General features: G+C 45.5%; 4 protein-coding genes across 11 annotated transcripts in view; 3 read left to right on the forward strand and 1 right to left on the reverse strand.

Moving 5' to 3' along the window:
* Nucleotides 1-48,209: 48,209 nt before the first annotated feature.
* On the forward strand, nucleotides 48,210-123,691 carry Sgms2 (sphingomyelin synthase 2). 5 transcript variants are annotated; one of them, XM_075981317.1, is made up of 7 exons: nucleotides 48,210-48,440; nucleotides 73,885-74,024; nucleotides 101,174-101,865; nucleotides 106,999-107,116; nucleotides 112,280-112,433; nucleotides 117,893-118,059; nucleotides 119,302-123,691. In XM_075981317.1, exons 3-7 carry the CDS (start codon nucleotides 101,411-101,413, stop codon nucleotides 119,503-119,505), a joined length of 1,098 nt encoding a protein of 365 aa, XP_075837432.1. In that variant the 5' UTR covers nucleotides 48,210-48,440; nucleotides 73,885-74,024; nucleotides 101,174-101,410; the 3' UTR covers nucleotides 119,506-123,691. The 5 variants fall into 5 exon arrangements, with proteins under 5 accessions (XP_075837432.1, XP_075837435.1, XP_075837436.1 ...); XM_075981318.1 differs by lacking the exon at nucleotides 48,210-48,440 and adding an exon at nucleotides 48,587-48,781; XM_075981319.1 differs by lacking the exon at nucleotides 48,210-48,440 and adding an exon at nucleotides 49,880-49,932.
* A 7,187-nt stretch (nucleotides 123,692-130,878) lies between these two features.
* Cyp2u1 (cytochrome P450 family 2 subfamily U member 1) lies at nucleotides 130,879-144,370 on the forward strand. Its single transcript, XM_075981322.1, has 5 exons — nucleotides 130,879-131,345; nucleotides 136,315-136,950; nucleotides 139,242-139,403; nucleotides 140,727-140,894; nucleotides 141,893-144,370. Exons 1-5 carry the CDS (start codon nucleotides 130,898-130,900, stop codon nucleotides 142,069-142,071), a joined length of 1,593 nt encoding a protein of 530 aa, XP_075837437.1. The 5' UTR covers nucleotides 130,879-130,897; the 3' UTR covers nucleotides 142,072-144,370.
* Nucleotides 144,371-149,836: 5,466 nt separating this feature from the next.
* Hadh (hydroxyacyl-CoA dehydrogenase) lies at nucleotides 149,837-184,417 on the forward strand. The gene is made up of 8 exons (XM_075981324.1): nucleotides 149,837-150,036; nucleotides 166,531-166,659; nucleotides 166,988-167,145; nucleotides 169,972-170,098; nucleotides 173,618-173,707; nucleotides 176,588-176,660; nucleotides 182,225-182,341; nucleotides 183,599-184,417. The coding sequence occupies exons 1-8, from the start codon at nucleotides 149,908-149,910 to the stop codon at nucleotides 183,715-183,717; spliced, it is 942 nt and encodes a 313-aa protein (XP_075837439.1). The 5' UTR covers nucleotides 149,837-149,907; the 3' UTR covers nucleotides 183,718-184,417.
* Nucleotides 184,418-193,300: 8,883 nt separating this feature from the next.
* Nucleotides 193,301-288,358, reverse strand: part of Lef1 (lymphoid enhancer binding factor 1) — a 108,496-nt gene continuing 13,438 nt past the window's right edge. For 2 of the 4 annotated variants that reach the window (XM_075981326.1, XM_075981328.1), the window contains exons 4-12: nucleotides 230,489-230,621; nucleotides 225,957-226,047; nucleotides 224,293-224,376; nucleotides 222,313-222,435; nucleotides 220,943-221,105; nucleotides 215,753-215,860; nucleotides 211,460-211,508; nucleotides 210,782-210,822; nucleotides 193,301-194,446 (exon numbers count right to left, since the gene is read on the reverse strand). In XM_075981326.1, the coding sequence (XP_075837441.1) occupies nucleotides 210,788-210,822; nucleotides 211,460-211,508; nucleotides 215,753-215,860; nucleotides 220,943-221,105; nucleotides 222,313-222,435; nucleotides 224,293-224,376; nucleotides 225,957-226,047; nucleotides 230,489-230,621 (786 nt within the window). In that variant the 3' untranslated portion in view covers nucleotides 193,301-194,446; nucleotides 210,782-210,787. The remainder of the gene's footprint in view (nucleotides 194,447-210,781; nucleotides 210,823-211,459; nucleotides 211,509-215,752; nucleotides 215,861-220,942; nucleotides 221,106-222,312; nucleotides 222,436-224,292; nucleotides 224,377-225,956; nucleotides 226,048-230,488; nucleotides 230,622-288,358) is intronic. The other 2 variants (XM_075981325.1, XM_075981327.1) reach the window with 2 other exon arrangements.

The raw sequence follows: 288,358 nt of genomic DNA on the forward strand, positions 1-288,358 counted from the left end.
TTTGCATGTAGGATGTGACCCATCCTTTGATGCTCTACTGTTCCAACCTAGATGACTTCAGGTTTAGGGACAGCGGCACTTCACTTCACTTTGTCCCTGAAGCCTTAAAGGAAAATGAGATAGATTCTATCTCAAAGGGTTTTAAATGGGCATTCCTAGAGTGATTAACATGAGTCCACGCGGAGATTAAACAGGCTAAACTGTAATGTGACAGACACAAAGTGAGCACAGACATGTGAGGCTTTCAGCCTGTGTTTCATTACCCTGTTGTCCCATTCTTTTTAGCAAAGACAGCTTCTAATGTTTGAGATCACTGCTTCACTGTCCAATATCACGGATGTCACCACTCTCACCTGCCTGTTACCCATGCTCAGAAAACTGCTGTTTGATACGTACTGTGGTGGTTTAAAAGAAAATGCCCCCCCCCCAAAGAGAGTAGCACTACTAGGACTCTGTTGAGGTAGGTGTGACCTTATTGGAGGAAATGTGTCACTACTGAAGCAGTCTTTGAGGTCTCATATATGCTCAAGTCATACCCAGCGTCTCAGACCACTTCCTGTTGCCTGCATATCAAGATGTAAAACTCTCAACTCCTTCTCCAGCACCATGTCGGCCTGGATGCCACCTTGTCCTACCATGATGATAATGGACTAAACCTCTGAACTGTGAGTGAGTCTCATTAAAGGTTTTCCTTTATCATAATGGTCATGGTGTCTCTTCACAGCAATAGAAGCCCTAAGACACATACCTTTGTTGGGTTTCCCTAGCTGTTTCATGTGAAAATATATCTGGTCTCTGCCACCTTATCTACATAGAAACCAAATTGGCTTTTTAAATGTATGATGGTTGTTTCTTTTTGTGTGATACTTTATGATAGTAACTGTCATTTTAAGTTTAAAAATGATTTCGGTGTACTTCCATATACAATGTAACAGTCCCCTCTTTTTGGTTGGAGGGGGGAATCAAGTCTCACAAAGAGCCCAGTCTTATGTCTTGCCATGAAGTACAGGCTTATCTTGAAGTTCTAATCCCCTTACCCAAATCTCCCACGTGGTAGGAGCTTGACAATTGAAGTGTGCCAATCTTCAAGTGTGCTAATCACTTTTAATATGTAAATTCCTCCTCTAATCACTTTCATTTCTCCACAGCCTCACTAAAAGCCAGGGTGGGGGAAGATTCCAACCTAAGTTATTATGGAAATGAATGGAATCTCTGAGATTAAAGACCAATGAAAGCTGGGTGTGGTGGCACATGGCTTTAATCCCAGCACTTGGGAGACAGGCAAGTGGATATCCATGAGTTGAGAGTCAGCCTAGTCTATATGTCAAGAGTTCCAGGCCAGTCGATGTTACATAGTACAATCTTTTTTATTTATTTGTTTTTTTTTTTTGGTTTTTTGAGACAGGGTTTCTCTGTAGCTTTGGAGCCTGTCCTGGAACTCGCTATGTAGACCAGGTTGGCCTCAAACTCACAGAGATTCGCCTGCCTCTGCCTTCTGAGTGCTGGGATTAAAGGCGTGAGCCACGACCACCCAGCCACATAATACAATTTTGTCTTCAAAAACAAAACAAAACTAAACTAAGACAGAAGGTAAAGTCATTGTTAAAGTCATTGGAGTACCAGCTAACAATTCTCATGTTGTGATATTAATCTGACAGAATTGAACAAGTAAGTAGATGGATGGATGGCACTGATGGGGACTGAAACTTAAGGTAAGAGGAATTCTTAGTTAAATATATATATATAAATATAATGTGTATGTGTGCATTATGCATGCGTATGTAAAGAGTGTATGTGTCTTAGTCTGTTTTCTATTGCTGTGATAAAACACTGATCAAAAGCAAGTTGGGGAGGAGGGTGTTTATTTGGCCTGAATTTCCTCAGTCACGATCTCTTAACAGAAGTCAAGGCAGAAAACTCAAGGCAGGAACTGAAGCAGAAGCCATGGAGAAACAACCCTGCTTGCTCCTCGTGGCTGTCTCTGCCTGCTTTCTTATACAGTCCAGAACCATCTGCCCAATGGTGACACCTCCCACAGTGAGCTAGGACCCTCCACCTCAGTCTTTAATCAAGAAGAGAATGGTCCCCAGAGACTTGACTATAAGACGATCTGATGGAGCGGTTCCTCAGTAGAGAGTCCCTCTTCCCAGGTGTGTCTAGGTTAGTGTCAAAGGCTGACAAAACCCAATCAGTACAATATGCAAATGTATTTCTTTGTCAGCTGGGGGGGGCTCAAAAGAAGTCACGTCCAGTAGAGCAAGTACCTAACACCCAGATATTTGATTTCCAGGGTTTATAAACAAGAAGATGCTTTCTAATGTCATTTCCAATAAAAAAAAAAAAATCCAGGGCTCCATGGCAGAAACTATCTAAGGTGATCTGAAGCATATTTTACCCAGGAAATAAGAAAAATGCAGGCCTTGGGATAGAGTTCAGTTGGCAGAGTACTCAGCTAGCGTGCATGAAGCCCTAGATTCGATCCCATGCTGTGAATCAGGTGTAATGCTACAGATACCCCAAATCCCAGCTCTCAGGATGGGAAGGCAGGAGAACCAGAAATTCAAAGTCTCCCTTAGCTAGCTGGTGAGTTTTAAGTCAGCCTGGGGCCCAAGAAACTTCGAAACAAGAAAGAGAGAGAAGGGATGGGAGACAAAGGAATAGAAGGATGCTAAAAATAAATAAATGGGTTTTGTGCAAGAATCTGTCAAAGGAACACAAGAGCCAACTGAGAGCTCCCAGTGGTCAATGGTGAGAACATTTGAGCAATGGTGATGTTGGAGTATCGGCAATGTAAAACCAACCGCTGTGAATCTGCTGGTACACACGCGTGACTGAGTGAATTAATGGAGAAGGAAGAGACCTCCCGTGCAGAACTTCAAATAGTTGAGGTAGAGCCTGTAAAGATGCAGGGGCCCAAGCCTCGGACCCGTATTGTGAGCTATACATGCTTCCTTCCAAAGAGCACATTTTAGAAACAGGGCATGAAGAGCAACTTGGTTGTGACAAAAGTGGCAGAATCTCCCACATCCAGGGCAAGTGGACAGTAATGAGGTTGCTAGAGTGTAGCAGTCATATAGTAGAGGGAATCTCCCACATCCAGGGCAAGTGGACAGTAATGAGGTTGCTAGAGTGTAGCAGTCATATAGTAGAGGAATCTCCCACATCCAGGGCAAGTGGACAGTAAGGTTGCTAGAGTGTAGCAGTCATACAGTAGAGGGAATCTCCTACATCCAGGGCAAGTGGACAGTAAGGTTGCTAGAGTGTAGCAGTCATACAGTAGAGGGAATCTCCCACATCCAGGGCAAGTGGACAGTAATGAGGTTGCTAGTGTGCAGCCTTCGTGCAATAGAAGGAATGATGCTCCACCTCTGTGATCTTCCTCTATTATCAAATCACCTTCTAAGACTTGTCATATGGACTATTAATATAATATAATACATAATAATTATAAATCAAATTCCCAATAGTGGGATATGCTACAAAATCCCAAATAGTCCCCAGAATTCTCAAGGCCAACAAAAACACTGGAAAATCAGAAGCTAGCCCACTCAGGAGAAGGCTAAAGAGACGAGACCAAGAAAGAGAAAAAAGACAAAAAAGAAAAGAGCAAAAAGTAAGGCCATGATCTAGGTAGGATCCTGGTACATAGTAGGATATTATCATTGGGCTGGAGAGTTGGTTCTGTAGTTAATAGACATTGCTGCTCTTCCAGAAGCCCGAAGTTCAATGCTTGGCATCCCCATCAGACAGATAACAGTTGTCTGTAACTAACTCCTCCAGAGGACCCAGTGCCCTCTTCTGGCACATACATACACAAGCACATATACATATACACACGTATATACATAATTTAAAATAATAAAAATAAATCCGTTTGGGGTTTTGTTTTTATTATTTTATTTGTTGAGGTTATACTATAAATTACATCATTTCCCCCTTCTCCTTTCCTCCCTCCAAACTCTCCCATAAATCCCTCCTATCTTTCTTTCTTATTCATGGCTTTTTTCCTCATTAATTGTTGTCACATGTGTTCTGTATGTATGTTCCAAAATACATAAATACAACCTGCCCAGTCTAAAGAATGCTGTATGTATGTTTTCACGGCTGATCTTTTGGTATTCCATAACCAATTGTACTATTCCCGGGGAGAGACTATTTCTACCCATCTCGGCATTGCTTTGTTGCCAATAGTTCGTTGTGTAGGGTTGAGGTCTCCTGAGCTATCCCTGTCCACATTAGCGTGTCTATTGAAGCCATCCTTGTCCAGCTCATGTTTAGGCAATTATGTTAAGGAGACTTTGTAGGTGTAACTTCTGACATGACCGACATTCCTAGAAGACACAATCTCACAGCAAACTCCCTGTTCTTTTCACTCTTACAGCCTTTGCTCAGTCTCTCCTGGAGTGATTCCTGAGCCTTGGGTGCACGAGTTGTGTTGTAGGTGTGTAAGTGCGCACACTTACCACACTAAGGTCACCTGACGTGGCCTCAGAAATTAAAATCCGGCAGGTTGGAGGGGCCACAGCAAAACCCAAGCTGTAACAATTTTATTGAGAGCAATCAGGCATTGTTTATCTTTATCAGAAGCAGAATATAATGGCAGTTGCCAGGATCGATACACTTGTAGTTGCCAGGATACGGTGAAGTTTGCAAGTCATTCCAGGTACCCAAGATTAATGTTTAAGACCAATTGTACTGTCAACCTCCATGCTTCATTGACTGCTAAGAGGACATACAGAGACCCACAAAGTGGCCTGAACGGTTTGCTGCCCAAGGGAGTGCATTGGTCTCTCAGGAACTGGAAGGTACATTGTGCCCCAGGAGCCATGGGCTCTAATCTGAAAAACTTTTGATGCATGCCTCTCAAGATAGCTAAGCCAAACCAACTCCATGGTTCCCTGAATGAATGTATTCATTGGGACAGAGCTCCACAACTCTGCATTTTGATTGGTTGTGGTTTTCTGTAATTGTCTTCATCTGTTGAGAAGTTTCCTTGATGAGGGGTATAAGGACAGGCAGTTAGAATATAGCTAGTCATTAGGCTGGCTTAGTGAAGTGGTGGTTTAGGTTCTTCTTCTTCTCTAAGATCCATGAATTAACTATCCCTGGGTACTGGGTAAATTTTCCAGCATCAGGCATAATTTCCTACATGTTGAGCAGGTTTTAAGTCTAAGTAGACAGTTAGTGGTTACTACCAAAGTATATATGCCACTGTTGCACCTTTGGAGTAACCATGTCATGCTGGTCCTGGATGTGGTTCATAGACATCATAGCTGGGTAAGACTATTGGTGGCTTCTTTCCTTTAGAAGTGTGCACACCACCTTCGGGTTTCATGAGAGCTAGTCCTCAAGGACAAGGAGTTGGATCAGTTGCAGCTCAGGGGTTTCTGGGCCTTGTGTATGAAGTGCATGGAAATTCAGCTAAGGAAATGAAAACTAACAAGTTGTAGTTCATCGTAATAAAGGGCTGGAGAGATGATACAGCTGGTAAGATTGCATGTTGTTTTTTCAGGTGACAAGGGTTTGGTTCCTGACACCCACTTCAGGCTTCTCACAAGCTCCTGTGCCTCTAGCCTCAAGACATCCAGCATCTCTGGGCTTTGTGGGCACTGAACTTACATGTGCACAGATGCGTGCACGTGTGCACGCACACACACACACACACACACACACACACACACACACACAGCACTGAATTATTTTTTTAATCTTAAAAGAAAAAAGGAAAGATGGTAGACACAGTTTGGGCACCTTTAGTTCAAGGGACTAGAACTCATTCACAGGAGATTAAAGGTGACATATATGCTCAGCTTTTGCCCCAAAAATCAAACTTAAAATAAAGCAAAGGACACTTCAAAGACAGAAGTTTGCCCCTAAAACATTTGTATATGTACTAATGGTAGAGGTTGAGACAATTATCCAAGTAAGTATTTGTAGAGATATTTTATTTGTATTTTAATAAATAAAACTTCCCTGAAGATCAGAGTGCAAAGATAAGTAACTAAAGGTCAAGAAGTAGTGGCATACACCTCTAATTCCAGAACTGGGGAGACAGAGGCAGATAGATCTCTGTGAGTGCACAAATAATAAAAACCCAGAGACAGATATACCACAAATAATAAAAACCCAGAGACAGATATTGGGGTTCAAGATATAGATCAGAAAAGCAAAGCAGCCTTTTATGTCTACTAAATTTTCAGACCAAAAGGGAGTGATCTTGTCTCTATGAATAATCACTTTAGAGTATAGGAATTTTACAAATAATTCCAAAGTTGGACACTAGATGGCAGTGTCTGTAAACTATGCTCTTTGCTGGGACTCGGTGTCTGAGAGTGGCAAAAGTTAACTCTGTTTAGGGTTCCTATGGAGATGGGTTGTTTTGCTTTGTTTTGGTTATAGTGGGATGTAAAAATGTGTGGTGATTAGGCTGTTCAGATTTTTTTATGTTGTTTTAAAAAATCAAATCATTTTTAAGACAAGATTTTTTCTCTGTGTAGCACAGCTAGTCTGAAGCTCACTGTGTAACCCAGGTCATCCTTGAACTCACAACAATTATCCTACTTCAGACTTTTTAAGGGCACGCATTACAAGCGTAAGCAACCAAACCTAGAGGACGATCGAATGTATTTTTATTATTCTCAAAAGGAACCCTATGACTTTCATTCTTTAAAGTAAATTCCTTTTATATCTTGTATGATCATAAATTTTCATATTTAAATATTTTCCCATTTCTTAAAAATAAACTTAATTCATCACACTTTAAGTAGATTTACTTTTTTGAAATAGCTAAGTTTTGTTATTTAAAATCACAGGGGTGCAAAAGTGAAATATGACATATATGGTAGAAAGACATGCTTTCCTTATTTAATATATTTATAAGAGTTTAGACACAGAGACTAGCAAATAAATGGAATACGTCTTTGAGGCATAATTATTTTAAGTACATACAACTTTAATTCTGACCCTCCAGATGCTGAGGCAGGAGAACACCAGAGCAAGGCCAGCCTGAGCTAGATAGTAAGACACTATATTAACAAAGTAATAAAGTCACTATTCTACGAGTCTTCTATTTTTCTTAGGAAATTAACCTGCCAACTGGCATTTAATAGATAATAAACATGTAATCAATTAAGTAAAACATATTTGTAATTGGCAAAGCAATGGGTTTTCAACATGCGAAGTCATTTAGAGTTGTTAGACAAATATGCCAAGCCCAACTCAGAAATAGACCTGAAGACCTTGGCCAGATTTTTTAGCATTTCTGTAATGTGTATGGTTCTATAATATCTGAAATCATGTTGTCTTTGTCTGTCTTGTGATGACATAATAGAACACCCCCAAAGGAGGTATTCATGCTTATAGCTTTGAAGGTCCAAGGTGCAGTAGCTTCTGATGAGGAGGACATCGTAACTCATAGCAACACATGCTGGACGGGGGCTTTTAAAGACAATGAGGACAGGAGAAGGGCAAGGAAAAGGCAGAGGCCAGGGAGAAGTTGAGCTGGCTGTTTATAGGAGTTCATTCTCCAAGTCTAAGCCAGTTCTGAGAACTCTGTACTTAGAGATGAGCATGAGTCCCTTCCAAGGCTGGTGTCCTGTCATCAGGTCGCCTCCCGCAAAGCTCCAGCTCAAAAAGCTTTTCCCACCTCTCAATATTGTTATGCCACAGCAAGTTTCTAGGGTCCAATCCTGTGTGGGAAGAGATAGCAGGGCACAGCAGAGGTTCTTCAGGAAAACGAAGAAAAACTAACGCGAGCAAAGGTCTTGAGAATATGCACTGAAGTGATCGCATTGGAGGTGTACAAGTTAAAGAAAACTTGTTGTGTATTTTTTAAAAGATTGACACCATGTGTTTACACATACAGTTACTATATGTAACAGTCATATTAACAGACTTTCCCAAGACCTATAAATTTGGCATGGTGGTGCATGTCCATAACCCAGCCCTTAGGAGGTGGAGGCAGGAAGACCACAGGTTCAGGGTCATCCTCAGCTACACAGAGAGCTTAAGGCCAACCGGGAACACATGAGCTCCCAATTCAAACAAAAAAAAATGAAAGCAGAAATGGAGTTACAATGGTTTTAATCTTGTATCCATTTGGTGAAAGTGTCCAAAACTGTAAAGCCATTGGCTAATAAAGTTTCAGGAGAAATTGGCAAATATACCATATAAACAGACTTTTCAGTATCTGTTCTTACTTCTTTCATTATCTGAATGTCTCCCTGCTAGGAATCATTACTAGTAGTAGTATAATTGTGGATTAAATGATAAAAATCCTTAATTTTTTGAAGCTTAGATTAAAATGAAGAGAAAGGGGAAAGGGAGGGAGGGAGGGAGAAAGAAATAAAGTAAAACCTTGCTAAATACACCCAGGATATCAGGAACTCTGACACAGAGAAGATGTTTACCTCCTGTCCACCACAAACCCGATTCCTGGACTCAATTTTTCCAAACCGGGACAACAAAACTGTGTTACCCATCCAAAGAATCCCCAGATATCATTGACTCTTCCCTGAAATCCATTTAGAGAGCAGCCACCACTAGATGGCGCCAAAGCCAGACTTAGGACCACGATGTCTTTGGATAGCAGGAGAAAGTAGTATCAAGATATCAGACTTTTAAAGACAAGAAAAAGAAGACCAAAGACAAATGTTTAGAAAGGAAAGGGACTTCTTTGTTGTTTTAGGAGACAGGTTCTCTCTGTTTAGCAGGCCTGCCTCTGCCTCCCAAATGCTGAGATTAAAGGCATGTGACACCATGCCCTACAAGGATGTTATTATTTTATAGGGAGATAATAACTTCTATAAATATCCTAACCTCAACGAAAAGACACACGTTTCCCATTAAGTCAACATGCAAAATTCAGTTGCATTTCAAAAAACGAAAGAAGCACTCTATAAACATTTCTCTAATGTAATGATGCCACATAGTGATCCCACTTAAATAGTTCAGAAGGAAAATATCTAAACATAAATCTAATAATCGAATTAAGACAGTGAGACTGTATTGTAAGATACTCATGTGGAAATGTATTTTGTTCATAGCAATGGAAGCCTGATTAAAATGAAAAATGCTAAAAATATCCAATTTCCTCAAAATTGGCATATAATTCCAATCAAATTATAAGCAGATATATTAGTATTACCTTTTCTGACTTTGATAATTGAATATCTTTACTCTTAGGAAATATAGCTTAAGGGCTGGGCGGTGGTGGCACATGCTTTTAATCCCAGCACTGGGGAAACAGAGACAAGCGGATCTCTGTGAGTTCTAGGCCAACCTGGTCTACAGAGCTAGTTCCAGGAAAGGTTCCAAAGCTACAGAGAAACCCTGTCTCGAAAAACAAAAACAAACAAACAAAAAAGCTTAGGGATTTGAAGCAAAATTATATCATAACTAAAATGATTCAGAAATAACAGCATACATAAAAGAGAGAATAAGATTTCGATGTGGCAAAATGATAACTGAACTATAACTATACTTCGAATACTTTGTAATGCAATTCAAACTTTTATAGTGCCATAAATTATTTTGAAATTAAGTGCTAAAAATAAGAAGAAAATACATGAGAGAAAAACAAAAATAGCAATTTTTTGATTGCATAATTTTCTCCATAGTTTGCTTCTTTTTCTTATGCCAAAAGCCTAAATGAATTGAAAAACTTCAACCAAGGGCAAGATGGCAGGGAAGGAAGGAAAAACTCATATAGATGCACCAGTAGAAACCTCTATTTCCTGAGGTAAGTAGTGGAATTATGTACATACTTATTTGTGTATTCATGGAATGCTGTATCTTATAAGAGAAAGAAACTTGGCCTAGTAGATGTGAGTCTGTATCTCAGAAGCTACAAGCCCTTGAGGCATCTGGCCTTGAATATGTTTATCTCTCTTTACTCCAGGTTCCTCAGCTGGAAAATGGAGAATAAAATGGTTCACTGTGTCGTTTTGTTGGTACACGCTTGGCAACAAGAGCTCATTAAACGGTGGTTGTTATTGCTGTATTTCCTCCAGCAGGCAGTTTTCCAAAGAAATACCTCCTCCTGTTCACCACAGACAAAGCAGGACAGACCAAAGAAAAGCCTGTGTTCACGTGCCACTTGAACTACGGGGTTGATTACAGAGACTCAACGGCGGTCAGTTACACTGTAGAAGAGTCCCATGCGTGGACATGACTCACAGAACACTTTGAGGAAATGAGGTGGCTATGTTAGGAAAGAGTCCCCAGCCACATGGATGACTCATGACCGCGCCTGCCGCAATCACTGAAGAGGCCAGAGGGCAACTCTCAGGCACCTGCCCTCCTGGAGACTTCTACCACATCGATTGTTTACCTTCTATACAACCCTGGGAAGAAGAAGGACCTTGGGATCCTTGAGAAAGTTCCAGAGCACGCCTTGAGCTCCACCTGCTTCAGGAGTCCTTTGAGCAGCTGCCCTCCTCCACGGGAGAGCATCACCAGGCCCGACCTCTTGATGGTCTTCTATGAATGATCATTACTGCTCTAATTCAAGATGGCACCGCTTACAGCCAGCCCCAGTGAAAACAGCTATGCTGTACAGCCACAAAGATAGGGCTTGATGAAAGTGATAAGGGTTTGGAATAATTCTAAGACTCATTAATAGGGAAAATATCTAAAAATAAAGATGTATGTAATGTTTGAAATCATCAGATAGTTATAGCACCAAGAAGCTCTATGTAACATTTCCCAACTCACTCCATAGTCTGGAAGGAGGAGACTTGGAGTAAAAAAAAAATAGACATTTCTATGGAAAGGTCCAGAGGAATATCCCAGGGGATTGCATCGTCAAGGAAGTGAGCTTTCTCCATAAACATTTTGGGAATGAGATGGTTCTGAGGGGAAGTAGAAGGTATACACTGGGTTGTAGTTGCTGGTTGGTTGGTTGGTTGGTTGGTTGGGTTTTTTTTTTTTTTTAATTCTTTGGAGATCCACCACCCAGATCCCAAAAAAATACACTGAGACTAATTCTTACTTATGAATACCTGGCCTTAGCTTGACTTGTTCCTAGCCTACTTTTCTAACTTAAATTATCCCATTTCTCTTTAAGGATGTTTTGCCTATGGGCTTTTTACCTTCCTTTGTTCTATATATCTTTCTTTCCTTCTTACCCGTGGATAGTTGTGTAACTGGGTGACTGGCCCCTGGCTTCCTCCTCTCCTTCTCCTTTCTCCTTTTCTTGTTCCTCCTTCTTCTCTAGACTTCTCCTATTTATTTTCTCTGCATGCCAACCCCTTCTCTCCTTTCTCCTGCCCAGTTATTGGCTGTTCAGCTCTTTATTAGACCTATCAGGTGTTTTAGGCAGGCAAAGTAACACAGCTTCACAGAGTTAAACAAATGCAACATAAAAGAATGCAGCACGCCGGGCGATGTTGGCACACGCCTTTAATCCCAGCACTCGGGAGGCAGAGGCAGGCGGATCTCTGGGAGTTCAAGACCAGCCTGGTCTACAGAGCTAGTTCCAGGACAGGCTCCAAAAAAGCCACAGAGAAACCCTGTCTTGAAAAACCAAAAAAAAAAAAAAAAAAAAAAAAAAAAGAATGCAGCACATCTTTGATAATAATCTCTTGATAGTGGTTATCCTTAGGAAATAGTGTGGTTAGACAGGGAGATAAATTCTTTTTTTACTTTCTCTGCTTCAGTATTACCTGACTGGTCACAACTATGCTGCTATTGTTTATTTTTAACAGAAAAAGTATCAGTTGTAGAAGTAAAACTCTTCAGGGAATTGTTGAGCCTCTCCAACGACACCCATGCTAGCAGCTCTAGACTATCAGGAGACTCAGCAATGTTTGGTCAAAAGTGAGATCCCAGTCCCCTGACACCCCTATATCCAAGGACTCTGGGGTGTTTGGGTTGGAAACATCACCCCAACCCCTGCATTCATTCTTGGGGCACCAGTGGAGTGGCAATGGAGCAGAAAGCTCCCTCTGGGAGTTGCCTTGGTCTGGACTCCACCTCTGGAAAAGCCCGACAAGCGATGACCCCTCCCCAGGGATGGTCAGGACCACTCCCACAGGCTATTTAGTCTGCCCCCCCAAGAGAAAGAACACATAGTCTCCAGGTTTTGTGTGGGCTCCTCTCTTTTTTGTCCCCTGGGCCACCTAGGAGTCCTGTATTTATTAAACATGGGCATCTTTTATTTTGGTCTAATTTGGTCTGATTAGAATTATTTACGTGGGCAGAGAGTCTCGTCTTAAGATTATTCCTATCAAGTAGCTGAGCCAGGAGCCCCCTCTTAAGGAAAAACGCAATGCAGTGTTCTCTGAGGTTGAACGCATTCTGGAGTCGGTGTGTTTCTTAGGCGAATAGGAGCTATGTGTTGTCACAGTCTGGCAGTGCTCCATGTAAGTGGGAGTGAAAAGGGCAATCAAAACTTTTCCAGCTTTTCCCTTTTCAGATCCTAAAGGACTTTACAGATAGGCAGAAGTTTCTAACAATGTCCTTTCAAGTTTAGATTCTGTGGGGGGGTTTTTATCTGTTACTTTATAGAAATTAAAACACTAACAAAGACACAATCAAAGTCCTAACTGAATTTTTTATTGCCACCTTTAGAAAAGTGTAAAATAAAATGGAAGTGTTATGCCCAGATCATGAAGTCTCCCCAAAACCAACTAGTAGACCAAGTCCTGTGTGTAAAAGCAAAGAGCCTTTTTTCTTACACAAGCTTGCCAACTCAGACTCTCCATGTGTCCATGTACTCAAGAGACTGGAGAGCCCAGAGATCAGTTAGGGTTGGGATTTTATAATAGAAAAGGTAAGGGTGAAGGAGTTCTAAGGTTCAGGACCCCTGACTGACTGACATTTGTCTAGAGGTGTCCTGGTGAGAAGCGATGGGTGTGTGCTGGCAGGTGATCCTATCTACAGTGGTTGGAACATTAGGAATTTCCTTTGGATGGTCTGTTCCTGGGTGGTGCCAGTTTATCGCTTTTCCTGGAACTGGGTGCTGTCTGCAATAGCAGCTGTTTGGCCTGGACCTCATGTGTACCCAGGCTTCCCTGGGTCCCACATTCTCCCCTTTTCACAAGTATGGATGGCAGGACCCAATCGTGTGTCCTGTGTGCAGGCCAAAAACTGCAGGCCCATTTCCACCTTGTCTGAAGGTCAGAGAGTTTGGAGACTAACAGGCTTAATTGCACCTTCTAACTCAGGAGGCGGTTGGCTGGTCCTTTTGAAGTTAAAATAGCTTGGTGCCATCCTGATGGGTGGTCAGGATATACAGGTGTGCTTCTGCTCCTTTCCTTTGTACCTGTGAGGTCACCTAAGGAAGGGTGGTCTTCAGCATACTTGACTTAGAGCACCTCCCTACCTAGACAACAGAACACTAAGAATTTGATGTCTCAGAGTTGACTGTGTGAGTTACCCTTTGTATAATGTTGACAAAGACTTTCATTACCTTCTCCCCTGTTTATGTTTATGCTGTGGAAAAATAAACACGGGCACATTTCAGGGTTTCAGTAATCCCTGGAATACCCTCCCAATACTTTCTATGTTTTCTGCCTTATTATTTTTATGGTCATCATATTCTTTCCTTATATTTCTTCAATTCCCATGCCCCTACCTTGGGAAGAAGTATTTTTGTTGAGGCTAGTCCTCAACAGTCCTGCTTGCCTAGAGACTCAAGAAGGTAGTATTGTCCCCAGTACCATTGGCTTAATGATTGTTTAAGGCCATATAATACCTCTTTGGTTCTGCATAAAGGAGGTAAAGTGTCTTATCTTATTGCAGAGTTACTTTAGTTAATAAATCTATCAATTGACAATTGGGGCCTATTTTTCTGGTGTGTCAATGGGCACAATAAGTAGCCATTTTTCCCCCAGGCCAGGGATCTCCCCCTTGTCTCAGCATTTTAACCTATTTTGGGCAGGGCACATGGGATGACATGTTCATCTCCGTCATCACTTTGAATTGACATTGTTATCAGGGCCCAAGAAGGCTAAAAGGCTAGCCAAAGGTAAGAAGAGAATTCAGGCAATGGGGCACTCACCAGAAGCATCTGGTTCTCAGACTCTGTTGAAGGGACAGGCAGGGTTCATATCAGCTGGAATGGTCCACATCAGCTTTCAGCAAGTCAGCCATTTGGAGCAGGTTGTAGTCAGCAACTGATGCTTAGATGTGTCTGCCAGTCAAGTGGAAACCTGTTGAGATAAGTTTAAACTAGCAACAGAATTTAAAATGTATTTACTTAAAGGAAAATAATACATTTGAAACTTTTAGACCTATATTGAAATCCATAGCATAGGAAGAAAGCAGATAATGAGTATCTGTAAAACAGTAGGAATAGACTCATACCTTTGAGTCCTACCTAAAATTACAGATTTTGGTTAGAAGCATGTATATGTTTCCACTGTCCAGAGAGTCACGTATGAATTAGACAGAGATGTCTTTGGCCTGATGGGAAACACCTTAAAGTCTATACCTAGATGACAACCAAAATAAATAACCCAAACAGTAAGTAGTCATTGTTTTATCAGCTTATCAGGACTATTGTAATGGTTTAAGTAAAATGCTGCAGGTCCCCGAGTGGCGGCAGTGGGCAGCGGGCCATGAGATACACTGCAGGATCCCGAGTGGGGGAAGGCAGCGGGCAGCAGGTCTCGAGACCATGGCGGGCCACGAAGGCAGCCAGTCCCAGGAAGGGAGCCCCCGAGTGAGCCTATGGGTCATGAGTGTCAGTAGATCCTAGGCAGGAAGCCATGTGGCAGGTGAGAGATTGGGATGGATAGGCATGCCATACAGAGTGAGGTTTATAATTAATGCAGAGCTCTGTGTGATTTATTTGGGACCTAATGGCTGTGGGACCTGGTGGGGCAGAAACCTGTCAACAGAATGGCATGCCAACATGGGTCTGAACAAATCTACTTAATAACCTGATAGAGTTTGGGAAGTTATTCCAGATAGAAAAGAATAGAGTTAAGCACGGCTTCTTGATAGAAGCACTTTCTCTGGTGGGCTCTCCTTGCTAGAGGCTTCCTGACTCAGCTTTAGCTGCAAAACCCTGCAGCTCTTTTACGAGGTCCTACCACGAAACACTTAATGAGTGTTGGCACCCATTAAACCTAGGCTTTTTCTAATTCGGTTTGATTTGGTCTGATTTGGAAATATTGCATTGGCGGAGAGGTTTTTTGGGATGCAAAAACTTTTCACCAAAGTCTTTCTCGCTTTTCAGACAACATAAAAACTCTTACCAAAGTTGTTCTTGTGGTTTCCCTCAGTAGTTTATAATATATTATATGGCTACAATATTTTAAACAAGAACAGAAACAAGCACATACGACAACAAATTTAACTTTAAATTTACATCACATAAAATCCTGTACCAGTGTGAAACATCTGAGACTAACAGTAGTTTTTTTCGTATCTTAACCAATAATAATTTGTAGCCAACCCCTCTAAGTAATGACAGATATTTATAACCCATTGGATCTGAATAACCAAAGCAGCTTTAATGGAGGGAAGTCTGGCTACAGTGTCACAACATGGCCATGGCAGCTTAACAACTATAGCCAGTGACTATGACTCACAGCCCTTGGCCGGCCAAGCTAAACCTTGGCCAGATTTGGCCAGAAGTCAAGGCACACAGCCCCCAGGACAGATCGAGGGAACCCATCCACCAGCATGGGAGAGGGCAGGATGGCACGCAGCATAGGGGAAAAAAGAATGTTAACTTTTCCAACCGTAGCAATTAACCCCAGATTCTCTGTTCAGTGTTTGAAATCCTTGGGGCACATCCTTTCCCTACAGCTGTGGCTGGCAACCTTGCGACATTGCCACAAGGCTGTATAGCCCAGCCATCCATCCATACAAGTGGGCTGCCCTGCCACCTGGTGCTAATATGGCAAACCTGCCCGTGTTGCCCCCACACTACAGGCCAAGGCTGCTTCCTTTCCATGAAATGTTTAAGGTGGGTAGATGTTGTTTGTCTTATCCCTTTTAGAAAAATACACCCCTATGCTTATGGTCCTATCTCTAAAGTCCTGTAAGGGATCCAATATCAAAGTCAAAGAAGTGGTGCTTGAGTCTGTCTCATGACATTAGTCTCAGAAGTCAGAAAGAGGATGTAAAAACGACAAAAACAAAATGGCTCACAGAGCAATACAGTCCTCTCCCCCGAGGCACAACTGAAACTGAGACTCCATGAGCATCCTGTGTGTCTACCTACAGAAACCAGAGAGATTCACTCTCATACAGAAGGATCCCGGGACCCAAATACAAAGGGCGCTGGGGATGTCTCCCTGGGTACCCTGTATCTGTAGTCTTTCCACACGTCCACATAGACCATCCATAGTCTCTCATAGATTCTGGGCCCACTTCCAGAAGAATATCTAAACAGAGAGACATGAAACAAAACTTACAAACAGAAAATTTATCGACTCACTGAAGGCTCTACAGAATGGTGACCCAGTGGGCTTGGGGGATCATGGAGAATCCCCAAATGTTATGCCCAGATCACAGAGTTCCCCCCAAAACCCTGTATGTAAAAACAAAGAGCCTTTATTCTTATACGAGTTTGCAAACTCAGACTCTCCGTGTGTCCAGCGTATTGGAGTGGTCAGAGAGCCCCGGGCTCAGTTGGGGTTGGGTTTTTATAGTAGCAAAGGTAGGGGTGAAAGACTTCTAAGTTTCAGGACCCCTGATTGGCTGACATTTGTCTAGGGGTGTCCTGGTGAAAAGCCCTGGGCGTGTGGTTGGAATGTTAGGATATTTCCTTTGGATGATCTGTTCCTGGGTGGGGACAGTTTATGGCTTTTCCTGGGAACCTGGTGCTGCCTGCTATGGCAGCTGTGTGGCCTGGGCCCCATGTGTGGCCAGGCTGCCCTGGGCCCCACAGGAAGCATATAGTAAGATTTCTCAATATTAAACAATTGATATTGAGAGTTGAATAACAATGCTTTGTTGTAAGGTTAGGTCTCTGAATTCAATGCCCCAGATGCCAGAAGCAGCTCACCATTCCATATGACAACCAAAACATATTGTCTGACATTGCCTAATGTCCCTTGGAGGACAAAATGGATCCCCGTTGGGAGCATATTGTAATAGATTAATATTCAGCTGCCAAAAATAATGGATTATTTCTATATGCATTTATAAAACAATTACCAAGGTAAAACAATAAATAAACAATGAAAGATACAAAATTGCATGTACATTGCTTTATGCCAATACTGCAATGATTAAAAGCCTAGGCTTTGGAGAAAGGTTGCCTGGAATAAAATTTTGACTCTTTCAACCCAGTTAGGTGGATTGTTTAGACAGTTACTAGATTCCTTTATTTTAGAAATCTCCACCACTGTGGAACCAGAAAGCAAGATAACTCTGCCTACTCCCACACGAGTTAACACCGAGCTGCTAAAAGAGTAGTAACATGTGCTTGATAAATAAGGCATATTTGATAATCAATATTTATAAATGCTTACGGTCTGCTCAGGTTCATTCACGGAATATTTGTCTAACCTTGTCCTTGCTCACTTTTAGGCTTTAGGTATTTGGATAAGCTAAGCCGTACAAGAGACTGCAATATTCTATAATGGAATGCTTGGTCCCTTAGACAAAAATCCCCATTCCCACAGGGGCTTGAAGAAAGTTTCTGCTGACTGACAACGGAGACATTCCTATCTCTGGTGAGAGAAACTTGTGGCCCTTCCATTAACACGTGACTGGTTCCTATTTAACTTGTCAAGGTCAATGCTTCCTTATTACTTAGTCATGAGCTGTACCCTAGCTCACGCCCAGTTTTTCCCCATTTAGTCCTATGTGTAACTATAGAATATAAAAAGTGTGTTCTTTTTTTCAATAAACACATGGGCAGCCATCCTGATTCACACTCAGATTGTGTCAGTCTCCTCCTTCCCCAGCCAACTCCAGATGGGACCTGAACCCCTCTGAAGCACACCTCCAACAGTGCATACTACTGGGACCCAGAAAAACCACAGTAAAAACCACTTGCGATAGCACAGAGATGACATGATCCAGGCAGAAAGCCTAAAAGAGTCATCAAGGACACCTGGGCCTGAGAAGCATTGTGACAAGGGTTTAGAATACGAGGTCAATGTGTATTAGGCAATCCCTTTTAGATACTAGCAATGAATAAGTAGACTTTGACATTTAAAAACCCAATGTCGTTTATATTAGTGTAGGACACAGCCAGGACAAGTTCAATAGAGGCCTGAGTCTCAGTAGTTTACCCCAAGACAATACCTGGTTCCAAGAAAGACTACAAACTGAGACCACCCAGACACCACTCAGGAACAGACCACTCAAAGAAAATTCCTAATGTTCCAAACATTGTAGAAAGGATCACCTGCCAGCACACACCCATCGCTTTTCACCAGGACACCCCTAGACAAATGTCAGCCAATCATGGGGTCCTGAACCTTAGAAATTCCTCACCCCTACCTTTTGCTATTATAAAAACCCAACTCCAACTGAGCTCTGGGCTCTCCCATCTCTAATATGTCGGACACTCAGAGAGTGTGCTAACTTGTGTAAGGATAAAGGCTCTTTGCTTTTTCATTCATCAGAAATATTAATTAAGCCTCTGTGTGGTAATTTGGGAAGAGGCTGCTGGGTGTTTAGGACCAAGCAGCTCCGAGACAGGAAGCTTTCGCCAACAGTCTTCAGAGTCCTTTTACCATGCAGGAGAGATGTGTATTCAGGCAGCCTCATTGATTGCTATATAATCAAGGCACTGGCTGCCTCAGCGAGAGGGGCAGTCTGACTTAAATTCCAGGCAAGCCTAGCCCAAGTGTTTTAGATTGACCATCTCCTCCACATCCCTCTACACCTATGGCACTGGGGTCTTCAGACACTAAAGAAGCATTCGTGTGTCACTGGCCTCTTTGTAGTATTAAGTGTCTTTTATTAAATCTCGTTTTTCTCTTCTATAATTTGGCGTAACAATAGTCTTGGCTCATGGCTTCAAATAAACAGTAACTTCATAATCATTTTATTGATGCTATTGCCACACTATGATAATTCTTTGCTTACTTCTCAAATTTATAGCTAAGTCTTCCAAACTCAGAAAATCAAGTTGCTGTTATACGAGAGAGGGCAGATCTCTCTCACTCATGTTCTTTCTCACAGCGAACACCATATGGGCGCACAAATCATATGCATTTTTCTCACAGAAGAAGTCATGGCATGGTGCACATAGACACCCACATACAAACAGGCAGAGAAACTGAAGTAACCAGCTCTGTATTCTGAAACATGGATGTTTGGATAGGGCTTTGCGTATAGTTAACACAGCAGTTCCCAGGCAGGATTCCTTTATCTATCTGAAAAACGGTCACGGGAAATGTGAGTTGTGTAATACTAACCACCTTCTCCTGAGGGAACCATCCACGAGGACCTAGACAGGAAATTTATCTTCACTAGGCACAGATCCTTTGCCAAACCCATTTGAAAGCCGTTCATTTGGAATGTTTTTTTTTTTTTGATCAATCTAATTTGCAGCCAAGGCCCCTTCCTGTCCTGTAATCAAAATCTAGAGTAACAAAGCAAGCAGAACTGGATCTCAGGCATGAAAAGACAGATAGGAAGAAACCCTTGGGAAAACCACCAGTAAGAATACAATCGAAACGAAAATACACACCAAATGCCGTGTAGATAAAAGGCACAGAAAACTATTTTTATCGCCCAAACCAAGCAAGATGTTTAGTCTGTTGCCTTCTCTGCAGCCAGAGAATTTCTTCATTGCACAGGGCGGTCCAGGGGTACGCAGGCTCTGGGACCAGAGTCCCTGCTTTTTGATACCCCTTCCAACCATTTCCAATGCTGCACTCCTGGCCATGTACTAGAGCGTCTTCAGGCCTTAGCCGCACTTGTAGATGAGGGGATGCAGCAATCCCTGTTTTATGGGATGGTTGTGAATACACATCAGACAATACAGGTAACATGTTATACCTGTGTCTGACACAAAGAACACCTGTGTTTATTACAAGCAGTAGCAATACACCATAGTTCTTTGTTGTCATTATTGTCTTAAGACAAAGTTTCACTATGTAGCCCTGCCTGGCCTGGAACTTACTATGTCAACCAGGATGGCCTCAGACTCACAGAGATCAGCCTACCTCTGACCTGGGCGCTGGGATTAGAGGCATGTGTCACCCTTCCCAGACTAATAGTCGTTTTATAGAACAATAATAGTAAAGTAATTAATAGTTATTAGTATTACTGTAATTCATAGTATAATAAAGAAATGATTCTCACTATTATTGTAATTAATAAAATAATAGTAGGGTAATTAAAAGTTCTTAGTACTATAATTCATACTCTTGAAACTCTTCAATTAGTTTTCCAACTTTCCACCTGAGATTTCCAATAGGAGATAACATCAGCTAATTATCCATGTATCTACCTTACAACAGGTACTGTTTTGTGTGTTTGTGTGTGTGCGCGCGAGTGCGTGCTTGCGTGTATACGTGTGTTTGTGTGTGGGGGGGGTCTATTTCATTTACAAGTGGATACTGGTAATGAATACTAGTGTTCTACTACAAAAGAACACAAAAAGCCCTTTAATTCCGGGTGCTCTACCCTTGGGTTATAAAAACAAGCTGAAATTATGGAAGATAAAGATTAGAGGACACTGTCTGTAATTGTAAGTACAACTATCCCCTAAGCCACTCTCAAAAATAAGACATTTTGAAAACATCACACTGAAAACTGTGATTTTAAACCCCTTAATTTAACTTTGCTTTGCCTTTGAAGGACAAAACCTCCTTGAACTGTAAATAGCTCGACTTTTAACTCGACTCTCTCATTGAGTTCCCCACGTCCACCAGCCACTGACTACAGAGGGCATGGGAGAGATAGGCCCCTCACTAACCTTGCTCATGTACTGACTAGCCAGATACCATTCTGAGCTAATTGCTGCCTCAGACCAAAGGGCTCCAGGGGAGGAACAAAGGCCAAGCTGGCAAATTGAGCCCCCCTGGTCACTGTCCTTCTTTGCAGAGTTAGATTCTTCCTTGTAGTAAAAGGGGAGCAAGGAAGGAAAGAAAGAAGAAAGGGCTATTTTATTTTCCGATCATATACTTGGGGAATGTCTTCCTTCAGACCTGTACCGATCGATCCTAAGTTACTAGCTGTTGTAACCATTGCAAGTGAGAAAATGTAGCCAGGTGAAAGCTAAAATAAGTTTCAAAACAGTTTTGCCTGTGTCAGTGGTTGGCAGTGCTGGCTCCTGGGCCTTGTGCCCTGAGATCCTGATTTAAGTGGTCTCCATCTGCATTTATAATCTAGCAAGGTGGGCTGGAGAGATGGCTCAGTGGTTAAGAGCATTGCCTGCTCTTCCAAAGGTCCTGAGTTCAATTCCCAGCAACCACATGATGGCTCACAACCATCTGTAATGAGGTCAGGTGCCCTCTTCTGGCTAGCTGTATACATAATAAATAAATATTTAAAAAAAATAATCTAGCAAGGTGACTTTAATATGCAGTCATGGCTGAGGTTCACAGGTCCACTCTTTCTAAATGAATTCTTGAGAGACTTGAAACCAAAGGACCCAGTTGCTGGAGCACCAACTAGCATCTGCTCAGACTCTTGGCACGTTTAGATGCCAGGCTGGGCTCCAGGAACACACAAAATCTTGAAGATTGAAGACAATCTCTCTCTTCCTGCTGCCTGACAATCCAGATGTGAAACTCTCATCTCCTTCTCCTGCTCTGTTTGCCTGCGGGTCTCCATGCTCACACCATGATGATAATTTACTAAACCTCTGGACCTGTCAGCCAGCCCCAGTTAAATGTTTTCCTTCTTTCTCAAGTGCTAGGATTACAGGCGTAAACCTCACCATACCTGTTCTATAGAAAACCTGAGGCCAAACCCAGGGTCCAGTGCATCCTAGACAAACACTCCATTAACTGAGCTACATCCACAATCCCATAAGTAGTCTTTCACAAAAAAAAAAAAAAAAAAAAAAACCTCCCAGGAATAATGTCCGTCATTTAACTCTGAATATGCTTATGCTTTCTAAAATCCTAAGGAAATAGAAGTCATAAATAGAAAAACAACAGCAACAACAAGACGAAAACACAGACGAATGGAACAGGGCTAGAGCGATGGTTCCATGGTTGAGAGCACTGTTATTCAGTTCCCAGCACCCAACAGGGCAGCTCACACCTGCCTGCACCTCTACTTCCCTGGGACTCCGTGGCCTCTTCTCAGCTCCTAGTGACTGCACCTACGAGAACAGACCCCCACACACGGATGCACAATTAAAGGCAGTAGAGTCGAGTAGGTAGTACACACCTTTCATCCCAGCACTGGGGAGGCAGAATCCTGAGGCTCTCTGTGAGTTACAGGTCAATCTGTCTACACAGTGAGTTTCAGGTCAGCCAGAGCTACATAGTGAGATCTTGGCTCAAACAAACCAACAAAGAAATAAATAAAATCTTTCTCTGAGCCTGACAATTCTATGGAACACACTTAGGCCAGTGCTTAAGACAGAGGAACGAGACAGCGAAAGAATGGATGACGGAGGACTTCAGACAACAGGGAGTCACAAAACTGAGATGCTCTCCAGCCTCCTCAGAGGAAAAGTGAGTGTGACCTTTTGCTACTCTGCTATGCACATTTAGCTATGAGAAGGAAGACCTCCAAAGTGAAATTCCTTGTAGATGTAAACATCGGAAGAATTCAAGTTGTGCTCGGGATGGCCTGGGGATTCGCACCACAAGAGGGCGCTTTCACAAAGCTCAACCCTTCTTGGATTCCATTTGATTATCAAAAGAATTGTTAAGAGCAATAATGAATGTGGCAAGTTTTAATAAAGGGAAAAGAATCCTATGTTAGAGTAACATATTAACTACAAGCAAATAGGATTTGTCAAGGTTAAAAAAAAGTCATGTTAGTCTGGAGGAGCTTGGATCCATTGCAAATTTCCAGATCATGCCGTTTGTGACACTGTAGAGGGAAACTTCGTCAGAATCAAATCCGCTATAGCATCAGAAGCTCAGGATTTGGAAATTCAGAAATCCACTGCAGAAGCAAATGGTCGATCCTTAACACTGGAGGAAATCTTAAATTCTGCCTGTTCAAACCACTGGACTCTGTAACAGGCCCACTAGGGAGCAAGCGTGTATTCACAATGACACACTGGGTTCCAGTCCATGCTACATCCAGGGTTTCCTAAAAAAGTCTTATTTTATGGTGTGTTACATTTCTTCCTACTGCCTTTGTTTATACTGTGAAAACATGTTCCATTTGTTTGATTTATAAAATTAACCTGTGGCCAGGAGGCTGCAGGAACAACTAGTTGACAGGAAGTGGTAGGAGGAACCAGGTATAGCAAGTGCATAAGGCCTTGTGGGTTTCTCGGGAGATGCAAGAAGGAGAAAAGGTTAGCTACTTGCAACTCAGGCTCTCTGAGCGAGCAGAATCAGCTCAACATTTGAATCCTGAGTTCTACAGGGGGGTAGAGATCTAGATGAAGTTTTCCTTAGAGGCTTTGGGAGAGCCGGTGCATGAAGGAACAGAATTCCCATAGACGGGGCCTTTATGGTAGAACCACTCCTGGTTGAAACGGAGCTGCAGTTGCCAAATAGGACAGCAGTTGCTTAAGGGGCAGCCCCTGAATTGGGTGAAAAACAGTATTAAGTGCTGTGGAAAAATTATTTTAAGGCATGTTAATTTTGTTTGTGCTGCAGAGCATTTGTTTAATGATGTAAAGCTGTGTTGCTTTTGTTTATGCAACATTTGTTTAATTCTGTGAAGCTGTGATTCTTTGCCTGTCTAAAGCACCTGGAAATCTAATAAAGAGCTGAAGGGCCAATAGCCAGCAGGAGAAAGGATGGGCGGGGCTGGGAGGCAGAGAGGATAAATAGGTGGGGAACTCTGGGAGAAGAAGGAGCAAGAGAACAAGGAGAGGGAGGTGTCAGGGACCAGCCATTCCGGCAGCCAAGGAGTAAGAATGAAAGTAAGATACACAGCCGGGCGGTGGTGGCGCACGCCTTTAATCCCAGCACTCGGGAGGCAGAGGCAGGTGGATCTCTGTGAGTTCGAGGCCAGCCTGGTCTATAAGAGCTAGTTCCAGGACAGGCTCCAAAACCACAGAGAAACCCTGTCTCGAAAAACCAAAAAAAAAAAAAAAAAAAAAGAAAGAAAGTTAGATACACAGAAGTAAGAAAAGGGAAAAGCCCAGAGGCAAAAAGTAGACAGGATCATTTAAGAAAAACTGGCAAGGAACAAGCTAAGCTGAGGCTGGGTGTTCATAGGTAAGAGTCAGCCTCCCCGTGTGATTTATTTAGGACCTGGGTGGCTGCCCCCCCATCAAGAACAAAAAAGCCAAAAGAGTAAGAGCAAGGAATAATAATAATAACAATAATAAAATACCAACAACTACAAAGTCTCCCAAGGAAGGAACATCCCATATCCCTGAACAGAAGTTCCAGCAATCATTGCTGAACTGATGATGGCCACTTCCCTTCTGCTTGCAGAAACTCTGCTCTGACCACACCCACCACTGAGCTTGCAGAATTCAATGATTCAGTGCCCTGTACCACGGTTCCTTTTTTGTTTGTTTGTTTTTGTTTTGGGGTGTTTTTTTTGTATGTTTGTTTTTGCAATCCTCCTGCCTTAGCTTCTTGAGTACTGGGATTACAGGTGTGCACGACCTCTTTTTTCTCTTCTTTAATTTGTAATAAATTTTATCACAGTGTGTGTGTGTGTGTGTGTGTGTGTGTGTGTGTGTGTGTGTGTGTGTGTGTGTGTTGCGCCTGAGGGCATGCGCATGCGCAGGTACGGAAGCGCAAAGCTCTGTGGGAGTCGGTTCTCTTCTGCTGCGTGGGTTGTGGGAATCAAACTCAGGCCATCCGGCTGGGCAGCGAGCAGCTCCAGCTGCTAAACCGCTTACTTCACGGGCCTGTTTTCTTTTTCAAACGCTCCATTTTTATCCGCCATCACTTGAACTACTTGGAACATTTGATGCTAATGACTGCAACGTGTGTTTAACTTGAAGCCTAATTGAATTTCTCCTCCTTAAATGAGATCAGTTAGCCTGTCGGATGCTGTTATGACAAGCTATACTTTTCTGCAGAACACTTGCTAGAGTATCTAAACAAATACTTAAGAGCCTGGACCTCGCTGCCAAACCTGTAGGCTTCAGACCTTGGCACAGTATGGAGTAGATGAATAACCTTAGCCACACTTTCTCTGTAGCTCAGATTTTTCATCAATAAAGTGACAATGATACCCATATATATATTTATACCCATGATACATATTTATAGACTGCTATGAATATCAATAACAATATTTACAAATTCCTTAGAACATTGTAACTGTCAAACAGTAAGTATTAGGTATAAATAACTATAGGAAAAAACCTGTTCTCCACAGAGCTGTAAGCTCTGTGAGGGCAAGAATCTTTTCCTCTCTGCTTAGCGTTTTATGCTTAGTTTCTCCTGTATTCTGTATCGAACTATTTGCTCACTGGGTGGAAGAATAAATGGAGAAGAGAAGGGAGAATCAAACTGTGTTGGTGGAACACACGCTGTTACTGTCTCACATGAAGAACACACCTAGACTGGGGAGACAGCTCAGTAGGTAGGAAACACGGGCTGTGAAAACGAGAGGACCTGAGTTCAAATCCCCTGCACTCACATCAAAGCCAGGTGTGGCGACAGGCCTCTGTAACCCTGGCCCGGGGAAGACCTATAGATCCCAGGAACTTGATAACTAGTTAGACTACCTGATCAGCGAGCTTCAAGTTCCGCAAGAGTCCTGGTTGCAAGAAACTATCATGGATCCAGGCATGATGGGGCATTGGCAGGAAGCTGAGGCAGGTAGTTCTCTGTGAGTTCAAGGCCAGCCTGACACATAGTGAGTTCCAGGCTGCCAGGGCTATCTCAGAACCCTGTCTGAAAAATAAATAAAAGAATGAATGAAGAGAGGGAGGGAGGGAGGGAGGGAGAGAGAGAGAGAGAGAGAGAGAGAGAGAGAGAGAGAACTAATCCTTCCACAACTAGTCCATAAGTTTCCAATTCTCCTCCAGGTCAGTTTTCCTGGCTTTTCATGTCTCTGGTTATATAAGCTGAGCTATAAGCAATGCTTCGGGCCTTTTGGGACTGGCAATCTGAAAATTGCCTGAGTGTTCAGGACAGTCAACCACCAATGCTAAATATTCTTTCCTGGCCCTCAAGGGTGCTTACTCCCTTGGTTTTGGTGCCTCACAAAACCACAGCCCACCTCTGTATATTCAAGCTGAAGCCCAGGCCTTTTCGTGAGTGATGTATGGTAACACTTTAACTCTAGAAACTGCTATTCATAGGTGAATCAAGACACTTGGCAGTCTCCTATTCAAAGTGGTTTTCTGAGTTAAGATCTTATTTGGACTAGATCTAAAGGTGTGGTTCCCACCGAGATTGCATATCTATCTACTCAGGAGCAAGTAAGGGTGGATTTTTTTTAATTGGTTTTTCGAACTGGGCGGTGATAGCGCACGCCTTTAATCCTAGCACTCAGAAGGCAGATCTCTGTGAGTTCGAGGCTAGCCTGGTCTATAAAGCAAGTTCCAGGACCACCGAAGTTGTTACACAAAGAAATCCTGTCTTGAAAAAAACAAACAAAACAAACAAACAAACAAAAATAGTTTTTTGAGACAGGGTTTCCATGGGTAGCTTTGGAGCCTGTCCTGGAACTGGCGCTGAGGGATTCTTTATGAAGTCAGTTTGCATTCGCAGCTTCACTCTCGTCTGCATTCTCTCCATCTCTTCAAAGGAGCCCTTACCAGCACTTAGACTTGGCAGGACACTGACAACGCCACATATTGTTTGCCTAAAAGGGAAGGTTACCGGTGTAGAAAAGGTCATCGCTGCTCTTAACTGGTGGGCAAGATCTTCAGATTCTTTAGAGTCTGAGAAAACAGGAGCCTGGAGGGACGGGATGACAGCAAACAGGCTTTGTCTAATGATCCTGAGAGCAGCTTCCCCGTGGACCACTCGCTTACTCACCAGCTTGTGGCGCTGGTGGCAACCAAAATTTGGAAGCAATAACACATCTATGGGTAGGCAAATGAGTCCATCTGTACTTGCTCTTTTCCTTCAGGCAGAATTATTCAAGCTTCTTTGAGGAGATAATTTCTTGTTCTTTGAAAAATCAAGAGAATTAAACACAACAGAACCATGGGATGACTAGGTCAAAGGTCAAAAAAAGAGGCTTCAAATAAGAGCTCTCTTGTTATGTAAATGTCCCTAATCACTTGTTTTATATAAAATATAATTAATTTGCATTAGATATAAATATGTGTATTAGTTTTGTTTCAAAACAGGGCCTTCTCTAAACAAAAACTAGTCCTAAATTCTAAATTATGTGTTTAAGGAATGTTTCAGGGTCTCAGCAGGTCAGGGTACTTGTGGCCAAGCTTAAGGATCTGGGTTCAATTCCCAGAGCCTACATGATGAAAGGAGAGAACTGACTCCCAACTTCTGTGAAGTTATTGTCCTTTATCTCCATACTTGAACACTGGGGCATTCATGCACACACACACACACACACACACACACACACACACACACACACACACACACGCTCTATATTTCTCAGCCAATATTTAAGAGTTTTTAGTGTGTTGGGTGTAGCTCAGTTGACACAACACTTACCTAGGATGAACAAGATCCTGGTTCAACGCCCGGCAGTACACAATCCAGGTGTGTGGCTTACACCTACAATCCTAGCACTGTGGAGGTGGAGCCAGGTAGACCAGGAGTTAAAGGTCATCTTTGACTATATAGCAGGTATGAAGCCAGCCTGGGAGGTCAGCTTCCAGGAGTCATCTCCAGGCTCCTTGAAAATTCCTGGAAGCATGTTAGATTTCATCTTACAGCTTACAAACACATGGAAACATTGGTGCATAGGATATACATGTGTGGCTGTCAGCTTCCCACCACTGTGACAAAAATCAAGGACAGCCAATTTTATTTCTGTTTATTGAAAAAGGAGCTCACCATGCAACCCTGGCTGGTCTTTAGCTCACAGATCCCTGCATCAGCCTCCCACTCCCTGGTATAACAGGCATGCACTGTGGTACTCACCTGAGATAACCGACCTTTAGGGAAAAGGGGATTATGTAGGCTCATAGTGTCAGAAGATGCAACCCATAGTTGGTGGCCCATGAGTTTGAGACCTAGACGTGACACATTGTGGCAGGGGAGGGCATGGAAGAGCAAAGCTGACAACTTCATGGCAAGAAAGACGGGAAGCAGCAGGGTCCTAATCCCCCTACAAGGGCACTCCTGGGACTAAATGTCCACCTACCAGGCCCTACATCTTAAAGGTCTCACCACCTCTTCAGAGGACCAGATTGGCAACCGAACACCTTTTGCTGTTGTTTTATTTTGTTTTTCAAGACAGGGTTTCTCTGGGTAGCCCTGGCAGTCCTGAAACTTACTCTGTAGACCAGGCTGGCCTCGAACTCAAGAGATCCTCCTGCTTCTGTCTCCCGAGTGCTGGGATTAAAGGCGTGTGCCACATTCCCTGGACCAGGAACCAAACTTTTAATACATGAGCCTTTGGAGGAACATTTCTTGTCCAAACTGTAACAATTCACAAAGTTAATTTGTAATCACGATCTCGTTTTTCTTTTCTTCTTGATAGCAAGATCCCAAACTCTCCACTTGCTGAGTTTGCTTGGTGCTCTCAGCATTTACTCGTTTTCATTGCTAAGGACTTTACAGCTTATTGGGAGATTTCAAAGACTATTTAGTATGAGAATATTAATAAGACAGAAAATTCAAAGCATGTTTTCCATCTTGGTAGTATACTAATCTACTTGAGCTGGAACTCCAGACAGACTGCCAAATCAGGAAATCAGAGAGGCCCTCTCCACAGTTTGAATTAAAGCGGTGTTTGTTAGAAGCAAGAGGATCATTTCCCCCTTTATTAGCATACTCCCCAAATATTAATAGACCCAGGAATCAACCCTCTTGGGGCCATTACTTAGGAGATTAGGAGGCTGTCTAAGTGAAACGTTAAGTTTCTTGAAACTAAAGCAACTGGGAAAAAATAATTTATGTTGAAACAAAATATGGTGAAAAGCCCTTGGAATTATTTGGATTTTAAATAGTCATCAGAATTGGACTCACTCTCCTCTGTGCCTTTGTTACAGTTCCTAGAGCACCATGAAGGACCCCAGCTAACTGTCTGTTTCCAAATGTTGTCAGGAGGAGTTGAAGAGAGTTACCTTTTACAATGTGTCAAGTCAAATTGCCACATGTTACTTAAGTCTGAATTCTGTGGAGCCAGCATCACGTAGGCTCCAGTCCATTCCCTTGGCATCTGTGATGGAGTTGTGGTACCTGTCACTACTTGGTGACAGGGTAGCCTTTGCCTCATGGCTTCCTTTTGCAGCTATGGAACAAATCGCTGCTAAGAATGGTCTTCCGGGTAGTCTTGGATGTGGTCACTTTACTAACCCCACCTCTAGGTGGCCCCTGTATCACCTGTGCTCTTCCCACAGCCAACTTCTAACCCGTGATTATCGTCACGTCGGAGACAACCCTTAGTGGTCTGCAAGGCCGAGAGCAGGGCTGGGAGCATTCCACAGAATTGTTGTTAGAAATTCTCCCTCGGAGCCAGCTGACTCTTCAGTTCTGGGGCCATTTCTTTTAAGTGTGGTTCCCTTACAATTCCTAAGTGGCTTTGGCCATGCATAATTCATGGCTTCTATTTTTAAAGTGCAACAAGAAATCAATAAGAACATAAACACACCCACTGTTACAAATGTCCTCGAAACAGTTGTCATCCTGGTCCATGCTCCCCTTTCTCAGAGGTAACCAGAGCAAATGGCACCCTCTTAATGCCAGTTACTTCATGCAGGCTGAGCTGCGGTTGAATGAAATATTCAATAGCACTAAGGAAGAACATGTTACTTTGGAACTGTAAGTTAGGATGAGCCATTTAAGGAAGCATTGGAAGGCAACAGTGCTGTAAAACAGTTACAGTTCTGATGTTAAAGAGTATCTACTCTATTGGTTATCATGGGTTGTTTTCTAGATTGCAGAATCCTATTGAAATTCCTACCATGCAACCCACAATCTAGCATTTTTTTTCACTGCAAAATGTTTGGCCTATAGCTCAGGCTTATTGCTGAGTAGCTCCTACAACTTAAATTCACCCATTTCTATTCATCTATTTTTTTGTCACATGGCAGGAAAGCCTTTATTCCTGCCTTTAAGATGTTCTTGATCTCCTTCATAATGAGTGACCCCCCACTGAGTGTCTTGCAAACCCTGTGTATCACTGAAAGGTTCCTGAGTGCACCAATAAACAGACTAATGAGTAAAGTGAGACACAGAAGCTTACTGAACAAGTATTTAAAGATCCAGTCAGGTCAGAGGACCCTGGGTCGGAAAGCAAGCAGTAGTCTGTCTGAGTGTCTGTCTGCACTTTCTACCTTTCTGTTTCTCGTCTGTCAGGCTCTGTGTGTGCGTGTGTGTCTGTCTGTCTCTGTGTCTGACTCTCTGTGCCTCTCCTCTCCTCTTCTCTTCTCTTCTCTTCTCTTCTCTTCTCTTCTCTTCTCTTCTCTTCTCTCTCTCTCTCTCTCTCTCTCTCTCTCTCTCTCTCTCTCTCTCTCTCAACAAGGTTTCACTTTGTAGTCCTGGATTACCTGGAACTCACTGTGCAAACCATGCTAGATTCAGACACACAGAGACTTGCCTGCCTCTGCCTCGGTTAGGTTAAAGGTATGTGCCACCACCACCACCTTCACCCCTCTAGTTTAGTTTTCTTTCTTTCTCTTCTTCCCTTTTGTTCTTCCAGATCTTCCTTCCTTCCTTTCTTTCTTTTTTCTTTCTTTCTTTTTTCTTTCTTTCTTCCAGTTCTTCCTTCCTTCCTTTCTTTCTTTTTTCTTTCTTTCTTTTTTCTTTCTTTCTTCCAGTTCTTTCTTTCTTCCTTTCTTTCTTTCTGGCAGGGTCTTGCTGTGCTCCTCAGGCCAGCATCGTAGATAAGCATCATCAAACCTGGAGTACAATTGTTTTATCGCTACTTTTTGAGTTTAGGAAACACTACATTTTTAGTTTTTGCCACCCTTTATACCCATTTGGCACCATCCAGTGTCCGGTACTTACCATTTTCCAGTTGACATATCAACCCCCTGCTCTTTCATTTGTCCTATATAGAACACCATGTCCAGAGCAGCACAAGGATCAGTGATTTACTTTAATAAAGAGCTAATTAGATAGGGCTTCTCTTCCCAGCTCCTCTAGCAGGTCACATGATCAGCTGGCATCAGATTCTAATTTAATACTCTTCTAGTACACACTTTTCTTTGAGTTTAGTAGCTCATGACGATGCATCAAGGATCCCAGAAACAGGGCACCTTGGGAACATTATAATACAGCAAAAAGGTCATTCCCTTCTATCTAAGGGTCACTATTGCTATGATGAAACTTGGGAGGAAAGCGTTATTTCACTCACAGTTCCAGTTAGCAATTCATCATCAAAGTAAGGGAGGGCAGGACCTCATGCAGGGCTGGAACCTGGAGACAGGGCTGATGCAGAGGCCATGGAGGGGTGCTGCTTACTGGCTTGCTGCCCATGGCTTGCCCAGCCTATTTCTTATAGACCACCAGCCCAGGGATGGCACCCCCGACACACAGTGGGCTGAGTTCAGTCCTCAGGACACACAAAGTGGGGAAGAGTGAACCTGAAGGTTGACCTCTGACTTCCACACACATGTGCCCCAACACACACACACACACACACAAAGAAAGGAAGGAAGAAAGGAAGAAGAAGCAAAGAAAGAGGGAAGGAAAAAAGAAAGAAGGGAAGAGAAAGAGAAAGAAAGAGAGAGAAAAAGAGAGAGAGAGAGAATGAGAATGGGAAGCTGGAGAAATGGCTTGGTGGTTTGGAGCACTTTTTCTCTTGCAGAGAACCTAGATTTTATTCCCTACACCCACATGGTGGCTCATAACTATCTGTAATTCCAGTTCCAGAAGATCTGCAGCTCCCCTTTGAACTCTGCAGGCACCAGATACAAATATGGTAAACATATATACATGCAGGTAAAATATTCATACATATAAAATAAATAAATCTTTTTAAAAAAAGGATGTCCAACAAACTGTCACATCTCTGAATCCAAATGATTGGCTGGGTATTTTTGTTTTGCTTGAAGCAATCATGGTGCATAAGACACACAATTTTCCAGACTGATTTGATTATATCAGGAAAGTTACGAATTGATCTTTTAGTCATCTACTTACCTAAAAACTCACCCACAAAGTCATGGGCAGAAAACTAAGCAATAAAGGTGTCTGTGGGGCTGGAGAGATGGCTCAGCGGTTGAGAGCACTGACTGCTCTTCCAGAGGTCATGAGTTCAATTCCCAGCAACCACATGGTGGCTCACAACCATCTGTAATGAGATATGATGCCCTCTTCTGGCCTGCAGGTATACATTCAGACAGAACACTGTATACATAATAAATAAATAAATCTTTAAAGGTGTCTGTGAACCAGCTCATGTCCTGGAAGGGTTCGTCATCCAGGACAACAGGATGTGTGGTAGAAACTAGAGATTCCAAAGGTGCTAAGTGTGGGGCAGGGGCAGAACTTAGCCAGCCTGCTGTCAAGATAAAGAAGGAAAGACAATTCCCCCGTCATCCCTCATGGAGCTCTGTGGTTGCCAGTGTGCAAACTGAGGACACAAAAGGAATTATTCTTGGCGCCGAGTGGTGGTGGCACATGCCTTTAATCCCAGCACTTGGGAGGCAGAGGCAGGCGGATCTCTGTGAGTTCGAGACCAGCCTGGTCTACAACAAGAGCTAGTTCCAGGACAGGCTCCAAAACCACAGAGAAACCCTGTCTCGAAAAAGAAAAGAAAAAAAAGAAAAGAAATTATTCTTGTCATGCCCATCAAAAACAAAGCCAAGAGGTCACAGGGAAAAATATTCCCGGGTCACAAATGATTGTTCCAGGAACTACTAGAGCCTCTTTATCTTCAAGACTGTATTTTTTCTCCTTAACAACAGTCAGTGAACCACCAACTATGGCCTTAAACCTTACACAGTCCTCGCTGCGTTCCTGAATCAGAGTTTGCCAGATCTCTGAGACAACTTGCATGAGTTTCTCTTTTCTAGTAAAGCCTCCACTTGACTTTCGTTCTCCGGGCCTCTGTATGTCCCACATTGCATTCTCAGTTTTTCTTTCCCAAATAAAAGTTCCTTTACTGGAAGTTCTTCTCTGTACTCGCGTTTGAGAAATACATACTCTAGAGACAGATTCTCCTGCCCATAGCCCTCACCGATCAAGGTCATGTATATGTTCAACCATTTCTCCATACATGAAGGGGTCAGACTTGCTCAGTCAGATGATGTTTCTTTCTTTTCTTTCTTTCATTTTAAGATTTATTTATTTTTATTCTATGTGTGTAGGTGTTTTACCTGAATGTCTATGCAACACCTGCACACCTGGTGTCTATGGAAGCCAGAAGAAAGCATTGGATCTCCTTACTGGAGTTATAGATGGTTATAAGTCATCATATGTGTACTAGGTATTGAACCTGGATCCTCTGCATGAGCAGACAGCACTCTTAGCTGCTGAGTGTGTGTGTGTGTGTGTGTGTGTGTGTGTGTGTGTGTGTTACGTGTGAGTAATTGCACACATGGAAACAAGAAGACAACCTCAGGTGTCATCCTCAGGGATGCCATTTACTTTCTTTGAGATTGTGTCTCTCACTGGCCAAGAACTCAACAACTAGGCTAGGCTGGCTTTCCAACAAGCCTCATGGATCTGCCTGTCTCTGCCTCCCCAGCTCTGGGAATACAAGAATGCGTTGCTGTGCCCCCCTTTTCACAATAGTTCTGGGAATCTGAATTCGGGTCCCCATGCTTGCATGATCAGCACTTACCAACTGAGCCATCTCTCCAGCCTCTTCCTCTGATGTTTAAAACAGTATCATTGCTTCATGTACCTCTTCATTTTTTCAATGTTAAATATTTACTTCTTTCTCCTAAATCTTAATTGAAAAGCTAAGTACATGTTGTTGTTATTATACATATATATAGTTGCAAACAGCTATTTATAAGACCAGTGAGAACATTGGCAACAACAAAGTTCAGGCCTGAAAGGACCAGCTCCCAAGGGGATGGCCAATTTGAGGTGGCCCCATATGCACCAAGGAGCACTTTAGTTTCTGGCGTCTAGGTAACCAGGTTTATCAGTGCACACAGGTACACATCTGGACCCAGGAGAGACAGAACACTCCAGCAGACCATTTTAAAGCAGGACCTCAAGCAGCCCCAAAGAGATAATTGGCCCCACAGCCACCACTGGATGCTGTTTTGGGGGAACGGGGCAGCCTATTTCTAACTCCCCATCTTCAAGAGGAAGGTGGGGGCAATCTCTAAATTCCAGCGCTTGGAGAAAAGGAAGAGCTAGAAACAATCTGGACGCTACTGGCTTCTGTCTCTTCTCCCCAACAAAGTAAAACTGACGGCCTGCCTGGAGATGAGGGGAAGAAGAATAGTACTGGTCTTTACCTCTTTGCTCTTAATTTTAGAGGGCGCATTGCCAGGATGTTATGAGTTGAACTATTAGGAAATAGTGTGATATAGTTTAAAGGGGTTGATATGATTCCAAATACTGTGTGACTGATGTCCTTACAAAATGAAGAGATTTGGCCCCAGGAACAGGACATGAACGGAGGACAGGCAATGTGCAGAGGCAGCAAGAACACAGCACCACGGTAGAAGCAACAGTTAGAGCAATGTTGCCACAAGCCAAAGGCTATCTAGGGCTACCAGAACCAATCCCCTGGAGGCTTCAGAGGGGCACGGGCCTGCAGCAGCTTCTCTTCCAGCTTCCATCTAGCACCTAGAAGCATGAGACCACAAATTGCTGTTACACTAAGCCCTAGCAAGCTAACTCACAAGATAAACGGCCGTTCTGCTCTATCCCACCTTCCCCTGCAAAGAAATAGTACCAGTGAGATGGCCTAGCAGGTGAAAGCACTCGCTGAACAAGACTGAGTCCTGTACCTGGAACCCACAATGGGGGGGGGGAGGGCGGGGGGGAGAAGGGAGTCTGGAAAGCTGTCCCAACGTCCACAAGAGTACGTGTGTGTGTGTGGGTGTGTGTACAAGTAACCTGGTCAGAATACTCAGCTTCTCCCCCCCTTTTTTTTTTTTTTTTTTTTGTTGTTTTTTGCTTTTGCTTTGTCTTTTCAGACATGGTTTGATGTAGCTCAGGCCTTGAACTCCCCATGTATTTAAGGCTTGTCTTGATCTCCCTGCCATCCTCTCCCACATGTTGGCCCACAACTCCCAGCTGCTACTTTCCAAGCAGAGCTCTGTGTATCCGTGCCTGTAGTTCACCTTCCCTCCACTGTATCGTAGACTCCATTTATGTTCTTGTGATTTCTTCTGACACAGGGCGGCAGCCGCAGGCACTCCAGGCTCAGTCACCACCAGGATCTCTGGGTCTGAATACTGATTACTTCTCGGAAATGACCGATTTTTAACCAGGTCTTGCTCCAGGGCTTCCATGACGCCTCCAGATACGCCATGTGACCATTGATGCTCCACAGATTAACAAGACTGCAGTGTTCCTTCTAGAAGGTTAATGTTTTCCTTGCTGGAGAAAGTACAACCACTTCTCCATAAATCACAAGTTACAAACTCCTTCCCACCAGATCACATGACCTTCAGCTATCTTAAAACAATCTATCAGAAACACTGGGGAAGGGGGAAGGGAGACATTCCCTTGTTCACGGGAGCCCTACACGCTCTACCTAATTCATGGCCAGAGTTTTACAGCGGGGCACGGCATACCTCTTCCAGAGGCTGCGGGATATGAAAAGTTAAATGAATAATAAACACAGTCTTTACTCATATAAAGAGTCAGTGGCGCAGCCATTCTCCTCAACTGTTTTCCTTTTGGAACACAATAGGATGTGCGGGGGGGGGGGGCAGTTTTGTCATTTATTTTTTTTTCTTTTTCCTTAGAAGCCCTAGGTCAGTAGTCTCAAGCAAAAACTGATTACAAATAAGAGAGCTTAGTCCTTTGCTTTACTAACCATTGATTTTTTAAAAATAAATTATTTATTTACTTATTTATTATGTATACAGTGTTCTGTCTGTGTGCATGCCTGAAGGCCAGAAGAGGGCACCAGACCTCATTACAGATGGTTGTGAGCCACCATGTGGTTGCTGGGAACTGAACTCAGGACCTTTGGAAGAGCACGCAGTGTTCCTAACCGCTGAGCCATCTCTCCAGCCCCTAACAATTGCTTTCTTCATTCTCAGTCTTCAGTGCGCTGACACCATAGTTCCTTTGAACAAGCAGGAAAATGAATACACTGGTTTGCAATCAGAATTAATTGTGGTTGTGTGTATAGGGTAAGTTTTGTTTAAGATGGGGTCTCATGAGGTTGCCTACCTTGAACTCACGATCCTCCTGCCTCATCCTGCCCAGGAGCTGGGAGCACAGGTGTGGTCCACAGCACCCTACAGCAGTGTTTCTTTGTCCAGGGAAGAATGTTCCATCTGCAGCCATGAGCAAATTCGACCCCAGACAACTCCAACAGTCCACTCCTCTGAACTGTAGCCTCAAACCTTTAACTGCCGTACCGTAGCTAGTTCCTTGCATCCCTTGACCATGGCTGGATCCAATCTTACAACCACTTTGTTCACTCTAAACTAATGATCTTTTAAATCTCTCCCCAGTTACCATGGCCCAAACTCGCACTTCATAAATATGAACTGCAATCTTTTCTAGCTTCAGGGCTTCTGTGGAGCAGCCTGAATTCCATTTTCTCAGTAAATAAAGTTACTGAGTTTCTGTTTTATTCAGACAGTGCGTTGGACCTCTTGGTCTCTCCCCTGGCTGGAGAGCTTCTGAATAATCACTGTGTCAGGGGCCCACAGCGAGTCTAACTTGATCAGTGCATGGTAAAGTTTAGACAGTAGGATCTAAAGCTCTGTGGGAATCTAATGCACAGGCAAGTCACCATTTCCTCTGGTATGAGAGAGTCAGCCATGGAGACAGGGTTCATGTTCTAATTAATTCAAATTCACTGTGAGCCAGGGTCGTACAGTCTCTCTCTCTCTCTCTCTCTCTCTCTCTCTCTCTCTCTCTCTCTCTCTCTCACACACACACACACACACACACACACACACACACACACTACAGCTCCACTCTAAGGTTGACCTTCAGCATTGGCAAAGTTTTATCTCTCGTCAGCTTCTGTTCTTCTTCTGGACAGTAGAAATTCAAATCTTTCTCTCCGACCCTTAACCAGATCCTAACTCACTTTTCCAAGCAGATAATCCAACTTAGCATATGGTGATAACTTGCTATATGCCTGTAGGATGGATGTTTTCAAAAGTGGGGTGAAAGTCTAGATATTGAAATGTAGATATGAATAGGCTATTACTAAAGACACTTAAATATAAAGTATGAAAATAAAATTATTTCTTTCCTCTGAGTTCAATTAGAAGAGAAGTAAATATATCAAAGTCAGACAAAGGAAAATAACTAAAACTAAAAGAAGGACAAGATTAATTGTCCCAAAGAACCAACAAAAGAGGCTGGAGAAATGGCTAGGTGGGTAAAGAACTTGCAACGTGAACTTGAAGAGCTAAGTTTGAGGACCCCAGAGTCCACATAAGCTAAGCATTTGTGTATCTTTGGTCCCAGTGCTTCTGTGGAGAGATGGGAGGTAGAAACAGAAGAATCCTCGGAACCCTATGTTCCATTCCTCCTGATGTACAGCATACAGTGGGGGACAGCAAAGATAGATACTCAGTGCTGTCTTCTGACCTCTACATTCATGCCACAATGCACATGCACACGTATCCACACACATGAATGTATGTACACTTACATTATAGTACATATACATGTAAGCACATATAACTTACACATGAATGTATATCATACATGCATTATATATAATTTATACATAAATATAGCATACACATATAAATTATATAGAAATATATCATACATATATACATCATATGCATATGCTTTATGCACACATACATCAGATGCAGGTATCACACACATGCAATTAAAAAAACAAGGAAAATGGGATGAGGGTGGGAGGAAATGAAGAACATCATCTGGGATCGTGTAGTGGGTGGTGTCCTTTTTTTTTCTTCTACTTTTTAGTCTTTACTCTTTGTGGGGGACTGCCACCCAGCTCCCAAATAATCACTTGGAGACTTATTATTTCTTATGAATGCCCAGCTTTAGCTTGGCTTATTTCTAGTAAGATTTTCTTAAATTATCCTGTCTACCTTTTACCTCTGAAATTTCACCTTTTTTTACTTCTGTATATCTTTTCTTTCCTTCTTATTCTATGGCTGGCTGCATGACTGGATGTCTGACCTCCCGGCATCCTCCTCTCCTCTTTTTTTTCTCCTTCTATTTATTCTCTCTGCCTGGCAGCCTTGCCTATCCTTTCTCCTGCCTTGCTATTGGCCACTCCGCTCTTACTTAGACCAATCAGGCCTTTTAGGCAGGCAATGCAACACTGCTTCACAGAGTTAACCAAAGCAACATAAAGGAATGTAACACATCTTTGCATCATTAAACTAATATTCCACAGCATAAAAGAATGTAACAGTTTTAACGAATATTCTACAACAGAGTGGAGCATAGTATTGAGAAATTAAATTGAAAACATTGAATTTTAAGAGCATAAAAGGAAAGTTTTTAAGAAGAATGATAGACAATGACCTTCTTCTGAATCTATAAGCACTTGACACTAAAGACCGGAAGCAGACAAGGGAGCCACAGAAGCTTCATTCAAGACGACATGCAGAGTCATGATGAATGGGTTAATGGCCCATGAAAGGCTCTGGATTCTTTTCAGCAACACCATTAGTATAAATGTAAGGTGTTGTTCCACGCTGAACTTATAGATCATATTTGTGATACATACTGTAATGGCCACTGTTGGAAGCGAAAGACTAAGAACGCTGAAGAGGCTGCAGAGAAGTCAAAGATCTAATCTGTTATTACTCATCCTTTATCAACTTTTTATCCATGACCATATTTCACTGCAGTACTAGGAAGTTGTAAAGATAATTGATGGAAGATTTATCACATGCTTGAGGCCATTGGCTGGACACTTTCTTATAGGAAGCACAGCCTGTGTAATTATTACCACCCCTTCATTACAGAACAAACGTGGAGGCACAAGCCAACTTGGTACATTTGTTATGCATTTCCACTTCAGCTACCAGCTGAAAACTCGGGTCTGCCTAAGTTAGCATCTTCCAGGAATGCTACCTGCCTCTACACATTTTTTAAAAAGCCTCTTTAATCTGCATCTCCAGACCACTTAGGAAAGGTGAGTGGACAGGAGGTGAAATATGATCAATAATGACTTCATAAACTGTATGGAGAAGGATGTGTGTGGGGGGGGTTCTAGTTGAAATTAAGCTAGGGAAACAACTAGAGACCAACTCTGAAATAAAGTGGGGAATCCTGGCAGGCTGTACTCGCAAGTCCTACAGGGATTTGCTTTCCTGGTGCATATGCCAGGATCTGAAGGCTGACTTTAGCTTTATAGCTGGAGACTCCACTGTGCAGGGTGACTGGCCTTCTATAAACAGACTTACAACTAGTAACGGAATCCTCTCAGAAACATGAGCTGCAAGGGATTGCCCAGTCAGTGAAACGCTTGCCTTGCAGGCATTGGAGATGCTTGAGCACGATTCCCAGAATCCGTATCTGCAAATCCAGGCATGGTGATGGACACCTGTAGCCCCAGTACTGGGGAAGAGGACACAGGAGGATTGCCCCTGGGCTCACTGGTCACATAGTCTACCATAGTATCAGGCCAAGGAGACACCCTACCTCCAAAGAGGGACACAACACTTTCCTGAGGATGACAGCTGGAATTATTGCTGGCCTCTCTACAAATGTGTACCACACCCACGCACGAGCACGCTAATACCTTAAAAAAGATTCCCTCAAAAACCAGAAAATAATTATTGACCTGGTTAGAGACTTATCTTCCTCTAGCCTAGAGTTTATACCAGTGTCAAGCAGAGAAAACAGTCAACAGTGGGGTGATGGAGTAACCTTCAGTCTTTAGGAGAGATTTGGAAGTCCCTTTCAAAAAGGCACGGTCCCTGATGGAAACCCTGGCTAAGGTTTATTTAGCATGGTAATACTTGCCACAGTGGCATAGTCAGAAAGGTAGAGGATCATTAAGATAAAACCCTCCAGAGTCTTCTTAATGTGAGCGTCATCTGGACGCTTCTCTAGAACAGCGCTTGGACGCTCTCCTCTGCGGGCCCATTAAGTAGCGCACAGATGGATGTTGTGATAAGGCTGATGGAAGCAGCAAGTTCAGACAATGCTGTTCCAGATTCGCCTTCCTGGGAACCGTGTCATCGTCAACATAAGGCCTCCTTTGCTTCTGCTGAACGGAAAGAGGCATGCTCCTTCCCGCCACCCTGCAGCAGGCCCCAAAGTGGATCTGCCATGAGCTGTAGGGACCCCACACTCTCCCTCTGTAGGGGAAGTGAGGCCATCAAGAAAGAGCCAAGCAACCTGTTAGCCAATCACAGAGCCCTCATCACCCCCTCAATCAGTAGGTTTCAGTCAGTCAGAGCCTCCTGAGTTAAGGCGACTTGGACCACCCTCTCCCCTAACTACCCCCGTTCTCTCCTCATCTATGTGTGATCTCAGTAGGCCCCAGGCTTCACCTACTGATCTATAGGGAGTGGAGCCCCACTTTCTGCTTCACTGGAATCAACCGTGCTCCCTCTCTTCTCCCAAAAGTGACTCCTGATGATCTCCACAACATTTGTCCTTCGTCCCCAAGCATGTCAAAGTACTAAAGGTTAGTGGCCCTTGGATCCCGAGGGAAGAAAGAATGACAAGTGGATTAGTCATAGTGGTTTGGCCTCTGAAGGAAACAGCAAATATAAAACAAGACCATTTGTACTGGTGACATGATCTTCCTTGAGACAGAGCTCCTCAGCTTACACTGTCTGCCTCCCGTTGAGTCCCATAGGACTCCCACCTGTTGGAGCGGGAGTTGGTTTCAGGCTGCTGGTTCTGGAGAAGTTAGGAAGAACTTCTCCAAGTCCCTCTCCAGTACCACTGCCCTAGTTTGGGCTACCGTTGCTGTGATGAAACACAGGACCAAAAGCACGTTGGGGAGGAAAGGGTTTATTTGGCTTAGACTTCCACATTGCGGTCTATCCCTGAAGGAAGTCAGGACAGGAACTCAAGCAGGGCTGGAACCAGAAAATGGGAGTCAATGCAGAAGCCGTGGAGGGCTGCTGCTTACTGACTTGCTCGACATGGCTTCCTCAGCCTGGTTTCGTGGAGAACCCAAGACCACCAGCCCAGGGATGGGACCACCCACAATGGGCTGGGCCCTCCTCATCAATTACTAAGAAAATGCCCTACAGCCAGATCTTATGAAGGCGTTTTCTCAATCGAGGTTCCCTCATTACAGATGACTCTAGCTTGTGTCAGAATGACATAAAACTAGCCAGCACACCCACTTACACGTTTCTCCTACATGCCTCCCCGTCCACCATTTCGATGCTCATATAATTGATTTCCCTGGCCATCCACCACCCCACCTATTGCTCCCTAACCCCTCTGGTGTATCCCCCAAGATCCTATCTCATGATCATAAGCTTTCCCATGTCCTTATACCCTTGATCTTATTTATATACCTTGATCCAGATGAAGGCCTCTCTCCTTAACGTTGCTTCCATCAGAATATTTTCTCATGGCAACGGGAAAAGCAACCAGGATTGGGGTGTTAGGGTAAAATGCCACAGGTGGAGTGGCTTCATCAACTAAAATTATTTTCAAACATTGGGTGCTAGACATCGTAGATTGAAGGTCAACTCTGATTTCTCTTGAGGCTTCTCTCCTGCACTGGTGAGTGCTCCTCTTAGGGCTTCATCGGCTGTGGTCTCTCCTCCATGTGTATCCATTGCTGTTAGCTATGTAGGCTCCCCTTCCCTCCGCCTATAAGGATACCACCAGATACAGTCAGGTCCATCTAACAGCCTCCTTGGCATTGAATCTCCTGTTGACAATCATTACCTTCATATACACACAGGACCCTACCTTCAAGGTCCTGCTTACTTTTTGACTTTGCAGTAGCTCATAATCAATCTGCATAACCTAGAAAACATACTTCTTCGATTTGGATCATTTTCTGAGCCAGCAATATGTAATGCGATCCTTGTTTCTGAAATCAGGCAGCAACAGCCCATCCCAGCTCCCAGACAGCCGTGAGACTACAGTGGCCACCCACCAACATGACATAGGCTACGACGCCGTGAAGCTGTCAGCTTTTGTAGGTAAGCGTTTTACACATGCTTACATTTCCAGACTATGATGGGTTATCAGAGAAGGCCAGACTGAGCCGAGGAACTGCTGTACGGTCACATTCTGGTGTACGGGAACAAGGGCTTCAATATACCAATCAGGGGAATCACGGATCAGTCCATAACAGGGACTGAAGGAAACACAATGCCCACATTTCCCAGCTCCACCCTTCTGTGTCGCCATTGCTCCCAGCTGCTGGTGGTTGCCCCACTATCTCTCCCCTTACCTTCCTTTCTCATTCCTTTCCTTCAGCATTCCACCTTTCTCTGGTCTTGTTTTTGATTTTGAGAAAGGGTCTCAAGGAGCCCCTCACACTACCCTTGAATTCGTTACGTAGCAAAAATGACCTTGACCTCCCAATCCTCCAGTCTCCACCTGCTGGGATTACAGGAGGGCACAAGATCAATCACCCAGTTTAAGCAACACTGGGGACCTTTGGATTTCCCAAGGCCTTGTGAGTGTCAGGCAAGCGCTCTCCTGACTCAGCCACACCCCCAGCCCCATTCCATCAAACTCAGAACATTTTCGTCATCTCCAAACACCCGCACTCATCAGCAGTCTCTCCTCATTTTCCATCGGCCCCCGATGTATAAATTTATATTATTAACACATTGGCTCTCCTTATTGATCGGTCTACAGCGGGTCTCCACACTGAATCCAGATTTCAGCCCATCATGGCCCAGCGAAGACCTCCGTGTCGCCAAACCTGAGGATCGTCTTTGTCTGTGACTCTTCATTCTCTTTGTTCTCTCAGGAGCCTCCTTCTCAGAAGGAGGGCTTTTCCCGGGTTACCTGACAAATCTCTGGTTTGCATCTCTCTGTGGATCTGTATTTCAGCCTCATCCACCGTGGGCCCCTCTTTCCTCACTAATAACATGTGGTCTCCTTTGGACCTCCTCTCACTCTGGACTCCTTCCCACCTACGCCATCCCCCCCCTTCCCTCACCCTCCCTCCTCCCCGGGATGTTCACTGTTATTATTTGCTAACTATTGTTCAATGCGTATCTCCACATCGTGCTTCTCTTCTGAGTCCCAGACAAGGATCAATCAGCTTCTCATGTGACATCTCTGTTCACACATTTCATACTTCAAACACACCATCTCCCCCACAACCTGCTGCATCCCCTGCCTTGCTGAATCCTCTCTGCTCAGACAGAAGCAGCAGCCCCGCCGGCCTCACCTCTATGCTTGATTGATTAGCAGTTTCTGTCCATTTCCTTTCAAAGCCACTTGTTGTCATCACTGCTCTGTTGATCAGACGCCGCCATCTTGTACCTGGGCGGTTGTAAAGCTGCACCCACTCTCATTCTGCCCTCTGCACCCTCTCCTGCTGGGAGTGCCATGGGCGACAGTGCCAGGGAAAGGTGGTACACAGCCTTTTTGTTCCTTTTCTGAAGACCCCAAACACATTTCTTTACTATGCGACGGTCTTACTCACAGTGTAACAGGTCCTGACTGTGAAGACCATCCAAAGGCTGTTTTAATAAACAGAAGGATGCAAAACAATTGCCCTAATTGTTCTCAAATTAAGAACTAAACTACCTGAGGGAGAGGCAGGCGAATCTTTGTGAGTTCAAGGCCAGCCTGGTCTATGGCGTGAGTTCCGGGCCAGGTTCCAAAAGCTACAGAGAAACCCTGTCTCAAAACAAAACAACAAAACAAAACAAAAAAAAATCAGACATACAAAAGCCGGGCAGTGGTGGTGCACGCCTTTAATCCCAGCACTCGGGAGGCAGAGGCAGGCGGATCTCTGTGAGTTCGAGACCAGCCTGGTTTACAAGAGCTAGTTCCAGGACAGGAACCAAAAGCTATGGAGAAAACTTGTCTCAAAAAAAAAAAAAAAAAGAACTAAACTACCAGGTTTAGAGAGACTCAACAACACCAGGCAATGAAAGCGTATACATTTTTCACACACCAAAGAACTGCTAACAAGATCCCAAGGACAAGATGTATGATACACAGACCACATTCCGAAAAGGAGATGTATACGGCCGCCTTTGCTTCATTTTCAGTTTGCTCTGTCATGTGGCATTTTGATTCTTTCCTTTTGGCTCACCAATCAGCTGACTCTATTGACAAGAAATGGGTTGTTTATGTGTTGTAGAATGCACAAAAGACAACAGACACGAAAGGTTCTTCTCTCTATCACCTACCCTCTCCTGCCTTAGCCCCCTCCCAAATACTCATTATCAACTTAGTCAAAACAGGGCTCAGAGATATCTGATCTTTTCAGTAACTTAACCCCCTTTAATTTTCAAATCACATTTATTTAGAGTGTGTGTGTGTGTGTGTGTGTGTGTGTGTGTGTGCGCGCGCGCACGCGCGTGCGCTTGTGTGTGATGCCACAAGGCACACGTGGAGTTTAGAGGACAATTTTCTCTTTCCACTATGTGAGTTCCAGAGATTGACCTCAGTTATCAGGTGGGGCAGCACAACCTTTATTTACCAAACTATTTCACTAGCCTTTGGGGATTTTTGTTCTGTTTTGTTTGTTTGTTTTAATTCTAGCCTGCTTTCTAAAGTGGTTTCACTGTCTCCCTCCTCCAAACATTGTATAAAGTAGAACCATATTATTCTTTTTCTCCCAGTGGTTATGTGATATTCCGTTACATAGAATTTTCTTCTTATTTGTTCCTGTTTATGCATTCCTTCATTCCCTTAATAATTACAATCCACGCAGAACACATGACATGAGGGAAGTTACAAAAGACACTTCCATAAACATCCTCATAGAATTAAAAAAGAAAAAGAAAAAAAAGAAAAAAACACCTTTCCTATTGCTTCAACATTCTTAGAAAGGACATAGGGTGATCCTTAGATAAACAACCAAGTAGAAACTCAATAAAATTTACTGATCAAACACCAGACTTTAGATATGTTGAAAGCAGAAGATAAAATAAAAGGTAAGTACTATAGTTGTATTTTTCCCTGCCTTAATCAGTTTGCTTTATCAAACCAAAGAAACGTTTGTGAAAGCTGATTTACAGGGCGCCCTGGCTTAGAAAAGCAACTGGTAGGAACCATGTACCTACAAGCTGTCTTCTGCTCTCCTCCAACCTTCTGAAACAGGGTCTCACTAGGTAGTCCAGGCTGATCGATCTCTGGATCTTCTTACGTAATCCTACCCAGAGCTCAGATTATAGGTATGTACCACCACACCCAGCCCTACCTAACCCTACCATACCTTTCTCTCAGGGGCACTGATTTCCTCTTCCCTCCCAGGGATCCAGCTCACAAATCTGGTAAACACTGTACCCTGTACCGCTGAGTTTGATTTCCAGCTCTTTCTCTCCTTCAGAAAGGTCATCAACATCATTTAGTCTTAAAGATTTATTTATCTTTATTTTATTTGAATGGGTGTTTTGCCTATTGCCTACGGAGGCCAGAAAAAGGCATCGGATCCCCTGGTAATGGAGTTACAGGGATGGAACTGGGTCTTTTGTGAAAGCAGCCAGTGCTCTTAACCTCTGAGTCATCTCTCCAGTCCAAACAAGCAACATTTTTGAAAAAACAATAAACCATGGATTTAGTTAACTTTATGCATTGCAAGAAAAGCTAAATTTAAAGAAAGACAAAGAAATCACCTCTTTCTGTACAAAGTTACTGTCAAAACATAGGCATTGAGATAAATAATTTGCTTTGTTAAAAACTGTGTTTATTTGTATGTGTATGAGTGTACAGTTATATCTGTGCATCATTAATGTGCAGGGCCTACAGAAGCCAGAAGAGGGCATTGGAACCCCTCTGACTACAGTTACAGAAGGTTGCAAGCTGCCATGTGGGGGCTGGGCATTGAACCCCTCCCCTCGTCTGTAAGAGCAGCAAGTACTCTTAACTTCTGAGCTATCTTGTCCAGTCCCAAAATTTGCCTTAAAAAAAAAAAGCCAATGAGTGAGTGTCACAGAGAAACTACACAAGGTTCACTCATAAATGTATTCTTTTTTTTTGAATTTTTGAGACAGGGTTTCTCCGTCACTTTTGGTTCCTGTCCTGGAACGAGCTCTTGTAGACCAGGCTGGCCTCGAACTCACAGAGATCCGCCTGCCTCTGCCTCCCGAGTGCTGGGATTAAAGGCGTGTGCCACCACTGGTGGGCCCTTCATAAATATATTCTTACTCATTTGTTTTTGTGTTTAAAGTTTTTAGAGTCAGGGTCTCACTTAGCCCAGGTTGGCCAGAAGTCCCTTTATGTGGAGGAGGGCAGGCTTGAAGTGATCCTGACTCTGCATCCAAAGAGCTAGGAATACCGGGCAGTGGTGACACAGGCTTTTAATCCCAGCACTAGGGAGGCAGAGCAACTGAAGCTCTGTGAGTTCAAGGCCAGCCTGGTCTGTGGAGTGAGTGCCAGGACAGGCTCCAAAGCTACACAGAGAAACCCTGTCTCACAAAAGCAAACAGAGAGCTAGGCTTATGGGAGCGTCTCACCACACCCAGTTTTATTTTTTTAAGTGGCCTGGTGGGACAGCCAGCTGAAGCACAATAGGGCCACATGTCCCAAGCTGCCCATTAAACAGCCTTCCGCACACAACCTGTGCCTTCGTATCCGGCAACTGTGCACACAGGACTTTGGGGCTTCCAAAACCCTGTCCATGTACATAGTTCAAAAACCCTATAATGTCATTTTTTCTGAGTTCTGTAGAAATTTTTTACTTATCCCTATCTACTTAATGTACGCACATTTGAATCATAAAGTAGGGTGCGCGGGGCAGGGGTCACCCAAATTCACCTACATAGACTCTTGACCCTCTGTGTCACGCCTGTACCAGACACTAAGCCTCTGCATTACAGCTGTGGCTGTTGAGAAAAAAAAATTGTTGGTTCAAATTTCCATTTACTCGGACAGCATGCTAGCAAACCAATCCATTTCTATTGCCTTCTGGGCAAAACGCCTGGGCTTTGTAAATGTAAAATGAACTCCTACTGAAAAGGAAAAATAAACCCAAGGAAAAGAAATTTCATTGCTGATGCCCTTTTCTGGATTCCTACCTTTCTGGAGCCTAAAACCAAGGGCATTTTCCACCACAATGGTATCAAGCCTGTGGTTAATCGCAGGGCCATTTCATTTAACCTTCTGTATTGTGACATCATCTTAGACCAGCCAGCTTGGGACCTCCCTCACGTGTTCAATTCTGCTACCATTAAACACCAAACATGCTTATCCTTATTTTTGTTAATTATATGTTCATTCCCATAGGACAGTCTGTGCGATCCTACACATATGCACCAAAACCAGAAGGGAAGTAGAGACTGTCATAAAAAAAATAATTTCTATCAGTTAAATTCATTAAAGGTTCAGCAGTTGCCTTGATTCCTAGTTAGACGACCATGGTTGGTTGACTTGGAGAACTACCACCAAGTGTGGAAACTGCAACTCCAAGGAAATGCCAAGCTTTGACCATTTTTTTAGACAGACGATCCTTTCTACAACCTACTGCTGAGGTCATCAGAGAAACCACACACGGTTACTTGTGCCCCCAAGGCAACAGAAACGCACAAGTCCATTCACGGAGAAAGTCACCCTTCCACTGCTCATTCTGATTCCGGTTTCTCATCCTTGCCCAAAAGCAATTCACCTAACGGGGCAAATGGCAAGATGGTTAGCATCATTAACCTCATTAGGAGCAAGCACCCTTCCAGCTCACCTAGAGGTGCCACTAGGCGCGGTGACTAACCCCATCAAGCGGTCTTACGATGTTTGGAAACCCACCCCCTTGACCTAGGCGGGGCACCACCCCTTGAGTCAGCGCGGGTGTCCCCGGCCCGCACACGTCGCAATCGGGAAGCAGTTTCCGAAACCCGAGGAGGTGCGGAGGTGGCTTATCCCTTCTCGGGCCCCACCCCTGAAAGTTACTGGGAGCGGCACCCAGAGAACTTTCCCAGATTGATCCCCGCCCGCGTTCAGGGAGGTCTGCCGGGCTCTGCACTCAACCTGAGGCTGGGAGCCACCTCGCGCTGCCTGCCAAGCCCCTCCTTCGCTGCACCTTCTAGGGCCGCAGAGGGGAGGGTCGGCTGTGACCGCCTTCCGAAGAAGTCGCACCGGTTTTTCGAGCTCGGCTGGACGCCGGGAAGAGACACGGCCGCGGGAGTCCGCGGGAGCCTCGGGCCCGGGGTGAGTCACGGCTGGGAGCCGGAGAGGGCAGGCTAGAGTGCGAGAATGAATGATGTCAGGAGCGCGCAGGGCGCGGGCAGGAGAGGGAGGGAGGGCGGGCCCGCGGTAAACAGAGCTGCGCGCTGCCCCGGGCACCGCCGGTCGGAGACCCCGCCCTCGGCGCCGCCGGAGTCGCCCGGAGCCCGGTTCGTTGCAACGCCGGGACTGCGGCCTGGGGCGGAGCGGCTTCCTCAGCGGGCGAGACCCGCACAAAGTTTGCAGCTTTCGGGCCCGGTCCCCCGGGTCCTCGGCTCCCAGAGAGTGCCCCCCCCCGGCGTGCGAGCACCGGCTGCGTGCGAGCGGTGAGCGCCGGGCCGGGAGGAGGATGGGCTGCGGGCTGCGCGTCCTGCGGAGCGCGCGGGGGACGTGGCTCCAGCGGGGACGTGGCTCTGACCGCCACCGCCTCCCCCAGGCCGCCCCGCCCCGGGCATCTTTCCTCAGTTTTCGTCTGCTGGGGGTCAGCTGGTGGCTGTCTCTCCTCCCAGCCAGCTGCTCATTCATTTGTAACCCCTTTTCGAGCACTTGGTGGTGGTATTGAAATGGCACAGGTTAAACCGTAGATTGTGCAGCGCCACTCTGGGCGTCAGGGTTGAAGTTCGGGTGGCGAAGGAGAGACTGTCACTTGCTGAAGATCTGTGCACAAGAGCAGCCCCGGGCTGCCCAAGGGGACCTCCCTGTCTTTGGCGTTCAGACCCGCGCCCCTTAAGGAAGGAAGACAGGGTTTGTCAGCACAGAGAGGTGGGAGTGGACCGTACCCTGTCACAGTTTGTGGGTCCCGTGATAGTTCCATCTCAAAAGCAAATACTTCAAATGTTATTTCCTGTAATCTTTTATTAATTCGCCGTCCCTCTGTTTTCAAGACCTGCTTTTTCTATTCTAAGGTGACCTTAAAATAATTTTGACATGTGTTTGAACTTTTGGAGAGGTTCAACTCTTTTTGTCCGTGGGTTCGTGTGGACTTTTTAACAGTTCCGTTCTTTGCATTTCACTCCTAGCGTCATCTACTAACCCTGAACCCTTGGTTTACATTTAACATCCGGAACCCGTAAAATGAGATTAGAACTACTTCAAACAGTGTTGACCATTAAATAAGGGATTAATGCTGTTAGTTAATGAGGATGGAGGCACGAAGGTCTGATCATAAACGTCTTCTCCAAAGCAGACTCCACTAAACTGTAACTGTTGACCTGTAAGAAATCGCAAGTTCCAGGAGGCTGAGGTAAACGCCAGGTTCCCTCTGTGGAACCTGTCCGGCCCAGGTTAGCACGTGAAAGGCGGGTCTACTCCCTTAGAGTGGGAAGGGAGGTTTTTAAAGGAAGTCAAATGTTTCAGGGTGGATACCTAAGAAGGTTTTGTCCCCTCCCTCTGTTGTGAGAACTAATAAGTGTTTAAGAGCCGTCAAAGCCAGTCCAGACAGACAGAGAATGAGACGCCTGGACTTTGCAGGAAGAAGGTATCTGTAGAGCGCTATCTAGCATTTCTTTCTTTCTTTCTTTCTTTCTTTCTTTCTTTCTTTCTTTCTTTCTTTCTTTCTTTCTTAATAAGAAGCAAGCAAAATTCGACTTGTTTGTTTTGTTTATAGCCCATTTCATTGGTCCGCTTATGATCTTATTTCATGCTGCTCTCCTAGCTGAAGAGGTTTTTGTTTTGTTTTGTTTTTGTTTTTTATTTGCGTTGATATTTTGCCTGCATGTATAGGGATGCCAGATCCCCTGGAGCTGAAGTTACAGCTTGTCTTGTGGGTGCTGGGAATTGAACTCCGGTCCTCTGGAAAAGCAGTCAGTGCTTTTAACAGCTGAGTCTGAGCTGTCTCTCCAGCCCCTTGGGTTTTTTTTTTTTTTGTTGTTGTTGTTTTTGGTTTTTCGAGACAGGGTTTCTCTGTGGCTTTGGAGCCTGTCCTGGAACTAGCTCTGTAGACCAGGCTGGTCTCGAACTCACAGAGATCCGCCTGCCTCTGCCTCCCGAGTGCTGGGATTAAAGGCGTGCGCCACCATCGCCCGGCTCCTAGGGTTTGTTTTTTTTTTTAAAGCAAGTTAATCTTTAATTTAATGTTGTTAGTTTCATTTTTAAATCCAGCTGGTTGACCTATGAACCTGCCGAGAAACTCGGGAACACACCAGTAAGTAGTCTGTTTCATCCTGTTCTGAGTTTCTTTTTCCCAGAGCTTGGTAAAAGCCCTAGGAGGTATTTAGAAGGATCTGAAGCATTTGCTCTGACATCTTACAACGCTGGGGTGTGCGGAGGGGGCTGTGGCCATGGGGGGGTGCAGAGGAATCTAGGTGACTGGTAGGCCCTGTGTTAACTGTGCGACTCTCAGTGAGTTACGCTCTCTGTTGTTGTGGGACTTTAAACAAAATATACAGAGGTTATCTTACATTTGTTAAAAGAGACAGTGAAATACAGATTGTGACCTTTTTTTTCTTTTAAAGTGATACTTCCAGGTGATATTTTGAGGGAAAAGGTGGAAGGGGATGGGGGAAAAGGGGAAAAGAGAGAGACAGAGGCAGAGAGACTAAAGAGTCACTCTTCCTGTGTGGGGCTACCTGACCTTGAACTTGAGAGCCTCCTGCCTCAGTCCTCCGCCTCAGTCCTCTCAGTGCTGGGATTTCAGGTGTGTACTGCACTGCCCTACTTCCTCCTCCTCCTCTTCCTCCTCCTCCTTTTAGTGGACAATTCCTAATAATTCTGGACTAAAGAAGGAGCAGCCTTCCTCCGTCTTCTGGTAGAAGCGAATCCTGAACTACTAGTATCAGGTTGTCATCCAACTCGTATTTACTAAGTCATTCGACTTCAATGCAGAACATTTATTAAGCACCTATTCTATACTAGCACTGGTGTATACATAACAGCGCAGAGATAACAGAGATAATGGAGATTCTGGTACTGCTCTTGTGGCTTACAGTTCAGTCAACAAAACCCAAGTGCTATGGGGTTGAAAAGCAGGAGCGCTGGGAGCTGGGAGGAAACCAGAAATGACTGAACAGTGCTGGCTGCCTTCCTAGTGGCGGTCTGATGGTTCTTGAGTTGAGCTCCTTTATTCTTGGGTGACTGAGCACAATGCAGATAGCTTGCTTTTGACAAATTAACTTAAATAATGTCAAACAGGCCCACTGAAAAGAAATATAAAGGTAAGTTAGCTCAACCAAGATTGATTTCCTTTTGGCAAAGCCTTAAGATAGAGCTTTAAAAGGATTACCATGTGTGTCGGTATCCCCACGTCCTGCTTTCCCTTATATTAGGGTTAATGTTACGAAGTAGTTAGAAAAATGGGCAGAATAGACCTATCACCTTAACAATCACTTAGCATTCTACCTTCCTGTTTGGGCACTCGAGTGCTGTGTGGGTTGAGATGACTGTGGACAGACGCTAGTGGTCCCTAGAACTACTCCCCACCACAGCCTTGGGAGGGGGCACTCTTGTGTGTCTGGGGGTCTTGCTTGTGTACCACATGCAGTGTTCGTGGAGGCAGAAGAGGAAGATGGGTCTTCTAGAACTCAGTGGCAGAAAGTTGTGAGCCTTCTTGTCACTGCTGGGAAGCAAACCTGGGTTGTTGGGAAGAGCAGCCAGTGCTGTTAACTTCTGCGCCATCTCTCCAGCCCCAAGGTAGACATTCTTTAACTTTTTATCGGGGAGAAAGTGATATATAGAGTTAATTAACTTTCAAAAGTTGCCCAACTGAAAAGTTATTCTCTACAAACCTGGGCTTGATTTTTATGTATTCTAACTTTCCCCCCAAACTCAATTATAAGCTACTCTTGTGTCACTAGGAGATTCTCATATAACACATATCATCTTTAGTTTTCTGAACTAATTCCATATTGAACCAAAACCAAGTTTGTTTCCAATTTTCAGTGTTTCTAAAGATTTCTTTTATTTTTAATTTTAATTATGTGTATGCATGGGTCTGTATGGAAGTGTGTGCCACTGAGTACTGGCGCCCTCTGCGGCCAAAGGCCTCGAATCCCCCAGAAGTTAAAGATGTTTGTGAACCTCCCAGTGTGGGGGCTCAATCACACCTGGATCCTGCGTATCCCCACTCATCACTGCTGAGCCCATGTTTTCACTTTTTTTTAATTTTATCAGCTTTGAATTAAATAGCAATATAGAATGATTATTCTTCAGTCACCACTTTGCTTTTTTTTTTAAAGTGAAATCTATTTAATTTAGCTGTTTTCTTGAAAGGCCGTTTTTCAGCATTGAAAAAAATGTTCTGTTTATTTTTGAATCTTTACTGAAGAGATCAAATCCAGGGCTGTGCAGCGTGCCCGGCCCATGCTTTCACCAGGGTCACAATCTCTAGGGCCTCTCCTTTCTTTGAAATCTCACTTGTTCCTTACAGCTTTGGGCTTGAGGATCAAGCTTGGTGGAGCTGCCCAGCGGGAACTGGTTCTTTACTCTGGGGATTATCTGATGAAAAGAGAACATTCCAGCTTTCTTAAAGGACTGTTTATGTTTTTATTATTAGTCATGAAGCTAACCTTATTTTTTGAGAAAATACAGCAGAGAAGAACCGGGTTAATTTTGCCAGACAGCTCTGAAAAAGAAATTTTATTTCTACAGTTACATCATCAGCACCAGTGAGATAACATTAAATATTTTCAGATATTATGTTTATATTATTATATTTAGTATATTAACTTAAGGATAAATCGCATCCATTTTTATTTATTTATTTATTTGGCTGTTCTAGAGCTTACTATGTAGACCAGGCGGCCCTTGAACTCAGAGCCACCTGCCTCTGCTTCTTGAGTGCTGGGATTAAACAGGTCACTTTTTCAAAAAGTTTGTGCGTCACCCGTATGAAATTGTCAGGTTGATTTAATGAAAATGCAAGCATTGCCCATTGTTTTCATTGCAAGTAGAGTACATTTCTTTGTATAGAAATTCTCAGGTTTTACAAGTATGTCAAGCCTTCTTTGTTACTGAGTCAAGTTTTCAATGTTGCCTTCTATTTTCATTTGTATTTCTAGTTAATATAAACTTTATGTTAGCCAGTCGTGGTGGCAGACACCCTTAATACCAGCTGTGGGTTCAAGGCCAGACCTGTCTTCATAGCAAGTTCCAGATTAACTAGGGCTACATAGTAAAACCCCGTCTCAAAAAAGTAATTGATTAGTTGATTTATCTGTATGGTTTTGTAAAGCATATTAAGATGGAAGGAGTGTGGGATTCAGCATCTTTTATCTTTTTTTTTTTCAGCATCTTTTAGATATCCGATTCAGTTCAGTTGATCTACCGCGGTTTGTGAGTCAAAGGAAGCTTTAAAGGAACAATAGCTAGGATTAAAGTGTAAATGGGATACTGAATGTGGGGGCTCCCCTTTGCCCAACCTTGATACCATTTGTTATAACAACTTGAAATGTTGCCTTATAATTTGTTTATGTTGTATGTAAATTGATTTCACATAAATGTGTTAGAGCCTGTCCTGGAACTCACTCTCTAGACCAGGTTGGCCTCGAATTCACAGAGATCCATCTGTCTCCCCCCCCCCCATGCTGTGATTAAAGGAGTGTGCCACGCCCCCCCGTGATGTCACATAATTTTAAAAACAAATTTTTTTGTTTGTTTGTTTTTCAAGACAGGGTTTCTCTGTGGCTTTGGAGCCTGTCCTGGAACTAGCTCTGTGGACCAGGCTGGTCTCGAACTCACAGAGATTCCCACCCCCCTCTGCCTCCCTAGTCCTGGGATTAAAGGTGTGCACCACCACCGCCTAGCCTTTTCTGTGTAGTGTTGTCTGTCCTGGAACTCACTCTGTAAAACAGACTTGCCTAAGACTCAGAGATTCTCCTGCCTTTAGGATTAATGGCGAGCGCCTCTCTCAACTGGGAGGCACAATTCTACAGTAAGTAGAATTTTTAAAATTCTTAAGAAAGCTTTTCTGTCCACCGGAGGGAGAAATAGCCTTGAGGTGGGAAACAGAATGAGAGGTGGTATTTATTGTCCCAAAGGCAAGCTCTGCATCCTTCCTTAGGGTAGTGCTTAGCACCCCGGGCCTGTCAGAATCTCCTCTTCTTCTTGGGTCTGTATTCTTCCTTGACCCTCCGGGCTGTGGTATAGCAGAGAACAGATGGGGTCACAGGGTTCTCCGCTGCATGCTGGGGAACCACCTGTCGCCAGGTGTGCCTTCACACCTCCTCGACATCCTAAAGGCGTTAGTAGTTGCGAGGACTGTGTTAGTTGTTAGTCTGATCTAATGCTGACGGAAGGCCTGAGAGGATGAGCTTCACTGAGGGCTGTGGAAGAATGTGGAAGGGAGAAAAAGTGGTCTTAAGTCATAGATCCTTAACCGGCTGTTCCACAGCGGCCAGTCCCCAAAAAGAGCGGGGCCCTTCCAAGAAGGTACACATTAGTTAAATGTGGGGGGAAAATCTTTGAAAAAGAGAGGACAAAGAATTGTGTTGGTTCTAAGCCTTGCCACCCAGAAGACGGAGATGCTGGGGTAAAACAGAGAGAAGGGTAAATAATTGTAGATACTAAAACACGAGTGCAATCCCCTGAAGTGTTGCTGTCATCTTCAGATGATCCTGCAAAGCAGAGATTGCCGTCTCCTTTCTGGAAGTGGAGGAGCTGGGCAGTTTAGCAAGACTCAGGAACCCAGAACTGCAGAGACAGTAGGGAATGAAAGAAGCAGGGGTTTGAAGGCCACCCCACATGGGCTTCCAGGGCTCCTCCCAGCCCTGGCATCTCTTCAGCAGCTTCAGAGATGTGTGGGGTTTCCGGGGCCATATCCTGACATAGGGCTGGTATCTATAACCTCCTCGGATGGTTCTCTGCTCTCTGTGCCTAAGGCCGGGAAGTTGTGCCCAAAGTGCCATGCCTGGCAGACATGAGTGTGTTTCTGTGCAACCCTGTTTGCTACTGGGTAACTTTAAAGAACCCCCTCCACTTGGGTGTAAAATGGGAATGAAACAGTATTTATGTCAGAAGGTCATTGTGTGGATTATGTGACGCAATGTGAAGAAACCATGTGAAGAATGCGTGCTTGCTAGGGTTTTTTTTTTTTAACATAGAAGCTACATTTCTAATTTAAACGGAGGTTTCTATCCTATTGCCTCAAAAATTGGATCTCTCATTTCTTTTGTGATACAGCTTGTCTGAGTTGGTGGGGTCTGACTCCGTCTCTTATTATCCCATTCCCTTTGGTGTTAAAGGGCAGTGAATGGCGGGTGGGTCACCTCCGTGGAATGGAAGTGCTTCTGTGGGTGCTGGGCCAGCTCTTGAAGAGCAGGCACAATATGCTTGCCCTCCCCTGCGGGTATGCAGATGTGGGGAGGGAGACTCTATCACAGCTGGTGCTGCCCTCTCAGAGCATAGCCTTGTGGGAAGTACTGTACCATTGGCACCACTGTCCCTGAAACTGCAAGGCCATTAAGAATCACAAACCCTACTGTCCTCGCCGATGCTCTGCCGCTTTCAAGGGGGGCCTGACAGCTGTTCAGCAGGGCTGCTACTGTCTTCTGTAAGTTGCATTTGCTCAGCAGGTTCTTTAACTGCCCCTGTTCTAGAAGGCTTAATTGCAACCCAGGGTGTTGTTCTGGTTAAATTAGTGTGTGGGCCACCTCTGGGGAAATGCCACATAACATGTTTCCATATATGTAAAATACATGCCCTAAGGTACTTTAGTTGAGGCTGAGAGCGTGGGACAGATTGGTCAGGTATAAAGCAACAATCAGGAACATTAAAATTTAACAAAAATGCATAGTTCTTGCTCAGTCCCAGGGTTTATTCTCAGTCATTAGAACTGTTATTCATTGACTCCTAAAACAAGGCACTATGATTATCTTCATTTTATTTTTTCATCTACCACTGAGCTACCCACAACCATTGAAGATCCCTCTGATTTGAGAAACAGAGATATTTTCCGATGTTCCGTTAGCATGCTTTAAAATGAACTTCTCTTTTTCTTTGATTCTGAGGTCAGCTCAGCATCAACACATGCCAGTCAAGGCCTTCTCCCACTGAGCAGCCTCCATAGCTCCAGAATTAGGTTTCAAAGGTAGCCGTCGGACTATGGAGCCTAACCACTGGTCAGATATAGACTCTCACTGTCGTGTCCCCCTCCCCCCATGTTCTTGGATGTGGAATTAATTGAAAGAAAAATCAGACCTGTCTAAACATGCTTTGTCGCTGCTCCTTACAGCCTTGCCTGTAAACAGTCAGGGCTACAACATGCATTTGGAAAACTTGGACGCTTAATTTCCAGTGTGGTATCGCCAAAGGTTTGGTTGGCCCTCGTGAGTCCAGGTAGAATGAAGTCATTCTCCCATTCCCATCAGCACAGAAGTTGAGCCAAAGACCAGTCTCTGGCCCTCTATTTGACAAGATTTTATTGGTTAAATTTTTTTTTCATTAATGTCTATAGGTGTTTTCTCTGCCCAAGTGTCTGTATCATGAGTATGCAGTGCCCACAGAGGCCAGAAGAGAATGTTGGATTTCCTGGGACTGCAGTTACAGATGGTCGTGAGCTGCCGTGTGGCTGCTGGGAATTGAACTTGGGTACTCTGGAGGAGTAGCCAGTGCTCTCAGCCACTGAGTCATCTTTCTAGCCCTGATTTTATTGGTTTTAGACTTTCTAGTAATTGATAAGGACTATTTAACTATTTTAACTTACGGAGGGCAGTAGCTTATGTACCGGAGATTTCATTGACTCTTCTTTTTAAAGAATAGTTGTTTATAGTGTGTGTCTATGGCCCAGGAATATGTGCGTATGCATGGAGCTCAGAGGACAAGGTTGTGGAGTCAGTTCTTTCCTTTCACCTTCGTGTGGGTTCCAGAAATCAAACTCAGTCACCATGGCTGAGCTGTCCCGAGTCATCCTCGGTCATGTAGGTACAGTGTTATCGCAGGAGCCTTGTAAGTTAACAGGAGAAGCAGATTAGAGCAAGACAGTTGGCATCATTAGAACAATTCCTGTGGCCACAGTTTGGCCTTAAAAGTGGTATGAGGGGCCGGGCGGTGATGGCGCACGCCTTTAATCCCAGCACTCGGGAGGCAGAGGCAGGCGGATCTCTGTGAGTTCGAGACCAGCCTGGTCTACAAGAGCTAGTTCCAGGACAGGCTCCAAAACCACAGAGAAACCCTGTCTCGAAAAACCAAAAAAAAAAAAAAGTGGTATGAGGCCAGGACTCAAGAACATACATAGCCTCTAGAAGTTTTGCTCAGCAAAGAAATGGGTTTCCTATCCCACCCCGTGCCTCCGGGAGGCAAATAGCCCAGCTTACACCTTGGCTGTAGATCAGTGAGAAATCTCATCTCCAGAATGCCTAGGAAAGAAATGTATGTTTTAAGCCATTAAATGCATCGTAACTTGTGTGGGCAGCAACGGGACCCTACTGCAGAGCTACTCCAAAAGACTGATTCTTCTTTTTTTTTTTCTGTTAGATTTGTTTTATTTTATGTGTGTCTGTGTTTGGCTTGCATGTATGTCTGCACCATATGTGGGTGTGTCAGAAGAGGGCATCAGATCCCCGGTACTGACATTATGGATAGTTGTGGGCTGTCTATGGGTGCCGGGAACTGAGCCCAGGTTCTCAGTAAGAACCAGAAGTGCTCTTAGCTGCTGAGCCATCTCTCCAGCTCCCCAGGCTGCTATTTGACTCCTCATTCAGCCTCTAGAAGGAGCCACAGCAGTTTACCTGGACGTGATAGGATCAGGATGTAAGAGGTGGCACAGCCGAGCGTGTGTGTGTGTGTGTGTGTGTGTGTGTGTGTGTGTGTGTGGAGAGAGAGAGAGAGAGAGAGAGAGAGAGAGAGAGAGAGAGAGAGAGAGAGAGAGAGAATGGGGGTGGGGGTAACTAAGGACTCAGCCGCTGCTCTCATTTGGTTCTCAGGAGAAATTGCCTTGGATTTCATACATACTTGGAGTTTCGTGAATAATATAGTCTTCCTCAGTTCCTTCTAAAGTTGATGCTCTATACAGCATCTTTTGAGTACCTGCTAGATGCTAGAGGTACACCCCCCCACACACACACATGCTAGGCAAGTGCTCTCTACCACTGAGCTGAATTCCAAGCCTTTTTAATTCTTTAGACCGTTACTTGGTGACTCAGGCTGGTGTCAAACTCAAGATTGTCACATCTCAGTGCTGGAATAGCAGATGTGCCCATCGTGGCCATTTTCCTCCGTTCTAGAATGCTGCGGGGAGCACGAGTTAAGATTTCTCCTCAAATGCAGAGTCTGCATGTGTGAAGAAGCCAGGTTCTCTGAGACTGACAGGGTGATAAGCAAATGATGCTGATAAGAAAATCCACTTAGGTTTGGGCGGGTTCTCTGAAGGAAGTAGATAGCAACGGAGAGGCCTTCTCCTGCAACGGTGTGACTGGCTTTGTCAGAAGAGGTCGGGCTTTCAAGGCTCAGCAGAGGGTACCATGCCTACCAGCCTGTGGACCAGGACAGGAGATGCAAGGCATAGGAGACCAGCTGTAGCATGGAAGGAACGGTAGTGACGGGGTGGGGTCGGGGGGAGGCAGCTGGCTGACCAGCAGGGCCTAAGAAGTAAGAGGATGATGATGATTTCAAATGCCACAAGAAGGTAACACGAAGTGCATACGAGAATGGGTATGACCGACTTATATTTGTGGCGTAGCCCTGTAGCTAATGGCAGAGAGCCGTAAGAACTCCATTCTGAAGCCTTGGGAGCATTTTTTTTAAATTATTTATTTATTTGATTTTCGAAACAGGGTTTCTCTGTAGCTTTTTGGTTCCTGTCCTGGAACTAGCTCCTGTAGACCAGGCTGGCCTCGAACTCCCAGAGATCCGCCTGCCTCTGCCTCCCGAGTGCGGGATTAAAGGCGAGCGCCACCACTGCCCGGCCCTTGGGAGCATTTTATGGGAAAGTGATGTGGAGTGGAGTGGAGGATGGTACTGGAGATGGAAAATGGCAGGTGAGTTGTGGGTGTGTGGGTGGGGCATGTAAACACGATCTAGTCGGAGATCTCCCCGTGGGCGGGAGCCCTGTGATGGCTGACTTTACTCTTTGGTAATTAGGTAGTTTTAGTTGACCCTTAGTGGAGATTGATTTCAGCTGTGCCTGAGACCTAACTTTTAGGACCCAGGTTAGGGCCAGACTTGTCAACACACGAGCGGTAATGAAGGCCGTCAGAATCACGTGGGGGGAGATTTTGTAAACAGGGAACTCCTGACGCTAGCCAAGTGAGTAGGTCAAGGTGGACAGCACGCGGAGTTACCACAAGGCAAGGGGCAGGCGGGGAGCGCCACGTTGCAGGTGCAGCTGACTGTTGGAGAGAGTGGGGTAATCAGCTGTGTTGTAAGTCAGAGTTGAGTAAGGTGAGAACCCAGCCACCACTGGGTTTAGCAACGCATGTGGTGAGTAGTGGGGAGGTAGAGAATTTTTCTAGAGGGATTTAGAACACAAAAGCATTCATTTCCAGTACATGCAGTGGGAACCTTCTCTCTCTCTCTTTACTGTCTGGCCTATGGATACTCTGTCTCCAAGTTCCTGGACTGTCTGGTCACTCTACTGCCATATAGCAAATGCAGGACCAGGCTGTACCCTCGCCCATCTCTCTGATGCTCTCCCTCCGGCCACCTGCCCCCAGTCTCCTCAGTCTTGCCTGGCTGAGGCTTTTGTCCAGGATTACATCTCTCTCCTCATCTATTTTCAATATGTTTCATTTGTGTCCTGCCTTTGTGTGGGAATTGGACGGAAACCATTTGCCCATTTCAGAAGACCCCCACACCCCTCTCCTAGTCCTCTGTTTTCCGCGAGTGAAGTTATCTCTCAAGTCCTTCTACACAGTTCCTTTATTTATTTGGTATTTTCATCAGAGTCTTGCTATAGAGCCCAGACTGGCCTCCACCTTCAAAGGGCTGAGGTTGCATATGTGAGCCACCATAATGAGGGTTACCATTTTTGCTTGCTTTTTTGAAATAGGGCCTCCTGTAGCTCCGGCTAGCTTTGAACTCTTGATCCTCCTGTCTTTTCCTCCTGAATGCTGGGATTTTAAACCCTCATCACTATGTACGACTAGCCTCATCTTTTCTGAGACGTTTGTGTGACCCAAAATACTCTAAGTGTCTTGAGTCTGAGGAGGCCTGTGGTTCACAGACTAGGTAGGAGGTGACCACAGAATGTCACAAGCTTCTTTTTGGAAAGGCTCCCGTTTTTATTTTCTCTTTTGGGTGTTACCTTTCTCACCACTGATGTGTGGTGCTTTTGTGTTTTGTTTGTTTGTTTTTCCTTCCAGCCCAATCACCTTGTTTTTCTCTTCATTATCCTCCCGTTGCAGCGCCCCAGTTATACTAGTTGCCATGGAGACAGTAAATGTACTTACTCTAAGTGGATGGATATTCCTTTAGGTAGAGGGATGGGGTGGGGGTGAACCTTGTTTTTCTGCAATGTTTCCTAGTAACAGAAATAATTAACTTTACTACAGACTGTGATATAGGAACAACTGTGTGAGATTTATTTACTTTTACTTTTTTTTAAATAAAAGATTGGCTTTTGTTGTTGTCGTCGTCTTTTTCAAGACATGATTTCTCTATGGTCTTAGCTGTCCTGGAACTCATTATGTAGACCAGGTTGGTCTCAAACTCACGGAGATCCGTCTCCCTTTGCTTCCGGAGTGCTGAGATTAAAGGCGTGTGCGACCATGCCAGACTTGAATTTTATCTTTCAAATGATACACTTGAGATGACTCAAAAGACCCTTGTGCTCATTCTGGGGCATGTACTACTGTCTTCTCCCATACCCCCGACCCCAGCTCAATTTGCATGATTTAATTTTTATTGAAACCCTTTCTTAGTAAACTCCAATTTTCTCCATAAAAGAAAGGACCTCTGGAACCTTGCGTTCACCGAACTGTTACTTGTGAAAGGTCTGAGGGTTGAGCACGTACTCCAGTGACCAAGTAGCTGTGTTAGCATCCCGAGACTCAATCATTTCAGTGTGAAGTTTAAAAGAAAGAAATGGCCTTTAAAAGTCACTTGTCCTCAAATAATTTAATGTAAGAGAACCCAGCCCGACCCTTTTAATATATCCAGGCTTTAACACATAGAGCCGTGGGTGTGCCTGCCCATTCCTATAAGCTCCTTCGTGATGCCCACCGTTTCTCAACACTGGCTTTGGAAGCAGAAGTGGAAAGAAGTGTGGTGTCAGCAGTGAGTTGTCATAGACACTTGTCAACAGGAGCTGTTAGCCCAGGCTGTCATGGCAACGTGAGATTGGAGGTGGAGTCCTGAGGCCGGTCCTCGGGTCAGCCCCTGTCTGGTGTTGACTTGTGCCTGAGAAGTCTCCATGGCCTCCTGCCCTGTGGGCTGGGGTTGGAGAGTAAATACACCGTGCAGCAGCACACGCTGCTTTCTGAAGGACCTTCAGGGTAGCCAGCCCGTATAATTGGTTGTTATGAATGTGGTTCCTAGAAGCCACAAGGAAGATCTTTCGAGATGAATTGTTTGTATTTGAAATTATAGTGTAGGGCTTGCATGGAATTTTGAAAACTGTTGAGAAATAACTTTGGGTATGTGGTTGTTATTTCTGTAGATGCGTTTCTGTCTGACGGTCAAGTACAAGGCATGTGGACGGTTTAAAAGGAATATAGATTATCAATTTTTGTTTTTATTTTATTTCATTTTATTTTATTGTTTTTCAAGACAAGGTTTATTTGTGCATCAGTCCTGACTGTCCTGGAACTTACTTTGTAGACCAGGCTAGCCTTGAACTCAGATCCTCCTGGAACTCATTTGTAGATCGGGATAACTCTGCCTCCTGAGTGATGGGATTAAAGGCGTGCACCACCACTGCCAGGCTAGATCGTCAGTTTTTAAGAAGTGATTAAAATACCTAAGAGTTGTGTCATTGTAGGGATGAGGACATGCAACCGACGTGGTCATGCATGAAGAAGGACTTTCAGTAGACGACAAGAAGACCCTAAGAGAGACATATATGGATCTAATGTACATGGGAAGTAGAAAAAGACAGGCTCTCCTGAGTAAATTGGGAGCATGAGGACCTTGGGAGAGGGTTGAAGGGGAGGGGAGAGATGGGAGGGAAGTGGAGAAAAATGTAGAGCTCAATAAAAACAATTTTTTAAAAAGTGCTTTCAAAACGCCAGTGCCTGCTCTGAGCAAGACTGAAAGGAGCATAATAATAATAATAATATAATGCAGTCTGTCATTTGAAATAGCGCATGATTAAATGTGGTCTAGATGTCCCAGATGCAGCTTAAATGCTCATACTTATATTGGTGGCTGATTTGTATAGCCATGGGTCTGGCTTGGTTACCTGAGTTGTTAGGGTCAGAGCTTAAGCTCTTGGACCCTGCCTTACTGAGCTCTGCTACTCATGCCCCCCAGCATGCCCGTCAGACAGCCGAGTAACAGTGAAGAGCAGAGAGAGGTGTGTTCTGTGTTGCCGCCTTGGGGAGAAGACCAAATTAACAGAGCCATTGGATATCCCACCTCCCCCAAACTCCTTGCTGTGGGTCTCGATGAGGCTTAGATTGAAATAGAAGACAAGGAGTGTGTGTAAGGAAGCAGTCCGGCTGCCGTCCCGCCCTTGTCCCCTTGTCACCCTTGTCCCAGCGTCAAAGTCCCTATCCCCCCCCCCCCCCCCAATAGGTCAGAACTGTCTTAACTCTTTGCGGAGGCAGGTTCCTGCTCTGGAAGGCACCGACCTTCAGGTTTTTCTTTCTCTCAGCATGAGATTCCCGAGGAAATTCCAGTTTCTCAGAGACCATTGTTTCAATGGTCTGAAGCCAATGGGAGGGGCACAGTGTCTCTTGAAGGTCCCTACTCCTGCCAGGATCATTGCAGTCTGATTTCTGATGGAGGCTGTAAGGATTAACATCAGGTCTGCTGGTTTGGTGGCAAGTACCTTTACCCATGGAGCCATATCACCAGCCTTACAAGAATGTTCGTACTAGAGGCTGGGGAATATAGCCCAGCAACAGAGCGCTTGCCTCCCGTGCCCAAGGCCCGAGTTCAATGCCTGGTATACTATCCACAAACACATTCCCCCCACACCCACGCAACCAGATTTCAAAAACTAAAATAAGCAAACAGGAACAATGTTCTTTCCAGATAGCCTGAGGGGCTTGCTGTTTTGGAAGCAAAGGAGGGTTGGTTTCATTTAGTTACCCTTACCTGTTCATTGCTAAGCCCCACCCCTACCCCCACCGCCACCCCTCACCCGGTACACTTACACTGTTTACTGATTGAAGCCAGCAGGACGAAGACAGACAGGTCCTGTCACTGAGAGCTGAAACATCCCCTGCATAAGGTTTATGTTGAATATGAAAACCTGTAGGACGCAGCATTGATGATGCAGACCAAAGTAGTCAAGTCACAAGATGTAACTCCGCCTTGACCACAGCTGGGATTTTATTAAGGTCGGCCGTGCTTAGAACGTGTGTGTTTAGAAGCCTTGAGTGTAGGGGAAGTTTGCATCTGGGAATGTTTGAGTAAACTGACATTTTTCAAGGATGTAACTTAATACTCTAATATTAAGGATGTTTTCCTTAATATTAGAGTATTGCTTTTCAGCTTAACTCCGTATTTAAAATATTTTGGTTTTGTAGAAAAAAAAACAGTCTGTAAGTATTGCTGAGTTATGGTCAATTATTAAACACAGTATTTTTTTTTCTCTAGTTGCTAAGACAGACTACCAATTTAAGGAGAGAGGGAGGGAGGGAAAAAGATTTGTTTTATTTTAGGCTTATGGTTTTGGTGGTTGCTGGTCAGATTGTAGCTACAGTCAGGAGGCAGCTAGAGCTGAGCTCTAATGCCAAGGAGGTCTGTTGGTTTGTTCAACCTGACAAGTGAAATTACCTGGCCCGAGTGAGGAGGAAACACAAAAACAACAAACCCGCGTAGGAGTTTATTGGTGAGGTCGGTCTGCAGAGAGTGGGCTTAAACATGGCGTCCTGCTTTTAAGGGCTGCCTAGCGCATTCGCACAGGGGGATAATGTGGTTACGTCATACGCAGATGACGGAGCTCACGCATGCGCGCAAGGGCTCACGCAGTTCCTCAGACGTAGGTGCTGCAACCTTGTCGCACGCACTTGGGCCACACAGGGTCCTTTAAGGTCCCCTGGGGCCATTTGGCACTTCTGCCTGAGGGCTTGTCCGCACGCTTGGCCCTAGAGCCCCGGAAGTGTCAGCCATGCTGCGTGGCTGAATCATTCATTACAAGTGTATTTACCTTTGTCAGAATTTCCCCAAAATGTCACCTAATGAGAATATACGGTTTTGTATTTTCGGCATCAAGTGTGAGAGAGCCAGGAGCTTCTCGTCCTCTGCAGAGTTTGATGATGTTGGTTTTAGACTTTAGCTGGTGACTCTAACAGTGTTTTGTGTTTTAAATGGTAGCCCCTAATGACACACAGCATCGGAGATGGTGGACACTGGTGTGTGCTATCCGTGTGTGCTCTCTGGTGAAGTATCTGTCCCATTGTTGTTTGCGGCTTGGTTTTGGTTCTTTAGACGTAGTCTTGCTCCGTCTGGGCACAAACTTGCAGGCGCCCTTGTCTTTCAACCTCCTGCAGGCTGAGATAAGAGTAATTTCCACCGCCACATCCAGCATCCTTCAGATCTCCTGTGCTTTTTAACTGGGCTCTTTGTTGTCTTATGTTGTAAGAAGTCTCTGAGTATTGTTATTTTTTAATTATATTTATTTATGTTACTTTTTAACATTTATGTGACTGTTGTGTGTGTATATGTACCGTGTGTGTGCTTGGCGCCATTGGAGGTCAGAAGGCGGCATTGGATCCCCCAAAACTAGAGTTACGGATGATTGTAAACAACCATGTGTATGCTAGGAATTGAATCTGGATAACTCTGCACTAGCAACAAGTGCCCTTAACCATGGAGCAGGCTTTCCAGCTCTATTGGGGGTTTAAGTCCTCTGCTAGTTATGTGTTTGGAAAGGAAAAAGAGTTGCCCTAGTTTGTGAATTGTCCTAATCTGTCTTTTGGCAGGCAGAAGTTAATTAAATCCAGCTTACCCACTATTTTCTTTGTTTATGCTTTTGATGTTGTGTCTAAAATCTAAAATGTATCCTATTGCCTAATACATAGTCATAAGAATCCTCGTGTTCTCTTCTACGTCAGCACCTATATGCTTTTGCAATGTGGTGGTGCCCAGTTGCTGGAGCAGTATGTGCCAGGCTCTGCAGTTTGAAATTTCTAATGTCCCAACCATTGTAGATAGGTTTACCTGACAGCACATGCTCATCGCTTTTCACCTGGACACCCATAGACAAATGTCAGCCAATCAGGGATCCTGAACCTTAGAAATTCCTCACCCCTACCTTTCCTATTATAAAAGCCCAACCCCAACTGAGCTCGGGGCTCTCCCATCACTCCAATACGTTGGAGAATAAAGGCTTTTGCTTTTACATATAGGACTTGATCTCCTAGGTGGCTTTTGGGGGAACTCCGTGATCTGGGTATAACACTCATACTGTCTCCCTTAGGAAACCCCTTACTCCTGCCCATCTCTCAGTGTCCACCGTTAGAAGGTGACTCATTCATTAGTCTGTCTCTGCACATCACCAAGTGTGATGACCCAGACTGGGAGGCCAGAGGCAGAGCATTTGCCTGTGTGAGCCTCTCCCTTGGGTCCTTAGCACCGCAGAAAGGCAGGTGGGGAGGGAGTGTATGAATGGATAGTCTACCCTTGCTGTAAAGATGGTGGGGCACAGGCACACATTTCTTTGTTCATTTGGAACTGTGATCATTTACTGTCTGCAAGCTTCAAGCACAAATGAAAAAGGATCCTCTTTACTTTGTCCCACAATGTTAGAAAGGTAAGATGAAGCTCGGTGCATTTCCCATGTGCAAAATCTCATGCCCGTCCTAACATAGTCTTTACTATCAAGTAAAGATTTTGGAAAATGATATTCTTGACATCACACAGAGAAACACCCAAACAAAGCAAAAGTAATGCAGAAGGCAGTTTCATTTGGTAGAAAGGATACACGGCAGCCCTGTTTGGGTTAGCAAGCACATGGGAGTTGTGGGGAGGGTAATTATGTCACCTAATTTTCATTCTAATGTAGGTGGTGACTGTGTCTCATCTGGTGAGGGCTAATTCATGATCTATGCAAAGGAAATGAAGGGAAGAAAGGAGGGCTGGGCTGTTCTGGCTCATCAAGTTCCTGGGAATGTCACACGGGGCCTTTATGCAAATGAAAGTTTAACCAGGTGGGGGTGGGTGTTAAAGATCACACACACACACACACACACACACACACACAGTGAAGAAGATTTAGGGAACATCGGTCTTGGTTACACTAGCCACATTTGGTTAACTGTTTCTCATAAGATAGTATCCAAGATGACTAACGTTCTGTTCACTGATCATGACTGGCAGGAATGAAGTCAAGAGACCATGCATCTCAAACTGACCTATCAGACCACTGAAACAGTGGACCCAAAGAAATGGGATGTCCCCCCCTGGAATCTCGGTGCTGGGAAAAGGAAAAGGCCCAGCCCAGTGGGGGGAGTTTTATCCCCTGGAAAGAGATCTCACCCAGCTCTGACAACTTGTCAAAACATTCTAGAACGAGACTGCAATTCAAACAAGAGGTCACAGGGAGCACACCTTGACTGAGCCCTCTACTGAAACTTCAGCCTCAATTCAGGAGCCTAAAGACAACTTTGGGGAGTTCCCTCGTTCTCTTTGTCCCTCTTTCCAATGTGGCCCTTCTTGAAGAAATCTCCTTTTTCTGCTTTCTACTATTTTTTAAATGATTTTTAAAAACTAACCTATTATTTGTGTGCACATGTGTGCGCCCACATGAGTTTCTGTGCACCCTGTGCGTGCAGGCTCCCCCAGAGGACGGTGCAGATCTCCTGGTCCTGGCGATGCAGGCAGTTTCGAGCCACCTGATGTAGATGCTGGGAACAGAGCAGGAAGCTTAACAACTGGACCATCACTCCAGCCCCTCTGCTTTCCTATTTTAATTTAACTCTTTTAATTTGCTTACTGAGGAGATTACCAGTTGACACCCGCAGTTCAAGTGCAGACTCAAGGCTCCCTCCTATCGTTGGCCCTTCTCACTTGTGAGGGATAGTGTCTGGCTGTGTACGAATGGCGTGGGAGCTCAAGGCAAAAGCGTGTGTCTGCTTTGTGACATTTTTGTGTCAGCCCAGTTGTGTCCAACTGTGACAGCCCATGGGAACTTGTGGGGTACCCCAGCCCCACCAGCAGGTTCCCGTTTACATCCTGATGAGCCTGCTCTCCCCAAGTGTTCCTAGCATAAGGCTTCCGAGTGCATTATGTTCTCTTCCTTTTTATCTTACTCAAGATTCGGTTGCAAAACCCTCAGCTACCCTTAACTCACTTCTGTTTTTCATCTCCTTCCCTTTTTTCCCAGTTATTCCTGATATTTGAATTCTTTTTTTCCCCTTTTTTTTAACTGTTTTTTATTGAGCTCTACATTTTTCTCTGTTCCCCTCCCCGCATCTCCCCTCCCCCCTTAACCTTCCCCCAAGGACCCCATGCTCCCAATTTACTCTTAGTTCTATGTGGACAGAAAATAACTCTGAGGTCCCCAGAGCTCAATTTCTTAACTTGCATCTTGTTCTCTCTCAAAAAAACATCCTTCCTGCAGAACTTAGTATGTGGGAGAGTTTTCCGTATGAAATAAGTTTAGATAAATCTGCCATGATGCAGTTTGTTCTGGGATTCCTTTGGAGGAATGTTGGAGGCTCGCAGGGCATAGATGTCTGAGACAGATGTTGTTGAAGCCATGTTAACTCTGTCATTTACGAGACAGGCTACAAGAACAAACACCAAGCCAAAACAGTGTCTCAAAAGGAGCTGACTGCTGAAGGCCAGAGCAAGAAACATCTCAGAAACCTCACCAGGACAAACAAGGGATCAGGGCTGGGACTGTGACGAGGGTGTGGGTAACTACAGGAAATGGATTGCTAACCAAGTCACTATAGCAGATTATGGTCGGCTGGGGAACGGGTCAGAGTTCTTATCAGTCTTGAGCGACTGAATTCAGTCAAGAACTAGTCTAACAGAAGTTGGTTTGGCAAAGGAGTGGTTAAGTTAGTCTAAGCAGAGCCCTCCAAAGAGAGATTGCCGTGGATGTCCCAAGATGGACAGCAACCCAGTGAATTCTTCATGAGGATTTTAAAGTTTCTCACTATGTATGAGGTGAGTGTTAGAGCATCCAGGCCCTTCAGGGGAGTTCAGGCCCTAAGCACACAAGCTACTGGGAAGCCCTGGAAACTCTACTGTCAGGGATCAAGGCAACTTGAGTTATAGCCACAGCCACACTCTAGTCTTGTCGGTCAGCTCAGCTCTCACACCCAGCTGCTAACCCTTTTGTTTTCCTTCCTCTGGGCACTCATCCTCCCTGTTTTAACATGTGTTTTTATTGTAATTTAATGACCAGCAAGAGAGACCTCCATAATGGATGGGAATCCAGCGTCCTCTTTCTTGGGGAGTCCAGCGTTAACTCTGCTGAGATACTTAGCAGCCGTTCATCCACTTATTAACCTACTGAGGTACATATCCTACAGGATCCGGTGATCCTAAATTCCACATTCACTGACCGCACTCCACCCCTCCACTTGCCAAAGGAAGGTCTCTTCTACCTGAGACCTTCGTATAGCTCCGCCCATAGGCTAAATGTGTTTCTTCATATTTTTTTTTTTTTGATTTTTCGAGACAGGGTTTCTCCGTAGCTTTTGGTTCCTGCCCTGGAACTAGCTCTTGTAGACCAGGCTGGCCTCGAACTCACAGAGATCTGCCTGCCTCTGCCTGGGATTAAAGGCGTGCGCCACCACAGCCTGGCTGTTTCTTCATATTTAGTAAGTCTTTCTTGATTGATTTTTATACCGAGCTTCGTTTTCTTTTCTGTTTTGATTTTAAAGGGCGGGATTATATAACCCAAGCTGGCCTTGGGTTTACCATGTAGCAGAGGTTGACCTTTAACCTTGAACTCCTGGTCCTTCTGCCGCCTTTACCTTCCAGCTGCTAGGATTACAGGCAAGTGCTACTTACCCAGTTTCACTTCTATTTTCAAAGGTGGGATTTATTTTTATTTAAGTAAGAGTGGTAATTGTAGTAAATACGTGAATTGTACTTTAAATCTATCAACTATGTAATTAAGTTATATTTAAGCAGAGGTGTGGACCACCCTTGCTACTTGGTGGTGTGACCACAAGTGGTATCTTGCTTAAAAGCAAACTTTTAATAAACCATGGCTGAGTAATTTTATTTCTTCACCAACACCCAACCCTAATATGTAATGAGCACAAGGGAAAATGAGGCCTGCTGTTTCTGTCCTCAGTTTATGATGATAATTGAAAAGACTTATTACCATAAACTTCTTCTTATAGAGACTTGTTATGGTAGCTGATATTGGAAATCTGTCTCAGAAATTTTTGGCCCATCTTTCTTTTTTATTCTTTCCTTTTCTTCCTTTTCTTCAGATGTATTGAGTCTTTTTCTTAATTATAATAGCAACCTTTGTTTAAGAAAATTTGATTTCGAAATAAGAGGGAAATTTAAACAATTTATAAACCTGTTTTCTTTGTTGCCATCTTTACATATGGAACTTTAAAGAAACAGGATAGAGGGCTGGAGAGACAGCTCAGTGGTTAAAGGACACTTGCTGCTCTTGCATATTCAGTTTCCAGCATCCCCATCGTGGCTCCCAACCATCCAGTCCATAATAACCCCAGTTCCAGGGAATCTGGAGTCCTCTTCTGATCACAACAAAACACTTAAAGTCATAAGATAAAAATAACGAAATCTAAAACAAGAAAAAGCAGGACGGTAAGGAAACCCCTACCATTCTGTAGCCACGAACAGATCATGAACCTCTTACACCTTGCAATGATACATGGTGACGGAGTATTTAATTATTCCTTTGTATTTACTATAACTTAAGCAGTTTCTTAATTGTTACAGGCAGAAGTTTTTAGAGTTTCATTGTTACTAACAATGTCCTGATTAATACGTTCAGGTAAATTTTGTTCCTATTTGTAAAATCAAAGACGCTTTTATTTTACAGCTTAATAGCAGTTTGATAATTTTGGGATTTTTTTTAGGCTAATTAGTAAGTGAAAAAATTGTAGTTTTTAAAATTTGAATTTCGTTGTTCACTAGTCAGGTTAAATACTTTTTCAGTTCCAGTGTTGAAATATGACCCTTTCTTTTTTTTTAATGAAGATTCACAGGCATTTGCTAAAATTAAAAAGCAGTTTAATTTTCCCTGTTATAGTACGGCGCATTTTTATGGCTTCTATTTTTCCTTCTATTTTAGACGTTTGGATGTAACACCCTGAGATTACTTTGTGTCATGGAGGGGAAAGCCAGACTGAGCCAGGGAAGACGCACCCACTGTGGAGGTTATGAGGCACAAGCTCGTAATCGCCCCTTCTCTCTGGGCTTTAAAAAGGAAAAGATGAGTGGCCTCCTGCTCCCGGGATGGTCCAGACACAGACCCTATTGGGCACAGGGAAGTACAGGGTGGCCTTTCAGATATTTTAAATTTCAGAGTCTATAATTAGAAAACACTCAGCGTTTTTTATACAGTTTTACCCTGATCACACCCATCCTTATTAGTGGCTCATCTCTTTTCCTTTCTCCTTATTCCTTTTTCTTAGTTTCTTAAAAAAAAAAAAGGAAGAGAAAAAAAATCTCAAGGTCTCACACTGGAGCCCTGGCTGCCCTTCACAGCGTCGACCAGGCTGGCCTTGAACTCAGATCTGGTGCTGGGATTAAAGGTGTGCACCATCACGCCCAGCTCTGCCCCCCTTTGGTATACACCTGTAGGCACATCCTACACTCTGCCTCTGAGGGTTTTCAGTGCCACGCTTGTGTGCCACACTTCTAAAATGCTGTCGTCTCTCCCTTTCCATTACCTCAGGGACTTCTGGTCTTTTTTTGCAAGACATTGACACTTTGTTTATTGAGACAGGGCTCCCTTGGTCGCCAACTCCAGTTACTAATGCCCTTGTCTTAGTGTCTTATGCTGGGCTACAAGCATACGCCACCAAGCCCACTTTAAACATGTGACTCTTAGCATGAGTTAGTGAAGAAATATTGGCATATAACCATCAACTCTGCCAGGCCTTGTATTTAAAAGGCAGTTAAAAGCCTAACAGTGTCTCTTGTGGTGCTTACAGCCTCACAGAGAGGAAATAAACAAATCTTATCTACCAGTTGACCAAATAATTGCTCTCAGAGAACTACAGCACTAGAATTGCATTCATAGAATTTCTTCTACATTGATTGGGAAGAAAATGCAGAGTAGGGGAGAACAAGTACAAGGGGTTCCAGAAGGTCTCTTTAAGGAAATAAAGTTTGTCCAGGGATGCGCAGGGTTAATGCCATTCCCATGGCAGAATGCTGCACCTCGTCCCTGTGAACGGCAAGTGGAATATTCTATGTCTGCTTTCTATAGCAATATACCACGTGGATCAGAATGAAAATGAGCTGCGGTAGCCATTTACATATTTACACCCTCGGCAATGTTTACCATCTGCACCATTTCAAAATAACTAGGAGGGGGTTGGGATGTTTGTGAAAACACACAGACAGGGACACAGAAGGAGGGAAGGAGTGTGTGTGTGTGTGTGTGTGTGTGTGTGTGTGTGTGTGTGTGTGACAGAGAGACCGATGGAGGGAGAGAGAGAGAGAGAGGAATTCTGGTTAGCCTGATTTGATCACACTGTCCACATATATTGAAATTTTGAAATTCCACAGTGTATAAAAAAAGTATGTTCAGTCTTTATATTGTAGAGAGATCAACAGCATTTTACCTTAAGAGAAAAATCTTACATAGTCTCTAGAACTTAGCTACGTTAAACGGGAAAGGTTGACAAACTGGGATGGGGTTTCCTCCCAACTTTATGAAATAGTCACGGGGTTTCAACACATCACAGTGTCTATACAGTTCAGGGCTGTCTGAGGGAAGACATTGCTTTTCTTAGGGTTTCTATTGCTGAAAGAATCTGTTTCGGTTTACAACTCTCTGGTCACACTCCATTGCTGAGGGAAGTCAGGGCAGGAACCTGGAGGCGGGAGCTGATGCAGAGGCCATGGAGGGGTGCTGCGTACTGGCTTGTTCCCCATGCTTTACTCAGCTGCTTTCCTGTAGAGCCCAGGACCACCACCTTAGAGATGGCACTGCCCACATCAACCATCACTTTTAAAGCACGTACTACGGGCTGGCCCACAGGCCAGTCATACCAAAATGACTCTAGCATGTGTCAAATTGATGTAAAAACTATTCAGTACAGACCCCTCTTTAAAAGCTGAGACTTTTTTTCTCTAACGGTAATAGAAATTTACAGAAAATTACTGTCACCTGATTTACAGTAATGTATGTTTTAACTATAAGAGCTTAGAACCTGAGTGACCATATCAAGACGGAATACACTTCTGAGTTGTTTGATCCCAGGATGCTTCTCTTCCAGAGGGCGACTCTCAGATCTATTAGATCTGGGTACAGAGTGCTCCCCTGCCTCAAGGCATGGAGTGTTTCCCCTGGCTGTTTTTCCCTTCTTAGAGGATATGTATTTCTAATCTAGCCCCACCTCCTCCTGCTCTGACTGTGCAGGACCATGGCTGTGGGAATGGAAGCGAGGGTGAGCAAGGTTCTCTGTGTAGTGCTGACTGTGACGTGCCCTTGGCTTCTCACCCATCCAAATGAAACCTCTGATGATGTCTTAACAATGGCAACCTGGCCTTCACCGATGCTCAGGCCTCTTGTGTTGAGATCTGCAGGACTGTGTTAAACCTAAGTGTAAACAGGGCTCCTCTGAAGTGTGAGGAGACCTTCACACACCTCAACCTGAGCCCAAATTGTAGTCATTTTGTAAGACCTTAGGAGTAGCCTGCCTCTATACTGATTCTATTCATTTACCAAATCCATATGAGCTTTACCACATGCTCAATGCTCTTCCCTTAATATGAAGTCCTTCCATTAAACAATTCTTTTAAGGGCCTTGTCACGTTTGTATGCTTACCGCCTCAATCCATGAAAGAGGACACTAAAGGCTCATGGCATTAGGTCTGGCATTCTTCATGCCCAGTTCTCCCTCGGCTGCCTTTGTGGGCAAGAGCTCCTGCTCTGTGTTCGAACAACTACATTCCCTACTTGGTAACAGTTCTTTACTGATCTGAGTTCTAGAACTTACCTGACTCCTATGTGAACTTGTCTGTGGCCCATCATCTTCCAAAGAAAAGTCTCCAAATTCTGTGGCACTCTGTCTTTTCTCAATGTAACGGTGTACTTTGGAATGGGTACATGATTTTGGCATGGTTACCCACACTCAGTTTGACAGACAGAAAGTGTCACGCTTAGCTGTGTTGCTGAACAGAACTTGATATCAGTTGAACAAGCTGACGATATTAACTAATAGAAAACACTGTGTTGTATACGCTTTTAATTATGGGTCAACTTGTTTGTCCACAGCACAAGAGCAATCACTTGCTTTTGTTTGACTTATCTTGGCTGTCTAAGGAATTCAGCGAACTCTATCCACGCCCTAGAACTCTTCTGAACTGTGAGGAACCTCTGAAGTGTTCAACGTGCAGACCAGAGTTCTTAGAAAGGTCAGTGTGGACTTGGAAGTCAGGAAGCCCCAGTGTAACTAAGTTGATGTCTTGGTGTAACTGTGGTGATGGCCTGGTGTCATCGTGGTGATGGCCTGGTGTGGCTGTGCCAAGGGCCTGGTTTAGCTGTGCCGAGAGCCTGGTGTGGCTGTGCCAAGGGCCTGGTATAGGTATACAGGTACCTGGACTCTGTAAACTCTTCACCCTCAAGTGAATCTGAACTCCTCAGCACAGCTAACACCCTAACTTTGTGTTACTACTCCAAGGGAGCACTCAGTTGTCTGCCACAGCTGATCCTCAGGAACAGCTTTTGGCTAAGACCCTTGAAGCTCAACTCCCTACCTGGACTTCTTAAATTAGGATTAATTTTATTCTTGAAAGTTAAATTCGGTACAGAAATCTTTCTGTTTGCTGTCTGGTCCTTTGGGCACAGAGAGACAGGGTTTCTCTGTGTAGCCCTTATGTCCTGGAACTCGCTACAGAGTGAGTGGCCTGTACCAACTGTGTGGTTTTTATTGCTACAAATATGTAGTATTGACCTTGTGGGAATTCAACTCTCATTGGCCCATGTAATCTAAGCATAATACTGTTTACTTGGAGATGGAGAGATGTCTCAGTGGTTAGAAAACTTGCTGGAGCTGGGCTATGGGCTATAGTTGCACACGCCTTTAGTCCCAGCACTTTGAAGGCAGAGGCAGCTGGATCTCTGTGAGTTCAAGTCCAGCCTGGTCAAGAGCTAGTTCCAGGACCTGCTTCAAAGCTAGAGAAGCCCTGTCTCGAAAAACAAAACAAACAAACAAAAAAAAAAAAACACTCACTGGCTGCTCTCCCAGAGGTCCTGGGTTAGATTCCCAGCATCTACCTGGTGGCTCACAGCCTTCTGTGACTCTAGTTCCAGAGGATCTGATGTCCTCCTGACTTCCACAGTCACTGAGTGTACACAAAGCATAGACATACATGCAGGCAAAACACTCCCACATTAAAAATAAATAAATTAGCAAAAAATCATTAAAGTTTTTTTTCCCTCATCAGTTAAGGTTCATTGTCCTACACAGCATTCTATAGGCTTGTTTGTCTTCTGTAAACTGCAGACTAATTCTTGGAATATCGCTAGGGTTAGAATGCCTGTATGGGCTGAGATTAGGAACGTATTTCTCAATACCACACAGTGGTCCTGCCTCCCCGCCTGTATGGTAGTTGGGTGAAGAATTTTTCTACAGTTACTTACTGAATGCCATCTGTTTGCCAGACGCTCCTCTCAGTGTTGGGATAAGCAGTGAACCAAACAGGAAGTTCCCGTGTTGCCTCCATCCCTAGCTGGGAGCAGGGAGGCACAGAGAATTGGTTTTGCCTCGGGTATCCTGAGAACAGTCCCTTCAATATGGCAGATAAACCCGGTGGAGAGGGAAGGGATCAGCGTCTGCTTTGGAAAATAATGCAGCCCTGTGCTGCAAACGTTCATGAAAACGACAGAGAAAAAGATAGGGCTTCATCAATACAAGTTGAGCTGAAAAGAAGAAAGGTTACTTTTCAATTATACTATTTTCATTCCTCAACCTCTTGTCAGGGTCAAAACATTTTTTCTAGAATGCCTAAGCAAGCAAATGAAGTTATGCTTCATCATGTAAAAAGTCTGCGGTAGAGGAAGCTATGCTGTAACTTTCCTAACTGTGCATGGAGCGAGTTTGACAAAGGAATCCTGATGGCACCTGCTAACCGCAGCCACAGAGCCATCCTTGGGACAGATGTACAAGTTTGCCTGGCCCCCTTTGGCTGGTGTATATTAGTTCCTTTTCTCTTGCTGTGATTGAACACCAGAGAATTCGGGTTTGGTTCCCAGCACCCACATGGTGGCTCACAACCGTCCGTAGTTACAGGGCCGTCCAGCATCCTCTTCTGACCTCCATAGACTCTGCATGCACCTGGTGCACAGACATAGATGCATAAACAAAAAACAAAGGTTAAGAACAACAATAAAATGCCAGCATTTTAAAAGTTTCGTTTTATTAGGTTGAGGATTGAACGAGCATCAGGCCCCACATGTGCTAAACATTACTCTGACACTAAGCTGCATCCATAACCCCCAAATTTTTATCATTTCTCGGTCTTTTGGCTAAGATCAAATAAAGAGTTTATGTTTTCTGTAGTCAAGAGCACTGGTTTCGAATGCTCGGCTTTCATTAGTGTGTTTTTGCAGATTATTGGCGACGTTTCGCTTTGCTGAGAGCAAATGCCAGATAAGAAGCTCATTAAAAAGAGTTTATTTTAGTTCGAGGAGAGATAGCCCAGGGAAGACACAGGCCCTGGAGGTGGCTGGTCATGTTGTGTCTGCAGTCAGAAGGGAGAGGGAGGGAGGAAAGAAGCGGGGGATGGAGGAGGAGAGAGAAAACTAGTGATGGCCCAACTGACTTTCTCATTATTCAGTCTGGGGACCCCAGTTCATGTGGTGGGGTCCTCAGAGTGGGTCTTGCCTCCTCAGTTCTGGAAATACTGTCACAGGCACACCCAGAATCTTGTTTCCAAAGTGATTCAAAATGCAGTCCGGTTGACAATGGAGAGTAATTGTACCGGCTGACATCAACTAGTACGCGGCTGTTGCTTCTTCTACGGGTGATAAGGAACACTGAGTGACATTGTGACAGCCACCATTCCTAGTGCTTTCCATGTGTCACCTCCTAGTTTTCATGCTAACTTTATTGAGTAGCTACTCTACTATTGGTTCCACTTCAGAGTTAGAGGGTTATGTCACTTTCCCCAAACTTAAGTGATTTGCTAGAATAGGACAGGATAGAATTTGATAAGTCTTTCTTATTTACCAGCTAGACCATTAGGCAGCAGCCTTTCCTGAGCCACGCACGCTAATATCTCCCTGGTACGTCAGGAACCTGGGTAAACATAAACACACATAAACATATACATTCATTCTTTAGTATGGCAGTGGTCTAATTCCTGGCTGCTGAGTGCCCAGAATCATTTGGAAGTTTTGAAAAATTTTGAAAGATGGAGAACATCACCCCCAGGTCCTGTTATTTCTGAGGCAAAGCCAAAAATATGTTAGCGTGGCCTTGCTGGGTTCCCGAAGATCCAGACTCTCTCTTTCCAGCCACGTTCACTTGCCTACTGCTTGTAAACATAATAGTCCCTTCTGCACATCCCATCCCTTCTGTCTCAGATGAGCCCACTCTTAGCTAACCGGACTCCTCTTCATCCTTCAGATCTGAGTTGAGAAAGCCTTTCTTCCCAGAAGACTTCTGAACTTTCCAGACAAGTTGTGTCCTTGGCTTTGTATTGCTAAAGCCCTGAACTGAACTTTTGATTACTCCAATGATATCTCTGTGTGATAGGGAATTATTCTGTAGATTCTCTGAAACACAAGACTAAGGCTGCCTTGTTCACCTGGCCATAATGGGCAAATGCCTAAATGAAGGTTAAATACCTTTTCTAAATATGAGATGGTTGGGGGTCATTTAATTCTCAAGGCACACACACCATACACCGCTTACTGTCCTAGATGGCACACTGTGTACAAGTGATGATCAGGGATCCTTAGTCAATCAGAGGAGGGAAATTCCTTTAGAGTTGTTATGGAACAGGTACCAACACATTCATGGGTTTAAATTCTTAGGTGTCAGCAGGCAGACTCGTTTCTCTAGGTCCAGACTCTGACAATCTGAAGACCTGAGCTTTCAATAATATGTGAGCCTAAACCTTACATGGTTAAGGACTTTAAAACGTTTGGGAAGTAATTCACATCTTGCAAGTAATTATAAACACAGCCCGTTTTGGTCATGGCAATACCTTTTTCTTAAATATTTTATAAATTTTTCTTTTAAATACGTCTTTAGAAAGAACACTCTTTTTGAAGATGATAAAGATTTCACACGATGCTTGAGATGGTCAGACCTAAACATATAATACATGCAAGCAATGCTGAACAAATTTAGCAGTCTGTATTTACATGGCACAGGAGGTGTTGGGAAGTTTATTTGATTGATATTTTAAAATTAAAAATAAATTAAGAAAAATTGCAAAGTAAGTCTATACTTGCCTAGCTGTCAAAAATAAAGTAAATTCATATTACTCTTAGAGTGTGTATTAGTGCCTACGGTGTGAAGCACACTGAAAACGCAGTATCAGGATGAATACTATGTGGTAAGAAGAAGAGAAACTTCTAAGGTTGCTTTTTTACCCTTCAATCTAAGAATATTAAATAAGTTTAGAATATAGGTCTTTCCCAAAAAGATTAAGCCTACACCTTACTTTGTTGTATTTATAGTAGGTATGTTCACTGAAATGTAAAAACACCCAGAATACTCAAAACGGAAAATTAAAAATAGAGGGGAGAAAAAACATCCATGTATCTGATATGTATGTTTTCAGCCCCCCCAAAATTTTGTTTTTGTTGTTCATCAAGACCTGGCCGTAACAGTCCTGGCTATCCTGCAATTCACTCTGTAGACCAGGCTGGCCTCGAACTCACAGAGATCTGCCTACCTCTGCTTCCCGAGTGCTGGGATTATTAAAGACATGCATCCATACCACGCGGCTAAAACAAAATAAAACAAACAATTAGCAACTCATTTCCTTTGAATATTTAATATTTAAATAACCAGGAAAATGAGGAATCCAAAACAGAAAAAAAAAATAGTGGCAGAATGGATGTGATCATATCTCATGGTATTTATGTGTGAAATTCTCAATTTAAAAAAAGGAAGAAAGAAAATTAGAGAAAAAGGCTAATATTGTTGGAGACTTATACTAGGAGTCTAGGCTTCTAGCTCAGAGTGTTTGGGGGATGGGAGAATGGAAGATTCATTCCAGGGCTTTGGATGCTGGGCAGACAACTCCCTGTGTCCCCAGCTAACATCCTGTCGGTTTGGATTCTTAGCTTCTGTAGGAATCCAGGTACATACACCATTCTGAATTGGAAGATAAATTAGTAAAATGACACTAGCCAGCAGTGTCATTTTAATGGTGTTTGAGGGTGAATTCTCTCAATTCTGAAACTGATTATTTTGCAAGCCACAATTCTTGATATAAGAAAAAAAAGGTGAAATAGTTTTCTGATCTGGAATATATTCTACCAAATGAGTCAATTTTCTTACAAACAAACAAACTGAAACCCTTGTTGATTATGAGGTCAGAGTCCCTGACTCAGTGCTGTTAGGGAGTGTTACATGCACTGAGTTCCTAAGAGGGAAACTCACTAGTAAGGGATGACGGATTAGTAACTTCCTGACGCTTAGAATTCCTTTGTCCTTGGATGAGCAAGAGTCCTGTAATGACCTTCCAATCTTGCCTTTCCTTAGGCCACAAAGGAATGGGTGTGTGTACCTCTGAATTCTCTTGACCTAAAAGGACTGGCTGTAGAAACCTCCACTACCAGCAAGGAGAGGGGAGAAAAAAAAAAGTCAGGGTTAAGCATTAAACCAACAGCGAGCGTGCAGCTGGGAGAAGGTCACCCCGAGTAAATAATCAGCCCGCGTTCAACTGTACCTGGACTGAGCAGCTTTTCCATTGCCAAACATAAACCAGTAACTAGGCAACCATGACTCGCACACTCTGAACACTTCACGGCAATGAAATGGCCAACCCCCACGCTTCCAGGAAATGTCCTTTTCAGTCTCCGGGGACCCGGGTGAACACTCACGCCGCACTCGGGTGACCCTTAGCTTGTTGATGTTTGAGAGGTGTCACCGTAGGACAAACACAGATGTGCCCGAGAAGGAAGGGTTAAGGCGGGAAAAGTTGCGCGGTGAGCTGGTCTTTCCACGGAGTGACTCACGGGCAACGAAATCCTCTGCCTTTAGGGAGGGAAAATGGCACATTCCTCATTACTAACCCAGCCTAGGATCCCAGCAAGTCATACCACAGCTTAGTGGCTGAGAGAGGTGCTAGATCCAGATTGCCCGTCATTCTGCTGGATTTCTGAGTTTGGCTTGTGGACAGTGCCTCCCGCATGAAGTGGCTGTGCGTATTGAGGCCACTAGGTAGGAAGAAGTAGGATCATCAAGCAGCGCTTCTTCTGTGTGCTCTGGAAAAGGGACTGCAGACCCCCAGGGAGGCCCGACTGAATTAGGAAGAAAGGCAAGGAGAAAAGACATGGATAAACGGGACTGTTCCCAACATGTTAAAATATGTTGAGGTTTTGAGAACTCTGATTACAGAAATTGTAACTACACACGTCAAGAAACTGTCTAAGGGTCTCCAGAATTCCATACTTTGGAGGTGGGATGATGAAAAGCCCCGTTAGCATTGCACCATGAGAATGTGTTTGTGACTCCTAAGATTGCCCTAGCACACCGAGGAAGAAATTGGCTTTTGTTTTTATACATTATACCGCTTCACGCTTTTTTTTTAAAAAGGATTTATGATGAAAACTGTAAGGACACAAAGTAGCCCGTAGGAAGTCACAGGAAATTCTATCTGACAGATATGCAAATAAGCACACGCATGACTGACTCAAGGTACTTAAGGGTTTTGGCAAAATGCAACAGCCCCATAGGTCCAGAATGGAGGTGTTTGGCTAGAGGCCAGCCATGTCACATTGTGACAAGACCTGGACTCTCTCAGCTTGGAAGTGGTGGAAGAGAGAGCCCTAAGTAAGTAGTGAAGGGGACCATTTTGTGGGCCTGTGGACAGGTCTGTAGGATCATGGAGAAGGCGTGGAAGCCAGTGGCAGCACCGTCCTACCTGACCTCTTTAGAGGTCTGTCCGACTTCTTGAATTTCGCTTTTAGGGGGAGGTCAGTTGTTAGGGAATCCTGTGGGGTCAGTGTGACTCACCTTGGGTCAGGAGGTCAGCTGGACCTGAAGGTGTTCTGTGTCTGCCAACCTGTGGGAGCTGTGACATTTAAAAGTAGAATGAGGAAGGGTAGGTGGTACTTCCTTCCCATTGAACTTGCTGCCTGGTTCCGTCAGGTCTGGGTGGGGCTGATAAGCAGGTAAAAATTTCTTACGGAAGTGGTAGAACTCAAAGTCCGTCAAGGAACTGGCTTCCAGAACTGCCTCCAAGCCAGTCTTTATTAGTTAAATTAACCAGAAACCTTGTTCAACTGTATGCCATAAGCCACCTTTGTCGGTGACTTCTGCCGGGCTCCTAGCCATGGCGGATTTGGACGTTCTGGGGTAGGAGCAGGAGGATTAGAATTGTTAGGCAAAAAGAACATAGATATGGGAGAAATAAGAGACAGAAACATAGGATAAAATCAGGAGGGGCAACACATCTAGTGAATACTGAAAGTAGCCTGGGGGCTGGAGAGATGGCTCAGAGGTTAAGAGCATTGCCTGCTCTTCCAAAGGTCCTGAGTTCAATTCCCAGCAACCACATAGTGGCTCACAACCATCTGTAATGAGGTCTGGTGCCCTCTTCTGGCCTGTAGGCATACATACAAATCGAATATTGTATACATAATAAATAAATAAAATATTTAAAAAAAAGAAAGTAGCCTGCATTTAATTTCCATTTGCTTAAATACCCCGACCCTGAAAGGTAGGAGTAAGATAAACTACATTCACACGATACAAGGAATGGACAGACCAGTTGAAGGAATAGGGGCTGCATTCTTCCTAAAATATTCTGTTGCCAGAACAAGACAAGTGACACTCGTACTCTAGACCCAAATATTCTGCAGGCAAACCACTCCCTGCGTGGAATCCACAGTTTTCTCCCTAAGGGAGTAGGAACCTACTTGGATCCTTAGACTTTTGTTGAGGTAGCAACAGATTTCCATCTTAATACCTGAAATACCAGATCTGGATATTAGCCACACCTGTTGACCATAACCTTGAGCCAGTATAACTCTCTGACCTGTTGTTTGAACTGTTGACAGTAACCTTGAGGGAACAGAGTAGTTCCAACTCTCTGACCTTTAGTCAAGATAAAATGGACCCATACCTGTGGGCCCGGTCAACTGTATTGCGCAGAAGCACATTCCTTTTAGTTCAGTTAACTATGAAGGCTTTTTTTCTTTATGTTTTGTTTTGAGACGGTGTCTCAACTAGCCCAGGCTGGCCTTGAACTCCTAACCTTCCTGTCTCGCTTCCCAAGTACTAAAATTAGAGGCAGATGATTGAAAAGGCAAATTAACCAGAATCAGACAAATATCAGACATTTTCTCTCACATGGATTCTAGGTTTTATATACATGAATACATAGATGGATGTTATTTTGCTGATAAAGACATCTTTATATTGTGCTGCGTGCATATAATATATGTAATATTTATGCATATAATATGCTACACATATTTATAATAACTACTACAGTATTCAGGTGCATGTGTGTTGTGTGTGTGTGTGTACGCGCATGCGTGCATGAATGCTATATCTCTAGGTTATGGTGGGCCATCCATAGGGAAAAAAGTCAAATATAGGATGGAAAATTATATTCTCGTTTGATAAAGTGTCTACCGCTAAGCAATAGTGCTAGTGGATAGCCTTTGTAAGTCAAGGGTTGCAGGGCAGCATGTGGGGTTTAACTGAGTAGTGGAACCCATGCCTACTGTGCACAGGCCATGGGTTTGCTCCCCAGCTCTGGAAGGTTACTTGAAATATTTCATTTTCCAATTTTAAGTACTTGCTGTTACGTTTTCTACATTCCTGTGCTACATGTGTTCTCTGACTACCATACATGTCAAGTAAAGAGGCTGTACTAAATGAAAAAACTACTGAATGACCTAGCCTGGCTTGGTCATGGTTTGCCCACTGTCAGCTGAGATCAGGATGCCAGTGTGTAATGTCTGACGAGATTTCAGATACCTCTCCCGAAAGAGAAGTGACAGACTTCCCTACCAGTTGTTGCAGGATGGAAGCTGAAGGCTTGCATGGAAAGTGAGGCCGCAGTTAGACATGCCACCCAAGTAATACTAAAAAAGTTATCTTAGGCAAACCACAAGTAACAAGTTCAAGGCCAGGGTTATGAGCCTCTGTCTCACACTGCATTTGAGCACACACACTGAAAGGACCTCGGAGTCAGCCCAAGATACCCCAAGACCAAGTTCCCAGCAAGAACTAAAAAGATTTCTTTACCCCAGGAGGACATTGGCAAAGATAAGGGACAGACAGGAGATGGAGAAGCAGAAATGAAGGAATGAGGGAGAGAGGGGAAGGGATATTTGCCCTGAAGGGGCAAAGGACTGTCTCTGGATAGGGAGGAGGCAGATGTGGCCAATAGGCAAATGGCAGTTTTTGAAGGAAGAGGAGAACCCCATGTTAGGATGTGGTGTTTAATTTTTATTGGGCATGGTAATTAGGGTAGCCAAAGGGGGACTTCTGATTGATGGGCTTCAATACTTTGATAGCTGGACCATGGTAGTCAACCTTAGCGAAAGTGGTCGAATAAGGGACTAGACCTTAGTGGCTAACTTTAGGGATGTAATCTAACAGTTTAGTATGGTAGAGGGGACAGGGGAAGAGCAAGGTCTGCCTGAGCCTTTTTGCCATGCTCGAGTTGGCTAGAACCCCTCACACACATTCCAGCCTAGTTTTGTTAAGCTAAAGTCATTTAAGCAAGGTGCAGTGACTTATGTCTGTAGTTTCAACTACTTGAGAAACTGAGCTAGGTAGAAGGATTGCTTGAGGTCAGAAATGTGAGCTTGTCTTGGAAGCATAGTGAGATTTCCTAATTTAAAAAAAAAAGATTTAGTAGAGAGACTAGAACATATTATTAATAAATTTCAGGAGCTAGAGAGATGCCTAGAGATGATCTAGAGATGCCTAGCTGGAGAGTGGATTAGAACACCTGCTGTGCAGCCCTAAAGACCCGAGCACAGGCAGCACCAGATACCAAGCCTTGTCTTGGCACAGCTCTCACCCCAGCACTGGAAGGAAGCAGAGATGTGGTGTGCTGGGGCATGCTGGCTGATAGCCTAGCAGAAACATGTGAGTCCCAGGCTGGGGAGGGACCCTGCCTCAAAGAAATAAGACAGAATAAACCAGAATGCTAGAAAAGAACACAACACTTTCCTCAGGCTTCTGTTAACCTACACAAAGGTATATGCACACACACACACATACAAACACACACACAGTGCCTCGGCGCTTAAAAATCTGTTACTTAAAAAAAAAGTTTATACAAAGTAATGAATTCCAGTTGGTTTTGCACGATCACAATGGTGATAAGATCATTTAATGTACACGTAGTATTTATAAACAAAAGCTTTCTTAAAAATAAAATTTTTAAAAGCCGAAAACTGGTTTTACAACCTAAATTAGACTTGTTAGCATAGGGAATTCTTTTGACTTCTGCCTCCTTATCAGTGCCTGCACTTGTTGTAAATAGGGAGTTTTCAGAGTGTTCCACCAACATTTCCTCCAAACCTCACAGTTAGTCTTCAAATACGGGTTCAGACTGAGAGTCAGGGAGAGATCTTCAGAGAGTCTGTGGGTGGCTACCACCTCCTGAAAGCAAAAGTAGCCTTGAATTCGGGTTTTTGTTTGTTTGTTTTTGCTGTGTGTGTGTGTGTTCAAGGTGAAGCCTCTTTTGGATCAACACGTAGCTGTTTTCCACATCATTTATTTATTTAGGATATTTTATGAATTACCTGCATTGAGAATGGCACATACGAAACAAATGAATTTGTGTTTAGATTTGGGTCTTATCTTCAGGATACCCTTTGTATGTATGAACATGTTCCAAAAAATTTCAAAAGAACAATAGAAATTTGAAATACTTCTGGTCGTAGTCTAAGCATTTCAGATAAGGTGTACTTCACCGCGTTGACAGATCATCTTTGAATCTTCTTTCCACCTGTAGGACACCTGGGGTTTTGTTTGTTTGTCGTGGTATTTTTGAGACAGGGATTCCTGTGTATATAACCTGGGGTTGGCCTCAAACTCAGCATCTTCCTACCTCATCCTCCTGAGGGCTGGAGTTCTACATCTGCTCCATGACGTCCTGCTGGGCCATTTCTAACACAACTGTGTGACAATAATGCGTGCTCATCTGAGCCAGAAGTCTAAAGAATGGCCACCACACCGCCAATATGTGAACGCCACGCCCAATGGGAGGGTCAGTATCTACTGAGGAAAGCTGTAACCAGTGATCTCAAGAGGAGACACTGAGGAGAGGTGGACCTTCTTGAAGCCTCACCAGGCTACTTGTTCTGTTCTTCAGGGTCTTAGAACATTCCCTATGGGGTGTCATGGAGGTGTTTCTTGGAGGTTGTTGTGGCCTCTGTCTGCCAAGACCTGAGGCAGGATAGGCAGAAAGGAAGAAAGCCTGGTACGAGGGGGCTGTTCTAGTGAGGTGAACAGAAAAACCAAGGAAATTTAGGGAAAAGGAAAAAGTTAAATCTGAAAATCAAAGAATGGAAAGGAAGGTGGAGGTCAGATCGTGAAGAGCCTTGTGCACAATTCTAGGAAATGCTGGATGTTCAGAAAAAAAAAACCAATATTATCCTCCCAAGAAGCAGGCTTGAGGAAAATGATGACCGGCCTGGGGGTTATTGTTAAGGACGTAATGTCCACTCTGGTGAGATTAGCATAAATAAAAGCTTCCAGCTGGCTTAAGAGATTGCTTTAAAAGAAACTAATAGAGTTCACTATATTATACTCTGTTTCCTTTATGTTTACGTCTTCTTATTTTTCCCTTAGTCAAAATAAGCAGTGACCTTTTGGGCCAAAGGAAGCCGTTAGAGGGATTTAAAGAGGACACAAAACCAGGAGATGGGCTGGGAGTTCCAAAGTAGACTGCCTTAGATATCTTGATGGCTCCTGGCGGAGCTTGAGTTTCTGCTTGATCAAGGGCATCTGTGCCTTCTGTCTCCATGAACTGCTCTCTGCTGTCTGCCCTGCTATCAATACTTTCACTGTACAAAGAACCAGCGGTACCCAGTGCTCAATGACCATAGCAGCTTGTTTCCCACGTGTCCCTTCAGTAGATGCTGTGTTTGCACTTTCTGTAGCCCTCTGGAAGCAGGAACTGGGAACAGCTTCTGAGCCGAATTCAGCTTGAGAGAGAAGCAGCACCCGGATAGTGGGGAGGTGAAAAATGCCAGGATTCAGAGTGAGCCTTGGTGAGCTTGGGAGGGGTGTGAAGCTGAGGCAGTAGCTTCATGTTTATTTACTCTGAGAAGTTAGGTAGATGGTAAAATTTACCCTGGAGGAAGATACATTCCTAGTGGGCGGAAATGGCAGTGTGGTTTAGGGCAGGAGTTGTAAGCCTTTGCCTTTTCCACTATCAGTGCTCTTAGCTCTTGGGTGGACATCACAGTTCTGAGCCCTCTAAGCATGATGTCAAGGTGCTTTTTCGCCATGTTATGCATGTGTGAACCAGCTACATGCCAACAGCAATCCATGTCTGGTGCTCAGTGCTCACTACATACAGATTGAGCTGCTTTTGTCAGTTTAGGTAGTGATGTAAAACATGCTCTATGTTTTTTCAGGGCAAAAAGATTCAGAAGTAGATGTTCCATATTGTGTTGCTAAGATACCCTGAAATATGCATACATACAACATGAATGTCTTCCCTTTAGGGCATAAGCTTGGGCAATAGGCTTCTGGTATCCCATAGTCTCTTGTTACAAATGTTAAACATTTCATGTGTTTTAAGAGATGTTTTCAGAACAAATGCATAAAAACCAAAACCTCATTTTTCTGGGCTCTTAGTTCATCAGGGAGGAATGAGACAGAGTTTCATGGAGACATCTTTTTGAGTTGTTATTTATAGTCAAGTACTTGTATTTAGGTAGCATCGTCAATGGAAATTAGATTTCATGGAAATAAGATTGAATTAGAAATTGCATCTTTTAGCTTCCTGATGTTAATTGAGCACTGACTTTATATTTTCTCTTGGCCCCCTCTACGCACTGTGTCCAGGTGGGAGATGCTGCTTTAGCCATGTACAAAAGATGACAGGAAGTGCTAGCTTTGCTTTAGCTGTTGGCTCCATCACACTGGGTTCTGCCTGGTTCTCTTCTGTCTGTCTGGTACATCCTGACTTGGAAACAGCACTTTTTCCAGACTTTTTCAAGCTGCAGTGGAATTGTAGACTTTCTTCTAATGTTATATTCTGAGTGTGCTCTTGGTTCCCATTGAAACTATGAAAAGACATAAGGTAAATAGATGAAGATTCTGTCAGATGATCCCGCACAAGCAACAGCAGCAACTGTACATGACTCAGAATACATTTCAATGTAACAGGCTCACAAATGAAGAATGCATATTATATATAATATGTGTAGATTTGAATTGCATATGTTTTGATCATATTCATGATCCCTCCCCCAACTCTTCTCCGATAAACCCTAAAATATAAAGGTGGGTGAACAAGTAGTGTTAATTTTTTTTATATATCTTGACTTTTTTTTGTATATGCAATGTAGATTCTTTACTGAAATTTCCTCAACATTGGCATCTTAGACAAATTCTTATGAGCTCTCAGGAAATACCTTTGTACTTGGGTGTCCCGTTTTAAAGCAAACTGTATCTCATGGCTGCTTCGCTCCCCAGCTATAAACACAAGTTCCTTTGCGTGTCTCACTGAATTTCTCTTGTGATATTTGTTTCTGTAATTTGCTCCAAGATAAATTCTCAGCAGCAGAGTTGCTGTTTTGGGAGATACAGTCATTTTCAATATTCATAAGGTGAACAGAAAGAGGTCCTTCTAAAGGAGCTAGACCACTTTCTGTTGCTACCAGTAATTCACTTTTCCTGTCGTGTCCTTTTGGTGGTGGTTGCTTGGTTGAGCTTTTTGTTGCTTTTGAGTTAACTAGGTGGTTGATTAGTTGGTTCACTAGTTAGCTGGCTGGTTGGTTGGTTAGTTAGCTCACTGGTTAGCTGACTGGTTGGTTGTTTGATTGGCTGGTTGGTTGAATGGGTGGATGGGTGGGTGAGTGAGTGATTGGTTTTGGGACATGGTCTCCCTGTGTAGCTGGCCAAGACTTCTCTGTATCAAGAATCCCAAGATTAAAGGCACAAACCACCATGCCTGGCTCAAGGTGGCTTTTATGCTCCTTCTGAACTACAGTTTAATTGCGCTGATGTATGGCTATCACCTTTCCTCCTATCTCCTCCAGGCTCTCTCAATGGCAGTTGGGGGTGGACTTCTAAGGTCAATATCCCCTTATTGTCTATTAAGCCACCTTAATAGGCAAAGATAAGTGGGGGGGTGTAGTAATATGGGCGGCGGGGCTGCGTCCCCAACACCCCAGCCACCTGCCCGGCTAGCTTATGCCCCGAAATAATTACACAGACACTGTATTCATTTAAACACTGCTTTGCCCTTTAGCTCTGGCCCTTACTGGCTAATTCTGATATACCGATCAACCCATCTCTAATAATCTGTGAGCACCGGTCTTACCGGGAAGATTCTAGGTCGGAGCTTCATCGCGTGTGTCTGCCTGGGAGAGGGGCATGGCGTCTCTCTGCAGAGGCGTCTGCTCCCGAGAGGAGAGCTGTCGAGTCTGACCTCATTTCCTCTTCCTCCCGGCATTCTGTTCTGTTTACTCCACCTACCTTTGTCCTAACCAATGAAATGAGCCAAGGCAGTTCCTTTATTAGCCAATGACCTTCCTCCATCAGTGGGGGGAAAGCCCCTAAGTGAAAACCTCTATCAAGCAAATGTTTACAGTTGTATTTTACAAGCTACTTATAAAGAGCGTCTGTGTTTATGTCTAATGCTGTATGTTTATTTACTTACATTCAACAGTATACGTGCTCATAAAGCACTTACCATTTCCCATGTATGTCTGTGGTTCTGTTTTTTCTACTACAGCAGAAAGATCTTTGTTTAGATAGTCGTTAGACTATCTGCTGCTATGATAGTCTCTAAACTCTCTGCTTCACGTGGCTGTTTGGCCTCATCTCCCCACAATCCCTAGTATGACTTGATTTCCCATTCGCCTTCCTTAGCAGCCTAAGCTGTAAGGTGCATGCAGTAGCCCTGTTTTGCTTTAGGCCTCTTGGAACTGTTGAATCACAGCTCCAATGCTTGTCCGCACTTAGCTTCCTTTGGAGATCGTTTGTTCCTGTTCTGTTCTCACATTTCCTTCATAAACTCATTTCCTTTTCTTTTTTGTCTAATTATTCCATAAAGGGACCTTGGGTATATTAGAACTGAAAGTCTTATGTTGTGAATTTTCTAAAAGAAATATTAAATAAGAGCCTGTCCTAGGTTTTGCAAAGGGAAACCAGTAATTGACCTTGAATCACCTCAATGTCAACAGTGCGCAGATGTACCTTCCAGGATAGTTGTTAGATCACAGTAACACTGTGGTGGAGCGTGCAAGCTCTGCACAGGGACGTGTAGTAGCGGAAACTTTTAAGAGCCACACTGTTGTTCACAGATTGAAGTGACGTTCTTGACTGAACTCCTGTCCCTGCTTTGAGAGAGAAGGGTAATTCTCTGAAGGTTACTGGACCTCTTGCTGTAGAAACAGAAAGATTTAGTTCATTATTTTGTTTTTTGTGTGTGTGCCTGAGTGTGTGTATGTTTATCACATGTGTACGTGAGCCCTTGGAATTCAGAAGAGGCATTGGATTTCTTGGAACTGGAGTCAAGAGGGTTGTGAGTTACCAACTAAGAGCTCTTAACCACTGTGTCTCTCCAGCACTTAAACGCTGGGTTCTAGTGAACTTCATCTTCCCCTAAGGCATGTATGTCTATTGGCAGTGATTCAAAATACTATTACTAACCACCTATGTCTCCTAAAACAAAATTTAAATTCTGAGTTTTCTTTTCTTCATTTAGCAAAGAAAAATCAGCAAAAGAATATCTTATGTGTACATTCCAAATAACAATGTAACTATACATATTCATTAAAAGTGTTTAACTAGCATTTTGTTAGACTTGAAATTTAATCCCTTAGCTAAAATTAATCTCTAATGTTATTTTCTGTTCTTTTCCTTTTATGTGTCACTCCTTTAGTGGAATATTGAATTAGATTGGAAAACCTGGGACCTGAATTTGGGGAACACAGAAACTAATGTCTAAAATGTAGATCGGAAGCATTGGTCAAGTGAGCATTTCTGAGAGATAACTATTCATTGCAACGGGATAGTTGACATTCTAGGAAGAATTAGGACTTAGAGAAACTGGTACTTTCTAGAAGCCAGAACATTGCAAAGCCAGAGTATGCCTAAATAGCCGTGCAAATGTGTCTTTAGGTAACCCACAGTCCTGCATCTCCTAGAGGACATTGAAACCAGCATCAACTGTATGAGTGGTCTACATTTGTTAGTATTTCATTTGTGAAAGACTTTTTTTTAGTTGGCATAATCAAATGAGAAATGAAGATATTCCAGCCTTCCTGAGTCTTTCGTGGTCTCTTTTGTTTCTGAATTATTCTTTCCCTTATGAACATCATACCTTCTTATTATGTGACTTTTCCTGGGGAGACATAAGCACTTTAGGTAAATTTTATGACCTCTTCTTGCAGAGTATTAAATATTAAAACCTGAAGGAATCAATTTCTAAGTATCTAAATTCTGCTGTATAAGAACTGAGATTGTATAAGCAGATAAGTATGACCGTTTTTCAACTGGGCTGTTAGAACTAACCTTTCTGGCACAACCCCATCCACACCAACAAGTGCTGAATACTGTGTTTGACCACTGACTGTGAAGTGAGAAATGTCAGTTACATGGGATGAATCTATTGAACAAATATCTGCACCGTATAGAATTTTATACATTGACAAAATTATAGTTTAGATTACTGGAACAGCACAGCAATCTCATGCACAGCTATAATTCAGATTATTGAAAATACAAACATCTTTTTTTATTGTATAAAGGCTGCTTCCTTGGGCTAAAGTGGAAAAGTACTTTAGTGTAAAGACACGCTTTCAACCCAGTTTATCCCATGCATCCATGGCTGTGTGGTCTTTTCTTGCTGTAGAGACAGAATGTAGACAGCAGGGAAATAGGTAGTTCTTCATACTACGGCTCAAAACATCTTGATGTTGGATGAAAGTACCATCTGCAGTCTTCCATCTCACCCTCCAGAAATTCTGCTGATGTGGGAGAATGGGGACAAGTATTTGGGCCAAACAAAAAAACAGGATTTTCCACCATTTGGGAAACATAAGCCAGGATTTCCCACCATTTGGGAAAAGTTTTAAGAGCCCAAGAGCATCTTATTTAAACTGAATAAAAGCTTAAAGGAGTATTTGGACTATTCCTTAGTCTTGGAGCAAATTTTATGGCCACTTATACCTTCAGGGTCTGGGTAACTCTGTTAGTCTGCCTGTCTATTGATTCTACCAACCTACCCATCACTCACTTGTTTACCCATCCAGTCTTCCCATCATTCACTTGTTTACCCATCCAGTCTTCCCATCACTCACTTGTTTACCCATCCAGTCTTCCCATCACTCACTTGTTTACCCATCCAGTCTTCCCATCACTCACTTGTTTACCCACCTAATCTTCCCATCACCCACTTGTTTACCTATGTAATCTACCCTCACTCACTTGTTTACCCATCCACTCTCCCCATCCACCCATCACTCACTCCTTTATTCACCTTACTGAATGCTCCCTGCTGTACCAGGGTTTGTTGCATTGTCCTTCTGTATCTTCCCTTCCCATCAAGCTTTTCCTTCTGGGACTGGGGAGCCTGGTTCTCAGCTCACAACCTCTTGTATGTAACTCCAGTTCCAGGCTCTCTGGACACACACACACACACACACACACACACACACACACACACACACACACACACTTTGTTTTCCCATCGCTTAGCGGCTGCACCTGAATCTACTGAATCTACTTTGACCACATGGCCTTACAGTCAGCCCTAAGCTCAGGCCACAGCATGATGGGATTTCTGGTCCTGCAGAACTAAGGTTCTATCATTCTATTTACCAATAAAGACTCAGGAGTCAGACATTGGGATGAAAATCTACTAGCTCAGAGAGACCGAAAAGCAACCTGCTGACTTTTCTTTGTGGCTGGAGACCCAGCAAGAGAGCATCTCTCCATCCTTTCCTGGAACCTCTGTACTCTGTATGGCTAATTTCTGTCAACTAGTTGCTACCTCCATCCCCTAATCCAAAGTTGATTTTTTTTTAACACAGTGAAATCAAATATCCCACAACAAGAGAGAGAGAGAGAGAGAGAGAGAGAGAGAGAGAGAGAGAGAGAGAGAGAGAGAGAGAGAGATTGAGATTCTTCTCCTGCTACAGGGCACCCTCACAGTTCCAAGTACAGTTAGTTCTCTTTACAAAACACACTGGAACCAGAGCCAGTAGACAGAATTCTCCAGCCATCAGTAGCAATATATAGCCAGAAAATCGTCTAGAAAAAGACGTCCAACTTTAATATCCTCGGGAACGCTCTGCAGTGAGATCTCAATGAAGTGACTTCACAGCTCAGAGACAGTTGCCTCTGGCAGCACCGTACACCCTTGTCTCCCCCACTGCACCCTGGACTGTAGGTGATCCCTTCCTATAAAGTATTCCTCGCACTATAATTTATTGTTTTCAACTTTGCAGAGCCACTCAAGTGACCGGTTGCCAGTGAGAGCAGCCTTTCCTTGTCCCTAATCTTCCTCATGGTGCTTGGGGTATGCCTCGGTGGTGGAGGCCTCTGCCAGCCCCGTGTCAGTCTCCATTACTGCAGGATTGTTAGAAAACCTCAGTTACACAGCGTGCCTTTTGATCAGTTCCGTGTGGAAGCTCATCTTTCCCGAGTCACTTCATATTGTTTAGCTACACTTTGTGGGGTGAGGGAACGTAGACTGTGTAATTTTAGTTAAAATATTAACTGGGTAGTTTAGTTAAATGGTTTATCATTGGCTAGTTTTTTGCTTTGGTTTGTGAAAAACAGAAATGCATGACAGTTGTGAATCACTGCTAACAAAATGCCCAGCTGTTCAGTCTAGCGCTGTAAAGTGATAACACCAGCCTAGAAGGCAGAGTGTGGAATAGATCTCTGTTGCCTAGTTATTTACAAAAAGTTTAGTCCTGTAGACTAGATCAGTTTTTAACAGGTGAGTTGTGACTCAATACCATAAAATTTATTTAAGTATAAGTTAAATGATTTTTAGAAAATTAATAAATTATGCAAGCATCACCAGTATCTAATTTTAGAACATGTCAACCGCCCAGAGAGAAACTCCAGCCTCCTTGCAGCCTTTCTTCAGGCCTCTTGGGGTCCCAGATAAACAGATTACTTCCTGACCCTACTGAATACCTTTCTCTTTCTCTCATACAACTGAATCCAGGACTGAAATAGCCCATTCACCTTAAGATGTACGTAACAGAAAGTAAAAACTTATAATCTCTGCCAAAAATTCTACCTCAAGTTAATATGGACAGATAAAATTGATTGAAATTGGGTTTTCAGTTATTTTTATATTAAAAAAATTGCACGTCACCGAGATACTTTATGAACCTACTTCCCTAATTGGTGCTCTATTCTATTGAAAAGACATGGGACCTTGTGACTGTCCAAAATTTATGATCCAAGCTGGAAGTGGTGGTGCAGGCCTATAGTTACAGGATTTAGTAGTCTAAGCCAAGAAGACCACTACTCCAAGGCCAGCTTGGACAACAATGGAGTTCCAGGCTAGTGTGGGAAATATGGGGAGACTGTGTTTCAAAACACACACACACACACACACACACACACACACACACACAGAAGACAATATTAGATCTGGCAGGGATATTCACCAGGTTATTTTTGTTGGCAAAGCTTATTGATGGTTTTCAATAAGCAATTGATTGGTCATCTTTAGATTTTCCAGATCATGTTGATAAAAATAACAAAACAAACTTTTATTTTGAGATAATGTCTCGGGCATCCCAGTCTGGCTTTGAACTTGCTACTTAGCTGGGGGTGACCTTGAACTCCCAATTTTCCTGTCTCTACCTCCCAAGTACTGGGTCACTAAACCCAGGATATGAAGTGCTGGGAATCCAACCCATGTCATCTTGCACACAAGGCAAGCACCCTAGTAACTGAATCACACACACACACAACACAATCTTAATACCACAAAACTTTGTGGTTGCTTCTGAAGTGGAATACATCTCTCCCAAAGCACCCTTGTGTCTGTGAGCACATGTTTTATTTGAGGAGGGAAGAGTTTCACAAGGTTAAGATATCCTTATCGCTAAGAAAAGCTTCAAGGCAGGCGATCTGCTCAGCTGGATCCTGTTGCCATAGAGTAATAGACCAGTGGTATGAATTTAACATGATAACATATTAGTGACACTAATTAATTTGATGAATATACATGACAGGCAGATTGTCAGCAAGCTCCTTTTGCTCTGCCAAGATGAGGGACAACTTACATACTAAAATTTTCCTACTTAGGTGTATTGTATATGTGTGTATGCATGTGTGTGCGTGAGTATGTGCATGCATGTGGGCTTTATTTGCTTTGTTTTGTTTTTATGATGCTGAAGTTGACCCAAGGACAAGAGTTCTGGTTCTACCCCTCAATTCCACCAGCCCTCTAAATGTATATTGCTATTTAGAGGTGTAATGGTCTGTCCTATCCCTTTAAAAGACAAACCACACCCACACCCTCCCCTGTCCCCTGAGGCAAGCTGATCTTCAGCTTTTAGCCTGAGGCCGGATCCGCCTCTACCCTACCTCTCCTCTTCCCCCTTCTCCCCTTCCCTTCCATAACCCACTAAATAAATATCCAACTTCACTCTGCATGCTGTGCCTATCTGTCTTGGTCTCTCATCCACCACGGGGCTGCCTGCCGTCATGGCCTGCTGTGGTCTCATGGCCTGCTGCCCACTGCTGCCCCTCAGGGACCTGCAACATTTTACGTAAACCATCACAAGAGGACGTTCCTATGTGTTTATGTCTCCTTCTATAAACAAAACAAAACTGATCCTTTTCTCTTGATCTTTGCACTGACTGATTGTTTACATTAAGATGTCATATCCTGGTGTCAGTAGTGTGTCATTTAAGAAGTGAAACCTCTTGAGGTCAGAGTTCTGATTTAAAAGTAAGATTTGCTGATCTTGGGCAACTTGTTTTGCCTTGCTGTTTCTTTTCTGACCTTGCATCAAGTGACTAACTAGCTTTGTCTTTTTTCTTCTTTTTCTTTTAAACTGGGATGACAATATTTTCTAGGGTTGTTATGAGTGATTGACTCAGGCACTAACCAGACACGCAAGTGACATTTACTGTGGACCATTGCATGTTGTTACTCTTTTGATCTGCTTACCTTTTCAATGACTTTATGGTGACTGCTGGGTTTTCAGGTTTGACAGAACTTTGGGGTTGGTTAACAAGCTTATCAGGTATTTGTTTCAGTTCACTAATAGTCTGTCTTAAGACCTAATGTTAAGCTGCAGCTTTTTCTGCATCTTACAGCTCAGTGTTCACATCTCCATCATTTATAATTCCAATTTGTACCAGTAGGATAATATTTGCTTTGACTGGGGTTTAGCTTTTATCTTGAATAGATTAAATTCTTCTAAACATTAAAACTCACACATAAACTCAGGTGCGTTCTTTTATTATTATTATATGTATATATTTAATTGATTTTTATTGAGCTCTACATTTTCCTCTGCTCTTCTCCCTGCTTCTCCCCTCCCCTTCAACCCTCTCCCAAGGTCCCCATGCTCCCAATGAACTCAGGAGATCTTGTCTTTTCCTACTTCCCAAGTTCTATTTACACACTTATATCTTATCATGGTAAAGGAGTCAGGCACAGAGCAGGGTGGACTGGGAGGTCTAATAAAGTCTTTCTGAGCCTTGGACTTTATGCCCTGCCTCTGAATGTCTTCATCTAGCTTCCCATCAGCTCTGCAGAGGGAGATTCTTGGGAGTGAGTGGCCTTTTAGACTCCTTCCTTAGCTTACAACTGGGATCTGGATCCCAGGACCCCTTCCCTATTTTATTCACTGTAACTTCTACTAGGCATTGTTCACGCTCTACTGCCTGTCTAGGTTGAATTCCTCCTAGCCATATACTGTATCATTTTAGTAGTTCTGGATCTCTTTTGTATCCTTAATAAAGGGTATTAAACACATTTGATATCCTTTATCCTGAGTGCCTGGAGTCTGGAAGGTTTCTGATGAGGGGGATAAAGGGTAGAGAGATAGATGGTTCAGCTCTTCTGAATGCTTGCTGCCTTTGGGGACAACTGACACTGAGCCCACAGCTGTTTGTAACTCTAGTTGCAGGGGCTCTACTGCCCTCTTCTGGCCTCTACAGGCACCTGCATACTTGTGGCATACACATTAAAACAAATCAAAAATTGTTTTGGATTTGGGAATTTTTTTATTTTGGAATATTAGTATATACATGATGATGTTTCTCAGAGATAGAATCCAAGACTAACTCAAATTTTACTTAACATACACACACACACAACTGGGGATAATTTTATACAGTATTTTAATAATTTTATACGTGAACCATGAGGTATAAAATCATGTGGTTTTAGATTTTTCAGCATTTCAGAGTTTTTCAGGTTGCGAACAGGCAGCCCATTCATACCACCCCAGAGTACTTCTTAACAGTGAGAGATTCACAAGCTTCTGAATTAGTCCCTATGTTGGATATTGAGTGTTTTACAAATTTTTCTTCCAAGAACATTGAAAACATGCTTAAATAGTTTGTGTGCTTCTTACTTCATTGGGGGGGGGATGCACTCAAAAATTAGGGATGGGGTGAAAGTGCCATCATGGCAGCACCATGGTGTGGTGTAATGGCACAGATCTAGTGCCACTCCCGTTTTAGAGCTCCTGTCAGATTACAGGAGAAATCCTGCCGGGATTGTTAGAATTCAATGACAAATTATATATGAATATAATAGTGTATAGCATATCATCTCAATAGTGTATTGTCTGTGGATATAATAGTGTAATAGCATATCATCTGTGACTATGATAGTGTGATAGCGGATTGTCTCAATAGCGTATCACCTCTCCCTTCTTAAGAGGGTGGTGTCTCTGTGTTTGTTTTCTCACCATCAGTATTGTTGTTTCTTTCATAGTTTTCTTCACAAAAATTACAAATATTTTCTTGTAATTAATTATGAGGATTTGAGGACAGTTTTGTCCTTTGATATGGGAAGTCTATCAATCCGATAGCTTGTGGTCAGGTGTTCAGCATATTTATGTTAGGTTTTTCAAATCTTACAGGTTCTGTCATAAAGATGCATGGGTGTTTAACCTGTATAATCCAATAGTATGTGCATGAGAAAACTGGTTTCTTGTGTACGTGTTTTATGTTTTTCATTAGTTACCTGGCTGCTTACTTGTCCTGGTGTGCTGACTGGTTTTATGTCAGCTTGACCCAAACTAGAGGCAACTGAGAGAAGGGAACCCCAAATGAGAAAATGCCTCCATCAAATCAGGTTGTAATCCAGCCTGTGGGATGTTTTTTAAATTAGTGACTGATAGGGAGGGCCCAGCTCATGGTGGGCAGTGCCATCCCTGTACTGGTGGTCCTGGGTTCTAGAAGAAAGCAGGCTGGGTAAGCCATGGGGAACAAGCCAGTAAGCAGCACTCCCCCATGACCCCTGCATCAGCGCCTGCCTCCGGATTCCTGCCCTGCTCGAGTTCCTGTCCTGACTTCCTTCAGTGATGTACAGTGCCGTGGGAGTGTGGGTCAAAGAAACCATTTTCTCCCCAGCTTGCTTTTCGGTCAGTGTTTTCTCACAGCAACAAGAGACCCTGGCTAGGACAGTTGATTTACTGAGCAGTAGTGAAGATGACAGACATAAGATGCAGAAACACGATACGTGATCTCCTGTCACTCAACAGAGGATTCTCAACTCAAGAGGGCAAGGGGAAGCGCCAGTGGGAATGTTTCGCACAAGACATCAGCTCGCATAATACACAACTAAACGTGGTGTTGACACCGGCAGAGCCTAGCAATGCTATTCCCATGCCTGCCCTGGATACTTCCATCTGCAGAATAGAAACGGAAACTTATCAAATGCCCCTTTTACTTCGCTCACGATAATTGCTTTAAAACAGGTCGATGTATTTCTGTTTGTGTGTAGATGTGAGGAAATGTGTGTCTGCAAGTGCACCATATGTGTGCAGGTGTCCGCGGAGGCCAGGAAAGGTGTTGGCTCTCCTAGAACTGGAGTTACAGGGGTTTTGAGTCACCCAGTATGGGTGCTGGGAAACAAACTCAGGTCCTCTGCAAGAGCAGGCGATGCTCCTAACTGCAGAGGCTTATCTCCAGCCTGCTAATCACCTCTGAAAAATGTGCTTCTGTTAGATTTTAGTATAATCAATTTCTAATTATAAGCAGTACTTCAATTTCTGTAGTATGTCCCACTTTGTGATTATAAAATGAAAAGGGTCATACTGATGCACCAAAACCCAATCTCAGAATATTGCGTTTGCTCTCACCAGACAGGCGGGTTTGTAAAGATTTTGAACTGTCTCTGTGTTACCTAGGTTAACTCATGGTACTTGGCGAGCTTGGTGCTGGTTCGTGCTCTGGTGTGGAAACCCAAACAGGTTGACTAATGGAATTGTCACCCAAAGAAGTGGCTTTGGTCATTTTCTCAGGCAGTGAGAGGAAGGGATAATATGGCATGGCCATCATCGTCACAACATTGAGTCTGGTGGTGGAACAACACAGACGAAGGTGTCATTCAACCATAATGAAATCCCTAGGAAAATATCTATGCTCCTGCTAATGACAGTCAGTGGGTACTGCGCTCACTCAGTGACTCCTCCAGTTCCTCCTAACTGCTTGCGCTCGGCGCGATCATTATCTCTGAGATTCGTACTGGTTCCCTGAGGTAGGTGCTGGAGCTCTTCCTCTTGGGGGAAAGAGTGACTGGATTTTCCTCTCCACATTCTATGTTCTAGAACTAGATGACGACCTTACAAAGGCCACCTGTATGTCCACTGCTGAAGCTTCCTGTAGGCATAAACACCAGGCTAGGAGCACATGAGGAATGTGTTAGTCAACTAGGCTGGAGTGGGTAGACACCAGCCCTCGCTGCTTGAGGGTGTCTTCCTCAGAAGAAGGTGTCCGTGGTGGAGAGAAGTTACTATTGGAGTCGTCTTGCCTGGGCTCCTCTTTGCGACACTCATTCTTCCCGTGGCATTTCCTAAGGCACTGCAGAGAACATTGGTCAGGCTGGAGGAACCCCGGCTTTCCCACCTTCTCTAGTGTCTTGGTAGCTGGGAGTTTTTTCAAAGGAGCAATAGGAAAGTGAGCCATTGGGAGTGACCCCTTGTGGCTACTCACCCTCCGCTGATCCTATTTTTCTACCAGATCACCTTCCCTGCTGGTATTTCTTTCTCAAGGGTGGGCTGTGTCTGCAGGTGGATGCCTCTTGCCAGAGGAGAGGGATATGTAACACATAAATCTAATTTTTTTATCTGGGGGTCAACTCTTCTCAGTCTTTCTTTCACAATATGGATATTTCCTTGTCTCCCAGAGCCGTGTGGTGGCTCTAGCTCTCCCACTCAACCAGCTGCTCTTGGCTGAGTTCATGTGTGAGCGCACATGCATGCACGCACGCAGGCCAAAGGTCAACATCGGGTGTCTTCCTTAGACATTCTGCACCCTCTTTTCTGAGCCGGGGCTGTCAGTCTGCATCCCACTAATTCAGCTAGACTGCCTGGCCAGCGAGCCCAAGAGATTCACTTGTCTCCAGTTGCCGTGCCCACTCCTGCATGCGCACTGGAGTTGCTGGTGTGTTCCACCTTGCATGGTGGTTTTAAGTGGGTGCTGGGGACCCAAACTCAGGTCTTTCTGCTTGCACAGCAGGCATTTTATGTGCTGAACCATCTCCTTAGTCCCTGTGTTCTTAAAACAACAACAACAAAAACGAAAAAGCCAACCAGCCTTTAATCTGCCCCTGCGTTCCTCAGTGTTGAGATGGGAAGTGTACAATAAACTCCTTTAGTTAATCTGTGTGCCACCATAGTGTCAAGGAAATACCTGGAGGTATTAACTGAGCCACTTAAACTTTCCTCTTTTTACATCCGTTTAAAGGCTTAACTGTCACTACGTTGAGTTTAACCGTATTTACCCTGCGAAGGAGGCCTTTAAGGCTGGAAGAAGGATGCTAAAGTTGTGCAGTGTACTCAGGGTGGAGACTAATTACAAGGTTGCAGAACTCTTCAGGTGGCTGGGCTGGTGGCCCGACTGAACTGCTGCTTTCCTAAATTGGGAACAGCTGGGCCATAGTGCGAGCTAGTATAAGAGTCGCCGGCTTTGCTCAGTGTGGTAAGAAGTCTCTGCTCCTCTGTGGAGCCTGGGGCACTTCAGCCGAGGGTGCCTTTCCTCAGCCACAGAAAGGTAAGTGCTTCCAGTGGCCCGCTGGATGCCAGATGCTGTTGCTCGGTAGAAGCTGGTGGTTGTATCGAGGAGTTATCAGTTTCCTGTGGTGGTTTTAGGACGTTCCCCTGTGGCTGCTCCTCTACCCCTCTCCCAGATGAGACCCAGCGAAGGCTTTGTAACTTTGTTAGTTTGAAGGTTGTTGACTTTGTTTGTGGTGTGTGTGTGTGTCTACAAAAGGGGAAACCAAGGCAGTGTCATTTAAAATAGGTTGACTGTGTTGCTTTGAAGTTCATGAAAGCAGTCACCTAATGGATCATGGGTTTTTAAATAGGGAAGTTAGAAACTGGACTGTTCTGGAAAATGAGCGTGGCAACCATCCAGCAATTCAGCAGAGCTTCCAAATCCTTTAAAATTTTATTGTATAGTTTTGAGGCAGGGTTTCTTTCACACTTTAACTAACCTGGAACTCACTACGTCACCCAGGGTGACTTCAAAGTCACCGTAGTCCTCCTGCTTCAACCTCTTGAATGGTGTCATTAGAAGTGTGAGCTACCATGCCCCACTGTTGGATCCCTTTTCTTAGAAACGGTTCGTCATCCATTCTTTGCAGATCAGGAAGGAGTGTGTGGTCTCCAGGTAGGTTCTAGCGTATTATGACTTCGTGGTTAGCAACTTGTGAAGTGTTCGAAATGTTAGGTCCTGGCTCTATCAGAAGAAATGAACAGGAAATTGATTGTTAAGATATGCTGACATCAGCTCAAGGACAGACAAGAGTCCCAAGCTTGGGCACTGTACAATCCAGCACTATATAAATAAATCCAATCTCAGGGGCACTGATTTTGTTCTGAGGATGTCTTTGTAGAGCAGGCCCTTTGGTATTAGTCACCTTACTTCTGAGAATGTTTGCATCTCGAATGGTTGGGAATTAGACAAGCCATTGCTGACTTTGTTTTCCTTTGTTCTTAGGAGGGACCACATCATCTTCGGTGGGAAAGAGAGTTGCCTTCCTTGTGTGAATACCCAGCAGATTGTTGTATGGGAGGAACTAAGAACTGGAAAGCCACTGTCTCCATTTTGTACCAGCACATACAATCCCTTCTAAGAGTCCATGTTGATCTTGGAAGTGGAAGGATTTAAAAGAGTTACGTTTCCACAGAGAACAAGAACCTGACCATCTCCTGTAGCTCTGAAGGCTGGCAGACGATGGATATCATAGAGACAGCAAAACATGAAGGTCATTTGGAAAACCAAACCAGTAACTCTCCCGACACTTACACAAGTCCTGCTGAAGCTGTAGAAGAAGAAAACCAAAATGGCAATGGTAAACCCAAGAGCTTGTCCAACGGGCTACGAAAGGGCGCCAAAAAGTACCCGGACTACATCCAGATTTCTATGCCCACTGACTCCAGAAACAAGTTTCCCCTGGAGTGGTGGAAAACGGGCATTGCTTTTGTGTACGCTCTCTTCAACCTTGTCCTGACGACTGTCATGATCACAGTCGTGCACGAGAGGGTCCCTCCCAAGGAGCTCAGCCCTCCACTCCCAGACAAGTTTTTTGATTATGTCGACCGTGTCAAATGGGCATTTTCTGTATCAGAAATAAATGGGATTGTGCTAGTTGGGTTATGGATCACCCAGTGGCTTTTTCTGAGATACAAGTAAGTATTGACTAATAATGTATTTGGGTTTGGGTTCAGTTTGCTTTGTAAAGAGATGATGTGTCATTAATGTTATCTTTCTCAGATTCTTCTGATGCATTTGGTTTAGGCATCATTGAATAAATTCAGCCGCTCTTCCGTAAGTGGTCATTGAGTGGCCACGTGTGAAAGCAGGAAGCTGAAGTAGTCTTGTGTGTGGAGAGGGACTCAGTTTACCCATTTACAGTACAGTGCCTTGTTTCCAGTAGTATGGTGTCATACTCCTACCCTGAATCAAGATGCTTGGACATGCCTTTGATCCCAGCACTTGGGAGGCAAAGGCAGAAGGGTAGCAATGAGTTTGAGGTCAACCTGGTCTACATAGAGAGCTCAGGACAGCCAGGACTACAAAGGAAGAAGGTGGTAGGAAAGGACTAGCATGTTTTCAGGCTCTCTGCAGGTGCAGTAGGAAGTAGGCCAGGACACTAATTTATTATGGGATGATTGGTCCGCCGTCAACAGTTTGCTTTGAGTTTATGTCTATTCAAAAGTTCTTAAGCTTTCTTTCCTTTCTTGTCCTTTTCCTGCCAGGCACAAAGTAACCAGTGTTTGTTTAAGAAGCTGAATTTGGAACTGGGTTTCGGTGGTTAGGGTTTTAGATCTCTAAAGTAAACTTGTCTTCCTCTTGGCACTGAAAATGAGAACATGGCTCAATAGTTCAGCCCCTGCCTTCCTCCCCCATCTCAGAACTGTACCAGCCGGGGAGTAGTAAGCTATCACCTTGATGATATGTTACAAAACTGGGCACAGCTCTGACATGGCTATTTCTGCTTCTCTGTGTAAATTCTGACGTCTGGTCCACAAAATTAGAGGCCACTCAATTCCCCGTCCTCTCATTTGTCTTTGGATGTTTGCTTTCTATTGGATCCCAGGAATTAAGTCCCTAAAATACAAGTTTGAGTAAAATACCCATAATTTAGGGCTTTTTAACAAAAAGTGAGGCTTGGGAACTCCCACAACACAGCTTCAAAATTCAAAGTCAAATAAGAGTTCAGTGCCACAAGGTGGCTTTTAGGAGAGAGTCAGCGGGCAGTGCACACCTTTAATCCCAGCACTTGAAAGGCAGAGGCAGGAGATCTCTGTGAGTTCAAGGCCAGCCTGGTCTACAAGAGTGAGTTCCAGGACAGGCTCCAAAGCTGCTGTAAAACCCTGTCTCGAAAAACAAAACAACAACAACAACAACAACAAAAACCCTAAAACACAAAACAGACAAAAACTCCATTTAGAAGAGAGAATAAAGTTGACTGTTGCTTTATAAATAAAAGAATTCAGCCTGCTTTCCCAAATGCAACCCTGCAGTTTTCAAAACTTGCATGGCAAACCGAAGCCATCGTGCATAAAGTTTCTTTATTATAACTCTCAAAATATTTCATCAGTATATTTAATTAAAAGAGCGATCAGTTGCTTTTTACATAGTAGAAGTAAATCGCTGCTGCACAAGTCAGTTATGGCTTTTTTTATGCTAAAAGCAAGGATGTATTTATTGATTGATAGTTTCTTTTTAGTGCTTGGACGCGACACTAAACATAGTAGGGCTTGCGTAGGCTATGGCTGGTTGCTTTCTCCTTCAGTTTGGGTGTAAAGGCTCTTCATATTCACATTTGCATGAAGAGCTATTTAGTCTAGTATATGTCTGGAGTCTGTCTACAGAGGAGCCTTCGTCTTGGTTTAGGTGAGATCTAGCTGTTATAACTGTCTTCCTGTGGCCGTCTCAGAGTCCACCATGTCAAGACGCATGGTATTGGTGGGGGATGTAGCTCAGTACATCCCTGGGCTCACATGCACGAAGCCCTGGGTTATATCCCCAGGCCACAGAGGAAAACGTAAAAAAGGAACAAAGGAAGAGCTACGTCTTATCCTGCCCTGATCATTACACACTGATACTGAAATTTCACACTCTCTGCTATGAAACATATTCAGTTGCTACATGCTAACGGAAATGAAAATATCTATTAAAAAACACTCAGGATCACACACCTGGACCATGTACTTTATACCTACGGCTAAGATCACGAACGGCACTAATCTGCCATTTCAGTTTTGAAGTAGATTTGGACCTTGGATTTTGGTAACTGGTAGAATTGTCGTAACCTTCTTCTTAAAGCCTAGCTGAGTAAGAAATTCTGCCAATCCCAGCCTCTCTCAATGTGTCCCTTTTTCTTATTTTCTTTTTTTCTTGGTTCTGGTATCCAGGACCTCACACATGCCAGGAAAACCCTCTACCACGGAGATACCCCTCCTGTCTCTGTTTCTTTCAAAAGCTCTGAGGAAAAACACACCGTGAACAGTTCTTTTTTTCTAAGGAAGACTGGGGAGTGAGTGTTTCAACTAAGTTAATCTTCTGTTCTGGGCGCAGAATGCTGGAATGAATCTAATTGACTCCTAATAATATTTCCTTATTTCTTGTTGTTGTCTAATAGCATGAAGCACAATTCAGAGCAGCGCTCCTGTGGGGCCTGGGCTTGAATTCACAGAGTGAATTGCTTTCACTTAACCAAGGAAAAACAGCCAGCACTGTTGACTGTCTGTTCCTTTTCAGTACTAAGACAACAAAGCTAGGTTACCAAGTACACAGTAAGTCAGCACTTCCAGCTAGCTACCCTGGGTCTACTTCTTTCATCTCCCCTCACCTGAAACCCAGGAATGTTCTTGAAATAGCTGTCGGTGGCAAACAACCAAAATAGATATTTATACTTTTTTTTCTTCTAAATTAGAAGTCCCAGCAGTTACCTGAATTTGACCTTGGTCCATGTGAGAACCATGTGTCTTGGAGAAAACTTAAAATACTCCTCATCTCTGAGGGTGCCATTTCTTCTAAGAGTCTTTTGGGCAGTGGTGGTTTGTAAAGTTTGAGAGCTGGGAGGGTGAGAAGCCCAGCGGAGGGAGTACACGGTATGTTCTAGAGAAGTTAAAGCCAACAGCTGGAGGTGGGTGCCGCATCCCCACTCATTCCCATCCATGTTCAGAGCCAGCACTTACAGACATAACAGAAAGGGGGCTGTCACCGTGAGCTGGAACCGAGAGCCCACAGACCTTTATACCCACGCTGCCCCCATGCAGTCATGCCAGTGGCAAAGCCCTGGCTGGTGAGCTCCGTCAGCCTCCAGAACAGGCTTAGGCTGAAGATTGCCAAGAGCCCAGAGCCACAGTCAAGACACCGTCTTCCTTAAAGCTGCACAGGGAAAAGGACTTTTGCTCTTAATTTCTTGACCAATCTCTTTTTCTTTTTGTTTTAATTTTATTAAATTTTGTTTTAATTTTCAAGATAGAGACTGGCCTTAAATTCATTATGTAGCTCGTGTTGACCTTAAAGTTATTGATTTTGCTGCTACTGTCTCCCAAATGCAAGGTATTGGTTTATGTAGTAGTAGAAATCAAACCAAGGACTTCTTCTATGCGGCAAGTAGTCTAACACCTAGCCACAACCCTAGATCTTTTCATTCTTAACTGGTACACGAAAGCTTACAAAATTGGATTCCATAATGAGGTATTATGTATAAATTCATATGTGTGTACTAGGTGACGTTCAAGTTAAACATGCCTCTCTTTAAGCACTTCTTTTAAAAACATTTTTAAATTTGTTTTATTTTATGTATATGGGTGTTTTGCATGCATGTGTTCTATGTGCCATGTGCAAGCCTGGGGCTCACAAAGGCCATTGGATTCTCTGGAATTGGAATTACAGGTGGTTATGAGCTGCCATGTAGGTGCTGGGAATCGAACCTGTGTTCCGGGTGAGAGCAGCCAGTACCCTTAGCTGCTGAGCCGTCTCTCCAGCCTACTTATCAATCCTTTATGGCAAAATACCTCATCTTTCCAACTCAGTTTTGAAATGGAGAGTACATGCTTCACAGTAGCCATCTTGCTGTATGGAAAATCTCAGCACATCCTGTTCCGAACTGTGACTTAGTATGCATTGATCAGCCTTCCCATATAACCCCTCCTAAACATACAGAGTCACCCCCATCGCTAATAAACTCTAGTCTGTGCTCAACTTCTCTAAACAACATTTTTTAAGTTGGAAAAAAAAATATTCTGCGCTCATTTTCCTATGCCCGGCTTGCTAAGTATGATGATCTCTAGTTCCATCCAAGCTGTCACAAATGACAGGACTGGACTCGGCTTTCATGTCTGAATAGTATGGCATTGGACATGCACATGGCCTCTCCTTATCTGTTCATCAGCTGGTGGGCACTTCTAGGCGGTTTGTATTTTGTGGTTGTCATAAATAATGCTTTAATAATGCCTCAATAAACGATAGTGCAACCTTGTTCAGAAGAAGGCAAACAGCTCTAACCCTTGTCCTCCTTTTTATTTTCTTTTGCCATTTAAAAATCAATCGTGAATAAGATAATAGCAAATCCATCCAGTAGTTTACTTTGGACACGGTGAGAATATAGTTCTCTGCAAATGTATACAGTCAGAGACAGCAACTCAGGCCTAAACTGTCAGACTATCTCTGGATGGTCCCAATTAAAATCTTGCTTACATAACTAGGGTTTAATGAGTTGTCACAGTTCCCTGTGTATCCAATTATGTAATGTCACCTGATCCATTAGATTATTCCTCTATGGCCACCGCTCACTTACACCTCCGATGTGTTCTCTAGAGGGTTTTGTTAATCGGCGAGTTGTCTGAAAACAGAGAGGCTGATTGAATTCCCTGGCAAAGGAAGACACTCTTTAGGAGCGGGGACTATATAGACTCTTTGCGCTCTAAAGTGTCCTCTGTCCCCACATTCTTCGTCCTTTCAGGCCCCGGATCACTTAGTTATACTTCAGTGTATGAATATTTCTTTATGGAGATGTGATCAGTCCCACTATGGACTATAGGATTGCTCAAAGGCCTTAAAATTCTGTGAAGCTGAGATTTATTTGTTAATTCCATTGTTTCTATTAGTTTTAGTCAATTAAAGATTGATTTACATTGCATGAGAAATACGGGGAGCCAGGCATGGTAGCTTGCACCTGTAATTCCGGCACTGGGGAGGCTGAGGCCGGAGGATCATGAGTTTGAGGCAAGACTTGGGTGTATAGTGTGGTCCAGACAGACAACTGGTAAACCTGTTTCTCCCCCTCCCTGTGTTCCCTTTAGGTCTATAGTGGGGCGCAGATTCTTCTTTATCATCGGAACGTTATACCTATATCGCTGCATAACTATGTACGTCACTACGTTACCTGTGCCAGGAATGCACTTCCAGTGTGCTCCAAAGGTAAGTCTCTGGGTCCCACAGAGATGAATCAATAGAGCAATCCCAAAGCCTCACCCCTTCATACATTCCTCCGTACACTTCCATAGGTGTTAGCTGCAATCTAGTATAGTCTCTAGTTTGCTTTAGATCGGGGGAAACGTGTTCATTAAGAACTTTGCATTTCCACATATAAAGAATTGGTTTTCTGCTGACTAAAAATCCACCAGTGTTGGGCTCTTTGGTTTCTTCACTTTCTTATTCTATACGGGATGGCACTTATGGTCCCAGGCATTGTAATGGCCAAAGCACAGGCCCTTCCCTTTAGCGTCTCTCAAGGAACAATAAGTAATCAATAAATTCTTCATGTATCACATGATGCTAAGTCAGGTGATTGTCACAGGAAAACAGCAGGAACTGTTCTACAGAAAGGTCAAGAAAAAGATGTTAGAAAAAAAATTGGCAGGAAGCAAGGGAGAGAGCTAACCACATGGGCTGGTTGAGAGCTACAGGCCGGGAGAACAGTTTATCTGCATTGGATTCAAGGAACAGCAGGCAGTGTGTGTGTGAAGGGTGTCAGCAGCACTGGCCACAGGCTGCAAAGATTCTCACTGTTCCTGTGAGCCTTGGTGGTCACCATCGCGGAACTGATGTCATTTCATGCAGGACACATCTTACCAGTAAAACTGACAGAACATGCTGGCGTGGATAGGGCTTGAGAGAGAAAAGCCAAGAGCCACTCCAGATGATTAGCCATTGGGAAGACAGAGTAGGCTGTGCTGTCGCTGAAGCCGTCTGAAGGGAAGTTACAGTTTCTTCACAGGGCATCCGGGCTCAGGAGGGCCACTCTTCATCTTAGACCCCTGTGCACTCTGGTTTTATGAAATGGAAACTTACTGTTCATGTGTTTTCTGGCCGAGGGAAAGAGGGCTGACATTGGACTTCACTGAACACTAAGCAGATGTCAGGAGGGAAGGAGGGCAGAACGGTTTGGGAGGAGCCGGCCGTCTCCCTTACCAAATATAGGTGTGGTTTGGAAAGGCGGTCATTTCCCAAAGCCATCGAAGCAAAACGTGTCTGTAATTAAAACAGTGTACACACTGAATTTAAACACTGGCTGCCTTTAACTGAAACTAATTTAAGACATGAGAGTTTAGAAACATAATGAGCCTGCCCGAGACTTCACTACCGGACAGTATTACAGTGTGCTCCGTGGTGAGGTGGCCACCGCAGAGGGGCAAACCCTTCCTAGGAATGGATGAGGTTAGCCGGGAAAGGTCACTGATGAGAGAAAGGCAGACCTAAGGTTACCCTTTATGGAAGAACTGCAGTTTTCCAAAGCCACCCCACTAAAGACGCTGTGCAAGAACCAAGCTGCAGCCCCGCCTGTGGGAGTTTCCCGGCTAATCTCCCACCACATTCAGTGAGCAGGCTCTCCTCCTCAGAAGCAGACTGTAGTTGCCTGCCCCTCGGTTCGGTAAACAGACACATGCATTTCCCTGTCTGGCTGGAGGAGATGTGGTAATAGAGGGCAGGGATCAAAGTTGCTTTCTAAATTTGGCCCAAGTGCTGCTTCCAAGCTTTCAGTGCTTGTGGCCACAAGGCTCTTCGATATCTACCTGTTTCCTGTGTTGGCAAGGCTAGTGAGTGTCCTTCAGAGGGAGCAATGACAGATGTGCATATGCCAAAGCCTCTCTCTGAGTCGGCGGGCGTCCCTGTCTGGAACCAATGGCTCACACAACTCAGAGTTCTCTCACAGCGGCTTCCCAGGCTCCTGCAGTTTGGCCACCAGCATCAGCTTCATCTCTCCTACAACACTTCTTTGAGTCCTTACAGCCTTTCTGTCTCCACTTCTGAATGGTTCTCTGAGCCCTGAGGGGAGGGATGTGATGGAGACACCTACCTATGGCTGAGTGCTGTAAGGTCTCTCACTGGGCACAGTGTCTGGCTGTGGGTCACAGGGCTTTTCTTCCTGGGCAGGACAGTTGTGAAGGTCAGGTTTCTCGTTTGTCAGCCTCCGTGGACTGCTCTGTGCCTCCTTTCTTTCTCAGGGAAGTAGTCTACGGGAGTCACAGTTGGGGGGAATCCTTTAGAATGCTGGGGCTTTGATTGACGCTTCTTTCTTAGGTTTCTGTGGCTTCAGTTTTCGATCTGGTAGCACACTGCACAGACTGATGTCTGAAAACAAGGAAATGAGTAGAAACGAGTGTTGGTGTGTGGTAGGAGGGCCTCGGGGAACTGAGCCAGGCCTAGAGGAAGCCATCAAGATCGTCCAGTCCTCGGACTTCACGGTCATCCTTCCCTTGCCCGGGCTTGCCCTGCTCGCTTCCCGTCCTTTCTTCTCGTGAAGTTCTGTTGAGCATTTTTTAAACATAATCCTCCATCTCAGGATTACCAGTGATCGGGTTTAAGGGTTAAGAAGTTAACAGAGCGAACCAGTGAGCTGGCTTAGCCGGTAAAGAAAGGCATTTGCTGCCAAGCCCAGCGAACTGAATTTGATCCCCAGGGCCCACATGGTAAAAGGAGAGGACTAACTCCCATGGGTTGTCCTCCAAACTCCATGTGCCTGCTGCGGCATGTGCACGTGCACACGTCTCTGCCCCCCACACAGAAATAAATGTACACACACAAATGAATGTACAAGGAAAGCAAGAGAGGCCTTTCCTCTGTACAATAACAGTATCCAACCAATGGCACATCCTAAGATGCCCAGATAGTACCGAACACTCTACATACAGTTCCCCATATATATACATACATAAATACATGTATGTTTAAATTTATTAACTAGGCACAGTAAAATATTTAAAATAAATAATGATAAAATGGGAGAAATGCTAATGCATTGTCAAAAACGTTAGTTAAGACTTGAAAAATTATTTTTTGGGGGGAGGGGCTTTCCACTTAATATTTCCAGGCTGTGGCTGACTGTGAGATCTTTAAAAGCAAACTGTAGGCGGGTAGGGGCTATCAGATACCAGCACTGCTGGACAGAAGAGGGGGCAGATGCGCGGTCCAGGAGTTCCTTTGTTTACACCCCAGGGTTTCTGGCCCCAAGTAGAGAGAGACTAATGACTCTTAAATGCTCCTGCCTTCAGAAAATTAGAGTCTCTACAGGTGAGTGGAGGAGAAATGAGGGCAATAGGTTCTTCCGGTCTGGGGATGCAGCGCTTGGGCGTCCGTTCTATTTGATCTCATTGTGGTAGTGTTTTTGTATCTCTTGACGGGAAAGAATGACTGCTGACAGCTCCCGTGGCTGTATTGTGGCTTCCACGTCAGGGACGCTGCTTCAGCTGGCATATTTCATTCGCCTCCCTTTGGGAGAGTTCCTGACGTCAGTCACGTGACCTATCAACTGGCTTCATGCCTTCCTCAAGCGCATGCTCTCCTGTCCTTCCCACAATCCTTTGGGCCTTTAAGAAGGCAACGTACAAGCCCGGAACAAAGCAACTGCTCACATTGGGAGCCAGGAAGAAGAGAAGATGGGAAAAGAAAGGGGTGGGCTCCACACCCCTGTGAGGTTCACTGCAGATAGCCAAAGATCTCCCAGAAAGTCCAGTAGCTTGACATGTGCCCCCTCTCTTCCCCTAAATCCCCATACCCCTCACCAGGTTGGCCTCCAACTCAGAGATCTGCCTGCATCTGCCTCCAGGAATATGAGTACTGGGATCAGAGGCATGTGCCACCCTGCCCGGCAGGTGATAGCTGGCTCCTGATAGCACCACCCTACTACCCTGGAACCACCCCTTAAACATGGGAGAAGAGACTCTTGGCCAGATCTTAGTAAGGACTGTCCATTGCTGGGAACTCATTTTAGTTCCTCCATCTGGGCAGGCTTGAAGCGAACTTTAAGGCAACATGTCTCCTCAGCACCTCATGACCCTAATTCTGTTCTGAGTCATTTATGTGTAGCGGTTTATTATGTGTTGAGCAGCAGTGTGTGTGTTTCCCTCTTTACGGGGGTTTCTTAGTAACCAGGTGGCTCTCTGCAGTAGTACTGTGTTTTAAATCAGGACATTTTCTGGTCCCCTAGAGGGAGATGTCTTAGGCAAAGATTCCGGATTTGGTTCCTTATTGTGCTGGGCGGGGCTGTGTTCTACCTGCTTTGAGGCTCTCCCCATCCACCTGGACACGTCCTCCTTTACAATCATGTGCCCACCTGGGCAAGACCCGACAGCGTTTGCTCCCCTTGCCAGCCTATCTGCTGGTACTGCTGGACTGCCGCGCTCTGGGGACCAGCGTGCAGAGGCAGAATCTCTGAGTACAAAGAAGGCAGGCATGCCACCAACCTGCCCCCAAGATCCCAAATGGCTCCTCAGCACCAGTCCTGTGTTTCTCCTTCTTGTAGACTGTCACCCGCTCTCTCCCTAGGTGCCGTTCTTGGATACCCAACACTGACTTTCACTGTGTTAGGCTTCCCTGTGATTGCCCTCCCAGGTGCCCAGGAGGTCTCTTCTAAGTTTCCTGCCTCATATTATGACTTTTTCTTGCATGCTTACATTTTAATAGGATATACATTTTTTAAAAACTACTGCCAGACATTTCTGCTCTACCTGTCACTATTTTTTATGACATCACTGTGGTTCAGAGAAACTCCTGTACCCTTGACCCCAGTGTAGAACTAGATTCCTTGTGATAGGCTTTCCTGGTCGAAGCTTTGAAAGCTTGCTGGTACAGTCCCTAATGTCATTTCCAGACCTTACATAATGGGATGAGTTTCCTGTAACCAAGTTTCTGGCATTTACCAATGAGGTTGTACGTACACTTGATGCCACCGACTTAACACGGTACCAACAGATGCGGCATTTAGCTTAGTCGGATGGTAATGACCCCAAAGCCTCACTTCCTCCTGCCAAAAGGAAACAATGTCACTCCAATCTGCTTTTTAGCACATAGTGGTGAACTCATTGGTTATTAATATTTTTAAAAGCTTTGCCCAAGGACACCACCTCACCACTAAAACGTATTATTAGTAACGCACTGAATAATTTAGGACAATTCAATAAGCCCTCCCAACATATGAGGGGAACCTAGTGTGAGGTGGTTCCTCTTGGAATATTTTTGACTTTTTATGCTAGAAGGAAAAACTTCGAAAGACGTTAAAAATCACGGCCTGATTACTTTTCTAACAAGCATGATCTCGAGCCTCTTGTAAATAAATGTTCCTCTGTGTTTTCTGTCCCTCAGCTCAATGGAGACTCCCAGGCAAAAATACAGCGGATTCTCCGGTTGATTTCTGGCGGTGGGTTGTCCATAACGGGATCACACATCCTGTGTGGAGACTTCCTCTTCAGCGGTCATACAGTTGTGCTGACACTTACTTACTTGTTCATCAAAGAATGTAAGTCATAGTTCCTCCCTCACTGAACCAACGGATGGTGGGCGGGGCCCCAGGGTCCTGACAGGGATGGGATACCTTCTGCGGAGAGGACAGTTGGAATAGAGACAGCTGTGAATACTCTGTGCACATACGCAGTTTATCCTTCCGCCTGGTCATTTGTGACCTGAAGCCTGAAGGGTATAGCCCTGGCTCTGGTTTCTTTTAGCATCTAGTGTACCTCCAAATATCTCCCTTCTTCCTTAGTGCTCCCCAAGGCAGGAAGTTCTTGATATTGAGACTAAGAACGGGTCGAGCCTGGTGGTATATCCCTTCAAGCCCAGGATCTGGAAGGCAGAGAGAAGCAGGTGGATTTTTATGAGCTGGAGGCCAGCCTGGTCTACAAAGTGAGTTCTAGGTTAACCAGAGCTCTAAAGTGAGACTTTGTCTCAAAACTTTTTCTCACAAAGGGAGGTGGAATGAAAAATAAATGAAAGGATAAACGTGTTGAGGAAAGACCTGTGCATTCTGAAGACAAAGCCAATGACTGTTGACTTACTCGCTGACACTTCTGTCCCGTGATTCCCAATGACTGATGTGTATTTTCTCAGTTTATCCACATCCATGTCCTATTCTGTTCCAATGTCGCCATTCATCACTCCCCAGCTGCCTTCTCTGCAGTACTTAGGAGCATCTTGTCCTTAAGAAACTCACAGGCAAGAAATTGACGTCTTTTCCCATATCAGGACACCAAATTCCCATTGTCTACAGCCCTTATAGTTTGTAGTAGTTTGTTGTTTTAATATTTTTAGTAGTTTGCTTTTTCAACTTGATTGGTTCTTGAAATGCTGTATAGTGCAAGCTGGCCTGGAACTCACAGCCCTCCTGTGTCCTAAGTGCTTTCCAATCCAGTGGATCTTTTTTTTTTTTTCTGAGACAGGGTTTCTCTGTGTAGCTTTGGAGCCTGTCCTGGAACTAGCTCTGTAGACCAAGCTGGCCTTGAACTCAGATCCACCTGCCTCTGCCTTCCTTGTGCTGGGATTAAAGGTGTGTGCCACCACCGTCCAGCCTTTCCAGTGGCTCTTATTGATGAGACAGTGCCTTGTTCACTGAAGGGCTGTAACTGGTTCTCGCTGCCTAGCAGGTCCCCTTGGTGTTGCCTTCTGAGTGTTGACCATTCCCTCCATCCTTTTGAAGGGCAATGTTTCTTTTTCCATGTTTAAGTCATTGTTGTGTGTTCCAAAATGTCCATTGCCCTGTGTTTCCAGAAGCTTCTCTCACTTCTCTTTGCTTGGCATGGACAAAAGAGCTTTGGGAATTGTCTTAGCTACTTTTCTGTTGCCATAGGGAGACACCTTGTCCCAAGTCATTTTTAAAAGAAAGAGTTTAATTTGGGACTTGCTTACAGTCTCAGAGCATCATGGTTGGGAGCATGGCAACAGGCAGGCCTGGCACTGGAGCAGCAGCCGAGAGCTTACATGTTGAGACAACAACCATGAGGCGCAGAGAGAGGAGAGAGAGAGAGAGAGAGAGAGAGAGAGAGAGAGAGAGAGAGAGAGAGAGAGAGAGTTCTAAGTAGAAATTGTATGGGCTTTTTAAAATATTTATTTATTTATTATGTATACAATATAATTTATTCTGTCTATATGTATGCCTGAAGAGGCCACCAGATCTCATTACAGATGGTTGTGAGCCACCATGTGGTTGCTGGGAATTGAACTCAGGACTTTTGGAAGAGCAGGCAATTCTCTTAACCACTGAGCCATCTCTCCAGCCCCTTGTATGGGCTTTTGAAACCTCAGAGTCTACCCCCAGTAACACACCTCCTCCCACAAGGCCACAACCCCTAATCCTTCCCAAGCAGCCCCATCAACTTTGGATCACATGAGCCTGCGAGGGCCGTTCTGATCCAGGTTATCACAGACACAGACCTGTATCCAGCGGGCTCCTCATCTCTTGCTTTCCTCTCCTTTTGGACCTCCATTACTCCAAACAGGTTGAGCGACATGTCGGGGACTTACCACCTTTGCATTAAAAGCCCAGGGGTTTTTGCACCCCTCCTTTATGTCCATGCACGCTGCATGTTGCGGGATGGAATCCTTCATCTCTCCACAGGCCCCAGGGAATCCTCATTAAACGGAATTGCCCCATTCCTAATACATAATTAATAGTTATGGCAGTGTGTTCCTTATGGTTCTAGTTCTGACTTTTGCCCGAGGACGTTCCATCCGTGGAGGGCCCATCATTTTCTAGTCCAGAGGTACACGCTCCAATCTGTGGATCTTACCTGTCTGTAGGACGCTTACAGAAGATGGGCGGGAAGGCGTTGCCTGGCACAGTAAAGACACTCTGTGTTGAAAAACAAAATATTGAAAAGAAAACATCCTGGGAACTTAGTGTCAATTCATTCAGTATCAAGAGCAAGTGATATGACTCCTAGCTCACAGTTCTGTGCCCAGCAGTCATCTGAGCGCTTGGCACAACCTAACTCTCTGGTCTTTGCTGCCCCTCTGGGAGGTCCTATTTTCTCTCTGCTTTTCTCTGCTTGCGTGTACAGGAAGTGACCTGGCTATTATATACAACTCCAGTATTTGAGGATTGGGTGTTCAAACTCAATCTGACTCCGGAGATGGCAGTTTTAATTTCTTGGTTCTGTTTAGAAATTTTAGAGATGTTTAAGCTGGGATCATGGCTCCGGCAGTAAATTATTTGCCGTTGCAAAGCATGGGGAGCTGAGGTTGAATCTCTGATGCTGCTGCTAAAAGCTGGATGTAGCAACACATGCCTGTAATCCCAGCACTGGGAATGTAGAGACAGTGGGCAATGGAGGGGTGGGGGGATGGAGGGTTCTGGGGTTCACTGGCAACTTGTCTTGCTGGAGCTGTGAGCTTCAGCTTCAGTGAGACATCGTGTCTCAAATTCAAATAAGACAAAGAGCAACTTAGGAAGACACTTGACATTAACCCCTCTAGTCAGTCTATACACACACACACACACACACACACACACACACACACACACACACACAGACACACGCGCGCGCGCGAACATGTACACACATACACATGCAGCACACACACAAACTAGGAAGAAACAAAGTCATTTCAAGTTGTCTGATCTCATAGGATTGTCTAAGAATAGTCTATGTGCTGATAAACAAGGCATAGCTTTCTTTCTTCTTTCCCTTCAGAGCAAGTAGAAATGCAAGGTGTGATTAATTCTATATATGATATATAGAGGCATATTTCCCCCTGGCAGGATTTTTTCAGTTATATACATTTACATATGGCATGGGAAGAATTATATTTTTCCAACAACTTTCCATACAAAAGATCCGTACCACTTAACATACATTTCGCTGCATCGCTGGCCCTCCGTGGACACAGGACATTCTGTGCTTGCCACCTGTAGTCAACATCTGAGTCCTCCTTGTCTCCTTTCCCTGAGTGAGCAGTGTCATGGTTTGGAAAATCGGCTTCTAGAAGATGTACTGTCTATGTGTGATTGCTCTCCTGCCTTTTGAGCATCCTGGGTTCTTCCCTTGCTAGCACTCTTGTTGAGAGTGGATTGAAATTCAGTTGGGAGAGCATACGAGAGCAGGACCATTTTTGTTGGTTAACATGAAAGGGTTTAATTGCACCAATATGCTCGCTGGAGTTTAAAACCTACGCCTGCAGAAGACAGCGAGGCTGTTAATGCTAGATGTCTGGCCTCACCATCAATGGGTTTTCTTAGTGCTTGCTACCTCTGCTGGAGACCCCACGTAGACAGTGAAGTCCATTTGTTGTCAACTCTTCACTAGGTGTCATCCCTGTGGCTAGAAGGAGTGAAAAAACAGGATTCTCCGTTGCCATTTTGATTTCAAAATAGCTTCTGCTAGCTGGGTCCGTGTATGGAATCTTAGCACTACAGAGGCAGAAACAGGAGAGTTGTTGGTTTAAGGCTAGCCTGGGTTACATAGTGAGACACTTTCTCACGGCAATAGATAGCAGCAAAAAAAATCATCATGGTGGGGGAAGAGAAGGGAGTGGCTTGTCATCTCAGTGTGGTAGCATCATAGGAAATGCATTTTCCTAGAACACACGGGATTTCTCAGAATTCCTAAAAAGCCTCTCCACGCCACCGGTCGCGAAACAGTCATTCCAGCTACATCGTTGCTCCTTACCCGGTTCAGCTTCTGGTGGTTAATGATACAGAGTAGTTCTAATGAGCCCAAACATTTTGAGTTGTTATTAAGTCCCCGACGACCTTTGCATAGAAAAATTGGTCAGATATGAAACTTCAGGAGGTCTGGGGAGGGGCAGTAAAACTGGAGAACGCATTGAATGAGACCTTCAGCCTTGTCAGGGTTGCCTCAGTTTTTAGGGTTCTAAATGCAATAGTCACTGGACACCCCTGGGGGGGGCTCTTCCGGCATTTCAATTCTAGGATTCTGTGAGCTATCTTGGAGAATGTAGCAGGAGGATGAAGTAATTAAGTCATGAGGAAGACACTGAAATGAAAGAAACAAATATAGGACTGTATTTCCACTTGGGATCCACAGACCAAGAATCACTTTGTGTAGGAACAATAACCGATAACCATTTCAGCCATTGTCTGAAGCTTTGGGGACTGAACTTTCTTTGCTCTTCAACCGTTCTTTTGCAATTGAGCCTGTGTGTTGCTATGAACATAAACAAAGTTTAATATGAAATTGATTTCAGTCTACTAGGTCATTAAACTTTTATTGTGAGCCAGTAAAGCTTTAAATAGACAGAAAAGGAAGGGGACCAGATGGCCAGATAATACAAACAGACGGGCTCAGCCATGTCTCTCAGGAACACTTACGTGAGAAGGACTTGGGGTTGTGACCGTGTTAACCGGATAAGCGCCACGGTTCTCTCCCAGCTGGCCAGTGGCACAAACTTCACAGTAACTTCAGCAGGAGGCTAAATGTCTGTGCATGGAGGGGCAAGAAGCCAGAGCTTTGTCCAAGAGGAGAGCTGAACCATTGCTAGTGGTGCTATAAAATTGCTGAGAATCAAATTTTGCTTGCCACAGTAACGTTCCCCACCACAGAGGCACACCTGAAGAAATAAAAGCAAACTTAAGATCTCTCATTTCGCCCTCCTTGTTTTCATAGACCTTTTCTTTAGGCCCTTACTAGTTCTCTTGCCAGGACGAGCCAGCTATAGCCAATCTAAGTAACAGTTCTGTTCTCTTCATTATTTAATAGTTGTGCTGAAGGTAGGCACAACCTGGAATATCTCTTAGTGCCCACCAACCTCCTAAGAATGACTACTGTGTGTGCTAACGTGATTCCCTGTGCCCTCTGGGCAAACTAAAGCCATTCATTGCCATAGCAGTCTTCATGGTCCTGCTCAAGGTTATAGGAGCAGTATTAAGATGTAACTTGGTGGGAGGACATTTCCTTGGCTTGCATAAGTCAAGTTCCATTCCCAGCCAGCCAGTCCATGAGTCCATCTCCGTTTCCCTCTGTCCAGATTCTCCTCGGCACTTCTGGTGGTATCATCTGGTCTGCTGGCTGCTGAGCGCTGCCGGCATCATCTGCATCCTCGTGGCGCACGAACACTACACCGTCGACGTGATCATCGCTTACTACATCACGACACGGCTGTTTTGGTGGTACCATTCCATGGCCAACGAAAAGGTGAGAGCCGTGAAGACCCTTGGGTGAGCAATGCCTGTGACGTGCAGGGGACCCGTTTCCATAGACGGGGGTTTTAGATAGCTTCACGGAGAAGACAGTTGTTGCTCCCTATCTGTATGGTTTGGTCAGTTCAGCTGAACTTCCTGCCACTGCTGCTTATTTTAAAAAGTGACGGCAAAAAAAAATCACAAATATTACATGCTGTCTGAGGGTTAAGAACACTGTAAAATTATGGACAACTTATTTTACCAACTCAGCTGGTTGATGCTAGAACTGGAGGACTGTATGCTAACTGAAAACCTAGGAACCTTCTCCGTAGAGCTTGTGACACCGCTTGGTGAGAGATTGCAGCCTGCCTTGTTGATTATGTTTCAGGGTGAGCAGCACCTCTATCTTCCCTTCTTCCTGTTCCAGGATGACCCCCATTCTTCTCCCGTTCATTTTTCTAGTGCTTGCTTAAGTGTCCCCCTCTTGCCTCCATCCTGGGAAGCTTCCTGTTTCTCTTGTTGTCTCCCTGTGGGCCCAAGGTTGCCTCCCCTCTATCACCACCCGCCCAGATCCCGCTAGGCTTTTCTGGCCTTGCCAATGCTCTTGCTGTAATATGACTTATTTATCTTGGAATAGATCACCCCATGGTGGTGGTGGTGCTGTGCTGTGTGTGTATAGTGTGCTATGGAGTACTCTGTGTGTGTATGTGTGTGTGTGTAAAACCTACAAGCTTGTCATTACTGAAAAGTCTACTCAGAGCTCTTGGTGTCCACAAATCATTGCCTTCTTTGGATCCCTTTATCTGGCTTTGCTGCTCAGTCACTCACTTGATAATCCTCTGTTCTGCCTTCTCACACAGTGATCTAGATGCTTCCAGACACCTAAACCAAACTCTCCATCTTTCTTCATGATGATGTTCAGCCTTCCAAGAGTTCTCCTTTCACTCCCCCTTGGCCCTTCTATCTGACCGCAACCTATCCTGAAAACATTTCTCTTGAATGCCCTTCACAACTATTCCTGAGCCTCCTTCTTAGAGAACTGCAGGCAGAGGTCTCATGACCCACAGAGTGTAGGACAGGATGGGGGGGGCACCAAGGTCAAAGGAGAGCTGGGGGAAAGGCAAAACAGCAGGTACTGCCATGGGATGTCACTGCTGTTCCCTTGCTAAGAACAACATAAATAAGTGCCATTTCATTGAGAAGTCTAGACTGCATTCATAAACAATTCCTCATTTTATTTTTCCCACCTTCACAGAACTTGAAGGTCTCTTCCCAGACAAATTTCTTGTCTCGGGCTTGGTGGTTCCCCATCTTCTATTTTTTTGAGAAAAACGTCCAAGGCTCGATTCCTTGCTGCTTCTCCTGGCCACTGTCCTGGCCCCCTGGCTGCTTCAAGTCATCATGCAAAAAGTATTCACGGGTCCAGAAGATTGGGGAGGATAACGAGAAGTCTACGTGAGCCGCCAGCCTGGCAGCAGCTTTTCCACCAAAACAGTCCGTGCTGAAACCAAAGGCGCAGCTTCGTATTTATTTTCAGAGAACTGACTGGTAAATGGAGTGGACCAAATTTTGTGCAAAAGATCGGAGCAACGAATGAAGTATTACCTTTTGGCTTTTTTTTTTAAAATTCATCCCAAGAAACATATATTTTCCTGCTGCTCTTCACTCATGGGTGACAAAGCCTCCAAACTGGGATCCTAAAGAGGTGGCATTAACCCGCTGTGCCTCTCGTTCTTTCTCCACTTCCACATTCTTTCCAGATTGTTTTTTCCCTTCAAGGTCAGAAGAGTTTGCTAATATTGTGAAATAAAGGGTCTGGATAAGCACAGCCACTGTGTGAATGCAGGCAGTGAGGGCAGGAGCAGGTTTCCACCAAGCAGCTCAATGAGAGCAAGCCACAGGTGGGTCAAAGTAGGTCAAGGTCAAGTGCACTTGTTTCCATCCAGTCTGGGGGAAGGTTAGGGTGCCATCTGGGGTTCGCTTTGCTGCTACCCGCCCCCCATGTGCTATGTATGACTTTTCCTCTTCTTTTTTGTTTTTAACCTTTACCTGATAATTGTATTTCTAAAGAAGGGGTGTTCCAAGGAAATGAGAGTGACCCACCCATGAATGTTTCCTGTGTGTGGATTTCTGACTTTCAAGTCTCTATGACAGGTCCACAGGAAGCGTGGGGCTTTTCCTGCTACACATATTCAAGGCAGCCTGCCTGGAGCCCAGCACTGTTAACTGCACCAGCAGGGGCTGCAAACACACATGGGAAGTGATGCTCACACTCACCGGGGAACATGCTTATGCTCCCCTTCTAGCGTGGACCCTGCTGTGATGTGTTTCTAATCGGAACCTAGAGAAATGTTCACGCACATCCCACTAAAACAGTCGCCTCTCCGTTAGCATTGTGCTTTCCAGGAAATGCAAGATGGATTCCAAAGGTTTACTGGTTCCTTGCCTTTTAGCAAGGAACTCTACTCCCTAAGTGCTCCTACGGTCATACACCACCACCGAGCAAGTTGGCTTTTACCCTGCGAGCGTGCCACATGGTGCTGCACTTAAACATGACGTTGGCATCCACACTTGAGATTACTACATCTGCATAGGAGCAGAGAGCCAAGCATGGGGTGCACGCCTTTGAGCACTCGAAAGGCAGGGGCAGGCAGATCTCTGTGAGTTCAAGTCCAGCTTGGTCCAAAAAGCAAGTTCCAGGACATCCAGGGAGACCCATAGAAACCCTGTCTCACAAAAGCCCCCCCACCACCACCATAAAAAAAAGAGAGAGAGAGAGAGAGAAAACAGGGGGGGGGGGGAAGGAGCAGGGACACCTGTGTCAGATATGAACTGTTTTTTCAAAATCTGGTTGATTCAAGAATATCTGATTTAATGTGTTACTCAGTGCTAGTATGCATGATCCTTGCCTTGATTTCTTAACTAAGATTAGTTTGTGAACCTTCTCGTTAAGATTAGAAACATTCTCTGGTTACATGGTTGTCAGGATGGGAGCAGAAGGGGACAAGCCGAGCAGGGTGGAAGGAGGGGCTGCATTGGCAGTGATGAAATATCCTCAGGTCAATCCTTGGAAGCCGGTCGGCCTTGATTATTCAAAGTTAAACTTTAAATTGCTTGGCACAAAAGCACAATACAGATCTGTTCAGAAGGGCCATTGTCCTCTGGTGCTAAAATTCTGTGTGTGTCCAGAGTGTCTCTTTTTTCTGTGATAGGGTAGGTAAAGGGAAGGGCGCTGGATTCAAAGGCGAGAGAGTTAAGATTCTCAATCTGGCTGTCTTCACCAGAGTGCGAACTCTAAACACCCTTGGCAGAGTTGGGAGTGCAAAGGTTTTGTATTTTTATGGAATAAGCCAATAGTAAATACATACCTAGTTTACTTTGTGTTAAAGACAATTCTATACAGTTCTCATATGTTCATTTCCTCAACTCTGATCATGGGTTAGAACAAAGTGTTCTGCTCGGAAACATGCATTTAACTTCTGTGTCTTATTACAAGAGAAGTTCTCAGCGCTGCAGCCCCGGTTTTGGTCTGTGAGGCTTTCATTGAAACCAAACACCTGAGAGCCTTATCCAGCTGTGGCTAGGATTTCCCCGGGATTCTTCAGTTAAAGGAAATGCTTAAGCATTATTACAATGCATGTTGATTGTTGGGAACAGAAAACCTTGCATTCCAGTCACGTCATCCAGGCCATCAAAAAACAATACTATCACTTTCCCAAACACCCGTGAGTCTCGCGTGGAAACTGCTGTTCTCAAGTTCTCTGTGTGTTTGCTGTGGCTCTCTAGTCAATGCTGATGCAGAAGCATGTGTCTTGAAAATAAGAGAGGGAGATGTCCACGTTTCAAGATGCAAAAGATAAACAAACTCATTTCATTGTAGGAAAGCAAATTGGAGACTTGGCTCCACATGCCATTGGGGATATAAAATATAGACAATTGTGACGTTGCCTTTGAAACAGTAATTTTATTTTTGAGATGGTCTCATCTCACCGTGTAGCCCAGATTGACTTACAATTTTCAATCCTCCTGCCTCCGCCTCCAGAGTGCTGGGATTGCAAGTGTGTGCTTCCACGCCTACCCAACCAAAGCAGTAAATGATTGCAACACCTTTTCTTTGCCAGTAAAGATGCAGGTCTTACCCATTACCTGTGCTTTCGTGAGCCCGTGCTTCTGGCTTTCCTGTAACGCAGCACTTCTGGAAAATGCCTGTGATATAAAACAGATGCTACATGTTTTCTTCTGAAGCATCCCAGTGGAAATGGAGTTCTTTCAAATTTGGGTTGTTGATCTAGATCCACTAGATCCAAAACAAGGAAGCCTCCTTCCCCATTCCTCCTGAGCTAATTGTGTCTGTCCTTTGAGTTGCCCGCGTCTCAGGAAGCAGGTTTTACTGAGGGCAGAAGGCTGGCTGAGGGTCAACTCTTGACATCTCTGGGCAGGTTTGTAGCGTAGATTCTTGGCTGTGCTAGCAGTGCCTCCTTGTGGCGATGTGTCACGTCTGGAATGCAAACGCTACTTTAAAAATAGATTTTCAAGGTTTCTCCAAAGTCTGTCTTTTGGCTTTTTGTTGTTGATGTTGTTGCTCAATTTTTTTTTCCAAAAAAAATCTGAAATTCTCATAGGAAAGAAGGTATCTTAAAAACATTCTAAATCCTTCCCAAAGGGAAAGTGCTCAGAATCCCATCAAAGAAAATTTGTGGGTCTTTTTTACCTCTTCTATCGCAATCATTATTAACATCTAGTCCATAAGTACCAGACTTTGTTTACTTCCGAACCCAGAGTCAACTGTCTTTTTCCTTCTGTGCTACGACTCATTTCATTTTTAATTTAAAGTTTGTATCTTGCTCCATAAATATTTTAAACTTTTTGTTATTGTTTTGGTTTTGTACTATAGAACTGATTGAAAATTTAAGCTGGTCTTAACACACTCACCCCTTTAGCGTAAGGAAGCGTGAGATGGAATCTTCTAGTAAATGAGTTTACATGTGTTAATCAAGTGTAAGTTATATGCATTGCGTTGGAACCTTTTCTATGTGTATGTGTAAAGATTTCTGGTGGTGTTGTTTTTAATGCCATTGTGTTGCAATAATTTAGCCCCTTTGACTGATTTGACAAAATGCATTTTATGAAGAGAAGTGCTCTTGACTTCGCTATCCCTATCCTGAAAATCATGTCAGAGGTACCCAAAGATAAGTTTTTATACAGACAGACGCCTCATAAGTGCTGGTTTCTTACTTGTTAATATCACTGTACTGTGTTCCTAGTGAATCATGAACGACAAGGGTGGGTCACTGTAGAATTACTTTAAACTATCCTTTAAAAGAAAGAGGAGAAGTTATAAGCTAATCTAGTTGCCAAGTTGGAATTCGTTGTTTAATTTACCTCCTATGCAATGATTAATGCTGCGAAATGTGTGGTTAATAAGTTACAGTATATTCAGACGGGAAATCCCTTTACAAGTTCTGAGCGGCAGCTGGTTGCGTTCTTTTGGAAACCTACTCTACTGTTTCGATGCGTTAAGTGCCTTGTTGTAAAGTGAAATTTTAAGTCTAGAATTCATTATTTTCCTGACCTATATTTTTCATTATGATTATCTACTGTGTGCTGTTGTAATCATTTTATTAAATGCTTACATTTTAATCAAATGTGAACTTCAGTCTCTTCTATCCACTACTGTCTTCTACATTTTAAAATATTACTGTTGTGTGAGCGTGTGTGTGTGTGTGTTTAAGTGTGGGAGTGTGTGTGGGGGGGAGTGTGTGGAGGTCAGAGGACAACTCTGGGGAGTCAGTTCTGTCCTTCTGTCTGGGATTAAACCCAAGTCAGCAGGCTTGCACAACAAGCACCTCTACGCACTAAGCTCTCTCACACTATTGGAATCAGTGATTTATCACATGGGGTTGCAGTTCAAGTTTTGTTTTCCTTGTCAGTTTATTTTAAAAGAAATCTTTCAGTTTGGAAATATACTTTCTATGCCTGTGAAAACATTCTGGGAGGGATGTAGGAATATGACTTCAGTTTATATTTCTGTTTTAAGTACCCGTGGGCCGTGAAAACTAATGTTTGTTTGTGCTCAGACGAGAGGATGTGTGGACTTGGTTTCTGACTTACAGATGCCTTAAAACTGTATTTGCCTCTCGGAATGCATAACAGCATTCCTTTCCATTCAGAAGATTCCTTCTTCAATGTTTAGAGTATGTATTAAAAGTACAAAAGGCTATTTCCTTCAAACACTATTTTTGAAATGAGGAGTTACTTAAAGAACTGCTACAAACTAAATATTATTTTTCCTACCCATAGATTTAAAAAATTAAAACTTTCTTTGTAGATGGTCCTGCCCAGTCCTGCAACTATTCAGTCCCAAAGAAACACACAGAGGCTTATATTATAAACTGTTTGGCCAGTTAGCTCAAACTTATTACTAACTAGCTCTTACACTTTAAATTAACCCATAATTCTTGTCTATGTTTAGCCATATGGCTTGCTACCTTTTCTCAGCGAGGCATTCTCATCTTTTTCCTTCTACTTCTGACTGGTGACTGTGTCTCTGTCTAGCCCTTTCCCAGAATTCCTGCACTAAGATTGCCCTGCCTATAGTTCCTATCAGGCTACTGGCCAGTCAGCACTGTATTAAACCAATATGAGTGACAGATCTTTACAGTGTGCAAAAGCATTATCCCACAGGAAGTTCATTGTAAGGGTTTGGGATAAGCATAATAGCAAACTCTTTTGCAAAGTCCATGGATCCTCTTTCCTCAAAGTGGATGATTTGGGTGAGGCCTGGCACTACAGATAATAAATGATCATCAGGCTATTTAAACAACCATCCACTCCCACCGTCTGGATGGAAAACCTGTGTAAATCCCTTCCTTTGGACAGTATGTGAGTTTAATGTTCCTGGTTTCTCTGGTACTATCTCTGAGCAGGTGGACCTCATGCCCTATGCAACTGTTTCATTCACGTATGAACAAATATACCAATGTTGCAAATAGAAATGTTTCTAATGACAATAAACACATGGCGTAATGAAAACCACCTCCGAGGAGTGAGAGTAAAAAGATGAGAAGTATTTCCCACTTTACAGTGTCCTGCATTTTCAATAAAAACTGTTTTTTAAACCCTTTAAAAGCCCTTTCAATATCTTTAATCCTGACTGACAGTGAGCTTTGTTCTTGGGCTAAGGCAAAGTACAGTCACTTGAACCAAGGAAGTAACATGTTTTATTGGACCAAACACTTCTGCTTTACCTTGTAAACATACATCATTCCTTGGGGTTTATTGATTAAGTGTATTGCTCTGATAGGTTAGGTTCAGCCCTCAAAGTCCACTTGGGAAGGGGCACGTGGAGCTGGAGGAATCCTGGAGTGTCTGAGTTCAACTTGCTCATGTTACCCAGTGAACAGCACTCAGTCAGGTTTGGGCTGAGGGTTTGTATTTTCCGTGTAATAGGAAGGAAGAAGGGTGTGAAGAGACAACAGGGATCTCAACAATAAAAACCAAATGCCATGAATCAATCACAAGAAAGCTGGCTAACTAAGAGTATTTCATAAGGGAAGTTTACCTTCTAATCACCTTGTTTTCTGCCTTCTTTACTCACATACTAAGCCACTGATTAGTGTTGTTTCTATAATGCATCATGTACCACACTCTGGGCACTCCTTTCTCAGTGAGTACATCTTAGACATTAAGGTCTCTGCATCTTCTAACTCCCTCGCCATGCCTTTGTTCCAGACACTGGTTTCTATTTATTTATTTTACTTACATTATGGAGATACAATTTTCCTCTAGTGAAATGCTTCTGTTCACATTTAGTAAAATACATATACGAAGTAACCAACCTGCCTGTCAAACATCCCTAATGGCTCCAGAATGGAGTTCTTCCTTTCCTGCCCTTCTATTGCTCATCTTGTTCCTGTTAACCTGGGTTAGTTCTACCAGTCCTGGAAGGTCACAGAAATGAAAGTATAAGTATACAATATACCTTTATTTTTCCTGATTTTTCGAGACAGGGTTTCACTGTGTTATGTAGCCCTGGCTGTCCTGGATCTCACTCTGTAGACCAGGCTTGCTCTGAACTCACAGAGATCCGCTTGCCATTGCCTTCCCATCCATGGGGTTAAAGGCGTGGACCACCACCGACTGGCACAATATACCATTTTTGATTGGGCTTCTTCACTCAGAATGGCACTTTTGTTGAAATTTACCCATGGTGTGGGGCACACCATGATTTCCTTCTTTTTACCGCATAGTGGGAACATGGTCTCTCCTGTCACTGCTACCCTGGTTGTAAGACACCTGACCTGTTTTGGTTTTGGAATCAAACAAGATGTTTGTCCCAATCCTGGCACGACTGTGTCCAAGTAAAACTGGACACTGTAGCATTTGAAATTCTACTTTTGTTCTGAGATTTAGGTCTTTCAAGGGGGTGCCTCTATCATGTCAAGATCCATTATAGTACAGACTTGCAACCAAGGGGTGTGGGATGGATAAAGGTGGTACCCAGTAGAGATGGGCCGGTCTACTTAGCCACCATACAAAGCAGTCAAGGATACATGCAGCAAACAGTACCTTGGCTAGGTTTAGCATCCAGCCTTGGAAAGTGTTGGCAGAGTTGCCAATGTCAATAACAGGGAGCACACTGAGCTCAAGGTATTACAAGGACATCAACAATTTAATGAGCAGCTACAAAGCAGCAGAGATCTTGTTGATTGTTTTATGTAATCCTTATATCTGATGTAGGTACATTATAATCCCATCTTCAGAGTTCAGCCTATGGTGGCATGGGATGTTTGGCATCTAAAGAAGTATGCAGTTGGTCATGGTGGGGCACACCTTTAGTTCCCAACTTTTGGGAAACAGAGGCAGGTGGATCTCTGAGTACAAGGCCAGTCTGATTTGCACACCTCTTTCCAGGCCAGCCAGAGCTACACAGGAAGACCCTGACTCTAAAGAAGTATGTAATTCACACAGCCAGTATTCTAAGGAGTTCAGTCAGAGCAAACAGTAAGAATGAGAACTAGAGCAGGTGTTGAGTTAAGTCCGGGGGCATTGTACAACTCAATAGTATTAATAGTGTTGCTACTTTCTCTTTCCATTGGTATTTTATAAAGCCTTCTTAATCCCTGAATCTTCTCTGTTTGTGCTCACTGACACAGAAAGAATGTGATGTGTGGCGCATACCTCTCTGAGGCCTTACAAACCAGCCGCACAACTGTGGGTTTACAAGTTGAGTAATTTAACACTGCTCTCGATAACAAGCTTACTTCGATATTTTGTATATACAGTTACCAACAGCTTCCGCAGAAACCCATGTAAAACCAGAAGGATTTCAGGAGGCAAGGGACTGATTTAAAACTCTATTTGGCGCCCCAATAAAAACAATAATTTTCCTGAATGTTGTCATTATCTTTCTTGCTTTCCTACCCAGAATTCTGTGTTCTCTTCCTATGCTGCCCCTGGTTGGGTTGTAACTTTATTGATTTGTTTAGAGCGGAAGATGTAGCAATGTTGTGTAACAGTTTCCTCTGAGATTGAAACATCCTATCCTGTAGGAAGCTCCTTATGCAGGAAGGTAAACAAGTCAAAAACAAACAAACAAAAAACTCCAGGAAGTCCCAAAACTCCAGAAACTGACCAAATTCACTAGACCCCTTCCTGCCAGAGTGAGCAATAAAAGCTCAAGAGTCCCCTAAAGGCCGGCAGAGTCAAGCTGCAAAGAAGACTCCGAGGGCAGACCAGGTGCCTGGAAGAAGTAGAAACCTAAGGCGCTGCCTGAAAGTGATTTACACCAACTGAGACACCTGCAAGGGGCACTCTTCAGCCAGTTGAGCTGTCTCCAAGCTGTGCAGCGTGCTCCAGGTTCCCAGCTTTTGTGAGCTGTCACCCATGCGGAGGCGGCCTTGGTGAAGCAGTGAACTTTCAGTCATTTCTGCTCCTGTAAGTATTCCCTCACCCATATTGCTCAGTAACCCCAATAAAACTTATTCATTGATCAACTTGGACTTTGGTGTTAATCTGTACTTTGGTCTGTGGTGGGTTTCTTATCTGGAGTGAGAAGATACATGTATTTCATTTTCCCGGGGGAAAATTTTGTCACACAACAAGCAGAAAGTGTCTCTTTACCTGGCAAGAATGCCCTGCATTTAACTGGAAAAGAAATCCATTCGTATGAAGCTGGATGCATTATACTTGAGGTTTTAAATGGTACCCAGCATTAGGAAAAACAATATGGCTTTTTATGTGAGTTTATAAGATTGCCACCCAAGGACTATAGATAGGGCAGCTTGACAGCATGAATTTACTTCCCGTGGTTCTAGAAGTCAGAAGTCAAGGTCAAAGTATTTCCAGGGCCGGCTTATGTAGTAATATTTTGTGTTTTAACAAATAAAGCTTGTTTGAAGATCAGAGTGCAGAGCTAAGCCACTAGAGGCCAGGCAGTGATGTCACACACCTTTAGTTCCAGGATTCAGGGGACAGATAGATCCCTGTTAGTTCAAGGCCACCCCAGGCTACACAAAATTCATCCAGTCTACACGCACAAATGTGATCCCAACACTTGGGATCCCACGCCTTTAATCCCAGCACTAGGAAGGTGGGGACAGGAGTGATATGGCTGGGAAGGTGGGAGGAGACAAGTTCCTGTCTGAGGACAGCATGGCCCCTTTGGTCTGAGCATTAGTAGAAGTAAGAACTCTAATGGCTGGCCACTCTGCTTCGAGCCTTCAGCTTTCACCCCCTGATTAGCTGACTCTTGAGTTTTTATTATGAAGACCAATTAGAATTTGCGCTACAAGTTTCCGAGGCTGATGCTGCCTTCTGGCTGGGTCCTCACATGGCCTTCCTTCTGTACCCTGCTCCCTTCATGGTCTCCAGTCGTGCTGGGTTAGGGCCCATCCACTTGACTTTAGGTCCATTCACAGAGCCTCGTTTTAACTTAATTCCTTCTGATACAACCCCTCCTAGACATGAGGGTCACATTCTGAGGAATCGGGGACTGGTTCTTTAACATATGAATTGGGGCACACAGTTATAGCTTGGCACATAACGCTTTCTCTCTGTCATACACAACTATTATTGGAAATAGATTATTCAAGAAATGCCACAAGTGGAGTTAAATCTTACACAAGAGGGAGGCTTGTTGGTTGTTCAGTTGGGTCAAGTTTCAATCCCCTTCCAGAATTAGGTGCCTGTATGCACTGTGATGGTTCTAGGGGGAAGGAAGGGAGGAACCCTCTTGAAAGACTTAGATCTCTGTGCAAGGCAGAATTTCTACAGCAACGGAGTCCAGTTTTATTTGTACAAAGTTGTGCTAGGATTGGAACGAGTATCTTCATTCTAAAATCGAAGCAGTCCAGTAGATTCCTCTGCCGAAGGAGGAGGAGGAGGAGGAGGAGGAGGAGAAGAAGGAGAAGAAGAAGAAAAGATGATGATGATGATGATGATGATGATGATAGCAGTGGGGTGTGTTTACAGAGAAAGGCATCAAGAGAAGGAAATGACATATTGAAGACAAAATCCTCCCACAAGCAGTTGAAAAGTTAAACTGCCCTCCGGGTATAGTACTGCCCTCCTGTAATTCCAGTGTTTGCGAGGACAAAAAATAGACTGCCAAATCTGAGGCTATATTGATTGTGAGTGACAAGCCCGTCGCATAGTGAGACCCAGTCACAAGAAAAGAAAATAATTATTAAGATTTTAGTGTCTCTAACTTAAGTAAGAAATCCTTTTTTTTTAAGTCACAAAAAAAGGAATCTGATAACGATTAAATACAGGAAATGTGAGGTGGACTTTTTTAGTTTGGGGAGGGGAGAAGGAAGAAAGCATTTGTATACTTTACAAATTGTATCAAAAATAGTGAGAGAACAGTAAGCTTGAACTTTTGAACTTTAGCTTACCCCACTTGTTGATAGAAAAAAAGAAAAAAAACATGAAAAGAAGTCACCATGCTTTGGTCATTTTTTAAAGCACTGTAGTGTTTTGTGTGTGTGTGTGTGTGTGTGTGTGTGTGTGTGTGTGTGTGTGTGTGTGTGTGTGAAGAGAGATCAAACCTGAATTGATCTTACACAGGATCCAGAGATGTGGATCAAAGATGAAGCACTTCCCTAGCAACCAAAAGCAAAGCCTAGGATTTAATCTTGAGCATCACAAAAACAAAGACCTTGGCAGCTGGCACCATCTGGGCCAAGCACGGTAGCACATGCCTTTAATGCCCTAATTCTGGAGGCGGAGGCAGGTGGCTCTCTGAATTCGAGGCCAACTAGTCTACACAGCGAGTTCTAGGCCATCAACATAGAAATACAAACCGATTCAACCTTGAGTTCTAGGGTCAACCTACCCAAGAGAAACCACAGCAATCGGGCCTATAAATAACAGGAAGGTAAAGCACTCGGCCATCACCAGAGCAGAGTCAAGGACCCTGGTGTTGGAATATCTGTAAATCACATTTTTTATTATGAACTCAGCGTCTCAGGTCTGGTCTAATGCCAAGAATAAAGCTTCCCGACTTGTGAATGTTTTGATAAAATCAACTCACACGCAGAAATCCACCGAAAGCTCTGACTCTCCAGAGGATCCCACTACTGCTAGCGCGCGACGCTGACGTGACAAACAAAACAAAAACAAACAACACACCTTCAGGACAGCTAAGCAAGTTACCCCCAGGCCTCCACCCACCGCCCTCTACCAGCTGTCCGGGAGGACGGCCACGCCCCTACCCAACGTTGGAGAAGATGATTGGACAAAGCGGAGAAGGGCACGCGTCTTAGCCAATCCGAAGAGCTCGACTTGCCCTACCCCGCCCCTGACCTTCCAGCCACGCTGCTGGTCGCGTCTGTTCCACCCGCACTTAGAGCATGTCGTCGCCCGAGGAATCGCATCCCGCGGCTGGGGAGCAGCCGGGTGCTGGCCTGCACTTGCGGGCGGCGGGAGGCGCACTGCTGCTTTGCGGGCTGGCACTGCTGCTGGGCTGGGTCTGGCTGCGGCGGCAGCGCACATGCGGCATCCCGCCGGGGCCCGCACCCTGGCCGCTCGTGGGTAACATCGGGCACTTGCTGGTGCCCCGCTTCCTGCGGCTGCAGTTCTGGCTGGGCCAGGGAGGCCAGACCGACACCGTGGGTTCGCACGTGCGCCTGGCCAAGCTGGCGGGCGTCTACGGCAACGTCTTCAGCTTGTTCATCGGTCACCATCTGGTGGTGGTCCTCAGCGACTTCCACAGCGTGCGCGAGGCGCTAGTGCAGCAGGCTGAAGTGTTCAGTGACCGCCCGCGGATGCCGCTCATCTCCATCATGACCAAAGAGAAGGGTGAGCATGCCGCGGGCTGAGGACCTGGGGCAGCAGGTGACCACCTGCATCCTGCCCTGAGCGTGTGTGTGTGTGTGTGTGTGTGTGTGTGTGTGTGTGTGTTCGCGTGGTTTCTAGTACGAGGTAAAAGTGGAAGACCCACGGGAAAGTTAGGAATTGGGGGGCGGGGAGAGGTATACAAAAGTATGGAATCAGAGGCCACCCTCCTGGGACCCATCTCTCCCATATGAGGCCTCCTCACTCATAGGTCTGTGACCCCAACATTCCTAAACTTTGGCCCTGTTAGTGAAGGGACTCTAGTTAGCCCAGCATGACAAATATGGCTCTGGCGAGCCTTGCCTTCTCCCACATTCCCTCTGCCGTCCTAAAAACTGTTAGATTATATTCCCAAAGCTAGCCACCAAGGGCCATTTTTTAACTTGGCCTCTTTCTTCTCCTGAGGCTGACTACCAAGTTCCAGCTATCAAAGTATCGAAGTTCAGCAATCAAAAGCCCCTTTGGCCACCTTAATTAATATGCCCAATCAAAATTAACCAGCTCATCCTAACACTGGGTTTTTCCTTTTACCTGTATACACTGCCATTTGCCTACAGGCCAAATCTTCCTCCTCTCTATCCAGAGACACTCCTTTATCACTCTAGCACAAATATCCCTTACCCTCTCCCTTGCCCCTTCTCCCTTGTTCCATCACCTTCTCCCTCTTCGTCTATCTCCTGTCCCTTATCTTTTTCTGTTCTCCGTCCCTCTGGGGTGAATAAGCCTTCCTTTGTGCTAAGAACTTGGTCTTGGGTTGTCTTGAACCAACTTCAAGGCCCCTCCATCCAGTGACTTTCAATTTGCAAAAGCATAACAAGATATTTTTCCTTAAGAAAGTCAAGAAGCCAGCCAGGTGGTTGAACTCGCCTTTAATCCCAACACTTGGAAGGCAGAGGCAGGTGGATTTCAGTGAGTTCAAGGCCAGCCTGGTATGCAAAGCAAGTTCCAAAACAGCCAGGGCCGTTACACAGAGAAACATCTCGAAAAACAAAACAAAACAAACAAACAAGTCAAGCTAGGAGCCTGTTGAACCGGATTTGTTGCTTCATAGCATCTCTAATATTTTCGCAATGAACATGGCTGCTGTCTGAACATAACTTAAGATCTTGCCTGAGATTAAATTTACAAGACTATCAGGGGAGAGGCAATGGATATTTCACTGATATTTAAAGACTATGCCCCATGGTTTCTACTTGGTTCCCATACTCCATGTGCATCTCCCTCTGCAGACACTGAGGTGCTGATCTCTCCTCTTCAGCTGTTTGCCAATCCTGTATTCTGGCTTTAGACACAGACTAAAGCCTTCATTGGTGGGTGGTATACGTGCTTCTAATCAGGAGGGTGGCCTTGATTTCACAGTTTGACATCCCCTCCCTCACCCTGATTCCTAACTTTCCTGTGGACCCTCCCGCCACCCCCGCCCAGCCCCCATGGAACCTCAAAAAGGCCCTGGAATTGGAGGCACCTTTAATCCAAGGAGACAGAAGTGAGCCTTGGGCTAAGACAGGCAGAATTTGAGTGCTATAGAAAGTGTACTTAGTTCTCGTTCCTAAGACCACTCCAGCCTCCGCAGGAGACAGAAGGTGAATGTTTTGGCTACAGTGCATCCTGTTGGCCTCTTGGCTAGAGATGGGTTCAAGACGGAGGGTTTATGACAGCCACTGTGCAAGATGCTTCTAGATTAAGACAGGAGTCTTTAGAAGTTTACTCTGGATGAAATTTAGATCAAGAACACCCAAGTAATTTGGCCACTCATGAAGGAAGACAAAGCAATGTATCTTGGCTTGGCCCTCCAATGTTCTCCACACCGCTCATCCAATTTAAGTGGCAACTCCCTGCCTTTATAGCCATAGGCCACAGTGAACAGAACCAGTGTTCGGAATTGTGTTCCAGATGCTGAGACAGGAGAATCACTTTGGCTTTATGACGTTTGTAGCCAGACTTGTCTTTAGAATGCCAGTTCTCAAGTGACATGAAGACTTCTTAGTAATTATGAAAGCTTATTTAGCTTGGTCTTGTTCCCAACCACCTTTTGTAACTTAAATCAACCCTATTATATTCTGCCCCATGGCTTGTTACCTCTCCATATTGTACATCCAACTCCCTCGGCTTCTCTCTGGCTAATTCCCTGTGCCTTAGATTCCTCCCAGAGTTCTCTCTCTCCACAAGTCCTGCCTATCCTCTCCTGCCTAGCTGTTGGCATTCATCTCTATATTAAACCAGTCAGAAGGTGGATTTCACACAGTGCGTTCAAATATCCCGCAACAGGCCACCAGCCTAGTGATGAGTTCTAGAGGCAGCTGGAGAGTCAATGGCCTACGGCAGAGAGTGACAGAAGAGGGGACTCGGGCCATCCTCTCGTCTCCTCATGCACCTGACCACACACGTTACGCCCCCCCACAGTCTGTACAGAAAGCATACTTGTATTTATACCTCACTTGCAGGTAAATTATAGAAAATTAGACTGACAATCAAAATCTGGGTGCCGGAGAAACAGCTCAGTGATTAAGAGCACTTGCTACTCTTCCAGAGGACCTGGGTTCAGTTCCCAGCATCCACAGGGCAGCTCAGAGCCTCTGTGACTCCAATACCCTCTTCTGGTCTCAGAAGACACTAGGCACACACATAGTTTATAAACATACATTCAGGCAGAGCGTGCATAGACATAAAATAAAAACACATCTTTAAAAAGCAAATCCATTCTCAAAGTCAAAGTTTTAGAATTTTATAAGAAGGTGATGTATTTCTGAATTCCTGATAGGAAGTAGGAAGGGGTTTTTAGAACAAAACACAGAGCACAAATCACAAGAAAAAGGTTGTTAGGCAGGCACAGTGACATACACCTATAGTCTCTAAGTTGGGAGGTTGAGACAGGAAGAGTTTCACAACTTCAAAACTAGTGTAGGTTTAAGTGACATCTTTAAAAAAATGTATACATGTTGACTGGAGGGATTGCTCAGTGGTTAGGAGCACTTCCTGCTCTTTGAGAGGTCCTGGGTTCAGATCCAGCATCTGTGTCAGGTAGTTCACAGCCACCTGTAACTTCAGCTGCCTGCAAACCATGCCCTCTCTGGCTTCTGTGGGCACAAACACATGGCACACAATACACACACATGTGCACACACACACTAAATAAATAGGTAATTTTTAAAAAATTTACACATGGTGTCTTTAAATTTAAAGCTTATGCTTATCAAAAATCACATGAAGGTTGATTATGCATATAAAATATATAGTAAGAAAATATCCACACAGTAATTGTGAATTGTGAACTAAGAAGCCCACCCTGTCACAGAAATGCGAATGAAATCACAAGGAGATACATTTCAGCCCTCTAGTGGCAAAAAACAAGAAATTGCAAGTATCAAGTGATAGCAACTACTTAACACAGATATTCATAGCCTTGTAGATCCATTCTGAATCTACTTATAGCAGGCATATGACAGTGTCTATTCATGTGAAGATATGTTGTGGGAGCTGCGGGCCTGCTTTTCGTCCTGCCTGGCTCCCGCACGGCTAGCTTTACACCAGAAATAACAACACACAAATTGTATTCTTTTAAACACTGCTTGGCTCATTATATCTAGCCTCTTCTCGGCTAACTCTCGCACCTGGACTAGCCCATTTCTAATAATGTGTGTAGCACCCCAAGGTGCACTTACTGGGAAGATTCTAGCCTACGTCCATCCTGGGTCGGAGCTTCATCGCGTCTGCCCCAGAGAGGAGAGCTATCGAGTCTGAGCTCACTTCCTCTTCCTCCCAGCATTCTGTTCTGTTTACTCCACCCACCTATGTTCTAACCTATGAGGGCCAAGCAGTTTCTTTATTTTTTTAACCAATGACCTTCCTCCATCAAAGATATCCATATTTTATGGCTCATCAATTTACCCTTAGTGATGCCTGTTAAATTTGGAGGAAGTCCATATCCAACCATGCATTTGTCTACATAGATGTTTATATTGAAATGCTTCTCTTTTCCCGTTGCTGGGGATTGAACCCAGGGCGCTGTGCATGGAAGTTCTGCACTGTACTACTGAGATAAACCCGCACTCTTGAAAGACACGTTATAGAGGCACTTTAAGAACTCAACACCAGAACCAGGTCGGCGTTCCATCTACAGCACACCACATGCTAAGGACTCCCAACATGGTGTTGGTTTGAATGTGGACTGTCCCCTGTGGGCTCACATGTTTCAACACTTTGTCCTAGCTTGTGGTACTTAAGGCTTTACTGTTCCTTAGTCTGAGGCATTGGAATCCTTAACATGGCCATGCTCACGTCAGCAACGCACATTTGTTCAGGACTTCATCTGTTCCCCACAGGAAGGAACTCTGGCTAAGATGATAAAGGACATCATGGAAAGGAAAGAAAAGGGGAGGGGAGGAGAGGAGAAAGGGAGGTGCCTGGGGCCAGCCAACCAGCTAGCCACCAGCCAGCCAAACATGGGATAGGACCTACAGAATGAAAGAGAAGTAAAAAGCCCCAAAGCAAAATGTAGATGAAGAGAAACAGGTTAAGTGAGTTCTAAGAGCTAATGGGACAAGCATAAGATAAGGCTGAGCATTCATAATTAACAACATGTCTCCGTGTCATGATTTGGGAGCTGGTTGGTGGTACAAAAGAAAGCCTGCTGCAAATACGGTTGCTTTTGGTTTGAAAGGTTTTCTAAACCTGTATCTACTGCACAATAATTTTAGGCATAAAAACTCATTGTTTTTCATTTTACCAGAAGTTACAATAAATCAATAAATAACAGCTTTTTAGCCAGTGTCCCTTATTTAGACTCAGCGTTTATTGGAAACAAATGTCTTTAGGATGAAACCTGATCGGTTGTCTTTGGCCGAGGGACTTGAAAATACAGCATACACCCACTGCAGGTCCTGCTTGCCTTTTGCAGGCCCTGCTCTCTCACCTTCCTTTCTGTCCTCGGCAGGAATCGTGTTCGCACACTACGGCACCATCTGGAAACAGCAGAGGAAATTCTCCCACTCGACGCTCCGTCATTTTGGGTTGGGAAAACTTAGCCTGGAGCCCAAGATTATTGAGGAGTTCAAGTATGTAAAAGAGGAAATGCAGAAACACGGGGACGCCCCCTTCAGCCCCTTCCCCATCATCAGCAACGCTGTCTCTAACATCATCTGTTCCCTGTGCTTCGGCCAGCGCTTCGACTACACAAACAAGGAGTTTAAGAAGGTGCTGGATTTCATGTCTCGAGGGTTAGAAATCTGCTTGCACAGCCAGGTCTTCCTGATCAACATCTGCTCCTGGTTTTACTACCTTCCCTTTGGGCCATGGAAGGAACTAAGGCAGATCGAAAGGGACATCACCTGCTTCCTTAAAAACATCATCAAAGAGCACCAGGAGTCTCTGGATGCCAGCAACCCTCAGGACTTCATAGACATGTACCTCCTGCACATGGAGGAGGAGCGGAGAACCTGCAGCAGCACGAGCTTCAATGAGGATTACCTGTTCTACATCATCGGGGACCTCTTCGTTGCTGGCACCGACACCACAACCAACTCTTTGCTTTGGTGCCTGCTGTATATGTCAGTGAACCCGGACGTGCAAAGTAATTGATAGATTTGTTCTTTCCTCAGGGTAAAGGCAGGTAATTTAAACCAGGTAGCAACCTCTGTGATCCGCTGGCTTTGGGCCTTCATGTTCTCAGGCTGGAAAACAAACACTTGGGTTTTATAGGGAGCTTAAGACGTGAACAGTGAAGGCTCAAGTGTCTAGATAGACTAGTGCTGTGGCTTGCTCACCCCTGCCTCAATCTCCACAGTCCAGTTCCCTGTGAAATCTCTGAAAGTAAAGGAGTGTTGGAGATGTGGGGTGTTGTAGGGCTAAGCTAGTATCCATGGTCATCTGCGCCTTTTCAGCTTGCTTTGAAGATGGACATCACAGGCCCAAAAAAGTCAGGGAAAGTCACAGCTGGTCCTCCCACATCCGCCCAGTGACAGCAAGTGGCAGTGGCAGCAAATCCTGGATGAGTAGGGGAGCATGGTGTGTTGGTTTCTACGTCAGCTGTAGCTGGTCACTACAAACCTAGTCACCTGAACACACCTGCATTTGTTCTAAGTTAGCTCAGAAGTATGGTGTGTGCTTCCCTGGACTAAAGACGGGGGTGTTGGCCAGGCTGTGTTGCCCACTGGAGGCCCTAGAGGAACATTCATCTCCTTGCTCTTTCCAGCTTGTTTGACTTGTGGGCCTCTTCATCTTCAGAGCCCCCAAAGCCGCAGCTCTCTGACCTTGCTTCCAGGTTCACATCTCCTTCTGACTTAAAATTGTCTGGGGAAGACGATCTGATTTTAAAGCCCGTGCTACTTAGTAATGGGTTCGTGTTCTGAGACTGTGGTATTAGGAGATGACTCTGCCATCACAGAGTACACTTAAACTAAGGTCACCATAGTGTCACCAGGCAGTATAACCTTATAGGACCACACTTGTGTATCCGGTCTGTGATTGACTGAAGTATTATTCCATGGAGTATAGCTGTACTTGGTTGGGGATACACTAAACAGCTCAGGATGTGTTCTCCATGTCTACATCTTTAGTTCGGTCAGTCTAGCCCCTTCTGCTACATGCTATCAGTGGGCTATGATTTGATGTATCCCACGGAGGTTTATGTGCTAGAAGTTTGGTACTCCGTGGTGTCATATTGAGGAGGTAGAACCTTGAGATACCTAGAGTGAGGTAGTTAGTCGCAGGAGCTTGAGGAAGCTTAGCCTGGAGACCAAGGTTTTTGAGGAGTCAAGTATATGAAGAAAGAACTGAAAAAGCATGGTTGAATCCTTTCCCCACGCATCTTTGCATCCTCCAGCAGGCTAATGTCATTCTTACGGGGCCCTAGTTAGTTCCCGTGAGAGCGGGTAATTACGAAAGGAGCAGCCTTGGCCCCTGAGTCCCTCGGGATTCCTAATTGCCATATGGCCACTCCCTCGCACATGGCTCTCTGCCGGTAACCAAAGAGGGGCTGCTGTTCTTGGGCTTGTGTCTTCCAGAACTGTGAGCTCAGTGTTTCTTTATAAAGCACCCACCTCCAAGTTTTCTGTTACAGAGCCTGAAAAGGGACCAAGACACCGTGGAAGGTGTCAAAGCCCCAGGAGGTGGAGTTGTGAAAGTTCTTCAAGGGTCCATGTTTTTCCTGCCATAGCCGTCGTGGCTCCCTGTTTTAACTAGCTATTGCTAAGCAACAGGTTGTTCCCAAACTTGGTTGCTTAAGACAGTAGCTTTGTTAATATATAAAGCTTCTGAGTCTCCAAAGTCAGGCTGGTGAGGAGTACACATTTATGACCCACTTTAGCCAGCTTTTCAGTGCTGCAACCAAGTGGGGTTGCTAATCAGCTGACAAGAGAGACACATTTCGGCTTGTGGTTTCTGAGGATTCAGTCTGTGGCCTGTTGACTCTGTTGCCAGGGGAACCGTGGTAAAGCAGTGCGTTGTGGAGGGGACTTTCCTCTGGGCAGATGCAGAAGACAAGGAAGGAAGTTCCAGGGTTGCGCCCCCTGGACCTAAATCCTTCCAGGAGGTCCTCCCTCTTAATGACATCACTGTGGGGGACAGACCTGCAACCACAGGCTTTTGTGAGATGGCCTCAACTACGGCAGACCCACGGGTAGGGTTCCTTGTATATTTTGGACTTTCACATGCTGTTACAGGTTAGAGAGTCACATGGTCACGTGAGACCTCTGAGTCCAGAATGCTGTGTCTTTTGCCCCACCCCCAGTGGCTTCTTGTCCCTTCCAGTCCTGAATGAAGTCATCATTGGCCACTGATCCCTTGCTGGGTAAAGTTCACCTAACAGTGCTGACTCAGGTCTCCCAGGCTTATCTGTGCTCTGTTCTTTTTCTTTTTGCATAGAAAAGGTCCATGAAGAAATCGAAAGGGTCATTGGTTGTGACCGCCTTCCTTCCCTCACAGACAAGGCCCAGATGCCATACACAGAAGCCACCATCATGGAGGTGCAGAGGTTGTCCATGGCGGTGCCCCTTGCCATTCCTCATATGACTTCAGAGAAAACAGGCAAGTTAGGAGCCAGAATGTGGGGAGGGGTGTGGTCACAGCTGAACTAGCTCTGTGTCTCAGGCTGGGAGATCCAGAGATTGTTGTGACCCTTAACCGTCATCATTGGTGCGGGCCCTGTAGTCATTACCAGGAGCCCCCTGGCCTCGGGTGCCCGTGTACTTGCATAATGTCATTCTTCACATCAGCTGTTGGGGCAGAAGCCATTCTGGAGTTGACAGTGGCCCCCCTCTAGTTGTTCCCAAATTAGCTCACTTTGTTTTTCAAAATTCTACAACCAAAGTGTACTTATTTAAAAAACCGGCATGTCCCAGTCTGACCCTCCCCATTATAACTAAGGGCACCACACACTTGTGGTCCTAGAGAGGCTGCAGCAGAAGAATTGGGACTTCAGGGGCGGCTCTGTTTCAGAGAGACAGGGACAGGTTGATGGCAAGGACAGAGTTTAAGGCGTCTCGAGACAGCCCAGTAGGCAAATTAGACCCAGTGTAGAACCCAACCCCTGTGGGGTCTTGGTCAGCCTGCAGCTGGCGATCCTTGGGGTTGAGCTGCCTGCAGATCTGTTTTCATAGTGTGCCCTCCCCATCACGTTGTTGTGTGGCCAGAAACGCCTGTAAGCTCTTCCACTCTGTGCTGCGTAGTTTTGTGTCAGCCTGACACAAGCTAAGGTCATCTGAGAGGGGCAACCTGAATTTAAAAAATGCTTCCAGAATATCGGGCTGAAGGGAAGAGGTTCCCAACCGTCCTCATGTGGTGACCCTTCATTACAGTTCCTCATGTGGTGACCTCAGCCGTAAGATTATTTTCATTGCTACATCATAACTGTAATTTGCTACTGTTAGGAATCGTAAAGTCTGATATTTCTGATGGTCTTAGGCAACCCCTGTGAAAGGGTCATTTGATGCCCCCCAAAGGGGTCTTGACCCACAGGTTGCTTTGGTCATGCTATATTACGTTATGGTACTAGTAACCCTGATTTAGACACATTCTGAGTAGATCATAAGAGTATATAAATCATGGGGGAAGCTTACCTGAATGTCCTATTAGTGTTTTCTTGATTGTAAGTTTTTATGGCCTGACTTGGCTCATAGGGCCTGCCTTGATTCAGCACCTAGCCCCGCCCCTCCTATCTCAGACTGGGTTGGGAGTAGACAGAGAGAATGTGCTGGTTGATAAGATTTACCTCTCCCCTCAAGAACCTCAGAATTTGGTCTCTGCCAATAACAGTTAAGTCAATGAATAGTTTCACTCTTGAAACAGTGATGTTGAAGAAGAGGAACACTGAGAGCAAGTGTGGTGCTGACTTCTGTTTGTTGTCTGCAGTCCTCCAAGGATACACTATTCCTAAAGGCACCGTGGTCATTCCCAACCTGTGGTCAGTGCACAGAGACCCAGCCATTTGGGAGAAGCCAGATGACTTCTGTCCTGATCGATTTCTGGATGACCAGGGACAACTTCTGAAAAGAGAAACTTTTATTCCTTTTGGGATAGGTCAGTTAAACCTTGGTTTTTAACTTCATCATTGCAAGTGTGTTTGTGTGTGTGTGTGTGTGTATGTGTGCGTGCATGCACGCATGTGTACACGCACATGTTTGAGGTATGTATATGTAGGTGTAGAAAACAGAAGACAACTTGCAGAAGTTGGTTCATGCCTACTGAGTTGCTTTGCTGACCCAACTTTTTTTCTTCAAAAAATAAAAATGAAAGTTAGAAGTATGGACAGAGGTGACTCAGTGGCGGAGTGCTCGCTTTGCCTTGCCTGTCTGAGCCCCTCGTTTCCATCCCCAGCAGAGGAAGAAGAAAGGAGGAGGGAGTTGGGCTTAATCTTTACGACTAGAAATCTTTCTTCTCGTGCTGCATAGGCTCTTTGGGGCCTGAGAAGTATGGGAAGTTAACGGACTATTGGAGTTAAGCATAACTTTTTAAAATTACATTTTATTTGCTTATTTTATATGTTTGTGTGCGTGCGTGTAGTGGGGAGGGAGATAGATGCCTCAGTACACGCCAGAGGACAACTCGAAACAGTCAGCTCTCTTCCCACTATGGGGGGCCCAGGAATTGAATTTGGGTTGTCAGGTCTTGGTTGTCAGGGCTCCGGTGTCAGCAAGTGCCTCTCCCATGTCGTAGGCCTGAGAACAAACAGGCCCTAGTCTTCTAGGTTTGTGTGAGAGCTTCTCTACCCTCAGGTCTCTCTTTGGGTTCCTGGATTCAGGCACACAAGTCCTTTCTGTGGAAATGAAAGGTTCTAGAAACTTTCATCTTATTTCCCTCATAGTCCTGCAGGGAAGGTGAGCTGCAGGGCGATTCCCACGTCACCCGCGTGGGATCCGTGGCTAGGAGGACAGTGGTGAACGGCTGTGTGGGTAGATAAACCAAAGGAGACTGTGGTTGACGTAGCGATTTTACTTTAAAACTCCACCAACTCAGGTAACCTGCTACAAATGCACAGGGCTGTATCATAACCGCCCCTTCTCCGATCTCACTTTTAGGGAAGCGAGTGTGTATGGGAGAGCAGCTGGCAAAGATGGAGTTGTTCCTGATGTTCGTGAGCCTGATGCAGAGCTTCACCTTTGCCCTACCTGCGGGCTCTGAGAAGCCCATCATGACTGGAAGATTCGGTCTGACGCTAACCCCCCATCCATTTAATGTAACCGTCTCAAAGAGATGAAGGTGCCCCTGAGAAGAGAGGAGGGGACAACAGCCAAATCCGTGTCCTAGACAGTCTCCTGTGCTGTTGAGCGTGGGCCCAGCGACTCAGCACAGCCAAGAGAGGCTCTAGACGAGAGCCCTGGAGGGGCTGGGCGCTGCACCACGGATGCCTCCTGCCCAGCGGGACACATGGATGATGGATCTGGTTGTGCAGAGTCCATCAGGAGCAGATCTCATCTCAGCCCCCATCATCCCACGGTAAAATGAGGGTGATGAAACTTCTCAGAGCTTCTCTGCTATCAGCAGATGCTGGACAGTTCGGGAGTAGACCTGCCTTCACGCCTTTCCGGGCCCTGACATGGAAGTGGTTCAGCATGGACACTTGGTCAGAAAGGGATGCAGGCCTAGGTTATATTGAGGTAGAAGTTTTTCTTTTTAATTTTTTTCTTTTTCTTTTTAGCATAGGGTCTATGTCAGTTTCCTTGGGCTTGTCTTATGAGGATCTTTTGGGTTTATGGCTAGGTTCCTTATTTTTTTAAAGCTAGGATGAAATGTCCCCTTGCCCCATGTGATGAGGAAAAAGAGAATCATTCTCTTGACGTCATTGTCTACCTATGTGTCTGTAACCACAGAAGCTGAGAGCCTGGTACACAGCCCAGGTCCCCTCTGCTTAGCAGCTGTGCAGCTCTGCCTTGGCCTGGGCTCTGGATGCTGGGCTGGGAAACTGAGTCATGGAATTGTGGGATTGATCAAGAAGCGATGTCTCATCTAAATGATTCTGAACCCTCCTCTCCTGTTGTGTTACCAGCCATAGTGTGACTAACTTGAATACTCTCCACGATGAGAAGCCGTTTCTTCTTAGGGTGGCCTCTAATGACCCTTCAGGGACCGCGAGAAAATGTGGGAACGGCTTTATGACAGTGTGGATGACTGGATGACTGTGGCCTCTTGCTGCTCGGGGTCAGGGGGAGCAGGGGCAAAGCCATCCGTCACAGTCAGCAGTGTGCAGCTCCGCGTGCCCCAGTCTGGCCTTTCCCTCGGGTCTCCCACAGCACAGTGGAAGGAACCGTGATGATATGAGCGTTTCTTAGAGAGGCACCGTATGAACGTTTTCTTTGTGTGCAGTCCTCACGCCAAGGGAGCTGAGGCTTTACAGTGATAAGGCCCGTGATGATAAAACACCCTCACTGGTCTCTAAGACACTTGACCTGTGACTGGAAAGCACTTTCTGAGCCCTTCTCAGTATTGACCCCACGTGGTCCTGAAGCTGCGTCCTGGGTTACCATGTCCCGATTCATCCCGGTGGACCCCCCCCTGGGGCCAGGCTCCCCACTGCTGCCTCCTCCTCCCTGTGCCTTATTCTTGGCAGACGCCCAGCCAACTTGGAAGTGAGTTGGGGAAGGTGCTTGAGGGGAGAGCCCATCTGTGTGTTTTCTGCTGTCCTTTAGGAGAGTTTTAAATTGCAGTATAATTTCGCCCTACCTGTTTGAGCCAGTGTTTAAAAATTCACTAGGCTTTTTGTATCATAAAGTAACCATGTTAGCAAATGTCGAACGATGCCTCAGCCGCTAAAACCTAATACAGAATGAAGGCTTCCAACATCTTCCACAGCCGGCTCGCCCAGGTACCCAGGCAGACCCCCAGATGCTTACCGAGGGGGAAATGCCAGCTACTGAATAAAAACCTACAAGTGAAAAGGAAAAGGTGGAATATTGTATAACTGAGTATTGATTAATTTTTGATTCTTCATTCTTTATATTATCCTCCATAATGTTTTCCTTTTTGTAAGTTATAGGCACTTTCAAAATAGGTGCAAGAAGTGCAGGCTAATCTTTAGGTGCCCTGAAGACTGTTTCAGGTCAGCACACTGAGTGTGGAGGGATGGAGTGAGGCTGTACACCGTATGGATAAGATGGTGCACCGATGGGCACGCTGTACCTTGACCAGGATAGCTTGTCCTGATCTGAGACTCATGTGCTTTTAAACCTTGACACCCACAAGGTCCTTACTCCTCGACTCATGTTAATCTCTGGACCTCCTAACCAAAGACTTCATATAGTACTTGAAAAAAACTTCTGCCTTCTATGGGATGATGTCAGAGTCCTGTGTTTATCCAGCAGTTTAATACCGTGCCTCATGCTGTAGTGCTCTGAAAATCCCTTATACACTTTGCCACAGATGGACTGTGCTTTTCCCGAGTCTACCGATATTTTATGCACTTCCTGTTTCATCTGAAATGTGAAAATGACCTTAGTTTTCGGGGTCTAACAAGGTCTAGACCTCATCTTCGATGGCGCTCTTTATTAAACCTTTAATTTTAAGGACATGGTGTCATGTCTGGTTTGTGTTTGCTTATTTTTAGTTGCTTAGAAATTTTTGTTGTTTTTTACCAAATTTTAGTCAAAAAGGAAGAGGAAACAGACCGGGGGGGGGGGGACACAAAGTAGTACAAACCTGGGCTTTACACAGGAGGGTAACTTATTTAAAATATTCCCTCAGAAGACCTGGTATAGAGAGATGTCCAGGCAAAACACATTTTCTGTAATTTATTTGACTGTGTGAATGTTTTGCCTGATGTGCCCCTGTGCACTGCACATATGCTTAGTGTCCACAGGGGCGAGAAGATGTCATCCCCTGGAACTGGGGTTACAGATATTTGTGAGCTGCCGTGTGGGTGCTGGGAACTGAACCAGGGTCCCCTGTAAGAGCAACAAGTACTTTTTAACTGCTGAGCCAAATTTTCTTATGCCTCCCACCAAACCCCTGCACAGATTAGAGAAGGTTGTATCTTGTGTAAACCTGTTGTGGCAAATTCCTGGTGCGTGTCTCTAGAGGTTAGCTAGCGATATCAACAAGATTATTGTGTCTGTTGACTGGGATGAATGGTGTGTGCACATCTGCAATGCTGTGTAGGCGGACGTTTCTGTCCCACCCTGCCCCACAGCCATTCACTTCCAAATAAACACACAGGCTTTTATTAATTATAAATTGTCTGGCCTATTGTTTGGGCTTATTATTAACTACCTCTTAAAACATAAATTAACCCATAATTCTTATTTATGTTTAGCAATGTGGCTTGGTACATCTTCTTAGTAAGGCATTTTCATCTGCTTCCTCTGTTTCTGGATGATGACTGTGTCTCTGCCTTTCCTCTTTCCAGACTTCTGTTTTCCCTGCCTATATTTCCTGCCTGGTTACTGGCATGTTTGGTTTCCCTGCCTATACTTGGTTTGGTTTCCCTGCCTGTACTTCCTGCCTGGTTATTGGCACGTGGCAGAATGAAGACTAACAGGTTAATGTAAGTTAGAAGAGCTAGTTGGGAACAAGCCTAAACTGAAGGCCAAACTTTCACAATTAATAAGTCTCTTTTCTTTTATTTGGGGGTTGGTAGTCCAAGAAAGTCTGCCTACAACTTTAGCAGTCTAAATAATGTGGTACTTGCAAGTCAGTCATGATGGCTCTTGTCTACAATTACAAGTCTCCAGAGGCTGAGGCAGAAGGATTGCTGTGAGTTCAGGCCAGGCGGGCTTACAGTCTGAGACACTGTATTACGTAAACCAGACACACACACAGCAGGACCAATACCTCCTGTTCTCAGACATATGTTGAAATGAAAAAGTTACCTCAGGGGCTAGCAGGAGGGCTCAGCAATCCCTGTCAAACCTGAGGACCTGAATTCAATCCCTGGATCTCACCGTAGAAGGGGAAACCACAACCGTCCAGCTCTTATATATATTTTTTTAAATGTGGGTGCTAGGAATCTGAACCCAGGTCCTAACGCTTGTATTAGCAAGCACTTTACCAAATGAGCCATCTTCCAACTCCCACTGAGGTAACTTTAAATATACTACCCAGTTAATTTTGTTATTACTGTAGGGAGGAGGGTACATACAGTCACCAGCATGCCATCATGTGTATGTGGAGATCAGGAAATAAGTATGGAGAGCTGGTTTCTCCTTCTACTATTTTCTGTTCAATAGTGGCTAAATTCCTTCATCCAGGCCTCAGCTTCCCTGTGTATGAAAGGATTCTACCGTATGGGATTCTCATGAGGATTTAATAAATTAACTCACCTGAAGCACCTAGAACAATGGCAAACATATTAAAGGACTGAATATGTGTTGGCTGCTTCCATGTGCAACCATTTAACATACGGGAGTAGGTAGAAATTGCTCCACGGTCAGCAAGATGACTTGGGGGGTAGAGAGTCTTGTTATTAAACCTGACACCCTGAGTTTGATCCTCCTACATGACTGATCATGGCTGATCCTGGAGAGAACCAGCGTCTGTAAGTTGCCACAAGATCTCCACGTGTGAGCCATGGTATGTCTGCACACACGGAATAAATGCCGAAAAATGAAAGTCAATAAAAATCGCTCAGAAAGATGACTATTTAGTTATTGCTGTAGTTCAGAAGACTGAGTTAATGGTTCACTTTAGAAGCATAAAACTTGGTCTATGGAAACCCTAAGAAAACAAATTCAGAGTTTCATTTGCGAAGGCATAGTCCACAGGTCCTTTCCCCTTTGGGTCATAAAGAATTCACATTGCACCGTCCTTGCTGGCCTACTTGGTGATTTGTATCTTCTTGAGCAAATGTGGTAGAAATAGCCGGCTAAGAGCAGCCCGTTCTCAGCAATTCAGATGTCCTATTTTCTGTAGAATAGGAAAATCCTGATGTACAAATCCCCAGCCACATACACAGGTGAAATACACAAGGGCCTGAAGCATTTAATCCAGACTGCATTGACCTAACCATACATGTCATTTTGCTGACCCAGCATTTTCTGTAAACATTCACTTTAAGTGTTTTTTTTAAAAAAATTATTATTATTAAATCACTTTGTTCCCGAAAGAACAATGTTTTAGACTTTTTGGACTTGAATTTTAACTTGCAAGTTGGAAAGGCCACTGTCCTTTGGGATGGAGAGAGAGGTTTTCCAAGTGGCTGGCTCAAGGACAGCAGCTGGCATAAGAAAATTTGAGACACCTATTTGAAGTCAGTCATGTTGAAGAAATACCTGTATAAATATGCGGTAGTGTTCTTCGAAACCTTGGCTGACCTGTCTGCCGTTCGAAGGATGTTTTCCGTGGGATGTGCAAACAGAGGACTATGACCTCAAACTGATTTCGACCCTTTACCATGCAAATCATTAATTTATGTCCGTGAAATCTCAGGCAATGTCATTCATCATGGGTTCTTCAGTAAGTGAACCTGCGATTGGCTGTCCTGGGCTCTGCTGCTGTGCCACTCCAAGGAGCCACAGCTCTTTAGTTCCTGATAGAGGAAGCCTAAAACTCATCCAACAAGAATGGCAGTATAATTCCCATTCATTCCCAGAAGCCAGAGGACATTAACCTTCCATTAACCGAAGGAAAATTACAACTTGTTCAGTGAATACCCCTCCCCCCTGCCCACAACCATCAATGCTCTTGGTTGTTACCAAATCCTGCCTGTCTGAGTATGTGCCAAGGGAAGGCTCTCTGCCCAGCCACCACCACTTTGGTAGGGCACTGGGCCTACTACCTGCTTTTGCATTCTCTTCTAATGCACGTACTGAAACCTAATGGAGGAACATTGGCCAAGGGTCTTTGTGAGATGACTGGGTTGGTGATTTAGAAAAGATCCCCAGGGAGCTAGCTCTCTTTAGAGCAGTGGCCCTCAACCTTCCTAATGCTGTGACCCTTCATGTTGTGGTGATTTCCCAACCATAATATTTTTCATTGTTACTTCATAACTGCAATTTTGCTATACTGTTATGAATCATAATGCAAATATTTTTGGAACCAGAAGGGGTAGTGACCCACAAGTTGAGAACCACCGCTCTAGAGAACCAGAACCGACATTATGCATGTCATTAGATGGGATTGATTAGACCGGCTTGCACGATTGGGGCTTGAGAGTCTCTCAGTGGTTCTGACTGGAGCTCTGCTGGAAAGAGGCACTCACCAGCAGGAGGAGAAGGCAGGCAGGCAAACATTCTAATATTTTTTCAGTTTATATCTAGTGTGACCTTCACCCACACCCATCAAAGGTGCTGTCCACTCCAGGAGGACATCTCCCCTCAGTAACCCTTCTTGGAAATGCTCCCACAGACCCTTCCAGAAGGGTTCCATTTGATAATACCCTGACTTGGAGTTTTCTTGGTCCCAGGAGAAATTTGGGGATTTTCTTCTAGCTGCACAAATGGACTAAGACACATTTACCTTTCTTTCCTAAGGAAAAGCAAGCAGAGATCTGAAACGGGCCATATGTCAGGCATGAGGTCCACGTGGTATTATAACACAAATATCATCTGTGAATGTACTGTAGGACGGGAGAGATGGCTCAGTGGTTAGGAGCCCTGACTGCTCGTCCAGAGGAGCCGAGCCTGATTCTCAGCACCCACATGGCAGCTCACAGCAGCCTGTAACTCTTGATTTGGGGGATCTGATGCCCTTTTCTGACCTCCTTGCATATTGCGCATAGAGCACAGATATACACTGAAGAGAAGAGAGGAAGAAAGAAAGAAAGAAAGAAAGGAAGGAAGGAAGGAAGGAAGGAAGGAAGGAAGGAAGGAAAAACTACATTGCCATAGCACCAGACTTGGATTATAATCAGCCTTTCATTGACTATGACTTCTAAATGAAAACTAAGTTGAGACCCAGCTCCTCAAGCTTCCTCCAGTACGTCTAGCCATAGAACCCTCCCCTTTCTTCTTGCGTCCTTTCTCACGCTGCCGCTTCACATTTCGTTCTTTCTTCATAAACTTACCCATTTTTCCAGCTGTGCGGGTTCTGAGGGTAGCCTCGCACTTCCGGTTTCTAGTCCCGTAAGTTTTTGATTTCGCTGGAATGCACCACTCAATGGCCTTGGCTTATTTTGAAGAATTAAATATAAAAATAAGATTGAAAGGGTCAACGCAAAACACAGCCCTTGCTCCAAAGGGAATGCATGAGAGATTCTTTGCAGCCACGTGAAAGAGCCCACGGCAGGGGACATGCGTGGAAGCAGTTCTGAAGACAAGCTTCACTGCAAAAGAAGGTTACCTAACTTAGCTACAGGACGAATAAGGTCATAACTTCATAGGTTTACCCAGAACGTTGGCGCAGACCCTGGCCAAACAGGTCCTGGCAGAGCAACAGACTCTGTTTCCTGGTGGGTTTTTTTTTACGCTTAAAACAAACAAACAAACAAACAAAACCCATTATCTTAGTGTTGGACTGGTGGGAGTGAGAGACTTGCTGAGCAACACATTTCTCAAGTTGTATGTAACTTAGAGGTGGGTAACTACAAGCAGCTGGGGAGAATTTTAACCCTATCCCCAACACTCCATCTCTCCACAGACAGGAAGGCAGTTCTGTTCTGCAGCTTGTAAGACACAGAGGAGGCTTTTCCAGGGAGCTTCAGTTCACACGGGATTAACACAGGAGTTTTTCCAGTGTGTGTGTGTGTGTGTGGGGGGGGGGGTGTTGGCTTTTCTCCGGATGGTGAGTGTTCCCGGATGAACATCTAGAAGTCAAGTCAACAGCAATTCTGTGTCACTAGCGCAGTGATTGGCAGGAGGTTGGTCGATTCTCAGGCGTTCCTTTCCTGTGTTCTCTATCCGCTGTTACCTTTCTCACCCTAAGCAATGCTCAGAATCACAACTCAATCAGAACCCAAAGTTGCGACGGCAACCACAAGAGGTCTCTTGCTCTGCCTGTGCCTGGGTCCTGGCTCCGCCCTCCGGGAAAAGGACTTGCAGGCTCTCAAACTGGTGGGTGGGGCGCGCACTAGGCTCCGCCTCCTACGTAACCTCCCCGCTCTCCCCCGCGAAGTGCTAGGGCCTCTTGCGCGGTCTCATCTGCTCGTTCACCCCTGCTCCGCTGCACCATGGCGTTCGTGACCAGGCAGTTCGTGCGCTCCATGTCCTCCTCCTCCGCGGCCGCTGCCGCCAAGAAGATCCTGATCAAGCATGTGACGGTCATCGGCGGCGGGCTGATGGGGGCGGGCATCGCGCAGGTGAGCGGGTCGCGCGCCCCGGGTGTCGTGGAAGTCGTTCGAAACCGGCCGAGAAGGCGCAGCCTGCGCCCCTGTCCCAGATCCAGAGCTTTTGGTCCGATTCTTCTGTGCACGCTGCCCCCGGTCCGGAGAAGGCTCGGTAGAGAGAGCTACTGCACGCGTGCACGCTGGACTAGGTTGTGCAAAGTTCTGTGTCTAGAGTTGCAGAGTGTTTGCCCACCCCCGGGCGCAGACAGGAGTTTGTTGCGATTTCTTTTAATTTTCTTTATTTAAAAAAAATATTTATCCGGGTGTTGTCTGGGCAGTTTTCTTTCCAAGTTTCCTGCCTTTCCCCACCCATATTTCGTTGGCCTTCACTTTTGTAACAGTTTGGAAAGTCACCTAGTGGAAGTTTGTGAAGTTGCTGGGACTCTGCCTGGTGGTGGGCCAGGCAACTTTGACCTTTGACCTAGTGCCCTGGGTGCAGAAAGCTGTGTGCTTGCCCAGCTCTGAACCCCATGAGAGTGGGAGACAGAGATAAACGCAGAGGGCCCTGAAAATCAACTAATCTCTGATCGGCGCCTGTAGGAGGACTTGGCCTGGTGCCAGCTAAGGGATAGTTCAGGATCAAGTGCAGTTTGGAAACCATAATCCGTGCAGTACCTTTTCTGTTAATGGTTGCCTTTCTGCACACCTCGGAGAACTATGTCCTCGCTGTTAGATTCTTACCTTTTGAGGCCTTTGCAGCTTGAGTTTTGTGGCAATGGAGGGTAGTATGCTTACCTAATTTTAATTCGGGAGGGTCAGTATCCAAATGCATACTTGCATGCTTGCTTTAAACATGTTAGTCAGTTAACTTGATTGCAATTTTCTTCTAAAATATGTTTGTTTGTTTAAACAATACATGACTGAACTGGAGAAAGTATAGCTAGCTAGTCTGCACTTATATCCCTGTGTACCACTCAAACTTCTCAAGGCTGTGAGGAGGAGATTGGCAGTTCAGGTCCAAAAAAACAATGTATCCTTTAGGAAATGTTTAACAGTATCTTAGTAATAAGATAATAGGGTTTTATGCCTCCAGTAACAATGTAGGGAAGGATCCAGAAACACTTGTGGATTATAAACTAACTAGAAATTATTATACGGCTTTTGTACAAATGCAGATTGCTGTGTTCTGTGGATGCTGTGCCCATCACTGACCAAAGAAAAAGCGTGTTGTCCTTCCTGAGGACCCACACAGGAAGCCCTTAAAATTACGTGGGAAAGATGCTCTAACCTGAAGAGAGGAAGGAAAATGATTGACATGGTTAGGGATCATGGACCTGTGAATTAAATACTTGAGTAGCTGGACCGGGAGTGTATACGGTGCCTTCAGAGGGAAGAGGAAAAGCTGCTCCTGGCAGAACTTTTTGAACTAAAAAAAAAAGTAACAAAGACCCAAAGTCTGCATAGCAGGCATTCATAAGGAACAGCAGTTCCTCCAGGTCGCTTTAGGTGACAGCTCTGGGCCTGCAGGGAAAATTGCCTTCTTGTGTAGTGTCTCTACTATATTTCCAGTGGTTTAGCTGGTCCATTTCTTACACATGACCTTGTAGTAAGCAGTTCTAGGTTGTGCCATCTCCTTCTTTTGGGGGGAAAAAAACCAATCCACAATGGACAGTTTTTAGTACAGGGTAATAAATCTTTTTTGCCTCTAGCGCCAGGGGTGGTTAATTGATGTGTTGAGCAAAGGGAGTTGGATGGTCTGCACGATGGTGCTAACATGGACGTTGCTTTATCTCCGCACTTCTGTTTCTCCAGAGTAGGCCAAGTATGCAAAGCCAAGTTGGCTTTGTAGCCACATGGAAAAGGAGCAAGGAAATTAGCGCACATGTTGCTGTCGTTGCAGTCATCCTGTCCCATTTGGTCCTCATTTCCACTGTTGTTCCTCAGCGTTGATGCTGAGGGAGGCTCACTGGGTTTAGACGAGAGACATCGATCCCCGCTTCCTGTTCCATCTTGCTTGTTTCCTGACACAGATACCAGCTGGCGCTGTGGTTTGCTCAGGGACTGCTGAGCAGGACAGTGCCTTTCATGTCATTATTCCACCTGAGTGACGCCATAAAAGGACAAGCACAAATTAGCATCTATGTTATCATCGCCCGTCACATTTGGCCCCTGTTTCTCTCGAATTCTCTGTGAAGCGGCTCAAGTCAAGTGGCAGTTCTGTGTATAGTTTTAACTAATTGATGTGCTCTAGTTTGTGCTGAATGATATGGAAAAAGGTGTAAATAAATTTTTATGCCCCCAATGCATTTATCAAACGGTTAAGTAGTTTTAGACAAATGGGGTTCCAGGCTGAGCTACATTTGGCCAGAGCATAGGCCATTAATGCATATGTACTTTCTAAGAGTGTCTACATTGCCTTCCATTTGTTTGTTTGTTTTTAATTAAGGGGGAAAGAAACCTCTTAGACTGCAGATTAGTCTTTAAGAACATTGACCTGTTTTATGTGTTTGCCTCTTGTATGATTCTGATTTGGTTCTGACTGCCAATTAATCTTCAGCCAGATGCTTAGGCTAGCAAAGAGGCTCGCAGCATTGAGTGGAGACAGATTGCCTTTTGCTATGTAAAGAAAGAAGGAGGAAGTTGAAAGCTCCATGTTTCTCAGGTGGAGAGAAGAGCCCTGTGGAAGCTTTACTGAGGCTGTTTTTATAAGAGTCCAGAAAGCTCACACCCTTCATTGAATGACTGCGCTGCCTGGGAACAGTGTTTGAGGGACGTTTTCTGGCTCAGTGTGTTTAGCGTCTTACACTTTGGGGGTGGGAGTTTGAGTTGGTGGAGATTAGGAGTAAATTCATCTTACCAAAGAAAGCCCCCGAAGTTGTGTGGTTTGTGTGCTTGTATGTGTGTGCGCGTGTGCATGGTGCGCATGCATGTGTGTGTGTGTGTGTGTGTGTGTGTTTGAGCATGTGTGAACTTTTCAACGATCCAAAGATGAGCTGGCTTGTATCTCCGGGATGAAGCTGTGTGACTAATCCCAGCATTCCTCCATGCGAGATGGGAGGTGAAGACAGGAAGCTCAAGGACTGGCTAGTCTGGAGTATGAAACCCGGTAGGAGAGAACCAACTCCCAAAAGTTATCCTCTGATCTTTTGACAGACACTATAATGCGCATGCGCAAACACATACACACTCATGCACACACACGCACGCACTCACACATGCACATGCATGCACACACACATGCACACATGCACGAATGCGCACACACGCATAACATGCACGCGCCACGGTGAACCTCTGGAAGTTAGAGGACAGCGCCTGCCTTTGAATATTTGTGCTAGGATTGGGAAGTAGTCAGAAGTCGGATGTGATGATAATTTTATGACACTGGGAGTTGGAGGATAGACTGTGGTGTGGATGAAGTACAGCCCCCCTGGTGTAGGGTTCCGAGAGACATTCTCTGGAGATGTGCTGGACGTGCCAAGAGACTGGTGTTGCGCCAGTTGATGCTTCTCTCTTGGATTTACCATGTAAGTTGTGCTTCAGAGATCCTGATTCAAATATTAGGATGCGTTTGCAAAACACATCATGCACAAATCCGGCATGCTTCTGCCTGGCAGGGTTGCTTGGTCTTTTGGCTGGAGCACTAGGGTCTTTGACAAGTGTGCTATTCACTGGGCCTATTTTTACAGCTCTGAGGGACCCTTGTCTAAAAATACTTCCTCTTTGGACGAGCCTGCTTTCCAACGGGCCCAGGAAAGTCATGGAGCTGAGGACACAGCCTTCAAATAGTTGTGTGTGTGTATGTGTGTGTGTATGTGTGTGTGTGTGTGCTTTCCAGATAGTTTGCCCTCAGTGTCTTACAGCGAATATGCAGGCCACTGTAATATAAGGCAGGAGTTCTCAGTGGCTTAAACAGCAGTCACCAAGAAATAAAAAAAGTCTTGTTTATTACAACACTGAAAAAATAATGGGAAAAAAAACCAAAACCAAAAATGGCCTTGCTTCTCCTTGGTTTACTCTACACTCCCAGCCCCATCCTTTCCTGACAGTCAGGACCACAGGTGGTGCCCTGATAAAACTCAGGAAGCCCGAGTGCTGGAGCTATGCCTGCACCCCAGATACTGAAATCCTTTTCTTAAAGCGGCTTTCACATTTGTGTGTGTGTGTGTGTGTGTGTGTGTGAGAGAGAGAGAGAGAGAGAGAGAGAGAGAGAGAGAGAGAGAGAGAGAGAGAGGAGAGAGAGAATGTGTGTGCATGTCCATATACACGCATGCACTTGCCAGGAAATACATACTGAGGCCAGGAAAAACCTGGAGGAGTCAGTTTTCTCTCTACGCCATATGAGTCCTGGAGGTTTGAACTCGGATTGTCAGGTCTGGCCACAAGCTCCACTACCTGCTGAGCCTTCTTCCCTGTTGCCTTAATTTGTTTTCTAAATCCCACCCCTCATTAATGTAATTATGCAGCTATCAGGAGATACCATAAGCTACCTCCCAAAGAGATCTGTGGCTTTATCTGTTTTTAATCCCCCAAATGTCTACCCTAAAACTGAAACTAATGATTCTCCAGTAATACCATTTTTAAGTTTTTGAGGAATCTCTCATGGCATTATTTTGCATTCCACCAACAATACGTAAGAATTCTTCTACATTTCCATGTGTGCAGTTTTGATGAATACATAGCTGCTGTTTTCATTTTCGTTTATTTTTGATAATTTCATACATGTACACGATATATTTTGGTCCTCTCTCCCCCAGATCCCTCTCCTGCTTCTACAGCCTCTTCTCTTTGAATAGCCTACTAAATACATTCAGTACTGCTTGTGTGCGCATGGGTGTGAAACTATCCAGCTGAGCTCAGGCAACCTACGAGCGACCACATTCCTGAAGAAAAATGCCTCTCCCTTCCCCAGTAGCCATCAGTTGCCAATGGGTATGGAGCCCCATGATTTCATCACTCAACTATGCTGGAATATTTTCTGGCTTGATCTTATGCAGGTAACCGTAGCTGATAGACGCTCATGAATGTAGCAACCACACAGTGTCCAGGAAATACCAATACTCCCTTTCCTCCAGTTCACCCCTGCCGTGTGTGTGTGTGTGTGTGTGTCCATATAAATGTCCTATTCAGAGTTGAACGCTTAGCCACTGCTTCTACTCAGCACCAGATATCAGTCGATATTAACCGGGAGGTGAAGTGTCCCTGGTCACTGCTTGAGAGCGGCACGAATTGTGTGCGTACACATCACATTAGAAGGTTGCTGACGAGATGTCCAGTTAGCAGACCTTCCTCTAGGGCCTGGGACCGGCCAGAGGCTTTTGATCAGGTTTACAGTACCAGGCATGCGTCACCTCTGGTAGAGCAGGTCTCAGGTCAGATCATAAAACAGGTGTTTGTCCCAAGAGCAGTCATTCCGCAACTGGGCCAGGCGACACCTCTTGTCAGGTGGCTCTATCGTGGCACGTAGGTCTAGAGGGAGCCCACTGATGACTTTCCTCGGCTGGTAGCCAGCACAGCACCTTCTTTCTGGTCCTGTGAAAATTAGACAACCAGAAGGAAGACTGTAGGCCACATTCAGCTTCGTCTCTCCAGGCCCTACAACCAAAGTGCGCTGTGTCCGCAGCAATAGCATCTTAGTTATGGCGGGCAACCAAGAGTCCTGGCAACAGCTTGTGTTGTTTGGGCTGTTGCAGCCGTAGCTTGTAAGGCGGTATTCCACACCTGGCACTGAGTTTCATTTAATAACCCATGTCTTTTGGGCACAGTATTGTGCACCCATGCAGGGCACCTCTGTTCAAAATTCTTTAGTTTTTTTTTTTTTGGTTTTTCGAGACAGGGTTTCTCTGTGGCTTTGGAACCTGTCCTGGAACTAGCTCTGTAGACCAGGCTGGTCTCGAACTCACAGAGATCCGCCTGCCTCTGCCTCCCGAGTGCTGGGATTAAAGGCGTGCGCCACCATTAGTTTACAAGGTATTGGGTTTCTATCGGGCTTTCGTACATCATCAGTTTCTTTTTTTTTTCATCATCAGTTTCTTAGTCAACTCTCCTCCACACCTCTCCTTTCTCCCTTCTCCTACCTCTCCTTTCTCCCTTCTCCCACATCTCCTTTCTCCCTGACCCCATCCCCACTTAGACTTCCAACACCCAGTACTTCTCCCACCTCTGCTTTCGTATCACGTGTATCCTGCCTCCTCCCTTCCTTAAGGCCCCTTTTTCTCTCTTCTCTCATGGGCCCCTTCTAGCTTCCTGTCCTCTGTGGACACTCCAAATCAGACACCCAAGTTTAAAGGTTTGATTCTGCAGGGCACTTAGCCATAGCTCTCTTTTTAAAAATGGTTTATTTATTTTTCTTTTATGTGCATTGGTATTCTGTGAGGGTGTCAGATCCCCTGGAGGTAGAGTGATTGGCAGTTGTGAGCTGCCATGTGGGTGCTGGGAATTGAACCCAGGTCCTCTGGAAGAACCACCAGTACTCTTAACCGCTGAGCCATCTCTCCATCCCCCAGCCATAGCTTTTCTAATAGATGCAACACTTGGGGATTTTTGCAGTGTGCTCTCGGGTGGACTTTAGCAGACCCACGAGGCTTCTAGTGGACTCTCCTCTTCTCTGACCTTTGGTTTGGTTACTGGTCAGCCATAAGCTTTTCTAGGGAGGAGGGGTTCATGGCTAAAAACATTTGAAAGGTGCTGGGTTCGGCCACCATGCCAGGTATCTGTAACCCCGGTCGGTAAAAGCTTTGTTGATCTCTGTATAGGAGTGAAGAAACTCAGGTGTCTTGGTTCTCCACACGATGGGAGGAATCGCTGGGTCTGTGTGCCGGACAGACAGGCACAAACAGCAGGGTTCCTTTGGTAAACAGGACGTGACACATTGACCGGCTAGACTAGAGTGAACTATACACAGTCCACTTGGAAATCACAGGCATGGCTGTCAAAGGGCATAAAGAACTTGGGTTTCTCTTTAGGCAGCACGCAGTGCTTGCTCTGCGGTTGCCCTCCCAGCTGCATTCTAGCCTCTAGGGGTGGAAGGCCACAGAGTAGCTCCCGCCCTCAACTCCTGTCTCGTTTCTGACTGTTCTCATGCCAACAATGTGATTTCTCACAATTCTAAAACATGTGGGGAGTCTTGTAAGGTGAGGTAAAGGGTTTCTAAGAACAAAAAGCAGTTATGGTTTCTTAAACACTCGTTTCTAAAATAATTTACCAATTGAGACTTTGGAAAAGCAGATGTGCTCTTATTATTCGGAAGTCTCTCTGTGCTGGGGGGCACTAGGCTGGGTGGCAGGTAAGATGTGGCTGTTGCTCCGGAGGGACCTGTCATCTGCCGAGGAAGAAATACAGGTAGGAATGGCTAATCATAAGAAGGCTACCTACTGGCGGCCCACTCTGCCCTTGATGCGCTCACACAGATGGGAGTTTGAATAGCTCATGAATAGCTTATGTTACAGTTCTTTTTAAATTTTCATTTTTGGGGGCTGGAGAGATGGATCAGTGGCTAACAGCACTTGGTGCTCTTGCAAGGGACTGAGATTGCCACATTGAGCCGTTCATAACTAGCTATAACCCTAGCTCCCACACAATCTTCTGACTTCTGCAAGCACCTGAATGTATATGGTGTACATACAGACAAGCAGGCAGGCACACAAATGCATAAATAAAAATAATAAAAATAATTGCTTTGCTTTTTGATGAAGAGTGGGTTAGGGCTGAGGTCGAATCCAAGACTGCTGGCTATATCCTTAGCCCAAGGAAACTTGTGTTTCTATTTTTTGGAATAGAGTTTTAGTTTGTAAAGACCTTTAAATATGGATTTTAAAATGCAAGAGCGAAGAGTCAGAGGCATCGAGGAAGAAAGTAGACTCCACTGAGAGCATGGTGCATACTTCTCAAAGGAGAATCTCCCCGGGAAAACATTTAGGCAGTTAAAATGATACTGTGACCATAGAATGTACCTTCTAATGATGAAGAAAAAGGATGTGTGTGTGTGTGTGTGTGTGTGTGTGTGTGTGTGTGTGTGTGTGTGAGAGAGAGAGAGAGAGAGAGAGAGAGAGAGAGAGAGAGAAGATGGATGGTGTGTATAGCTCTAGGTATATGAAATTTACAGCTACTGGAAATTCCAGTTGTCCTGTGGATAGGGGCGTGCCTGAACTACCCAGGGCTGTGTTTGTAGTGACAGTGACTTCAGAACCTGGGGCGGATGATGCAATGGACCTCCAATAATCGCTGCAATATCGAAAGTATTGTTGGCCAACTCCTCAGATTTTAATTTATCACTCATCTGTCACAGCTGGAATATCTCCTGCCGCCTATTGAACAAATTTGAAAGTTTTAGTGAGAAAACAAACAAAAATCCCAAAACAACCTTGCCATTTCATGTTCAGATCCTGGGGTTGGAGGTACCGTTGTGTAACGGAGCGGCCACTGAGAGCGGTTGGCTCGCTGGCTCGGCGGCTCGGCGCTCAACTGTGATTTTTCTCCCGCAGTAGTTCCCATAGATGATCTGCTGCTTCTGTACAGCAGAAGAGAAATGGTGAGGAGACTTCCTCCTCTCAGCGTAGGGAGGAGCTTCGTTAAAGGAGGGACAGCCTCTGTGCTGGGCTGTGAAGGGGAAAGAACGTGTCTGGCAGAGGAAACCTGGGTGCAGATTGGGGAAGGGGGAAGTGCTGCGTGACTCAGGAAAAAATGTGGGCTCAGGTTACCCTGCTCTGAAGTGTTTGAGCTTGAACAGTTGCTTCAAGGAAAAGACCGAATCAGTTTAGAGATTTTAAACATTAAAGCAAACATTAAGAACCCGTCTGAAACAGCTTGCTTTGGTGGAAAGTAGTAGCAGTAAACACCTGGCTATCAGGTTTGAAACAAAAGATACCGGTTGAAAGACTTCGTGGAGATGCTAGCATTTGAACCGGTTTTTTAGTAATCAATGAAACTGTTGGACAAAATTTAAAGATGACCGGAGAGGCGACTTAGTGGGTAAAGTGCTTCCTGTGCAAATGTCGTGACCAAAGTTAATAAGGATGGGTATTTAGTGCTGTAGTGAGCTGGAGGTAAGTCGTCATCAGCTAGGAGTGCCCGTGAACCCTCACCAGCGGCCACATTTTGTTGGGCTAACATGGGGTTTTCTAGCCTTCCCTTTTACCAGTCGGCTTTCCCTTGTATACTGACTTTGCAGCCATTGTTTAAGGTCCACCCTGTTCTCCCACCTCCACATAAAATGTCACAGTGAAGGATGAACATGCATTAACTGTTGGGAAGCTGCCACTGTCTCAATATGTTTTCTATTCCTCTAAAGAAAGGTAGTTTGCGTAACTCCTTATTCTGTCTGTTGGAATGCCCCAGGGCAGGCAGCCAGATCTGGTGAAGGTTTTGTCCTGCTTCAACCCTTGCGAAAGTGTGAGAGGGAAGGTGGATTCATCCAGGAGAGAAGCAAGAGAGAGCCACCCTCACTTTATAGTGTCCTGTTCTACAGAGATGGACCCCTCCTGCAGAAGGCTTTTGTCTAATGCATCCATTCCCATAATCTTCTGGTCTTCCCTTCCTATGCTACTCATTGGGACCAAAGCTGAACACAAGGTTTGGCTAGAAAACTATTCAGACTACAGTAGCCAATTATCTGTAATTCCTGTAGCCGTAACAGTAGAGGGAGCTGGGAACCAATTCAAGTCCTTTACAAGAACAGCAAGCACTCACCACTGAACCATCTCTCAAACCCCTGGTCTAATTACTTTAAACAAAATAATTGTAACACACAGGTGTGTGCATGTGTGTGTGCGTGCACATACATACACAGAGACACAGACACACACACGCTTCTTTTTGGTCCTGAAGACTGAACCCAGGGCCACATGTATGCTAAGCACGCCCATCACCACTGCATTGGATTTCCAGCTCCTGGTGTATTCGAGTCTTGCAAACCTCAGCTAAGAGCCTGCCAGTTGCCTGAAGCCCCCTGATAACATCAGTTCACACAGATGTTGTGAGTTACGCATATTGGACACAGTGAAAACATAAGACCCTGAGAAATTCCCTTAGAACTGTAAGAGTGGACTTGCTCCATCCCATGGTGCGGCACTCCCACTGTGGGATTCCACCCGTGGGAGGACTCAAGTACAGTGTGCCCTTGGGTAACCTTCTGAAGTTATGACTTGATATTTCATCTTTATTTTCATTTCTCTCTATTGCAAATGGGTTCATGTGTAGGCAGAGCCTATGAGTGTAAGTTTTGATAACTTTTAACTGCCTGGGTCATACTTTCTTCATTGTTTGTTTGCTCTTGCACTTGGTTATTCTCACCTCCCCTACCCTCTCTTATCTCCTTTCCACTCATTTCAAGTCCCCCGCACCCCCAGTTCCCTCTCCCATGTTCATGCCTTTTACTTTCTTTTGTGACCCACTGAGTGTAACCAGGGCCATCTGAGTGATTATGAACATGGAATTATGCAGCGGTGCCTGAATAATAGTGAAGAACAGGCACTGATGATAATGACTCCTCTTCCACAGCCAATAGTTCAGCACAGATGCGTAGGGCCCCATACGCTCCTTCCCGGTCCATGACTTGCTGTTGACTTGTCCTGACGGCTTTAAGTTCCAAAGCCCACCTCCAGTGATATACTTCCTCTAAGACCACACACCTCTTAAACTTCCAGAAACAGCACCACCAACCAAATGTTCAAATACATGAGCCTGTGAGGGACATTCTCTTTCAAACCACCACACCAGGAGATCAACTGTTAAGAAAGAGTTGCTGGTGGTGGTGGCACACTTGGGAGACAGAGGCGAATGGATATCTGTGAGTTTGAGGCCAGCCTGGTCTACAGATTGCCTGTCCAAGACAGACAGAGAAACCCTATCTTGAAAAACCAAAAAAAAAAAAAAAAAAAAAAAAAAAAAGAAAAAAAAAGAAAAAGAAAAAGGAAAGGAAGAATCACCTGGGAGCCTCAGGCCATGCCTGTGGGGAGCTACCATGAAAGGTTCATTTTGGTGGGAGACCCACCATCAGGGAGTTATCATGATAGGTTGATTATGGTGGGAGACCCACCAGTGGGGAGTTATCATGATAGGTTGATTATGGTGGGATACCCACCAGTGGGGAGTTATCATGATAGGTTGATTATGGTGGGATACCCACCAGTGGGGAGTTATCATGATAGGTTGATTATGGTGGGATACCCACCATTAAGTGGGTGGCACCATTCTCTAGGCTTGGTTTGAGGACTGCATAGAAAGGAGAAAGCCGGTTGACCACTTCCATTTGCTACTCTCTGCTTCCTGAGTAGGACGCAGCAGCTGCCTCAACATCCTACTGTGACTTCTCCAGAATAAGCCCTTCTTCCCTTAAGTGGCTTTTATCGCAGCAGCATGAGAGGGGGCTAATACACAATGTTTCTTGAACTTTGGTCTTCAGGCTTATTTATCTATTTTTTTTGGTGGGGTGGGGGGAAACCCAGAGGTTTTATAAGAATTTTATAACTTGTGTTTCCCTTTTTCAATCAACGATTCTGGAATTAAACGTAGTGTGTTCTGTATGATATGGGGGTGTGTTTTCAGCACTCACGAGATCTGGGACATCAGTACCCGTTCTACCTTTGCATGCATAATATTATTTGTGCCAAGTGAAGTCACAGCCCCTGTTTCAGTGACATTTTGTAAAGGTTGAGAAAAGAAAGGTAGCGGGAGGATGGGCAGTCACAGGCATGTGATAATGAGTTTGTAAGGATTTTTGGTCCATAGAACTGAGCTTCCCAGCTCAGCACAGTGTTACATTGTCATAATTATGTTTGATTGAAGCCATATAGTTGTAGAGTTATTGTTCTAGTTAATTTCTGGGTTGTGTGACAACTTTTCCTGGGGGGATACAGCACTCAGATCTGCTCATTCCTGACAGGGAGACCAGGACAGACCAAAGTACAGATACTACCAAAGTCCAACTTGGTGAACCTTGGCTTTTATTGAGGTTACTTACAGGGATATGGGTGAGGGGTTTCTTACAGGAGCAGAAATGACTCAAAAGACAGCTGCATCACCAGGGCCCACCCCAGCATGGGTGACTGCTCACAAGGCTGGAAACCTGGAGCACACCGCACAGATAGCAGACAGTTCAGCGGGAGAGTGTCCTTTCTAGGTGCCGCAGCTGGTCTGAACCTCTTCCAGGCTGCTCAGCTGGTTTCTGCTTCTTCCAGGCAGCTAGTCTTGTCTGAGAGTCTTCTTGTACAGCTCAGCTTGCCTGGGAGTCTCCTCTGTTTGACTTTGTTGAGTCTGAGGAGGGGTTCTCGGCTTTCATTGCTTACTCTGGCAGGGAGGGGTCTAAAGAATTTGGTCAGTTTCAGGGACTTCCTGAAGCTGTTTTGAGTTGTTTATCTTCCCACTCAAGGAGTCTCCTCTTGCAGGATGCAGCTTTGGAGCATGTCCTGGCACCCTCTCTGTAGAGCAGGCTGCCCTCGAACTCACAGAGATCTGCCTGCCTCTGCCTCTGCCTCTCCCATGCTGGGTTTAAAGGGTTGTGCCACCACCATCAGGCAGGTGCAGTGTTTTAATCTCAGAGGAAAAACTGTTATACAGCTCTCTGTAAGTTTGCGTTTTCTTCATGTATCAAATGGAACAGTAAAGTTAGTTTTATAGGAACTGTTAACGTGTATCAGAACATCAGTGGGGGAAACTGATTCGTTACTTAGCAGGACTTTTAGTGGTGGTATTGTTACCAAGCCTGTAACAGTTACTATTCTCTTTCTTGAGTTAAAAGAGAATAGAAATTTAGTTTCTAGTCTATAAATGCTATTTTATAACGATTGTATTTTGAAAGCTAATTATTTTAGCAGATAGTCAAAATGTCATGTGTGCCTCTGATTACTGGAAGACACGTCCTGGAGCCAAGCAGACTCAGAACTTAATCCTGGCTTCATGGCTTAACTGAGTAGTTGTGGGCAAGGCTCAACCTCTTTTGTATTGATGGCATCTTTTGCTAAATGGATCTTATTTGCTTCACCAAACCTGTTGGGTTAGTCAGAAATAGTCTTGGGAAAATGCAGCCTTGATCCTGGCGCTCAGCAGGTTCTCAGTACACGCCCTTTCCAGTTCTTGTTACATTTTTTTCTCCTTTTTAAAGGATTTATGTTTTTCTATTGGTTGAGAGTAGGTGTAGAATGTTATTTCCAATGGTCTGTACAAAAAAAAAAGCCCACCAGTAATTCAGGAAGAAGCATGCTGGCTCTCAGGAGGCCTTGGCGGCTTAGCCGTACTCTAAGTTGCCTGAGTGGGTCAGGCTAGTCTGCAGTGAGAATCATGCAGCTTTTCTAGATTTCGTTGGGGCATGAGCCAGACTGCCAGCTCCAGCATCCATTTCTGCAGTGACCCCTTTAGACTGACTCACCAATGGAGGTGCCACGATCATGTCGGAGTGACTCTGTAAATCTCTGGCTTATTTCCCACTGGTGTGTGATGAAGCCTGGGTGGAGAGGAGTGGTGGAAGCAGGGAGCACTGGTCTCCTAATTCCATGGATATTGTGTGAAGCATGTGGTGTGTACCAGGCCATGTGTTGTTTATGGGCCTGGCTTTGAGGTTTGCAAAGGTAGATGAAGACATGATGTTGCCCTCAAGTAGCTGCTGGCCTGTGTCTCTAGGGCCCTTCCGTTGGAAGGGACTGTATGGAACCTGAGCATTTAGATGGCGTTGGTCTTGGTATCAGTCAGCTCTTCCTGGGTCTTCTGAATCAGTGAGACATAAGCTAGTGATTTACACAGAGTCACCCTGACATGATCATGTAACATGCATGTCATCTTTCACTCTCCTGGAACACTGCCTGGAGATGTAGTTTCCCCGTGATTGATTGAGCAGCTGTGTTTGGCCAGTTGCCTGCACACCACCTGTAGGTTTCCTTTGCTCTGCTTAAAGATGCAAGGCTGGCACCACTCAACTGAAACCTAACAAAAAGTGCTCGGTGACGTCAGCCAGAGGTGGCTGTCGTGACCCCGGGAAGATGCTTTTCTAGAAATAACACCTGCGGTCTCACCTCAAGGGAGACCCACTTCCTTAAGGATTAATGCTTGCTTCCTGGTGTGCAAGCCATTGTGGGTGCTTGTTCCCTGGGTTCTGGGCCATTGTGGGTGCTTGTTCTCTGGGTGCTGCGCCACTGTGAGTGCTTGCTCCCTGAGTTCTGGACCATTGTGGGTGCACTGGTAGACCCGAGGCTTCATTGTGGGTAGTTTGACGCTTTCACAATTGAGATTATAAACTCCCCATGTAGGAGGCTTTCCCCACCATTGCTCACTGTTGCTATTCCCATCAGCTTGGCACTATCTTGTGCCATAAGTATTTAATCTACCCGACTCTAAGAGCTGGACAGACCTGGACAGTTTCCTGATAGAAATGAAGAGGGGGACATTGGGTTGGGATGCAGGTGGGTGGAAGTCCAGGGATCCTCTTTGGTCACCTCGAGGAATGATCTAGGGCAGAAGTCAAGAGTAACTATGTGAAAACCACTTGTTTCAAATGCCATTGGGATCGTATTTCAGAGGAGCCAAGACAAGAGCAAAAGGGTCCCCAAGACAGCTGCTTATTTGTCCCGGCTTTGAATTGGTGGCCATCACTCCTGTCTGTCAAAGTCAAGTGACTTATCACAACTGCCAAACACAGAGCAGTTCAGTTACCTGCCTGGCCCAACCAGGAACTTGAAATGTATTCATTTTGGTTAAGTTTCTCTACTAGCCCTTCCCAAAGCAGGGAGGGACCCCAGGACCCCACACGGTCATTCTCCTGGTGGCAGTTTGCTACCACAAAGGGTATAAAGTACTAGTGGCAAAGAGGAAGGGCCACTGGAGTATGCCACACATCAGGCAAGAGCTTGCAAGGTTCTTCCCTCCCCCATCGCAGCCACATTGGACACGTGCAGTTCCCTCGGCAGCAAAATGTGGCCCAGTGTGTAAAGGGTGCCGATAGAGGCACTAGCTAGAGACTTGGTACCCAGGATTTTTACTAGATGATGGACATGATATCACCGCTACCTGATGCGTTTCAAATTGCACTGTCTCGGGAGAGCCTGCAGCAGCATAAGCTGCTTTGTCAGAGGATGGAGGGAACTCGCGCTACACCCAAGTTCCAGATGTGAGCCCAGGGTCGGTTTTGCGAGCAGCCTTCCTGAAGGCAAACTGGGTGCTGTGTTAGCTCCATTCTATACTGTGTCTAAATTTGCCCTGCCCATTCACCTTGAACTTACTGAATTTGAGACTGATTTGTGCAGGATTCGAGTTGTTTGCTCTTGGCCTTGGCTTCTTGGAGAGAAGTTGAGCTGGGGCCGTGGGTGTTCTGCTTTGGAAAAGAGTTTGGCCTTATGCTGACAGCTGAGCTCCTTGTCTTTTATCAAGATGATGCATCCTTCTTGTCCCCTTTGTCTTGATCTGTCAGTCCTTGAGTCTCAACGTTTTCATTCTGCGGCTCTCAGGCATTAGGTTGCTGAAGGAGCCCACAGGCCATGCAGGCTTGGACCTGTACGGCTACGTGAGAGAAACCCTGGATGTCATTGTATTATGAAACCTGCCTTTCAATCTTGATTTTGCATTGGACAGCTTGCTTTGGGATTCGAACCTGTAGCCCTTTACCTGCTACTCATTTATTTCTGTTCCTTTCTGTCTTTATTTTCTGCTTTGATTAACTTCAAGAATCTTCCATGATGACAGTGTTTTAAGACTTGCCATTTTTGCCTTACTTCTTGGGCAGTCCACCCCTCTTTCCACACCACCAGTGTCCATGGGTCCTAAGGCCGTGGCTCTAGTGAGTACTGTGGGTCCCAAGGGGCCTCGCATTGGTGCTGGCTGTCACATCGTGTCTGTGGTAGGCTAGCTGTGTCCTTCTGCTCCTATGCTGACTTGATTGACTTGCACCTGTGTGTAGGTGAGTCAATGACCGATGTTTTAGACAAACTAGCAGAAGTTTGTCTAAAGAGCAGGACTATGGTCCTCGCCCAAGCTTTTGGCAGCCTGGTTAAAGAGGGGTTGACTTGACGCTGATATTGTATAAACTAAGCTGGTGTTTGTTAACTTGTTAACTTTGCTCAGTATACCCGTGTCTGGTGGTGGTGGTGGGGGTTTACCCACCCAGGGGGAACGGAGAAGGCGGGAAATCGGGAATCCCCACCGCTCTAAACTGGGTGACATAGACTTTGCTCCCTTTATATCTTGTCATTAAATAGCTTTTGGGGACAGTCTTTTTTTGGCTGGGTGATTAGAATTTTAAGTTTCACCTACTTCTGATTTAAGGGCTGCAGGCCAGGAAACAAAGGGGACAAAGGGGGGGCAGAGGGGTGGGACTGCACCCCATCTTCAGCTCTAAGGAGAAAATTCAAGCTTCTTTTTGGAACAACGGCTAGTTGGGTTCTATAGGAAAGGGCCGTCTGTGGCCTTCACATCCCACTTCTGCATCATGGGAGAACCTGTTGTGTGGTTTAGGACCATGCCAGGCAAGAAGTATGAGTGGTAGAAGTCATGTGGAATATTGAAACTGACTCTCTTTTTTCTTTAAACTCTTTTTTTTTTCATTAGGTGGCCGCAGCAACTGGCCATACAGTAGTCTTGGTGGACCAAACAGACGACATCCTGGCAAAATCCATGAAGGGAATTGAGGACAGTCTGAAAAGAATGGCAAAGAAGAAGTTCGCAGAAAACCCTAAGGTAAGTTCTTAATCAGTGTCCCTAAGACCAGTCCTCTGATGGCTCCACCTTTGTGGGGGGCGGGGCTTCACCTTATCACGTGCTTGTGGCTAAATGTGTATGTAAAACTATGCCTGTTTAGACCTATGTAATATGCCACTAAACATTCCATTGGGGCTGATTAGAAAGCAGAAGGAGTCCACCATTTTGCTGTGGGGGAGGCGCTAAAGCAGTGCTTCTCAACCTGTGGGTCGAGACTCCCTCGGGGGTCAACCCATTTGCAGGGGTCACCCAAGACCATGGCCGGCAGGGCCCAGTGAATGCGCTCTTCCCCCTCTTGTCTGCCTAGGCTGGCGACGAGTTCATAGCGAAGACCCTGAGCTGCCTCACCACCAGCACCGATGCCGCCTCCATTGTGCACAGCACAGACCTGGTGGTGGAGGCTGTCGTGGAGAATCTGAAGTTGAAGAATGAGCTGTTCCAGCGGCTGGACAAGTTCGCTGCCGAGTACGTGACCGAACCTCCTGCTTGGGTTCGGAAAGCCCCTGTCCTGGCTCTTGAGCCTCCGGCTCTGATAGCAGACCCAGCTCTCTGCTCCCCAGCACCTCTTGCGGAAGAACCGCTGGGTTCCCTTCTCCCATCCTTGTCCACAGGAGGGGTCTATGTCAAGCCTGAGTGTTTCCTGCAACCACTAGGAGGCGCAGACCTTTGTGTGATTTGCAAATAGAAGACACCGGGGCTGGAGCGACTCCTTCCTGGACTGCAAGAGTCTAGAGGGCAACAGATACCAGACAATATGTTTTGGTTTTTTGTTTGTTCTTTTTTTTATATTTTAAAAAAACGATCTTTTCTCATTTTACATACCAATCCCAGTTCCCACTCCCTCCCTTCTTCCTGCTCCCTCCACCTTCTCCCCCACCCCACCTCCCATCCACTCCTCCCAGAGGGTAAGGCTTCCAGTGGGGAGTCAGTGAAGTCACCAAGGTGGTTGTGCTGCCTCCTGGCGGCTAGCACCGATAAGGCCTCGGATGCCGGCCCGAATGGTTCAATTGAAGGCTCTCTGCCTTCAATTTTGTGCAGTCAATCTTCAACGTTCCTGTTTCCAGTTTTATCTGGGATTAGTTACAACCCTCTTGGGAGCATTAAGCGGACACCGAGTCCATCAGGTTCCCGTGAGGATAGCAGAGAAAAGACAGCCACGTCCGGGTCATGGAGGAGTTTCCAGGCTTGTGGTGGCCGCTGGTGGCAGTAAGATTGTGCACAGGTGCCAACAGTCTAGGGTCACAATCTAGGACCTCCAGTTGTGTTTGACTCTTAGCTTTTGGCAGTTATGACAGCTGACCAGGTAACTGACGTGTGCTTGACTTGTGGCCTTCTTTACTATACTTCTCTCTTCTTCGTTAGACCTGAAGGTGGAGTAAGGTTATATGCAAAAGTAATTCTCAGGGAAACACAGGTGATCCGTGGCTAAAGAGAAACTCCTGCATATTGACTCGCGGGGCTGTATGTGTTGGTGGTGGAGAGGCCCTGGTTCTGTCTTGTCTTCTGTGGAGCATTCTGCTGATTGTGTCCATTTAGCACAGCAGAAACATATGACAAAGAGGACACTTCCGGTACTGGGCTTGGCTCTCAAGTCAGCGAGGAGCCTGGCGAAGTTGCCTTTCGCTGTTCTCCTTAAGCAGTTTGGCCTTGCTGCAAGGTTGCTCCTTGGCAGCCAAAAGTCCAGCTGCCCTCTGGTGTCCGTGGAGGGACATGAGAGGAAGGCGGAAGGGCACCCCTCCTTCTCCATCTGACCTTGGGATGTCCTGAGGTTTACAACCTGTGATTTGAGGTTCTTGAGGCAGAAAATTGCAAAGGCCTTCCCAGTGCTACCTTGGCTTTTAAGTAGCCGGCCGTGGCGGTGGAGAAAGGTACACCTGCCAGTTCCTTGAAAGCAGGCTGGCCTGACCCGAGACCTCAGAGAACCTCATCCCTTAGCTGCTCACCCATTTCAGCCATCTGCCCACACTGCAGAGACACTGTCTTCTCAAGTCCAAGATGACAGACTCCACGTCACAATCCTCCTGCCTCAGCCACCCCTGTGGCCTAGGATTGCAAGTGTAGGTGGCCACTCCCAGGCTGGCCTCTCCCTTACCCTCCTCTTTTTTCCAAAGTTCTGATTTCTTTCTTCCCCAGATGTTTTCTTCTTGCCTGCCCCTGAATTTGGATAGACGGTATCACTTTAGATAGTCAGGAACCCTCCCCCCCATAATCAGGTCTGAAAAGGCCACTCTCCTTGGGTACTAAGACCAGACCCAACTAGGCTAAAAGGCGTCTTGCTGTTTTGTGAGTCATCCACAAGATGGCGCTGCAGGAAAGCCAAGCCTCCCATCACCCCACTTTATTCTGGCTTTAACTAATTAAATTTTGAGAAGGAAAAAGAAGAGAAAAGAATTGGATTTTAGTCTCATGGCAGTATGGAATTTGTAAGTTGAGATTTATAAGTTAAGATTCTATGCATATTAAATAAATAGAAGTGCCTTTTCAGGATAGCACAGTACTGTGAACATGTGTTTTGCATGTGCACACACACACCCTTTCCCAGGTTTTCTGTGTGAGTAAAATTCCCTTTTGAGCATGCTCAGCGCAGTATGTTTTCCTTTTAAGTCTTGTTTAATGATGAAGTGAAGGGTTTTCACTAGAGGGGACTGTCCTGTGCACCTGTGTGCACAGCTGCTTTTCTCTGAGGAGTGTGTACAGATTTTATGGTCTGGTCTAAATGTCTGGTCCATCCTTCCATTTCCTCATGAGTCTGATCACTTCATTGTATTCAGTTGAGTAGGTCTTCCTATTAATTGCTTCCCCCTCCTTCCCTCACATCGAACTCTAGTTTCTAAAATTTTAGAAAAGCCTGATGAAGGTCATACATATGAGCTGGTAAGTTAATTTCAAATACAGGTTTGTTTGTTTTTTTTTTTTTGTTTTTTTTGTTTTTTTGTTTTTTGTTTTTTTGAGACAGGATTTCTCTGCGCTGTCTTATCTGTCCTGGAACTCGCTCTGTAGACCAGGCTGGGCTGGAACTCACAGAGATCCACCTGCCTCTGCCTCCCGAGTGCTGCGATTAAAGTTGTGCATCACCACCCCTTCCTTTGGAAATTGCAGGGATTTAGTGTAAATGTGGTCACTGGCTTCCAGCCACTGTGTGGCGAGGTGCCTTCTGACTGCCTTCCTCAGCGGGGCGGTCCCGCAGATCTGCAGTGCCTGGCTGTGCCCTGGGAGGATGCGGTGCCACGGTTTGGACCATGGGCACCCGCGGGATTCATTCTGCTTCTTCTCCGTTTTCTCTCTCCACAGACACACCATCTTTGCCAGCAACACCTCATCTCTGCAGATCACAAGCATGGCCAATGCCACTACCCGGCAAGACCGCTTTGCTGGCCTCCATTTCTTCAACCCGGTCCCCATGATGAAACTTGTGGAGGTCAGTGGGCGTCTGGTCCTCTGTGTTTTGCTCTCTGGCTTTTGCAGTCCGGTTTCCTAGGCGCACCTGCCCTCCCACTGGGTTGTACGAAATTTAACAGGCACCTGGAAGGTCACCCCTTTTGTATTGCTGTTGCCACAGTTTGTCCTCTTCAGGACCAAAGAAGGATGCAACACCTGCTATCTTGGGAGACTCCTCTACTTTATGCTCCTGTGTTTGTTACTGACTTGCTTGGGTCTCTAGTGACGTTGCTGATAGAGTTATCAAACAGAGAGGGACACTAAGGGCCCCTGACAAGACGAGGGAGGCGAGACCTATAGGCCTTCTTGCTGTCTTGCTGAGGTCAGCTTGCTCATGCTGGAGATGCAGGTCTTGTCCGACATGACGTGTGTCACCCCTGGTGTGAATCCTGGTCCCATTCAGCCGTCCTTTTAGTATTGCCTCAGGTGAGTCACATCTCCACGCTGTCATCAGAGCCTATTAAAAGCAGCTTCCTGCAGCCTTGAGCCTCCTGACCTCAGAGGCAAGAGGGGGAGAGGGCCGGGCCAGGCAGGGCTTGCCCAGCGCTTGCCCAGTGTTCCTGTTTGGACGGCTTCTGCTCCCTCGCTGGGAAATGGAGTCACGACAGACAATTTGCACTTGAAGTGTGGCAGCTTGCCCTTTAAAGGGGTTAATTACAGGGTCTCCAGGACTACCGCTATTAAAGCTGCATTTGGTCTGAGGCTGTGGAGTTATTGCCGTGCGAAGTGTGGGGGATGCTGCCGTATGGAGCCAGGCAAACCTCCAGACACTGGCGGGGCCTCTCTGGGAGTTGTTCACGGCTGCTTTCTCGCCCAGCCCTTTGCCTTCCTGTCTCCCTCACTGCTGATCCCCACATGAGCATGTTTTATCTGCTCTGGTTGTTTTATATCCACTTTTTTTTTCTTTCTGAGTGGCAGGTCCGATCTTCCTGTGGCGGGAACTTTCCTATGCGGACATTGTTCCTCTATTCTTCTAGTGTGGTATTAAAGAAGTCAGCCATGGGCAGGAGAGATGCTTCAGTGATTAGGAGTATTGGCTGCACTTCCAAAGGACCTGGGTTCAATTCCCAGAACTCACATGGCAGCTCACAGTTCTTTGTAATTCCAGTCCCAAGGGTTCTAACACTGTCTTTGAGCTTTGTGGGCGCCAGGCATGCACGTGGTGCAGATATGCAGTCAGAACACCTAAACACATAATGCAAATTCAATTTTTTGACAAGGAAGTGAGCAGTGAAAGGAAGAGGTGTGGGAAATCACGGGAAGAAGAAGATGCCATGTGCCCTTCTGCAGAAGTGGGGGTGTGTGTTCATTTTGGCACCTAGTTATTCGTGGAGTGTAGGTTCTAGGTTTCGTGGATTTCCGGCTGCAGATAGTTCACTCTGTCGAGTTCCTGTAAAGAGCATGCGTCTTTCGCATTGCATCTTGAGAGATGTAGAGTCTTGGGTGACAGACAATGCTTAGCAACTGTTACCATTTTCTAGAAAGTAGTCTATGAAAGTGTCCCATTCTCTTGAGTATTTATAGCTTGTTTATTCCTTTTTATTAGTTCTCTGAGTATTCCAGATGATGGATTTAAATCACATTCCCCTCTGCCCAACCTCCCACCCCACAACCCTTCCAGGCCCCATTCTCTTCCCCTCCCCTTCCAATTCTCTGTCCTCATTTTTTTTCTTTTGTTAATGAAACCATCAAGCTCATATACTCTTGGGGGGTGTGGCTTCCCATTGGAACATAATTGACTTACCAGGGGCCACGCCCTTAAAACCTACTGCCCAGCTCCCAGCTCTTTGTTTCTCAGCTAGGGGATGGGACTTGCTGCCCAGCTCCCCCCTCCAGGCTAGGATTTTTGTGTGCTGTTGGTAGCCAAGGGGGCAGTGGTGAGCCAAGGAGCCCTTCCCTGGGGGCGGGACTTGTGCGGCGGTGGGACTTGTTGGGGGTGTCTGTATATTATCTCTCACGTGTTGATGGATGGTGGATTGCAGGAAGGATCATGCGCATACCTCACGTTTACAAAACTCCCAGATCTCAGCCACTGACCCCTTTAATAAGCCAGCAGCTTACCTTGAAGCTCCAAGGCTGGCGTGGGCTGTCCTAGCTGCCTGTAATCTGACACTCGCCTCCAGGCTCCCTCAGAATAGTTTGAAGATCTCAGTTCACAGGAGTTTCTGGTCCATTCTGTCTTCGTCTCCATCTCTTGGTGCTTTTCACGTAGCTCCTTTCATCCCCACACAGACCTAGCTCTTTTAGCCAGATCCGATCGTCTTCTTACAGGAAACACATCCAGTATCTTGATTCTCATTTCACCGAAGGGATGGAGACATCTGCAAGGGTCTATTGGGGGAGTTAGGCCTCCTCATTATGACTCTAATTGAAGTTCTTAACCGCCATTGAAAATACTTGTGTAGAGCCGGGTGCTGGTGACGCATGCCTTTAACCCAGCTCTCGGGAGGCAGAAGCAGGCCGATCTCTGTGAGTTCGAGGCCAGCCTGATCTACACGAGCTAGTTCCAGGACAGGCTCCAAAGCTATAGAGAAATGCTGTCTCAGAAAACCAAACCAAAAACAAAACAAAACAAACTTGTGTGCATATGTGGTGTGGGTAATTCACGTCGGGCTCTCCATTTACACAACTCTTAACTCCCACAACTGACTCCGAGAGCTGTAATTTGAGGCGTTACGCATGGTGCCACCTCTTCTGGATTCCAGTGCTGTAGCAGCTGTGTGTGCCCTGAAGGGAAGGTCAGGAGCTCTGTCAGCCCCAGTGGCAGCCTTTGGGGTCCTACTGGTTAAAATGAAAGATCTCCTCCCCATGAACCCTCTTGAAGTGCAGGGCCTGGGAGCTGGGGCATCTGTGTGGCAGTGGGTGGCACCGTGAAATAGTCACTCGTCTGGAAATCCAGATGGCTGTGCCTTGGGTACATCACCCCTCATCGTCAGCAGAGGTGGGGTCCATGCAGAAGAACCTTAAGGACAGCCACCACCTCATCTCACCCAAACCCCTGCCTGCTCCACACTGAATTTCCATCCTGTAGCCATTAGCCGAGCTGGTATTTCCTTGGCTCTTCCTTCTACTAGGTGCTATGCTTGGTGCTTCACCCCTGCCTACTCTTTCTTACCTCCGCTTCCTTGATGTGGACAGAATGGTTTTAATGTCATTGCAATTTCCAGAAACATGCCCAGTGTCCCGTGCCAAATTCAGTAAATTGGTACAGCTGGGATTTGACTCTAAGACACCTGGATCACAGTGCCTGAAAGACTCCCTTACACATCCAGCAACACACACTTGAATTTTAACCACTGGGTTTGTGCATTCTGCAGACTCCAGTGTCTTGCACGGACGTTTGGGTCAACATTTTGCTTCTGTCTTGAGACGCCCACTGGGCTAAAACTAAAGGTGTATTTTGTCACCATTGTGGATAGAGCCTTTGGTTCAGTGGCTTTGAGCTGGTCCACTGCTTTTCTGTCCTCTCCAGTCCTGATTCCCAGCTTTGTGTTTCCAGGTCATTAAAACACCGATGACTAGCCAGAAGACTTTTGAATCTCTGATCGACTTTTGTAAAACCTTAGGAAAGCATCCTGTTTCTTGCAAGGTAAAGTATGCAGAATGATTGTGTTTATTTTTCTGTTACTAAAGTAACAAGTCCACACCCACTCCAATAAAGTCACACCTCCTAAGAGTGCCACTCCTTTGGGGGGCCATTTTCTTTCAGACCATCCCAGCAGGAGTCCTCCAAGTGTGGGTCCTGAGCTAGTAGCAGCACTAAGGCTGGAGACTTGTGAGCAGTATAAATCCTTCGACACCTCTCCAGATGGGGCAGTGTTATTTAGCTGCAGTTCTAGAACTTCTAGGGCACAGTGCCAGTATCAGTTGAGCTCTAGGGAAGACCTCGTGGCTAAGCGGAGTCACAGTGGTCAGAGGTCATTCAGGAGGAACAAACACATCTTTGTCTAAGTCAGAGAGACGCTCGGGTCAGGTCACTGGGAAGAACTCCATTCAGGAAGGGAGTGGTCCCTTCTGAGACCCAAGCCTTCAGTGATCTGAGTATCTGTCTCTGGGGCCCATCTCTTAGATGGTCTGCTCTGTCTTCCTGGGAACCAACACATGGACCCCTGGGGACAGACTGCACACAGTTCGGGAGAGGGGTGATTTTTTTACGGGTGTGCTGCTAGAAGATACTGCTAATAGACAAGGTGAGCCATGGCCACTGTTGACGACAGGTCTGTCCATGTCCTGGAAGGGCTGGGCTGGGCCAACCCTCAAGCCACCCCCCCATGCCACCACATGTGAAGTCTGAGAGAGGGGAGCCCAAGTTTCAGTTAAAAAGAAGACCCAGGAGTGAGTCTGGGCCCTGACTCCTGCCTGTTGATGAGCAGCTGTGTTTAGAAACAGTTTCTGTGGGTCCATCAGTTCCAGCCAATTCTGAGCCCTGGGAATCAGAGGCCTGTACATCAAGTCCAGGCTGGTGGACACAAAGCTCCTGTAGAAAACGAAGGCCTGGGTCTTGGAAAGAATGCTGCAGACAGTCACAGGGTGCTCAGACAGGAGGAGACGAACGTGGCAGAGGGACATCAAGGAGGCCTTCCTTAGTGGCACGTGAAGGTTTTCCTGTAAGAAAGCCAACTTGACCTCCATTCACCCCAGTCCCCAGTTTGAATTTGGTTTTTTCTTCTCTCTCTCTCTCTCTCTCTCTCTCTCTCTCTCTCTCTCTCTCTCCTCCCTCCCTCCCGCCCTCCCGCCCTCCCCCCCCCCGTCTCTCTTTTTGAGACAAGGTTTTTCTGTATTTCCTTGGCTGTCCTAGAACTCGCTCTGTAGCCAAGCTGGCCTTGAACTCTCAGAGATCTGCCTGCCTCTGCTTCCCGAGTGCTGCGCCACCACCGCCAGCCACTCCAGGCTCTGGGGAAGATGAGGCCACCTGCTGACTTGATAGCCAGGTCCCTTCAGCATCTCCCTTTGGCTTAGTTCTTCCTGGCTTCCACCCGTGTGGGTGGTTGAGCTTCTGCATGACGTCACAGTCTTCCTGTTGTGTCAAGCCCTGGTCAGCATTTGATAAGTCAGTTGTCGGGTTTTTTGGCTATGATTTCTCACCATTATGGCTCATCTCATACTTTAGCTTTCTAAAATATTCCTAATTTTGAACTCAGTATTATATTAAAAACAAACAAAGCAAAAACAAAAACAAAGTTTTCATTAGTTCTCTGAACAAGCCATCTGGCCTTATAGGCTTCCTAAGCCAAAGAGGCAACTCGTGTACTTGGTCTATAGTCAGGAAGGAAATGTAATTAGTCTCATTAAAAATAATAATAATAATAATAGGTTTTTTTTCATTCTTTTAAATCAAATAATTTTTTTTCTTTTAGCCACACCAGTGGCTATTATGCTTGTTTTCACTCTCCGACTATTGATTTTCTAGTAAAGAGAGAAAACAGAAATTGTATGAGAAAGTGTATCGACATAAGAAGGTAGTGACCGGGGTAGAAGTGCACAGGCTGGGGTTCTCCTCTGTGTGTGACCTCCTGAGACCTTCTGAGAGCCTTCGTGGGATAGTTATTCAAGCTTTTGAGGCGGGATTTCCAATAGATAGCGTTACAATATATGGCCGTCACATAAGACAAGGATCACAAATGCTCTTGTAAAAGACAGATGCAGTTATGTGCGGTGTGACCGAATGTTCCCATTAGGGACAGATGGCATCTGTACAGTGGCCCTATAAGGTGTAGCTGAGAAAGCCCTATCACCAGGGCAGTCATAGCCATTCTAAAGCTGTGCAGCGTGTTCCGTGTTTCTGGCAATGCTAGGGGAAATACACAGTGGCCTTACTGGTTTGTGTGTTCATCCCAACACGCTTTTTAAATCCCTTCTAGCTTTTGTATAAAGAAGTATAGACCAGCTTAGGACGGCTCTTAGGCGCCTTTGCTGGAGGAAAAAACTAACTTCCAGCTGGAGCAGGTTGCCATGCAGGCTGCGTGCTCGCTCACCGTGTGTGCACACGTGCATGCTATATTTCCTGCTCTCGGGTACTCAGTGCGGAGCTCCACAGAAAATCTGACGCCGAAGGGTGTATTTTGTCTGCAAACATCTTGGTGTCGCTAGTACAGTCTTGGCTAAGTGGCTGGAACTGCTGGGCATCCCCACCCAGAGGAGACAGCGCAGGCCTTGCTGTTGGTGTGCCGAGGTGAAAGGATCTTTGGACCCTCTTGCCGTGATGGTCAGTTTGTGTGGTGTGCAGTCGGGTCGTCTCTGAGACACACTGAGCTGACCCGGGCGGCTCTGGGGAAGCTGGGATGCTACTTTTCAGAGGGGTGTTTAAGAATGGAGGGATTCCTGAGAGGGGAGTGGAGGGTGGAAGAGGGGATACTGCTGTAGGAGGTAGAAGGAGGAACTTCACAGCGTGTTTGGAAATGTGAAAGGCACCCTAAACAGAAGGTCAAGTTTAATGAAGTCACTTGTCTCCCTCTCTCCCCTGCAACAGGACACTCCTGGATTTATCGTGAACCGTCTCCTGGTGCCGTACCTCATAGAAGCCGTCAGGCTGCACGAGCGAGGTACCTGTCCCAGGCCAGGCTAAGGCCTCCGGGTCTCAGTCTGTGTGCGTGCAGAAAGGCTTGGGCTACGTGGAACCTGGGAAGGGGGTCTCTGCTTTCTTATTCTGTGGGACTAAGCTCAGCTTTGCCCTGGCCGTAGTATCTTTGCCACTGGGTTCCCCAAGGCACAGACCTCCCTGTGAGCCTCCAGTCCAGGCTGCGGCAATGGCATAGACGGTGCAGATCTAGATCCTCGGTCACCACATTTAGTTAAAAGTTTACTGCTTGCGGGGAGAGGGAGAAATGACTTGGCTGTTACTGCTCTTGCAAACGGATTCCCAGCATCCGTGTCGGGCAGCTCACACCCACGTGTAACTCCAGCTCCAACCGTCTTCTCAGCCTGTGCATACATGCATGTGTGATGCTTGTTATACACACACATACACACCACATGCCTGCATGATCCATGTTACACACACTCAAGCACACACATGCTCATACACACATGCACACATATGCACACACTCATACACATGCATTCATATTCATGATACATGTTATGCACACACAGACACACACACCCATGCACACACACTGAGTACTACAAATAGTAAGATAGGAATGGAAAAATAACCAGACTAGTTGTTTAATGTAGAAAACCTGTGGCTGTTTGATGGGAGATGGGACAATGACAGAATTGATGCATGGTAGGGACAATGTCCTTATTGAAAAATGTCGTGAAGCCCTGCTTTGCACCTCATGAATGATCTAAAATGTCCCCCTCTTTTAAAAAAAATATTTGTGTGTATGTGTGCGTGGTGCGTGCATGCCGGCATATCATGCCATGTTGTATGTATGGAGGTTAGAAGACAACTTGGTGGGCTCAGTTCTCTCCTATCTTTATGCAATTCTGGGGATCAAATTCAGGTCTCCAGGCTTACATGGCAAGCACACTCTGTGTGTGTGCTTGCACGTGCACGCGTGCATGCACACGCGTGACTTTTGAGACAGGGTTTCTCTGTGTAACAGCCCTCCTCATCCTGGAACTTGCTCTGTAGACCAGGCAGGTCTTGAACTCTCAGAGCCTCTGCCTCCCGAGTGCTGGGATTAACGGCATGAGTCGGTCACCACGCTTAGCACCGTGCCGAGCACTTTTACCTGCTGAGCCATCACCTGGGCCTGAAGTGTCCACTTCTAGTTGACAGACAATGACTTTGTCTGCTGTAGAAACATAACCTCAGGACATGGTCTATGGCTAGGAAGCATGCATACCCCTACTGCCTGACTTCTTTCCCGTTTCTAAGAAGGAAAGTGTGTGATGTCTCCCGTGCAAGCCAGAAAGCTGTAGGGATGGGTAAAACACTAGTGTGATCGTTTATTTGAGTGACGTCATTTCCGAACGCTCTCAAGGATGCCGTTTCCCAAACAAAGCGTTCACACCAGCTCTTCCAAGCAGACGAAAGCACACTTGCCTCCTCAAACCCGGCTTTAAATATTAAACTGGCCTCTGTGCTTTATGGGAGCTGTTGCCTACCTTTTACTCCAAGATCAAACCAACACTTCTATGTTTATCTTCAACAAATGCGCCTAATTACACCTCAGAGAAAGTATGTGGCATTTTGGCTTACCTTGAAAGACATTCGTGGGTTTTTTTTCCCCTCTAATAAATGTAATGTTAGAATGTAGCACCTTCTCGTGGTGTTTTTTTTTTTCCTCTGAAACACCCTACCCTTTGATACCACTCCCACGTGCCAAGTGTCTGATGCTAAGTTAAAGACCCTGTTCTGCCCTCCGCTGCCCCTCACCATTTCTAGCCACCACTGTGTCCCACCAGGAAAGACAGGACCTGGCTCCAGGGCTGCTTTCGGCTTGCTCTTGGTGCTTCTCTGGGTGGCCTTTCATTACTGGTCCTGCGGCCTCTCTCTTTGTGGCTGGATCCCATGTCAGAACATTTGTCCGTCCTGAAGCTGCTAATGTCATGCGGGTCCAGGTTTGCAGCTTCACACTGGGCTCTGGACTCCAGGCCTCTACTATAGTGTTTTTTTGGCTACTCACCTGGCCAACGCCAGTGCGTGCTTAGATGCGCCCACACCCTGGTCTTTATCCACAGCTCTGCGTTTTCACTGAAGCATCTAGATCCTCCCACTCTTGTCGTTTGTCACCTTGGTGCCTCCCTGTCATCACTGTTCCCTTCCCCTCCCAGCCCCATCCTGCCAGGCCGCTATAATGGGGCTCAGCCAGGCAGTTACCCTGGTTAAGTTACTACATGTCTTTCTTAGGCCCTGCTTGCTGCCAAGGAGGTGGGGAGACACTGTTCCCTGTTTCTGTCCATGTACCCGGCTGGGGCCTGGCCTCTGACTATGCTCTGGCTTTGTTTCCTAGCTCGGGGAGAATGTTTCTGTCCTGTGCTGTTGGTGCACTGTGTGTGTGTGTGTGTGTGTGCGTGTGCGTGTGCGTGTGTGTGTGTCTGCAGGTTGGTGGATAGACAGGTGTGCCTAAACCAGGATGTATGGGAGACTGTTTAGTCAAGGCTGCAGAGAACTGAGCAGCTGCCGATATACCATGAATGCCCATCAACCACACTTCTTACGTCCTGTGTAGAAAGAACCTCATGGAGGCACACTGCATTTCTGACCTCTGACAGCCTTCGCCATTTCTTTCACAGCTGTGAGCTGTGCATAGCTTTGTTCCTTCAGACTGGTGGAGGCCGGATGGGCGCAGTGTCCCAACTCCGAGGGTCAGAGCAGTGTAGGCTTGGAAACCTGCAGTCCCTGTCATGTGCCCACTCAGCTCCAACAGGGAGACAAGGGCACATGGTTAGTTCCTCTTAGGAGGGGTGTGATGTCATGAGCTTACCCTCGAGCCACTGTAGGGTGTCCTACAAGACCCCACTGCCACACTTCCTGCCTCACCCTGACTCAAGTACCGCAGTTCTCTGGTAACTTGTATACAGCTAAGACTGGTAATGTTGAAGCTGGCCGGCAGGTGGTGCCAGAGAGACAGAGACCAACTCAGCTGTGGCTTCAGGTCCCTGGTCTTAGTTTCCAGGCCCAGGCCTCCACCCATTCAGGTTTGGGGAGTTCTCTGAGAAGGAGTCTCCTCTTTATCCTGAGGTAAGGACCCCATAGTCACAGGAGCCAGAAAGAGTGAAGCAGAGTTTTGTGTGGTGTGTGTGTGGTGTGTATGTGTGTGGTGTGTATGTGTGCGTGTGTATGTGTGCATGCGTGTGTGTGTGTGTGTGTGTGTGTGTGTGTGTGTGTGTGTAAGGAGCATCAGGTTCTCTTCAAGTACTGGACTCTACAAGGGTTTAGGAAGTTCGTCATTCGTGACTCCTCGGTATATACATATTGTATATATTGCTTTCCTGTCTTTTTCTCTTTGCCTATTTACTCTGATCTACTTAAGACAGATTTTTTTTTTTTAGAATTCTGTTAACTTTGTAGATGTTTACTGATTTTTTTTTTAAACAGTGCTTTATGCTTTCCGTAATTTTGGAAACAGCAATAATCCTCAAGTGAGGGTCTGCCTTGGGAATTATAGCGTTGTTTTTAGGGCACTTGGGTGTGATTAAATGGCTTTAGGTTAAGTTCACTGCTGTTAGATTTCTGTCCCCAGGACATTGCATTCTTTTGAGGGGACACCGCCTATATAAGTGAGTGATTGAGGCTCTGACTGACAACTGTGGAGACCTGCAGGGTGAGAGATGCCCCTGGCTCCCAGTCCTGGCTGCTACTGTTTGGTGCACTGCAGGGGGGTGCTCTGATTGGCCCCATCTGAACAGAAGCCTGAAGGAAGAGGCTGAGGCCTGAAGGTAGAGGGAGGCTTATTGATTGGCCCAGGGCACAGCATGGAGGAAGGTGTCCTGGGGCAGGAGCCTGGCAGGATGTTACTTCTGGCATCTGAATGCAGCTGTAGCTTCATGGACACCTCAGTGTTCGCACCCTGAACAGCTCTTATGTGAGCTGCGGAGTCAGAGCCCAGCTACCTGCGCTGTCCCGTGTCCTCTGCGCAAGCGCTGTAGTGTCCCGGCTAGGGTGCCGGTCCAGCTCTATTTGGAACCTGGGCCTCGGGCGGAGGGGGGGCTATGGAGCTGGTTCAGATGCTGCAGTGAGTTTGCCCCCTCTCCTCCTCTATTACATCACCACTACCTTGCTTTGCCGTTGTCTCTGCAAGTGTCGAGAACCCAGTAAGTAATAGATACAAACAGAATAAAGCAGGGCTGGGAATAGAGCGCACTGCTAGAGGTTGCTCAGCCATTTCGAGGCTCTGGGTTTGACTCCCCACCCTGCCATGGGACCGGGAGGGAGGATGGGCTGTGTGAGACCACCTGATGAGATTCATAAGTGTATGGCGATTTTTGCTTTCCTACGACATAAAATTCAAAGCGTGATTTCTCAGATGCCTCTATTTCTATTTTTGTGTGTGTGGGGGGAGAGGCTGGGCTCCCTAAATGATTCAGAGTGTGTCCTTTTTATTTCTCGAGCACATCAGAGCAGTTTGTGTAAGGTTAGAATTGTTGTATTGAGATTACACTAAGGAACAGCCCACCCAGACGTTCGCTGGGTGTCCTCAGGTCAGGATTCATGAGATAAATGGCCTTCTTCCATGTGCTGCCCTTGGATAGCTCAGTTCGTAGAGGGGAGGACTGTATTTATTCTATTTTTTAAAATTTCTTTTTTAAGTGATTGAGTATTTTCCCTGCATGTATGCCTGTGCACCATGTGTGTGTTTTGAGCTGTTGTGTGGGTGCTGGGAATCGAACCTGGGTCCTGGGCAAGAACAACGATTTCTTTTAACCATGGAGTCAACTCCAGCATCCCTCCAATCCTAATTAGGGTTGTACTAGTGCTAGGATTATGTTAGTATAAGATTATACCAAGTACTTAATATCACTCAAAGAAAATAATCACGTGGATTTTCTTTCGCATGTGTGCGTCTGTGTCTGTGTATGTCTCTCTGTGTGTTTATAGGGTTCCACTTGGCGGTCCAGGCTGTCCTGGAGCTCACTATTCTCTTCCCTCAATTTCCCAGCTGCTGACATTACAGGCATGAGCCACTGTGCCTGGCGCCGTAATCACCTTAGATTGCACTGACATCCTCTGGCATTATTTTAGAGCTTTGAAAAATGTGGTGTTAGATTTGGAAGGATTTATTGTTGAGGAAGAGGGCCCAGTTGAGACGTCTGTCATGTCTAGGTGTGGAATACACTGCTTTAGCCCTTCATTCCGCATTGCCACTTTGAAGCAAAATTCTAGATAGACAGCCATGTAATACAGGTGATTCCGGTTTCTGATTTTGGAGGCAGAAAACATGGTGTGCATCTATACGATCCTAGTGATTTTGAGTGTGTGCGTCTATACAATCCTAGTGATTTTCTGAATGTGTGCATCTATATGATCCTAGTGATTTTCTGAGTGTGTGCATCTATACAGTCCTGGTGATTTTCTGAGTGTGTGCATCTATACAGTCCTGGTGATTTTCTGAATGTGTGCGTCTGTACGATCTCAGTGATTCTGGAACTGGCCCAGGCCTGGGGAGAATTGAGGAGAGGTGGTGGCGACTCAGGGCTGCCCTCTGCTCTGCAGGTGATGCATCTAAAGAGGACATTGATACGGCGATGAAGCTGGGAGCTGGCTACCCCATGGGGCCATTTGAACTTCTTGACTACGTTGGCCTGGATACTACTAAGTTCATCTTGGATGGTAGGAATGGAAACCTTTTCTTTCTTCTTAAAAACTGGGTTGAAATCGTCTCTTAGAACTATAAGTTGCAATGCTAAGAAAAGGTTGCAAGGGATCTTAAGACATTCAAAGTCCCCCTTTCCTTAGTCCATTTTGTGTTACTCTAACTAAATGCCGGAGGATAGGATACTTTATAAAGGAAAAGAGTTGTGTGGCTCTGATAGCTAGAGATGCTCCAAGTGACAAGATGCTCCTGGCTCTGTCACAACATGGCAGAGGCTACGAAGTAAAACAGCCACGTGCAGAAAGGGCTATGGGGAGGGTACGGGATGACCCTGGTTTGTAATCGTCCACTCTCTCAAGAAGGAATCTAGTCACTCGATTTGGCCCACTCCTGAGAAAATTGTAAGTCCACTTGGGTGGGTGGAGTCTCATGAGTGCCTTCTCAGGACCCAGCTCTTGAAGAAGATTCCACCGTTTTCCGCACTGCCTTTGGAGGAGCAAAGCGAGTTCAGCCGTAGCAGCTAGCTCGAGATTCACACAGACGGCAGCAGGAGGGAGATAGCATATTGCTGCTTAGGAGGTCAACTCTTTGTGGCCTTTCATTTGGATAGAATTATAGATCATAGGCATCGCTTGTATAACTCGGGTCCTGTGCACCTTCCATTCACCCTCCCCCAACAGCTGTATCTTAAATAACCACAGTGCAAAATGAAAGTCAGGATGTTACCAGTGGTACATTGTGCCGTGCTATCAGTGAGCTGATTTGTGTGACCGCCATTGAAGTCAAGCCATTCAGACGGTTTTCAAAGGGGAGTGGTTTGGAAGACAGCATGAGCTTCTGAAATCGAATGTAGCAGACTGCTCCAGCATTTCACCAAACCCCGTTAATATCGGGAAGAGAGGGTCTTAGATGTTGACAGGGGAAATCTGAGGATGTGTGGGACTGTGCTCCAGTGGGAGCAGAACGCGGGATGTAACGGATCTGGAGCGCTAACTCTCCCACTTGGGAAGCCAGTCAGTTAGTGGGAGATTCTGTCTGTGCTTGTGGGCATTTGCCTTGGTGTGGAGGGAGTCCTGGGGAACAAGGAACCCTGCAATAGAGCCCCTTCTAGCAGCACAGGTAGATAGTGGTGTGCCCGCTTTGGGATCGGTGTTGGCTGTGCCGGTGAAGGTTGCCTTATGTATCTCTGCCACAATGGTTTGCATGGGTTCTGTGCCCCAGGCATGCCCTGAGACTACCCAACCAAAGTAAGCCCTTGTCCTTCCTCTCAACAGGGTGGCATGAAATGGACCCAGCGAACCCCCTGTTTCAGCCCAGTTCTTCCATGAACAATCTGGTGGCCCAGAAGAAGATGGGCAGGAAGAGCGGAGAAGGATTTTACAAATACAAGTGATGCTTCAGGAGTCCCTCGGCAGCACCCCCAGCCAGCCATGGGACAAGGACGAGCGCACTCTGGGCGGTGGTCTCAAGGCTCGCCATGGGCTGCTCAATGGGCCCTCCCTTGCAGTCTCTTTGAAGTAATCCTTTGACTAGTTGCAGTAATAAGATTCCTCCACTGAGATCCAATTCTCTGCTTCAGTCTGTTCGCGTCTGTATGTTTTTCTGTGCCTTAGAGCGAGCATCTTTTTTTCTGAACCTTGCCATTTTTTGTAAAAGCATTAATTAGACTCCTTCACTCAGGTCTTCTGGAAGTGAATATGCCATGTTTATGGGTCTTGAACCCAGGGGTTAAGAGCTGTTGTGCCTACTGGTGCATCTAAGGGCCTTGCCTGCCTGGGTACCCTTGCAGTTTGTAGCCTCAAGCCTTAGCCTACATTCTGGGCGTCGCAGAACATGTTCTGCCTTGTTTACTTCTCATCTGGACAGGGCTTCTGGAGTGGCGGGCAAGCACACGTGAGCTTGAGCTTGGTGTCCGGGAAAAGGCCCACCCTCGTGGCCATCCAAACCTTCCCCGTCGCTGTCCGTCCCTCTTGTTTGCTCATGGGAAATCAGTGCTCCCAAGTGCCTATGAATCGACTCGAATAAAATGCGTTCTTTTACTCTGTAAAAATGGAAATGGAAATAAATAAACCTATATAACTTAAAATCATAAACTGCTTAAGTAATTATGAAACAGGGCCCCTCTTCTGCGGCCTCTGGCCGGTACTGAAGCGGCAGCGTGGGAAGAACGGCGGAGGGTATTTGAATCTGGCCCGTGCCTGGCCCTTCCGCGTTTCTTAGCGGTAAAACAGAAACAAGGACACAATGAGTGGTTTTTTTTAAAGAACATCTGTTTCTTCTTTGCCAACAAAGTAAAATAACCTAACATAAGATTCTTTTAATCATTGGCCTGACAGAGTGTCTTCCATGATAGAGTGTGGGAAGACATCAGGAGCCCCGAGGTCCAGTGGCTTCCTGAGCAGAGTTTAAGTGAGTGGCCTGCCATGTCTGAGGTCATCAGATGTTTAGTAGCAGAGTCCGGGTTGGATCTGGATTTCTTGATGACAAATACAAAAGAATAAATCTGGAAATCTCAACTGTAAACTTTCGGGCGGTCTGTTCCCCCAAACAGGTGGAGGTGCTTGTAGTCTCAGGCCAGAGTTCTGTCAGGATATTCTTGGCTGAGTTTCTTTCCTATTTCGTGATTGATAAGAGGGAATTTATTAATTTAAAACGATCTGAGTGTGTCACAAAGTGAGAAAACACACATATATATGCGTTTGTGCTTACCAACACACTAGAACTTGGCTGATGCTATTCTTATATTGCCTGGACCCAGGAGGGACGTTCAGATGCTTCTCTCCCCCTCCCCCCACCGTTTCTAGGTCACCTGTGGCCTCAGAGCTCTGCTTCTTCCCAGGCTAGCTCTTGACCTTTGCTGTGACCCCTGGCCCACAGGCTTCAGTTTGTCACCTTCTAACCAGAGTCTGTAGAGGATGTGGGCACTCGTCCTGAAGATGCCTAGCTCTCTCTTAACCACCAAGTTTCAGGAAAGAGAGAGAGAGAACTCAGTGGTACAACCGTCGGCTCCCAGGGTGGGGAGAGACGCCATGCTGTTTCTGGATGGCATTTTAAAACGCACTTTGATCTTGCCAGATGTTCAGAAGCTCAGCCTCTGAACCCCTTTGCCATTTTATAATATCTTTGCCTTGCATTATGTTCAGGGGGCTGCCCCGGGAAGGATCTGGAAGCTTTTCCTCTTCTTCAAGTTGGCACTTGGGGAGTGGTCTCCTGTCCCCTCCCATGGCTCTGTGACCTCAGGTGGGAAGAAAGGTCTCGCAGACAGCGCTTCTGCGATCTCTCTGAAAATCAAACCCTAGTAAGACTCCCATCTCTTGTGCTTTCTTAATTAGTTTTTGGTCATCCTTGGGGATAATGAGCCTGGTCCTCAGCTTCTAAAGTTGCCTTTTAATGGCAGCGTGAACCTTTTTATAGCATTGAAAGTCAATGCCAGTGTTTAAGTAAAATAAATAAAACAAAATAACAACAAAAACATACTCCTCCCGCTACTTTTTGGTGTCATTAATTCCTCTAATAGAAGTGAGAATTTCAAAGGAAATTCTTGATTGTTTTGAAAACATGCTACAGAAACAAACCCGTGGCCCTGTGATGTCCATATGATTTATTGTTACTGCTAATCACAGCGGCTAAAGGGAAGAGCACCTTGCTGACAGGGACTGTGAGGTTTCTAGGGAACCGTTGGTTGATGCAGCACGAGGTCACGTGGAAGCAGCTGTTGACAATGAGACCCGCCGGGGTTAGTCTAGAGCGGGGTGGCACATGCAGGAGGAGTGTGAGTTCGAGACCCGTGTGGGCCACGCAGCCAGATCCTACGCCCAACAACAGCACATGTTATAAAGGGACATGTCACCAGTTCTGCCAGGTACTTCGGTTTGGCTAGTGCCGGCTTTCAGAAACTCATTTGAGATTGGGCTGCTCGTGCCTGAGGAGGGTAAAGCCAGCGTGTGAGCCATGACTTGCTCAATAGCACACACCTGGTGTGCTTTTCCTCTCGGTGCAGTACGTGCCTCACACACGTGACACAGGTTTTTGTCTTATCCTACCTTGATTTTAATCCCCTGAACATTTCAACCTAAGTAACACTGTATTTAAAATACAGGGTGTGGCTCTAATTCCGTGGGGCTAATTTTCTTGTGAACGACATCAACGATAATCTGAAAATGCTTGGCCAGTGGGATTGTTGCTGTGCTCCCTCTACTCCCCGACCTGGCGACAGAGCTTCGTGCGTCCCAGGATGATCTCAAACTTGCTACGGAGCCCGGATTAACTTTGAACAGCTGATCCTACTGCCCCCCCCCTTTCGAATGCTGGGGATCAAACCCAGGACATACTGTGTACCAGGCAGGTACTCTGCCGATTGACTGTATCCTCAGCCCTTGTCACCTTGCTCTCAAAACCGTACTTTGAAAGCATCCATTTGGTTGTGTTCTGTTATTTTCAACTGGCCTCAAAGTTTCATAGTCACAGGCTCCCCTTCCCCCCACCGATCCGTTTAGTTTCTTTTTTCTCTGCTACCTTGTTGAGATGACAAAACAAGGCTTAACCACAGCAGAACCCAATTGATGGCACTAATGCTGGGTTTTATTTCAGCCCACCAGTGGTAGCTGCTGGGGGATTGGCTTTGAAAAGAGTCAGCTGGGTTGTAGCCTCCAGCCCCTTTCTTTGCCTGAGTCACCCGGAGTGGTTTGTCTGAATGTGTATTTCTGGTAAGATGGATACAGTGTTGGAACCCGACCTGGGGGATACGGATGATCAGATCTCGAGCTGAAGGAAGCTGCATACCTTGTGGGGTGCAGAGAGGCTAGCTGGACAGGAAGCCATGGGGAGACCGCAGCCCTGGGTACTTTATACATAGAGAAATGAGCTGCGGTCTGGGAACAGCCCTGAGTGGCAGCCACGGGCTCATATTCCACTCCCATAGCTACCAAGGAAGACTTTCCAAGTCGTCCGAGAGGTGGTGGATCAGCGAAGTAGCCGAGTCTGGTGTGCCGGAAGAGTGGCTGTCGTCTAGGTGACATTTTATATATAAGCACTAGATGATTTAAGATCCCAGAGAAGAGGGAGGGGCTTTCTCAAAGGTCTAAACATGAACTTTATCCTACTATGCTGTGGTTTTATTTCTTAAAAAAATTTAAAAGTATTTTATGTGTTTGGGTGTTTTGCCTGCCTGTATCTCAGCACTGCTTGTGTGCTGTCCCTGCAGAGGCAGGAAGAGGGCGCTGTTACCCCGCATCTGAATTTACAGGGGGTTGTGAGCTGCCACGTTGGTGCTCAGAATCAAACTTGATCTTTTGCGAGAAAAGCCATTGCCTTTAACACCAAGTGATCCCTCCATCCCTGACCCCCATGTTGTATTTTCAAGTAACACTGGATAAGCTGCTGACAGTTTTGTGGGGTCAGAAGTATGGGAACGAGTCCGCACTAGGCGAGGGAGGGATGGACGATTGCTCTTTTGTGTCTGTGCTGACTCTGCTGATGCTGGTTCATCCTTTAAGGGGAATTGACACCATAACTGCCTGACACAGAAGTCTGTGCATGTATGGAAGGAATACCACTTTAGGTCACGATGGCAGGGCAAGCCTTCCGGGTCCTCAGAGAGGAGGGGTCTAGATTCTGGCTCCAGGTCTTGCTAAGATTTCTGTAGGTGTCCATACTGGAACGTCTTATGGAAATCATGCTTGTTGAACAGGCCTTGTTAGAGAACACCTCCAGAGTAACTGCCCTCGTGTCCCCCCAGAACTGACTCAGAATTACCAGGCGGAGAAGGTCAAACAAAACTCGGAGTCTCTAAAACCAGAAGGCGTTTCTGAAACTGAGTTTTCTACCCAGGGAGGTTTGGGTGAATGAACTGTTCTGCCTCATTGGGGATCCATCCGTTTCCAGAGCCCTCAACCTCCATCTTAAGCTGTAGGGAGGCAGACTGCAGAGACACTCCTCGCTCTAACAACGGACTCACAATAGGACCAAAGAAGACAGAGTAGGGATGTGGGATGTCTCTCCGTATGCTGTGAATATGTTTTATGACTGTTGGTTAATAAAGAAGCTGATTTGGCCAATAGACAGGCAGAAAAGAGCCAGGCGGGAACTCCAAACAGAGATGGAGAAAAAGGGCAGAGTCAGAGAGATGCCAGCAGCTGGTGGAGGAGGAAAATGCCAGGGCATCACTGGTAAATCACAGGGGCACGTGGTGATATACAGGTGATTAGAAATGGGTTAATTTATGTGTAGAGCTAGCCAGTAAGAAACATGAGCCATCAGCCAAACATTTATAATTAATATTAAGCCTCAGCGTGGTTATTTACGAGCGGGTGGGCAGGAGAGCAACCTCCAGCTACAGGGTCACCGTCTCCATGGCAGGTAGAGATTTTGGTTTATAGGCAATGCCCACCTCATTGGAAGGCCAGTTGCTCTTTGGCACATGGCCTCATGGTGGATCATAGAAGTGATGTCTGCAGGAGTCATAGGTCTAAGGGAAGTTTGTTAGGACTTACAACTTTTGATTTCCTTGTTTCTGAGACAGTGTCTTCCTGTGCAGCCCTGGATGGCTTCAATCCTACTATGAAGATAAGGCTAGCCTTGAACTTTGGGCAGTCTTTCTGCCTCTATCTCAGGAGTTACTGGGATTGTTGTGTATCAGTACCCCTGGCTTGTGTGCCCTTTCTTAAGTCTTGGGTGGGCACACTTGTGTTGGAAAGTAATACTTGACACCCTTTCATTAAAATCAAAAGAATCCAGGCTGGAGAGGTGGCTCAGTGGTTAAGAGCACTGACTGCTCTTTCAAAGGACCCAGGTTCAATTCCCAGCACCCACATGGCAGCTCACAACTGTAATTCCAAGATCTGACACCCTCACACAGACATGCATGCAGGCAAAACACCAATGCACATAAAATAAAAATAAGTTATTAAAAAGAATCCCAAATGTGGAGGTCAAAGAGGGCCACACTGCTCACTGATGTGATCTGCAAACAGCAGCTTCATCATCTCCTGGGACTCTGTGTACCACACGCTTTCTGGTAACACCTGACATCCCACAGCTCTACTGACTGAAGATCTCATCGTCCAATCTAAGATGCTATTCTATGAAGAGGAAGGAGTGGGGGAGGGAGAAAAGGAGGGAAGGTGAGGGGGAGAGAGACAGAGAATGAGAATATGAATTCAAAGAGTCATTGTGAGAAAGTCAGAGGTTAAAAGTGAGGAGCTGGAGAGATGGCTCAGTGGTTTAGGAGTGTGTACCCCTGCAGAGGACCCATGTGGTTCCCAGCACCCATGTCAGGCCACTCACAACTGCCTGTAACTCCAGCTCCAAGGGATGCCATCTGCTAGCTCCCATCGGGTATTGCATGCATGGGTACAAATTCACACATATTCATGCTTAATTTAAAAAACACTTAAATGTAGTCACAGCTGCCAAGTGCCCCATGGAGGGTAAGGGCTAAATGCCTTCTGCAAGGGCCATCTAATAGGTTCAAATGCTCCAGGCTAGAAACTGAGGGACAGACAGCCCCAGCTAACTAAAACAAAAGGAAGGCAGCTGGTGTAGCCTGTGTGTGTCAGACACCACCAGCAAGTGTCAAGAACAGGAAGATAATCCACAAGTTTCCCCTGGAGCTTGTTAAGCTCCCCAGATGAACTCCACACAGACCAAGTTGGGCAAGCCAGACCTGGGAGCTGTGGTGGTTTGAAAAAACATGGCCCCCAAAGGGGGTGACACTATTAGGAAGTATGACCTCGTTGGAGTAGGTGTGGCATTGTTGGAGGAAGTGTGTCTTGGTGGAGGCGGGTTGTGAGTTCTCATACGTGTTCAAGCCATGCCCAGGGAGACAGTGCACTTCCTGTTGCCTTTGCAAGATGCAGGACGCTCAACTCCAGCACCATGTCTGCCTGCATGCCACCACGTCCCACCATGATGATAATGGACTGAACCTCTGAAACTGTAAGCTGCCACCTCCATCAAATGTTTCTTTATAAGATTTACTGTGGTCATAGTGTCTTCACAGCAATAGAAACCCAAGCTAAGACAGGAATCTTTTTAAATAGAGAAGACTTGAATGAAGGGAAAGCCTTGGTGCTGGTGATGGCTCAATGGTTAAGAGTCCTTGCTGCTCTAGCAGAGGACCTAATGTTGGTTCCCAGCACTGGCGTGGTGGCTCACAGCTGTCTGTAACTCCAGTCTGAGGAGTTGTAATACCCTGTTCTGACCAGGCACACACATGGTGAGCACATACACACATGCAGGCAAAACACTTACATTCATATTTTTTTTTTTTTTTTTTTTTTTTTTTTGGTTTTTCGAGACAGGGTTTCTCTGTGGTTTTGGAGCCTGTCCTGGAACTAGCTCTTGTAGACCTTACATTCATATTTTACATTCATATTTTTAAAAACTCACAAATAATAGTAAAAACCTTAAAGGCCTATGGCAACAATAATTAGGGCAGTTTGTGGGGCTTTATTTCGGTCACCGAATACACCTTTGTCATGGAGGAAACATCGTAGCATTAACTAGAATTCAGCAACGCCACTGACTTCAGATCCTGTGACAAAGGAAGAAAGGATGTCTACCCCACTAATTCTGCAGTGACGGCAATGAGACCCTCAAGATGACACGTGACTGCATCTGCTACTCATGTGCACTATTCTTACTTCCATCTGGCCCCTATGTTTTCTGCCAGTTTCTCCCACACATCTCATATGGAGATAAATTAATTGAACTGTTAACATCTTGTGCTAAATCCAGCAAAATATTTCATCTGTAACCCCAGCAATGGGGAGGTAGAGGCAGGAGGATCAAGAGCTTGAGGCTGGCTTGAGGGTGGGTACATAGTAAGATCCTGCCTTAAAAAATAGGTTAGGGCCCACAAGATGGCTCAGTGGGGAAAGGCGGCCCCCAGGATCCACAGGGTAGAAGGTGAAAGCTTTTACACACTGTTCTCTGGCTTCCACACAGTTCTGTGGCACACACACACACACATACACACACACACACACACCCATGCTCACACATGCAAAATAAATTTTTAAATGACAGAGGGTACTGAGATTTAATGATCACACACACCAGTGTGGGTAATATACCAACATCCCCCCACCCCATCTAAGTGCCTAACTGATCTTGAGTTCCAAACAGTCCCCATTAACACTTCCCTGAACATGACTGCGCACCAGTGTTTTATGGCCACACAGACAGGACAGGGCCTCCCCCCACCCCAATGGATCCAAACATACTTTCTAGTGAATTATAACTCAAAGGGAAGTCCATTCATGAAGTGTTTCATAGCTGCTGGGGGTCCGTCACCACTCTGAGCTCTGCTGATATTTGTGGTGTGAGCCAGCGTGCCCTGCTCATTACTCCATACACCTTCACCGTGGCCCACAGCACTTGACCATGAATACGGAGCATCGTTTCCTCGATAAAGAAAAGCAAGCAACCGTTTTCATTTACTTGGGTCCTTGAGCTTATAAAATTTCGTGTTACTGTTTTATATCATTGTACATATGGTTCTACCCTCTTTTCCTCTATTCTCCCCGAGGAAGATGTTTTTCCATGAAGCATGGTCAATCATTTAAAACAGCAGCTTCTCGCATGATACCAAGAAACCCACTGGCATCTCTATCATACGCTAAAGACACGAAGCAGTTGGAAGGTCCCTCCCAACTGGACAGGTATTGCCAGTAACCCTGACAACAAATGAACCATAACAGGAGGAAAACACCCCGGTGGAAGGCTGAGTGTGCCAACTGTGACCTCAGGTAAGGCGAGGCACCCAGAAAGGCTGGGCTTTGTGTTAGCTGCAGGCCAGGGAGCACATCGCTTTATGATCAAAAAGGAGTGGCTGGAAGGTTCTCTTGAGCCACAGGCACCCTTTTTGATCTCTCTCTCTCTCTCTCTCTCTCTCTCTCTCTCTCTCTCTCTCTCTCTCTCTCTCTCTCTCGGAGCAGGGGAATGCCTGATTCTCTTTCCTCAGTACAAATGCCCCCAAAAAGCAGTGTGGCAGAAGGGCTGGGAACAAGCCTTTACCTGCTCTCTGTATCCCAGACGTGGATAAAATTCCATCCTCCGCCCCCAGAAAAGTAGTCTACCATGTTTGCTTGTTTAGCGAACTCGGCAAGTATCATGGTGGCGGTGTCAGAGGGAGTGCCTTGAACCATGTATGTTAAGAAGATGATCCCCGAATGAGGGCTGAATATGAAACCTTCATAACAAGTAGGACCCCAGAACATAATATGGTCTTTCCTGGTTCAAGTTTCGGATTAAACGAAAAGGGACTGGAGCGGTTCCAGAGGCTAGTAATGAAAATGATTAAAGCGCTGCTGATGAAAAGCCTCGAGGAATTGGGATTACTTAGCCTGGAGAAGAGAAATCTGAGGGGTGATTTAACGGCAACCTTCAAGTACACTATACGGAGGGTTATTACAAGCACGGGAGCCAGCTGCTCCCCAGCTGTACTCGTGGTTGAAAAGGAAAGAACTAGAATTCCAGGGCGGGATTTCAGTTAGCCAGTGACACCAGGGATCTCAGGCAAACTCAAAGGTGAAAGGTCAGGGAAGAGCGAGAGTTTGAAGAACGGAGTTTCTGCTAAGTCAGATAGCAGCATGAACTCGTGTCACAAGGGCTTACGGGGGGGGGGGGGGGATTGAGAAAGTTTAGGCTCTGAGGGGACGGATGGTGCTGCTGCTTGCTTGTGGGCCCCAAAAATGTGGGGAGCTCAGGTTGAAATCCAGCGAGCTCTGAAGAAAGAAGGCAACAACTTGGCTGGGAGCCTCAGGGAGCCTGAGGTGCGCAGGGCGACTCCCTTTCTGACGCTGTTTCCTACCTGTGCCTTGCAAAGGAGAGGAGACTCGGGGGGTCTCCAGGCTTGGGAGGCAGGTGTTGCCCCGTGTCCCCACTGCCACCATTCTGACATGGGCTGGTCCTCACCCCACGGGCTTCAGTTCACCACCGACTCTCAATTATCAGCAACTTTATTCTTAAGAAAATGACGCTTTTAAAAAAATGTTTTATTACAAAGCTTCTTTTAAAAAATGCTCAGCACGTTAACTCAAACTGGAATGACAAACGTAAAGATGACAGTTTGGGGCGAAGGCTGTGCCTTGCTATTTCAAAGTAACAGGTACATCAACGCTCATTTCAACAACTGGCATAAATTCCCACTAATTGGCTAATGAAAACAGATACAAATACAGAACATTTAAAGTAATAACAATTCAAGTGCTGGGCTTTTTACATGAGTGAAAGGAAAGAAATGAAATCCACTGCAAATGGGTTTGCTCAGAAGTCTATGTTAAAGTTTGTCATTATAAAAAACAACAGAAAATTAAGTGAGATGGGCTGCCAACCGCTAACAGCGAGAGCGGGTTTGGCTAATTGTTAGCTCTTTCTGACACTTCAACGGGACAGAGGCCACCGTGTGTCACAGAGAAGCCACACAAGATGGCTCCGAAAAACAGAAGGCTTCTTCTCATCTTGTTTTCATTCCAAACTCTTCCAGACCTATGAATTTCATTTAAAAGCTCAGAGCTAGCAAAATATACAAGGAAAATAAGAATGGGGGGGGGGGAAGTAAATTTAAAAATTCGAGTTAAAAAAAAAAGAAGCAAACATAAGCTTGATCCTTTTGTACTGTTAAATAAAAACTCGGAGAAGATAGGAAAATGAAGACAGAAACGGGGAGTCTTCCACAATTCTCACGCCGGGATGCTGACGGCTGCTCTGGTCCCTGGCTCTGGTGGCACATGCCAAGGTGCTGTCCTTGCTGAAGGGTGACAAGTCTGCACGGAAGAGAAGTGCACACAGGGACCGGAAGCAATGCTGCTCAGTGGGCAGGGCCTGCTAGCATTCTCATGGGCTTTTTTTTTCTTTTTTCTTTTTCAGAAACAAGCGTTTTTCTGCTTGCTTTTGGAAGTCGGCGCTTGCAGGAGACAGGAGGGAGGGCCGGCAGTGACTTGTCTCTGTGGGTCAGCGTCTCTAGCAGTGACCTCAGGGTAAAGAGGCTGTCAGTGCTCCTGGGGTCAGCCGGGCAAGCTGTGGAGACAGTCTGGGTTTTCAACAAGCTTCCATCTCCAGAAGAGGGCCTGGGGTCGCCGCCTTGGCTTTGCACGTTGGGAATGAGCTTCTTTTGCCGCCTCAAGAAGAAACAAACGAAATACTATTAATATGAATTGGCCACAGGCCTCGAAAGACTACACTTTCTATTACAGGCAGCGATGTCTGACCTAGGAATTTAAATGATCCATTTTCTCAAGTTCATGTTGGCTACAATGGATTGCTGGATACCAGCCAAAAGACCCTCAAATGCATCCCAGGGTAGGCAGCAAACTGAATTTGTACTTGGCTCTGTATTTGAACGTGCAGTGACGACATGACATGGATTTAAAGTGTTGGTCTTCGTTAGACAGACAGACAAAACCACGCTCAGAAAAAACATCAACAGGAGGAATGGGCGAGACATGAATTAGAGAGGTGACAAGAGCCAGGCCGGGGAGGGCCTGTCAGCTGAAGTATTAGCTGTTTTAAGTCCCGTGTAGGGAGCCACTGCAGGATTCTACACGGGACGAGAACGTTCCAGACAGCCAGCATGCTGCTGACGTCCATACTACAAGCCCAACACACCTAGATGTGCTGTCCGTTCTTACAGTTCAAGGGGTGGAAGCACCGCCCCTTCCGCTTACGTTCTCAAGATGATTCCCTCCACAAAACAGAGACATTTAACACTAGCCTAGAATGCATACTCTGCAAGGATTTTAAAAGAACTGTTTTTCAAGACAAAGAAACCCTAGTCCCCAAAGTTTTAATGACCTGAGATTTACAAAGGCAATTAAGGGCGAAAAGGAAACACTGTAACCAAAGGAGACAGATGACAGCAAAGGCGTGGATCCATCCCTCCACCCAGGAAAGCACTTTTCTCCACGGCTTTGAACTTGAGGCAGGGGCAGAAGCCCCGTGTCCCACCTGGAGCCTGTTACAGCCTCAGACGAACCTAGCCCTCTGTGCTTCTGATTGGCATATCCCCCTTACAAGTAGAACGTTCCCCCAAATGATTAATTCTATATGGTGGGCTCCTTCACACCACCCACTGAAGAGGAGAGGATAGAGCGATCAGATGACAGAAAGAAAGCTGTGACCCTCTGAGAAGTAAAAACACAGCCTGGGTGGCCTAGGGCTTTCCACAGGGCCGAGACTTGGCGTACAAGAGAGCCTGCCCACAAGCTGTGCTGAGGAGTGTGGGAAGCAATCTTCTGTGCGTGGAGGACGGCTGCTCCCACCACAGCTGTCCCCACAAACACCTGCTCCAAACTGTGAAGCAACTGTATCCCTGAGTAGCTACTGAGAAAAAAAAACCAAGACAACGGGAGGAAAGCATCGCAACACTTGAGTTGTGAAATTTCCACACAGGACTTACAGTCCCTACTCTGCAGCAGATCCTTGTTATCCACTGAGCAACACACTGGTCCTCAGTGCAGGAGGATCAAAGAGCTACGAAAGGCAAGGCCTTCCTTTCTGACAAGAGAGGAAGAGGACTAACGTCTGGGATGGGCGTTACTTTGTGCTTCTGCAGGAAGGAGGTGCGAAGGCTTGGTCCAAGCTCTTCTTCCTGGGCAGTTTTCTTTTCAGTCTGTGATGGGATTGTTTAAGAAATATGGTTTCTAAAGAACACATGGCCTTGAAGTCCTTCGCTGCTGGCCTAAGCCAGGCTGCTAGGATTGAGATCTGACTGGCCATAGGGAGCTCGGGATGTCTTCTCCTGTGGAAGACAACCTGTCCCTCTTTGCCGGGGTCTGTCCCCAACCCCAGGTGCAGGGAACTCTAAAGTCATGCAGTAGAAACAACTTCTGTGGCCTTGCTATGACCACTATTTTAGAGTGGAACCGGATCCCTTCTCTGGCCTGCTTGCCTACAAGCCGCGCCCCCCCCATCCTCCCTTCGTGAGTTGGGCTCAGTAATATTACAATAGTCAAGACAGGCATGGCTGCCAGGAGCATCATTTCCTCACAAACAAGACATAACTTGTGTGGACAGACTCTCCCCGTCTTATTTCAGTCAATTTCTCTTACACACTCATGGTTTGACTGCCTTTACTTCATCATTCTGTTGCCTCGCAACTCCCCCTGACAGGTTGGTTGTCGTCAGAGGTCCCCTGCATGGCAGTTTGCCACCCCAGATTGAGTTCCTGTTGGGGAACTGTATCTAAAGCATCAAGGAGACTCCTTGCCTGTCCTTGGCCACCCTGTTAAAATACACAGGCCTCAGGGCAGATGGACTCTCATGCCCCACGGGAGAAATGGAGTCCTGAGTGTGGTGGCTTACGTATATAAAATGGGTCAGATCGAGATTCTTTTGAAGAATCCACTGGCATCAAGCTCCAGAGATGGGAGACTTGCCACGGTCTGCAGTGGGGCTGGGCTGCCTGCTGGCAAGGGCCGGGGCTCCACCCACTGAAGCCTTCCTGCACAATCAAAGCAGCAATTATGGAGCCCTCAGCTTCAAAGGGAGCCAGCGAGTCTCTCTTACAGATGTTAAGGCCAGTGCCCAGCCATGTGGCCATTAGTGCAGTGGCTTTGGCAGCCGCACAGAATACAATACCCCTCATATCCCAAGTGTGATGCTTTCCTGAAACTATCTCCAATCTGACTTGACACCTCTCTACTCAGGTGGAACCCAGACCCCTCTCTGGCTTATGAAGAGCTAGCAGGGAAAGGGCAAAATTGAAGATCTGACCCTGAGAAACTGGGTCTCTGGCTGTGGCACAAACCTGAGAGGGAAGGGGGAGGGGGTGGGTAGGAGGCCCCTCCTCTGTGAAAACAAATGTGGAATTCTACTGAAGGCTTAGAGGCTTGGGCAGCCCAGGCATTCTCCCAGCTATTGTCTGACAGGGGAAGCTGGCACCTCTGGCTACCTGGGCTTGGCAGCTACAGATGCACAGGCAGGGATAACAAGACGGGTCTCTAGGGACAAAGTGCAAACTCTCCTTCCCTTTACAGCATGCTCAGAACTGGTAAGCGACCAAAAGCACTGAACTGGAATGAGATTCACCCCCTCCACCACGTCGTCCCGCCACTTCAGCCTAAAGGCCACCAGCAGGAAGTATGCATTTCCAGTTATGACATCATCTTTGGGAGAGTATTAAAAATTAGTTCTGTGAGAGGTGAAAAGAGGTTTAACTCCAAGAATTGCCTTGTGGCAACATGCTACACCCCCTGTGCCAGCAGCCGGCTATTCTCAGCCTGTTGCGGCAGGGCGCGAACTCCTGCCTTGCACAATTGGATGTATATGGAGGGTGACTGTGCAGGATTCCAGGGCAGGAGGCAAGCATGACCGTAGGGGAGTTTCTGTCTTCCGTCTCTACAATACAGATCAGCCTGGCCTGTGAGGACCCAGGTCCTGTGGGGAGGTTGCAGGCCCAGGGACTGTGGGATCTACGGTCTACAGACACATTCCCGGCATGCTCTAGAGCAGTGGTTCTCAGCCTTCCTAGGGCTGCGACATGACCTTTTAATGAAGTTCCTCATGCTTTGGTGCCCACAACCATAAAATTATTTTCATTGCTATGACATAATGAATCATGATGGAAATATCTGGTGTGCAGGACATCTGATATGTACCCCTTCTGAAAGGGTCATTCTGCCCCCAAAGGGGTTGCAAACCCCCACATCGAGAGCTGCTGCTCTAGAGAAAGGTTCTGAATTAAGAGAACATCCAAGGTCCATTTTAGTTTGTAGACTGGAAGACCCACTTCTAAATGCTGAACCTAATCCATGCTTCTCTCTTCTGGGCAAAAGTTCACAGAGAGAGGGCAGAGGCTAACCTCATAAAAGCGAGGCAGCAGATCCACAGACACATGTGTGTTTCCTTCTCAGAGCAGGCGCCTTTTGCTTTTACACTGCCTTGTGAATTCCCGTAAGTGAGTGGAGGACAGGGAAGTCATGATTGTGCATGCAGGATGAGACCCTGAGAACAGACAGTGCTCAGATAGGCTGCGATCCGAGTTCTGTGATCATGACCTAGGTTTACTCAGTAAGTCCTTGCAGGGTGCCAAGCCCTGGTTCCTCATCCGTAAGAAGCAGGTGGCAAACCTGCCCTTGCTCCCAATGTGTGGAAGGATGAAGGGAGAGGCAAGGGAGTTACGAGTGCCTGGTGCTCTCTCAAAGGGACAGTAATTCTCAGTTACTGCCTTGGGATTAAAAATGCATGCGTGAACTCTGCTCTGCTGTTCAGCAGGCACTGTGATAGGGCAACAACCTAGGGCTCCTCAACTCCCCCAAAAAGGCTGAGAATGTGGGATCCACAGGCTGAGAATGGGAGGGTCGAGGAGACTCAGGCTGACCAACAGGGAACCATGATGAAGCAAGATGATACCACTTACGGGGATTTCTGGCTTAAAATTAAAGAGCACCAGGGAATTGCTGGGTACAGAATGCCTTCTCCAACAGTGGTGGCTGAGCAAGTCTGAAAGGCAGACCAGAGTACATTGAAGAACTTGGTGACCATCAAGCTAGAGCTGAATCCAAACCAAAAGTGTGGGCACTCTTGCTCTGGTCTTTTCTATCACATGGTGTGTGCAGGAATGACGGCTCCCTGCTAAAGCTCCAGGTGCCTCGGCGGATCATCCTGAGCGCAGCTTCCGGAGCGCAGCTTCAGCAGGGAGAACAGTGGAGGGGTTAGAACACACAAGAAGCCACAGCGATGCCACGGAATCCACGCACAAACCCAGCACAGTCTACTTCTACACAGCACCCTCGGGCCTCTAAGTCCAGGCCCTTTCCTTCCGACTTTTCTTATTCAGTTTTTCTAAGGTTCCAATCCCCCCAGTGTGACAGAAGGCACATATTCCTCATAGAGGGAATCACTCGTATTGCAAAAAAAGTTACAGAAAAATTAGAGGCAGCAATTTGAAAAATTTCTTATATTCCATGGAGTCATTTACTCTAATGCCAAGCCACCACAGTCCTTGTATACTGTAGCACACACTATGCAGGGCGATGCAGCATGTATACTATAGCACACACTATGCAGAGCGATGCAGCATGTATACTGTAGCACACACTATGCAGAGCGATGCAGCATGTATACTATAGCACACACTATGCAGAGCGATGCAGCATGTATACTGTAGCACACACTATGGAGAGCGATGCAGCATGTATACTGTAGCACACACTATGCAGAGCGATGCAGCATGTATACTGTACACTATGCAGAGCGATGCAGCATGTATACTGTAGCACACACTATGCAGAGCGATGCAGCATGTATACTGTACACTATGCAGAGCGATGCAGCATGTATACTGTAGCACACACTATGCAGAGCGATGCAGCATGTATACTGTAGCACACACTATGCAGAGCGATGCAGCATGTATACTGTACACTATGCAGAGCGATGCAGCATGTATACTGTAGCACACACTATGCAGAGCGATGCAGCATGTATACTGTAGCACACACTATGCAGAGCGATGCAGCATGTATACTATAGCACACACTATGCAGAGCGATGCAGCATGTATACTGTAGCACACACTATGCAGAGCGATGCAGCATGTATACTGTAGCACACACTATGCAGAGCGATGCAGCATGTATACTGTAGCACACACTATGGAGAGTAATGCAGCATGTATACTGTAGCACACACTATGCAGAGCGATGCAGCATGTATACTGTAGCACACACTATGCAGAGCGATGCAGCATGTATACTATAGCACACACTATGCAGAGCGATGCAGCATGTATACTGTAGCACACACTATGCAGAGCGATGCAGCATGTATACTGTACACTATGCAGGGCGATGCAGCATGTATACTGTAGCACACACTATGCAGAGCGATGCAGCATGTATACTGTAGCACACACTATGCAGAGCGATGCAGCATGTATACTGTAGCACACACTATGCAGAGCGATGCAGCATGTATACTGTAGCACACACTATGCAGAGCGATGCAGCATGTATACTGTACACTATGCAGAGCGATGCAGCATGTATACTGTAGCACACACTATGCAGAGCGATGCAGCATGTATACTGTAGCACACACTATGGAGAGTAATGCAGCATGTATACTGTAGCACACACTATGGAGAGTAATGCAGCATGTATAATATAGCACACACTATGGAGAGTAATGTAGCATGTATAATATAGCACACACGATGTAGCATGTATGCTATAGCACACACGATGTAGAGCGATGCAGCATGTATACTATAGCACACACAATGTAGAGCGATGGTATAAGTACTAAGAAATTTCAGTGCACCATGTTGAAGGTAGAACTGTACATAAAGCCTTTAAAAATATACATATGTGTTTGCCTACATGCTCATCCCCACATCACCCATGTTCCTGGTGCCCATCAGAGGCCAGAAGAGGATGCTGGATCCCTTGGAACTAGAGTTACAGTGGTTGTGAGTTGCTGTGTGGGTGCCAAATATCGAACCCAAGTCCTTCTTCTGGGTGAGCATCCAGTACTCTTCACTGCTGAGCTCTCTCTCCAGCCCCTTAAATCCTTGATTAAAAAAGTCCACGTCTGGAGCTGTGGGTGGTGCACAGTGTCAGAGCCTATTGTCTAGTTTCTGTCGCTGTGATAAAACACCACACCCCAAAGCAACATTGAGAGCTAAGAGTTTACTTTATCTTAGGCCTCCTAAGCGCAGTCCATCAAAGTCAAAGGATGCTAGGGGAGGAACTGATGTAGAAGTGTAGCTGAGCCGCTCTCTGCTCCTGGCCTACTCAGCCCTCTTTCCCTCTCTCTCTCTCTCTCTCTTTCTCTCTCTCTGTCTCTCTCTCTCTTTCTCTCTGTCTCTCTCTCTCTGTCTCTGTCTCTCTCTCTTTCTCTCTCTCTTTTTCTTTTTTTCATGATTAACCCAAACTACAAACTAAAATTTATAAATTTCAAAATATCAGTATTTATAATACTTTTCTCTATGTATTAACATGGAGATTTACCACGTATGTTACAAGAACCTAGGACTACAAGTAAGTCTTATCACACAGCCTGCTTTCTTATACAACTGACTCCGCCCATGTCCATCACTAACTAGAAAAACGCTCTGTAGCCTTGCCTATGAGCCACTCTATGGAAGTATTTTCTCTGTTGTGATTCCCCTTTCTCAGATGTCTCTAACCTATGCCAAGGTGATTGAAAAAAAAAAACTAACCAGGATACCCACCGTGTACAAGGCCCTGGATTCTACCCTGAGTACCACACACATACCAATTCCCATGTTGTGGTGTTTAAAGAGATAGAACTCCGGGTTTCTCTCAGAAGGTGGCATTTCCCAAAGTTCTAGATACATAATTGAGAAAAAGATTCTATTAAAATTTGTCTAAAACAATTCCTTCTTATTACGTAAGTTAATTTAGTGCATAGATGCAATTGCGATTCATAGGTTTGGGGACAATCCTGGATGTGGTGCTATCTCAGGGGAGTTTTAGTGAAGCCTCGTGTGCATCTCTTCATCCCCAGCTAAATATTTTCAATATTTGTTTCTTGGGTATGGGTGCTCTGTCTGCATGCATGTGTATGTACAGTGTGGTGTGTGCCTGTGCCTCAGAGGCAAGAAAGGGACTAGAGCTGCAGATGGCTGTGAACTGTCACGCTGGTTCTGGGAACTGATCTCAGGTCCTGTGGAAGAGCAGCCCCTGATCTTAACCACTGACCCATCTCCACTGCCCCCTTAGTTAAGTCTCAGTGGCAGCTGCTCATGGGACCTGGTTGTTTTCTGAGTTCAACTTTCCTATTTCTGCCTCTCTAGCCCAACAGTATGATTATTCTTGGTTCCACAAGACGGTCCTGTTAGCCAAATGCAGGCTGTTCTAGTATGGTTACCCCTTGGCGTCCATAAAGGATGCTGTCCAGACATACGTGAAGTGGCACATACCTGTATATAATGCACGTATATCCTTCCTGTCCTCTGTCATTTCTAGATTGCTTCTGATGCCTAAAACAGTGCAAGTGCCATGAAATGGTTGTTTTCTGTGTTGTTCAGGGGGGTGTATGGCAAGAAAATAATGATGCCCAACATGTCTGCTACAGACACAAGGGCTGCAGGTTTGACTACACTGGGCACAAATCCGAAGGAGGACTGATGATCAAAAGAGCCTTGGAGAGGATTACAGAGGGCAGTCCGACCTGGCACCATTCTCACTGGGTGAACGCAGTGCTAAACACACGTCGAAACCAGGTTTTGCTTCTTTTGGAACTTTCTGAAAAATCACCTACAGCTGTTTTTACACACAGCTGTGGCTGCAAAGACTTGGGAGTCTGGACTATGCCCGTCAGCGTGCCAAGCATCCTATCATGTGGATGTGTGTGGTGGTTTAAATTCCAAGTCTCCCACAGTCCCGGGCATCTGAATGTTCAGTGGGGCTGTTTGGGGAAACTTAGGAGGAAGTGTGTCACTGGAAGCGGGCTTTGAGAGTTTGCCGGTTCGAGTTCACTCTATTTCATGCTGTGGCTCCAAATGCGAGCTTTCTGCTTCCTGCTCCTGCCAGCATGCCCGCTGCTTGCTGCCATGTGTCCCTGCCATGGTGGAACCATAGCCCAAATAAACTCCTTCTTTGTATGTCTTGGTCATTGTGTTTTATCCCAACAACAGAAAGTAGCTAAAACAATGACCACGGAAATCCTGGAAGCAGGGCCAGAATTTGAAAACTCAGTTTACAGGGTAGCTGATTTACCTACATTGTCATCATGACCATCTCTTTGTTAAAACAGTGTGACCAAGCCTCCCCTTCCCAGTCGGAGGTCTGAACTTCCCAAGGAACATTACAGCCCAGAGTGCTTGCTGATTTATGGAGTCTCTGCGAGGTTTCTACTCCTCTGTGGCAGCCATTTGTAGACACACAGCACACCCAGAGGAGGGAAGATGAAGGTAGGTCATTCCTTCAGAATGGGCAAGCGAGGCACAGAAGCTGTGGAAGAGCCTCTTCAGGACACCAAGATCTCCTCCAGCTTCACTTCAAGCAAAGTGAGCCAGGAATCTCAGGCAAGGCAGATGCAATCAGCAGCCTCTTGCCTAAGAACTAGACACTGCATTGTGAAGGAAGGCAGGGGTAGCCTCCACTAGGGGGCGGTGCTTAGCACGGGTTGGGTGACCTGACTTTGCTGGGTGGCTACTGCGCAGCCAGGAATTGAGACACTGTGACCCTGGGCCCCTCTAACCTGACAGCCACTCACCTCCAGGGATAGGAGTTGTTTCCCAAAGTCTTTCACGCCTACTAACTACCTTTAGCTTGCAGAAATTTCCATCAGGTGCCTCCCATGTGTTACAAGATGAAGAAGGGAGAGCAGATGGCATGTATTCTCTTTCTAGGCAAGGCAGGCCTTTGTGGAGACTCTGGACAAGTGTGAGGATTTCTCCAGCTGCCTCCAAATTCCCTTTAATCTCACCAATTCAAAAGCAACAACAAACAACCACCACCACCACAAAAACCCTGGCTTGGCTTTCTAACCGAACACCAACCCAGAAGCAGACGCCTAGACCTGTAATGAGGTTGGGCTGCGTGTACACTTGTCAGGTAGACAAATGTGCCAGGGTGAGCTTCAGACTATACAGGAAAGAAACATCTTTGGAAGACCACGGAGAATGTCTGACTACTTCCCAACTCTCAGAGGACAGGGCAGAAGTTGGGGCTACAGCACCAGCTCCTCCAGATCCTCGGGGTTCAACCCTCTCTCTGTCTTTACACCTCTGTTCTTGCTCTGCAGCTGGGAGGTCCTGTGGGAGGTATCACAGGACCCAGGAGCCTTGAGCCTTTCAAACGCCAGCAACAAACAGCAGCCAGGAACAATATTTTTTCAACATGAATCCAAGCCTGGCACAATTAACTCCTGTAGCCTGTACAGCGGCTGGCAATTACCTCTCCTACACAGCTCCTGGCCCCAGGCAGTGAAGGCTAAAGGCTCTACTTAGTGATAAACACACTTCTTCATCTAGTTAGCAAGCCTCTGAGATAAAGATTACGCCAAAGTCAAGGTGGGGATGGGCGGGCAGGGTGGGTATGAGGGGGCCGTGCGTGCATCTGTGTCTCCAGGTGCACTCTGTGTCTATAGCCAGGAGTTCACTACCTTCTTGAAGGATCTTGTTTCTCTTTTCAAATGAGCTTGTGGATACCATATAATCAGAGGCACTACATTAAAACCATATCTGTGTATAATTTTGGCTTTGGGCCTTGTTGGACTGCAGTAAATATTAATAAACTTGTTTACAGAGTTGGTTTCTAATTAATAAACTCAAGTGATCAATTTTTCTGACGTTTTAAAAATTCCGGTTCTTCGCTTACTTTCTTCCGCATCTTGACTAAGTCAGGAAGAAAGAAAAGTTGAGTCTTTGATAATGATCTTTGACCTCCTACAAGCTGCTGAGGTGTTGTAGGTTGCAAAATCAAACCCAGGCCAAAGCCCTACAAACTCCTGGTGACATCATCACTGCGTTGTGGAATCTAGGAACTTTCTGAGCAATCCACAGCCCAAACTCCAACCACCCAAGACACTGCCTCTTTCCTACCTTGATTTACTTATACGTAACTTGTAGCACAAATCATATATATGATTTGAGACAGGGTTTCTCTGTATAACAGCTCTGGCCATCCTGGGACTTGCTTTGTTGACCAGGCTGGCTTCGAACTCACAGAGATCTGCCTGCCTCTGCCTCCTGAGTGCTGGGATTACAGGGGTTCACCACCACCGCTCAGCTCAAATCGTATTATTTCATAGCTACCCATCTTATGCCTACAGCCTCTCAAACTGGAAACTCCTCTGGCATGAGGAGGACCTTAGCTCCTAGGCAAGTAGCCCCTCCCCAGGTTAGTTCTTTCCCTGCAGGAGTCACCCTCGAGGGTCTGCAGTGCGAATGAACCACTAGTGTCTACGACACTGGCCTTCGAAGCAGACGTGGAAGAGTTGGTGCAGTCTTCCTTTTCAAGGCCCAGAACCGTCAGCTTTCCAACAAAATCAGGAAAGGATGCATTTGGCTTGTTCCAAAGAGCCCACAGGAATGGCTTTTATGGCTCCTCCTTCCGGCTAAACAAAAGGTGTTTGTTCTGCTGCTGAGAGCGGGTCAGCAATAATTTCAGAGTGAATCTGCATATGGAATTTTCATTCCTATTTCATTTTGGTGGCTTCATGTCCTCCTCCTCAACTTCTACATGGGGCTTAGAGATGCACGCAGGATACCAGCCCCAAAATAGAACCATAACATAGAATCTGTGTGTTTTGAGGGGTGGAAACCTAAGTCTTTAGAGGGCTTTTTAGCATTTGAGCTGCATATTCAGGGTATGAGCTCCAAAAAGATCTTTCTTATTGAATGGGAGTTTCTTTAATGACACAAAGTTAGTGTCAGAATGGAAATCGTCTTTCTTATCAGGGAAAGGCAAATCACAGTTATACCAAGTCCACCCACCCCAGTCGATGGCTGCTGGTCACAACATATCCACGTGGGATGGGAATGTAAGTCAGTATAACCACATGGAAACAGGTTTATGATGGTTTCCCAAAACACTGAAAGTAGACCTACAGTATAATCTGGCTCCTGGGTAGACACCATCAGACAACAGAGATCCCCACACCCAGGATTCCGGAGGGGCTGTTCACAACAGCCAAGTTACGGAACCAGCCCAGGGGTTTGGCAACGAATTAATTAGGTAAGAAAATGTGGAAGACAGACATACACAGTGGAGTACTATTTAGCTAAAAAGAATGAAATTAAATTGTTTGAAAATGGAATAAATCATTAAAAAAATGGAATGAACCAGGGATGATGATGTTAGGTAAAATCATCTAGACCGGGATAAACCTGTGTGTTTGCGCTCACATGTGGAAGCTACAGGTTTTAAATAGCATGAAAGAGGAGAGGAAGGGGACCCGCAGAAGAGAGAAGAGGTGTGAGAGAGAGCAGTGGGGGGGAAGGGGGCAAATCAGGACAAAGCCTAGTGATACATGTATATAGAAACGCCATAACAGTGATCGGGGTAGGCCATCGAGCAAAATGAAGTATTAAAATTCCACATGGAAACCTGCTACTCTGTAAGCTAACAATAAAAATAAAATAATTCTAAAAGACAATCGCATCTCAAAATTAATTATTTTGTATACTAACTCAAAGACTTGACTTCAAATTTTTTTTTTCAAGAAAAAGAAAGAAGATACTGGGGGCTGGGACTAGAGGGATGGCTCAGTGGTTAAGAGCACTGGCTGCTCTTCCAGAGGACCTGAGTTCAATTCGCAGGACCCACGTGGTGGCTCACATGCACCCGTAATGAGATCTGGCATCCTCTTCTGGCCTTCACAGATACATGCAGGTAAAGCAATGTACACATAACAAATAAATACATCTTTTAAAAAACAAAAGAGTGTGGGCAGGCAGGCAACCAAAGGGCAAATAAATAAATAAATAAGATCCTGAAGATTCAGAGGGTCTGCTAAGAAACAAGAACAGGAGTGGGGTTGAGGTGGGAAACAGGAATGAGTGACAGGGAGGGTGGATGTGTCCTGGAGTGTCCACGAGAAACCTATTCAGCTAACTGTAGTGTGTTTAAGAAGTTTCCCTGAGCTCACTGAGGAGTGAGGCCTCCTGGAGGGAGAGTCGGTTCCCACCAGGCCCGGGCGCTGGGTTTCATCGGTTTTAAGTGTAGCTGGCGCCAACCTCTCAGAACTGAAACATGGGCTGTGAGGATTTCACTTCATTCTAGGCCCATGGTTCTCAGCCGCCCTACCGCCGCGGTCCTTTAATACAGTTCCTCACACTGTGGTGACACCCCCCCTCCATAACATTATTTCGCTGCTATTTCATAACTGTCATTTTGCTATTGTTAGGAATCATAACGTGAATCTTTTGGGAGATAGTTGTTTGCCAAAGGGCTTGTGACCCACGGGTTGAGAACCACGGCTCTACACACCGAGTTGTTTCTAATCCAGTCCTTCATCTCTCCTGGGCTTGCTTCTGAGGTGAAGTCAGCAGAGGCAAGTCAGGGCCTTCCTACCCCACGAGAGAAGCCAGACCCACATAACCAGAAGCGTTTCTGAGCACCGCGGGGCCCCAGAAAGCCACTCTGGGGAGGGGAAGACACTCAGAAGGTGATTTGCACAGGAAGTGAAGAACCACACAGGGCACACGCCACTGTCAAAGTCACACGGGCGCTTAACTGTCACACAGAACCCCTCGGGTGGTGGCAAGTTAGGGAAGGGGGTGCAGGGAGTCCCTGTTGGGTCCCCCAACAGCATGAGGCAGCTCAGAACAGAAGTTAAAAGAGCCACAGCTTGGATCCCCCTTCTCTCTTCAGCCCCAAGTCCAGATACTATGAAGGGCTATCCTACGGCACACGGCTCCCACAGGGCCTGTTCTGAGAAGGGTAGCCCAGTCCCAAGCTTTTTGTTTCTCCGCTACAGCTCTTACAGAGGGAAAGGTCTTCCTGTGTCCCAGGACTAGTGAAGACTGTTAGAGCCCTCCCCAGGAGAGCTTTCTCGAGGGCCAAGAAAGCTTGTTTTTATTATAGCATCGCAATGCCCTGCTAGGGTAGTGTGTCAAACACCCTCGAAGCAACACACAGCACATGACGGTGGGGACCTCCTCCATCCTTTGCAACGCAGCATCTTAGAAAAACCTGGCTCAGTATCGAAGCACTGGTAAGCAGCAAGTCAGCCACTGGGTGCAGGGAAGTTTCTGGAGTGCCACAGCAAAGGGAGGGGTGTGGCGGGGGGAGGGGACAACGAGAATGCGTTCATCACAATTCTCTGGACTCTTTCTGGATGGCAGCCTGGGCTCCTCTCTGCCCTGTACTCATGGCTACCAGGGTGTGTGTGTGTGTGTGTGTGTGTGTGTGTGTGTGTGTGTGTGTGTGTGTGTGTGTGTGAGAGAGAGAGAGATAGAGAGAGAGAGAGAGACTTCAAAGACCCCAGGCCAATCCAAGGGATGGGAGGCAGAAAACACCATGACTCTAAACCAGTAGATGCAACAACTCGGGCACCACCCAGCAGCAGGGGCGCTGAAGGAGAACTGGGGAGCAGAGGCAAGGCTTTGTCTTGTTTTTCTTGCATATTCAAAAAAGACCCCTTAACCTTCAGAGAAAAAAGAAGTGACGGGAGGGCTCAAGGGTCGCTGTGGCTCATAAAGAAACGGGCATCTGCAGGAAAATGGACTCAGCCTAGCTTTTATATCCAAAGAGTATCGACCATGGAAGGCACTAAATCAGGTTCCAACTCTGAAGTACTATAGTGTACTTTACACGAAGCAGGTAGCTCTAAACTGTTGGTGCAAACGCAGTGTTTGGGACAGCACTGAGCGCCAGCCCTTGGCACACTGCACTCCTGAGGGCCTTCTGCATCGGGGTGGGGAATGGAAAGGGTGGCCGACCATTCCTAAGAGGTCAGCAATGAAAGGTTATCTTTATAAAACAGCATATGGCCAGCGACACCTCGGCTGGCAGAGGGCCAGCCTGGCATGTGTGGATCCGGATTGGATCGCCAGTGCCAGGCCAACCAGGCATGGTGGGCAGGCCTGAAATCCCAGCACTCAGGTGGTGGAGGCAGGAGGGTCAAAGTTCAAGGCTAACCTTGGCTACACGTGTGAGGTGGAGGTCTGCCCTGGGCTACATGAGGCCTGTCTTAAGAAGATAAAACACACGAACAATCCGAAGTGTGTACACATACTTTTTTCTACTTTTTTCAATGTGGTGTCTATGAAGTCACATGTGCACTGAAGGACAAAACGAGGTGGCTGGCTCAGGAGACTTTGAGAACCCATTCAGTTGCAGGTGGCCGTGGCCACCATCTGTGACCTTGCTACATTAGGAAACGATGGAGAGTCACCTACGGGAAGAGATGGGCCTTTAACTGGGGGAGCAGCCACTTCTGAAATCAGTGAGGCTAGATCAGGCTAGGACAACCATGGCATCATACGGGGATTTGGTAACCTGGGAAGTCAGAATTGAAGATCGAGAAAGTTTCTAGAGAGAGGAAGTAACAGGGCTGTCACGAAGAGCAAGGAGCCCTTCTGAGTTCCTACTGTGCCAAAGACACGTGGAAAGACGTGCTCATTACACACGTGGTCCTCACTCCTACGTCGAGGTGAGGAAAGCAAGGTTAAGAGACTGATACACAGAGTCCAGGCAGCTGGCTGATTCAAAGTTTAAATCTCCTAGGTACCAGAGCCTCCACGGGGAGATTTCAATAGGGAAAATCCTATGAATGTTCAGGACACAAAGGAAATTCTGAAGCGCGGACGAGGTCGCCTGGATCATCAGGCACATCCACACCGCAGGTCAGGGCTCCTCCAAGGCCTGCTGCTCAGACTGGTCTATTCCTAAGCAGAGTGAGCGGGCCTGCCAAGAACAGAGGTGGCACAGGCTGTGCCCTCCATCTACCTGGAGAACTGCTAAACTTGTTTAGATAGAGCGCAGGTCTCACAAGGGCTAGTTGGGAAGCGAGGAGAAACTGAGCAAATGACTTGAGGCACAAGGACAGCCATGGCAGATCTCCACCAAGTGACAGGACTGCGGCCTTGAGGCAATAAGAGCTAGCTATGTAGAGAGGTGGCGTCATCCCTTTGTGTCTCAGAAACTCCCTCTGAGAGCATTACAGATGACCTGTGGACGGAAAGTCTATGGCCACAACACTTCCCCAGACTCTACGATAATAGCAGTAGCATAAGGAACGGGGCTGGGCAGTCTCAGAAGGCAAGGCGGCAAAGAGGACCTGAAGGGAGTCCAATAGGACCGGTGACTGGAGAAAGCACAGGTTCTGGAGAAAGAACACCGTAGAAACAAAGGCAGCTGTTGTGCAGAACGGTTACACCTGTCTATTCAAACCCAAGACCCAGCCTTCACTTAGAAAGCCAGCTTCCCTGGGTCATGTGGCTATACACTCAAGACTTCTCATGAAAATCAGGGAATCTAGGTTAACTTACAAATCCGAGGATGCTGTCTAACAGTGGTTACCAACAAAGAAAAACACTCAAAAGAAGAAATCAATCACTTAAGTGCCCATCTGATATTTTAAAATAGAAAAAAAATCACATCAAGTTTTCTCACTACAAACAAAACGTCCACATATCATTCCAGCTGAGTTGCTACCATGTAGTGGGGCTGACTGGGCTACGGTGACATTGTTCAGACCCATCCCTGCTGGCTGAGGAGGGTGACATGCCGCTCCCTGTTTTTTCTTTTTAAGGACAGATTTTCCACTGGTCAGTAAGAAACGGCTGAGGAGGAAATGGTGAGGCAAGAGACTAGAGAAGTGAGCGGAACAGGAGGCATAGTAGAGGTCAAAGCGCAACACTGTTTCGCAAACACACAGCCGGGATAAAAACCGGGTGAGCATCAACAGAATGGGACTGTGCCGGTTTCCTCTCTCAGGAACAATGCTGATGGGAACTGGGGAGAGCAGGGAAGATCCACAAGCAAGAGCCTCTTGTTAGCACTAAATCAGAAGCAGGGCCAGAGAGTTGATCTTACCATGTTTCAGATGTAGGCAGCTGTCATTCTGGGACCTGTACCTGCAGAAAATTGTGTCTTTAACAATTTTTTTTATGGAGAGGTTTTCTGTACATTCCCAACACGTAGTAGTAGCTACAACATCATGTGGACTTGCTTGCTCTGCTATTTTTTTTTTGTGGTTCTCATCATAGAACAGCCATTTCTGTCTGTGCATCGCATGTGGCAGGCCTTCTAACCGAAGGAAGAAGGAACTAACGTGGGCCCTCACTGACTCCAGCAATCAGTGCAAGCCCCGCCATTGTGCTGTTTAGCATTAAGAACCCCAAATCGCATGAAAGACTCTCAAGGGAATACGGGTAGCATGTTGTACTGTCATTATAAAAGTGACACCATTGGACTATGCAAACAGAGCAGAGGCAGAGGCAGAGAGGACACAGACAACAGAAGGTGAGGGGCGGGGAATCAACCACGGCTCCTAACTATGACTTTGGGGCACAGGGAGATTTTTTTCTTTTACAGGCACTTTCATATTTAAAAGAAAAGTCTTTTGGAGATGTTAAGGAATTCCAGGAACGAAAGCCGAGTGAGGGGGTCACACGTGACAGTCACAGGAGACAGCGCCTAGGAAGACGTGGACTGCTGACAAAGGAGACGAACAGGAGCAGCAGCGCCAACACAGAGCCACGCGGTACCTACCTGAAGTGGATTCCTGTAGCTTCTCTCTCTTCCTCTTCTTCTTCTTGCCCTGGAGGACAGAGGCACAGTGTCAAGACAGAGAGCGGAGGGCAGGCATGCCGGTGCGCACTGTATGAGAAGCAGGGACAGAAGGCGGCCAGCCGGAGAGACAGTGACTGACTTTCCGCACGGCGTGTGCGTGCGTGCGTGCGTGCGTGCGTGTGCGTGCATGCGTGCGCGCGAGCGACTCCTACAGCTCCTTGGCTACCCCTCTTACTGACCTACACGCTCAGACCACACCTCGCTGTACTGTCGTGTGGGGAGTGCCCATGTCGAATCTGTGCTTGCTGTGAAATGTACTACACAACAGTTTACGTCCAAAGCGTCAACCGAGAACCCAGATCCCTGTGACAGGAGCATGACATAACCAGGGACAAAGGCAGAGAAGACGGTGGAGCCTGGGAAGCCGAGGCCTCTGCTTCTTCAGACAGACGTGATACTGATACATTTCGACAAATCAAGGGCAAACGAAAAAATCTGGTCACCTTTTAAGTGGCGTAAATTTTCATTTCTCTTCGAAACTACTCACATTTAGTAGGCTCCAGCCGTGGCCCACTGACCTGAACCATAATGGGTAAACCTGCAGCAGATATGTCAACTAATGAACAGTCATCACAACCAGTCAGCACCCCTGGAGTGATGGCAGCAATGAGCAACATCAATAAACGGGGCCGATCAGAGTCTCCTGAATCTGTCTTGTGACTCTATAAAAGTATACATGTACTTCTGCACTTTCCTCTCTTGCTCCCGTCTGCATGGGTCTCAAGTGTCATCTCTTTCAAGAACTTTCTCTGTCCCGTGCCTCATTGCTCTTCCTTAGACAGAGCTGGGGCTCTTCTGCTGAGCAAATTCTCCACGACCCTGAGCTCAGGGCCACGCCCATCTATTCACCAGCTGTGCCAGGAGGCTCTGACCTGAGCCTCTCCCCACCCTGCACCCTGCAGCCAGCCAGTGTATAAGGCTCGGAGCATCACTGCTGCGTCCGCCCGTGTGCTAGCTTAGGTATAAATCAGTGAGGCAAAGAGGGACCAGTCTGGACATACTAATTGACTAGTCATGCACAGTAAAATACCTTTTGTCAAAATCACAGACTGTGCGAGCCCGGGAGGCAGGATAACCTCACTCAAGGAAATCTATGTGCTGTTGACTTCACAAAAACTTCATTTGTTTGTCCAAATTACAGAAGTAAACTCCAATTGTAAAGATCAGTGATGCCACCGAGAGGGCCATTTCAGAAAGTGCTAAACCCAGATGTACATTTACTGGTCTCAGAGGAGCAGGAAGCATCCTCACTGTCCAGCCTGCACCTGATGTTAAACTTCTGCGGGGAATACTGTCAGTTGGCGAGGGCTCTCACAACTCTACTTTGCCTTAGCCATCAACTGGATTGTTAAAAAAGAAAAAAGTATGAACGAAGCTGGGTCTTCCCTTCATTCAAGCGAGGCCCATAAAAACAATTCCCGCTAACCACCATGGAGAGTCAAATCTTGAAAGATAAACTCACCATCCACCAGCTTTCTTCAAAACTACTCTTTAAATGTGAAGGGGGAGCAAAGGACACAATAAGAGGGAGGAGGAGGAGGGGAATGCGTGCGTACATCTTTTCCATCTTTCTAAATGCTAAAACCTAACACTTGAAGATCAGAACCAAAATTTTCGAGTCTTTCAGTAAGCAATGCTAAGCACATGCAAACTTTCAGCTCGGCAAAGCTTTTTGAGGGGGTCAGTGGTCCCTTCCTAGGCAAGCCACAGCCAAAGGACAGGCAGGACAGGGTGAGAAGAGGACACTCTGTGTCCCCCTTTGTAGGGACTGATCCCCCTTACAGGGTGCAACAAAGGCTCCGTCTGTGCAGGTGCTAATTACAGCTCAGGGAACAGAAGCCAGTAGACGTGCTGGTCGTGTGTGTGTGTGTGTGTGTGAAACTATGCAGATCCTCATGTCGAGCTGATGTGGGTTTGAATTGCAATGCCACTGTCTATTCCACTGCTGTGGACAAACTGCTTGACCTCTCTGACCTCAGCAACTCTGAGAAGTAGGGTAATGGTGCTGATGCCACAGTAAGGATGGAGAGTAACGGAAGGAAAGCAAGGCATTCCCTACCATCAGCAGACGGTAGCTATTAAAACAACCAAAACGACAATGTGGGATGACTGTGTCCTTGCTTCCAAGTAGTTGCCCACAGGACACTTATTTCCCGTGTCAGAGTTATATCTGATGTATAATGCTCCAAATTCTGAACAGCAAAGTGGCGTGTCAGTGGAGCATATTACAGTGGGCGGGGGGTGGGGTGGCAATGTGGTCATTGTCTCTATGGCAACTGAAGCTTCTACAGCAAAGGCCATCATTACACTGTACACTGATTCATGGCTTCACATGTGTGGACAATTCCTTTATGTGAAGACTGTCCTGATGCTGGTCTCCTGTTATAGACTAATGTGTCTATAATTCAAACTCCCACACTGAAAACTAAACACCTCCTGACACCCCGGAATGTGGTGGAATAAGGTGGAGCCTTTGGGGGTGCTGATCAGGGCACAGCCTCTATCAATGAGACCAGTTGGGAAAAGGGCAGCCTGTGAGAACACAGCCAAGTGCTTGGGAGTGGCCCTTGGGCATCCAACCTATTGCTGCCCTTGGTCTCAGATATTTCAGCCTCTAGAACAGTGGGCAATAAAATTTTGCTTTTATAAGCCACCTAGGCTATGGTATTCTGTTGTAGCTGTCTGAGCTGAGCTAAAAATGATTTTCAAAATATTCTATTATTTTTAGGCATTTAATCCGTCAAAATTGTTAACTTTATATAAAATGACAAAATTCCAACTATATCATTCATAATATACTTTCTATAATAATCATTTCTATTTCTATAAAATTATAAATAGTAGCCGGGTGGTGGTGGCACACGCCTTTAATCCCAGCACTCGGGAGGCAGAGGCAGGCGGATCTCTGTGAGTTTGAGGCCAGCCTCGTCTACAAAGGGAGTTCCAGGACAGGCTCCAAAGCTACAGAGAAACCCTGTCTCGAAAAACAAAAAACAAAAAATAATATAAATAGTAATAGTCTTTACCAGGGCAAGACAGTGTCAAGAAGATGTTCAGACTATAACAGTAAGAGAGCTTGCAGTATAAGCAAGATAGTTCTTAACAATAAAATTATAGATTTTGGCATAATTTTGATATAATAAAAAAACCTAGAGCATGATCATCCCTACTCTGTCTTTATTCAAAGGACATAGAAGACGTCAGGGCACAATAATACAAGATTCAAATAACCACATAGTTCTAGTTCTGTGTAAAAACAGTCATCAAAACATGGTGTAAGATTTGTAAGACAATCACCATCTGGAAGGAAATCTGACACCATGTGTCAAGAACTGAAAATATATACTGCCAAGCGGTGGTGGCTCGCACCTTTAATCCCAGCATTCGGGGGGGCAGAGGCAGGCGGATCTCTGTGAGTTCAAGGCCAGCCTCATCTACAGAGCTAGTTCCAGGACATCTAGGTCTGTTACACAGAGAAACCCTGTCTCGAAAAACAAAAATCAAAAAACAGACAAACAAAAATGTTTATATCCTCTTTCTCAAAACCCTGCTACTATGAATCTAGCCTGCAGAAATAATGGTCCTGTACACAGGAAAAAACACTCCACTGTGCACAGACATATTCACATCAGGGGGGTTATATCACTCTGAACGGGGGGAGGGGGGAAGAAAGAGAGAGAGAGAGAGAAAACCTAAAATCACGAAAAAACAGGAAACAGACATTCACTTAACGGAATATCGACATAAACTTGATTTTCATAAAAGAAAAATGCATTTTTATATAAGAACAGGAAACGTCATAAAATATATGTACATACACACATATCTCATCTATATGCGAAACTAAAGACCCATAGAAAACATACAAGAAGGAAATATAGTTAGCACTAATCTTGCCTTTACGTGGTGAAATTATAGGGCTTTTGTTTGTTTTACATCTTTTCCTGGTATTTTAATGATAAGGGGTTTTATGTTTTGATCTTTAAAAGAGCTTTATTTAACAAATAAATTAGTACTCACAGCAACAAAACAAAAGCTTAAAGTTGTCAGAACCCAACGTACTCATGAAATCTTTATTACACAGTTCGTTAATTTCCCCAAACAAGAAACAGTGCCAACACCGTGCATCCTCCAGACATCCCCCTTGGGGGGGGGGGGGCAAGGCAGGGTGGGGGCGGGGTGGAAAGCCACAGGGGTAGACAAAGGGCTTACATAATTGTCTCTTGCTGACCAGCCTGGATAAAGCTGCATATGTAGCTGTCTTTCTTTCCGTGCTAATTCATAATATTTGGCCTGCTCTTCCCGGGAGAGGGCGTGCCACTAAAAGCAAAAAGGAAAGGGGAAGAGAGAGAAGGTCAGTGAGGCAGCAACAGTCCAGCTCGAGTTTCAAATTCTGACCCATGGAGTTAATGTACGCATTTAAACTCTGGTTCACTTCGAAAGGGGAGCAGCGCTGGTACTAGAGAAGCCCTCCTTGGAGTCTGGGGGCTGGAGAAAACCTCACACTTTGGTTTCTCTGCCCTGTGGTTCTGTATCACATGCAACACATCAAAGCATTCAGAGTGTAAGATCTGTCACCCACCCGTTCTTTATGCCAATACTCTCGTGCGTGAACCTGGATACCCAGCTTTGCCCTTCTTTCTTCGTCTGCAGCTTACACTGGCGACTGAACCCAAGCAGCACTTATTTATGTGCTTATTAATGTGATAATTTCCAGATGCCTTTAGGACAAGCACGCCCCCCTTCCCAACTCTGTCTTCTACAGTCTGGAACCTGAGTCACATGATAGCATGGGGCAAAACATTGGAAGTCGGCTTGTCTTGGTCACCTCACACTTAACACTTACCCACGTCGCCAGAATACTGACAACGCCACTGCACAGCACACTTCTGACTGGAGCTAGCTTCCGGCCAGTGGAAAGCAAGAAGCCATGTCAAAACTTTGTCATCTACGAGCCCGGGGCTCTGATACAGAAGGCACAGTGGCTTGGAGCATCCCCCTTTGCCTCCCCCTCTCAATGTAACTAACAAGCGACAAGATTGTGCTTCTGAAGGCTAGGTGTCCATTTGTGATTTTGAGGACTTCACATGCATACTTCCTGACAAGTGATTGTGGCCCACTTCTCTGGGTCCCCAGCAGACAGGTTTCTAGCAACTTCCTCACTTCTCCCGTGCCAGGATCTGCCAGAAACACCTGACACAGAGAAGTGGGGTACCCACTAACTGTGAGGAGGCAGGGTCCCTCCCCGAAAATGTCACTGAGGCAGCTGGGAGTCTCTGCCTCCTCCCATTCTGGACCAGGCAGTCTCGTACGCACGTGGATTCTAATTCCCTTACCTTGGTTTCTGGTTTCTTTTGGGCATTTTTTTTTTTTGTGACTTAAAAAAAAAAAAAGTAAAAGGAAGGCGTGGTTGGTTGGGGAGGGGAAGGGAAGGAGAAAGCAGGAGAGAAGCTCACCAGAGGATAAGCTCTTGCCAGCGTGGCCTTGGACTTGAAGGTTTGGCTCAGCACTTGTTCCCTCAGAAAGCAGGAATGCCTGCTGCTCTACTCTGACAAGAGAACAAGTGAGCCATCTCACAGGGCTCCTGGCACCTTCTCACCATGCCAGCAGGGCAGCCACAGCCGAGCCCACAGGCCAGACAGCCACTTCCATGCCTTTTGAAATCCCCTTTAAAGCCAGCCCTCTGTGGTGGATCGGGCAGATGGCTTATTTTTTATTTTTAAAATTGTCTTAGAAGCGCAGAATGTAAAGTTGAAAAGCATGGCGCCCAGGTGACTTGGTGTGCGCATAAGGGCACACCAGGTGCCACCCTTTAAAACACACTTTTATTATATTTATCTGTGTACGTGTGTGCGCATGTGTGTATGTATGTGTGTGCAGGCACATATATCAGAGCACAAATGTAGCAACTTAAACATAATTTATGTGAATTGATTCTCTTCCTCCATCATGTAGGCCCCAGGGATCAAACTGAGGTCATCAGCCTTGGTGCCAAACACTTCTACCCGCTAAGCCAGTTAGTAGTTAGTTCACTTGCCCATAGTAATATTTTATCTATCTATCTATCTATCTATCTATCTATCTATCTATCTATCTATCTATCTATCTATCTATCTATTTTTGGTTTTTCAAGACAGGGTTTCTCTGTGTAACAGCCCTGGCTTTTCTGGAACCAGTGCTTGTAGATCAGGCTGGCCTCAAACTCACAGAGATCCGCCTGCCTCTGCCTCCCAAGTGCAGGGATTAAAGGCGTGCGCCACCACCGCCGGCAGTAATGTACTTTTGTTACAAAACAGTAATAGCAAAAAGTAGGGGAAGGTGGCAGAAAACTCTTAACAAAAGAAGTTACATGGATCATAGTTCTCTGTGCCAGCAGAATCAATAAAATGGGACAAGCAGAAGCAAAGGAGAAAGCGTGTATGGACACCCAGGGCTATTCTGTCCAGAAAGCCGCGCTGTTTTCACCCAGTGATGCAGCGTATTATAGGAAGCCTCAACAAGCTGGACACTACATACATGTATATCTACATACATGTATATATGTGTATGTGTGTATGCATAACGAAACACTGACCGCTGATATTGACTACCTCTCACGATGAATGAATGTGACTGCAAAAGGCAGAAATGTCACCAAGCTGGGTGAAGAGAAGAAACGGTCAAAAGACAAGAAGCCTGCCACTTTTACATCTGTCCCCTAACTCATCTGGCGCGTCCTGTCTCCTATGTCACATTTTAAGGCAGGAGGATATTGGCATAACTGGGAACTTTGCAACCTGAGAAAAATCTAGAATGGTAAATTAAAATTAACACCCCTCCCAAATGCAAACCAAAGTTGGATCTTCTGCCAGGTACTTGTTGTTCAGGAGAAAATGGTAAGAGAAGATGTGGGCTGGTAGTGCTCATGTGATTGGATATCCCTGATAATTCCTAGCACAGGGCATCCACACGTGATCAAGAGTCAAAGGTCATTTCGCGGACTCGAGGGCAGTAGGTTCCACAACAGTACTGAAATTTTGCATTTAAGAAAAAAATGTAAGAACTAGATAAATAGTTTTCCTTTCAGGGGTTTCTGAAACACGACTAAAAAAACATTTTTCTAACTCTAATGAATATTACTGGAAAAATATGTATTTTTTTAAAAATCAAATTTATTCTCCAAACATTGCCAAGTCATCGGGGGACACATTTGTTTAACTTTAAGAAACTGCTAAGACATTCTAACAGTCAAGTTGCTGTAAATCTGTAGTGAACAGACTTCGAGCAACAGCTGGGCAAGTCCGTTTATTTTAAATAAAATTTGGACCATTGCTATTTATGATATAGATTAAGAAAACTTTGATTCATTCATATGAATGGGCATTTCTGTCTTAGAAACAGTAAAGACAATTTAAAAAAAAAATCCCAAGATAAAATGTTCCAGGATGGATTTAAGATCCACTTTCAAGCACTACAATCAGGCTAGTGTAGTATTCAGGATTTTAAAAGCCAGAACTTTAAAGAGGCGGCAAGCGCGGCCCCGCCAGAGGGAGTGCTCAAAGGGCAGAAAACCTGATCTTAATCAAAGAGCCAGAGGCCTATAAATAGAAACAGGTGTCCAAATCAAAGACAGAGAGAGACCCCAAATGAGAACCATCCTTAAGACACACAGGCTTGGGTCTGGGGACCGTTCAGGGAGCTGAGAAAGTAGCAATGGTTGCAAACGTGCATTAAAAAGAGGAAACATACCTCAAAGATCATATCCTCACCCTCTTGAGCGGGAAAATAATTCCTGCTGCAGGGCCAGGGGGCATGTGACTCAAAGACGAGAAAAGGAAAAGAGCTAAGAGAGCTATGCGAGCTGCAATGAAAAACGCCAGCCCCTCTTTGCCTCTGCTCCCTTGTTTAGAAGCTTGGAGAAAGTGGTTACTGGGCTTTCGGCTCTTAAGGTGGAGCCCTTCGAAGCAGATGGAATCACTCCTCTGCTGAGATCTGGCTTGGGAATCACCGTAATTATTGTTATTAAGTGTTTAAGAGTCCATAGGGAGATAGGACACTGCACTCGGAACACCAAAGACTATAATCTGTCGTGGTGCCCAGCCTCCAGAGCTCTGGGTCTCACAGATTGGAGCTGGCAATGGCTTGAGGCTCTCCAGCGGGACTTTGTAACTCAAGGCCTGCTTCTGTATTCTGTGTTGTCTTTAGGAATGTCCAATGGACTGAGTTGGGAGCATGGTAAGGGAGTGCCATCAATGGCAGCTAACAGCCAACCCTCTCTATGCTTCCCAGGTGTGGTTAGAGCCTCCGTCACCTTGCCTGAATTAAAAAAAAAAACACTAAAACACATATACCGGAGACATAAACTAAAAGGCTGCCACACACACATGGTGAGCCCTGGTGCATAGAAATGAAGCGATCCTAATAAACTGTAACACAGTGTTAGTGAAAACGTAACTTTTGAATTGGGTGAGTTTGATTTGCCCTACTGTTTAATATCAAGGCAAGACCTTCTCCATCCCGCGGGAAAGCACTTGGAAGGAATGGCTCATCTTTCAAACAGCTGTTGGAGGTATTTGAAGAGTTCTCATAACTTGGCTATAGTCTCGAACCCCCGTCTACGCCAAGGTCTAAGAAAATAGAACAGCATGGACTAAGGGAGCGAGGCAAGGGAGAAAGGCAGCCCAGAAACACAGCCCATGTGGGCTTTAGCAGTAGACTGCATCTCTAGGAACACCACTGACTTCTCCTGGCCCTACGGCCTTAGCATCTCAGCACAGCAGCTCTGCCTCTGTGTGCAGAAGGCGCGGCTTCCTCTTGCCTCTGGGCTGATCTCCCAGAAGCCTACTGTGGCCCCTTCTGTGGGTTTAGAGACCTGGCTGGCAACCCTTACCCCTCTCGAAGCACTGCTCCCACTAGGGAAGCTCACCCCTAAAGGCTATGTCCCTCAAGTCTCACTGGAAGCGCAGTGCCCTCAGGAGAACCTTTGCTGGCCCCTGCTGTTCTCTTAAATAATGTTGCTAATTACATCCACAGTATTCACTACAAGTTTAGTTTCATTAATTTGGGGGGGGGGGGAGGATTATCTTTATCTGGTCACAAAACACCATGTTCCAAGAAGGCAAGGGCTGTGGCTGTTTGGTTCAGCAACTGTTAGCAAGCATCATTCCAGACAAATGCAGGCACCTGGTAAATACTGTTTGAAGAAGAGTTGTAAAAAGCAGTTGTCAGTTCCAGGAAGTTTCCCATGTTCCAGGTACAGTCAAACTTGGTTATAACATACCATGTTACTGTACCTCGTACCTACTTCCCAGAAACACAGTGCACATGCATACACATATCTTGTGGCAGGTAACCGAATCTCAGCCCATTCTAAGGAGGCCATGCTATGGTGGCCATAAACATCCCCCGCACCCCGCAACTCACCCTTCTGCCCAGGATCTGGTTGATAGCCGCGCTCTCCTTTAGCGTGCACTCGGCTACGACGTTCGCTCTCATTTCTTTCATGTATAACATGAAAGCGTTCAGAGGTTTCTTAATGTGAGGTCTTTTGGGCTCCTGCTCCTTTCTCTGTTCATGCTGAGGCTTCCTGAAAGGTGGCGGTGGTTAGGGAAGGGGGCAGGAGGAGTTGGGAAGAGACAGGAGAAAACATCTGTTCACATAGCCAAGTTCGGTGGGAAGATGACCCTCCCAGCTCTAGGCCAGCCCCTGGGACACCATCAGCGCGGAAGGACCACGTGTGGCTCGTCTGATGAAAACCCAAGTTGCAAACAACCAAACCACAGGATTCCTTCATTTACACAGTGACACTGAGTAGGGCTCCTTCACTCTGAGAAAGTGCCATCGAGGGCCCCAGAGCTGAGGCTCTTTGTCACCTCCAAAGAAGCTGGACACAAACTACGGGTGGATCACTACTCTTCTGCTGTAATGAATGTTCACTTTGGGGGATTAAATGACACTTTGAAAAGCAAGTGTTTCCCTGCCTCACCCTGCCCCAGGCACGCGTGTGTGTGTGTGTGTATGTGTTGTGTGTTGATCCTCAGTTGACACCCATCTTGGTTGCTTGGTTAGAAAAGGTCTTTCACTGGCCTGGAGCCACCCACACTCAGCCCCAGGGTTCCTCTTGTCTCTGCCTTCCCGGTGCTGGGATTACAGGCATGTATCCCCACCCCTGCCTTTTTCACACGGCTCAGAGGGATCACACGGGTCCTCATTCATGCAAGACAAGCTCTTTAGAACTGACCTGGCTTCCTAAGCCCAGGGAGATGTGAACCCTCCTCACCAAACAAATATATCTCTCCTTTGAATGTATTTTCAGGATCTTTATGGGCTGCCACACATTGCTTGCCCTACCCTTCTCACCCACAGACCAGAAGCATCATTTCTTACCCCTCCCAGACAAGTTAAGTAGTCTGGCTCTGAAAGTGTGAGACAACGTGGGCCCCAACAGGGAATTTGATGCTGATGACCATGTGTTCTTGAATGCTGTGTTGCCAAAGACTCCAACCTGGGTAACTGCACTTCCAGAGTGGTGCGCACTAAGCCTGCCCTCTGTCTCACTTCACGAAAGGAAAGACTGCTGTGCTAAGTGGCCTACAGCTTACGATCCCGCACAGCTTCACCCAGAACACTGCACCATCCTGGCGAGTGTCTGTGAACTGGGAATCCCGTGGTCCTTTCCCATCTCAGACTCAATGTTCTCCAACAGAGCCTTCCAGGCTGAGCTACATGGAATTTCACAGCAGTAAAGGCGGCTCAGGAACATGAGTTGGGGGGGGGGGAGGCTGTCTACTTACACGTGCATTAGGTCGCTGTCGGTGTGGGGGTGCTCCTGCTTGACCTGAGGCGTTACAATAGCTGGATGAGGGATGCCAGTTGTGTGGGGACCAGGAGGACCAGGAATCATATGATGGGAAAACCTATATATAGAGAGGAAAACAGTATGCACTGCCGGCTGTTATGAGCAAACCTAGGCAGAATTAGAAGACCACTTACTAACTGCCACTGACTATGAGTGAAGATGTATGTGTGGACACCTGAGTATTAACTACAGACTGTATTTTTCCCTGTATTCAGCTGGAAAATGTAATCATTCCCTGGAGTTTTTCAAGCTGGCATTCTTCCTCAGGAGGGCGACAGGCACAAGATAAGGGGAAGCTGAATCTGTTTTCTTGCAAGGCAATTTCCCAACAAAAAAAAATTCAGTAAGAGAAATTACTGGGGACACGACACTTTATTAAGATTCAACCAAAGACGTCACATTTCAACATTACACAGGAAGAGTGTTTGTTAACGTCAGAACGTAACAACTGAGGGATGGGACAGGAAGAGCCCTCTCAGGCCCTCATTTATAAGGGTTTTATTAGCATCTTCCAAAATGACCTTCTATACAGAGGTGGGGTCTGGGGGGCAGGGCCTTAGGAAGAACTGGTTCCGGTGTTAAGGGCAAGGGCTAAGTTACAGGAAGGTCCATGATTCTGTACCCAGGCAGAATCGCCACCTGCTAATACCTTTCTCTTGGGCAAGGATATGTAGCATTCAAAACGTTAACCTGCCCACCACCAGCCACTGCAAAGGAGGGAACCTTCCCAGTTAGAACAAGAAGTAATATTCCAGATGTTTGCTGACATATCTCAGCAAACACTGGGTCAGTCTGGATATGCCGTAGAACTTCTTTTCTTTCTTATCAGCTTTGAGTAAAAAGCTAAATTTCATAAGAAAAATAATCTTTGGCTTCACCAAAGTCTGTACAATCAACCTTTCATTGGGAAAGGAGAAGAGGATGTCCACTGGGGTGTCCAGTATTCCAAAAACAAACTCCTTAATTGCTAAGGAGACAAAATTACAAATATGGGACCAAGTAATGATGCCCTGCTAAGTATAAAGACACGCGATCCTCGATGCTGGTTACGTCCTGTGAGGAAATCTTCATCTTCATCTCTCAGTGTTAAAAACTAAAACTGCAGACTGTTAACCAACCTAGCATCTAGATTTATACTTCACTGACGGAAGAATACATATATTTTGAAACTGAAATTTACCACACAAACCATAAACATCAAACTCACACTGGAAAAAAAAAAGACAGATTCACAACCAATTAAGAGCTGAGCATTTGACTCCCAGCGCAGGGACACCAGCTTCCTCGAGAAAGCCAGATGGGACACAGAGATGACCCAGCACGAAGCTGTGTGGACACTGAGGACATCAAGCACAGGGCACAGGAGCATCCCTTCCAGAAGCGAAGCACCACACAGAGCAGCCCCAGAGGGCTTCCCTTGCAGAAACATGTCCACACAGGGCCTGTTCCACACACTAGGATGTATGTCCTGCCACCACAGCCAGGCAGCTTGTGTGTACTGTCCTCGTTCCCCCACAAGAGCCAAGGGCCCGTTGAGGGGATCAGGGCTGTTGGGCCTTCTCAAGGACTGCCGCATTAATCCGGTTTAAGTTTCCACAAAGTATGTGGCTGTGGAGTTCAGGCTCTTTGGTCACCAATCCTCCCTCAGCCCACCTGCCCTCAGCATGATCCAAATCAAACAGCCTCTTCTAACCTCCACTTTGGGGATAGCCATCATCCCACAAGCAGGCAGGTGGCAGTGAGTTCTGGAGCTGCAATGTTTCCTAGCGTGGCACCTAGTGTGGGAGCCAGGCACACTGCGCAGACACACGCGGGGCTGGGTTAGGCGCTCCTAGCCGGCCAGCCCAGAGGCAAGCGGGGCGGGGTGCGCGCGATGCGAGCAGAGGAGCAACCTGGCCAGTCCACCTCCACCTACCTGGACATGGAAGTGTCGCCTGACAGTGAGGATGGGTAGGGTTGCCTGAATCCACCCGTGATGGGATATACAGGCTGACCTTGCCTGAGGTCACAGAAGAGAGGAACCCATCAATGACACAACACGAGTTACCAACCAGCACTAAGAGTTTGGTGATAGGAGAGAGGGGGCACCAGAAGGCGGCCCCCAACATTTTTACATGGGGCCGTCTTCCTTCCTCACCCTCCCACACTTCACCCATCAAAGCATGGTGTGCCTTGAAGAAAACCCTCCCTCCCTCAGACCTGAGCACGAGTTAGCCCATCGATGGCTCTTTGATCCCTGTCCCTCACCCAACACCTTTAATGCTTAAAGTGGGGCTTAAAGATGCTTACTGACTATAATGCGGCCCACAGAATAGTAAACTGTGCCTTCAGAGAAGCAGCTTAGCCAACTCTTTATCGAAACCTTTCAGAACTGAGAGATAGATAGTGCACCAACCGCTCTATTTACATAAAAACAAATAAACATTTCAGAGACACCGTCCCCCACGTTATATACCCCTTTTGGGGTGAGGAAATCAAAGACGGGGTCAGTGCAATTGCTTTCCTCCTCCCTAAGGGGCCCTCTTCCCCTCTCTTCTCTCAAGTCCCACTTCTCTTTTCCAGTCTTTATTTCCATCTGCCAGGATGGCATGGGCATATTGCTCCTGAGTGACTGAGTTCAGGCAGAAAAACTGAGCTAAGGCTGGATGTATATATATGCACAGCCAATTAAACTCATGGACTGAGGGACTTAAAGCTAAAGGGAGAGGGAGTGGAGCCATGGCCTTGCTGGAGAAGATGTCCGAATGTCTGGGTGTGCAGTTGTGGCCTTGACATGGGGGTTGTGGGGAGAGCAGGCTGTCCAGGGAACAGGGAGAGGCGTCTGCTTAGCTGCAGCACCATTTCAACAAGGGAGAATTGAGAAGGGAAAGAGGGACAGACACTGAGCTGTAGGAGAAAGTTCTGTGATATCAGCCACACTGCAAAAATTATTCTTCTCATCATTTATTTCTTATATCTTCATAATTAAAAAAGGGAGGATGGGCAGCAGCATTTGGAATGTTTCTGGAAATAACCACCACAACGGAAAACATTGGTGTTTGAAGTCTGAAGGAAACCAACGCTCCTAAATCCTTTCTTGTTCCCCTGATGTGAGCTTGGGTGCTTACTAACACTCAAAAGATGCTAGTGTCCTGTTAATTTCTCTTTAGTTCTGTGTCATTTGCCTCACTTGCTCACTTGGAAGCAAAAGTAGACATCTAATGAGTCTAAGTCCACGTTTCAAAACTATGAGTTGTTAAAAAGAAACTGGATGAGAAAAGCCACCGAGCCTCAGCTTCATATGGCATAGCAAATGCCCAAAGCCACACATTGAATCCATAAAACTATAAGCTTCAAAGCAAATGCTATGCAGTCATTTTCTGCACAAATTAGGGGACGGATTCAATCCATTTCAAAGTCTCTCTGTTTTTTTTTTTTTAATCTTCCAAATTGAAATGAAATAAAGTTAGCACCTTGCTCGTTGGTGTAAAATCTCCTCCATTCCACAAGTGCAGCCATGCACAGAGCTAATTTCCACGAATGGAAAGAGGGCGGACACGTGCCCAAACACCCAGCCCAAGGTTGCAGGAATGCTCTTACCAGCCGAGGGGTGGGGTGATCTGCCCGACAGCACCCGGCGACAGGGGGTAAAAGGTGGGGATTTCAGGAGCCGGAGGGTGTCTGGACATGCCTGTTAAAAGGAAAAGAACGGCATGGTGTTTACACTCCGGGGACAATCATGCGGAAGAGCCAGAGGAAAGCAGCAAAATGCTTTCTGCCATTTAGTAATTCTGGTATAGACACTGCCCATCAGAGCTGGTGAGCCTTTCTTAAGATTTCAACACCCGGGGAATCAGGGTCTTCAGACAGACGGCTGTAGCTGAAGACATCCGAGTGGGGATGCATACACTGCCAGGGAAACAGCCATCTGAGCAGTCTTTTGACGATCTGTTCTGCTCTCATTATTTCGCCGGAAGAAAATGGTAGCCCGGGGTTTCTGTGTAGAATGGAAAATGACAGCCCTTCCTATGAAGACGGCCTGCCATGGGGCTCGAAGATTAAGTAAATTGCCATTTCCATTGTGGACACACAGATTCGGGAAAGGCGATACCTCAGAGAATCAAAGATTAATTAGGAATCCTCTTCAGCCTCGTAGCGGCCACCCTTGATAATGACTCGTTTGTTCTCTGCTGCCACCGCAGCTGCCTGTAAGCGCCTCAGCGGCTCAGTCCTCGGGGCTCCAAGGTCACACTGCTCTGGATGAGCTAGTCTCCAGCAAAGGAGAATGCCACCAAATTGTCTCTCGTGCTCGGGCTCTCCCGGGAGCTGAGTGTCCTGCAACTGTGAAACCCACCGAATCCTAGTCCCAGCTGACATCCCCATTTAGACTTTACCTTAGATAGAAGGGTAAACAAAACCCACAAGGCGAACACACAATGCGTAAAACATGGAATTTAATGTACTGGGAGATGTGTTTCTGACAAATCCTAGGTAACTTACGACATGTAGATGCCCACAGGTTCAAAGGGTCATTTCCCTATTGGTAAGGACTTACCAAGACTCACCAGCCAGTGATGTAAACACATTGGTTAATATATGGACATAGATGAGCACACCAAAGGTGCTCTTGAAATAGCGTGAGAATTTGCTGCTCAACATGCCCATGGCATCATGTGGATTTTAAGATACCAAAGGACCTGAACGTGAGAGAATGACTTAGGTGCCACCTTCAGTGCTGCCATTACTTGTGTATTTAAGACAAACCACCTCCCGGTTCCTTCCCAAACAGCAGAGAGGAGAAGGGTCTTCATGTCACACTCAATAGGGCTCCTACCTCAGGTTCAATATACATTTTGCTGTTTTCAGAATCACTTTAAATCTCCTTTAATCCCCCCCCCCCCGTTTTGCTGGACATACTAATTTCATTTGATCCCACCCCAGTAGCTCCCTAACTTTGCTCCCTCAGATGTTTGTCTTGTTCCTCAGAAAGGGCAGGGGTGGTCGGAAGTTAATGCAAGTTTTTCACCTTGTCCCTTGCTCCCTTATTCTAAGATCCCCAGATCCTCAAATCTCAGGGTCTTCTGGGAATGTTCAAGTTAAAAATACCAGCCCTCCCCCACCCCTGCCGACAAAGACAACCAGACCAACTTACAACATTAGAATTGTGGATTTTACTACTTATAAGTGAGAATGGTTTCCAAAGACAGTTTCTAGTTTCTGGATAGTTCTGCCTTTGGGCTACTGTGTATGGACATAGTATTGTTATCCTCTCCACCCCCCCACCCCCAGATAAAGCTGACCAGCCTATGGGAGCGCTGACATCAGTGATTCTAGTCTCTAGCTGAGCTCCATGATACACACTGAGGAGAGCAAAAGAATAAAGCATGAGTTAGTTCAGGTTTGGGGGGCAAAGTATGCAAATGGATTTATATAAACTCAATATTATGTAAATGAGCACCTTCAAACCCCATTTTACATATCCCTTGAGGCACATGAAATACACGAAGCCCAGGAAAAACATGTAATTAAAGCTAGGATATCCACATCGAAACAACTAGAAAGGGTGTATGAACTACACCATAATAATCACAAAATTTAGAAAGGAAAACAAAGACTAAAGAGAGCAGAGAAATGTTCACACCACCTGCCCTGTCTCTAAACAAGCCTGGAAGTGATAAAATAGATTAGGGTTGTGCAAAGCAAGGGGGAAGAGGGGCAGACAGGTAAACCATAGGGGAGCTGCTCAAAACTGACCTGCCCTAGAATTTTTCAGAGGAAAACCACTCAAAAGTAACATGTTGGTTTTTTGTTTTGTTTTGTTTTTTTCGAGACAGAGTTTCTCTGTCTAACAGCCCCAGCTGTCCTGGAACTTGCTCTGTAAACCAGGCTGGCCTTGAATTCACAGAGATCCACCTGGCTCTGCCTCCCAAGTGCTGGGATTAAAGGCGTGCGCGCCATCACCACCGGGCTCTAATGTGTTGTTTTTTTAAGCAGTGACCATTTCAAAATGATCAAGTAGTGCTCAGGACACAGAAAACATGTTTTCATCATAAAATTAAACAAATAAAAACTAACACACTTGGTAGATAATTGTTTTTGATAGCTGGGACTTCTAAATCTCCAGTCTTCTTGCACCCATGTCGGCACAGTCTGCCCAAGTGTATTCCAGCTCAGACCTGCTGGAGATTGTGAGCCACACTATCCAGCTTCCACGACGGCTCACTGGAGAGAACCCAAAGATACTCAGACTCCAGGTGGAGAACATCATACTGGATTTGTGTCTTTGTTTTGCGCCATCCCCAGCACTAACAACAAATAGAGAAGAAAACCCAAACAAAAACCTAGCTAGGATCTCACAGCTTAGGCAGATGCTCCGTCACCCAGCTGCAGGCCCAGTTTCCAGGCCAGCCTTCTTACCTTGCCTACACGAGGACTCTTGAGCTCTGCTCAGGTCCAAGGCCAACAGCAAGTGTTCAGCTAAGTGTTCTGTTTAAACCTCCAAGGGCCTGAGATCTCTAGAGATTGATCGCTAAGTGGTAAACAGCAGAAAAGAACAAATGGGATCAGAATACCACTCCTTTCACGCCTACGAGGGAGGTTCTCCACTACAGCTCAGGGGTGACATGCAAGCAGGGGCGACGCCCTGGCCTCTGTGCTGGGCTTTCTTGTGTTTTATTGGGCCTTCTATTTTTGGACTTTCCAAAGCCCTGCTGCACCCCAAGGTTGCATGTGCAGGGCAAGACAGGCAGACCTCCAGACTGGCTGGGAGGATGGGTGCAGGGTGAGAGACTCAGAGAGTTCTTGGCCCAGACCCTCCATTCACCACAGGCAAAATTCGAGTTCCTCAGTTTTATTCAGACTTCATAAGAATGAGGTTTTCTGCAAATGAAGAGCAAGCAGAGCTTTGTCGTTAAGGCGGAGAAGCCAAACTGAAATTGTGCTGTTTTGAGTATAAACAGAGAAGGTTTTCTACTTTATTTATAATGCCTAAGCTGGTGATGTGACCTTAAAGAGGGCAAAATAGCAGGAATAAAATGGAATAAAGGAATCCCTAAAGGCTGAAAAGAGTACCTCTGGAAGCTCCTGCTTCGTTCATTTTGTATTTAAACGTGTATGTGTGTGTGTTACTATCTACAGCGGCTGGAGATGTAGATCAGTGTAGAAGTGCTTGCCTAATATGTGCAAGGCTCAGAGTTTGATTCCCAGGACTGCAAAGAATTAATTAAATTATTAAAGAATAGAAAACCACCACCATCTTCTAGGGCGGTCACCAACCCCACCCCAAGCCATGGTTTCTTTCTTCCATAGTTTTAGTTCTCCTTGGCTTACTGAGGTCTAAAATACTAAATGGCAAATTCCAGAAATGAGTAATTTCATACATTTTAAACTGAGTGCATGATGAGATTTTTGGCTTCTTGTTCACTGCCTAGGATACCAACACCATCCCTAGACCCCTTGTCCACTCTTGTGTACACTACTCCACACCGTCACGTCATAGCTGCTGGAGTACTCATGTCAACCGGTCTACTGTCCCTAAGGGCACAAGCTGGTGAGTAAGGATATGCCAAGATGAATCTATGCAGTTTCTCCTTTCATTGGAAAGGGAGAAAGAAATCATGTTTTGACTTCTATGACCTGGGATAAAATCACTTTTCTACCTGTGAAGTAGGAAAGAGAAATCTTTGCTAGCTGATGTGTTCCTTCTCCAATCACAGGAGCCATGGCCACAGTCTGGGGCTCCCATCTCCTCAGTGGGCATGGGAGTGGGGCTTGAGAAATAGTCCCTATAAATAACTCAGTGAGTGAAGGGCAGAGGATGGGGCCCTTAGTCTATTTGTACGACCTGCTGGCTTGTATTGAGGGTCAAAGGCTTTTTCAGATCTGTCACACAATGGTGTTATACTTTTCTTCTTCTTCTTTTCTTTTTGTTTGTTTTGTGTTTTTTGTGAAAAACTGAAGCACCGACAAATTTTTACAGATTTCTGAGGAATTGCTAACCAATTATACACATCTTCAAGTGCATTTTTGACTCACGCGGGGCAAAGACACCTGCATACCTGGAATGGCACCAGGGCTCACGGACATGGCTGCTTGACTGGCAACAGGGGCCTGGGCAGGCCAGAGGCGCTTACCTTGCTTGGAGTTGACGTCGGATGGGATGTGCGACGGGTGTGATCCCGGAGAAAAGTGTTCATCGCTGTAAGTGATGAGGGGAGTGAGAGGGTGGACGGCGTGAGACGGCTGCACCACCGGGACTTTATTTGACTGCAAAGTAACCACAGGGTCGGTCGTTAATATGGCCTCCTGACGACTGTCTCCTGTCCTCCTCTCCCCAAGAAAAAAAGAGGCACACAGGAGCAGTAGGCAGTCATTGTGGGAACACAAGAGCCATGTCGTCATGGCCAGTTGCCAGCATTTCTACGGCAAATAATCTTAAGTACAAGAATATCCCACTAAGAGGCTGTTAGTGGTTTCACCAGTGCCCTGCAGAGGTTGTTTGGCCACTGTGTGTCACATGACCCGACCCTCCGGACACACACGCTTACACTCCTTCTCATCCCCTCCTTACTTCCTGTTTGATAAAGAGCTGCTAGCACAAAGTCATGATCTAAAAGCTCTCCACTCGTACATATGTCTAGCTGTAAATGAAAACTCAATGAGAAACTGTTGTTAGGATACACGAGACAGACCTGGGCAGGTGGGGGGTGTGATGGCATTTCAATTGTGTTTTAACAAATAAAGACTGCCTGAAGACCTGAGAGTAAAACAGTCCCACTGGTCAGCCTTACAGACCAGGTTATGGTAACACACACCTTTAATCCCAGTAGCCACACTACATGATGTAGACATTGGGTGGTGCATACCTTTAATCCCAGCCCTAGAGAGGAATATAAGACGGGGTGAGACAGTTCTCAGACACAGTCTCAGTCTGAGATTCCTAGAGGAAGGATCGCCATTTGAGACTGAAGTCGAGATAAGAGCCAGTGGCTGACTACTTTGCTTTTCAGATTCAGATTGAACACCAATTTCTAGTTTTTATTACTTGTGCTTCATTTGGCACCCACGTGGATCCTGACTCCATGCCTACCGGAACTGGCTCAAAAGGTCCCCAGTCAAAGGCCTCCCACCTCCACCTGCCTGGCTTGATTTCACCTACTGAATGGGTTTTTTTTTTTTTTTTTGGTTTGTTTATTTGTTTTGCCAAAACCCTGCTGCAGGGGAACTACCCCTTTGGTGGACCCGCCGGTGACTTGGCAATTTCCTGGGCACACACATGCTTTTCTCCCCCTGCCGCTTTCAGCAACTTGTGCAGCTTCTGGTTTGTGTTCCCGGCTCATGAGCTCTGGGTTCCTTGGTATTCTGGCCACCAAAAAACTCTCTCTGTGTTTGGAATTGATTTAATTGTTCTCAATTTGTCACTCATATTTGTCAGTATTTAATCGGCGCCAACACGGAACTGACCAGGACTGTTCATGCTGCTGCAGGTCACATCTCTCTGCAATGTGCCTGCAACTGCAACATCTACTGGCTAATAAAGATACCTACAACAATTTACCAAAATCTCACAATGGAGGGAAGTTCATTTGATTAATAAATAATCAATAAATATGAAAGTTATATAATGGCAGATCATATCACCATCCAGGAATTTAATAACCTTTTTGCCTATACTATGGATGATATTCTGCAAGGCTTGTATGGTTTTTCTGATGCATCCATTTATTTGATATTGGGACTTAGCTTTGTTTTTCATATTATATCCTTAAAAATAGTTTGATAACAGAGCCAAGAATGAGGCACTTTTAGAAATGATACAGTCTTTATGGACTAATAATGAACAGCTAGCTGAAAGGAATTATACCACTGAAAATCTAAAGTTAGCTGAAAAAATTAATACCATTGAAAAGGATAACATTAATTTGAGAGACAAAATTCAATCCATGTCAAAGAGTGCTGAAAAACTATCTGAAAGAACTCATAGTGTCAAATTTGACAATCAAAATAATTGTTAATGATAAGTTAGCAGATAGAGAATCTCTCCAGGAAGGTACTCTGCATGCCATCCAAATAATATCCAAAGATGAGAAATGATCATTAATGGAAATTTTTTATACCTTGGAGTCATATGTGCAAAATGATGAACAGAGGTTATGTTAGTCGATGAAATCTTTAGAAACATTTGTAGGTTAAGAGATTCAGGCTTTCCAAAAGACAGTTATAAAAAGATTTGAAATTATTGAGAAAATTATCAGAACTGATAGAGTGGGTGGTGGTACAAGGACAGATTTAGCATCGCCAGTACGTGTCAGAGTCAGAGATGACCTACCAAGGGTTTTAGTTACTTACCCTGTAATCACCTCTGACATTCCATCCAGTACTAAATCCCCAAAGGACTCAGAGAATGTAAATGGAAACCTATAGTATAGGTATGAACACTCTAAAGGAAATCAAGCAAGCAGTAGTATCTTACGGCTTGCATTCACCATTTGTTAGGGAGATGGTGAAAACATGGGCTTCAAGCAGTAAGACCACCTCACACGACTGCCTTCAATTAGTTTCAGTGGTCCTGGAAGACAGGCCACAACTACCATAGAAATGCTAATGGTGAGAAGAGGCTAAACTTTTAGAACAACAGGGAAGAGCAAAAGGATTGAAGGCTTCCCAAGATCAAATTCTTGGTGAGGGCACTTATGCTGATCCACAGGCTTACAAACCAACCAACCAACTATATACTGTGCATATTGTATGTATGTATGTGTGTAAGTGTGTGCGTGTGTGTACACACGTGATTTGTAAGGAAACTTTCTTTTGTACTGGCTATCTGACTAGGGCTTTGCACGTGCAACAGCTATTTACGTGAGGCAGCTATTACGTGAAGCACGTGAGACAGGCTTCAGAAAGTTACCCCATCTGGGCTTGAACTCACTACAGTCTTCCTGTCTTAGTCTCCCAGGTAACTTGCATCACCAGGTCTAACTTACAAGCAAATTTTATTAAATTTGGAAGTCCAAAACTATGTAACAGTACATTTTTTAAAAAGGATTCAGATTTGCATGGCATTTATTTAAAATCTGTGATCATTTTGATTGTGGCAAAGTTAAAAGTCCTCTTTTCACTCTAGCCATATGTGGTGGCGCGTGTCTTTAGTTCCAGCTTTGGGAGGCAGGGGCAGGTGGGCTCAGGCCAGTGTAGCATGTATCACAATTTCCAACCCAGCCAGGGTTACATAGTAAGATGCACCTCAACTAGATAGACTGATAGAAAAAAGTTCTCTGTGTTCAAGAAAGTGTTTACTAAATAAATCAGTAGGGCAATGACTTGAGATAGGCTCAACATTAAGATAACCATTTTAAAAGAAACTCTAGCTAATGACAATATAATATGTTTGCATGCGTGCATGTGTGTGTGTGTCTGTGTATTTAGAGAAGAGAAGGTGAGGACAGACAGTGGATGAGAGAGGAGGAGGGATAGATCGTGTAGATTCTCTTGCATCAGGTTCCTCAGTCCAGGCTTAGTGCTGTTTGCCACCATGTCCCATCCCTAACATACTATCTTCTTGGAAACCCGGTGAGTGGACGTTAACCTTCATAAAGTAAATTCTATGCTAATTAACTGGCTTTTACCATTCCACTTCAAACCTGGTTCCATATGGTACATGCATACTCACAAATAATACCAACAACAGAATGAAAACAGAAAGAACCCGCCCCACTACCCCAGAGGAAGGGAACATGACACAGTTACACTCTATTTTTCAGCCATCTCCTAATTACAGCATCCTCAGGGGCTGTGCGTTTAGGAACTGTACAGAGATGAGCAGCTCAGGCTACAGGGGAACAGAGTGCAGCGAACTCACTAGTCCAGGCAGGCCTGCACTGTAATTAGTTTGAATTAGTGACAATTTTACTGTGCTATGCCAGGCTGAGATGAATGTGAAATGAGTTTCTCAAGAAGTAAATCATCTTATTAAAAAGAAATCGAGGAAGTGGGCTGACATGTGTCCCAATGTGAACTGGTCAGACGTATGAACATATCTTGATGATTAAGGGACTCCAAAGTACACTTCCATGTGGGGCTGCACCTACGGTACACACTCACTTTGAATTTGGTGCTTTTTCTTTTTTTTACCAATTAAGTGCCAGAGTATCTTATTCCATGGGAAGGCCACCCTAAGGAAATTAAGAACAATAATCGTGGTGATGCTTATGGTTCTTTATACCTAAATTACAACTACCACCCAAAAGAAACTCATGTGCCCAAGAACAGCAGAAGCAGAAATTCACACTACTTTTGGACAATGATAGGATTTCTATAGTGCTTACTATAACAACTCTTAAGAAAAAAGTATCTTTGCAGATTGCTGGGCAATTATGCTTCTGCTTGATAATTACCAGGTCCTCTCTAATGGCAACCTTTGCGTGGCTCATCTAGCCCTTGGCATTTATTAAACAGAGCACCATTATCAAAGCCACACGATTTTTCTCTACATATATTAACACAAACATCTATGCATATAAATGTGCAAAAGGCTTAAAAATATTTTAATGCTTTTCAAATGTTAATGATGTCATTTACTATGTAAGAGGGGCCTCTGAAATACAAGGAATTCAGAATGCTAGGGAAGGTGGGCCGAGTAGGGGCAAAAATCATAAATTATTTTTTAAAGTAGAATAACAACAACAACAACAAAAAACCTCGCCTCCCAAATTTGAAAACAAAATACATTTCAAGTCTAGTTTAGAATGACTACTCTGACTCTAATATTAAAAGTCTCAAAAGAAGCGTAATTGCCAAGTAATCAGCAAAGATATTTTCTTAGGGTTGTTATCAACAGCACTGCAGAGATCTTCCGCAAGGATCTCTCTATTTTGCATGCCTTTCTTGTCTCCGGAGCTCCACCCTTAGGAACTCGCCTTGGCAGGCAGCGCTCCTTAATGTCTGACCTGTCCCTCCAGCCATACAGCTCAGGCTCTGGTGCCATGAATTTTTGCTAAATTATGCTATCCTTGCTCTCCTCTTAATTTTACGGTTTTCAACACAGATTTGCTTTCCTGTGGGAAGGAGATAAGAGGCTAAGGATTTTAATTTAAGCCCTGGCCTTGTCTTATATTTTTGCAAGATGGATCGCACAAGCAGCAATGGTAGGTGTGTTAAAAGGCAACGTGGATTACGGCCATTTTTATGGCCAAAAATAAAAGTCGCACAAAATCTCAAGACGACGTGTGGGCAGAATTCTGAGGCGGCCTGAAGACCATTTCCACAATGTGTGTAAACGAAGCGCCGTGGACTGAAGCTACACAGAAGCTGCCTGCCGCAGCGCTCGTATGGCCTGCTGCCCTCGGTCCATTGGTGACCTGATGAACACAAACACTGTCGGAACCTGGGCCCTGACACTTTGCTTATATTCTAAGTCAGAAAACAAATATAACCATTCTAAATTCTAGTTGTCTCAACCCCAGACGCTATGATGTATTTTTTCTGGGAAAAATCATAAAACCACTCCCTAAATCTATCTCACGGCAACATTCCAGGCAGCGGCGCATGGACGTGAGTGCAGGCGTGTCCACTTATTAAGTGGCTGAAAGTTTCCCAAGCACCATTACAGTCCTGATAACACAGATGTGATCTCTATTATCACACGACTTCTCATCCAGGAGCCCGGAGGTGGAGACAGCCAGCACTGTGGGGAGTGTGTGCTGGAGATGGACATTTGAAAAGACAGGAATGAGCTAGATCTGACATGTAAGTATCACGTGATACGAAGTGGACGATGGGGAAGGTGGCGTGCATGGGTCTAGAACTGTGCCTTCGCATCATGGTCAAGTTGCAAGAAACCTAAAGAACAATTACAGTCCTGGCCTCTTAAAAGGCAGGAAATAGAAGCAGACATCATCATGGGGTGGCCAGGGAAGTCAGTACTATTGGCAATACTGCTACAGCCCAGCCCACCACTTAGCTCCAGCAAACACAGAGGCAGTGGGGACAGGGATGGGGGACTGGGGGCTGCCCCACACATTCTCCCAAGCCTGAAAGGCCCACCACTGGGCAATCCTACCATGTCGAACATGACCAAGTGCTTACTGTAGGCTGGCACTGTGTCCACAAGCCCTTCTGAGGCAGTGTGGTTATCACCCTCTTACAGACGAGGCAGCTACGTGGAGGGACTCGATAACTCTCCCAAGGACATGGAGCTAGCCTGGCAATGTTTACGAAGCCTGGCTCTGGAAGCCAAGTATATTTCCAGCATATGACGTGGCCTTGGACTCCGAGCTGACCATCCTGGTCATAGCTGACAGTGTGTGACATCTATGTGATGACTCTGTGGTCTCTGTCCCCGGCCCAGGAACTGCCTCAGACAAAGAAGCACCTCAGCAGAGGTGGTCAGAGCAGCAGAGACTCAACAGCCACCTTTCTCCCCACAGCTGGAAAACATCCCAAGGCAGGTTGGCTGGCTGCCGCCCAGGCGGGACCCTGCAGCTAGGAACCGCTTTGGCATCACAGCCAATAAAACCCACACCTCCTGTGGACATGAAGTGGGTGCCACTTAGGGATCTGAGAGGCATCTCCAAAGCCAGGTTCCCAGAAATGACCCACTCACCACTGGCTGGCACTAGGGTGTCCCGAAAGTCGTCATTCCCTGATGTGGTTCTGGGAAGGACTGAACGTGGTTCACCTCCCTCCCAGCTGAGGCCCTGGGCCTGCTGGGAAGTGAGGGAACTGAGCGAGCGGCCGGTCAAACTGGTAGTCTATTTCCAGATGCCAGCTAAACCCACAGCTTGGGGTCTAGCCAGGCACAAAGCTGGTGCATGTCACTACCACAGCCTGTGCATCTTATCAGTGGCATTCTCTCTCTCTCTCTCTCTCTCTCTCTCTCTCTCTCTCTCTCTCTCTCTCTCTCTCTCTCTCTCTCTCTCTCTCTCTCTCTGAGACAGGGTTTCTCTGTATCTTTGGAACCTGTCCTGGAACTAGCTCTCTTAGATCAGGCTGGCCTCAAACTCACAGAGATCCACCAGCCTCTGCCTCTCAAATGTTGGGATTAAAAGTGTGCACCACCACCGCCTGGCCAGTGGCATTCTCAGTGGTAATTCAATTACGGGGATAACCTGAATAAACACGCTAACCAGCTCACCAAGGCGAGAAGTGGCACCTGGCCTCAACCCTCACGCTGGGATTTGACTTTTGAAGTCTCGTGCACCCTAAAAACTCAGCGGTGTGACTTCACTGTGTCTTCCCCCTCCTCTGAGAACCATAGTCCCAGCCTTCTCCAGAGGGATGAATTAACCTATGAACAGGGTGCATTGAGTCCCTCGTCACCTAGACAGTGTTCTGACTGAAGCACTCTTGGCTGTCCTCCAAGGCTGAGTGTTGGCCTCAGGTCCAGCGTGGCTTTCACATCTGAGTGCATCACTCCCACGAGACAGCAAGCTCGTCCAGGTGAGGAATGAGCCCCAGCTGTTCTCCATCTCTCACACTGAGGTCTGGAGCAAAGGGGGTAGCCCAGAGGCCTGCACCATCAAGATACGCAGGCTTTCGCTGCGAGGGGGCAATGCAGACGGACTCGATGCCCTGAGCATGCCTGTCACTATAGGCATGCTTTCGGCTGTGCTCTGGCCTGTCTCCACCCAAGTGGCTATCATTACCACGAGTTTACAGATGAAGGGGCCGAGTCCTTTTGAACACAGAGCTAAGTAGTAATTAGTGGACAGATGAACTGTGCCGGTGTTGGTTTGATACCAAAACCCTCAGCCTTCCTACGCCAGACTTCCACCTCTGTTGCAAGGCACCAGCCAGGTGAGTGCAGTCTGCCATGCAGCACGCATGCCTCTGATTTTAACGAAAACATCCCAACAGGGACAATGGCGGCTTGGAGAAGGCTGGTGCAACCAGCAGATCTCCCACAGACTAGCTGACGAGCTGTTTTAAGACTCCAAAAGCATGGAGTCCCCATGTTTCCTCAAGGCATCAGGTGGTGATGGCTTGATCCCAGGCCAGCCTCATACTAGATGCTAAGATGCTGTTTCACAGAGCATACCGAAGATCTGAGAAGACAACTTATGTAAGATCGCACTGGAAGTTAAGGCACATGACAGAATTTGAGCCCAAATCCGTGTGACTACAGAGTCTGCACCTTATAAACTAGAGACTCAAAGCCAGGCAGTCCTTTCACCTTCTGGTTGTCGAGTGTTAGCCACTGGTATCAATACAGTTCAATATTCAGGCATGCAGGCACTGGGGCAGTGTTCAAATCCCGGTGTGCAAGTGTGAGTCAGTTCTGATACTTGGTAATCTGCTTAGTTTTCCAGAATCTGTTTCCTTGTTTGCAAGACAAGGATGCTAGCTCACAGGGTTTCACTGAGGATTAAATAAACAACACAAATGAAGCAATGAACTCAAGTCCTGCCACATCTGTTCAGTAAGTGCTCTGTGCAGTGGAATATTTGAAAAGAGGGCTGTGGTGGCGCATGCCTTTAATCCTAGCACTCAGGAGGCAGAGGCAGGCGGATCTATAGAGGCCAGCCTGGTCTACAGAGTGAGTTTCAGGGCAGGCTCCTAAGCTACAGAGAAACCCTGTCTCCGAAAAAAAGAAAAGAAAAAGAGAAAGAGGGCTGTAGAATCTATATGCTCCAAACTTCAAGCCACAAATCTCTTGAGACACTCTGCCCTGGCCTATGCTATTTTTTTTCCGTCCAGGTGAATTACCATAACAGACTCTCCTTTCCTGCTCTAAAATACTTTTAATTTGTACCCAAGTTTCAAGAATTTTCCTCTGGTTACTGCTTGCTGAAGTTCTTCCCCCATCCTTCAGGACCAATGCCCTGTGCCTGTACCCTGAAACAGTCCTACCATTCTGGACTGGATCTCACTGCTGCATGCAGCCACACACAGTGGGTCATTGCTGCATGCAAGTACACACAGTTGCATACAGGTACATACAGCTGGTTACAGCCGCATGCAGGCACACACAACCGCATGCAGGCACACACAACTGCATGCAGGCACACACAACCGCATGCAGGCACACACAACTGCATGCAGGCACACACAGCTGGTCACTGCATTTGCTTTACTCCTCTATCAGCAGCAGCTAATACAGTAGAACCCATCTATGCTTATGGCTTACAGGAACTTTCAAACCGTTTAATTCTCAGGTGAGCTTTACATTCTTAAAAACCACAAGATGCTGATGACTCTTTGTTCACGCAGGTTTATCAAGAAACAGTCAACATATTAAAAATTACAATAAAAATCCAAAAAATTTAACACATCTTAAAATGGTAAATCTATCACGTAAAATGTTTTATATAAAAACATTTTTTAAATAAAAGTGAGAAAAGTGGCATCGTTTACATTATTTGCCTCTCTCCTTAATGTTTGCCCTAATAAGACATGGATTTTCATTGTGGTTTCTACATTCAAATCTTCACTGCACTATGTTATATTTCGGTCCAACTTCAGATACACTGTTGCAATAGAGAGTATTCTAGAAGCTTTTGCAGACAATTGTGGGTGGTCTTCTCTGACACTTGATCAAAACCTGGCTGGTGTCCGAGACTTTCTTGGTGGTTAGTCACAGTATGCATCCTAATCTGTGACAATGTAGCCTCCTCCTCTTACAGACACTTCTAAATTTACCCACATGTGTGACTTTGTAACACCGTGCAAGGGTCATTTGGAAAGTGAAAACACTTGAAGAGTTTACTGGGCTGACACATTTCTCAACAGTGTTGTGGAATATTACTTTAACTATGGAAAGATGTGCTACATTTGTTTATGCTGTTTTCATTTAATTATGTAAAGATGTTGCTGTTTGACCTTGCCTGCTCAAGGTACCCGATTGGTCTAATAAGAAGCTGAATGCCAATAGCGAGACAGTAGAACAATAGGCAGGGATGGTAGGGAGAGAGAGAAGAGAGAGGGAGACGCCCAGGCCCAGCCAGCTGCCAGTCAGTCAGACATGGAGTAAGACATACAGAATGAAGGAAAGGTAAAAAGCCTGGAGGTAAAATGCAGATGAAGAGAAACAGGTTAAAATAAGTTACAAGAGCTAGTAAGAAACGACCAAGCATTTGTAACTAATAATAAGTCTCCATGTCATGATTTGGGAGCTGGTGGGTAGCCCAATAGAAAGCCTGCTACAACAGTGTGAAAACCCCATCCACTCACGGTCCCATTGAGAAAGTGTTGAGAACTGAGAAGAGACGCCATGCTCATGGTAGGGCGCACCAATTTTCAAAATTCTAGTTTTTGTTTGAAAGTTTAATTTTTTCCCTTAATCATGGCAGTAAATTACGCCAACTGTTTTCACATTTCATGACAGATGCGTTCTTCTCACTTCTGAGAAAATATCAGACACCAAGGTTTGTGTCCGTCTTTCAATTACATGCTTGAAAGTAAAAGGTTAATAAAGTTGGTCATTTTAACTGACTTATTAAGAATATCAGAGACGTTTGACCTTTCTGGCAAGACAGTGCAGGACGTTGTGACTACACATGTGATCGCCAGCTGTTTTACCCAACTCTGCTTGTGCACCACCCGTGCAAATGGCCACACAGTAATAAAGACAAGGATGGTTTCCTGTTGCCTTGGGAGCTGTTTCAACTCAGGGATCCCTGAGTTTAGAACACATTTTGGGAACTGATGTCTGCGGTGAAATAACAGTATGGGACTAACTGTTGTGTGCAAGCGACACAGGCCAGCTGGGTGAAAGGCATCATTTATTATTATTATTATTATTATTATTATTATTATTATTATTATTATTATTATTCAGGTGACTTCAGGAAGCAACTATTTCATAGCTTACATATTTGGGATGGTTTGAGATAGGGAAAAGACTCTATCTTTACTACCTTGTACTATTGCTATGTATATATGGAGATGTTTGCTCCCACTAGCAAGAGGATGTAACTAAGTGATTTATCCCTAACTCAGGTCCTGGTAAAACCAAGACCATTAATATCTAGGTCCTACGACTGTCTGAATGGGCTTTCAACACTGTCAAGCTAGCTCCTTTTAAGGAAGAATTAATTCATATCTTTACATGACAAACAGGACTTCTGTCTTTCCTGTTGTGACATAAAAAATGACACCACCATTATCTGTCTGCAGTTTCCAGGGAGCAGGACTTTGGGCCAGTTTGATCAGGTTCTCCGCTCAGTGGATGACAAGGCCCACTTTTGGTACTGGCCTGGCCAAGTTCTGTCATTAGTAGAATTCAGTTCCCTGCCGATGTTCCCATTTCTTTACTGGTTATTTTTGGGAAAACACCCACATTTCTTGACAAGTGGTATTCTCCATCATAAGGCCAGCAACGGTGTGTCAAATTTTCAATCTCTTAACTTCCCTTTCCATGACCAGCAGAGAAACCGTCATGCTTTTCTAAAGGGCTCATGTGACTCTAGTAACTTGATCTCTGGGGTTGGGTAGAGGGGGAGGAAGGAAAAGGCAGTGACACTAACATTGCTAAAGAGCAGGCTTGGTGGGTAGAGCACCTGCCGCTCAAACCTGGGGATTACAGTTAGGATCCCGATTACAAGCAAGCATGTAAATGCTCACGGGTGTGGTGGCTCACCTGTAATCCAGCAAGCAGAAGTAAAGCTCCAGGGAGCAAGCCAGCTAGCTAGCTAGATCTGGGGACTCTGCCTCAATACATAAAGTGGAGAGCAATCAAGGAAGACGCATGCATACATGTGCGCACACACCGCACACATGCAAACACACACAGAGGAAACATCAGTGCCCCATTTTCCCCTGGGATCATCCTTTGCCGATAAAAACTAAACGCCGTCACACACCATCTGATGCTGCGATTACTCTGATTATAAAGTTCTGAGGTTGGTTTTGTGCTTCTTTGTTCACAGAGGCCGTGGCTTAAGTGTGTGGTGCTTGTCCTCACTGGAGCCACACTTCAGAATGAAGGGACGGGAGGTAGGATGTGTGTGCTGTGCTCTTCCATTCATCCTCCCATATCCAGAAAAGCAGACAGAGCTGCTGTGGAGGAGGCCTTCCACGTGAACAGCAAGGTCAGAGGTGAAGGGCATGAAGGGAGGAGGGCATATTCTCATGTGCACATGAGCATGTGTGCGCGCGCAACACACACACACTCATTAAAGAGAGTTGAAAGTAAATAACAAAAAACCTTCTTTTGAGGAAAATTTTAACAGTTTTTTGCCTTGCTTTCAGCATCACAGTCAATAACATACGAGGCAACCGACTGTCTTTCAGGAACGGTTACGTCAGAGCTTAACTTTTCACTTGAATGGTCTGACTCCTTGGCGTGGCAGGAAAGACACAGAGATGAGGGGATGTAGGCAAGGCGTTAAAGCCTGCTGGATGGGAGAGACGAGAGGAGGCTTAAGTTTTTTCCTTAGAGAGTATTGTGTCCAGTGAGTACGACCTCACATTCTTATTCTGCCATTAGATTCTGCCTTAAAGTTGTTCTTTATTGCATCTTGCTTTAAATGACTATACAGCAGTCTAAGGCCTTACCCACTCCCCACAGACTACTCAAGGCTGGCTTTCCTGGACCAAACACGGTGATGGTTTTCCTGACTCTTCTAATTTGAGCTCATTGGTTGATGTAATCATGTTATTCTTGCTTAGGCCTTGCATTTTCAACATTGTAAAACTCCCGTCTTCAAGGATGTGTAAAGATTTCAAACCAAACACCTCGTGGTGCTGCCAAATCCCATCACAAAGCCAAGGACTTCTCTCTAACCTATAAAGTAGGGAAGGGGTCTTGTTGGTCCCTCTCAGGCAGGGAGTATGCTGTCACCATCACGAAAGTGAGCCTTCAGCTTCCCCGAGGGACTTCTGTGAGTTGGGGTATCAGGACTTCTGTGAGTTGGGGTCTCAGGGGCACAGTGATGTGTAGAGAGGGGCGTCAAGATCAACACAGGAGGGAGGTCAGCTGACAGAGAAAGACTGGAAACTCCGCCTCGGCGGGGCTACAGACAAGAGAGCATGGGTGAGAAAAGCCCAGAACACAAACTCTGGAGAAGACGGGCTATGCACATAACCTAGAAAGGATCAGACTGACATGGTAAGGTGTTCTCTGAGTGTCTGTCTTCCCACCATCTCACAAGCACACTTCCACTCTTGGGAGTGCATTTATTGATTGATTTTTTTTTTCTTAGCAAGCGGTCCCTATCTCTAATACAAAGCCTCCCATAGCTCCCCAACAAATAAAAAGTAGAAGGCCATTCACCCCGGTCATTTATTATCTCTACAAACCCTAGCACGAATCCCACCTGCCCACAGATAAGGAAACCATGGCTCCACCTTTTAGCACGTAAATGAACTCATCGCTAAGATCAGCTTTCACTCGTTTGCTGTTACTCTTTCAGCACGGCTGTGGGACAGTTAAAAATCACAAATACGCTCTGCATTTGTGACTCCCGTTCTCTTCCTGTAAGCCGTTCCCCCGGGGTCTCAGTGTATGTGAGGAAGAGTGCCCCCTTTGCCTCACCATCTCCATTAGGTTCTGGCTGTGTGGCTTGGTGTTCTTCTGGGACTCCCAACAGTGGGTGTGGGGGCTGGCTCTGACTCCTGTGCCTGCTTTTGAACCCCCTTTCTCCTCCTGGATTGCCACAGCCAGCCTTAATACGAGAGATGTAGCTGGAATTATTGTGATTTGTTAAGCCATGTTTGGTTGATATCCCTGGGAGGACTGCTTTTTTTCCCCCTAAGGGAAACGGAGGAGTGGATCTGGGGGGGGGAAGAAAGGTGGAGGGAAGACCTGGAAGGAGAGAAGGGATGGGAAACTGCAGTTGGGATGTAATATATGAGAGAAGAATACAAAATAATAACAATAAAGTGATTGTGTATGGGCCTCAAGAGATGGCACTGTGGGTAAGAGCACTTGCTGCTCTGACAGAGGACCAGGATGCACTTCTCGGCACCCACGTGGCAGCTCACAACCACAGGAAAATGGCAGTTCCAGATCACCTCTGCCCTCTTCTGGCCTCCTTGGGGACTGCAAGCACACGGTGAACATACATGCAGGCAAAGCGCTCATACACACGAAATAAGTTAATAACATCTAAAGCAGTTATGCAACTATTGTCTAGATTCCTCTTTTTTGGAAAAGGAAAATTATGAATAAAACCCTGAAAATCATTAGGACAGGGCATCACACGCCCGTGAACCCAAACCCTTGGGGGCTGAGGAGGAAGGTCTGAGAATCTGAGGCTGAACTGGACCTCACAGCATAATTCTTGTTGCAAAATAAGAACAAACAGCAAAAGAAAAATCTGCAAAAATAAAAAAATAAGGAATGAGAGGCTGCAGGAGAGGGTGGAGAGAAGGGGAGAGAAAAAGGAAGCTACGTCAATCTAAACTTGGATTTAAAGTCCTCTTTTAAGGACCAGTTCAAAAAAATAAAGTTAATTATGTAACAAGTAGCATCAAGCTACACGACATTCACTATGTATTATGAAAAAATATACACTACAGGGAGCCAGTCTTGTATGGCTCTGAACAAGCCCCATGAATGAACAAGAGACACTGTGGCGTGTCCTCAGCTAGGCTGAAATGTGCAGGCTCTGCCCCATTCCCACCACCCACTCTGCCTGGGAAGGAAAGGCAGTTTACCTTGAATGAAGACGGTGCTGTGACGTGGCCACTCTCAGGGGCTGCTTATGAGTCAAGGGAAAAGCACCTTTGGTTTTGGATTTAAAAAAACAAAACCCTGAAATGACTTAGAAATCGAGGCTGAGCACTTAAAATGGGCAAAGTAGACTCCAATACTGGGGTTGTACACAATTCTGCACATTCTGAGTCAAAGTGTCCAAAGAAGTCAAGCCAAAACACGATCCTCAAAAAAGTACATGCATACACACATATATGATATATACACCTTTTAAAAAACTTTCAATTCTATTTCTATATTTTCAGGAAACAGAATCTTTCCATTTTTTACACACACACACACACACACACACACCTACAGCAGCAAAGGTGACAACAGCTACTACTACTGTGCTGGTAAAAGAGGCCACACTTCTGTGACTACAGAATCAGAGCCAAGCTCCATCTTGTGTCCCTTAGCATCGATGGGAAACGTCCCTCCTTGGCCCCGTTTGGAGTTTCCGTCATTTTTAGGTGCTCTTGTGAACAACTCAGAGCAACGCTCAAGGTCTGGTTGGTGTCCTCGGGACACTGCCTGCTTGTTCTAGTGCCAGGGAACTGGCTCCTAGGCTTCCAGGATGTAAGAGTCTGTTACTGTGTAGAATTATCTGCATTCTGGAAATTGGAGAACATGCAAAATGCCCTTCCCAGGGGCTGATCAGCGGGCAAGCACTAAATCCCTCACTATGGTATTTACATAACATTCTTGCTCTACTTGTATCTCTTTGTGACCAATGGAAACAAAATCCTGATTTCTGTCTAAACTATTCAAAACCAGAAAATCACACATGAAAAAACAATCATTTGCCAAGACCCAGAATGTCCACTCTCAGCTGCTGGGGATGTGGTATCCGGTCACTTGTTTCTCGGCCAGGTTCACCCTTGCTACTGGGACTAACAGCACTGAGCCAGAGTTACCGGATTTGTAGATGTTCCCACGCAGCACAGTGAGAAGCGTGTAGACCAAGTGGAAAGCACTTGATGTAGGACAGAAGAAGAGGAAGACAGTGTGGTGGCTGAAAGAGCCTGTGCTGTACAAGCCTAACTATCCAAGGAAGATCCCCAGAACCATGGAAGAAGAATAGTCTCCTGAAGGTTGCCCTTTGATCTTCATGAGCACGCTGTGCCATGTCCATGACCTCCTCCCTTAAACACATGCACATACCCCACCACCACCACACACATGTATGTGCCCTCCCACACCACCATATATATATATATACATGCTCCCACACACACCATACACCATACATGTGGGCACACATGGGTATTTTGTCTGCATGTCTGTGTACCACATGGGTGTCTGGTGCCCAGAGGCCAGAAGGGGGTGTTTTATACCCTGGAACTTGAGTTAAAGACAAGTGTGACCTGCCATGTAGGTGCTGAAACAGAACCTGCATCCTCTGGAAGAGTGGCCAGTGCTCTTGACCACTGAACAACAGCCAAGCCTGCTCTCCAGTTCAATAATACATATATTTTAAAGTTATCCATAGAAATAAAGCTTTGGAGATTAATCAGTTGGTAAAGCGCTTGTTATGGTATCAGGAGAGGCCTGAGTGCAATTCGTAGCATGCGTGAAGAATTGCAGGCATGAAGAAAGCCCATTGTCTGCAGTGCTGGAGGGATGAAGACAGAAGGGTTGGCTCGTTGGCCAGCCAGTCTGGCCATGGCAGTGAGTTCCAGGCTCAGTGAGAGACCTCTCAAAATGCACGGTGGAGATAACTGAGAAAGACCCTTGACATCAACCTCTGGCCTCCACGTGCACATCCACACACACACACACACACACACACACATACACACACACACATGCACACACATACACACACACACATACACACACACACACATACACACACATATACACATACACACATACACACACACACATACACACACACACATACACACACATACACACACACACATACACACATACACACATACACACACACACATACACACACACATACACACACACACACATACACATACACACATACACACATACACACACACATACACACACATACACACACACACATACACACACACACATACACACACCCACACACACATACACACACACATACACACACACACACATACACACATCCACACACACACACACATCCACACACACACACACACACATCCACACACACACACACATACACACACACACACACATCCACACACACACACACACACATCCACACACACACACACATACACACACACACACACATACACACACACACACACATACACACACACACATACACACACACACACACACACACGCGCGTATATGCTACATATGAAGAAAAGGAAATGAGTTTTAGATAAAAATGCAAAACTGAGGGCTGGAGAAATGACTCAGTGGTTAAGAGCACTGGCCTCTCTTTCAGAGGTCCTGAGTCCAATTCCCAGCAATCATACGGTGGCTCACAACCATCTGTGCCCTCTTCTGGTCTTCAGGGACACATGTCACTGGTTCCCTGTCTGGGGTAAAAAGGCATCTGTCCAGGTCTCTCCAGGAAAAGTCACTAACACAGTCTAATATGGATTTCGCAATCTCTCGGTAAAGGTGTTAGCAGCTCCATGTCTCAGAAGAGAAAGCTCTGAATCCAAAATCCCACATAAAGCACAAGGCTAGACTAACTGTAACACAGCCTGTTGCATGCCATCCAAGGGCGGAAGACCCTCTCAAATACAAGGGTCACCCTAGGCAGCTGCAGGGGCACAGACAGACAGGGAGGGCCCCAGAGGCACAAGGAAGTCACAGCACCTTCTTTCTTTCCTCTTGTGTGCCCCTGTCATCTGTGTTTATGCTCCAGAAACAGTCATGCAGGGTCATCTGAACACACTCACCATCAGGGTCACTGTGCAATAAGTCACTCACAAGCCCCATGCTTGAGCCAAGCTCGCCAGTGAACATCAAGAAGGGTTGTTCTGTTTAGAAAATTCCTACCCATCAAACAAAGCTGCACCATTAAGGAACTTTCTGCCTTCCCTGAATTGTCCAGCTCAGGCTACGAATGACCATTCTTCAGGCTTTCAACTGAAGGTTGAAAGGCTCAATGTTCCTGGTCAACTTTGTAACTGACAGTTTTTAAAATAACCCAACCTTTACGTCACCAGAATTGGAATGTGTCTTATATCACTAGAACTGGAGTGTGTCTCCAAAGGAGCCCGTGGGGATGCATTCACCCCACACTTAAATCCAATCTCAATCTTTAAAACACTCCACAAGCTGATGGTAAAGATTCTCCTGTTTAACATGACTTAATTTTTATTTCCTGCTAATGGTTTCTTTAATTGTGCTTTCTCTAAAGAAATGTGCTTGTACCAGGAGGTGGTACAAGCCTTTAATCCCAGACCTTGGGAGGCAGAAGAAGGCAGATCTCCAGATCTGTGAGTTCAAGGCCAGCCTGGTCTACAAAGTGAGTTCCAGGACAGTTATGGTGGTTACACAGAGAAACCCTGTCTTGAGAAACTTAAAAAAAAAAAAAAGAAAGAAAGAAAGAAGGAAAAAAAAGAAAGGAACGTGCTTGTTCAATCCCTCCATGACTTTATTTTTTAATTGACTTGTGTTTAAAACTTTAAAGAAGGATCCAATACAGAGAGCAAACTGTTTCACAGTTCCTCAAAAAGTGAATTACATTAACCAACAATTTTATTCCTAAGACCAAGACAGAGGAAAACATTTATTCACACAAATAGTTACATATAAATATTTATATGCAGCACTGCGTATAATACCCCAAATGTGGAAACAACCCCACAGACCTACAGACCCACACACAAGCCAGCTGTGAGCTCTACACGCTAAGGAATAGCTTCAGCCATAAAAGACAACGAAGCACTGACATGCAGCTGACGAAGCTGAAAACATGTTCCGTGCAATAGATAGACTTTAAAAAGGCACATATCGTACAGCTTCCTCTACATAAACGCACAGGCCTAGCAAAACCACGGAAGAAGGATGAAAGGCTCCCACTGCCTGAGAGGAGGAGAAAGTGCAGTTGGCTGATGGAAATGTTCCGAAATTAGACAGTTTTTGACAAATGCCCAACCATACATGCTGCAAGACACCTAATTGTACACTTCAAGTGCATTTTAAGTATATATAAATTAGAGCTGAATCTAAAACACTAAAAGGATAAAAATGGAGCTAGACTAAGGAGAAGGCTTATTTTCTTATATTTGTAGGCAGAAATCCAAGATTATGTACACATATTGACTCTCCAAGCCTTGTAATTTTACAAGCCTTGATAACAAGGGACTCTGAGTAGGCTGCAATTGGAATTATATATAACCAGAACACAACCCACAGACGGCAGACCGTGTGTCAGGGGCACAGTGGCCCCTACGTTACCATACAGAGGACACGCCTACAAGTTCTTTCCCCAGTCTTCCTTCCTTGGCTTGTGTCTCAGGGATGCCATGAAAGCTCTCCACTCCTTTTCCAGCCCAACTGCCTGGTTGCTAACACAGACAAGGGAAGGGAAAGGATGTCACCTCAGACACCTTCTCACCCACTGCCGGGCAGGATGTTGCAAACCTCTTGGGACCCAGACAGTCCTTGTCCTCAGCTGCCAGGTGGTGAGATGGGTACACACAGTGGGAGCTCAAGCAAGCACAGTTTACAGATTCTAGTACCCAGGCTCCATGACGGTCATACTCGTGGGTCACACGCATGTAGCCTCCATCAGTGCTCTGAAGCCATCCAGTTCAGCTGAGGGCTTAGAACCACAATTTACCTTCCCCACATTTAGTAATAGGAGCACTTTTTAAAATGGAAAAAGAGCACAGAATCTCCACACGGTTGCAGTATCCAGTATTCGCCCTCTAAGACAACTACAGACTTAGCGTCAGACAGTGAGATGGCTCAGTGGGTCGAGGCAGAAGGGGAGAACTGAGGACTGCTCTCACAAGCCGTTCTCTGACCTGCACACACCTCCCCTACTGCGACACACAACAAAACAAAATGAAAATTTTGCTGGGTGCGGTGGCACACTTCATTAGTCCCAGCACTTGGGGGCAGAGGCAGGCAGATTCCTGAGTTTGAGGCTAGCCTGGTCTACAGAGTGAGTTCCAGGACAGCCTGGGTCACACAGAGAAACCCTATCTAGGAAAAAAAAAGTTGCTCTTTAGGAATTTTAAATAAATTATTGTGACTATTTATGCATTCCCTAATAGCTTCAAAATAAACTTCAATGCTATTTCAAATCATGATTTCTGTCCTCTTGGGCATGAATAAAAATTTAAAATCTCCATTTCATTTTTCTAGAGGCCCTGGTCAAGTTCTTCTGACCAAGCCATGAGTAAGATAGAATCTGGTTTGATCTGAAATCTCAAGGCCCTCCTGAGCTACCTGTCAGGATACTGGCAAAGCGATCTGTGAGCTTGGGATAAGCCATCCACCCATCTACTATGAAAGGGCTCACACTGCCACTTCAGAAGGAAGAAGACTAAGGCCGTTTGTTGATGGAGGGTTCTGAAGCTTGAGAGAGCTGGAGTTTCCATGGCGCCGCCCTCCCTCAACCAAAGAGCAGAGAGGGATGGATGCTCACATGAGCGGGGCAGCTGAGTCCGCAGCTGGAACTCAGGGCTGCAGCTGGGGCTCCAACTACGGCCTGGCTCTGTGGGAACTGCGCAAACGTGAGCCCACCCCGTCAACACAGCTCGGCTCTATCCAACTCAAGGAACGCTGAATCAAACAGCTTCCGTGTTACAGGACGCCAGGGAAGCCGAGAACGGACGAAGATGAACACAGTCTCACCACTATCCCCAAGAACGGAGTTTCTACTTGGAGAGGGAGAATTTATTTGCAAATAAAGCCGATCTGGAATGTGGAAAGCAAAGGCAGGTAGCCAGGAAACAAGCGTCCAGGCAGGAAAAGGCAGTGACCATAGAAATGCGCGCAAGCACGAGCGTGGCTCAGGGCACGGAGAAGGAATGGTGAGAATGCTAATGGATCTATATGGGCTGGCAGAAGGTAAGGGGAGAAGAGAGAACCCAGCACCAGTACTGATCAACATTCGTGTACGGAGTATCAGATTTTTCATCATCGCTTCCTGCAACCAAATGAACAAAGTGACTTGCATGAGTCACTAGGCTGGCTACCAAGTAACAGAAGCGACAGCCCGATGCCCACCAGGCCACCCCAAGTCTCTCTGATGATGTCTATCTTAGATACGTTTCAAACAGGGGTTGCAGAAATGCAGATTAGGTTTCTAAACCCCGGGGGAGCTGATAGAAATGTGTGAGACAGAGTGACAGTGACAGGGCCTGACCTGTGATCCCAGCGATTCCGGAGACTGAGGCCGGAGGACCACAAATCCAAGGCTGGCCTGAACAACCCAGCCAGCCTCTATCTCAGAGGAAGAAGGTGTGTCGATGTATCTCAGTGGCAGAGCCTTAGCAGCAGGCAGAGATATTAAAGCCTTTATAAAGAGTAAGCGAGACTGCACGATCATTTTGGTTCTTCACTGTGCTGATGAAGGGGTGTTCACGTCTACATCTGTTTCTGTTCTCTGTGAGCACCGAGAGAGGAGCTCCCATAGTCAGGCCAAACAGGAATGCTCTCGGAACCCAACAGATGGCTGGTCACCTGAGCCCGGCTGGAAGATGCGAAGAGTTTTTCCCTTCCCAAGAGCCCACTGACCTTGGCGGGACCCTGCTGCATCTCTGGCAGCCCATTGGCTGCTGTTCATTGTGGTTGCCCCCATCTGGGCTCCACAGGAAGGCAGAGCCATGCCTGGGGCGGGGGAGAGGGCAGTATCCTCCACAGCAAACGCAATGGAAAGTGTGCACATGGGGAGGGACTGGGGCTTTCTAGCAGACCATACAGCTTTATCAAACTTGGCTGTGGGGAAAACAATTTCTGGATAAAGGCACAGAGAGGCAAAGGCCTAGAAATAAATGCACCGAAATGGCTCAGCTACTGTCGACTTGTTAGGGTATAGGCGAAGCTTGTCACTTACAACTTAATGTGTTATTCTTGTAATTGAAGATTTATTTATTAAAAACAAACAAAACCGTTGTCCTATATACGCTGCCTTGTTAGAAAAGGACACTTATCATTGAATCGTGGCTGTACTATTGTCATAGCAAAGAAAACCTGTTTACAGCCACAGGTGCACAGTGAGATTGGGGTGGGGCGGGGCTACGTGTACATCTGTGTTTTGAGAGAGGTCTCACTATAGAGCCCAAGCTGGCCTTGAACTTGCAATCCTCCTGCCTCGGCCTGCTGAGATTCCCAGCAAGTGCCACCATACCCAGCTATGACGTATTTTAGGCTCAGCGAATGGAAAAGGCAGACTAGCACTGACTCGGACCAGCCGGCTCCACTCAGCTCCCAACCCTGCTGCCTTCTGCTGCCACCGCGTCCTTGGCTGAGACAGAAGCCAGCGTGAGCTCACAGCTGTGGGGACGACTGCCACACAGAGTTTCTAGGAGCTTCGAGGAAGCAACACAGAGACAGATGCCACAGAACTACAGCTGTTGAGACACTGACAGGTGCCTGGAAAGGAAGGGAGAGGGTGGGGAGGGCACACCCATCTTCCCATCAAGAGAGAGAGGGCAGTCCCACCTCCAGGTGCCACCACCCACCCTGGCTTTGGAAAGAGCAGTGGCATTGGCCGCTGGCTTCCACACAGGCTGTGGGCCCATGGCCTGGCCATTGTCTCATTGTTCAGTTATCCATGTCAGCGGTGGGGAGCTCTGGAAGAAATGGCAGCACGGAGCATTAGCATGTCATCTGAGCAGCAATCCGCTTGTCACAGTGCCTCTTGCCCTCAGAGTCTTCCGGGTTTGATTCGTTCACTGCGAACCCTTGCAGCCCCACCCTGGTTAGAAGGCATAGCACTAAGGACGTGTTTCTTGACTCAGTTTCTTCTACCCAAACGAAAGCAGGAGGTAGACTTTGGCTTCCCCTCCTGTGTGTGGATAATGAGTTGTGTAAAAACAGCCTCGGAGCTGGGGGCGCTGGCATCAGGGCAAGATCAAGCACACTCAAGAGGAAGCCCTGGGCTGCAGGGCAGATGCCCCAGCGGGCCCAGCTGACAGATCTTTCCCACGTGGCAGACAGGATGACTAGCAGCACTAGTAGGAAGGCCAACCTTCTCGGGTCCCTGGCTTGTAAGAACCCCCACCTTGGCTTAGGATGAACAGTTAAACCTGAGGCTTTAAAAAGCAACCCTAAACAAGCAAACGCCAACCCCCACCCTGCCCCGCACTTGGGGTTCTCCCTCCCTTCCACTCCCACAACTATTAACCCTCTTAATTACACTAAAAAGAATCTGCAGCGAGATCTTACACATAATTAGGGCTGACTGGTGTGTGTTTTTCATTTTCTATCTGCAACCAAGAGCACAGGATGGGAGCCAGGCCAGCCGTGGAACTTGGTAGGCCTCTCCCGGTCCCAAGTTTAGCACGCGGACTTGGATGTCCAAAGTCTTGCCATTTCTATCTGGGCCGTTTATGTTAACCGAGGCGCTTGGCAGACGGGGGCAACTTGCTAAATCTGTTTATCTCCAACTAAGCAGCCTGTAGGTGCATGGGCACGAGCACCTGTGTGGATGAACCAGTTAAATAAAGAGCAGGAGGAGGGCCGTGCTCTGAATGAGACCATGCACAAGGCCTTGGCACCGAAGCCTTGGGCAGCTCTTCCGGCTCCAATTGTCGCCATTGTCAACAGACAGAGTGGTGACTTGCCAAGGGCTGCATCCTCTAGAAAGGCTCATGAAACTCTAGAGGGACAGCTTGTCTCCCCAGACGGGATGCTGGGACTCCATGGCCACCGCTTCCCAGCAGTGGTCTCTGGCAGGCCGTTCTGTTATCATTCCCCCTCATTTGGAACCTAGGAGTGAGGACGGGGGCGCCCCTGACATCTGTGTGGAGGGCACAACTTCTTATGACCCTGCTGCAGAAGGTCCACCTTAGAGTAAAGGTACGTGAAATGCCAAGACCGGGGCCAGCAGGCATCAGATGTCCCAACCATGCTAGACTGACACACGCTTTAATCTGGAAAGTGAAGCTCAAACATTCAGGGCTTGAAGACACTCTCTGAGGTTCCAACCATGGCTTCCTGTTGTTTCTGACATCCTTGCAAAACCAGGGAAGTCATTTTCCCCTCATGGGGTCCCAGGCTCTTGGCTGGTTTTGGGGGGGCAGCTGCCACAGTCCTCACACCCCCATAATTAAACAGAAGCCACCAGTGGACCACACCACTCCGCTGAGATTCACCAGGGCTTTACCAATCCAAATTACTTTCCGCTGGCTTTCAAGCAATTAACACTTTTAAAGGCTGGAGGGGGAGGGGTGTGAAAGGGAACGTAATGAGGATTCCCACGGAAAAGGTTCTTCCTTCCCAATGCTGCTCCTCAGCAGGGTCCAGCAGCCCCCATTCTGGGGGAGGGGGGAGGGGGGAGACTGTGGCTTTGCTGGCTAAAGTTGTCCAGGTAGGAAATTAACAGCTGCCCGTCGATACCTAAGTGCTAAGTTTGCATTCGTGTGTGTGTGTGTGTGTGTGTGTGTGTGTGTATGTATGTGTGTGTGTGTGTGTGTTGTTGTTGTTGCTGCTGCAGCTCCTAGTATAACGACAGAAGCTGCAAAGCAGCAAACCCTAAACCTGCACACTTTCACTTTCTAAAAGTAATGCACTTCATGATTTTGCTCTGGTCCCTCTGTAGCTGGAACCTGCTTTAAGCACCATACACACTGCAGACACTCACTGTCTTCAGAAGGTGACAGCATTCCTTGGTGCCCAGTGGTACAGCTGCCAAGCTAACAGGATAGAACTTTTGTTACAGAAAAGAACAGCACAAACACTATTTTTTTTTTAACCCTCCTAAAATTGCTTCTCGGTCTTTGGCGACTGTCACCCCGGCTCCTTCCGTGTCCTTCCCCAGATTGGGTGTCTCTGCGATGGCATTTTCTTGATTAATAATTGATGTGGGAGGGCCCAGCCCACTGTGGCTGCTGCCATCCCTGAGCAGGCAGGTAGTGGTTCTGGGTTATATAAGAAAGTTGGCTGAGCAAACCATGGAGCGCAAGCCAGCATGCGGTGTTCCTCCACGGTTTCTGCTCTGGTTTCTTCCTTGAGCTCCTGGTTCTCCTCAATAATGGGCTCTCCTGGTAAAATGTAAAAACCCCTTCCCTCTCCACGCCAGTTTTGGTCATTGTTTGATCATAGCAGCAGAGAGGTAAACGGCCAAGGACTAGCCTTTGTATTACTGCCAACTTGGGTGGGTCCTATCGCCATAGCATCTTTGAGTTTTGTTCTGATTCAGGGTAGCAATCTGTTTTGAGATATTTCAATGAATTTGAAAGGTGATTAACATCATGAGAAAGATAGTAGTCCTTTATGGAGGAAAGTGGCCCAGCAGCTAACTAGGTCAAATTAGAAATGGCAACCTCCTCGAAGCACCTCAAGAATCTATGGGATAATAAACTCCCCTCCCCCACCCAGAGGGTCCAACAGAACTTAAGAACTAAAGCGACCGTGACCTGAACAGAGTCAACAAGGAACTTCCGTCTGACATGTGCCCAGGTGGATGTGATGTCCCACCTCTGAAAAGCTGTGTAACTTCCTAAGGGTTGCCTTTATCGTCTGGATTCCCACAGGCTGATAGCTGAGGACAGCGCTTGCTAATAAGTATTCAGAGACCCAGCCATAGACTTCTTGTAAAGCTCAGTCCGCAAGCACCAAGCTGGCAAATGCAATCTTCACAGCAGCATGGGAGGAAAGGAGAGGAGACCGGGGATGGGGTGGGTGGGTGGGTGGGTGAGTGGAGGGGTGAGAGGTGCCTGCAGCAAAGGTTGGATCTCCTACTTCCTCACACAGACTCAGCCCTGACCGTTCTTTCTTCTTGACTAATAAGACTGGATAAGGAAGATGGCAGGGAGGAACACACAGAGGGCAAGCAAGAAGGATGCTGGCACACAAAGAAAAGTAGGCTTAGGCCTGTGCCTCGCTAAGGTTTCAAAACATGGCAATCTGTACGCCGATGTTTTGACAGAGACAGACGGGACCCACGTGGAGGTAGCAAGAGGTGTGGCCACCGAGCATATGTTGGAGAGAAACGCTGCACAGGTCCCAGTGTGTCTGTCAAGCCCATACACAAAGAAAACGGATTGGTGTGAAGTGGAGGGAACTGAGGAGCCAAGTCGGGGCACCCATCCTGCCACAACCCCACAGCCTGCAGGCAGGCTCACCCCAAACATCCTGTTTTGCTGCACATCACAAGCGCCCCAGACCCGAGACGGCTTTCAGGGCTGTCAAAATACCAAACACCCTCAAGTAGGCTCTTGAGAATTTTTTGGTACCCATTCAAAGCAAAGGATTGGTGTGGCTGTGAGTTTGTTGGCAGGTCAGGGCAGGGTCGGGGTAAGGGCAAGAGGCTGGTCGGCAGGAGGCTCTCAGTGACCACACATGACCACCGAATGTCACCAGGCTTAGAACAACCAGAGGCAAATAAACAAAGATCCAAGCTGAACGTCCATTTGTTCTATTTTCATTTGTTTATTTGTTTATTTATTTTTTTGTTTTTTGAGACAGGGTTTCTCTGTAGCTTTGGAGCCTGTCCTGGAACTAGCTCTTGTAGACCAGGCTGGCCCTGAACTCACAGAGATCCACCTGCCTCTACCTCCCGAGTGCTGGGATTAAAGGCGTGCGCCACCACCCAGGACCCCAAACTCATTTAAAAAAAAAAACCCACTCAGAGGAGGAAGAATAAAAAGCAGCCTGTGAGTTAAAAGCAATCTGAAGTTCTTTGTTTTCTTTAATGAAAAGTAAAGCGAAAAGCTAGCAACAGAGGGGGCTGTTGGGAGTGAGTTGGGACCTGAGAAGTCAAGCCAAGTTGACAGGGGGACCCAGGAAAGAGACCCATCTGACAGAACCCAGAATAAGTCAAAAGGGCCCAAAGAGGTCACGTCAGCTTATAACCATATTTAAGCTTGGTTCCCTAATTAATCTTCACCACAGCTGCACATTCAAAAAAGAAAAAAAAAATCAACTTGAAAACTTCCTGCTGTTTGTTACTAGAGTCTCAGTGTGCGCTGTGGAACCTGGGGGCGCAGTGTAGACTCCCGGGGTCAGATTAGCCTGGGTCTGAGCCTCACCACCCAAAGCTGTGGAGATCATGAAGCTAAGAACAGAGGCCGCTGGGTTTCACAGGGGAAGGGAGGGGCAACATACCACAGCTCCGAGCCCACAAACCCCCAAGGTACACGCCTGTGTGCAAGGTGCCCTCAATCTGAGACACCCCTGCACAGCTCACCGTCCTGCATCCTCTCTTCTCCGAAGTGAAATTTTCCACCTGAGACAATTTGGTTTCTTTAAAAATGAAAATTCAGCTGTTTCTCCTTAACTTGTGTAAAACACATTAAAAACCCAAATTTAAAAAAAAAAATCTTGGCATTGCAGTGAGGAAAACAGCTTCAGTAGAGACAAATGCCTTTCTGAGCTTGTCTTTGTTACAACTTCGTACATGCAATCAACATAACAAACCTGGGAGGCGGGGTGGGGTGTGCATTTGTACACTTGTAATCTCGGCCACCTGAGAGATTGAAGCTGAAGACCCCAGCAAGCCCTGACTGCAAAAGCAAAATAAAACACTGCACTACTAGTTTGCAATCTGGTATTGTATTATACATGTTTCCCCTTGTCTATGTATGTTGTTATCTATTTCTGATGGTTACATTGTTTGATAGACTGTAAGATGTACTGTTTTGCTTTGTTTTTTTTTTTTTAATCATCTTTACAGTAAGATTTGACTGGCTTCTTTCTGCCCTTTGTAAGTCCCAAAAGAAAACAAAAGCATAGCAGAGCTTTTGATGGAGACCCCAAGCAGGTCCCTCTAGCTCAATTTTCCCCCCAGCTCCGCTCTGCCCCAGTGTCTTTCCCCCAGAGTTGGAGCTGCTGCACAGAGGGAGGTGAGGGAGGGGCAAACCTAGCGCCAGTCCAGGGTCACTCAGGAACTCCCGGAAGGCCTGACCCTTCCCAAGGCTTTGATCTAACAACCTCCTGCAGAGCAGTAACTGGTGGGGGGAAGCTGCTCAGACAAGGGGAGGAAGCGCAGGGAGGGGACCACAGCCCTGGGAAGGAAACTCTTCTAGGTAGCCACACAAGGGCCTGAGAGGTTGACTCAAGTCTTGACCAGCAGGGAAGAAAAAAAACACCATTTAGTGCTCGCCTACCAATTCCCCATTTTAGAGATCAGGGAACCAAGGCTTGGGAAGACAACAAGACCTAAATCAGCCCTTGTGAAACATGAGTTCATATCAGTGGACGATAAGACCTACAATTACTGCCATTTGGGATACCATGAGCCAAACACCGAACAAGAAATGTTTAATCCTAGTGACAACCTGGTGAGACTGGCTATCACTGATATCTCCCTGTTTTTAGGAAGGGCAGCAATGAGTGCTGTGATAACGAAATAGGTTGCCTTCAAACCTCAAGGTGAGTGAGAAGAAGGAATTAGAGCCAATCCGACTCTCACCGAAGCCCATGCTCTGATCAAGCACAAGAATGAATGGTTATTCTTACAGGACAAACTCAGTAGGCGGTACTGCTGGTGTAGGTGGCGAGGAACCCAGGTTTTCCTCTCTAGCAATCACCTCAGCTTTCCAGTTTGTGTGTTTGTTTTCATCTGCTCAAGAGCGGCATCAACATGCTCAACATTAATGGCCCTGTAGTCAGCCCCCTTGGGCTTGACAGAGTGCTGGGAACAGCCAGGGTGCCAACCAAAAGGGAATTGCAGTGTCCGGTGCCCACAGCTGAACCAACTAGCACAAAGACATTGCAACCATCCGGTGGGTGGGTGACCACCCCTGGGAGGCCACTTCAGGTCTGCAGAGGCCTGGGGGACTCCGTGAGTGTATATAATTATAACACTGCTTCTAGGTGATTAGCAGGTAGACGGTGAAGATTTCAAGCCATTTGTTTACGTCTTTTTTTAAAGGCTCTTTCTCAGAATGACTCATGGGCACAGTCGAGGCAAACAGCTGTGACCGGCTAGAGACAGCCACGGCCACCTGCTCTGCGGGTAGGATGCGCTCAATCTGTGCGGTTAATTAGATCAATCTCCACTCATTTTCTTTAATGAGACCCTGCAAAGCGCAACACCCACTAGACCTGTTTTCTGGGTTCTGCTTCACCTGTTTGCTGTTCCATCTCATCCACTCTTGAGCTCTGGTTTGGGCAGAAGTGAAAATCTGTAATTATTTTCTTATTTTTATCCAAACCCAGATTTTCTGCAGACTCCTGACAGCCGTGTATCTTTGCGCGAGAGCCAGTGGGCCGCAGCACTGCTTTTCTGATCCATTATACTCCAGGAGCTCACACCAAAGGTGGGGGCGGCAGACTTACAGTGGGGGATTGCGTGAGTTTCTTTGCCTTTCCAGCATGCTATCTACATGAAGTTTGCTTTAAAGAGGCTGAGTATTAGTGGCCTCTTTTCTCTTCCTGTCTGGAGCGTAAGAGTATGTGGTAAAATGTTTTGTCTCTAGTTCACCCTAACCTCTGTAACTGTGTTTTGTAGGAGTCTGGGGTCTAGTGGCCAAGAGGAAGGGTGTGATTGAAGGCTTGTCTAGCAGCAGGCTGCTCTCACACACGGCACAGGGGCCCAAATGTCAGGCCACAGAGCGCCATGCACTACAGAGTCTTTGTGTTAGAAAGTCATTTGCCAAATCTGTGCTTTGTAGCCAGGATTTTATTCTCAGTGATAACTGCATCCTTTAAAGCGACAGGCTCCTTTGGTTTAGTTTTGATAACAAAGTCTACCAAACAGCCAAATGCCCATAGTCAGTCCCAGGCCTGTGTTTTCCCTGGGACGACGGCTCTTTCCTACCTGCAATGGTACTTCACATGTGCTTCCAATTTCATCAGCAAGACAACCCAAGGGCATGTGTTCAGGGCCTGGAAACTTTCACTGCTTTGGTAAGTGACACTAACATCTTTTTTAAAAAAAAGTTGGCAGTCCATAGTGATAAAGAATTCACTAAAATTCACTAGCGTTCTCACAGTTCCATCCCCAGACACCAGCAGTTTGGCCAACTATTGCTTGCTTGCTTGCTTGCTTCCTCCCTCTTTCTTTCTCTCTCTCTCATTCTTTTTTTCCTTCCTTTTCTTTTCTTTCTTTCCCTCTCTCCTTTCTTCTTCCTTCCTTCCTTTCTTCCTTCCTCCTTCTTTCTTTCTTTCTTTCTTTCTTTCTTTCTTTCTTTCTTTCTTTCTTTCTTTCTCTCTCTCTCTCTCTTTCTCTCTCATTCTTTCTTTTTCCTTTCTTTTCTTTCCCTCCCTCCTTTCTCCTTCCTTCCTTCCTTCCTTCCTTCCTTCCTTCCTTCCTTCCTTCCTTCCTTTCGTCCAAGACAGGCTTTCTCTGTGTAGCTATAGCTATCCTGGAACTTGCTTTGTAGACTAAACTGGCCTCAAACTCATAGAGATCCGCCTGCCTCTGCCTGGGATTAAAGTGCTGGGATTAAAGACATAGCCAGCATCGCATGGCTTCCTTGCTATCCAACACCAGCACAAATGTCAACACTGAAGAAGGAAGGGGAAAAGATGACATCTGATTATTGTGAAGCTAGCTTTGATCTCATGGACCCTCTGAAACTGTCTCAGAAGTTCAGAGAGCAGACTTAGAGACCCTGTGTCCCAGACTGAACCTGCTCAAACTGGTCAGGCTGAGGCCTGGGGGACAGGCTGAGGCACTGAGACCCTGATTTGATTCCTGGCAACAGACACACCATACATACACACATACAATATACACTATACAAGCACCCATACCGCATACACATACTACACCAAACACCCACACCACATACACACCACATACACCACACACACTATACAAACACACGTATCACATACACCACAAACACACCACCCATACCACACACATACACAACATATACACCACATACACCACACACACACACACACACACACACACACACCAAAAACGTTCTTTCCTCTCCTCTTGACAAAAAGGACAGAGACAGCAAGCAGAACCAACTGTGCTATGTGCGGGCTCAGGGCAGAGTTCGTCCATCTTTTCTCTAGTCTTCTAGAACACCTGCTCCCATGATCATAAATAACGTTCCTGGCTAAGATCTTGAAAGACCTCCAGTTTGTGAGTAGGGAAAGGATGCTGGCAGTGAGCTGCGTTCCCTCCTGTCACCTCAACCACTCCCTTCCATCTTCCAGGCGTGCACTCTTGGGTTGTTCTTGTTTGCCACTAAAACACAGAAGAACACGAGTTTCCCTGAGATTCCCTCTTGATTACCACCGGTTCCGATTCATACCTTTCTTATTGTCATTCAGACCTGAATATTTTCTTTGACTTTCTGGACCTTCAGAAGAGTTTTCTCTGCTGAGAAAAGGTCTCTCTGGCTGCTCTCTCCTAAATCAATGACTGTGTAATCAGAATGTGATTTCTTACATTTGATACATAACATTGCAGGTTCTTTGACGTTTGTTAACTCTTGACTTGCTGCCCAGTGTTTTATGCTCTGAACTGCTGGGATACAACAATCCATATAATGTATGTGATTAGGCACACTAATGTTGACGTATTTATTTCATCAATAACATTTTGGGAGGAGGGCTTGGAGACTTATGAGTCACTAGAAAAAGTTAAAATTCCTTGCTAGAAAGTAGATCTCTCCGTATTTCCTTGTGGTTCTGCCACTTACACTGAGCTCTTGTTCTCAATGTAACAGTTCAGAACCGCGTGTTCTTTTGTATGGCACTGTGGCTCTATTATGATTGCTTATCCTGGTCGCTAATACTTTCCATACTATTGTTTTTGTAATTTTCCTTTTCGTCTCCATTTAGTCTGTGACCCTCTTGTCTCTATTCCATTTCATGCATTCACCTACATCTAATCTGCTATGATACCTATCCATTTTAGCTTTACTTAATGTTTTCCTCTAAAAAGGATTCTTTTGTCAAAATTAGGCGGTCATTTTTATAAATCCATGCTGTCTAATGTGCAGCCATTTAAATTTCACCCAGGATCTGTGCACGTGACCACTTCTACACTGAGAGACAGGCCTGAGCTAAGATTTTGGTGTCTGACCCAGCCCAATGGGGCAATCACAGCTCGTTTGGTGTGATTTTTACCGTTTCTTTGCTACATGTGTCTACTGCTGATCAGTTGATCGGCGGGTACTCTAAGGCCCCCACTGAAGGTAAGTGCTTCTAGCAAGGACTTGTTTTTTCCGTATGCTTGTAACCACCACCAAATGGATCCTCCTTATAGCCAGTTCCCAGGCTGAACTCTTCCACTGTGCCTTAGTTATAGGTATGAACTCAGAGAGTGAATCTCACCGAGAGTGAGTTGCAGTTACGACTCTTCGGGAACACGCTTGTTCCCTGCACATCAGTGCAGATGTGTGGTAGGGGTGTCTTTTTATCTTATGCCTATATCTAGTTCACTCCTACCTAATGGTTGTTTGGAGATCCCCGATCTCTGCCAGAGTTCATTTCTTTCCTGTTAAGTGTCTACTTTATCCCTGGGCTGTGCAAGATGCAAAATGAAGCCTGGCTCGTCACATTCAATGAACACCAGTGTCAGTGGTCTGGCTACACCACCGGGTTCCCACTTCCCTTGTTCGCTGATCTCTCAGTGTCTGCCCCAAAACACTCGAAATGTATATTTTGAGAAAAAAGTTGTCTTCTAGCTTCCATACATGGCAGTGGTACGCACACACACAAATATACACACACCATACACACAAATCTATTTCTGTGTGTAGATTTAAAAAATATTGAAGAAAACTCCATCAGCAGGACCATCTAGGATTATCACTCTAGTCTCTGTAGGGAACTGATCTGTTCAGTGTGTTAGAAGAACCTCAGGGACAGAGCCTTGCACTTCCTAAGAGTCACGTACTTGAGGCCAACAGACTGAGCGCCACACGTAAGCAAAGTCTACACCGTCACCTCTCATCCAGATATTTCACTTTTTCTTAGTGAGACTCAATAAAATCACACTCAGTGGGACCAATAAGGGACATACACATATACCCCTCACATCCATTCTTGTTCTGATTTTTACCACAAAATACTTTTGAGGACAAGTTTAGATGTCAGAGTTTTGTGGATTTGACATTCTTTTATCCTCAAGCAGTCTGTCCACAGTCAAACCTGAAACTAGGCTTTCAACTTCCCTCTCCAAGACGTGGCTTTGTAGACAAACCGGACTTGACCAACAGACTTGAATGGCTCAATGATGGCACTGACCTGTGGGAGGCACTGTCCTTGACCTGTTAAATCGGACATGAGTTGTCTGCACACAAGATTTAGTTCCTTCTGACTGGGAATGTTAACGCATCAACACAGACAGGGACTAATTCTCTGTGCCAATGCATTGAATTTATTGGTGTTCATGGCAGTTATCAGTTCAGTATAATCCAGCCAACGAAATATCAGTATCCCTGACGGTGAGAGGGTAACAGTTGTTTGGAATGTCTTTCTTCGCATGCTACTGTCCCCCTCCCCCACTGTTAAATGTGTGTTCACGCTCACATATTTAACTGTTTGAGAACTCATTGTGTAAGCTAGTAGGCAGTTATGGAAGATCAGCAGGGATGTGCCAATTACATTGAGTTTATATATTAGTTATGTGAATGACTTTGAGATCTCACAGAAAAATTATTTGCTGACTAACACAACATCACCACATAAAGTTTTTGAGAACATTTTTCATGGTTTTATTAGTAAAATATATGATGCAAGTGCAATATCTGGCTGTACTGTCTCACGTCATCAGGAGTAGAGGCCGTGGTTGATCTGTGAACTGAAGTCAATAATGGAACTAGCCTATTAAAGATGGTTACTATAATCTATATATGAGATAATCTGAAATGTATCAGAGTCTACATAAAAGTCTAACTGCAAGAAGTTGCTAACCATCTGATGTATTAACGCTCATCAGAGTGTTCACCACCAGAGCTTATAAGGAAGAGCTGTGCTTTCCAGTCAAGAACACGCAAGCGCTCAGACTGCAAGGTGAAGACGGAGCTACTTTTATTGTCTATTCCAGTGCATGGTCCAACTCCTTAATTAGGTTCAGATATGTGCTTCTGTTTCCTCTAAGGACTTAGAGGTCAATTTTCATAAATTGTAAGCATTTGATATACATGAACATATAAGAAGCCAACTCCAGATTTTTTTTATAATAATGAAAATGAGCTAACATAGGCACGTGTAGTCATGTTGGGAAGCATTTCAGCCAACTGTGTGAACCTCAGTAATCAAAACTTTTTTCTGTCAGTTGCTAACCAGGACCTAAACCGCTGGATTACAATATGAACTTTCGGGATGTAACTCAGTGACAGTGTCTGTGTGGCCGATACCACAGAGACAAAGTGACAGCGTTGATATGCGGCAACCATATTTATTGAAAGGACAGTCACTGCTACCCTGTTAATGATTATAATCTTAATACAGTAAGGGGACAAAATATGTAGAATTGATGCTCATTGGCAAAGATTAGAAACGTATGAACGATGAAGTTTATTAGATTGGGGAGGCTGAGAGCATGAATAGCCCATTTTATTTTCTTTGTTGTTCTTTAGCACAGATTGAAAAAAAGAGGAAAAGAAACACAAAAAGTCTATCATGAAAGATTATAGCAATCAGATGAATATCATGACATAAAGTAAAAAAGAGTATTTCCCAAGTCATAGGCCATTTTGCTACTGAAAATAGGGCCAAATAAATGCCCAGCATGCCCACTGGGTGCCAGCGCCACACTCCGCTTTCCCCTAACATGTAATTCTGACAGCGAACCTTCCTTCTGGTGATACCCTCCCCACCCCAGCTTCCTTACACGGCCTGCTACTTCAGAGAATGGAGAAGAGTTCACAGACAAGTTGTCTCCTTCACCCATCTTTCTGTGATAGTTCTGAGTAGTTCCAGACATTTCTACTGTAAAATGGAGCACTAGTCTAGAGAAGAGTCTGAATAAAATCTGTGTGATAGCCAGCCAATTAACCAGGAGGCAGAAATCACACACCTTTTCCATTTGCAAGATGCAGAGGTCAGTTTCCATGTTCTCCTTACCTCTAGCGCTCCAAGAAAACTGCAATTCCCAAGAAAATTATAATTTTAGGAGGAAAAGCATCGCTACATCACTGGGCAGTGGTGGCACATGCCTTTAATTCCAGCACTCAGGGAAGCAGAGGCAGGCAGATCTCTGTGAATTCGAGGCCAGCCTGGTCTACAAAGTGAGTTCCAGGACAGTCAGAAATACACAGAGAAACCCTGTCTCAAAAAACAAAAACACAAAACAAAACCAAATCACTACATCATAGTTTCTCTGAACCTGGAAGCCTTACCGTTTCTAATAAAGAGCAGTTACAAGCTCACATTGTATGAATTGCATGACTTTGTATGCTTTTCCCTAACAAAAAGTTTTAAAAAAAAAAGCATAGTAGTTCATCAATAATAGAAAAGAAGGACACAACTGTGGATCAAACATCATTTTTTTTAAAAAAAATTCTAAGACAATTCTCCACAGAAAACAAACACCCACCAGGACAGTCCACTTACCAAACCAACAAACAGACATCCTGTGGTTGTTTCTTTTATTTTAAATTTCCGACAACAAAATCCTTCTCATTAACAAGATCAGACCTTGTCCTCATAATTGTAAAATGAGAATATGCTTATAGTATCTGTTAGCAAAAACTGGCTAGACAGACAAAACGCAACACATCTGTCGACTCACTATTGGATAGTCCCATTTGCCAGACTCTATGTTCTTTGAAAAATTTACCTAGTGTACCTGGAGTGCAAATGCCAACTGGTATTTAGGAAAGAAACACGGCCCTCTTCCGCCACATTATAGGTATTTGCTGTTTACAGAATGAACCATTTTTCATTCCTTTTCTTCCATAACATCTTCAGTTCTGATGATTACATCTCAAAAATATTGCTTAATAATACTTCTCTTTGAATTTCAGAATGAGCTAACGTAACCCATATAATTTCTCCCTTCTAACAAGGACATTTTAGAAGCACCCCTTTATCAAGCTTATAGAAGAGGAAAGGGAGGACGGGTAAATGTTTGTCATCCCAGCACTAACAAGAAGATCCACAGGGCTTGCCAGTCAGCTAGTGTGGCTTAGTTAGGGTCCTGCTCAAAGGAGGTGGACACTAAAGTTGTCCTCTGACAACAACATGCAGCAATGTACACACACACACACACACACACACACACACAGAGAGAGAGAGAGAGAGAGAGAGAGAGAGAGAGAGAGAGAGAGAGAGAGAGAGAGAGAGAGGGAGTGTGTTGGCTGATCACTACCTGCCTGAATAACTCTGACATCAAGCCTGAAGTTTTTATATGCTGTCTGTGGTCCTGCAGCACAGACAGTAATCAGCCCTTAATCAAGTTATCAGGTCTCTGCAGCACAATATGACAAGACTCTCCCATCAGCTGGCTAAGTGAAAACAAGTCCCTGGATTCTTCCCTAGAATATAAGGCTTTCTTAAATTAGGGAAGATTGAAGTCTATGTATGAGCAATATAAAAAGGAGTAAGTCTATTTGTCTTGATCAATATTAAACTCTTCCTGGATCATGGGGCTGAGTATGAGGTGCTTTCTAGACATGTGTTCATTTATACCACTCAAGAATACAGGCCTACACGATGCCTGAAAGAAATCACCAGAAACCAGACAGAGGTGGTGCACGCCTTTAATCCCAGCAATTGGGAGGCAGAGACAGGTGGATCTCTGTGAGTTTGAGGTCAGCCTGGTCTACAAGAGCTAGTTCCAGGACAGCCAGGGCAATTATCTATGATGCATGGGCTCTTCGGGAATATAGACTAGAAAGTCCTTACAGGTTAAAATCTTTGACAGAATCGTGCCTTTCTGTTACTATGCTATAAAACAGACCCATTACTAAGTGGGCTAGAATGTAAAATAAAATAGAAAGCCCCAGTAATAAATTCAGAGGCAGTTTTCATAAAAACCAGTGTCTACCAACCATATGAGAGAGAGAAACTAGGATTGTATCTAGGCTAGGAGAGAGCCTGATTCACGTGCACAATGCCTTGGGTTTGCTGGTGCCTGCCTGTAATCCCTGTATCAAGAACGTAGAGGCAGGAGGGTCAGAAATTGATGACAGAGAGAGAGAGAGAGAGAGAGAGAGAGAGAGAGAGAGAGAGAGAGAGAGAGAGAGAGGCTTGCTTAGTTGGATTTAGATCAACTTGGATGGAAATTTAAAACATGAGTTCAAGGTTCTTGCTGTTGGTCTGCATCACAATCTAATCAGACAACATAAGGTGGGTGTACAGTTAAGAATTCAAAGCAAAAGGTAAAAAAAAAATTAAAAATGTAAAAATAAAAAAATGCAAAAATACAAAAATGTAAAAATAAAAAAGAATTTACAGCAAAATGTGCCTTCATCTAGAAACAGGAGAAGGTTCTTGGGTTCCAGGAGAACTGACCCTGTCCCTACCTCATGTGAAATGGAGGCATTTGGCGATAAGATCTACCACTGTCCCAGGAATATCATTCTGTTGCATCCCTCAAATCCAATCTGTAACCACAAACTTCCCCAAAGCCCCTCCTCCTCGGACCAACTATACTTTTTCTTTTCCGTCCTCCCAACGCACCTCAAGTGCCACTGACCGTCACCACCCTCCACCCCATGGACATGCAGTAGCTTAGAGCTGTTTTCCAGACTTACTTCCAAGACCCATGGATTCCTCGGTTTCTGCAGAAAGCGTAGCCCACAGTGCTTACTAAACCAGGCTGCATAAAGATGGCCGGGGCAGATTTCTAAAACACCTACAGAGTTCTCAAGAAGACCCAAGACGGAGCTTCGGAAGCAGCTTCCAGGCACTCAAAGACGACAATTGGAGGACTATCGCAAGTAAGACCAGACTTTGAGTGGAAGCTCATCAGACTTCCATTTAGTTTTCCCATGACCATGTAATCATGGGACTGAAGTAACAAATGTCCAGCAGGGGTGGGTTCCTCCGCGGGGAACCATTTCCTGCAGCAGGGTGTCTGTGCTGAGCTTATGCTCTAATTCACACAATGGCTTGGTGCTTTGGGTCACTCTTCCAGAGTAACCTTCCTTGCAGCCTCACCGCCCTATACCAAACAAATTGTTTTTCAGATTAATAATGCGGGCCTGGAAGGGACCTTGGAGATCTAGCCTCTTACACAATTAAGTTCTTCTAGGATCCTCCTTAAAGAAGTTTCATAGGACTCCCAACCCCGCTCCCCATTAATGATTCCATGCCTAGACACCACCCCATTGGGAATCATCTTGTTTTGTCAACCATGTGGGGAGAGTCCTCCTTAAAGATACTGGTATTTTGTCTTGTCAAGATGTCCATCTACCCAGTGCAGGCCCATAACCTCTTACATTCAAAATCGTCTCAATTTATTGTCAAGTGTGTCAGGGGAGCCTTCCCTCAAGCCGTTAGTATGTGTCTTGTTAAGATGTCTATCTGGCAGGTGCAGCCACTCAAGCCTCTAATCTGATACCCTCAGGGGACTTCCACCCCATAATTTACAATTTCAGGTTTTAGAGAAGTCATGTGACAAACATACTTTCTGTTACCTATTGCCCCTAGTGGGGTCCAGGGCACCAGTCTGTTATCAAATGCATTTATGTCTTTGGAGTGACGTGTATGGTCCTCACAATTGGTGTGGAAAACATATAAATAACTTCAGATTGATTAGCACAGGATTTTACCACTAAATCTAAAATCCTCAATTTCCAGATGTCTGCCAAGTGCAAGACTACATGTAAAGGACTGCTTTTAGCCTTGCTGCTACACCTGCTTTAGCCAATGGCGGCAGTGGATGCAGATGTTCTGCATGGCAGGAGGAAGAGAATCACTGACACTAATCACTGGATGCCAAAGGGCCCAAAATGGCTAAGAATGACCAAGTGACATGGGGGGGGAGGGGCTTAACATGTGACACTTTGCAGGGTGATGTGTTCAAATGCCAGGGTGTCAGGATGCCCGGTTGTCGTGAGACCACTAAGATTCTAAAACTGCAGCATCTCTAAATTCCAGATGAAGGAAACGCTACACTTGCCCTACAGTGGAAGGACTCAGATCTACTCTCATGGGGTTCAGCGTGGCCATGAGTGAGCCGAAACAGGGTGGTGCGATAAGGAGGCTGGCCAGAGCAGCAAAGGGATCAGAACAACAGGGCTGAAAGACCTAGGTCTGTCCTGTCCAAACAGCAAAGGGCAACAACCTCCAAATCACACGGAGGGCCACTGAGTGTTTTCAGTGATGGCTCCAAAAAAAAGCAGACCGCAGTCAGTCTGGGTTCTGGTGGCAGAGCTGGCTTCCATCGCTGTGGGAAATGCTGCCGACCAGGTAGGATGTTGGGCTAGATTGTGTCTGTCTTGCAGGCTTGAGCAGGGACCTGTAGACAACCTTCCTACCCCAAGCCACTCTATGGAGAGCCTGGACCCCTTGGAAAGGAACCTGGGGTAGAGGAAGTGGGGGTGCAAAGGAGCCAGCCAGGTGACACTTCAATGGACTGCCAGGAGGAGGGCAGTTTGGAGGCAAGTGGAGGCTTGCAGGCCTCCTCCAGCCATCCAGTGCCAGTAATTATCCGCTCCTTCAGTCCTTCAGGGGCTGACCTGCTTGGATTCTTGGAGGGTTGTTCCTTCCTCCGCTATCCTCCCCTACCCCCGTGGGCTGGCTCCAAGGAACCTTTCCATTTTGGCTCCACTCCCTCCTTGAACCCTGCCCAGATGGGAACAGTACATCAAACGGGGTAATTAAAAATCCTCGAAGCTGACTTCTTTTTACTTCGCCTAAAGAAAATCGTTCACGCAACGGCCAAGCTGGTCAAATGAACACAAATGCTCAGAGCAAGGTCAGCATGCCGGGTGGAAGGAGGCAAGTCCTTCAGAGGTCAGATTTCAAGTAGGAAGAGAAAGCCAAGCCTGGCAAACAGGAAGATGGAGGAAGACTCCAAACTTAAATGCAGAATTTTTAGATTATCATATTAAAAGTTTTAAGTTATGAATCATGGCTCTTTTATTTTTTTCTGATGCGGAAGCTAACACTTGTTTCCACGGAAATATCTCACCTCTTAAATTTCTACTTGATACTGCTTTTTTATATCAAATTTTCTGATTGATTTCTACTGTGTCCTTCTACTGAATAGTCAGTCTCCCATACCTTTAAAATAAAGTCCCGCTGGCTATTCAAGAAGGTATTCTAAAATCAAAGGACAGGTTTGCTTTGTTTTGAGAACAATGTATGTTCTGCACAGCATGATGCCAGCTTAAACGCTTCCGGGGAAACCACATCTGCCTCTGGAAATTTCCTTTCCAGAAAACAGCATTAGGCCCTTCGCTGGAGTACAGCAATTCCAGATTTGAAGGCCCCGCTCCCATCTGGAAAAGTCTGCAGACACGTGATCCAGTGCTGGAGGTCATCTTCCAGGAGTGCAGCAGGAATAAGTCCATGTGGTTTACATGTATAAAGAAAGCAACTTAATCTGTGAGTGACAGTTTAAAAAAAAAAATCTAACATCATTTTCCCCTCATAAAAGTTGAATTTTTTGTTTAGAAAACATCAGTATTTGTGATCATTTATTATCACTTTATAATAAAATTTATTCTCAAACATTCTATGTTTGTAAAAATTTAAAAATGATGATGTAACTTCAAACATGCATGTGCAAGGGGGAATTAATTTCAATAATTTTTCTGAAGTTATTATAGAGATATACAGTCATTGAAAAAAATTTAAATGGTAAGTTTTTCTGGTACAACATTTGCTATGAATAAAGATGCTTAATTTATACTAAGCTTATTTTGATAAAAAAAAACCTCAGTCTTTTCCTTATTTTAAATACTTCAGAGCTGACTTCAGCACTAGTCAAACTACATGCTGTGCCCCTCCCCTAAATAATTATGGTTATTCTCCAACCAGGACAGAATTTGCTGCTAAAAAGGAGAAAAGTTGTTCAGAATTGTTATTTTTTAACAACATGCATCATCAAGGCTGGTGACCTCCTCATTAAAACAGAGGGTCCAAATCATAACTTAAATATCACCAGACTATATTTGTACTGCAAGAGTTTGATTTTGGAGACTGTTGTGGTAAGAGAAAAAAAAAAAAAAGAAAGAAAGAAAGAAAAAGGAAAAGTGACGCCAGCAGCGAGGCCCAAGGGTAGCACTGCAAGTCCTAGCAGCCCTGCAGCTGACCCACAGGGCGGAGCTTGTGGGGTGTGAGGGGAGCCTTCCACAGCCAAGGAGGGGGTGGAGCTTACAGGGTTTCCTCTCAGAGGACTGTGAAAATCTACTGACCTCCCTTCTGCTTGTGACATCTGCCGGATCCCTGAGAAGGGGATGTGTTTTGGACCCTAAGCTCATATTTTATCTACGATTTAAAAATCTGAAGACAGCGTCCCTTTTAACTGTTGTAGATGACAGTCAACCACACATGCATAGACTCTGCATAAAAACTTAACTTTGCTGGGGTGGCGGCGGTAAGCACCTTTAATCCCAGCACTCTTTGAGTTTGAGTCCAACCTGGTCTACAGAGTGGGTTCCAGGTTAGCCAGAGCTACATAGAGAAATCCCATCTCAAAAAACCAAAATCAAATAAACAAAAAACTGAACTTTGTCTTATATAATGTATCTCACTACACATAACACATAAAGTATAATACTTGCATAATTTTAAAACTATTTTCTCCTGAAATATATGGCTAACTCCCCTTGGTGTATTAAAAGGGCCAGAGGAAAATATAAAGGATGGTTATGCCTCCCGGAAGCCAAATTGCTGAGCCTTAAGATTTTAACACATTCTGGAGTCCACATTTTTTCCTATGACCATGCAGACCTTAGGAATATAAAGATCTTCTTTAATAGAAATACAGGCGTAAATGGCACAGGTTGGACCCCATATCTACTTCCTCACCCTGGGCTCTACTCTGGGAACAGGTCAAATGTGGAAATTCAAGTATCAAGCATGCATGATAATATATTTCAAGAAAGAAAAGAAAAAAGCCAGGAATGGGGTTGGAGAGTACAATACCTCATTAGTCAACAGCTCTTGATGCTATTGCAGAGAACCCTGGCTTAGCTCCCAGCACCTACCCTGAGTGGCTCCCAAACACCAGTGACTCTAGTTCCACAGACCCAGTGCCCTCTTCTGGTCCCTGTGGGCACTACAAGCACATGGTGCACATAATGACAAGCAGGCACACATCTACATATGCATAAGAAATTTTTTTCTTTTTTTTTTTTTTATTTTTCGAGACAAGGTTTCTCTGTGGTTTTGGAGCCTGTCCTGGAACTAGCTCTTGTAGACCAGGCTGGTCTCGAACTCACAGAGATCCTCCTGCCTCTGCCTCCCGAGTGCTGATTTTTTAAAGTAATGATATTTTTTTTAAAAAGCACAAACTAAAACCCAGGCACATAACACAAACCAAAACATTTTTAATTGCATGGCAAACAGGCTTGTGTTTTCCAACAAGGATAACCAGCACCTGTACCAAGAAAGTTTGCATTTTTCTCACCTTAATCTATACCTTACTAGTCTGTGGGCAGCTACTACTATTTTTCCCATTACTCAGATAAGGAAACAGGAGCCAAAACGGTTTATGTAAGCTTCCGAGGCTGCTTAGGAGCAGCGCTGGATCGGAGTGCTGGAGTCTGGCTCATGAGCTTCAAGTGCTGCATTTAAAACGAAAGCACACACACACAGAGGTGAGCATGTATGACCGTATACCTATCCTACACATGTAAGGGGGCTTAAGAACAACAATCTGGTTGGTAAGGAGTTGGGGGCTGCACCTTGAGACGGCTTTTAGGCAGCAGACATTGCAGGTGGTTCCAGGACCTCTCTGGAGATTATGGAAGCTGTCCACTCCCCTCCCAACCCCTCTCAAGATGCCACTGAGTACTTAGAGCTGAAAATGTGGGGGCTCTGAGGAGGCTTCCGAGCAAGGCCAGCGGGAGCTTGCTTCCCCACAGCACCTATGCACCAGACACAGCACCTTGCCTCACTTCCTTCCTTGCATGTCAACATGAAGCCACTTGTAACAACATCCTGTAAGCAGCCTGGAAGGATAACAAGAAGGGATTAAGGATAGGAAATGGTACAGAGACTGGCGTGGAAATGCTGACCCGAGCCAACCTGAAGGAGAGTCAGAGGACAAAGACCTAAAAATACAGCCTGGGATTGCCCTATCCCTGCTTCATTTGAAAAACCCAGAAACCGTCGCGTCTCTTCTCCCCAGGCCCACGGCAGGCACACACAGCTAAGCGCCAATGTTTACTGTGAAGTACATTCATCCATGCCTATCCCCCCAGCCTGAGATGCAGGGAAATGGCGCTGTCACTTTTCTGCTCACTTGTTAACTCCACGGTAGGAAATAAAAGTCGCTGCAGACAGCGTGTGGTTGTTTTCCATTTGAGTTTATTTAGTTCTCAAAACAGTGAGTCATCTGAGCTATGCAAATGAAAGTTATGATGGCTTTACTCAAATGATTAACTATAGTTATATATAGAGCACAGTTCCTTAAATAGAAGCCGCAAGCTCCACGGTGCCAAGCTGACTTCCTTTTGTCCTGTAAAACCTGAAACCAAATTCCTGAACGGCTGTGACATGCCACCACTTCCCTCAGCTCACACGGGGCAGGGGAGCGGGGAGGCTGGACAGGAGCTGACGAGGTGGATATGGGGCCAGAGCCCCAGCCTGCTGGTGCCCATGGTAACTCAGATCACTGCTCTTCACTAAGGAGAATGAAGCCTGGGGACCATCGGTGACCCCTTGGGGAGGCAAATTAATGCACTGTATCTTAGCTAAGAAGCTATTAGGTAAAATGGTTGCTATTTTAGAAAACTACACTCAAAATGTGGGCCTTTTTTTGCGTGTGTGTGTGTGTGTGTGTGTGTGTGCGTGCGTGTGTCTTGGACTCATCAAAATACATACTGGCTCGTGTATCAAAATGCTGGCCCAAGTGCTTCAGACGGTTACTTTCCAGATATATCTGATATTAGCCACAAGAAACAGGGTAAACACAGATGTCTTACCTCCAAAAGAATGTCTGGGGCTTTCCAGTATTAGAAACGTGGCCACAGAAAGAACACACACTTACTGAGATTTGCTCAACTTTTCATGTAAACCTCAGCTTTCAATACACACACACACACACACACACACACACACACACAGAGAGAGAGAGAGAGAGAGAGAGAGAGAGAGAGAGAGAGAAGAGGAGGTACTCCTCTCAATTTATATTCAAAATACCAAGGAATTATCAAAACCTCTAATTTGCTGCTGAAGTCAGTGGCAAGTTTATACATACCCTGGGTGAACTGCAATCTAATTCTGAGCTGATTATATTTAAGGTGGGGAAAGCCACTTTATTGAAGCCGCTGCTCCAGGCAGCCTGGGATCGGACTGCATCCAGTTTGAAACCAACCCTCAAAATGGGTGATAAGATAAAAATCCATCGATGTCGGCTCGGAGGAGCCCACTTCCACTCTGCCTTGTCCTCCACACTTCTCTGCCATATCTGCGTTCCCTCTTGTATCTGCTCGAACATATAACTCTACTTTTCTCTTTTATCTTTCCATAGCTGCACCCAGGGACTGGAGGGGATTGATTTTTTCTTTTTTTTTTTCTTTTTTCTTTTTTTTTGTTTTGACTTATTGTTTGAAGATCTGTAACTCAAAGCAGCTCTCGCGCCTCTGATGTCTAAGCTGGAGCAGCATAAAAGGTAAACCCAGGGCCTGGGTATCAAACTGCGCAGCAGCAATACCGGGTGTGATAATCAGCCATCTAGGTTTTCATCCTATTCTGCGCTGCCTGCTCCCCACCCCCAACCCCACCCCATCCCCCCAGCTAGCTAGCAAAGTGTGAGGTGACTCCTCCGCCTTTGTTAGGTGTCAAGACCAAGTTAAAATAAAAATAAATACCTCCACGGCTTTGCGTGCCAGGGCTGTGAGATTAAATACACCTCTACAGAACGCAAAAAAAGTTATTTCCTAAGTAGAAAACCGGCCTTGTTTTTGTTCCTAAGGAAAGGAAATTTGGGGACTTTTCATAGGGTTGTTTTATAAAAACAAGACTTGAAGACAAGGGAGGATGGTACAACCGACAAAAGTCACTTTCCCAAAGGGCTCATGCCGAGGAGCAAACGTCACGCCTTTGTGAGACAGATTAGCAGACTCAAAACAAAATGGTATTAGTCTAGAACCAGATGTCTGAAGACGGAGCCACGTACTAGGTTAGAGATTCTGCTTTCAGAGTTCTGCCTCAGCACAGCGCACTCCAAATTAGCAACCGTAACAACCCCCAGTTAAAGTTTCCTCCTTCTCATCCGACGCAATCCTAAATTATCTTGATTATTGCGATCTTTAATTCGGCTGGTATTGAGGTTCCATGCTGGTACACATTACAGACACACAGAGATTCTCTCGAGTTTTTAAGGGTCTATCCCCTTCCGTCGTTCAGCTTGCCGAAATATGGTTACATATGCAAACATTATCTCCCAATTGTAACCTCATTTTCTGCTCTGCTGGGCAGCGTGACCAGCATTTGTCATCGTGCCTCCCCCGCCCGCCACATCATTCATATGTCTATAATTGCCATCGAGATGTGGCATGTCAGCAGGACTCCAGTGTTCTCTGCTCCCCATCTCCACACAGTCACTCAGGTAACAAACCCGTAATCTCGTCCTGTTTTCATGATGGTTGAATTACACATAATTGTTTCTGCACAGTGATTGATTTCTGCCTGAATAGAGACCTCTGCCTTTTTTCAATGTAAGCGAGTGGCAGCCAAGTCTCTCCATCTAGGAGGAGGCAGCAGCCTTTGAAGAGATCAAAGCCAAGGCCGCGAGCAGTTGTGCGCCCTGGGAATATGGAAAGCCTTTATGCTCTCAACCCCATTTCCAGCATCATGTTGGACTGCAGCTGCACTGCATTCTGCCAGCATTCTTAATGCTTTTAGTATTGACTCTGACATCACCGATAGCTGTTTTAAAGTAACAAAAGCCCAAAGATGACTTATTTTCACAACTCTGTAATTGGAACATGCAAAGGTGGGGGGTGGGGAAGCCACAATGAAGGGGAGGGAAATACATTTGCTTTTAATTTAAAGCAGCACAAAAGAGAGACCAGGAAAAAAAAATTATATAAGTTTCCACAAATGAAAAACATGTTTTTCATATGGAAAAACCAGCAGGGGCATTTTATAACTCAGACCACACAAAATGAACTGATGGCTAACTACACACTTTTTCAAGCCAAAATGAGAATGATGGGGTAAGTGATGCCAATAGAGAAAGGAACCCGAAGATGCACTGGGGTTGAAGACTCTGCAGACACTGATGCAAGGTGGACCCTCCCCCCCCAGCTGTTTGGGATCCTTCCCTCCCCCTAACCTGTTCCCTATTCAATCAAAGGCCGCATTCTGAATGCATCAGGCAGGGGCTTCTCTGGGAAATTGCAAACGCATGACTCCTGATTAACCAACAGGAGGGAGAATCAAGTAAAAAGTTGTTCCTGGTTCCAGATGCACAGACACTAATCAGTTGGCCAGAATCACACCTACCCATTACAGCTGGAAGCGTAAGAATGCCATGGAACCTCCTAAGATCATAGAGACAAAAGTACGTCAACACTAATATTCCACTGCTTCTTGAAAGAGAAAACAATGATGAACCTATTTCTTATTTTTAAATGCATTATGGATTCTATTATTATAAATACGTATCCTACTACATACTTAACTCATTATTATATTAAAAACAACACAGACAAGCAGGTCAAACACTTTATTTCCAGTGTTATATGTAACACTGTTCACATGTCCAAAAATTACCATTCTCTAGGAAAACATCTATATTTTTTATGTTTTTGTTTATTTTTTGAGAATTTCATATGCTATGTTTTGTTCATATTCTCTCCTCTCCCCTCACATGATCCTTTCAGATCCACCCCATCCCTCCTCTCCCAAATTCATGGATTTTCCCCCTCTTAAAAAAAAAAAGATGATACACCAAAAAAAAAAAAGGAGCACACATACATAAGAAAACAGAAACACATGGAGACTGTTCATGTTGGCCAATCATAAGACAACCTACTGCTACTGCAATTCCAACATTTAAATCGCTGCTTTGGGAAATACCTACCCTAATTAGCTCATGTGCCCCATTAGGAGAGTTCAGATGTAAGCACATGACAAGCCTTTTCTATGAACAAAGCGGGAGAGCAGGATCCAGATCATTTTTTTTATCTCGTTCATGAAGTCCTCTCTTAACACTGTACGTGTAGACAGCAGCCCATGGACCATCCGTGTTTGAACCTCTCCAGTGTGCGGAGTTCTCGAACTCACTGACATTGAAGAAACGGCTGCAATAAGCGCCCCCTTTCATTCTGCATGAAACCTCTTAGTTCTGAAACACCGAGTAATTGGCGAACAAAAGCTGCCTTTGTGTGGCGGGATTCTGAAGCAGACAACCTGCTTGTAAGGTAACCAACTGTAAATTTTCTTTGACAGCTTTGCCTGGAATTGGGCTGAGCCAGTGTGAATGCCTGAGATGAATGCTTTGTGTGAATGGCCTGCTTACCTCGGTTCACTACTGGGCTCTTGTATTTTGTTTTGCTTTAGACACTAATTCTAAATTCTAGAGGAAAGGGACAGGTTGTATGAGCCGAGACTTGCAAAAGCAAAATTCAGCAAGAATCACGGTATCTCCAAGTCTACATCTTCTTTCTTTTGGAAAAGATGACATTATTTCTTAATTTATTCTCAACCAAAATGCTTGAAGTAAGGCCCAGTGTTCTTAACTATTTTTTTCTCTAGGTTATATTCCTCATAATCTTATTAGATTTTCAGCAATCCAGAACCCTAATCTAACTTCAGGTTGTCAGCCAAAAAATTACCTATTTTATGGTTCTTTTCTTAGCCTCATGCAGCAAAGGACCAACCAGAACAGCCAGTGGGGTCACCCCAGGCTTCTCATTGACACCCAAGGAAAAGTCATAATCTGGCTGCTGACATACATGCATTTGGCTTCCCCTAAATTCCTTCCTGTGTACTTAACACTCTTCAGGGCTCACCTCGGGGAAATCTGCAGTTAGGGTGTTTGTCACCTGACCATGTGGCGGAAGGCAGAACCATTTGCTCAGTTACCAGTCTTGAGATCCCACAGGGCTAGGCAGAGACAAAGTGAAAACACACAGAACCGTTCACCTCGATGACTGTGGGCGCCACACATTCCTGCCATCGCCCCTCAGCAGAAATTGCCGTAACTAAGAACAGGATGATAGCTCTCTACTAATTCGTGGGAGACTCGTTGGATGGCACAATCTCTACACCGGCCTAGTTATTTTCCTCTTCAGGAAGGCATCTAATCTCTTCAAGGACCTGGAGGGGCAGAGTGCTGCTCACTTAGGTGAGAGGGGAGAAGGCAAGGTTGGGGACACAAGCAGCAGATCCATCCCAAGCCCCAAGTCGCTCCAGGAAGGCATTTCAATCTCTTCAGACCTTTACATGATCAGGTTCTATGCTTGCCTTTCATAACCCGCTCCAATATCAACCCTGCCCTCTGAAGTACTTCTCCCAACCTAAATTCTTGAAACAACTGAAGCCCCATTCCCCTTGGCTGTTTCTCCATGAAGAGGGAAGCTGCGCACGGACTGCAGTTATGGAGACAGTCTTTCTGTCTGGGGGTGATTTTCTCCTGTCTTCCTACCTTCTCCAGGGCAGGTGGGAAGCTGCTCACTAAGGCAGATACCCCGGGGGCTCGCTTCTGCCATCGGGACCCACAAGACTGGGTCTGACATTGAAAAGCTAAAAGCAGAAGTAGCATATAGCACACTCTATGTGTAAATAGAAGGTGAACTATGTGGAGGGAGCGAGGGAGTGATGGGGTGAGCATATTTGAAGTATATAGTATACATGCATGAAAATGTCAAAATGAGACATTGTTTTATGTGTATAATAAACTTTAATACAAAGTATGGAGATCTGGGGTTTAAAACAGGGTCATATAGACATAAAAAATAAGTAGTCAGCTCCCAGCTCTTCAACCAGCTCGTGAAAGTCTGAGCGCTGGCTCCTTCTTAGGGGCTTCGCCACCTGCATAGAGCATTCCTGGTTTAAAATGAGAAGCACCCTAGAGCTGCTATCTAATCCAGAGGGAAGGCAGGCAGCAGAGTTTCCCACAGAGCCGCTGCGGGGAGGGCTAACTGCAGACACCCTGAGGTCAGTGGGAAGCAGGCTCTCAAGTGATGGAATTCAGCTGGACTCCATCAGCATGGACAGCCATTGCCCACAGCCAGCCAGAACCAACCCACATGACCCCCAATTTTTTTTTTTTTTGAGACAGGGTTTCTCTGTGTAGCCCTGGCGGTCCTGGAACTCACTCTGTAGACCAGGCTGGCCTCATACTCACAGAGATCCGCCTGCTTCTGCCTCCCGAGTGCTGGGATGACAGGCGTGCGCCACCACCGCCCAGTTATGACCCTAGATAATCTTTGTTTGTTTGTTTGTTTTTTCAAGACAGGGTTTCTCTGTAGCTTTGGAGCCTGTTCTGGAACTAGATCTTGCAGACCAGGCTGACCTCAAACTCACAGATATCCACCTGCCTCTGCCCTCCCCGCCCCCACTGAGTGCTGGGATTAAAGGCATTTGTGCTACTACCAGACAATCTTAAATCAAACAAAAACCTGAGCAGGCTGAAGCAGTGACCCAACTAGACGAAGGAGGAGAAGAACAGTTTCCTGACGACTATAGTTTGCTGGACTCTAAGAGTTCCTTTACCTGAAACACAAAGCTCCAAGATAGCCAGAGGCTTCTCACTTGAACAAGCATTTGCGTGGTTCTCTGGCCACAGATCCAGAGCGGGGTGAAGACAGCACGGCACTGTCCACTGAGTCACGGGGAGAAAATGTTACCATTCCAGTCTTCCACAAAAAAAAGCAAGCTTTATTAAGTATGTAATATGTAGATTATCACTGTTATCACTGCCCCCCCCCCTTTTGCTTTGTCTCAGAGACCAAGCGAGGGCTGAACGGGACATGAACAGCAGAAGCCAAGCATCAGGAAAGGCAGAGCTGCCGATCCTTCTGCTATCATCGCCAACGGCTTGCATTCGCACTAAAATAATGAGACTTGACAAGGAGGCGAAGCGAATGGGAAATGATCAAGCTATGGAAAGCAGGAATTTTCACCTTCCATCACTAATGCTGGCTGCCACAAGTGTATACTGTAATCTGAGCTAAAAGATGATTATACAGTCAAGGTGCATTCATCATAGATAAGAATACAGTATCCAGCTTTCTAAATTGATAGAAATCTGCCATCAAAAATACCTCCCACCCCCAGATTTAGGCATCTGAAAGAACAACTAGCTTTGCCTTTTTTTCTCCCATTCAATCTGAACAAGCTCTCCTCAGGGCACACTAATGCACGTCTATCCCTGTCTCACAGGGCACCTCACCTTCAGGAGTGAGGCACAGCCCTCTGAAGCCAGACCGGAAAGAAAGCACAGGCTATGGGAACAACACCCAGCCTCAATAAAACATGCTAAGTGACCAGTGTCAGTCACAGCCTAGAATTCACCTGCTTGGGGGCACTGAGGCAGGAGGATTCAAAGTTTAAAAGCATCCTGGACTACCTAGCAAGGCCCTGGTTTGCGGAGAGAAAAAGAAAGAAAAGAAATGAAAGAAGAAAGGAAGAAAATCACAAAAGACCCGCACGCTATGTGCTTTCATGATTCTATTTTGCGAATGTCCCACGCAGGACCGTCTTTTGATCCAAAAAAAGAGCTCAGAGCTCAGGCCAGGGGTGGCTGCTGAGGGAAGCAGAATTGGGACGGGGAGAATGTTGAAGGTCACAGGTTATTTTCTGAGGTGAAAAAAATGTTCTGGAACTGACTGAGTTGGTGACTTTGAAACTGACTTTGAAACCCTGAGTCCATTAAACTCCAACAAATTGTGTACTTTATTTGGGTAACACCTCTGTTATGTGAACAATTCAGCAAACGTAAACCTAGTAAACACACACACACACATAGAGAGAGAGAGAGAAAAACAAACTACTGATCCAACTACCTAAGGAAAGAAACTCTTCCTCTTCTCATGAAGAAGAGAAAAGGCCACAAGGGAAAGTCCTCCTGGATGCGTCTCCCAAGGGGAAAACTACCGTGTGGTCGGCTCCTATGATGGAGATACCCAGGACAACACAACGCCACAGCCTTTTCTCAAGAAGATGAAGCCAGGCGCAGGAACTCCAGCCCTTGCCTGAGACAGGCAGGAAGAGCACACAGCGGGCCTTTCCGTACAGCAGTTAGACAGAACCAGTCAGAGGCAGGTGGCCTGTGTCCCTGCCATGAACCCCTGCCTCACTCCTCCCAGCAGACTCTGGGTTTCCCCTGAATGGCACAGAAAACCTACATCTCTTAAAGCATGGATGAAATCACTTGAGGTGGAAAAAAAAAAGAAAGAAAGAAAAGAAAAGATGAACCAACCGTGAGTTGGTTCAAATGTCTGGGACCCAAGAGGCCAAGGGACTTTTAAACAAAAAAGCATGCAGGCTTGACTGTGCCTCCCTTAGTCCATGTAAGCCTCTTGCTGTGACCCTCTTCCAGCTAAGAAAACAGCTCAGAGGAAGCAGTGGTTCAAGACACGAAGGGAGCCAGTATCCTGCCCAACTCTACCCCAGTCTTTCTCTCCCACCATGAGCTAGTAGAACTCTAAAACATTTAAGGACCCTTTGAAAGGGCTTTCTCAATCAGCCGTGTATTTTCAATTTTCACAATGTATCACCGAGTTCATTTAAGGACCATTAAAATAACAAACAAGAGCACAAACTAACAGTCCATATATGTCCGAATGATGACCCATCTCTCCGTCAGCAACCTGAATGTCACAGTTCCTCCAGCGCTCCAGGGATGTCTGTTATTTCCAGATTTTCCAGACAGGTTAGCAGAGAAAATTTACTCTTGAAACACAGAATCCCTAATGACCACAACTGGATACAGAAGTCCCTTATCAAGCCTAATTAATTTAAACTTACATTATTCAACTTTGCTCTTAGCTTTATGTTCTTCTCTTAATTTATTAATTTTCATTTTAATGAAATGCATGAATGTCTGTATACCATGCCTTGTGCCCTTGGGGCCAGAAGAGGACATCAGATCACCTAGATCTATAGTCATAGGGCACTGTGAGCTGCATGAGGCGCTAGAAACCAAACCAGGTCCTTTACGAGAGCAGCAAGTGCTCCGGCCTGTCAATCCATCTCTGCATCCCAACTCTATGTTATTCATTAAACAGTAGGGAAGACACAAATCAAACATCTTCAGACTCCAACTCATGAACCACGGCTGACAATTTCTTTCCAGAATTATGATTCCTTGTCATAGACCGCAATGAAGTTTTTGTTGTTTTGATCAACGGTAACTAAGTCATACATACCATTTTTCAAGCAGTCATTTCTTCCTGTATTTCTAACTATCTTTAGGCTGTCAAACATTTTAGCCAAGTACTCCTGAGCAAGAAATGGAAACACACAGCTTATGTGCTCACACAAGTGCCACGTGGCTTGAGCTGGTTTGGGATCAGGCACTAAGACGCATCATGAGTCCCCAGGCATGTCACAATATAAGGAAGTGACACCTGTTTTCCCTCCTGAGGTGCTGAATGACCAGCTCTAACCGTAGTTAGGTTGGACACCACAATGTAAAATATGGTTAAGGAATACACACAGCAAAGCTTACGTGTGAAGGTTTCTAAAAAAGGAATAAGCAAGACAGGGACATGGCGCCGTGGAAAGAAAATGGGGGTTGGGGCTCCCAGTTAACTTGCAGCAATAAATGTATTCAAAGGCTCTATTAAATATCTCTGAGTTATTTTCTTAAATCATTGCAGGTTACTTAAGATGCATGTCCTTGTTTCTTAAAAAAATATTTTATGTGCAGGGGTGTTTTGCATACATACATACATACATATATCTGTGTGCCACAGGTATGCTTGGTGCCCAGAGGCCAGAAAAGGACACTGGATCTTTGGGAAGTGGAGTTACAGTGGTATGAAGTAACAAGTGGGGGCTGAGAATCTAACCCCTGTCCTTTGGATGAGCAGCAAAGCTTGTAACTGCTGAGCTATGTCTCCAATCCCATGCATGTCGTCGTCGTCGTTGTCGTCATCATCATCATCATCATCATGTCAATCTGCTTCACTAGCCTCAAATTCATTATCTACAAAGCCATTTCAATAAGTAAATCAAGTGCTTTCAACCATGCTCCCAATTAACCACGCCGACCTGAAATCAGGAAAGGCACACACAAAGCTACAGTCCTACAAGCCTGTGGCACCAGGCCGCCTGTTCCTTGCTGCCTCTCCCAATCCATCTGTGATGAACTATGCATAGCTCTTGTCTGCTATGTACCAAACTGTGAGCCCTTGAGGGTCCATGAAGGGACTCATTCCATTGCCCACCCCCCCAAAAAGCACCATCAATGGACATCACGAGGTGAAAGACAAGAGCACCTTTGGTACCCGTCCTCACTCAGCCAGGAGACCTGCCTAACCCTAAATGGTTGGGGAGATTCAGACATCACTAGTGAATTTGAGTTAAGATGTGTTTCTTTTAGTTTGTTTGTTTGTATTTGTTTTTTGACACAGGGTTTCTCTGTGTAACAGCACTGGCTGTACTGAAACTCACTTTGTAGACCAGGATGGCATCAAACTCACAGAGATCCACCTGCTTCTGCCTCCTGAGTGCTGGGATTAAAGGCGTGCGCCAACCACCACCTGAAGATGTGTTTCCAGTTACTGTCCCATTTTAAGAGGGCAAAAGACCTGTTCTCCTGAGAAAATGTAAATACGACCAAGCTAATGATGGGAAGCTGCGCAGCAGTAAAGAAATGGAGAAGTATCATACATTTTGTGTGAAATAGCTTTGAATCATTTATTAAGACTACTTGAGGAAACCCATGCCTATAATCCCAGTATCTCAAGAGCAGAGGTAGGAGGATTATAAATCTGGGCCAGCCTGGGTTATGCACATAAGAAGACGCTGTCTTGAAATAAAAACAAACAACTAAAATGAGTAATTAATTTAAATTAATAGTTACTAAATCAAGAAAAATTAGGAAACAGCAAGTGACATGCACAAAAACAGATACTAAATTTATTCTAACGTGGCTTCCTTGAGGTATTAGTTAAAACAAATCCCTTGACAGCCAAAACTGGAGATGAGAATATTCACAAGGAGGTGTCATTTGGCATCTGGAGCTGAAGACACAGGTCTATATTTATTCACAGAGAAAATATAAGGCGTTTTTTGGGGGGGGGTTTCAAGATAGGGTTTCTTTGCACAACAGCTCTGGCTGTTCTGGAAATAGCTCTGTAGACCAGGCTGGCTTCAAACTGCCTCTGCCTCCCGAGTGCTGGGATTAAAGGTGTGCCCCATCACCATCCAGAGCTCATGGAATTTTTTGAATGAAAATAAAATGAATGATTGCCAGAGAATAAGTTTCTGAGTTTCTGAGTACCTGCTAAGACACAGAGAGACGTAACTGAAACTGTTATGTCTGAACGACAGAAATCTAGGTACTTTTTCTTTATTTTCTGCTTTCACGGGTTTCCCCCGACTTATATTCACATTATTATATATATTCCTATATATATGACAAATAAGAAGAAAGAGGGGGAGGGGATGAGAGGAGAAGGGAGGGGAGAGTGGTGGGGGAAGAAGAAAGGGTGGAAAAGGAAGAGAAGGAGGAGACAATTTCCTCCTGGGAGAGAAAAGACTGACCCTAATAAACATGTCCCTTCAGACGTTTTTAAAGAAAGCTCACTGCTGCAACACCCCAGGAACGACCAGGATTCCCGATACCATTAAACCAATTCCTCTGATTTACCTTAACATGGTGCCGCCAGTAAAATCAGCACTAACCGCTACAAGGGACGCCCATCCTACACCATAACCACTTGTTGGATGAAGAACACCCTTTAAAAGAGTTTCGTGTGTAAATGCCTGGCTCCCGTAGAAAATACAAGTTAGGCTGTTTGTCAGAGTCCAAGCACCGCAAAGTCTCGGCACGGAGCTATCTGATTAGCCTACTCAGTACTGGTAGAGAATAAATAGGGGCCACTGAATCCCTTAGGAGGGAACATTAAAGAGCCCCTTAAAAGCATATGCAAAAATTAATGTGTGATACCTTGAAGCAATAAATATTCCCTGGGAATTTTCAAAACCATACTGAGCAATGACACGGCTACGTATTGGAGGAACCAGCTGGTAACTTGCAAATGTCCTTAGCATCTACTACTTAAGTCGTCCCTGAAGCCCAGTTATTAACATCACTCCAGAGTGTAACAGTCACTCTCCGTCCTCAAAGAAGTTTACCGGCTGTGGAAATTACTCCCAGGGCCCTTTTGTGTGGGGTGTTCGCTATGGATTGGGACCTATGCCCTGAAGCAGAGACACCAGTCCCTGAATCCAAGGTTTCCCAGCTGCTGAACTTCAGCTCTCCCTGCCACAGGTTCTCACGGGAAACAAGAGAGTGTCAGTACAAGCTCCATAGCTTTGTAGGGAGGACTGACACACAGCAGGTGTAAAGCACGTGCATTAACTAGTGTGTGCACTGTTTTACTAATCCTGCTTCTTCCTTCATCCGTGGGCAGCGTGTTTAGTTCTCGTGATCACACAGAAGGAGCTGGCCAAGGACCACAGGCAAGGGAGGTGACTTTGGGAACATCACCTGGTTTATTTTTAAGGCTGGACCAAAAGAATGCTCGGAACACGATGACTTGGTTCTAGATCTCAGCTTTTTGTTTGCTTGGCATAAGAAGGAAGATATAGAAAAATGCCTGTGCAGAACTCATGAACATGTGCCCTAAAACCTACTCCTCACTCTAAATCCACGAGCTAGAACCCTCCAAAGCACTCACCGCACCTCCCACCCCCTTCACTCTAATGCTTGCCCACTCACGCCCATTGTCACAGCCCTCACCACCAAAGACAGCGTGGAAAAGTTCACTTTCACATGGGATCTTGTGTGCCACCGCACTCCTCTATGATCACTCCTAGTGATGAATCCACCGACCGAAAACCCCTCCAATGTCTTCTGGGTGACAGCAGACAGGCAGATGTTACAGAAAGCGGCCTGCACGGGGAGTCAAGACCTAGGTCCTATCCTCAGTCCATCTACAGGCCATCTGGGTGACCAGAGCAAACGGCCTCCTGCATGTGATCTTCCTCTGTGCCTCGGTTCCCTCATCCATTGCCTGGTTGGGGAGAGGGGCGGGGAAGTGCTAGGGCCAGTACTGAGTTGCCTTGAGCACTAAGTGACTTCATTTATGATCATGGAGTATAGAAAGCTTCTGGCATGGACCCCATGCTCAAAACTGATGGCGTAACTTCAAGCTCAGGGACACTGTCGCATGGATGAAAATTTCTGAGCTCAGTCTTAGCATAAATCTACAAATCTTTAAGAGTCCTCATTTAAATACGGACTGGTTTTGGGCATTGTCACCTCTGACCCTTGACGTTTGAAGGGTCAAACCTATTTCACTAAACATCTGGTGAATGACCTGGATCAGGGCATGCAGTATAAAAACTTGTGGGTAATAGAAGATTAAAAGTCTATCCCTATTCTCAAAGGAATTGACAGTAAGAAATTGACAGGACGATACCTAACTCACATAAAACGTATACACAGGGCTGGAGAGATGGCTCAGAGGTTAAGAGCGCTTATTGCATTTGCAGAGGACCTGAGTTCAGTTCCCAGCACCCATGTTGGGTGGCTCACTATCACCTGTAATGTCCCCTCTAGGAGGTTCCAACACCTCTGGCCTCTTTACGTACCAACACATACACACACTTGGACATACCAACAAATACGCACCTCCCCCTCCCTCACATGCACACATGCACATACCCATACACACAGACATTCAAGCATGCATAACATTTAAAAAAATAAATCTATTTTAAAACATATAAAGATCCAGCAGAAATGCACAGGGGAGCAAGGGCACTCCCAGCTGGAGAAGAAACTGTCAAACGCCTCATGGGGGTGGCACCTTCTACCCTGGACCTTTAAGTGTGGACAAGATGATGAGAGGGGTATTTCAGGGACACTGAGCCACAGGAACCCAGACAGGGGTTTGGAGCAAAGTTTGAGACACACGTCTGGGATGGTAGCTGTAGGAGAAGTGAGGAGGTACAGTGAGATCTGCAAGGCAATTGTTCCAGCTTGGGGGAAGCTTTCCAAACAATGTTGAGCAGTGTGGGTTTCGCTCTCGGGTCAGCAGGGTGATGCACTAGGAGAGAACCCGATACAGTCTGACTGCAGGTGAACAGGACTTAGCCAGGGCTCAGCCAGAGCTGAGTGACGGAGTTTGCAGGCCAAGGGCCTGATATGGAGTCCAAGCCCCGCTGCTTTAACAGGCGCGCACAGAAAGAAGTCTCGAAGGCTGCCGAGGAAGCCTTTGTACTTAAAAAATTTCTTTCAGCTTCATAAAAAATAGGTAAGGATTTTGAAAAGAAATTTCTAACCAAATCTTGTCTGCTTGCTTTACATGCTTATCAGTATTAGGATTGATTTAGTGACTTTTTTTTTATTTTTCTAAGGCAAATGTGACTATTTTTAAGGACCCTGACTGCACAGTCTAGTAACTTGGGGTAGGTTCCTGCCATCCTTGGGACGGGCTTGACTATAACACAGTGATTTTGTTTGTTTGTTTGTTTCCAAGACAAGGTTTCTCTGTGTAGCTTTGGAGCCTATTCTGGAACTCACTCTGTAGATCAGGCTGGCCTTGAACTCACAGAGATCCTCCTGCTTCTGCCGCCTGAGTGCTGGGATCAAATGCGTGCGTTCATATGGGATTTTAACCCATACCAGTTTCATGTGAACATTAAACTAAGGTATGAGGCAGTAATTTTTTTTAATATTTTGTTTTTCCATTTTTTGCTTCAAATTTAAAACAGTCATACTGACAACTAATCTAAAAATTTTAGCATATTCTTAAAAACGAGCTAGTAAAACATATCGAGCAGTATTTGAGAGAGCTGGTCTTCTTAACCCTACGGGGCTGACTAGGTGGTAAACATTTCTGTGCTTTGAATACTTTTGTTCTTTGTCTCAGATTTTAGTAGCCTAAATCTGAAGTCCAACACATTTGCAATAAGAAGCAATGACAGTGTCTTTCCTTCCCTTCCCTTTTCCCCTTTTGCATTACTGGTTGGAAGTCAGGCCGCTGACCTTGCTGTGTGCAACATCAAGCCAAGCCCTCATCCCGTATAACGTCTCTTCCTTTACCTTTATCCAAGTTATTGGAACGAGTCTACAAAGTATGTTATTGGAAGAGAT

Source organism: Microtus pennsylvanicus, chromosome 7 (genome assembly GCF_037038515.1).
Source record: "Microtus pennsylvanicus isolate mMicPen1 chromosome 7, mMicPen1.hap1, whole genome shotgun sequence".
Classification (NCBI taxonomy): domain Eukaryota; kingdom Metazoa; phylum Chordata; class Mammalia; order Rodentia; family Cricetidae; genus Microtus; species Microtus pennsylvanicus.

Bases quoted from the DNA above. Each gene is read 5' to 3' on its own strand.
- Sgms2 (XM_075981317.1), top strand. From the start codon at position 101,411: ATGGATATCATAGAGACAGCAAAACATGAAGGTCATTTGGAAAACCAA. The intron at 101,866-106,998 runs GTAAGTATTGAC...TGTTCCCTTTAG, and splicing joins TGGCTTTTTCTGAGATACAA to GTCTATAGTGGGGCGCAGAT. The intron at 118,060-119,301 runs GTGAGAGCCGTG...CCACCTTCACAG, and splicing joins ATTCCATGGCCAACGAAAAG to AACTTGAAGGTCTCTTCCCA.
- Cyp2u1 (XM_075981322.1), top strand. From the start codon at position 130,898: ATGTCGTCGCCCGAGGAATCGCATCCCGCGGCTGGGGAGCAGCCGGGT. The intron at 131,346-136,314 runs GTGAGCATGCCG...TGTCCTCGGCAG, and splicing joins CATCATGACCAAAGAGAAGG to GAATCGTGTTCGCACACTAC. The intron at 140,895-141,892 runs GTCAGTTAAACC...TCTCACTTTTAG, and splicing joins TTTTATTCCTTTTGGGATAG to GGAAGCGAGTGTGTATGGGA.
- Hadh (XM_075981324.1), top strand. From the start codon at position 149,908: ATGGCGTTCGTGACCAGGCAGTTCGTGCGCTCCATGTCCTCCTCCTCC. The intron at 150,037-166,530 runs GTGAGCGGGTCG...TTTTTTCATTAG, and splicing joins TGGGGGCGGGCATCGCGCAG to GTGGCCGCAGCAACTGGCCA. The intron at 166,660-166,987 runs GTAAGTTCTTAA...TTGTCTGCCTAG, and splicing joins AGTTCGCAGAAAACCCTAAG to GCTGGCGACGAGTTCATAGC.